At 39.6% G+C, this 242,563-nt stretch overlaps 1 protein-coding gene across 1 annotated transcript; it reads left to right on the forward strand.

Moving 5' to 3' along the window:
• The first annotated feature begins 7,660 nt into the window (after nt 1-7,660).
• Fbn2 (fibrillin 2) lies at nt 7,661-207,145 on the forward strand. Its single transcript, XM_042674436.1, has 65 exons — nt 7,661-7,905; nt 8,603-8,685; nt 13,531-13,629; nt 17,005-17,100; nt 20,919-21,014; nt 63,528-63,725; nt 75,112-75,237; nt 88,524-88,649; nt 94,753-94,905; nt 97,537-97,770; nt 98,669-98,806; nt 105,314-105,433; nt 106,387-106,512; nt 107,750-107,872; nt 109,212-109,334; nt 113,368-113,520; nt 116,707-116,760; nt 117,356-117,481; nt 119,652-119,777; nt 131,658-131,777; nt 135,128-135,265; nt 135,818-135,868; nt 136,305-136,430; nt 138,229-138,456; nt 139,374-139,499; nt 142,513-142,641; nt 144,105-144,230; nt 146,679-146,804; nt 147,244-147,366; nt 147,513-147,638; nt 148,328-148,453; nt 151,826-151,948; nt 154,434-154,556; nt 156,065-156,190; nt 158,679-158,801; nt 159,588-159,710; nt 162,907-163,068; nt 164,028-164,096; nt 164,961-165,086; nt 167,654-167,779; nt 168,732-168,884; nt 169,372-169,440; nt 170,331-170,456; nt 170,784-170,909; nt 171,320-171,445; nt 173,960-174,076; nt 175,402-175,530; nt 176,000-176,119; nt 177,419-177,544; nt 178,083-178,235; nt 179,059-179,124; nt 179,385-179,510; nt 180,097-180,216; nt 181,110-181,232; nt 181,617-181,748; nt 187,900-188,025; nt 189,500-189,706; nt 191,663-191,788; nt 192,952-193,074; nt 195,242-195,358; nt 195,867-195,995; nt 197,706-197,825; nt 204,104-204,335; nt 205,210-205,381; nt 206,768-207,145. Exons 1-65 carry the CDS (start codon nt 7,661-7,663, stop codon nt 207,143-207,145), a joined length of 8,733 nt encoding a protein of 2,910 aa, XP_042530370.1.
• Nucleotides 207,146-242,563: the final 35,418 nt, after the last annotated feature.

Raw genomic sequence — 242,563 nt, forward strand, 5'->3', positions numbered from 1 at the left:
GATTAAAATTTATTTAAAGTACTCTTACAGACTTCCAAGTTAAGATGACAGAATAAAAACATCTGAATTCCTTCCCATCCCTAACTTTAATGGTAGCAAAACAAATGGGTCAAACTAGTCAAAATACCTCAAGGCTAAGTGAAAGGAAAGGGCACAACTTCCATGCCATAGAATTCAAAAAGTAACACCCACATGGGATGGACTTTGAATAATCTACTATCATAATGGATTGTAGTTAAATAAAACTTCTAGTTCAACCCACTCTGCATCACACACACACACACACACACACACACACACACACACACACACAGAGCAGAAATGTATGTTAAAAAGTCTTTATATATAAATTATACTAAGATCTTCAACCACAACAAAAGATAAAACAACACACAAAAGTTGCACCACATTCAAATTATAAGAAAGCCATTAGTGAACTGATTTAATAAACATATAATAACAAGTTATATAAGTTCAATTTAAATATCTTTGCATAGTTGGAAAAGCATTAACCAGTAATGGCTTAGATCTGGAATATTTGCCTAGAGTCAAATGCTAGAGAGCCACTTAGCAAGCAAGTGGCATTGAATTCAAAAGAAAAAAAGAAACAATTTCCAAATAGATCCACAACTACATGAAGAAAAGGCTATAATCTCTGAATATATTTTAAAATAGGTAGAAATTAGTAGCCTTAGAAAATGAGTATCTGGCCATATAAAAAACACATGCCTTTTCAAATTCAAAATGAAAATAAAGCATTAAAAAAATCTTGATGTATCACACAGCAAAAACTTACAAATCACCTAAAATTGAGCTTAGTACAAAATTCAAAGTTTGCTTGTTAAACAATTAAAAATGAATCTAGAAGAGCTAGAAAGATAAACCACATGTTTTCAAGGAAACTTTAGAGCAGTAAGATAATTAAAATGGTAATGATTGATTTTGGAAACAATATCAGTAAAACTAACAAGAACTGTATTAAAGTGTGTGATTATCAGCATAAGGGAAAATAAACAGGCAGGAATGCACAATTGAAAAAAGTCTCAAAAATTTTTTTCATTATTAAACCTTAAAAGAATCACAGAAACCATTTTCATTATAAAAACCTTCAAATATATGCAAAATTAGAGATCAGAATATATTAAGTATGAGGTATCCAATAACATTGTCTTGATTACTCTAGATTTCAAAGCCTAAGTCTTGAGCAAAGTCATCTTCTGTCCTGACTCATCTGCAGTGTCGTGCTTCAGAATTATTTTGTCACAAAAAATCCTGCTGGTATTTCAGTTGTCATTGAGATGAATCTGAAAACACAGTCAGAAAGAATTGGCCTCTTAGTACTGCAAGTCCTCCTATCATTGGACATAGAATAGTTGTCCACTTATTTAACTTTTTTATTTTCTCCTCAGTATTTGTAGTTATCTTCACAAAGATACTGTATAGATTGTGGTAGAGTTATATCTAAGTTTCTTTTGTGTCAACATTCCTTGATTATAGAAAAGTGAATTTTCTATATTGATGTTGTATCAACCGAACATTACAATCAGTTAGTTGTTCCTCTCAGAATTTTCATTGATTCTTTAAGTTTTTCTACATAGACAATCATTCCCTCTTCAAATATACAATTTTATCTCTTCATTTTTTTCTTTTCTTGACTTATTTCAATATATTAGACAGAAATGGTGAGAAAAGACCGATTACATTAAATTTTAAGCGTCCGGTGAGTCAGTCTTTCCTTCCTAGAATGTGTCTATTGTTTTAGTATATAATCCTTCATACTTATTGTTTGATTGCTTTGACCCCATTTTGTTGAGGATTTTGGGGTCTAAGATGAATGAGTCTCAACATTTACTGTAATGTCTCTAGCTTTGACATTAAAGGATATGGGTGTTTTGGAATGAGTTGGAAAATGACCATTATAGCTTCCATTTTCTAGAACGTTCATTTAATTTGTCCTTTAAATGTTTGGTAAAAGTTCAGTGAATATGTAGATTATAGCACTGAAAGTAACTAGGTCCAGGAACTTAATCTTTTGGAAAATTACTATTGATTCTGTTTCTGTAACAGACACAGAACTATTCAGATCATCTGTTTATCCTGCTTGTGAATACTGGTAGCTAGATCTTTCAAGTCCATTTCATCAAAGTAACCAAATTGGAACACACTATTATTTTATTATCCTCTTTATGTTCTTGGGATAATTAATGATGGTTTTGTCATTATAAAGTTCAAATCCAAGTACTGCTCCCACCCTTACTAGTTTGACTAAAAGCTTATCTGTTTTTATTAATCCTTCAAACAAATCTTTCAAATTAATCTTTCAAACAAATTATTTCTTATTTTCTGTAGCATTATCTTTTGTTTCCAATTTTATTGATGACTATTCTGCTTTTTGGTTTCTTTTTTTCTATTTACTTTTTTTGTTTGTTTTTTATTGGTCATGGAGCTGGAACTCTGAGCCTGGGCGCTGTCCCTCAGCTCTTCAGCTCAAGGAGAGCATACTACCACTTGAGCCACACCACCACTTCTGGTTTTCTGGTGGCTTATTGGAGATAAGAGTCTCACGGACTTTCCCTGCCTGGGCTGGCTTTGAACCATGATCCTCAGATCTCAGCCTCCTGGATAGATAGCATTATAGGCATGAGCCACTGTTGCCCGCCTTCTATTTACTTTAAATTTACCTTTATATATTTTCCTAACATCAGAGCAAGTTCAATGTTAGACATTGCTTCTTCTTTTCCTATTATGTATACTCAATGCTATGGATTCCTCTCTACTGCCTTTACAGCACTCACACACTTTGTAGAGTTTTCTTTTAATTTAATTCAGTATGTTCATCATCACTTGAGGCTACTGTTTTTAACATATGCATTATTGAGGGTGTGTGTGTGTGTGGGGGGGTGCTGTTCTTGGGGCTTGAACTTAGGGCCTGAGCTCTGTCTCTGAGCCTTTTTGTTCAAGGCTAGCAGTCTACCACTTGAACCACAGCTCCAATTCCAGCCTTTTTTGAGTAGTTTATTGGAGATAAGAGTCTCAAAGACTGTTCTGCTTGGACTGGCTTCAACTGGAATCCTCCAATCTCAGCCTCCTGAGTAGCTAGGATCACAGGTGCGAGTCACAGGAGTCTAGCAATACTTGGCATTTAGAAGTGTTACGTTTCACCTCCAAACACTTTGGTATTTTCCATTTATCTTTCTGTTAATGATTTCTAGTTTGGTGTTAGTCTGATAATATACTTTGGTTTCTTTTATCTTTGATTTCAGTAAGGTTTGTTTTATGGCCAAAGATGTCTCCTTTGGTGGCTAGTCTACCTGAGCTTGAGGAGAATGTGCTTCTGTCACTCTTAGAAGAAGCAGTCTATACATTTTTATAAATTTTTTATTTCTATTTTTATTGTTATTAAAAGGTGATATACAGTGGGATTATAGTTACATGTCAGGTAAAGAGTACATTTCTTCTTGAATGACGTCACCCCTAGAAGGAGTCTACACAAGCAAAGTAGCTGCAGTTGATCTGTGGTAGCATTCAGTTCAACTGTGTCCTTACTGGTTTTCTTCCTATTGGGTTTAATCCATCACTGATCAAATCTCCTGAACCGTTTTAGCAATTATCTTATCATTAATTTACTTTTTAAAACACTTATAATTTTTGGAAATACTGGGCTTTGATCTGAGGGATATGTGGTTGTCTTTGGACCAAAAGAAAAAAGTACTGAGATACCACCACGTGTTAATTAATAGAAAAAAGGTACCAATTGTGAACCTTGACCTTATGGGTTTGGCAGTCCTTGGTAACTGTGTGCAACTCTATTTCAGAAGTGTTTCCAAAATAAATCCCTAATTCTATTGTTCATGCATTTACAATGGGTTCTTTTTCAAAAGAAATACTTTCTCTGTGTCTATCTAGTTAAGACAGTATAATTGTTTATTTTATTTACAATGAGCTATAATTCAATAAGATCCAAAAGTGTTTGGAATGTCATCTGGAACTTGAATATTTTCATGCTTCATGTGTTTTAATCCCTTGCCATAATTTTCTTTCTGAAGCTCAAGTTTCACCTTTTCTATTTCAAATTAGCTCTAATTTCCTTTTGATATAGGCCTAATAATCTGGTAACCAACCAACCTTCTTTCTTTCCTTTTTTCTGTCCTTCCTTCCTCTCTCTCCTTCCTTTCTCTTTCCTTCCTTTCTTCCTCCCTCTCTCTCTCCTTCATTCTTTTATTTATGTCAATATTGGGGCTTCAACTCAGGTCTTCATATTCTTAGTTTTTTCACTCAAAGCTGGACGTTTCTGCCAGGGCTGGCTTTGAATAGTGATTCTCAGATCTCAGCTTCCTGAGTAGCTAGGATTACAGGTCTAAACATCTGTTGGTTGGCCATGGTAATCTTCTTGCTTTCAGGTATAATGAAATGTCTCACCTTAAACATCTCCTGCTTTAAAGCTGGAATCAATCATTAGCCTACAGAACCCTAGTACCTGTTACCAGGAAATAGCATTTAGGATTCCTGTTCTCCTCACAAAGGGTGATAATTGTCTGTGAGAAGTTGGTACTTCTAGGTCTAAACAATGGGTAGATGGAACCAGGAGAAAGATACTTTTCTGAAAAATACAAAAATTTAAGATTAAAATGGGGTTTCACTTGTTTTAGTCACTTTTATATTGAAATCTTTCTGATCACGCTGTTACCTATCTTATTTTCACATTCTCTAAGACACATAATAACCAGATTTGTATGGGTATATGCATGTTTCTTTCACTCTTAAGTTATAGCTTCCTAAAGTTGTAAGGTCCAAATACTGTCTTACATTTCATTTTGAACAATTAAATTATTTCCTCTGTGGTTATCCTATCAACGTGACATCCACTTATTTTACTTTGATTTCTATCGTCTGCATTGTTCCTTAAAATTTTATTTGTGTTTTTAACTGTATAAAATACACAATGGTCTCAAAGCTAGAACTATAAAAGTAGACATACTTATAAAGGTCTAGGGGTCCTCATCCATCTTTCCCCATATTTTCACTTTTTCATCTGCGATTTAACCATTTTTATGAGACTTGGCTTCCATTATTATTTTTTGAAACAGTGCATAATACACACAAGGTAGCATGCAATATGCAAAATCCTATGTATTGAATTATTCAGTAGTGTTACCGTTTGCAGAATTTTTTCACTGTTTTAAGTAGCTCTTGGTGACCTGTTTCTTCCCTCAGCCTTTTTTTTTTAAAGCAGTATGCTAAGAGACCATTCCTTAGGAATGTAGATACCATCTCATTTATTTTTATGATTGCGTAGTATTCCAGATTGGACTAGTCCATATTCAACAAATACATCATTAATTGGACATTTGTGCCTCCAGTCTTTCACTGCTACAAATAGCACTACAATCAACAGTGTAATAAGTCCATCATTCCATTTTCCCCATGTCTTTTAGTACAGATTCTTAACGATGGTATCATGGAGTAAAGGGATATGAAGTTTTAGGGCACTTGAGTTTAAAAGCTGGGCGGGAATGAATCATAGAGTGATTTTTAAGTATTAAGTGAAATATCACACATGGTATGTTTTAAAGGTATGATTAAAATGCTTGAACCCAGGAGATAAGTTACTTGAGATCTTATAGTTAGAAATGATTTCATTTCCTTGAAGCAAAGTCCATGAGAAATACTTCAGTTGCTCTAATGGTGACACATTGGCAGTGACGTGACTCCTAGGTTTCCTTAGGTTCCGTGAAAATAGTGTAAGAAGGGTGCTACCCTCGGAAGAGTTTGGGTTTGCCAGCGTTGCCTGCTTTGGGGAAATAAAGAAGGGGATCGGTGCCAATTCTCTGGGAACTCTGGCCGTCAAATAGCACATCTGGACAATCTAGGATAGAAATATATATGTGCATACTTACACACGCACAGATGGTTCTTTGGGCTTATGTCATCTATCCACTGCTGTATACCATTTCTAAGTTCGGGTGGATTTCTTTTCTTTGTCCTGGTTTGCAGAGGTGTTCCACCCTTTTCAGTTATGACATGCCCCCGAGTGACCCACGACCAGGGCTTCGCAGAGACCCCAGGAGAAGACTCCGGGGAAGGCAGGCGCAGAGACGCCCTCAGGTTGCCCGGGTTTAATCACCCGCCAGGACTTGCCCATTGCCCGGCCCCGCCCCGCGACCCTATCCCCGGAGCCACCGACGCGCAGGGGCTCGAATCCTGCCCCGGAGGGAGGCTTGGCCGGAGTCCCGCCGAGGGTCCCATCCAGGACCCGGGCTCCCGGTGGCCGGCGGCGGCGCTCCGCAGACGCTCAGCCCCAGCGCGGGTCGCGCAGGCTGCGGGGCGCTGGGAAGGCGCGGCCCCCGGCTCCGGGCCGGACTCGGGCTCCCCGCCTCGGGTCCGGGTCCCCGGAGAAGGACCGGCTCTCCCGCAACCCAGCGGGCGCTCTCCCGCGGGGAACGTCGGCTGCGGAGCCGGGGGCGCTGCGAGACCCGACCCGGGCCCGCGGGAGCCGCGAGCGCACAGGGGCAGGGGAGGGGCCGCTGCCCCCCGGCCGGGCCGCCCCAGCGTCCGCGGGCTCCGTGCAGGCCGTCCACACCGAGCCGCGGCCAACCGGGGGACGGGGAGGACCCGGAGCCCAGCCGCGCCGCGCTCGCCCCCGGCGCGGCCCCGGCCGCCCCGCGCCTCGCCCCCCGCGGCCGGGCCCGCGCCCCCAGCCTGCCCGCCCCGCCCACCCCCGGCCCGGCCCCCGCCAGCCTCGGCTCCCCGGCCCGCGCCCCCAGCCTGCCCGCGCCTCGGCCCCCCGGCTCGGCCCTCGCCGCCCCGCGCCTCGGCCCCCGGCTCCCCTCCCTCCCCATCCCCCGCTCATTTCCTCTCGCACCCCGGCTCGCCAGCCCCTCTTCCCAGGTCCCTCGTCCGGCCCGGGCTTTCCTCGCGGGCTCGCCCCCCTCGGCCCCGTCCCCCCCCTCCGCTCCGCCCCCCTTCCTGCCGCCTCTCCGCCCCCCGCCCTCTCGCGGTCCCCGCGTCGCCCCGACTCCGGCCCCGCCCCTCCGCGCGCCGGCCCCGTCGTCCCGGCTGCGCTCCACGTGTGGACGGCCGCGCCCGGCCCCCGCTGACAGCCGCGGCCCGCCCCGCGCCCGCGCCCCGCCGGGCTCAAAACCCCGCGCCGCGCCGCCCGCGCCGCCCTCGCCGCGCGCTGCCCTCGCCGCCGCCGCCGCCGCCCGGCCCCGCGCCCCCGCCCGCCCCGCAGCCGCCTCCCCCGGCCCCGCGGGCGTCTCTCGGGTCGTGAGGGTGACTTTTGTGGGCTGCCCGCCCCGTCCGAGGCTCCGGGCGCGCGCGGGCCTTTTCCTTTTCCTGTGCGGAGGTCCGCGCGGTGTAACGTGACGCCCGGCGCTCGGGTTACTTTTGTAATTCCCGCCCCGCCCGTCGGCGGCCCTGCAGGCGCTCGGGCCGCGGCCGGGACGCAACGTGGACCGCGCGGGGCCGCTGGCTGCCTGGCCGCCGCGTCTCGGCGCCCGCCGCGCTAGGAGCCCGCGCCCCGCCGCCCCGTCCCGGGCTCTGGGAGCCGCCGGAGCGGACGGACGGCGCTGCGCTCCCTGACTTTCTTCTTGTTTCCCCGGCCGCGCCGCGGGTCCCCGGTCGCCCCTCCGCGGGCCGCGTCCGCGCGCTCGGCCCGGCGATGGGGAGCCGGTGGCGGCCGTGCCTCCGGCCCTACCTCCTGTGGCTGGGCTGCGTGGCGCTCTGGGCCCCGGGTGCCGCCGGCCCGCCGCCGCAGCCCTCGCCACCGCAGCCGCTCCGCCTGCAGCCGGCCCGCCCGGCGGCCGCCAGCTCCGAGGGCGCGTTCGGGGCCCCGGGGCTCCGCGAGGAGGGCGCCGTGGCCGCCGGCCGCGTCCGCAGGAGAGGACAGCAGGACGTGCTGCGCGGGTAGGCTGGGCGCGCGGCCGGCGTGCGGGGAACCCCGGTCCGGAGCCTCCCCCCCCCCCCCCCCCGTCCCCGTCCCACCCCGTCCCCGTCCCTTCCCGGGGGGGGGGCATGGGGAGGGTTGACTCCGGGGAGCGGGGGCTGGGGGTCCTGCGCGCTCTGCGCGCGAGGCCCTGGTGCGGGGAAGGATCACGCGTGTCAGGCCGAAAGCGGGCCTGGGTCCGCCCGCCCCCCTCCCCCGGGGCGCCGCTCGGCCTTTTGTTTGAGGACGTGTGCAGGGCGTGCAGCGGTGTGCAGCGCGGTCCCCGTCCTCGGGCCGCGCGCTCCGCCTGCCGACCTGACACTTGGGGAACGGAGTGAGGGTGGATCCAGCGCGAGCGGACCCGACGAGGGTTTCCGAAGCCCCACGTTCCTTCCCTTTGTTCTCGGCACCCCGAGGAGAGGATATAGTCCATTACACGTCTCCACTCCCCTCAGAAACGGGATGGATGGTCAGGGACTATGGTTTCCAACCCTCCCGCAGTTCCAGCGGCTGGTCCCATCCACCTCCACATCTGCTTCCCAAACCCCAAGGTTTTGAAGTGTAGCTTTGAGTGGTTGGCCTGCCATCTGTTTGCCAAGGGCTTTGCTTGCCCGCCCGAGAGAGACATTGCTGTGCGGTTGAAGCCACCCCCTGTGTGTCGCTGTTTGTCCCTCGCAGGCCCAACGTGTGCGGCTCCAGGTTCCACTCTTACTGCTGCCCTGGATGGAAGACGCTCCCCGGAGGAAACCAGTGCATTGTCCGTGAGTGTCTGGAGGTCCCTGTATCAGAGCCCACCTTGCATTTACTCCTTTGGAGACAATTGCATTTACAACCCACTGGCCGCCTTACAGTGGTTGGTGGTCCTCACACAGCTAGGATTCAATGCTGGGAAGGAGGAGGTGGCTTGCATCAGTTCACAGCAAGACTTCACTGGAGGGCAGTAATGAGAAGGGCCTTAAAGACACTTGGGAATTTAATCCTTTGTCAATTAATGCAAACTGAAAGGAGATTATGTTAGAGGTAATTTTCTAGATAATTCCCAACCACTTTTTTCTTTCAAAAGTTCAGATAAACCATAATATTACAGTATATATGGATTTGGTCTGTCTGAGGTCACCTTGTGAAGGTTGAGCTTTCAAAGGCCTTTGTACAAAACCAGCGTATGATCTCCGGTTTCATCTCAACAGCCACATAACAAAGATGTGAAACACTCTCGTAGACTTTGAATTGATCCAAATTAACAAAACTTTTCATCCAAGAGGCTTGACATTTCTTTCTTTCTTTCTTTTTTTTTTTTAGGGGGAGTTTGGGAGAGAACATTTAAGTTTAGATTTTATAGATCCCAAAGTTGTATGGATTCCAAGTGTGAACCTTAGATCTTGAAATAGTCTCTATATCTGACCTTAAACATTTCTGTTACTCAGTTTCTCACGTATAGATGAAAATCTCCCAAGTTCTAATTAGAGAGCTCATTCAGCTCCCGGCCTCTCCTGATCCAGGATTCTGTAGTGTCTCATTGCTCTGCCTGCGAGTTCGCCATATTGAAGTGCGAGGGGCCTTGTCTGATGCATTCAGGTGGCATGCTTGCATTTGTCTGGTCTGGAGGACAGTCAGGTATCATACACACATTCATTTAGAGCCAGTCTTGACTTCAGGTTGACCTTGGTATTCTCCAGGCAGAAGATAATTATACAACTGTGAACAGAAAAAAAAAAAAAAGAGCAAGCCACACTAAAGCCAAGGCATAATCTGGATGTAGTGGCATTTCCAACTCTATATTTATTGGTTTTGTGGGTTTGAGATAAACCTTTAATGCTATTTCTGGGCAATTTTTTTTTAAAGGAAAGAAATCTCCAGCATTATAAAGACTAGGTTCTTTTTAATTTTTCAACCCTCCCCTCCCACCAGTATTTAGTTATGAGGCAAAATTGAAAATAACCATGTTCTTTAAAGTGATGCATGGATAGTTTAAATAAGCTCTCCATTTATAAGCCTTTGCTTTAATTAAAAAGAAAGAAAGGTAATTGCTTTCTTTTCTCTCCAACATGAGACATTTCGGGAAGGTGCATTTACTCTTTGAGGCCAGTAGGGCATTACCTTGGCTGCCTTACACTTAAATGGTTTCCTAGAATCCTGAGACAGCTAACGTCACTCACCGCACACCTGCCATGCTAGCCAGGAGTGACTTAGGCACTGCGGAAAGTCTGACTCACTAAAAGTAATGAATGTGACTGCCATTATTGAGTTGGAGAACAGCCGAGGAGAAGGGATTGGTTTATGGTACGTGTTGAAAATCTGTAAAGTCAGATTTTATTGGATCAGTGTGGAATGGGAATTCCAGAGAGCAGAACCTTCCAGAATATTTGCAGTAGAAATCTATGCATGGATCATTGATTGTCAGCTTTAAGTGTTTTTGGTTTTTGAGCAATATTTTGCTTCTACCTTTGTAGTTTGGTTTTGAAAATCTCAGAGTAGAAGAGATTATTGCAGTTGTCACTTCTACTACTTGAAATATTTGGGTTCTTATGAGCTATGTTGGGATTTTCTTGAGTCAGAGATCTGTAAAAAGTATGAGCCTGGAAATTAGCAATTATCTTTGTGTCTCCAAGAAACACATTTATGTCAAAAGATACCAACAAAATATCATTAGCACATTAAAGAAGTTATTTAAATACCTGAGAGTATAAAATTAGTGCACAGAAAAGAGAATTTGTAATGCCTTTTGACTTCTAAGGCACAAATGTTACCTAATTTTTAACTGTTAACAAACTGCAATAAATTTGGTAAGTCAAGGATTTTGATAACATACGAGGAAAGTAATGAAATTAAAGCCCTATAAATTTAAAATTCTCAGCTTTCTTGATACTGATTTTTTAATTTATATCATGACAATTTACCAAAAATAAGTAAAATATAAATAGAATATGAATACCAGAGAGTAATTTTTCATGCATTAGTACTTTAGCATTTTATTTAGAAATAGAATGGTCAGATTCTAAAATTTTAATGTTTGACTTTGACCAAGTTTCCCAGTGAACCATATATCAGAAGCAAATTGTATTTCTTAGCCTACTAGAAATTAATTCATTTTGATTTGACTGTGTTTTGTTGTCATTGTTAGTTGGGGCTTGAAAAGATTGCTGAAACACTTCCAAAATGTTTGTTTCTAAAAGGTTAAAATTGACCTCACTTTTTACTTTTTAAAATATTTTCTGAATAAGCAGCAGTAGAAACATTTGTTTAGATATATATTTACTGAAAAATTATGCTACAAACAGCTTTGTGATAAATGCAGTAAAAATGAGATTGGATTGTTCTAGATTCATGACATTTGAAACTTAAAGTGATTCCAAAATACTCCAGGATACTCTTTTTGTTTTATGTTTCCAATGAGAGAATAGAGCCCAGAGAAGCTGTGAGTTTTTCCTGTGTTCACAGTGTCAGTGGCAAATTTCCACTTCTGTACACCACTTTGTACCTATGCATACCACATACTCTTTACCTATTCATGCATCATATTCTTTACCTGGTCTAGCATCACTGAAATTTTAGTTCCTAGATCCTCTTTCCCTCTCTTTCCAATAAATCTGGGTCTCATAGTTATAATGATTAAAAGATGGCAAACATTTCGGTGAGGCATATTATCATCTGAGATGGGTGTAGGGAGAAGGGGCCTAATCACTGTATATATATGTAGTCAGGACGGGGCACTAACTTTCTGAAGATACCCAGTCTCCAACCTCTCAAACTTTCATTGAGTTTTAAGACCAGTATGGATATCCCTTAAACCTATGGGAACCACCTATTGGAAAAAAGTGGTCTGTGAAATGGAAGTCTTTCAACAAGTACTTGTCATCAGAAAGTTAATGGTCATCAGAAGTATTAGTCAATTCTGAGGTGGGAATTGTATTGTTACCAGAATACCTTTCATCTTCAAACCATGAGACTTCATGTTGTTTTCTCTTTTTCGGTGATATTGAAGTTCAGATTTGGAGCCTTGAGTCCTGTCACTGGAGTCATGAGCTCAGCCCTTTTTTGCTTTAGTTATTTTTCTGTATAAATCTTGCATGTTCTTAAGGTTGGCCTCAGATGGTAATACTTGAACTTCCTGTTTAGCTAGGACTACAGGTTTGCCACCATGCCTGGCTTGCCTAGTGTACTAGGGTTTGAATTCAGAGCCTCATGCTTGCAAGGGAGGCGTTCTACAACTTGAGCTATGCCCCTGGAACTTTATTTTATTTACTTTTTGGATAAAAAACGTGTTGGCCCAAGGTCAGCCTCAGCCCATATCCTAGTACCTGGAATCACAGGTACTTATCACCGTGCTTGGAATATTGATTGAGATGGAGTCTTACTTTTTGCCTGGGCTAGACTTCAGTGTTGATTATCCCTATCTCCATCTCTCTATATCTTGTAATTCTCTAATTACAATTAGCCACTAATTAGCCACTTGGCCAGTTCATGCTAATATATGAGGAATATTAATAAAAGATGCTGGCCCTATTATATGAATGTTAACAGACCATTTAGAGAAAACAAGCAACTGTTAAGTTAGTTTACTTCTATAGGATGAGTCCCTTACTTTATTGGGGGTTCCAGATGTCTTTGAAAACTGAGAACCACTCTCTAACAAAGTACATATGCATTTGGAGTAAATATTGGCTGTTCCTTGCTATGCATTCCCTGACTCTACTCTTCATGTTTTCCTGTATTCCGGCACGGAGCACTGAAGCACATACACGAGACAGAAAATTCAGTTGGGGATGTAGTGATAAATCTTACAGCTCCTCAATGAGTTGACTCTAAATTTTGGAGTAACTGCCCATTTGAAGTCACTCCACTACAGGTTTTGAGCATCTGTGGTATGTGCTGTGTCAGTGAGCCCAATATTCTCAGCTGTCATGACCCTTGTGCTCCTTTGAGGTCACAGCTGCAGGAGGCTTTGCTTATCCCCTGACTAGAATGACTCAGTAGCCTTCCTGAGCAGCAGGACTAGGCTTGGTTATGGGGAAACTGGGAGACCCAAGGCTAGAGGAAAGAGAGGGAATTATTAACGGTAACAGAGATTAATGATGGGGCAGGTCAGGTAGCAGCTGGGCAGGAATGTGCCTTGAACTCCTGAGGTTTCACCAACTCATTAGGGCCTGAAGTCAGGCTCAGCCAATCTCACATTCTGTTTCCTGTGGAGTCTTTTGCATAGTGAGATGTGTTTTTTAAGTTAAGCAGAATCTTTCGATCTCCTTAATAAAGCTGGAGGCTCCGTAGTCTCAGGACAGCTACCTCTTGGTGAATTCTGTAAACCCTTGGAACTCTTAGGCTTAAATGAAGACAGCAGTTTGGATTGACAAGCGTGTTAGAGAGTTAGTATCATGGAAATGTCTTCATCAGTTTGTACGTTATCATACAGGTACTTATGCAGGGTAGCCTAATGTCTTGAATGGGTCATTTCATTATGAATCTAAAGTTGCTTCTTTTTAAAATGGTCATTTGGTGTTGTATATTTCATCTTAGTCTTTCAGCCTCGTGTTTGTAAAACATAGCATTCTAACTTTGTAAATTGTAGTCTGTTCTGTTGTTACTCATCTACTTTCTTGTGCTTTTGACAGCAATCTGTAGAAATAGTTGTGGAGATGGATTTTGTTCCCGCCCTAACATGTGTACTTGTTCCAGTGGCCAAATCTCACCCACCTGTGGAGCAAAATCAAGTATGTGTCTTACATGTACCTTTGTTTCTTATGTCTTTCTAAAGCTTTTCAGAAAGTGCTAGATGATTGTCCTCTACATAGAAAATATAAATTGGTGATTGTTTTCCTTATAAACTAAGTCTAAACATTTGAAGTAAGGACCTTCAGTTGCTTGGTTGTTACCTCCAATCCGTAATAGTTTTCAGTGGGAAAATGCTTTGATTCTGGTCCAGGAGCTATGTATTTATGTAGTAGAAGAACCAAGCGTCAGTGAAGCTTTCTTTCTTGAACAGTAACTATTCAGAACATACTGGGTTTTTGCTATGTGTTGTGTAGTTCTGGGTGTTGAACTATATCACTTTGTTCAATCTTCACATCAATATTATAAAATTTTATTGTGACCCCCATTTTACACAGTAGGAAAACAAGACATATATAAGTTATCACTCAAAGTGGCATAGATGAGAATCTATGTAGGATGATGCCTAAATGTGTAGACCCAAATACTAGGCTATGTTTATTGCCTTTGCCTAACTGTAACAGTCCATATTCTTATTTCATGGGTAAATTATAGGGGAAAGAGAAGAGGATTGGGAAGGAAACACATAGTATTGAGTACTGGCTAGATACTTACTAAGTTAATTAACTCTGTATTAACTGTATTAACTCCCAGCAACTCCATTCAGAAGGTAATTGTAAAAGTAGACTAAGACTATTTTCTGTAACCCACTTAGAAATGGCTGGGTCTTTAAGGTCCAAGATTAACCTGAGGTTTGAACTCAGATTGTTTGCTGGGCTGGTGCTCTACCACTTGAGACCACAGCTTAAGCCTTGCTTTTTTGCTGGTTGTTTGGAGATGGACTTTAGTGAGCTATTTCTATCAGAGCTAACCTTGAACTGTGGGATCCTCCGGAATTGCAGCCTCCTGAGTAGGTTAAAATTAGAGGCATGGGTCATTTGCAACCTTCCCAAACTTATTAATCTTTTAGGCAAATGTTTAGAGTAATAGTAGAACAAGATAGGAACAAGTATTGTTTATTTAATTGGTCAATAATTAAATGCTAAAATAACTGTAACCCCTCTGTACAGTATCTTTACAATAAAATATATTTAATTAAAAAATAACAAAATGTTTATGTTTACCTTAAATGAATGTGAAGTTGTTATATTTTAGTAGTTCTTTCTACAGAGTTTAAACAAAGATAATATAGGGGCTATATGACTTAGAAATAAGACTCAAAATTCATGTGATAAATGTCAGTTCTGATGAAATTTCTGATGAAAACTCTTTCTTTGATACTATCTTCTGCATTTTCCAAGCTTTTTTCTTTCTTCTTTTTTTGTGGTATTTGAGTTTGAACTTAGGGTCTTGTGCTTTTTAGGCAGGTGCTCTACTACCTTAGACACACCCATGGTGTTTTTGCGTTGGCTACTTTTGAGATAAGGTCTCGCCATTAAATGAGCTTGGACCATCATCTTTCTGTTTACATTTCCTGTTATAGCTAGGATAGTGGGCTTACACCATCAGACTCAGCTTGACTGGCTGAGATAGGTTCTCACACAGTTTTTGCCTGGTCTTGAGCCAGGTCTTTGATCTTTGCCTTCCAAATAACTATTAGCATTGGCATGAGCCACTGCATCCAGCATTTTGAAACCTATCGCTCAAATGTCTCTAGACTTTCTTGACCACCCTAATCAATTCATGTCCCCCATGTCCCCCATGGATTTCTCTTGTCTGATTTCCTGCATGATAGCTACTCTTTCTCATAGCGTGGTTATCTGTTTTTCTCTCATACCTGTCCTTGGACAAACATGCAATATTGGAGAAAATTTAAAACTCAACTTTCTTAATTGCCCTACCAGGGCAATTGTCACTTACTGAGCTATTCTTACTTTATAGTGTTATACTTTAGAAGGGGATCTGTACATTTATTGGGCCCTTGATAATACTTAGGTTTTTTTTTTTTTCCAATTAGAAACTTGTTTCACCCTTCTGATCCTCAGCCTGCTTGATTTTGCTAAAGGTTCTTTTAGCACCATTTATTATTATCTCTTGGAATACTTGTTACCTCTTTTTCTTCAAAGGGTCTTTGACTTCTCTATTGCCTGTGCTTTTCAGTGCTCCATTTTGGGATTATTACTTTTCCTGTTTCTGCATCAGCTTTCAATGTAAGGTTTGGTATCTCCATGAGATCTAGCTTCCCTTGGTGAGCTCCATTAAAGAGGTACCAGCTACCACCAGTGTCCTTACAATAATTTTCTCCATTCCTTCACTGAGCTTCATTCACATGTTTGATTTTCTGTTGTCCATCTCGACCCAAATGTGTAGTGAGTACTTGGAACTTAGTGGCCTGTCTACAAGGAAACTCTTGATTCCCTGCTAACCTCAATCTACTTCTCCTGCAGTTCCTCCTACCTCAGGAAAATGTCATCTTCCAAGTGCTTAGGCAACAGCCTCTTCCCTTTCTCCTCACAGTTTTTCTCACATGACCTGTAGGTCTTACCAGGAAAATCTCCACTTCATCTTTTTCTTGCCATTTCTGCTGGTACCTTTTCCTCATCTCTACTCTAGACTACCCTCTCCCGTCCCTCTTCACATCCATTGTCTGCAGAGCAGCTAGAGTAATATTTTAGAAATATAACTCATCACTTTACTCTTACGGAATTCCTTCTACGTACTCCCATTTGTATTTGGGATATAGTGAAAACCCTGTGTGACTGAGTAGGCCCGATGTCTGGCTGGTCTCTGCCTGACTTCCAGTGATCTCCTTTGTCTTATCCACACACATCTTCAGTTCTTCAGAGGAGACCCTTTACCATCTTAAGATCTCGCGATGTTTTTGGTTCTCTTCCTTGTGAAGTTCCTCCCTCTTCTTCCCATGCTTGGCTGATTCTCACCCTTCAGTTTGGAAGGGTGACATGTGGATGTCTCAGCAGAGTGGTCTCGTTTGGATCTTGTGTCTGACTTCCTATTCTACTCTAGGCTATTCTCTTCCGTACCAGTTTGCCTCAGACAGTTTATCACAATCTGTAATTACTTTGCAGTATTTTTAACTTGGGTTTTGTCTGTCTCCGTGCTGGAATGCAGGCTCCATACGGACTGACCCCAAATTCTTCATGCATTCTGAATGGATACAAGGACCTCCTCCATGCTAGCAGCTATGCTACTCATCACCTTCTAGTGATTTCTTTTATGACCAAGAGTATAGTATATTTTAAGTGTATACTGAATAATATGTTATTACAGATGTGCCTGCCCGTGTGCGTTTTGGATCAGATTTATTTCCCTAGAACATACTTGTCATTTGGTTGCACATGCAGTGTGTGTTCTGTAATCTTACACATACTATCATTTTGGTGATTGTGTTTATATATTTTCGGTGCGATTCTTTCTAGTCCAGCAGTGCAGCGTGAGATGCCTAAATGGTGGAACGTGTGCTGAGGACCACTGCCAGTGTCAGAAGGGATACATTGGAACTTACTGTGGACAACGTAAGGAACTGCAGATTGACTTTGTCGTGAATAATTTGACTTAGTGGGTATTCTACATTTATTCATAATTTAAGGTCTTCATGTGAAGAAACGATCTTACATAGTAAGCCATAATTTATAACTAAGCTATTTATTATATATATGTTTTTATTGTCAAAATACTGTACAGAGGGGTTACAGTTACATGAGTAAGGTAATGAGTACATTTCCTATCGAGCATTGTTACTTCCTCCTGAAGGCTTTGTGTATTTTAGAACATTGATGTGGCTGAATACTATTAGTGTTTTTTTTTTAACAAGTTTGACACATATTGCAAAAACTTCCTGGTTTTATCTGTTGTGACAAAGCATGTATACTTTCCTGAAAAACTGTAAGGTTTGCTGGAAAATGCTTCCTGTCTCTGTCTTTGTCTCTCTGTCTCTGTCTCTGTCTCTGTCTCTGTCTCTCTCTCTCTTTCTCCCTCTCCCTCTCCCGTTTTTTTCCTCCCTGACTCTAGGGTTTGAATTGAATGCTAATGTTCTCCATCAGCTTGCTTACTCACAGCTGTTCTCTTAACACTTCACTAACAGCATGCCTCTACTCTAGCCTGACTTTTTGCTGGTTATTTTGGCAATATAGTTTTATAGATTTTATGCTCAGTGTGGCTCGGAACTTCAATCCTCTTACCTTAGCTTCCTGAGTAGCTAGGGTGACAGGTCTAAGGGCTGCTGGTGGCTAGGTATAATGGCATTGCAAAATTAGCCCCAGAAGAATCTCAAGGGGAAGAGCGTGGCCTAAACTGATCTTTGTGAGTAGTTCTCAAATCTCTCTTAGAGCCAGCTATTTTTGGCCAGCATTCAGTGGTTATACCAATCTGGAGCACTTGTGCACACAAGTGTGTATATTCCTGAAGGGGTTGCTAGGAACACGCTCTGATAGGCATGCCCCTTATCTGCGTCTCGTACAGAAACAGGAAGCCAGTGGATGGAAAGTGCTTTCCCCTTCAGTGAGTGCTTTGATGACCTCTGGACCTGTGTCAAGCCTTACTGATGCTGCCTATTCTAGGCAAGGCATGAGAAAGGCGCTGGGCCAGTCAGGAAATCGGCAAGCATCTCTGCTTCAGGGGAGGGGGGACCCTTGTCTAATTTTTATGTCAGGGCAATGCAAAATATGTAGCTTATAAATTTCATCTATTCAGCAAATTAAAAGGTGGAGGAATTGTAACTAGTACCCAGCAATTTAGGGAATTTGACGACATTTCCTTCTGGGTTGTCTTAGAGAGGGTGTTAGTGTTAAGTGAAAGAAGAGACAGTTTTCTACCTGTAAATCCAGAAAAGCCCTGAAAGTATGACATTTACTAAAATAAGGATTATAAAAGTATCAACGCTGCTTAGGTCCTTACTCAGAAATAAAGGCAGACTCTTCTGTGGACATTCTTTAATTTCATCAGCAATGTTGAATGCCTAGTGTATGCCCTTTCCTATTCAGGAATAAATGAGATAAACCAGGTTTGGAAGATGGCTGACAAAGATAAGGACATGAAGAGCACCTAACGCAAATTTATTCATTGAGAAAGTAGGGTAAGAGCACAGTTATGCCAGATCAGGAGGGAGCAGTGCAGGTTAAGACAAGCAGTCCTCTTCCTTTTTATATTAGAGGCCTCTGAGGAGGCAACACCTGAACCCAGATCTGTGGTTTTAGTTGTACGGGAAAAGTGTTCTACACAAAAGAAAAAGCAGATTTCAAAGAGACTGGCTAGGGAATAGACTCATGTTCTTTGGAGACAGGAAAAGCCCTGTGGCTAGAAAAAGGTAGGGACAAGGAAATCAAAATGGTAGGAAAGGAGCTCATGAGAAAGGTGTGGGGGTTTTACAAGACAACAAAGAAACCTGGATATAGTCGACCTGTGGTAAGATGTCATTTTGAGTAGTCATGTGATAGGACCTCTGAATACAATTTTTTGAAAAGTCAGTCTGGTGGCTGTGCTGTGAATGGAATGGGAGGGAAAGGGAGAAGTACAAGGGCCCATCAGGAGCTACTAGAGTGGCGCCACTGAGCGGTACTGCAGCAGCAGTCAGTGAAGATGTAGTGAGTAATCTAGCTTGTTCTTTGGAAGTGGAGTCTACAAAGATAGTATATACTGATAGACCAGGTGTGAGATTAACAAAAGAATATTGGAGCTGGGTACCAGTGGCTTACGTCTGTAATCTTAGCTACTTAGTAGGTCGAAATTTGAGGATCTGAGGATCACCGCTTTAAACAAGCCTGTGTAGGAAAGTCTGAGAGTCTGTATCTCCATTTAACCAGCAAAAAGTCAGAAATGGGGCTGTGGCTCAGCTCATAGAGCATCAGCCTCGAGAGAAAAAGCTAAGGGACAGATCCCTGACCCCGAGTTCAAGCCATAAGTAAATAAATAAGAAGTAGGCAAAAGTATGAAAAATAACCAAAAAAAAAAAAAAGACAAAAAAAGAAACGTAAAGATCAAAAGTTTTCCTTTCTCATTGCTTTTTTTTTTTTGGTTGGCCTGGGCGCTGTTCCTCAGCTCTTCAGCTCAAGGCTACTGTTCTACCACTTGAGCCACAGCGCCACTTATGGTTTTCTGAGTGGTTTATTGGAGATAAGAGTCTCACAGAGTTTCCTGTGGGCTGGCTTTGAACTGCGATCCTTAGATCTCAGCCTCTTGAGTAGCTAGGATTATAGGCATGAGCCACCAACGCCGGTGAGAAGTGTTATTTAAACAGAGCTGCTCCAGTGCCTGGCCAAGGCTCTGTTGCACTGGCTGACTGATGTCAAAGTGTTGGCTTCCCCCTTGTCCCACTGCGCTGTGGTGGCAGCTCCAGTCTGTCCTGCCCAGGGCTGTCCTTCATTCCCATTCTAGGGGGAAGCATTTGCCGCCTCCCTGTTGGCCAGCTTTCTGTCCTTGGTGAAAATTCAGGCACATTCAAGTTTCTTTTCAATTTACTTGAAATTATTATTTGTGTTACGTTTATTTACCAGAATGTTACTTTATAAAATATTTCCAGTCATAACACATTCAAGAGAAAGAAACTCACTTTCTTTTGGTGATTATTTCTGTTTCCTTGTCTGTTTCTTGCTTCACTTTATTTTGCTGTTGCTCGTTAGTGTAATGGTTGGAGTAGGAAAGTAAGTCTCCTTTTCCATACAGATATTCTGTAGTTAAAAAATGGAATTGGCCAGGAGTTGGTGGCTCATGCCTGTAATCCTAGCTACTCAGGATCTACTGAGGATTGTAGTTCAAAGCCAGACCAGCAGGAAAGTCCGTTAAACTCCTATCTCCAATAAACCACCAGAAAAACAGAAGTGGCGCTGTGGCCCAAGTGGTAGAGTCCTCGCCTTGAGTTTAAGAGCTGAGGGACAGTGCCTAGGCTCAGAGTTCAAGCCCCACGACCGACAAAAAAAAAAAAAAAGAAAAGGAATTATGAATTTAGAAAACTACTGGGCACTGATGGTCCCCATTTGTTAATCCTAGCTACTCAGAAGGCTACAGTTTGGAGAACTGAACTTCAAAGCTGATCTTGGTCAAAAAAGTCCTTTCCAAAATAACTAGCAAAAACCAGGCTAGAAGCTTGGCTCAGGTAGTAGAGTACCAGCAGAGCAAGCAAGCAAAGCAAGTATGAGGCCCAGATATGCCACCTGCTTACTTAGCAATGTGATTTAGGCATTGAGCTTATGTACAACGAATGCATTTACTTAAATGCCAATGTGAATTGTAACTTTAATTATTTAGAGATGTTGTTTAATGTCAGATTTTCTACAGCAGCATCATTGCTTGCCAACTTTCTGTCTAATGAGCTGCTGCTTTCTGGTTTTGTGTGCAGCTGTCTGTGAAAATGGATGTCAGAATGGTGGGCGTTGCATTGGACCAAACCGCTGTGCTTGTGTTTATGGATTCACGGGGCCCCAGTGCGAAAGAGGTAACAAAATATAAGAGAAATGAGAACTTCGAAGCAATATTTATTGTAAAAAACCCATGCCATTCTTCTAGTCAGTGAAAATTCTAATGAAATACTGTTATTCTTCTTTGATTTTATTGGAAGTTTAATGGTAAGATTGGTGGCACAACTAATAACACAAATGTTTCCCTGTTTCAGTTTTACTTTGTTTTTCCAAAATCTTTAGAGTGAAGACTAACTACTGCTACTAAAAGCAGTAGCTTTAGGATGGTTTAAGTGACTGATGGAAAATTCTAATAGTGTACTTAGTGCACATTAGAGTCCGTGTTGAGAGTACTACTTCTGTTAAGAAAAAAGGTGTGGAGGGGAATCAGGATGTTTCTGGTTATAAAACATACAAAAACCTGGCACAAATTTCCCGAAGCAGTGAGAAAATGTCCTATATTCCAGAACACATAGTCTGAAGCTATTTAGGTAGGGTATGGTCAAGGTTTTTACCCTAACACTTCATTTCTCCTGGCTCTTTTATTTTGTTTCAGTATTGTCCCTCTCTAAAGGTTTCCGCCCTCTCTCCCCCCCATGATTGTCCAGTTCCCTACACAACATGAAACCTGTTTTCTTGTTTACATCTATAGAGATGATGCCTCTCCTCTAATCATGGGCCAAGTGAAACTTTCTAGAGATAATTTCTTGCAGATAGACTTAAACTTGGATTTTAAAAAGCAAGTATTGCTAATATGTTTGATTTAGGTACAAAAGGACCCATATTTGCAATAGGCATTGATCAAAGCTGTATGGAAATGATGGTTGAGTGTCTGAGCTCAACAGAGAGCTTCCTTGGACACTAAACAGGTTGGAGGGGTAGATTGATGGTTTAGTTAGCATCCTGGGTTATCTACTTTATCCTTGAAAATGGTCAGTATAAAACCAGCTTATTGTAAACTCCGGAAAATTCCCAATTCTGAGGCACTAAGATTAATAAGTCTTACTATGGTATTCTGAAGAAGTTAAGCTTCGTAAAATGTAATAAGTATTTAGTAATGAATCATGCAACTAAAAATAAATTTAAAGGTAATATTACATAATCATTCATTGTTACATATACAAGTTTATTTTCCTAGGGCTTGTCATAGCACCTAAAATTATATAGCACTTTGTTGCAAAACTATAGTATATGGTATATGTTAGTGCAGTATTACAGATAAGTAGTAATTGTGTGTGTGTGTGTGTGTGTGTGTGTGTGTGTGTGTGTGTGTGTGTGTAGAGGCTTGGAACTGCAAAGTAATACTATGTTTTTGTGCTCATTATCATGAAAAGAAAATTTGGCATTCAAGTTAAGTCTTGAGAAGAAACTGAGAAATTAAAATTATATGTAATGTTTGGAGAGCCAGATGTATGCAACCTTTGAACATACCCTTGCTATGTATATACACATCAAGATATTTATGCTATTTCTAGGATGATGGAGATTTGGGGGATTGAACTGCATTCCATAAATGACAGCTTATAGTTATTCTTAGGATGAATTTCAAAACCTTCAGGGTTTTTGTTTGGGGAAGAAAAATTAATATGAAATGTTAGGATGAAAAGATAAATTGCTCAGATGGAAGAACCCAAATTTCCTAAATGATGTGACGTTTGTTTAAATACCATAGGATGGAAGGTTAGTTAAAAACTGAAACGTAATCCAAACGCGTAGGGATAGGGTTCATTTTCTGGAAGGCATGTAAACTTTGCAGCTCTTTCATCTTGAAGCAGACTTCAACTCCAGTTCCTAATTGGCAAAAAGAATAAGGTGGGTAGTTTCAGTTCATGCTTCCAAGCATTACATCATTAATCTTCAACAGTTATTCATTCACTAGATTCGCTATTTCTTACGAAATTTATAGGAATCCAATAAAGACATACATACATTTTACATGTACAGTGGCATGTTTTCAGAAGAAATTAGAAAATTCATTAGTTTATGAGTGACTTTCAAGATATATACTTTAAAAGTATGGGCTAGTTTCTGCCTGATTTTTAGTTACTGCTCTTTAGATGAAAGTCTTAAGACTTCACTTCTCCCAGAGAAACTAATTTTTCCTCTTTGATAACAATCATGAACTTTAACATTTTTAATGAGACATTTTCAGTTGAATTTGAAAATGTTTATTAGCTAATTACAATAAAAAGCCCGAGTTTATAATTCTTAAGAAATTGTCTATATAAATAAAAAAGGAAAAGTTTATATATGCTGAATTTAGTGAGCAGGCTTATGTGTACTGTGAATAAAGTTTATGCTATTGTTTTTTAAATTACTGTTTCAAAATATCTGTTCCTTATTACCTTGGGGAAAAAAGAACTTTGTAAAATTAGCAATATTTCCCCCTTAATAGAGAATACATGTAATTTTTTTCTTTCACTTGGCCTCTTGGGATCAGTTATGTGATAAAGCAGGGCTGCCTTTCCAGCCCTCTGGTTCTGGCAGACTGGCTTCCGGACTGGAGACAGGGACTGAGTGGTAAGGAATGCCTGGCGTGATTACGGTATTTAGCTTGAGTCTGGGAGCTGAGTAAGCTGACACTCTTTGGAGTTCTCATTCGTGTTGATACGCACAATGACCTTTTATACTTTGTATCAAAGAAAAAAAGAGGTCTCTTGTTGTCACATACTGATTGTAAATTGCAGTCAGCTTAGCTGTGTCCAGATCACATAAAGGTATTCAATTCTTTTTTGCTTCTTTCTCCAAACAAATGGTATTTGAAAAGAAAAAATTAATACACATCTGAAGAAAAACTAGAAGGAGAGTAGGCATCATGTAGCCAGATTAGAATCCTTCTCCTGGATACTTAAAGTGCTCCTTGTTCCTTACCCACAGAAATATGGAAGAGGAAGGCAGGAAATAAGAAGTTGGACAAAGTGATTCCTCACCAGTGTAGCTGTTGTGACAGAGCCCCTCGTTAACATTTTTTGACTTACATAAAACCTTACTTTATAATTGAATTTTCTTTGACGCTTTTATGAGTGCTCTCTGTTAGACATATATCTTAGACTTTGGTCATGCAGAAATTGCTACTGCAAATCATTTTAATCATGCAAAATGTCTTTTTAAAAAAAAACAAAAGTGTATATATTCTGTTCAATTTTAAGTATCGTGACACCTAGTGAGATTTCTTCTAAAATGTACATTATAATAGCACTGCTGAAACCAAACCAAACCAAAAAGTGTCTTTTAAGAAGGAAGAACAGACATTTGACAATATGTTGTAGATGAACTTTACACCTTAGGAGAGGAAGCGGGTAGGGAGGGGTAAGCAGGAGAAAATGAGGGATGGGGTAACTGTGTTTAAAACAAATGTGTTCATTACCTTAAGGAACTGTAACCCCCTGTTCATCACCTTTGTGAAAAAGATTTTAAACAAAGAAGGAAGAATAGAGAATTACTTGGTTAATCAGCATTTCCACAAAAACTTCCTTTTGTTAGTCTGCATATTGAAAAAAATTGTGAGATGAAGTAACCAGCACTAGTGTTCATAAAACCAAAATTTTCAAACCTTTAGGTACATGCTAATAGATTGATTTCATTTCTTGAAATGACCAGTTTAGAGACTTGAGCGTGCTGGGAAGGAGTCCGGATCTACCCACTTGTCCCTGGTCATCTGTACTAATGTAGCTCAACGGGCATTTTCACTGTCCAAGTCCTAGATGGACCTGTGCATATTAGGCTGCTCCAGTCTGGGCTTCTAACAGATGCTCCATATATCCTTCCTTGACTGATTAAGTGATACTGGAAACTTTCCTAAGTGGAATCAGCCATTCAGGTGCCAACCATGGCAGTCACAAGAATGATTAGAATGTCCTGAATTTTCTGTGCAGTTTTGCTCACTTGTCCATATTTCTGGAAGTAAAGTAACAATCACTAAGCCTAAGGTAGCTAAGATACTATCCAGATTCCCTTAAGAACAAGAGTACAGATGGGGAAAATTGGAGTTTTCCTGGATCCTGGAAAGTATGTAAAATTTGATTCGAGTTTGTTAAGAATTACCTGATACGCTTTTTAATCAGTGTTAATCTTGCAAACTTGGAATTTATTATAAACCATGCAAGCTGAGCTTTAAAACCCAGAGGCATTCCAGGAATGGAACTATTAGTAGTATAAATAGGAATATAGGTAAATAAGGTGTAATCCTCGCTACTCAGGAGGCCAAGATCTGAGGAGGATTGTGGTTCCACACCAGCCTAGGAAGGAAAGTTCATGATACTTGTATCTCTGATTAACCACCCAAAAGCTGGAAGTAGTGCTATGGCTCAAGTGGTAGAATACCAGCTTTGAACAAAAAAAGGCTAAGGAACAGTGCCCATGCTGAGTTCCAGGCCCACTACTGGCTCAGAAATGTTTTTTGTTTATCCTTTTGTTTCATTTGGAATATAGCTATGTTGTGAAGACTTCTATAGATAAATCGGTGTCCTGTGTTACATGCTTAGAATTATCATAGAAATGTAATTGCTGCATTACTGAATATACGAAAACTTAGAGTTTGTTAACTTCTGTTAATTTTCCTCTAGAAAGGCTTATTATAATTATTTCTTTAGGATTATATTCAGAAACTCCTTACCCATTTCCAAATCTTACAAATTATCTATTTTTTCCTAGTGCTTTTAGTAGTTTGTTTCTTTTTACCTTTTTAACTGTAAGTTGAATATACAAGAAGTTAAGTAAAAGACATTTATTTATACATACTTAATATCTGTTAACACAATATTTTAAAAGAATCCATTCAGTGTTAAGTACTGGGAACTTGAGTTATAAAGGCAAATAACATGTACTCCCTGGTAATAAGAAGCAAGATGTCTAGTTTAAAAACCAGAACTGGTCATCTGCTTTAAACATGAAGATGCATGATTACGCAGAAAATACCATAATAGGAGTAAGAACAAGTGGAGAGCTCAGGAGGGCTTCCAGCTAAGAGTGAATTGCAATGGTCTCTTTGTCAGTTTAATAAATGTGCAATGAAAGAAAACCATAGCTCCCTGTAGCAAGGGGTAAAATAGGGTCAATTTGTCCTATGCAGATATTGTAAGCTATATTGTGACTGAGTCTTATGCTAACATTACCTAAGCTACATAAATAATTGTATTTATCATACTCATTAGCTGCTGTTTATTTTATAGAAATGAAAGTTCTCCCATTTCCTTGCACACTAAAGGTTCTGTCAAATGAAAATTGCAGAGAAAAGAGAAATTATCAGCTGTAAATTTCAACCTCACATATACCCACAAGTGCATGAGTGTGTGCATTTGCGTGTGCATGTGTGCAAGCACACATGCACACTCCTGCACACATTTCTGCACTTAATTGTTCTCCATTAAGGAGAACATTTTGTAACCTTGCACTCTCAAAGCTAAACTTAGCCTTAAATGGGCATCAGAGAAATACTAGAATATCTGTGGGAACGTAGTGTTTTGGCACTGGCTCAGATGACATCCTTATCTCGAATGCTATTGAGAAGACGGGAAAGAAAAAGCAGACAGTGTGGAGTAGAAGAAAAAGAAGAGAAGAAAAACAAAGGATGACAGAAAGGGGAGATGCAACGCTGAACAAGGTGTAGGGGTGCTTACCTGAATAAAAGAGAAAATCAGCTTGTTAGAGTCTGCTGAGGGAGAATAGGCGTCCACCGCTCATTCCTTAGCTTAAGCCTCTGTTTAGAGCTGCAGCATAAGATTGAATATTTTGGCAGCCTGCTAGACTAATATTTTATATTCCTTGGAACTAAAGCAGAGAGTATTTTCATTTATTCCATCTCTAAGCACATGCTCACATGAACATACACACTCACATTTCTTTGTGTATGGTTCATTTATCTAGAAGTTGGTGGCTCAAGACTAATTTTAACTACTTAGAAGACTGACATCTGAGGATTGAAATTCAAAACCAGCTTGGGTAGACAAATCTGAGAGACTATTATCTTTAATTAATCAGCAGAAAGCTGGATGTGGAGATATGTTCCAGCTATGAATGAAAAAGCCAGGCAAGAGCATGAACTCAAAAGTTCAAGCCCCAGTACTGGCAGAAAAATTCAAATATTCTTGTTTAACTCTTCAAACGTTTTCCTGTTTTAACATCAGATTGGAAGACAGTGTTAGCTGATTTAAGCTAGGTAAAGTCACAACTTTCACCCATACAAATTAAATATATCAGATGTTCTTTAAGATTTAGTCATAAGGGATTCATTTGTGTAGGAGTAGAAATTACATATGCCGTACTTTTCTAAAACATCACAAATTCCTAATTAACACCTGTTTCCAGGTATTTCAGGTAAGGAACAGGGCTCCATAATTACCTCACAGAGCCAGTGAAGACTAAAGCCTCTGGTACCTAATAAGTGCTTGTGCTTGGCCAACAGTACACCTATAGTTGGTGTTACTTGTCATGTGTGGAAACACATGCTGGCTATATATAAAATGAAAGGTTAATATTAAGACCTGCCTGACCTATTTCATGTTGATAATATGAATATGTTATTATATAAACCTTGAATACTTTTATTGTGAGAATTAAGTGATTATAGAAAAATGCCTGGCAACCAACAAATGATGACCACTGATGTTAATTACTTTTTCTTGGGACTCCCCAGCTATTAAAAAGATAGAGGTGGTAGCTGTGTATTCCAAATGGAATATTCAAAAATAGAAACTCAAATGGTATGCAAAAGAGGAAAAGTAAAGTTTCATGATGCTTTATTAAGAGTGAAAAGATTTAGAATGAATAGGGTATTTTAAGAGAACTCAGACTCATAATCTGAGAATGAAATGAGAAATGAAGTATCTAGCTTGTGTCTGGTACAGAGAAAGTGCTCTGTGAATAAGTTACCGGCTTGAAAACTGAAGCTAAGTTAGGAGATGTGCTCTTGGGTAAATTGTCATGGTAGGGGAAGTAGGTGAATCCCTGGGATCATTTCATTTCCCGGCTCGTGAGATAAAAACAGTGCCAGTCTCCTTGTTTTAAGTTTCGTGGGTTTCTGTGTAACAATGCAGAGTGATGCAAAAATACCATGTGTCATTACCACTAGTTATGAAATTGAATTGTTGAACCCACCTTGATCCGGTTTTTACATATTTTGCTATCAGCAGTTGCTAGTTGGCCCCTTTCAATTATCTTAGTCTAACCCTCCCATATGAGCAAAGAATGACACACATTTCTCAGTCACTAATAGGTAGAGTTAGTTTCACCTAAGAATACAAACAGAAGTAGAGGAGAGGGGTCAGGTGGTGCAGAGATGAATTACTAAGACTCCCTACTCCTGCCTTGTTTATCTGGTGAAAATTGGTCTTTACCACCCGACCCCCCCCCCCCCCCGCACACCCCCCACCCCTTTTTCAGTCTGCCATTCATTCCATTGCTGGTAGAATAACTATCTTTTCACCATGACTGCTTATTTGCTGGACTGTGAGCTGCTTAAAGACAGAGATTTTTTATCTTTGGTTGCCTTGGAGCTTCCTGTACCCTACACCATACAGAAGCCATAGATTCCTGCATACTCATGTAGATTCCAAATAAGGAAACAAAATGAAGAAGGCACAGAAGGAGTAAAGTAAAGGTCCTTGGGTGTTTATGGAGGTTTGCTTATCTAGGGTAGAGTGAGAAGACACAGGAGAGAAGAGTGAAGAATAACTTAGCCCTTAATATACCAAGTTGGGAAGGCCCAGAATCAAGAGGATCAAACTTCCAAGATGAAAATTCAGGATTAAATATGACTATGAAAACTGAAAGACTGAAATTCCTTCTAAGTTTCCAGTAAGATAAAATTCACAATAAATCATCTAATCATTTTTACAACTATAGTTTTCCTACATGAAATCTACTTCTTATAAGGAATTAGAAGAGTATGACAACAATGAAAGAACTGAATTTGGGAGTATATAGCTTGAGTTTTCCTGCCTTCCTCCCTGCCTCCTTCCCTCCCTCTCTCTCTGTCTTTCTCTCTCTTCCTCCCTCTTCTTTCCTTCCCTCCCTTTCTTCCCAATACTGGGTCTTGAACTCAGGGCTTGGGTGCTGTCCCTTAACTTTCTCACTGAAGGCTGGCACTTCACTATTTGAGACACAGCTTCCACTTCTGGCTTTTTGGTGGTAAATTGGAGACTTTTATGCCTGGGCTGGCTTTGAACCGTAATTCTCAAATCTTAGTCTCCTGAATGGCTAGGATTACAGGCATGAGTGACCAGTGCATTTCAGGTTGAAAACTGTCAGGGGTGACATTGATCAAGATACAGTGTATTCTTAAACTGCTGTGTTAAATGGCAAAAAAATTAGCATATATGAATTGTTTGCCTTTTTTCTTTCTTTCTTGATGTTGTGTTGGTAGGGTGAGACTTCTGTTTCTACAAGATTTCCCTAACTTTATAAGCTAACGTCAAACTGAGCTTTCCAGGAATAATTAGTGAGTTTTCTCAGAATTAAAAAAGGTCATTTATTCCATTTCCTATTCCCATAATTTGAAGGGAGGGGCTATGATATTGTTTTCTCTTTCATTCCTTGTTCTGCCTTTTAAAACTATGGAAGGATTTAGTGTCTGTTCTCCTGTGTTTATAGCAACACAATTGTGGGAAAAAGAAATTCTATATGAATTCAGTTTTCCGTATTTTCTAGGAAGTAGCACATTTGAAATATTTGACCATTAAACAAGCCTTAAGTCACAGAAAGTCAGGTGTCGGGGCTTCTCTAATAGGATATGGTGCAATTTGTAATGCTACAGCTAAGTTCATGAGTTAGTTTGTGGTTGTTAATTAAGTTCATATTGTTCAAGCCAGAAATATTAATTCTGTGGGTGCCTCATAGGCTGTCTTTCCCATGACCATCCGTAATGTCATGGTTTAATGCTTGCAAACCTCTTCCATATGGGCAAAACTGCATGTTTGTGAATGTCTTCATCTGATTTAGAAATAGCACACAAGGCACATACCAAATCTTGAACTGATCATTTTCATCTTCAAGCAAACCAAAACATTAAGTTTTGAATGTCCCAGTACAACTTCATTTAGAAGCTAACAGTTTACTGTGTTCCTGAGCACATCAATGTGTATATAATCTCTTGTACAAATCATTATTTACCTATTTTTCTTAACTGTAGGAATATCCTACCAGGTATGAGTGGCACATTCCTATAATTTTCTGCTGCTCAGGAGGCTGAGAGTGAGTGGTTTATAGTTTGAGGCCAGACCAGTCAGAAACGTTCAAAAGACCTCATCTAAAAAATAATCAGCAAAAGCAGGGCTGGAGGGTGTGGCTCAAATGGTAGATTGTCAGTCTAGAAAGCTTGAGATCCTGAATTCAAACCACAGTACTGCCAGAAAAATGTTTATATATTAATATTCATAAGCAATGGTTTTCAGTTAGACTTGTGTACCGGGACTGTAGGTACCAAGGAGCTCTTAAAAAGTCCTCACCCTCAAATTCCATCCAAGATAAGCATGGGAACTATACTAAACTATCAGCGATCTTAAAAACCATCAGAGTAATTCCACTGTGAAATGCTGGTTTAGCATGAGGTTCTTCAGAAATGTATGCATAATTAGACAAGTTTAAGAAATAATGTATTGCTGGGCGCCTCTAGTCTTGGCTACTCAGGAGACTGAGATCTGAGGATCATAGTTTAAAGCCAGGTCTGGCAGGAAAGTCTATGAGATTCTTATCTTGAGTAAACTACTTAGAAAAAGCCAGAGTGGCACTGTGACTCAAGTGGTAGAGCACGAAGAGGTTCAGGGATACAGCTCAAGCCCTGGGTTCAAGCCTTACCATTTGGAATAATAATAATTCATGATAAATAATAATTTTTAAAATATGTTTTTTTTACAATAATTTATTGTCTCATTAAATTGGCTCCAAATAAAGCCATTCAGGATGAAATTTACTTTTATTACATTTAGAATGTTTTAAAGTTATGTTATTAGAAAAGGGTTCCTTTGCCTCCCTCTGATATGAAAAAAATATGGTAGATTTAGAAATGATCTACTTAATCTTCAAGTTTTCTCTGTATTGCCTATTTTTAAACCCCGGTGATTGCAAACAAAAGTATGTACTCCCTGCCACGGTTGGCAAAATTGAGCCAACCACAATTCTAATGGCTTCAAATCTTGGTTCAGCTACTATATATAGCAAATCAGGTAAAAATCCAAATATACTCTAAAAATTGCACATATAAGATGGAAAATTTTACCTGAATTTTTTAAAAATGAAAATTTCCATTTATTTGAAGTAAACTTACACCATCGTATGTGGTTAAAGTTAAGCTGCATCTTACTCAGTGACTCCATGACAGGTTTGTATGATACAGAAATGTACTATGTAGAGTAGATTGACAGAAGAATGTAATACTGTTTCATTTTACATACTTCCTTTTAGGCCATTGACCTGAATGTTCATTTCTCATAAGTATATATTTGCTATTAGTTATGACCCTGCAGAGACAAATGTGCACAGTTTGAATTATGCTATATAGGAATTTGATCTCTTTTTTGCAAGTATGTCGGCATTGATCCCTGAAGCTAGGCAGGGTGGCACATCCCTATAATCCTAATACTTGGGAGTCTGTGGTAGAAGGATAACAAGTTAATGGCCAACCTAGGCCACATAATGAGAGCTGGTTTCAAACACAAAATGACTTGTAAAGGTGGTTTCTGAAAAGCTGTCTGAGAAAGTGACCATTTGGAGGCATGACTTAAGCTAGGCAATACCAACCATCATTTTTCAGGTGCATGACATGGAGAAAACCCCCAAAGCATGAACCAAACAAGATCTAAGAACAACTGAGCAGAAAATGTTAAAGGAGATGAGAAAGTGGAATCCCAGTGGGAAGTGGCATTTACTAATAAATTTGTGATTTTATATTGAGGTGGTTGAGAGATTTGTTCTCTCCCTCACCTCCAAATTCATTTCTTTGTCTATTAGTTGTGATCATGAAAATCTGTGGGATTTTGCAGTGGTCCTAGTCAGACCCTTTCAGGTTGCTGTAGGACTGTGCAGAAACTGCCTTGGATTAGTTTGGATTAGCCAGGTGATCTCTTCCTGGAATCCCCCAAAGAGACAAATGTGTCCCACATGTTGTTTTCCCACGCATGTGTTGTGACATGCCTCTTCTGTCTCCTTCCCACTCCATCTCCCTCCTCAGCATCAAGGGGGTCAGACTTACCTTTTGGTCCTTCTTTTTCCTAGTGTCAGCTGGGTGCCACAGAGGAAATGACTAGTCTAGGAACGTACTTCATGAGCATAACTCTGACAAGTATAAAGGATGTGGTACCTTGCATGGCATGATATAAATACCTATTAAGTATCTACCTTTAATCATGAAAGTTATGAAAGATTCTTCCCATCCAACTACATGCTATTTGGAGATTTTGTGTTTATTATTTTACATTACAAAGGATCCTGAAATAAATGGCCTCGATAGGTCCAAAGGCATCAGTACGCGCTAGAACATGCCTTTTGAACATTTTATTGTCAAACATTTGTCTTGTTAATGCAAATTGAGATGATTGTATTATGATTTGCTCCTGCTCAGACTATAGTACACTTTTACTTTTATCAATTGTCTGGATGGGTTCGGCCAACTTACTGCCTGCTAGAATGACTGTAAAGCAAGCTTCACATAGCAGTTATTTAAATAATATGTAAAGTTCAGGGGGGCTTGACCCTAATATTTTGTTCCTCTTTCATATGAGATTAGATTTGCTGAGAATTATCAAGTAGTTACTAGGAATAGAGCTGATAGTTCATAGAGCTCCATGAATTTCTGAGGATCTGGAATTTCTTGAGTGTACCCATGATGTACGCATGGCACAGACGCATGTCATCTCTCAGTTTTCCGAAGTTGATTTAGGTGTTGATATGTCCTTGGTGTTCTGGAACCTATAAGGATCCAGCTGACAATCAGCATAAGTTAAGCAAAGATCCTTCTTTCTTCTGCTGAAGACATTTAAAGGTGGATATGACTGTTGAATCTGTCTTATGTCTGTTATTTTTTCTCATTTATTTGTATTAAAAATTCTTTCAACATGTTTTATACATTTCAGAGTATAAACTTTAAACTTCTTTAGTCAAAATGATTCCCAGTATTCTATTCATTTGATGATATCGTACATAACTTTTTCTTACTTTCATTTCAATCATTTATTACTAGTGTATAGAAATTCAGTTGTCTCCTGCAGCTCTGTAGAACTTGTTATTTTGAATAGCATTTTTCATAACTGAAATTGGATCATCTGTATGTGTGTAGATATGTAGTCTACAAAAATAGTTCCACTTTGTTCATTATAATATTTTCTTCTCTTACAGGATTTTCATAGGTTAAAGCCTCAGGGTCATAATGAACAAGGTGGTAAAAGTAGATATCATTGTCTTATTTCTGGACATAGGAGAAAGCATCCATTTTTTTAACATTAGGATACTTTTTGTGTGTGTTTTTTTAACACCAGTACTAGAGCTTGAACTCATAGCCTCATACTTGTACTTTTTGGTCATATATGGCACTCTACAGTTTGGCTCAGTTTTGGCTTTTTGCTGCTTAGTTAGAAATAAGAGTGTTGTGACTCTGTCTGCCCAGGCTGGCTTCAAACCATACTTACCAGACCCTGTCTTGGGTGAAATTTCTAAGGAAGAGACTGGGTAAGGTCAATCACCCCAGGCCACCTGCTTTGCCTGACCCCACCTGGAACCTCTTTTCTGCATTGGGCACAGTACTAATCAGGACCCCACTCTTCTTAGCCAGCAGCTCTTGGGTAGAGTACTCCATTCTTCACGTGGGTCTGCTAAAGAAAGGTCTCCCTACTTCTTAGCTGCACATCTCTTGAATTTAATCTCTGTTACCCAAAGCTGACTAGATGAAGTATGTAAACCCTGCCTTTTCAAGGACATAGGACAGCCCTTACCTAGCAAAGGAGAGAGAGAAAGAGAGGGGGTACCGTTTTCTTGGCTGTACTAGCTCAGATGCTGAGCTAACAGTTGGTGAAGGAGCACAGGTCAGTCTTCTTACTTAAATTTCCCATATAGCTGTGGTGACACGTGCATGCTTCCACACCCAGCTTTTTGTTCAGGTGGCATCTCACTTTCTTTTTATGTCTGGGTTGGCCTCAAACCACAATTCTCTTGATCTTTGCCTCCCAAGTAGCTCTGAGTAGAGGTATGAGCCACTGCTTCCAGCCTGCTGTTCTGAGATTAAATACACAGTATCTTCTGGAGTATTCACCTATGTGCTTTACCACCACATGATCACACTCACATCTAGCTGGGCATTGGTGGCTCACACCTATAATCCTAGCTATTCAGAAGACTGAGATCTGAGAATCATGGTTCAAAGGCAAACCAAGGACGTGTGTGAGGCTCTTATCTCCAAGAAAGAAGTGGAGCTGTGGCTCAAGTAGTAGAAAACTAGCCTTGAGCAAAAAAGCTAAGGGATAATTCTCAGGGCCTGAGTTTAAACCCCACTACTGGCAGGCATGCACCTGCGTTAAGAAATATTTTTAATAGTAACGATTGCCCTATGTACATCATTTTTTTGGGGGGGATCTGGTCGTGGGGCCTGAACTCTGGACCTGGGTGCTGTCCCTCAGCTCTTCAGCTCAAGGCTAGCACTCTACCACTTGAGCCACAGCACCACTTCTGGCTTTTTTCTTTTTGCTTATTTGGTGCCTAGGAATTGAACCCAGGGCCTCAGGCATGCAGGGAAAGCGCTCTACCACTGAGCCACCTTCCCAGCCCTGTACATAATTTTTATAATAACAAAAAATAAAAATAAAAGTAATGATTGACTAGGTACAAGTTAGCAAATTTCTCTTCTGTCTGTTTTCTTTCTTTAAATTCTTTCTCATACAGAAGTTTGGTGTTCAATTTGCTAATTCATCTTTTTAAAGTAAGTGTCTCTTTGATCTCTGAATATTTGTACTCTTCTCAGCTTGCTATCCCACATGATAGCCACATTCCATGTTTTATCCAGTTTTCTGTAGTCTCTCTGTCCTAGGCCCATATTTGCTGGGCACTTTGGGTATGTCACGTCTTACATTCTGTCTCTCCCTACAACTCTGGTTTTCTCTTTCTATTCCTCATGTGAGCTGAGGTCATCAGCCTTCGTAAGTTACAAACCTTGCAGTTAGGCTTGGCAGTTCTCTTTCTACCCCTGTAACTCGTCTGTCATTATGTCTTTCTTGTCCAGTTTATTTTATGATATCATTTTCTCTGAACTGGCTTTTTGCTGGTTTGTTGGAGATAAAAGTCTCAGGGACTTTGTTGCCTAGGCTGGCTTCAATGGGGAACCTCTTAGTCTTGGTCTCCTGAGTAGCTGGGTTTATGTGTGAGCCACTGGCAACCAGTTTGTAGCTTTTAAAAATTTTAAATAATTTATTGAACCTGTACAGTCACTGAGCTAACATCTCCAAACTTTTTTTTCTTTGCTGGTCCTGGGGCTTGAACTCAGGACCTAGGCTCTGTCCCTTGAACCTCTTTGTGCTCAAGGCTAGTGCTCTACCACTTGAGCCATAGTACTACGTCCAGCTTTTTCTGAGTAGTTTATTGGAGATAAGAGTCTCATGGACTTTCCTGCCTGGGCTGACTTTGAACTGCCATCCTCAGATTGCAGCCTCCTGAGTAGCTAGGATTATAGGTGTAAGCTACCGGTGCCTGGATAGCATCTCTAAACTTTTAAAATACTATTTTATGTATTTTGAAATAAGGTCCTGGTTTGTTGCCCAGGTTTCCCTCTCATGATTTTTCTGCCTAAGTTCCAGAATTCCTGGGCTACAGGAATGAACTACGGTGCTTGCCTACTAATCCCACTTCCTTCCCCTGCAATGTGATAGTCTCAGGATTTCACCTGGGGACCTGCATGCTGTCTGTAATCTCTTTTGCTCAAGGGTAGCACTCTACTACTTGAGCCACAGCTATATTTCTGGCTTTTTGTGGTTAACTGAAGATGAGTCTCATGGACTTTTTCTGCCTAGGCTGACTTTGAATGACTATCCTCAGATCTCAACTAGGATTACAGTCATGAGCCACTGGCACCAGCCTACTATGTTAAGCCTATGAGCACCTACTATATTAAGGCCTATTCCATGAATTATTTCATCAAGTTAATGTCAGACAGCTAGAAAATTAAAATATTGAGATTTGAATCCAAATATGTCCTGACTTCAAAATCTGTATTCTTCATACTATACTGTTGTATTATATTGTTCTTGTAATGCATTATAATTAATAATCATGCACATTTTAAAAATGCTCCTGTATTGCTGTGATCAGAGCACTTGACTACTGAGGTTATCTGATTTTAACTTGTGGATGGAATAATTACACCTACCTCAACTGTAAGGAGCAAATAAACTGTTCTTCACCAGAAAGTATTGTGCCCAGCACCTGGAAGTACTTTAATATTAGTGTTAATCACTTCATTATTACAAAGAATCATCATTGGTTTCCCTTTAAAATTATCTTGTTACTTATTTGTGAATTTATGAAATATATACAAACACTACCAAAGACAAAGGTTTAATTTTATTGAGTAGAAGCAAAAACTATCTGAATACTTTAAAAATTTTAAGTAACAATAGCAATAAAAATATGTTTTAGGTGAAAAGATATGAAAGAAGACTTACATAATTGAAAAGAAATTATGAAAAAGAAGTAAATCACTCACCGCCAATCTGTGACTGATGCATAGACATGGGCAAAAGCATGATAGAAAAAGGCTGGGAGTAGACAAGTTAGTACAGACAGCCTCAGTCCATCACACCCTGGCAACTGAGCCAGAAGATTTAGGGCTTTCACGGATGCCAGCTTAAATTCATTTTGGTAATAGACTCTTGATTCTGTATTTATTGAAGCCTGAGCTCCTAAAGTTTTATCCTGGCAACAAAAGAGATGTGGGACATAAAGTAGTCATAAATACAACTGAAACATTTATTAAATTGCCAACAGGAAAGGGAGGATCCTAGCTTAGTGTTCGTGTTCTTTTCAGCTTCAAAAAATACCATTTTTATAATCCCTAAGACTTTATATGTTGGATAACTTGATGTATACACTGTTTACATGAATTTTGTCTGAGATTATCTTCAATTATTTATTATTTATATTTATTATCAATGAAGAAAATCTCTTTAACAATCTTCTGTGAATTGAAATGCTTTATCCTTACTGTAACATACATAGTTCAAATTTGGTACTTCTCTGTATGCTGTCAGAAGTTTTTGTGTATTTGAGACATTTTTATGTTTTTGCTATTTTTGTTGTCATTGAGACTTCTTTGCAAAATCATATATCAGATTTTGTAAAGTACCTAACCTATGACTTTGAATCAAGTGAGCCAGTATTTGTTCAGCAAATATTCACCAAGAAGCTGTCATCTACTGCTTACTGTGGTTTCTGTGTTAGATACTAGAGAAACATGTATAATCAAGATATTAACAGTCCTGTTTTTGTTTGGTAGTTATAGTCTGGTTGGAGACATTTTAAACTACAATACTTAAAATCATATAAAGTGGTAAATAAGCTTACCTGAAGGAAACAAAGCAGTTTCGGAGATGATGTATTAAAGTGATTTCCAAGACTCATATGGGCATTCCATTCTGAAAAGATGCAGTTTAATCTGAGACTTCATCTTGGTTAGGATGCTGTAACAACTATAAAACCTGTGGATTCTTTACTAAATTAACAAAATGTTAATGTTACTAGCCACATACACACACACACACACACACACACACACACACACACACACGCATGCACATTCACTATTGTAGTGTCAGAGGAGCTTTGGTCACTGTAGTTACACAGGGCCTTGCAATGAAGAAGATTCAATCTCAATATCCACCCCCCTGGATATGGAGGTGAAGAAGGGCGTGATGTGGTGATTTTAAAGGCTGGCACGAGACTTGTATTCTCACTTTGTTGACTATAAAGAGTTATATCCCATAGCCACACCTGTGAAGGAGCAGATAGATGTATTTTTGGGTGTACCTGAAAAGAGGGACAAGCTGGATATTAATGAACATCACTCAGGATTTGGGCAGGCCTGAATAATGAGAAGGAAGTGGCCATTTTAAGAATTAGAGGATTAATTTTTTTGGGGGGGGTCTGGTCGTGGGGCCTGAACTCTGGGCCTGGGCACTGCCCCTCAGCTCTTCAGCTCAAGGCTAGTGCTCTAGCTCTTGAGCCACAGCACCACTTCTGGCTTTTTTCTTTTGTGGTGCTGAGGAATCGAACCCAGGGCCTCATGCATGCAAGGCAAGCGCTCTACCACTGAGCCACCTTCCCAGCCCAAGGATTAATTCTTGACAGAAGGGACTGCCAAGGAACAGATCATGAAAGTAGGTGTGTTTCAAAGATACAAAAACAACACTACAATGAAGCTGCTGTAGGCAGTTAAATATCAGGAAAAATTACCTTGAAACTTCGTATCTCCCATTAAAAATATTAGTGTGGTTAGGTATCTCCACTATGAAACTATTATTGTTTCATTTTTTCACTAGTTGTCAGGGAGACTTTTCAAGTTGTGGAAGTTTTTCATATTTTGTCATGTGTGTGCAAGGGTGTGGAATAAAATTATGACATACTTTTTTTTAGATGGTTCTTAATTTAATGTTAACTGTGTTGGGTTTCTAAATACAACTGTGGTTTGTTTCTTCTGTGCTTTGACTTCTCTGCGATAACTCCTAGAAGATGGAGACGTCTAAAGATAAACATTATAGGGCTGGGAAGGTGGCTCAGTGGTAGAGCGCTTGTCTTGCATGCATGAGGCCCTGGGTTCGATTCCTCAGCACCACATAAGCAGAAAAAAAATCCGGAAGTGGCGCTGTAGCTCAAGTGATAGAGTGCTAGCCTTGAGCTGAGGGACAGCGCCCAGGCCCAGAGTTCAGGCCCCACGACTGTACCACCCCTCCAAAATAAATAAAAATTTAAAAAAGATAAACATTATAGCATAAAAGCTGTTAGGCAACAATATTTTAAAAATAAACTTCTTTTTTTTAAATATTGGGCTATAGGGAGGAATGTTTGATGTCTTATGGTTAAATTCAGAGAAATGTTTCCCAGTAAGCCCTTTTACATAATCAAATGATAACTTCGATACAAGTTCTGGAAAGTAAGTGTTCTCTCTGATGATTTGGTCATTCGGAAAGCTCTGTTCTTATCTAAGGAAGTTGGTCTTATGTACCATACTTAAAATACCCTTTCTTTTTTTTTTTTTTTTTCTCTCTTACCCTCTTTTAAAAGAGTACTACTTTAGAGATAAGACAGAAATTCTTATATTCCATTCATTCCTACGTTTTTCCTGCTTTCCATAGGTAGCCATCATTATAAACTAGTAATATATTTAATCTGATCTCTGGTTTTTCTCTTGCTGGGGATCAAAGATAGGGCCTTGTGCATGCTCCCAAAGCAAGCATTCAACAATCAAGCTACATCCCAACCTCTTTATCTGTCCTTGTTCCCTCACCAGACATTGAAGTTTGGTAATGGTGATTCTGTTACACGAAAGACATTACTTTTAACTAATCCCTTTTTGTAATATAATTTAGATTTCTGCTAAAAAAGTAAATATGTAATTTCTAGGAGTTAAAGAGAGACAGTGACCATATGGATAAAGAATAAATCTACTGAAGTATTGGTAATGTAAGAATGTGGAAGAAAAGCTATAGTTCTATGAAAAATTACAAAAATGGATGCATTTCTATATTATTTATTGAAACACTTTGTGGGTATGTTAGTGTGTGTACGAGGTTTTAAACTAAGGGCCTTGCATCTTGCTTAACTTTTATTTCATTTTATTAATTTGTTTCTCAGGGGTAGTGTTCTACCACTTGAGCCATACCTCTACCTCCTGAACTTGTATATTAAACAATTAAAATTTCTCCCATCCTTGCCCCTTGCTATTCCATATATAGTTCAGTGTCTGGAAGTACATCAGACAGGCCAATTAATCATAGGCCTCCATCACATATGTGTGGAAAGTGTTACACCATAGCACTCACGTCAGACCCAACTGGAGGACTGAAATGCTGTTAAGCAGACTCTACTGGCAGCCAGATTGACTACTCCATGGAGATTATATTTTCGAAAAGAATTACTACATACATAAAATTTCCCCAGATATTATCACTTGAAATGTTTTAAGAAACAGAGATTCTTAGAAAATATTAAAGTTCCCTGATTTTTTTTTTTTTTTTTTTTTACCAAGACAACCCATTTTTCAATGGTTGGCGTACTTTATGGGTTCACATTCATTCCATTTTACGTGTCTCACAGACTTACCTGTCCTGAGTATTTCATTTATGTTTTAACATAGACAGTGGAAATTCAGAATGTGAAAATGGGCAGACTCTAGGCTTTCCAGAGTCTACTGTCCCAAGTATATCAGATTGCTTTGGGACTGTTGATCTCTTCCAAGATAAGTTAAACAGTTGGCCAACATCAGGTATTTTTCCTAAAGACTATCACTGCTTTTCAGCTAATATGCATTCTCCTTCACTTGCTGGATATTTCCTTTCATAAAATGCTTTTTATTCCTAATAGCCTTAAATTGGTGCAGCATATCTGATTCCCTGTCTGTATCTTTTGGAAAGTTTCTGGTTGGTCTCATCTTGGCAAGTTAGTATGAAGAGGGAAAGAGTAGTGTTTACATTGCAATGATCTCATAGAATCTTTACTAAAGTTTCTTTATAAAGAATCATCTATAGTTTGTCTTTTAGAATCCTACAAGGCATGCATGCCTTTGTAGGAATTAATCCTTGTTAGACATAATATTGCAGATGACCTAGGAAATATAAAAAAAGTGTCACATCTAGTAGAGAATACGATTAATATATCAATGCTTTAAATTTCTCATCTAAACTCAAACATGAAAGCAAAAAATTACTGCCTGTGAACTCTGCCCTCTACCTAAGCAGGGAAATGGAAAAAATTATGTAGCAACCTTAGGTTTTAACTAATATTCTAAACTTTAAAAAATTTCCATGGTGCTCAGGGTACCACCTGCTTCAGTTCAGAGTCTGATGTTGCCAAAAGTAAAACCCCAGAAACCAAATTTGGCTCATTGAATTAAAATCATAACTAAAAGAATGTAGTGCAATAGTATTGGGTAGATCATAGGATACACAAGCCAACTAGAAAAATAAGCTTCCTAGTTGGTTCGTGGAAGAGAAGCGAGCGCAGGGGAAGGTGCTGGTAGCAACACGCTGAGGTCCTGGTTCATTAGTTTCTGGTTGGTCCTTTGCAGCATCCATTGTCTTTTTGCTTCTGGAGAAATTTTGCAAATGTGTGTTTTTGCCTCAGTTCCTCCCACCAAGATTCATGTCATCGAACTTTCCCCCCCAACAGGAAGAAGGTTTAGATGGAGGACAGGCCAGATATATCTACATTTTCTCTATGTAGCTCTTAACCATGACTTTCATGGGCTCTATAAATCCGTTTTTGTGGGGAGTCTAGCTTTAAAATAAAACAATATTGGGGAAAAATGTTAGAACCACCTTCTGGATCTCAACTATCCAATTTTCCAACAATTAAAATAGTCTTTCTGGTAAATAGCCTTTGAGTTAGCCTCAAAAATGTATTCTTCTTAAAGAAGTCACCCTAAGGGACTTACTATTTCCCATCTGTATAGTAAGATAAGCATCTATAGCTACCTAGGAATTGGAACAATTTACTTACTAAGTAGAACCACAATAGGCTCGCACAATGTTGTATACCAGACATAGTAATATGGAATGGGTGAGTAATAAGATCTCAAGGGTTTTTCAGTAGACATATTCTGTTTATTTTTCTTTACTAATTAAAAACAGAATTCAGATAGATATTATAAGTATCACATTTCTCAAATTCTTGAGGACAGGTACACATACCCAGGCAAACAATGTCTTGGAAATGTTCATATTTGGCTCACTATCAGGATAGTATCTGGAATGTTAGTGGAGTTTAGAAACATGTGGACATCTAACTGGGGCTCCTTTGAGATTCATCATGAAGCAGTCAGAGCCTGTCCCTTAATCTCAGACACAGGCAACAAGCACCATTGTTTTCTCGTTTGTATTTCCTTCCTATCTAGGGCCTGGTCTCAGTGGCAAGGCAGGGAGGCAGAGGCTGAAGGAAGGTGATTAAGCTGAAAACCAGATAATGCCATGGCTAATCAGAAATTGATGGCAACACTTGTTGCTGGAATAAAGATAAAGAGCCATGAATCAAAAATGGTGTTCTCTCTTACAGACCGTAGAAATGGATCATTGCTGTGCATTTATATTTGTCCATTGTACTTTCTGGCAAGGTAAAAAGGGAGTTCTTATATTTTTTTCCTTAGTAAAAATTATGTGGGTCTGGTATTTCTCTTTGCAAAATAATTTATTTCTGACTGCACAGTATTAATTTTCAGGCTGTGAAACCTGGCTTTGATTCTAAACAGATCTTTGGGAAAAAAGGGAACTTGAATAGTAGAGAAAATAACTCTGTAAGGAAGTATATTGTTTCTTGGAAGGATCCTGCTACCAATTAAAGTGGTCTCTTCCAGCTTGTGCATTCAGAAAACCTTATCCATATATAATTATGAGGATCAAAGTCACGGTGAGGTTTACAGAGACTTACGCCTTTCTCATCCTTCACCTTACCATGTTACCATCGTTGCAAAGTGTTACAAAAGCCAGAATGCTCTAAATGTAAGTGTATTAAGATCCACAATGATAACAGCACCAAGCAGGTGTCAAATATTTAGTAAAAGCCAGATAGGGAGCTCAGCCCCTGAGGTTTTTATCTTATGACTTGCACATGTCCACATCATAGGCTATATAAGCATGGTTCTCTTGTTGTAATATATTCCTTTGCAAGTAAGGCAACTGAGTTAAATAAACTCATTCAGTACAGCAGGGGAGGACAGTGACGTTCAGGCTGTGGTTGTGTATGGTGGCTACCCTCTGCTTTTCCTGTGCTGACTGCTTCTGTACGGTCAGGTGTGTCCGCTTGCCTGCGGAGTTTTCCACTCAGTCAGCCGCTTGCAAACCTCAGTACCATGTGGACTCGACATAGATGTCTTACCCTAGTAGTATTGTTAGATTTAAGATGAAAGTTGAGAAAGCAAATTCGTAAATCTTTTCTGTTTCCCATGGCTTTCACGTTTGTAACCTAGGGTAGGTCACCTCATCTTACTGTGAGTGGGTATAATACAGGCACAATGCTAGTGGCTGTTTCATGGTGTTGCTTCGATCATTAGAAAAGTGAAAGTATGTGATGTATTTCCCAGTCATGATACTGTATTGCTATAGGTGTGGATGGACATGTGTGGATGTGTCTCTGTCCATGTCCTGTGCATGTCTGCATGTGCGTGTGTGTCTACAATTGGCCTTTTCTCTGACACTGTTTCAAGATGTAAGACCTCGTGTTTGCCGTTCCCCCGTGAGGTTCATCAGATTTGAGGCCCGAGATGAATAGATTGATCTGTAGTATACAAAAGAGGAAGTGGGGGAAAACCTTGAAACAATAGTTACAAATATCTTCAATACTATTAGCAGTGAAGGCCATCGTTGGGGAACTGTTAGGAAAGCGGGAGGGTTACAGCCCAAGCTTCTCACATTTTTCTCAGTATTTATGATGGTGGTGATGTCATGTGAGGAAAGCCAGTCACACAAAAAGGTAATGTTTTACTAAATCTGTTTGAGGCAGGGATGTAGGAGGATCCAGCCAGGGACTCATACAAGTGATAAAATGGGAAAAAGCGTGCCAATATAAGTTTTCCCCACCCCACCCTTCAGAAATGCTATTAAATAAAAGCACTTTATGAGTGAATAAATTTTGAAGACTGCCTCCTATAGCCTGTTCCTGGCAGTTAATAATGCTCACGAGTACAAGAAGGGTTCCTGAAAACTCGTGTGATTCAGCACATATGCAAGAAGCCCTTTGTTCAAGTCCAATATGTTTTCTAACATCCCTGACCTCAGCATCCTCTTTTGACATAATACTCCTAGAGTTTGGAACTGGTGTTCTGTTGGCTACATCTTAGGAAATACTGAATTAGATAGTATTTCTAGATCACAATTAGGTAGGTGTCTTTTGCTGTGAAGGCTCTTGAACCCAAGAAACATTGTCAGCGTCGAGTTACTTTTTTCCTGTGTGTTGGCTATTGCAGTAAATGAGTCGGGAAGCCTAAGATTGTGGCTCAAATCCTTTGGACTTGAAGAGACTTTCTCTCCTCATATGTTAATTCTGTGATCAGTTCTCATCATTTCCAAGATGAGAATGCTTAAGAGTGTTCCATCTTTAAAAGTTACTGACAGTAAGGCCGTGGACACACATGGCTCACACCTGTTACCCCAGTTACTTGAGAGGCTAAGATCCAGAGGATTGCTGTTCAAGGCCATCTGGCTTAAAAGCTAGTGGAATCCCATATCAGTCAACGAGCCACACACCTCTGTGATCCCATGTGCTTGGGAGGTGCAGGGAGGAGGAAGCAAACTCCATATTTGAGAAATAGCTGGAGCTCCAGCCTCCATAAGGATTCGAGTTCAAACCCCAGCACCACCATCACCCCCGAAATTACAAAAAACCATCAACATTTAAATAATCATGTATTATAATCCTTAAAATATTTCTGTATGACTCATCTGAGATGGGATAGAGATCTTCAGGGAAGCAAGCAGCAAGGCCCGCTTTCAACTCCCTACCACTGCAGATGAAATTGGAATTTTACTGAGCAGTGAAATTATGGTTTGTCTTCTGTGGATAGTTTGTCTGGCTTCTTAGACACTTGGTGAGAAGTTTCTCTAGTCTACTCTGCTACTGCTCTTCTCCCGGCACTGAAGTAACATTTATATCCCACTATCTCTGAGAATGGCAGACATGGTGCTGATAACAGTTGAAATGGCTTTTGCTCTGATGTCAAGGAACACTTGCTGAAGGAGCATCCCCATTTCCAGGAATGACTTTCATGCCAACAGCAGGTATCTGCTGAAGGCATTTCAAAGTAGCCAGAGAAGCACTTACTACGCCAGGCTAATGTACTAACAGAAATAAAGAGCTTGCTGGGCTCTGGTGGTTCATGCCTATATTCCTAGCTACTCAGGAAGCTGAGATCTGAGGATCATAGTTTGAAGCCAGCCTGGGCAGGAAAGTCCGTGAGACTCTCAGTTCCAATAAACTACTCAAAAAGCTGGGAGTGGCACAGTGGCTCAAGTGGTAGAGTGCTAGCTTTGCGAAAAAGATTCGTAGGGACAATACTCAGGCCCTGAGCTCGAGCCCCCAGACTGTCACAAAAAGACAAAAAAAAAAAACAACAAAAAAGAATAAAGAGCTTACAGTTTTCAAACATGAAAAGAAATAGAAGTGATTTAATTCAGAGCAAGAACTATTATGAGAGAAATTGTGAATGTTCTTCAAAAAATTAAACTTAGAACTGCCCTATGATCTAGTAAGAACACACTTGGGCATTTATCCAAAAGATAAAAATCAAGACAAAGTAACCATAGCCAAAATATAGCAACAGCCCAATGGACAGATAGATTAAGAAAAATATCACACACACACACACACACACACACACACACACACACACACACACACACACACACACACACACACACACACACACACACACACACACACACACACACACGGATGATAGTACATTTGTTGAGAAATGAATGGACCCAGAAATAAATATGTTAAGTGGAATAAGTCAGTCTCAGAGAGACAAAGGAGGCTTGCTTTCCCCTCATAAGTAGAACTTAGATCTAAATTATAACATGCTGGTAAACATATGCAGGATCATATGCGTGCGTAACGTTAACTGAAGTATGGTCTATGCAAGGGAGGATTCCAGTGTGTAACTCCTTTGAACAACTCACATTCAGTTAAAAAATGAATGTCAGGAACGTGGAACATACCTTGTATGGTGATGGGCATGAAGTCAAGGGGTAGGGGGCAGATTCAATGTACATATGTGAAAATGGAACTAGCTAAAACTAAGGGGAGGAGTGGGATTGGGACAGCTGGGGTAGAATGATGAAAGAGGTGACATTAATCAAGATGCATTATATTCACAAACAAGCATGTTTAATTGCAACCCCTTTGTATAACGTCTTAAGGATAAGGATAATAAAAAAGAACTCAATGCTACTAGAAGAGAGAGCTGAATATGATTAAGAGCATGGATTTTGGTGGTAGATACAGCTGTCATTAAAATCCATCTTCCTTGGTACATTTACTTATGTACAATACATGATAATGTACTGTTGTCATCTATAACAGCCAAACAGGCAACCGTACAGCTTCAGTGAAGAGACAGAACCGTGCAAATCTCATGGTTGGATACACATGTGAGCCATATCATAAAAACAGCCTGACTCCTAATTTTTATTCAGTGTTTCTTGATGCTGAAAAACTTGTAATTCCAGGTAACTTTTGAATCTCACTGCAGTCTCCCCATATAGAATCAAGCATAACCTACAAGAACCATTGCCTGATAACTAGTGTATGTCTGAGACAAGCAGAAAAGGTCAGACAAGTTGATGTTAGGTGAAATGAACCCCAAGATAAGTATTCAAATGTTTTTTCTTTCTTGTGATTGTTTGTAACATATTTATAAGATGATTTCTTTGTTGCTTTGTGTGTCCCTCCCCCACGGTATAACCCCTGCTTTTATTGTATTTGATGTTGGTATAATTTGGGGAGGGGAAGGGAAAAAACAAATCATTTAAATAGGGATACAAGTGGACCCATTGCAACAATGAGATGTACAAGTTGTTATGTCAAAAAATGAACTTTACAACTTTGTGGGGGGAGGGGGCAGGGGGGATTGGGGAGGAGGAGATGGGCAGGGATGGGAAGGGGAAACAAAGGAGGAGGCAACAATGCTTGATAAGAAATGTGCTCATTACCTTGCCCATGTAATTGTAACCCCTCTGTACGGTATTTTCACAATAAAAAAAGAAAGAAAGAAAGAAAAAAAGAACCATTGCCTGGTTGCTGAATGAATGCCCTTTTACTCATCCATTTCCTGGTGGCATTGGAAGACATCTCCTTCAGTTTACATGGATAGAACCTTCTGAGATGATGGAAATAGTGTTTGTGCTGTCCAATATAGTAACCACTAACCACTATGTGGCGTCTGAGCACTTGACATGTGGCTAGCATGACTGTGGAGCTGGATATTTATTTTATGTAATTTCAATTTTAAGTTTAAATTGAGAAAGCCACATGTGGATAGTGGCTACTATTTTTTGACCACAACTAGACATGAGAGCAAACCACATTGGTGTGAAATGTTATAAATGCTCAGTTATTTCTCTAAAAGAGTCCATTTTGTGTCACAGACATTCTTCAGTTGAAATATTACCTTCAGTCATTCCTTTTACAAAAGTGTACAGATATTTCTTTGTGGTGATAAGTAATCAGCCACATTGCCTAAAAGGCTTCTGTGCATAGTAACAGATTTGCATACTATGGAAGATGAGATATTCTGTAGAAATCTCAGCTCTATTGAACCTTATTGCTTCTTGTTAAAATAATGTGGTACAAATGATCAAATATTTGATCATCATAGTAAATGTCCCATGAAAACATAAAGTAATCTCTATGTATATGGCATAAGACTGTACCATCTATCCATGAAGACAAAGTTTTGATTGTCTTCCTCTTTGTGCTTTCTTTGTCCAATTTGAAAGCAGTCATTATTGTATTTCTAGAGGAGTTTTCTCTTGGTAGTTTATTGTAACTTTTAGTGTATAAACTTTCTTTTTAAGTGCTGTGGTTTGAACTCAGGACCTTGCTGCTTGCTAGGCTGACGCTGTACTGCTTGAACCATGTCTGTATATCTGGCTTTTGCTAGTTAACAAGAAATTAAGTCTCATGAGCTTTCCTGTCTAGGCTGGTTTTGAATCTCAGTCCTCTAGATCTTAGCCTTCTGATTAAGATTATAGGTGTGGGCTCCTGATATCTGGCTTAGTATATACATCTTGTATCATGTTGACTTTAATTTTTGAACTCATGTACTGTTCCTTTTTGAGTCAATTATTTCCGTGTGTGTGTGTGTGTGTGTGTGTGTGTGTGTGTGTGTGTGTGTGTGTGTGTGTGTGTGTGTGTATGAATATGTTACAGTCTTGTAGATTAAACCCATATTTGTGCATGCCAGGCAAGTGCTCACCATTAAGCTACACCTGTAGCTCTTTAGTTAATCCTGTTAGGTTTGGTTCAGGTTTGGTATCTTTAGCATTTTTCTTTGTCTCTCTGTTTACTTTTACTCTCCTTTGACACTTCATTTTGATGGTTTTAATGTAGACTTAGAGATCAACTTTATTTTTCATCAAATCTATTCATGATTTGACTAAAAACTAAGCTTGGTCTTACATGTTGTAAATTTAGCATGTGTCTTTGCTATCATTTTATTTCCTACACTAGCAGTCATTATGTTTTGTAATTTTTTCTCTTTTAACCTTTGTTAGCAATTTTTGTTTATTTCATTTGTCTTCTCTACTTCTACTACCCTTCTTCCTAAATTGAAAATATGTACTCTGTTCCTTATTAAGCCAATTTTCACCACTATATCTAAACTTCCATTCTTTTGTTACAATATGTAAACACATATTTACTATTTAAACATATATATATGTATATATATATGACATTTAAACATATGTATACACACATATATAATGTCACTTCTAGATATTTTATTTATTTTACTCCTCCTGGTCCTAAACTAAGATTATAGAAAAGATTTATTTCAAAGTCCTCATTATAACAATCCCCTGCCCCTAGTCCCATTTCCCAATTACTATTTCAGGCTATTATTTATTCTGTGGATAGTTTGTCAGGCTTCTTAGACACTTGGCGAGAAGTTTCTCTAGTCTACTCTGCTACGGCTCTTATATACTGCATTTATTTATATCCCACTATCTCTGAGAATGGCAGACATGGTGCTGATAACAATTGAAATGGCTTTTGCTCTGATGCCAAGAAACACTTGCTGAAGGAGCGTCCCCATTTCCAGGGAAAAAAATGTGACTTTCTTTTTTTGGAAGTTAAAGGTTTATAACCTAAATGTCAGTTTAGTCTTCATGCTACAAATGAAAATAATGTTAATCATCTTCGTCTTTTTGAAGGTATTAAGGAAAGGATTTGTAGTTTCTTTTACTCTTGAGCTTCAAAGACTAAGCTATTTCATTAGGCTCTTTTTTAGAGTGTATGTATATATACAATACAAGTGTTGTATATTTATTTAGTACTAAATAAATATTTAAATTATTTATATATTGAGATAATATGTAGACAAATTATATATTTAATAAACCATATATATAAACATACATATTTTTTGTTCGTATTTCGCCAGTATATATAACTATTAGTGGCTCAACAAGCCTCTTAATCTGAGGATACAAAGCTACTTTTTTCTCTTTTTTTTTTTGTCAGTCATGGGGCTTGAACTCTGGGCCTGGGTGGCACTGTCCCTCAGCTCTTCAGCTCAAGGCTAGCGCACTACCACGTGAGCCATAGCACCACTAAAGCTACTTTTTTTAAGCTCAAAAATATTTTACTATTTTTTATTACTTTTCTGTGATTTTATGTTTTAAAATTTAATTTTGAAATTTGTATTATTTACATTTAGACTCTGGCTCCATATCTTGCATCTCATCTGGTACTTAATACTGATCATTCTATAAATATTTCCCTCTGTGTTGTGAGCTTTTTTTGTTACATCTACTCACTCAGATAATAAATCTATCTTGACGTAATGATCATCTTCTTTTCTATTTTTTCTTCTTTGTGTATTGAAAGAGTTCACTTTCTTGAGCCAAAATGTATAAAGATTTTTATCTTTTAGTTTTTATTGGTGTCTTCGAGAAGTGGGTTTTATTTTTTCATCACCAGCAGTACTGGTCATACTGTATGAGCTTCTTTGGTAATTGGCATTTGCAGGGCTCTTTAGGATATGATCATTTCATTTTACTGAGTGGTACTGCGGTGATGTGGCCTTTTGGGAGAAAGTTGCAGGAGGCACCTTGTGCTCTGAGAATCTCTTAGTGCTGATGTTTAAGAAGTGGGGTAAGGCTCCCATCTCGAGAACCATGAATGCGTCACTGCACCAGCATAAATGACCACGAATGCCTGCAGAATCCATTAGACATCTGCTCTCATCATGTAGCAAGTCCAAGGGTGTAGGGCAGGCCTTCTGATGATTGTCTTTACTATCATTTGCATGAAACTTCTAGATAATGAGAACCTCAGTAATAAATGACTGGTATTTTCTCTCTTTTTGGGGAATACTATCTCAACTCGTCTAGTTGGAGAATACTATCTCAACTCGTCTGAAAGTTCTATGTCAGGATGGGCTCACAAAGAGGAGCTATTGCTTTCCATCATATATTTCATCAGTTTCCAAAGAAGGGTGTGATTTACTAGATTTAATTGGCTCAGCACTGTGTTTCTAGAGGCTTACATCAGTCAGGAATCATTGATAGGGGCAGCAACTTTGATTCAAAAATAATGCAGCAGATGAGCTGGGAAGTGGCCTAGTGGTAGAGTGCTTGGCTAGCATCCATGAAGCCCTGGGTTCAAGTCCTCAGTACCATATAAACAGAAAAAGCCAGAAATGGAGCTGTGACTCAAGTGGTAGAGTCCTAGCCTTGAGCAAAAGAAGCTCAGGGACAGTGCCCAGACCCTGACTTCAAGCCCCAGGACTGGCAAAAAAATTTATACAGCAGATACATATTATTTAAAGTCTCCATCAGCAAATTGTGAATTACATTTTATTTGTAACTACTATAATACAGAGTAGTTCCTTCATATGCTTGGATCAAGGGATATATATACATTTTTTTTTTTTCAAATATCTTGGCCCATTGGCTTTGTCTCAGACTTTGATAATGGACAAATGTTTTGTGTTTGTATTTCACTGAGATGCAATCAGGACTTCTTTATTGTATCTCTTCCCTAGAACTATAGAATTTGGTACTTTATTGATTTGACTTGTCTGTGTTTCAACTGCTGTACTAATCCTTTGGCTCTCTAGCTCCCTTAAAATTCATGTCAAAATATGTTTACCTCTTTAAACCTCTTTTACCAAGTAACAAAATCCTTCTGCTTAAATAATCTTATTTAATTTTTAATCTTCAGCATTTTGTTATTGTTGTGGTTCTTAAAACAGGTTAATTGGTTTTGCTCTTATGAGCGTACACTTCAAGTACATAGGCCATAAATTTTAGGACCACATCTTTGAAGGCCTTCATCCTTATGAAATGTGACATCAAAGATGGCAATTCTGTTTGCATCATTGGCCAGCACCTAATTACTGTTTCTGCCTCCTCTTTCTTAAAGAGCCCTTTGATGTCAAGAGTACCCTTGTGCTCTGAAAGACTGTAAATAGAGGTGAAAGTGGTCATGTTGTGCCAAGTCCACATTCCATTGAAGTATTAAATAATGGTATTATATTAGAAATAAAATGGATGGCAACTATGGTAATTAAAGTAATTACTCATCTGTTTGCAGAAGCGAGACTTTAGTGTGCCTTTCAATGCACAGAGAGATCCATTCCTCATTGATTTTATGAGCTCAATGGAAACTCATTTTGGGAAGAAATCAAAGGAAAGCTAAACTGGGCTTGCTATTTGGGAATTATGAAATTATACTGGAGGTAAAAGAAGTGTCTGAGGCTAGTGAAAATACTTACCAGAGAAGGACTGTTAGTCTATAAAGAGAAGGTAATGCTATCAAAACCTGAGAAGAATCAGACACTGGGGCTCACTCCTGTAAGGTACTCAGGAGGTTGAGATCTGAGGATCATGATTTGAAGCTAGCTCAGGCAAGAAAGTTTATGAGACTTTTATTTCCAGTTAACTAGCAAACTGCCAGAAGTATATACCATATTTTCTTGATCCGTTCATCTATTGAGAGGCCTCTGGGCTGATTCCATATCTTGGTTATGATAAATAGTGCTGTAGTGAACATGGTTGTGCTTCTGGCTTTACAGTAATCTTGTTTGTGTTCTGTTGGATAAATGCCCAGGAGTGGGATTGCTGGATCATAGGGTAGTTCTTTGTTTAGATTTTTTTTTTGAGGACCCTCTGTACTACTTTCTAGAGCAGTTGAACAACTTTATATTTCCACCAACGATGTATTAGATTTCTTTTTTGGCCACATCCTTGCCAGCATTTGTATTATTGTTTGTTTTCTTGAAAATGGCTGTTCTAACTAGGGTGAGATAGGATCTCAGTGTTGTTTTGATTTACATTTCCAGAGATGTTGAGCATTTCTTCATGTATCTACTGGCCAGTTTTACTACTTTTTTCTGAGAAGTAGCTCTTAAATCATTAACCCATTTATTAATTGGGTTGTTTCTTTGAGGGTTTAATTTCTGAGGATTTAAACTTTTGAGCTGCAAGTATATTCTGTATATTAGGTCCTTGCTGATGTGTAGCTGGTAAAAATCTCCTGTTCTATGGACTTTCTATTTAGTTTGCAGTGGATGAATAGGTAAAAAAAATGTGATATGTAAATATATACATATATCACATTTTACTCAAGCAGAAAAGGTCAGATAAGTTGATGTTAGGTGAAATGAACCCCAAGATAAGCATTCAAATGTGTTTTCTTTCATGCGATTGTTTCTTTTTTTTTGGGTCCGGTCATAGGGCCTGAACTCTGGGCCTGGACACTGTCCCACAGCTCTTCAGCTCAAGGCTAGCGCTCTACCACTTGAGCCACAACGCCACTTCCGGCTTTTTTCTTTTTGCTTATGTGGTGCTGAGGAATTGAACCCAGGGCCTCTGGCATGCAAGGCATGTGCTCTACCACTGAGCCACCTCCCCAGCCCATCATGCGATTGTTTCTAACAAGTTTATAAGATGATTTTTTTGTTGCTTTGTATATAACCCCTGCTTTCATTGTATTTGATGTTGGTATAATTTGTGGAGGGGAAGGGCAAAAACAAATCGTTTAAATAGGTATACATGTGGACCCATTGCAACAATGAGATGTACAAGTCATTATGTCGAAAAAAAACTTTACAGCTTTGGCTGGGGAGGGGGGAAGAGATGGGAAGGGATGTGAAGGGGAAACAAAGGAGGAGGCAACAGTGCTTGATAAGAAATGTACTCATTACCTTGCTCATGTAATTGTAACCCCTCTGTACGGTATTTTCACAATAACAAAAAAAAGGAAAAATGATGTTGTACCATTGATAACGAAATGGAAAGATTTGGAAAAAAAATATATTGAGTGAAGTAAGCCAGACCCAGAGAAACAAAGGTTACGAGGTTTCCTTCATTTATGATAGAATGTACCTATAAATCTATCAGTAACCACATTGGGCATATGCAGGTGGCTACAAATGAATTAATTGAGGTATAGTAGACTCTATAGAAGGCTCAACTAGTATCAACTTTTTTCAAAATAAGTTTTTTATTGTGAAAATACCATACAGAGGGGTTACAGTTACATGAGCAAGGTAATGAGTACATTTCTTATCAAGCATTGTTGCCTCCTCCTTTGTTTTTCCCCTACCCTCCCTTCCCTCACATCTCCACAACTATACAACCCCCCCTCCCCCCCCCCCCCCATCAACTGGTATCATCTTTTAGAAAGACCAAGGTCAAAGCCCAACAAAGTAAGTACCAGGAAGTGGGTACATTCAAAAGGTGGGGATGAGGCTAAGAGGAGAGGGGTAGATGAAGAGGTAGATGCAGGGAGACTGCAGTCAAGAATTATGTGTGCAGCACCAACTAAGGAAAGTAAGGGAAAGGGCAGATTGAAGGGAGATGGAAAGGTTGAAGGGGTGGCACTGACCAGGATGTCTTGTATTCACAAACTGCTTTTTTTATATGGTACCTCCTTTTACAACTACTTAAAGATAATTCAAGAAATATTTTTCAAAAGCCAGACGTAGTGGTGTGGCTCAAGTGGTACAGCCACAGCTTTGAGTGGCAAAGCTAGGGTTGGGCACCTAGACATTAAGTTCAAGCCCCAGTACTAGCACAAAAACAACCAAACCAAACTAACTAACCACTGAGAATGGGACACATGTGAGGGGTTGAATGGACACAGGGTGCATAGACTCGGGAGGCAATGCCAGCCAGCACCCCGGATAGAAATGGATCTCAAAGCTGAACCTTAGCTTTGCTTGTTCGATCTCAAGAGAGATTTTCCACACAGTATTTCATGTCTGACCTTTTAATTTCTGGTTTTATAAAACTGGGAAAACAATGTTTTTAGCACGTTAGGATGAAGAGACGAGAGAGAGTTCACAGAAAGGACATTCCAATGTATGCTCTGGTGAGTTAATTTTCTTCCTTAATTTCCAAGAAATGTGCACAATGAGATATCATTTTCACCCAGGAAGTGAACAAAATAAACTGCTTGCCGCTATTCGGTGTTACAGACAGTATAAGGAAACAGACTCTTCTTGGCACTGCTGATGAGAATATAAATTGGCGCCACCCATTCAGGGAACAATTCTGCAATAGTTTCAAACTTGACACTTGAGCCATCAATCCCAGAGCCAAGAATTTAGTTTACGGAAAAGCTTGCCAACATATGTAGTCGTTAAGATGTCCAAAACTTCTCATGTGGCACTGTGTCCACTTGTAATAAGTTGAAGACTGCACATTTCTGTCACAGGGGAATGGCCCATGTCCCTTGGGGATGCTTCGTGCCTGTGATTATGATTCTGTGTATGAAAGAGACTCAGCTCATTCATTTAGGTGTTTGTTCAGAATTAGCTCTGGGCTCTAGAATCTCATCTCCATACTCCTAGCTGCCTCTGGAGTCTAAGAATGGGAGAACTGTGTTTCCTGTCCAGCCCAGGCAGAAGTTTTTTGTTGTTGTTGTTGATCCTGAGGCTTGAACTCAGGGCCAGGCCCTGAGCCTCTCTGTGCTCAAGGCTAGTGTGCTCAAGCCACAGTACCACTTCCAGCTTTTTCTGAGTAGTTTATTGGAGATAAGAGTCTCACAGATTTTTCCTGCCCAGGCTGGCTTTGAACTGGGATCCTCAGGTCTCAGCCTTCTGAGTAGCTAAGATTACAGTCATGAGCTACTGGAACTTGGTGAGGCAGAAAAATTTGAGAGACTATATCTCAATGAAAGAAGACAGATGTGAGCCCCCAGTGCCGGGGGCTCACACCTGTCATCTGAGCCACTCAGGAGGCTGAGATCTGAGGATTGCGGTTCAAAGCCAGCCGGGCAAGAAAGTCCATGACACTCTTATGTCCAATAAACCACAAAAAAACCCAGAAGGGGTACTGTGGCTCAAGCGGTAGAGCGCTTGAGCTGAAGAGCTGAGGGACAACGCCCAAGCCCAGAGTTCAAGACCCATGACTGACAAAAAAAAAAAAAAAAAAAAAGATAGATGTGGTTGTGTGTATCTGTCAGCTTCAGTGGGAAGCTTGGCAGAAAGCAAGATATGTGCACTGTCTTCAACTTATTACAACTGTACACAGTGCCACATGGGAGGTTTTGGACATCCTTAATGACTACATATGGTGGTAAGCTTTTCCAAGCCACCAGCACTCAGAGACATCTGTGGGTTGTCTATAATTCTGTCTACTCAGGAGGATGAGATCTAAAGATGGTGGTTCAAACAAGCTCAGACAGACAAATCAACAAAACTCTTACCTTCAGTTAACCAGCATAAAGCTGGAATTAGAGGCATGGCTCAGGTGGTAGAGCATCAGCTGTGAATGAGAAAGCTAAGCAAAAGGGCAGAGTTCAAACCCCAGAGCCAGCATAACACAAAAAGGGCTAGAGGCATGACTCAGCAGTTCAATTCTTGTCTAACAAACATGAGGCCCTCTGTTTGAATTCCAGTCTGGTTAAATATTCAGGCTTGCTTTATTTAAAATAACCTAAAAATTCCACTTTATTCCTTGGACATAATTATTTATTTTTATAAATAAGTAAAATTTTAGTTATTAAAACATACATATGGGGCTGGGATGTAGCTCAGTGGCAAAGCGCTTACCTAGCAAGTGCAACGTCCTGGGTTCGATCCCCAGTACCAAAAAAGAAAAGTCAAAAAAATACAGTTAAAACATACATATAACACAAAATTGTCTTCTTAACCATTTCTAAGGTCAGGCACATGAAATTTAGTACACAGAAAAGTCATTTGTTGTGCATTGACTGCAGTGCACATCTATAAAACCATCACCTTCATCTCTTCACAGAACTCTGCATCCTGTAAAACTAGTCTTAACAATTAACCTCCTTACTCTGCCCTTCCCCCAACTCCTGGTCCAGCCACTGTTCTTATTATCTCTGTGAGTTGGAGTAGGCACCTCATTGGAGTAGAATCGTACGGTTTCAATCTTTTCATGACTAGCTTGTTTCACTCAACACAATGTCCACATTGTAGGACATATCAGGATTTTCTTTGTTAAAACTGAAGAGTCTTCCAGTCTATATATTTACCACACTATATACCTTCATTCACCATAAGTTGACACATGGATTGCTTTTCATCTTCTGGTTAATTGCAACCATTAATGCTGTGAAGATGGATTTACAACTATGCTTTGAGTGTCCATAGTCTTAATAGATTTGAATAGTCATTTAAAGAGATCTTCAAAATAATAATTTGGTTTTGTTGCCATACTTAAAGGAAACACATACTTTTTTTGCTTTTTACTTTTTTCCACTTTCTGAGCTGTTTTAAACGATATCTTTCTTAGCAGCTTCAGTTCTATACCTTATAAATTTTCCAAGTACTTACATTCTAATAAAATTTAAATACACACATACACACAAATATTCAAACTTACGAATTTGTAAAACTTTGAAATTTATTGTAATGGACTGATTCCCTCTACTAATCTAGTGACATGTTAACTTTAAATCAGAACTCTAAAAACAGCTAATTAGGTATCTTAACTTGGAGTTTTGTAACTCTAGAGTAGTTACATAGAATAAGCCAAGCACTGGTAACCCTCAGAGGTATGCAATGTTCAGAGTTTCCTTAATGAAAAGGTATTAATTCAGTGCATATGATTTTCTTAAACATTTCTGTGCTTAATTCTAAAATTTGCTGTGGTGGAAGGATGCATGCCTATTAAAGGAAACAGAGTTTTTTCAGTTTTTTTGTGATTATTTAAAATAGTTATGTGAAGGTTTCAGCTCAACATGTCACTTTCTGTGTACGGTGAATTCTGATCAGCGTCATCTACCCTGATCACCCCATCCCTTCAAGTTTCCTTTCGCACATTTGTGCATTCTCACATATGTTCATCGAGTATTGTGGCTGCATCAGCTCATCATTTCTCTCTCCACTCACCCCTTCCTTTGTCCTCCATTCCCTTTGACAATACATATTTCAGTTTCCTGGGATTCATTTTGTTAAACTGTTTGATAATTGTTCAACAGGGTTACATTATGGAAACCCACCCCTCTGTATAACATGCTTTTCATCAGTTTGATACAGATGGTCCTCTATTTGTTTTAAAAATGTTTATATTTTAGATCAGCCTTCCATATATCAGAGAAAACATGGGTTCTTCGTCTCTCTGAGCCTGACTTTCTTCACTCAACATGTCTTCTAGGTTCATCCATTGCCTATAATAAATGGCATAATGTTAGTCTTCCTCTTGGATGAATAAAATTATGTTTATATGTATGTGTTCACATGTATGCATACATATCATATTTTCTTGATTAGTTGTAGGGCATGTGGGCTGTTTCCATAACTTGGTTATAGTAAATCGTGCTGCAATAATTATAGCTATACAAGTGCCTTTATTGTATCTTGACTTTCAGTCTTTTAGATAATATTCCAAGAGTATCGTTGAGTCATGGGTAGTTCTGCTTTTAGCTTTTGAGGATTCTTCACGTTGACTTTCATCATGGTTGTATAATTTACATTCCCATCAACAGTGCTTTAGAGTTCGTTTTCCTTAAAGCCTGGCCAGCATTTGTCTTGTTTATATTTTTGATGATGGCCGTTCTGACCAGAGTGAGACAGAATCTCAATTTTGTTTTGATTTGTATTTACTTCTTGCCCAAGGATGTTGAGTATTTCCTCATGTGTTTATTGGTCATCTGAGAAGTGTCTTATTTCTTTTTTTTGCCAATTTATTAATTGGATTATTGATTGGGGGTTTAGTTTTTGAGCTCCTTGTATATTCTGATGATTAGAGTAGACATCTATAGCTAGCAAAGAGGCCCCTCCATTAGTCTTTCTTAGCTTATTGAATATATCCTTTACTGTATACAATCCCTTTCCCTTTTGTCAGTTTTCTCTTGTATTTGCTAAACCCCTGGAATTCTTTTCAGAAAGTTCCTGCCTGTGTCAATAATGTCTCCTCTTCCCCTATCCTTTCCTGTAGTACTTTTAAAATTTCAGATCCTAAAGTGAGGTCTTCAATTCGCTTTAAGTTGGTAGTCATACAAGATGAGAGACAGATCCAGTTTCAGTCTTCTGCACATGGATATTCAGTTTTCCCAGAAACAGATGTTGGAGAGACTGTTCTAACATGTACTTTTGGATCTTTTGTCAAAAATCAGATAGCTTTATGGGTATGGGTTAATTTTTGAATTCTCTAGTCTGTTCTATGGGTCTTTATGTCTATTTTTGTGCCAATACCAAGGTAGTTTTGTTGTTTGTTACTTTGGCTCTGTAGTATAGTTTTGGAGACTTGAATTGTACCTCCACAATTTCTTTACTGTTTTTTTTTTTCTATTCAGGGCCTTTTATGCTTCCAAATGATTTAGGATTTATTTCTCTATGTCTATGAAGAACAACATTGGTATTTTGATGGATATTACATTGGATTTCTAAATTGCTTTTGACAATATGGCCATTTTCATTATATTGATTCTGCCAATCCTTGATCATGAAAGGTTTTCTCCCTCTTGGTTTCTTCCTTTTATTTCTGGAAAACACAAAGTTTCATTGTAGAGTTCTTTCACTTTCTTGTTTAGATTTATTTGAAATATTTTATATTTTTAGAGGTTACTATGAACAGAATTATCTTAATTTTTCTGTTTGTTGTTGATATATAGAAAAGATACTTATTTTTGTGTGCTGATTTTGTATCCAACTACTTTGCCAAAGGAACTCATCAGCTCTAGACATTTTAGGGTAGAATCTTTAGGGTGTTTTAGATAATAGTATCATACCATGTATAAATGGGGCACGTTTGATTTCTACTTTAGATCACTGTTACATATTATTCCTACCTTACTGCTCTGGATAGGAATTCTAGTACTACATTGAATAGGAGTAGTGAGAGCATTATCCAGTTCCTGATTTTAGAGGAAGTGGTTTTAGTTTCCCACTATGATGTTGATGGTAAGTTGGTCACATATGCCCTATATGATGTTAATGTATGATCCTTCTGTTCCCTAGCTTTTTTAAAGCTTGCTTAACACAGGATAAAATATGGAATTGTAGACATTCAGGGAAGATCTTATTAAGCTCTTTTCTCCCCGTTAGAAATTGCCTTCTCTGGCTGCTCTGGCACACTCACTGGACTCTTTACTTATAACCATAATGGGATTCAGGGAAGCCTACTTATTAACACTACATCAAAAACTCCATTACTCAAAGGAGACACTCACGTAGCCAGAATCCTCAGACTCAAGTTATACACAGTACATAATTCTTTGTTGTATACATTTATATCTGTAGTTCCCACAAGAAATGATCACCTGATTACGTATTGTAGTTCTTTGATTCTCTTGAAAGGAAATACCTGCATACCTATGTCTAAAACCTGTACAAATTGGTGGGAAATCTGATGATTGTATATTTCTTACGATTAGCAATTCTTTCATACAGTAAATTAAGAAGGGATATCTTATGCAAATGTTTAACCTGTAGTTACAGCATAAAAGGTTTCTAACACAGCTATCCATTGCACAACTTATAGGAGCAACAGTAACTTCCTGGTGTATATGGTGTATATGGGAAGCTTCTCTTGTGTACAGTGGGTAAGCTCTGTAGCAGTATGCCATAACTGACTGCATCCTGCTGACAGTCACTTAAATCACATTGCAGCTATGTAGAGCTATCTTGCTGTCACAGTGACTATTTTCCCATGTCCTATGGGCCTAATGAGAACATTTAGTCTGTTAGCTTTATTCTAGTTCCTTTTATTAGATCCTCCAACACAAATAAAATTTATTTGTATGCATTTAGAAGATTAACATTTCATAAACTCCATGACTGTTCTTAACAGTACTGTATTTGTTGAGCTTACCTTCAGTCATTTTTGGTGAGACATTGTTTGTCTCTTATCCTATATTTTTTTTATTGTCAACGTGCTGTACAGAATCTAAATCGAAATAAGCTAAAACTGGATTGTGATGATGGTTGTACATTTCAATACCTTTATCAAAGCACGTTGGATTTTCTACTGGTAACATATCAATATATGGTCTATAAAGCGTACTTCGGTTGTTTGCAATAAAAGCAATGAACAGAGTGTTTTATGACCTTGCTAATTTTACTAACATTTAATGATAATAAAAAGTGACAAAACCACCTGTGGTGGCTCACCTCTGAAATCCTGAGCTACATGGGAGGCGGAAATCAGGAGATCATGGTTCAAGGCCAAGCAAGGCAGAAAAAGAGTAAGGTTTCATTTTAGTAAATAAATGCAGGGCTTATGCAACTTGTGCCTGTGATTCCAGATCAGCAGGAAGCTGTAGGTAGGAAGATTGAGGTCTGAGGCCAGCCCTAAGCAAAAGTTTAAGCCTACGTGAAAAATAGCTGAAGCACATAAGGGTTGGGGGTGTGGCTCAAGTGGTAGAGTGCTGTCTACTAAGCGCCTGTCTGTCATTCAACCCCCAGCTCTGCCAAAACAAACGTGAAATGACGTAAAAGAATGTGCCATGCTATATTTCACTTACATATTAGAAAATCAAGTTAGCAATATTGTGTCCCACGGACTGCTTTTCAACAAAAATCTCTTGGTCATACTGTAATGAATAAAGTATCTGTTTCTAATCCGCTGGTTCCAATATACCAAGTTACAATTTTGATCCTTTTGTACTTTGCCCACAGCCCTTACTCTGAGTGGTTAGCATAGCATATGATTGTTTGTTTGTGATGAAGCTGTCCTGGAGAGGAATGCATGGCCAATAACAATTAGTTCAGGTATTTTTAGGACTCTGACTGTAATTCAAACTAGTTATCATGGGGTGGTTCAATCTGATCAGAAAGGCTGCATTCCTCTTTGGTATCTAGTATTTGTTGTTATTATACATGTGAGCAATTCTTGAATGCATAGGTCAGAGTGTGAGTTTAGTCAGCTGCTCACCAGAAAGCAAAATACCATCATACAAGAAAGAAAGTCGAATGTGCATTTTGTAAGGAGAAAAGTATAAACAAAAGAGCTTGGTAAAATGGTAAACTCTACTTCTGCCATAATCCATGCTTTCCCCTAAATGAAAGATTATTTTTAGAAACCAACAGTTGGCCATGTCTAGATATTCCTCTTCTCCATAGAGAAACGCTAAGAGGATGGTTTTAAAAAGGTAGAGTTAGAGGAAAGAATGGCTTTTTTGGAGAAAGGGTTTACTTAAGAATGGGGTTAGATGAAGCTTGTTCAGACTTTCCCCTGGGGAATCTGCAAAGTATAAAGTATGTGAGCACACTCTGATGCTAAGAGAAAATCATCTTTAAATATTTTTGTACAAAATACACTTTTCCTCACTTATTCAGAACTTGATAAAATTTAAAAGTGTGAATTTAAAATTATGAATCTAGCATTTATTTAAAACTACCATATGTGAATTGTCTGAGAATAGTTGGATATGCTAAAAAAAAAAAAAAACCAACATGGCAATTCGTTGTATGGGAAGCATCTTACAGTAAGGTGGACATACCTTCACGTATGTACTAAAGATCATTTTTTTCCAAAACACAAGTTGTTGCCAGCACATCTGTTGTTCTTTTGCAGGGGATTAAAAATGAGCTATTTTTGTTGAAGTTCAGCTGTAGAGTAAAAGAATATTCAAGCAGCTTGCCAAAAGTTTTACCTATTCTATGTTTTCTTCACATGGAACTTTAAAAATATTCTTTTTCTTTATATTAGAAAGGCCTCATTGCTAATTAAAAAGCATGTAAGTTTAATATTCCCAGTAATAATTGTTTACAAAAATTCTACCAGCATTATTGATTGATCTTTTTTTAAATGTGAGATTGTTTTGTTCTTACAAAATGCCTGACTTACCTGTGTTGTAGCTTTCTCTTGAAATGGGAGACTGTCACGTGTTAGAATTCACTGGGAAAGCTTTAATGAATAGCCTGTTATATTTCCAAGAGTTACTAAATTTTGCCTGCATTCTTTATCAAATGAAAAATGTTTTTATATCATATCATGCATTAGTACCTATGTGGCATTATGGATTGAATTCATAGTCTTGGGTTTGTTAGGCAAGAGCTCTACCACCTTAGACTTGTCTCCAGCCCCTTTCTGCATTGGTTATTTTTGAGGCAGTGATTCACTTGATACCTAGGCCTGCCTGAGCTACAACCCTCCTACTTACATTTCACCTTGTGAGGATCACAAGCCCATGCCACTATGCCCAGACATTGGTTGAGATGGAGTCCTTAACTGCTTTTATGCACAAGGTAGCTTGGAACTGGGATCTCCCAAATAGAATTATATACTTGAGCCTCCCTCCCCATCCAGCTCTAAATGTATATATGTATATACATGTGTATATATGTAGATATATACACATGTGTATACATATTCGTATATTATGCATATGTGTGTGTGTGTGTGTATATATATATATATATATATATATATATATATATATATATATATAAAATGTTTGTGTGTATGTGTATCAGTACTAGAGTATGAACTCAGGACCTGGGTGCTGTCCCTTATCTTTTTTTCTAAAGATTGGCACTTTTACCATTTGAGCCACAGCTTTACTTCCAGCTTTTTAGTTATTAGTTGGAGATAGTCTCATGGACTTTCCTGCTTGGCTGGCTTTGATGTGTGATCCTCGGATCTCAGTCTCCTGAGTAGCTAGTGGGACACCAGAACCAAGCTTCTAATCTATTTTTGATGTGGGAAAATATAACTTTATAATCTCATTGAATTTTCTAAACTCTAGTCTGAAAAGAAAATCTTTTGCCAGATGAAGAGGAGACCTTCATGCTGATGGCTTCAGCAGCGGACGAGTCAAGCGGAGGGCCTGGGGAACACACTTTAGCTCACCGCTGTCACATGGCCTGGGGGGCTCCTGTGCCCAGAACTTCCAGTATTTGCAGAAAAGACACATTTCATCTGAAATTTTTGTTTTTTCAACGTTGGCTATTTAAATCCTTCAAAAACGTTGTTCTAGCCAAGAAAACACATCTGTGTACCAGATATAGCCCATGAGCCACATACTTACAAAGCTCAGTGTGAAATACATTGACGTCCCTTAGTGCACTTCTCATGAGTGACGAATTGTGAATTTTCAGTATGAAACTCTCTAAACTTTTGTCTTTAGACTCTGGTCGTAAGTTATAGCCTGTTTTCTGCATTTGGAAGCTCTGATATAAGATTGGTGCGTGATCGTAAAACCTGTCTTCTTCTTCCCTCACATTCCAGATTACAGAACAGGCCCGTGTTTTACTCAGGTCAACAACCAGATGTGCCAAGGGCAGCTGACAGGCATTGTATGCACAAAGACCCTGTGCTGTGCGACCATTGGACGGGCCTGGGGCCATCCCTGTGAGATGTGTCCCGCCCAGCCTCAACCTTGCAGAAGGGGCTTCATCCCCAATATTCGCACTGGGGCTTGCCAAGGTGAGTCAGCTGTCTTTTCTGTTCATGACCACTTATGTGTCACCTCTTCTTTTCCTGGGGTTGAAGTTTCTGGCACTGTGTATAGTAACCTTGAACACAATATCCATTTTGGGGAGAGGCTTTGTAAACAAGCCTGACCAGGGAGAGTTTATAGTTTTGTCACCTAATAAATAACTTAAATCTCAACTATTGACATTAATGGAATGGAAAAGAGAGGCAAAAGTGAAAAATAAGGGAAAAAAGTTTTAAATCCGTTTTATGATATTTATAAGAGGATAAGCCGCTCTATCTTCAACCAAATGGTGTGGTTCCTCAGTCTCCCCAACCGTACAATTACAATGCCCAGCGGGGATATGTCTTCTATCTTGTTCAGATTGTAAGGACCTGAACTGAGGTAACAAAGGCATCCTGACTTGTCTCTGGATTAGTCTTTCTTTTTTTATATAATTATAGCGTCTTTAGAAATGAAATGCCTACAGTAATTCAGCCCTCATAACTCAGATTGGTTACAATCTTGTCTTTGAATGAGTTCTGTCCATGTCATGGATGTGTGTATTAGGGCTACACCAGGGACTAGGGCATGCTACAATAGCCTATTTTAATCCAAGAAGCTCCAAATGGTTACATACTTACAGTTTCATTATTTTTTCTTATCTTAATTCTTATCACTCTTTGGCTATTTCTCTCATGTCATATGTATTGAATTATTGTTATTTTTTGGTGCTGGTCCCGAGCTTGAATCTAGGACTTGGTTTCTGTCCTTCAGCATTTTTGCTCAAGGCTAGCATTCTACTACTTGGGCTATACCTCCACTTCAGGCTTTTGTGAGGTTAATTGGAGAAATGAGTGTCATGGGCTTTCCTGCCTGGGATTAACTTTGAACTATGATCCTTAGATATCAGCCTCCTGTGTAGCTAGGATTATAGGCATGAGCCACCCACCAGTGCCAGGCAAAATGCATTTTTTTAGAGCTTGGAAACATTCCCTCTAATGAGCTTCAAAATGGTAACTGCATTCATATTTCATAGTGATAAGAAAATAGAAAGATTCTCGTATTAGTCACAGAAATGATACTATTCCTGTGTGCAATGTAGAGAGTTAGGTTAATTTGCTGTAATTAAACATGGTGCAAGGTTAGAGCTGAAATTTATTAAATTGGTGTTAGTGAGCAGTATTGAAGTGAAGATGATTGGCTGCCTCCCACAACACCACATATATGTCCTAGTTTAGAAAACAAGTGAGTGGCTTATGCCTGTAATCCTAGTTACTTCACAATTTGAAGCCAGCCAGGGCAGAAAAGTCCCAGAGACTCCACCTCAATTATCTGACAAAATGCTTGCTCAAAAGTAGAGTACGTGCCATGAGCAAGTAAGCAGTCAGAGTTCGAGATCCTGAGTTCAAGCTATCATACTGGTACACACACAAAAATAGTCTGATGTACTACACCCCAAATGAGAACTATGGGTTTGGAAGTTCATATATAGACTTAGTTCACTAATTAAGTGTGAATGCTTAGCATAATTGGTTAAATGTGTCCTCTAGATGTTTCTTAGTTTTGTAATTTTATAAAAGGTAATACAATATAACATCCCTAATCTGAAAACCCAAAAGACTCTGAAATTCAAAACTTCAGAGCACTGACATGATGTATGAAGCTAAAAGTTGAAAATCTAGTACTTGCTCTCATGTGACAGGTTGCAGTGAAAATGCACATTATCTAGAATCTCATATAGCTTTACTTTAATGCTCTGTGTGCAATTGTACATGAAACAAATTAATTCTGCCCTTAGACTTCTATCCATATCTCTTTATGTTCATGCAAATATTTCAAAAACATCCAGAATGTTTTGTAACATTGGAATGCATTCTGAAAACCATTCAAAATGCGATACTTTTGTTTTCAAGAATTTCAATTAAGGGATATGTAAGCTGTATTAAAAATTGTTCTCATCTGTGCATTGATGGTTCATACCTGTAATCCTATCTACTCAGGAGTCTGAGATTTGAAGATTGCAGTTTGAAGCCAGCTCAGGCAGGAAAGTCCTGGAGACCCTTATCTCCAATTAATCACAAAAAACCCCTAGAGGTGACATTGTGGTTCAAGTGGTAGAGTGCTAGCCATAAGCAAAAGGATCCCAGGGACAGCACCCAGGCCTAGAGTTCAAGTGCGAGAGGACTGTCCAAAAGAAAAATTCTGTATCTAAACTCCTTTCCAGTCAGAGATAACCCTACAGAGATAACCCCAGAGTTGACAAGATAATTCAGCTGATTAGAACCTTTTTATTTTATCAGTATAAATGTATTGTCACTTGTTGACTTATAATGGATTTTTAGGAGGAATCACAGATGAGATATGAAATTGTCCTTATCTCAGATAAGAATGAAGATTGTGCCAAATGTCATGCTTAATCTGTTGATTTAATATAAACAGTAAAATTTCTGGTTTTTTTGTATGAAAATAGGTCTGATTATGCATTAGTCAGAATAATGCAGCCATTTCTTTCTTAGGAAATTATAACCTATATGTTATTTATTATAACTCTATAGATTTTTCCAAACTGGTATAACATTTAAACTGTATAATTTACATAAATCCACTATACTACCATGTAGGTTTTTCTAGGATAATACTGACTAGATTTAATACTTGGTTTTATTCTGTGTCACTTTTTACCATTGAATCTAGTTAATGTGCTTGTTGCTCCTATACTTTCCAGTGAGATTAGGAAGCTCCAGAAGGGAAGAAATCAGCTCATCTTTTAGCTCTAGCTCAGCTTTTTTGCTCACACATTGAACCACACACCTCTAGTGTAGCATTTTGCTAATTAATTGGAGATAAGAGTGTTATAGACTTTTCTGCACTGGCTTGTTTTGACTCATGTTTTAGCCTCTGTGGGCATGATGATAGGTGTGAGCCGCCAAAAAAACACATTTTACTTACTGATACCTGTAAGGGTGCTGAAGCAGTACTTGACATGAAGTAAATACTCATTAATTACCTTTTTAACTAATAAATGAGACTAGAATTGAAATGCTTCTCAAACATCAAGGCAGTTCAGTCAGAGAAGGGCCTTAACTTTAACCAAAACATTCAGAATTGATTGATGGTCCTCATCTGTGTTTATACTTAGAAATTTTTACTTCAGTATTTTGTCCGAGAGGCTTGGTATTTCAAAACACAGTCACTTAAAAATTTTTCATTTGATCTCAAATTTGTAAAGTGTCCTTCAGGATTTAGTAATGTCTGAAGGCTTACTTGATTTTGTTTATGTCGCATAGATAAGTTTTGGACTTCATTTGCCTTGAAATCTAATGGTTTTTGTATAGTAATAGGAGCATTTGAAGTTTGCCATATGATTAGGATGTCTGGGAAAGCAAGTTAAAAAGTTCTGCTTTATTTCAAAATCATGGCATAGTCAGAAAGTTCTCAATTAAATATTAATTCTCATTTCAGGCTATTTTTAAACTACGTCTTACTGTGATCTCATTTTTTTTCCCCTTTGAATTTCTAGACTTTAGACTTTTAGTCTTTACTAAATGCGTATGCCAAATGAATCTGGAAGAAACAAGGCATGAAAAATAGCATACAGATACACAATACATGCATATCATCCTTTCTGTAATAACTGATCATTTTTGTAGTATGATTGTAAATGTGTTATAAAACTAAAAATGTCAGCTATGTGAACAATAAGTATTCATAGTCTAATGTTGGCTCTAAAACATGGTTCAGAACAGCCAAGACATTAAAACATTTCTGAATACAATGTCATCATATGGTGGGCCCTATTGTAGTTGCTTAGTGTATGGCTTTAGAAGGAATGAATACAATTTTTGTGTATATATTTATGTAATATGCAGGGTTAATTGGAAAATGAGGGACAACAGAAAATTAAGATCTTATATTCAAATACTGATCAGTGGGAAAATCAATACATTTCATTTCTTTTTGAGGTATATCAAAAGGTAAGGTGCATATTCCTAGTGAAGTAGGAAGTCAGTCATCATAATCCATGGGTACTTCATTTTGAAAGATGTGAGCTTTAGTTCTTGACCTTTAGCACTTTTTTGGGGGTAGAACTGGGGCTTGAACTCAGTGCCTTGTGGTTGCGAGCAAGTGTGCTACCACTTGAACCACATGTTGTCTCTACTGCACAAAAACACCAAAATTAGCTTATATATAGGCTTTAAAAGTTTAAGCTATCATCACATAAGCAAATTAAACATTTTGAGGTTGAATTAAATCCTTCTACGAATATTTTAAAACCTTAATTATGTCTCAAACTGCTATATGCATATGTATAATTTTAATACAAATAGTTTCCCAAACTTATATTCATGAGTCTATTCTGAGTAGACATATGACATATTATTTAAAGTTCATACTTTTGTGTCTTTATGCATTCAATAGGGTACAGGTATAATCTTCAGAAATACATTGATGCAAATGACAGTTGTTAATTTATGTCACTTGATAGATATTAGACTCTTAAAGCTATTCCATATGCTTCAAAATGGAGAGTAATATTGGAAGTGTGGCTCAAGTAGTACAGAGCAATTCCAGCAAGCAAGCCAAGCAAGTCCAAGAGTCAAACACTGGTCCTACCAACCAAGCAAAAAGAAAAAGAAGGAGGGCAGAGATAGTGGAAAGTTGTAATCCCAGCTACTCTGGAGGCCGAGATATGAAGGACTGTGGTTTGATGACAGCCAGGTCAGAAAAGTCTTTGATATTTCATATCCAGTTGACCAACAAAAAGCCAGGTTAGAGAGGTGGCTCAAGTGGTAATATGCCAGCTTAGCCAGGACAAGGTCCTGAGTTCAAGCTTTGGAATCAGTAGAAACAAAAACAGTATTGAAAATATGACATCAATACCTTGTTTGTTAAATTCCATTTTGTGGCTTATCACTGCTGGTAGTAAAGGATTGATGCCCAGCCTCTGCTTCATTCCAGGTAACACGAGAGGTACAGAGATGGAGGTACAGTGAGGACCTAATTAGTTCACAGGACATGTGCTTGAATAAAGAACTAGCACTACTGGCCCTAAATCAAGTCCTGCAAAACAAAAGCCAGTATATATTCTTTTCATATGGCCTTAAGCTAAAAATTCTAGGCCTTCTGGAAAGTACTAAATGAAAAGGAAGATTTCGTGATTATTTGATTCATTTGATATGCCTGGATTAATATAGTTACAGACAAAAGAGTTCTTGGCTATCTGCATTGACCATGCTAACCATGTCATAACATTTAACTTTTAAGTGATCGTGCTGTCTCAACACACATCAGTCATGTATAACCTAAGCCTACATATTTATATAGAGCAGGATATTTCACTCCTTTGAAACCAGCAGGAAGTCACATGAAAAATAATTAATAGATTCCAACTCAAGACTCTAAAATAAAATCCTATAATACCCATTTAAAATCAGTATTGGGAAGGCATTCATTAGGACAGGGGAAGTCTAAACATGTACTTTTAGTATGATCATTCTGAAAAGCTGTTCAGTATGTGTTTGTTGGAACCTAATGAAGGTTCCAGATGTTCTGTTGGTGAGTAGAGGAATGTTCCTGGAAGGGAGACAGATGACTCTCACTGTGAGAGAGGAGAAAGGGGAGAGGGAAGGGAGGGAGGGATGAAGGGAGGGAGGGACAAGGAAGAGTGAGGGAGGCTGGAAGGGAGGAAGAGAGGAAGGGAAGAAGGGAAAGAAGAGATCAAGAAGAGAAGGAAGATGAAGAGGAAACTTTGGGACAAGCCATTTCTAAGTGTCCTCTAGGAACCTTCTAGCCCTGCAACCACTCCTGGAGGCAAGAGAAGTCAGAGGAGGAATAACAAGACATAAGGACCACTAGCCAGCAATCTCCAGCCTAAAGAATACGAGGTAAAACTGCATCAACCTCACCTTGAAGTTCTCAATGAAAGTCGAGAATTATGACCAGACCAAGAAAGGAATATAGAGTGTGTTGAGAAGCTGTTTCAGATTGTGTCTTCTACAGAAAATTTCAAGCCAATCCATTCCTTCTTGTCTGTCTCCTTAAAGAAATGACTTTCTGCTTAAGGAAATCACTCCCAATAAAAAATGCGAAAAAAAGGAAAAAGAATATAAGGAAATGTCAGTTGAATAATATGCCTCAAAGTTCTACTGAAATAAGTGCATGTTCAAATATTTCTTTTATCTGAAAGAAGTTAACAATGAAGTCTCTCTTAAAAGGTGCTAGATACTGGTAAGGACAATCAAATGAGAGAAAAAGTGAGTTGGTATACTCAAGCCAGATCCTGAAAATTCGAAAACATTGCATGATGGCAGGCAAACCATACAGGAATACATCTACACAATGGGAAGAAAGCAATAACAAGGAATCACGCTAATAAAAAAATGTAAGGAAACAATATACTAACAGTGGAAAAGCTGACATACTGTGAGAGCGAGCCTAAGAAATACTTGTGAAAAGAACCAGAAAAAAAAAGATCAATGATAACAAAGAAAAACTTTTCAAATTAGACAAATGTTGCAATCTACTAACTGGAAGGCATAAAACTTCATGAAGAAGTCAATGAGGATCTGGCCAGTACTATATGTAAATGTACTTCTTAGTAAGGTAGTATTCCACTAGCCTCAGACTGCTCTATAATAGCTCATACATGAAGACACTGTGCAGTGTCTAGCCCCTAGAAGGCCAAGAAACCAGTTACAAGTTCTCTATGGTAGTATAGGAAATGAATGATGGAGGCTCATGTGAGGGTAGATGTAAAGGGAAGGTGTGTGACCATATGGGTCGAATGGTATAAAACGAGTGACAGGGAAACACCTAGTTTGTTTTTGATAGTAATAGCAGGAAAATGACCTCTGTTAAGGAACACAGATCCTTTTATTACAAGATCAGAGTCCATTCAGAAGTAGGTTACTAATATTTGTCTGCAATGATCACCATTTGTTCAACATTTGAATCTTTTGTGTTGTACATGGGTAAGTATTCTGGCCCAATCAAACCATACTGAAGGGTTGCCAGAAAGTCCCATATTTCTCAGATTCAAGTTAGAGATAGGCTCATGCATTAATGGCTGTACTTAAAATTCTGACATTTGTTTTTATGGAGATGAAAGCATTGTGTACGAAGATCTACTGAGTGTAGAAATAAGGAATTCTTTTCTAAATGCTCTCCTTTTGGTAACAGAAAAAGTTAAAATTTATATACTAACAAATAAAATTATTTTCTTGGTCTTTGGTTCCCATACATATAAATTAAACTATTTTTATCCACCTATATAAATGTGCATATTTTTCCATATTTAGGCATGAACTAAAAAATCATGTCATCCAGTACTAATTTATAAAATAAAAATAAGTTTGGTCTTTCAGGTTAAGTTTACTTGAAGAAGTTGGAGAATGAATGAGTTCACCAACTACGGTTATTATTACGTTGACACATTATATATAACCTTAATAGACAGACTAGAGTTATTGCATTTATTATATAATATTTAAATTATACAAGGTTTAATTTCATTCTGTAAGGTCCTTATATGTGACTTGAAATAATCCAACATTTAATGAAATAAATTCTGTTCTCTGAACTAAAGCAGTGAAGAGAAATCCTCAGCACAAACTATGTAAGGAAAATTAATCACTAGTAGTTGTTTTTGTGAGGAATCTGAAGATGTTACTTCAAAGGCCAGGGTCTTGCTTTTTATTAAATAGACATTCTTAGTATGTGCCTGAAAGGTCTACCTGAAAAACATATTCTGTATAGCTATATAGTCTAGGAGAGTTAAAAAATGAAGTTTTTCTTTTTTCCTTCTAGGAAAATACATTTTGGACAATTACAAAATGAGCTCTGATGTTGGATTACTTTTCCCTTTGAAAACTTACTGAATCTGTGAAGTATGCAGTCCCTAAGATTTTATGAATAGTATTAAGGGATTTATAAGGTTGGCTTCATTTTCCAAGTTGTATCATTCTATTCTTTCTCTGATTTAACTGCCAGGGAAAGAAGTTTCTAGGGATGTTTTATAGCCCACTGTAACAAGGATGGGAATGTTGTACATTTTAAAATAATGAGGTTTGAAATGTTCTGAATAAACTATTCAGTATATAAATTTACTTTTATGTATTTTATTCCAGTTGGTTTTTGTTTGGATTAGAAAGTCTTTAACAAGGCACTGAATTTTACTTTCACTAATTTAAATTCAGGACAAAAATACTTTTTACTGTTGTAATTAATTTTATAGACAGACCTAAAAGGAGAACGAAATAATATGATGCTAAGCTCTCTTATAAACTTGAAGAAGTTTCTAATTTATAGACTAAGACACAGAATTGTTAGGGAAAATCTGACAGTTATATCTACAATATGCGTTTTAATTTTTAAAAAAAGAAAAAAAAAACAAGGCAAGATGCAGAACACATACAATATGATCTCACTCTTGTTAAATAAACAGACCAACATTCTGAATGGGTCTGTAAATGAATTTTTGGTATATGTGGGTAGCTTGGGCTAGATCACAGCAAGACCTTGTTTCAAATAAAAATCAGACAAATGAAGACCAAAAATAATGGAAATAGAAAAAAGAAAGTTTCAGCAGTTCAGTATGTTAACTTTTTTTTGGCGATACTAGGCTTTTACGCCAAAGCTTTCACAGGTGCTCTACTACTTGAGCCAGTTTTTAAATTGTTATTTGGGCTATAGTGTCTCAATGCCTTTCTGCCCAGTCTGGTTTTAAACCCCAGTTCTGTGGATTTTAGCCTCCTGGGTAGCTAGGAGATTCAATTATCAGATTGAACAAGCTCCATTCTATTATTTTACTGAGATTTACAACACAAAGAATGAGATAAATTCTGCCACTTGCTTTTCTATATCAGTGGGATGATCCTGAACTTTTTCTTCTTTAATCTCTCAATATGATGAGTTATATTGATTGACTGTTGAAAATTCCTATGATAAACCTCTCTGCATCATATTAACCTTTCTATATTACTGAAATTGACATTAAAGTTTTGTAAAGAAAATTGTCTGTCTATGCCAAAGGCATGATTCCATTGTTTTCTTTTAATCTCTTTGTTGGGCTTTGGTGTTTAGGATAATGTTAGATTCCTTATTATGTAAGAATCTAGATGAGTTGGCATCATTTTTCCCTTAAATATTAGTTTAGAATTGTTGTTTATCTTTGTTTTTAATTGTTATTTTTAAATAGTTCTACAAATACATTTCAATTCAGCATACCAATTTATGACTTCAACACCTCTTTCTCAGCGTTGTGCCATCCATGAGCCCATCCCCAAATGTCCCAGCACCACTCCTCATCTGCTGAAGATACTCTGTTTCCTTTTCCCATATTGTACATTAAGTATTACAGTTGTATTTTCCCACCATTCTGTTTGATAGAATTCAAGAGTAAAGCCATGTAGGCATGGAGTGTTCTTTGAAGATTGTATCAAATCATTTTAATAGATACAGGTGTATTCCAAATGTCTATTTTAGTGAGTGTTGGTATTTGTGTCTGTTGAGGCATGGTATATGTGCTCCTTTGCTTTTAATTACAGAATTTAGTGTCATAATGTTTTATCTTTATTGGATCTGATGTGTTCATTCTCCTTTCGTAATATCAGCAGTTTACTTTTTCTTTCTCTGGATCAACCTTGAGAGAGATCTATCCGTTTTACAGATCTCTTAGTTGTCAAAGTCAGGTTTTGTAGTTATTATCTCTCTTGTTTTTTGTTTTCATATTTTATCACTCTTGTCTTCCTCCTTTAAGGTTTAAATTTCACTTCTTTCTAAACTTGCTAATATGGGAACTTAGATTTCTGATTTTAAAACTTTTTGTAAGTGTGTGTGTGTTGTGTGTGTGTGTGTGTGTGTGTGTGTGTGTTCGTTCTGCTCTGGGGCTTCACTCAGGGTAGAAGAGCTGTTCCTGAGCATTTTTACTCAAATCTAGTGCTCTACAACTTGAGCCACATCTCCACTGTCAGCGTTGTACTGGTTTATTGGAGATAAGAATTTTGAGTCTCACAAATTTTCCTGCCCAGCTTGGCTTATTCAGATCTTAGCTTCCTTGAGTAGCTAGGATTACAGGTGTGAGCCACCTGTGCCCAGATCATATATAGTTTTAATTCCAGGGGAAATCATTATCCCCCCTTTAGTGTATCCCACAAACTTCAACAAGGTGTATCTTCAGTTCTATTTAATTACAGGTATGTCCTAATTTTCCATGTGTTTTTTTCTTTAACCCATGTTTTATGTCAGTATATTGTGTTTAAATTCCAAGTACTTGAGGCTGTTAATTTCTAGATGAACTTGGTTGTTTTTGTAGAATATACATGGATAGTTTTTATTTTCATATATTCAACAAGCCTTTTCATAATGCCTCAGATATATACTGAGTAGATATTTATTTCCCCTTTTAATTATGTATGGTGAAGTTCTGTTTGCTTTGAATGTTTAATATTTTATATTCAATGCCTGGACATTGCATTGTTATATCTTAATGAATTGAGTTCTTGGTTATTATGAAATGCCAATTTTTAGCCATGGTAGTAATTTTACTAATTCTGTGCTAGTCACTTCATATATTGCCTAATAATATAGTCATTTCAGCTCTTTTTTAATTAATTATTAAATCTTACTCTTTTATGTAGTCAAAGGTGTTTTTGTCAGTAATGTAAAATTGAGTCATTTTTTTTGAAATAAGATCTGATAAAATCATCTGTTTTAATTGGGTAATTTATGCCACTTACATTTCATATAATTGTGTGTATTACTGAATTTATATCTGTATTTTGCTACTTTTTGTTTGTCCTACCAACTCTTTGTTCTTTCTCTCCTTAACGTCTACTGTTAGATCACATGGTATATTTGCTTTGAATTTTGCGTCCTCAGTTGGATTATTGCCACAGTGTCTATTTATCATTTAGTGTTTTTACATTTTAAGCTACCAATATTGATTTTTAAATGCTATGATGCCATTTCATTTATAATATAATAACTTTACAATAGGATTCTTCTGTTTCTCTCTTTAACTCTGTACATTTATTATAATTTTTCTTCTTTACTGTTTATAAATTACATTAATGATATTTTTGTTGGTGTTTCACAGATTTTATTTGCCTTTAAGCCTTGTAATAACAGGTTCTTTCATTTCATTTTTCAATATTGAAGTTTTTTGTTTCTAAGTGGTAGAAATTAGTAGATAGGAAAACTTTAAAAATTCAAATGAATATTATAGTATAATCCATTTACATAAATTAAAACTATTCATTCAAACTACTCATTCAAAGGGGATCTACTCTTGGCTATATTCTCTGGATGACACCCTTTTTTTCTATACAATAAGAAACAAATAAGTGTATTCTATAATCAGTGGTGTTCATGTTCACAGTGTTTTCTTTTTTGTAGATGTGGATGAATGCCAGGCTATCCCAGGGCTATGCCAGGGAGGAAACTGCATCAACACAGTGGGCTCTTTTGAATGCAGATGTCCTGCAGGTCACAAGCAGAGTGAAACTACTCAGAAATGTGAAGGTGAGTATATCTGGTTTGGAGGAACAACCTAATTGTTGAATTTGAATTCAAGGAAAACCTTATGACATCATTTGAAATTCTGAAGACCATTGATAACAATCATAACTATTTTAATATTAAAGTATAAGTGTAACTTTCGCTATTGTCTAATGGGTTATGTATCTTACTTTTAAAGGGTTTGATTTAGAAGGAGTCAATAAACACTTTACATCTATTTGCATATCTTAATTGTTATGTTTTAGTGAAGGTGGTAGTTCTTAATGTACAGAGTTAAGGAGAGAAACAGAAGAATCCTATTGTAAAGTTATTATATTATAAATGAAATGGCATAATAGCATTTAAACTGTTTAATGCAGTTTTTCATTTCACTTATGAAATTGTATCAAAATTTTTAAGTGGAGTGGAAGATAAGAAATCTAAGTGAAATATAGAATAATGTGTAAAACAATATGGTGGAATTGACATCATGTAATAAATTATAACGTGAGATATTTTAATGATTATAATGACATTCTTGCTTGACTGGTCAGAAAATTAAAAACAAAAATAGCTGACCCTGGAAGGCTTTGGAAATAACTATATTCCAATAGCTTCTGAAAGAATTTCTTGTTTCAAATGGATAACTAACAATTTTCTGAAATATAAAGCTTACAAAATGAATACATCAACATTTTTCAGATTTTCAGCTCACTTGTTATATTTTCTTGAGGTAAAAGGCTTTGTCATCATTATCAAATTGAAGAAGCTTTTAAATGCATGTTGCTTCAGCCATCATGGTTATTTAGAGTAGTTTGGCTGAGCTTTTGCAGCATTGAAGTACACTTTCATCTTTTCAGTTGTTAGGTTATGTAGACTAATTCATTTCATCTAAGTTTTATAAAGATAAGGAAGAATGACTGTTCTACTTTTGTTGTGACTTGAGCCTTGCCATTTACTCAAGTTCTCTGCTTTTTTAATTTCATTTTTCAGTTATGTATGTGTGTATGTATATATGTATGTGCCTGTACAGGAGCTTAGACTCTCTTGAACTCAGGGCCTGGGTGCTTTTTGAGCTTTTTACTCAAAGCAGCTACTCTACCACTTGAGCCACAACTTCAGTTCTGGCTTTTTCTTGTTTATTGAGATACTAGTCTCATAAACATTTCTACTTGGTCTGTCTTAGAACCATAATCCTCAGACCTCAGCCTTCTGAATAGTTAAGATTGCAGGCATGAGGCTCAAGTGCCACCTCTGTTTTTTTCCATTTCTAAAAGCAATATTGAGAGGTTTTGTTGCTTGATATCAGAACTGTCTTCATCTCTGTATATAAAAAAGAAAACTGTTGAGTTTAATTACAAAGTAAAGAGAAATATGGACCCACAATCCCATAGACTTAATAGATATGTTTCACCTTATATTTTTTATTCCTACTACTCATTGACACCCAGCTCCACCTTGATTTTATAGTTTTATAGAACTTATATTATTACAAGTTAATCTTATGCTCCCTATAAAGTGAAGATTGTAAACATTAGGTTCATTGCTTTAAGACCAAATAATTCTTTGTGAAATGGTTTTTAATAATGCTGAAGTATTTTGTTCTGCTTGAATAGAATGCTTATCCTCAAATTCTCCATATAATGGAAAAGTTAAGAAAAAGTACTGGAAGGCTGGGAATGTGGCCTAGGAGTAGAGTGCTTGCCTAGCATGCATGGAATCCTGGGTTCAACTCCTCAAAACCACATAAACAGAAAAAGCTGGACGTGGTTCTGTGGCTGAAGTGGTAGAGTGCTAACCTTGAGCAAAAGAAGTATAAGGACAGAGCCCCAGCCCTGAGTTCAAACCCCAGGACTGGAAAAAAAGAAAAAGAAAAACATACTTGAGCTGTTGGGGAAATTATCTGAAATATTTGAACTAGCACAGAAATTAGACCAAAAATGCAGTCATCTACAGATAGTCAGTTGCTATTTCTTTGCTACTTTTATATTTTTCCTCTTGGTTGGGGAGGAGGTAAAGTTGATTCTTTTCCTGGTCTTCTGTCATACTCCTTTATGTTCAAGTTCTGGATTACTCTCCCAACCAGATCTAGGGGTGGTGTACTTTGGAACCAAAACAGTATATGATTTTAGGGGAGAAGGGGAAATAACTGACTGAGTATAGTGTTTGTGACATTTCCATTACACATTAAACAATGAATTTTTTCTTACTTGAAAATGCAATAAGCCTTTCTACATCACATTTCTTCAAAAACAACATAAGGAGCCAAACTAGAGTTCAGTGGAAGACAGTGCAACTCTTTCTTTGCCACTTGTCTGTGTTTTCTTAGGAATAGGGATTATTGATGTAATATAGGCACCGCCCAGAGTCCTGAACCCAGTCCTGTCTTTCCTTGCTTCCTGCACAGGCAGCCAGATCCATTCAGCCACTGCCCAGAAAGAATTATGTGATTTAATACTTGAGATTTGTAGGGAATAGTGGAATTGAAACAAGTAGTGATTAAAATTTGAAATCTAAACCTTTTATGAAGGCCGTGTGTGTGTGTGTGTGTGTGTGTGTGTGTGTGTGTGTGTGTGTGTGTGTGTGCGTGCGCGTGCGTGCGTGCGTGCGTGCGTGTGTGTGTGTGTGTGTGTGTGTGTGAAATACATATGTTTTAAAAGTGGCTATTACCATTTTTTGGCTATTGTTATTTCACTTATATAAAAGATTATGAATAGTTACTATACTCAGTGACAGGTTATATTATAGTCTTGTTATATTTAGTTCAGTTCAAAGTGTCATCAACTTAAAGTTGACATTTGCTGTCATATATAACCATAACAATTATTTCGGACCAACTATCAAAAGCTAGGTCTTTTAATTTCCTATGTGAGTTACAATGTGAATGTAAAATGCACAGATGAGTCTTTATTTAAAAATGATGGTCTTTCTGTTTTTACTGGTCTTATATCCCTGCTTATACAGTAATAAAATTAACAAACTTTAAGTCATCGCATTGCTAGGACTGTTGTGAACTAGCAAAGGTAACTACAACATTTGAAGTCTGAGTGATTGGATAAAGAACATTATTAACATAGCTAGCTTATTGATTTTTTTTGCCATTCGTGGGGCCTGAACTCTGGGCCTGGGCACTGTCCCTCAGCTCTTCAGCTCAAGGCTAGCGTTCTACCATTTGAGCCACAGCGCCACTTCTGGCTTTTTTCTTTTTGCTTATGTGGTGCTGAGGAATCGAACCCAGGGCCTCATGCATGCAAAGCAAGCGCTCTACCACTGAGCCACCTTCCCAGCCCTAGCTTGTTGATTTTTAATAACGATAATATTCATACTTCATGTGTTGCCTTGTTTGTTAACTATTTGTTAGCTGTCTCACACCACAGCTTAAAATCTTTGAAGTCTTAATCATGTTTTGTGTTGTCTTAAATCCTAGAAGAGTCCTGCTATCTTGTAGACTCCTCACAGAGTATATGCTGATTAATTGGGTACTAAGTTTATAATAAGTGAACATGTTTGACTTGGGATCAATGTTCAAAACAAAGGCAAAATGTGGGTCCAGGTTGAAAATTGTATCTGCAAAGAGGTTCATAACAGTCTTTATCGAGGGGAAATTCTTTCATCTGACTTTTCCTCCCATCTTATTAATAATTTGATTTTTCGCTGTAGCTTTCATTGAGAGACCAGGATAAACTTTAGATGTTTGTTGTTTTAGCTCTAGTGTGTCACTGTTCCTTCGGCTTGCCTGTAGCTATTATTCTGAGGTTCGTGACCTTTGCTTTCTATGTGGAAGGAAGATCTGCGTTCTGCCTGATGACTGCGGCACGTGCCTCCCTAGAGCCTGTCCTGACAGACTGGCTCTGCCAGAAATCTAGGATTGAGAGTATCTGTCTAAAAAAATGTTTTAAGAAACAACGAGGTAGTATTTATCTTTTAATTTAATGTTTGATACAGATTGCTTAATATCTCTGAAGGAGGATTAATGCTTTATATCACTGGTAGGTATATTCTCCTGAGATTTATCTTTCCCATATGTTGGAAACTCATTTTTCCCTTGTGTTCAGGTAAGACTACTGTCCAAGCTATAGACCTGAATCCAAAGCAGAAATGGATTTATGTGGCTAGGAAGGGTGTCATATATCTGTAATCTAGCAATGTGAGTTCTACCCAGGAAGCTCAAACAGGAGGAATAGTTTCCAGGTCAGCCATGAGTCACATAGGAAAAGACTGTCTCAAAAGGCATCAGATTAAAAGAAAAGGGAAGAAAAATACGTGTGTGTGTGTGTGTGTGTGTGTGTGTGTGTGTGTGTGAAAGTTAAATATCCAAATTCCACAATGCCCCTAATGATATCCACTGAAGTCATGTCTTATTTCTCATTAACTGATTTGGTCCCAAAATTGAATTTCAGTTTCTGTCTTACAATGAATAAAAATGATTCTTTGGTGGAATAGGCCACTTCTTCCCATAAAAGAAAGAAAGAAGAATATTTTAATTGCTTACTTTATCAGACCATTCATTAACCTATGTAATTTAAATTGAGAGGAAGCAAAATTCATCCTCAGGAGATGGAATGAAATTGTACACCTGAAAACTGGCCAGCATGTTTCTTCCTTCAAGTAAAATGTATTGCACTGATGTCCTGCACACATGAATAAAACACAAGTGGATTCCAGATGTCCTTGCATGACCCCATCTTCCAGACTATACCTTCTTTAACATTCCTTGATCTAGTTATTCTTTCCTGGCTTATGTGGAAGGCAGGAAAAGAACATCACAGCACTGGAGTGTTTCCCTTCAATGGCGCTTTATGTGTCAGATGGTTGCTTTAAATTAATTCTGAAGAGTCTGCATCTTTGTTCTATTAACACAGCATTTTGAGATTTTTGACAAGTGTCTTTTTTTTTTGCTGAGGAAACTCATAGAACTTGTTGGCACAGTCTCTCTTGCTGTTGTTTCAACTCTGCTTTGATAAGCCATGGAAAACAAACTTTCTGTCTTCCAGTGAGAAATATTTGCTTTTGCTCGTATTACCAAAAGTATACCAATTTTAGAATAAATAATAAAACCCACTGGCTCTTTCTCAAAGGGAAAACTATGTATTACAATGGACTGCAAAGTATGAAGATTAACACATAAAACTTTTGAGATCACCAGTTCAAAAACTATGAAAATGTATTATCTTTTAAATCCTTTTAATACAAAATTTGTAATACCATAACTGAGGTGACCACACAGGTTTACACACATAGTCATATGTGTGTGCACATGTAGGCAACAGATAGCCATGCTTAGGTTTGAATATGCACAGCTTATACTAAAATTATTTTTATTTTACTAGTCTCAAACTTATTTTCTGATTTCAACACAAAGCAATTTTTTTTTAATTTTTACTTTTTTTTTTTTGTCAGTTGTGGAGTTTGAACTCTGGGCACTGTCCCTCAGCTCTTCAGCTCAAGGCTAGCGCCTTACCAGTTGAGCTACAGCACCACTTCCGGTTTTCTGGTGGTTTATTGGAGATAAGAGTTTCACGGACTTTCCTGCCCGGGCTGGCTTTGCACCATGATCCTCAGATCTCAGCCTACTGAGTAGCTAGGATGACAGGCGTGAGCCACCGGTGCCTGGCAGCAATTTTAATTTCTTTATTCTTTGTGTACTATATTGAGTTTTATTTTTCTTGCCTGCAGATGACTTGCACCAATAATTATTCACTGAATATTTACTATAGGCAACAATAAAACAATACAATAACCTTTTTTAAATGAAGTATCTTATTAATTTATCACTAGAGGTTTGAATTTGGTTATTAAAATTACTTTTAACATCTCATCCTACAGCTGAAAAAATATGAGACACAAAGAGCCAGCTTAGTTTCTCATGATAATATAGGTTAAAAAATAATAGCCAAGATGTCAAACTGGATTCATGCCAGAGCTTTGTTCTTAGAGATAATGAACAAAGACAGATGGGGGGGGGGGACACACAACACCGACAACACACACCCACACATACACATACACACACACCCACACACACACACACGCGCACACGCACACACGCACACACACACACACACACACACACACACCAAAGGATACTGCATTGAGTTGGGAACTCAGACTGTAGAAATAGTAGGGGTACAGTTCTACCTTGCTCATTTTATTTTGGATGCTAGTTTTAATTTGGTTACTAAACATTTTAAAATACATTTATCTTTAAGAAAAAGTAAAACAAAACCAGGATATGCTGTTTTACCTGTGAAGTTTGTACAATTCTAGCAGCAAACAGTACTAGTGAGGGTGTTATACAATAGACATACTTATAAATTCCTTCTAACAGTATCAGAACTATTTTCGAATATCAAAACAACAAACTTACAGGTAATTCATTGATTAATTTTAATTCTGGGAAGTATTCATATGAATAAGTAACAAGTACTAAACTTAATACAATTATTTTTTGCCTGGCCTTTTGCTTGTTTGTTTCTTATAGCAAAAATAGCAATAAAACCACAAAATGACAGCCTAGTCTGCTTAAATTACAAAATATGTACACAGTGGATATTTTAAAAAGATAGTTGGCACCTCATATAGTTACATAAAAGTCTGTTAAAATGTATTGCTACATGACATAAGCAAGTTTGTGAAACATAAAATGTCTTTTTTAAGCTTTTGTGTGTTGACTTGCTTATACATACAGTGTTTATGAAAGGCCATTAGAAAATCTGTTATTGATATTCTAGAAGGTAGAAATTAGCTAGCTTGGAAAAGAGATTGGAGTCTTCTTATGGAGTGTTTATGTTAGGCATTGGGTAGTTTACAAATTTGGTGCAAATGTAATTAAATAGAAATTTGAAACATTTGTTTTTCATCTAAACCATTTGGGAAGTACATATGAGCAGTGGTATTTGAAGGTACTTCTTTTTCTGTCTCATCAGTGTGTAAATGTCATATCTGAGAAAAAGAAAATGGCAGGGAGGAGGGAGAAACTATATAGGGTCTCTAGGCAGCAGCCTCAAGCTGACAAAAAGACAACACTAGTACTGATCACTCCCTAGCATATTGATAAGAAGTTCCCAATCTAAATCTTTTTACTTTCTTCCACCGAATGACTTCTGTTATTAAGACGTGTATTAATACTATGACAGAGAGACAGAACAGAAAATAATGTTGTCTGATAGATCATTTCCATGAGGACTTTCAGTATAGTTTTCACTATGTCGTTTTTTTCTGACATAAGATGATGTAATTTACTAAGTCTCACGACAAGTTATCAATCCTGATGAAGGAAAGTAGAACTAGGAATTTAAGATTACTCATCAGTTTTTTGTGGCTCTAAGCATATTTTTACTCTTTGTCCCCTCCCAGTCTTCATCTCCTACAACCCCATTTCTCCTTGACCCTCCACCCCTGCGTACCTCACTTCCACACAGATTACAGCAAGGGACAGTTGAGACCCTTATGATTTGACTATATTTAATGACTTGACTATGTTTAGTATAACACAGTGGTCAGTAAATTGGACTTCACTAGATTCAGGGAATTTTCCCAAATGTTAAAAAATAGCGTTGTTTCCCCCAGTTCCATTCTAAGTTTAAGTCCTTTTTACAAAGGTGAAAAAAAAACATGGTAAAATAATTGGCATGTTCCTTCCAGTTCAGCTTCTGCTGAAGATCACTGGAAAGCTTCCAAAGTACCTTCTCAGAGACATATTCTAGGTGTGCGTATGTGAAAGAAAACCTACTTTCTCTGCCCTGGAAGGAAAGGATCAGATGACTACTTGGGTCTTTGCTGTTAGGAAGAACAAAACTGAAATCTGCATTTTGCTTAATTAAATTTTAGCTACATTTTGTTCCCTAAATAATTGAGCACTAATTTCAGATTTGTTTACTAAATAGCAGAACATTTGGGTTATAGAAAAGAAAAAAAAATACTGCAGACTAAAACAAAAATAAAAGCCTGATATAATACATGTATTTATGTGTACATACTTTATTTTTACTGACAAAAGAAGGGGAGATGGGAAGGAAAGAGAAAAAGAAAAGAGCAGGGACCACTCATAAATGACGGTGGCTTAATGCCTGAAGGAAATTAGTCAGCTCTAAATAGATACTACAAATTCCAGTCCCAGTTGTTTTAAATGGGGCAAACTTTCAAGGCCCTTGTGGGATACTCAAAGTACAGAGTTATGGATTGCATCTGGAAAGTAAATATTTTAGGCATTTTACAGTTTTTGTTGTAAATGTACAAGTCTTTGTTATAAATGTGCTACAAGTCTGGGACTATAGGGCATAATCAACCATAGATGATACATGAATGAGTGAAGCAGCGTTCTAGTAAAGTTTTGTTTAAAAAGAAAACAGGCAAGGGTTGTGCTGTTCACACTCCATTTTTAATTTTTACTATTCTTCTCACCTTGTGTTTCAAGTAGTTTCACTTCAACCTAATTCTGCAGCTATTTTCTTAGTACTGGCCAGAAGATTTCAGGTGACCTATAAACAAACGTTTCTTTAATGATCACATAAGGCAAAAAATAAGTAACACATGAAAACCCTGTATTTATGGATGTTATTCCTGAAAATATCCTTGTCAAGAAAAAAATTTATGCTAAACTTTAAAAATAAGTGCATATATAGATATATATTAAGTAAAAAGTATTATAGATTCAATAATGTAGCAATAGATATGGAGATAGAGTCCTTAAATGTTTGTGGCTTAGGAAATGTCATTATAAGGTTTTTATGACTATTACTAGTATCAGTATTTTTAATTTTATTATTACTAATATTATTAACAACTATTGTTACTCAACTACCAAACTAGAACTCAGGATCACCCTTAACTTTGCCATGAAATTCCAAATGGAAGGATTGTTCTGCTAAGATTGTAGTATACTTAACTCTTCTTTCTTTGTAGGCCTATCTTTCTTGTCTGTAATTTGTTACCTCTGTACTTCCTGCTTTTCCTTATACCTCTGATCTTCTAAATCTTCTTTTCTATAGGGTAAAACTGCGGTTGGTAATCTGACCATCCCTGAAATGAGAAGAGCCCAGCTTGGGGGGGAAGGAGCAGTTTTCATTGGGTGAGAGATTAGAACTCTAGACTAGTTGTTGGATTTGAGTGGGCATTCTGTTCCCAAAGAGATGGGGAGATCTTTGGAATCAACTCAAAGCTTTCCAGAGTCCAGAAGGAATTGGTCAAGGAGAGAATGTGCAAATGGCCATGGAAGAAGATTGTGTTGTTTTTTTTTAGCCTGTCAGTTTTAAATACTTAATGCTGTATATTTTCTTAATGTGAAACTATTGGACATGTTTCTCACTTCATTTATATTTTGTGATTTCACTTTTTTTATGAGCAATGAAACACATGCTGTGAATTGTTTAAGAACAAGATGACTCCAACTATGAAGGCCTTTCAGGGTCAGTGAAGGTTCCTGAAGTGTTTAGTTCCTGCCTGGGAGAATTGTCCAGATAACTTCTGGCACATAGACAGCAATTCAGTCCTGTACCCTAAGGCCACGATCTAATTATGTACTATCAATGTATCTCCATTAGCCCAGTTACAGTCTGGTCCTAATGAATCTCTTACAGAATTGGAAAGCTTCACATTCAGCCACGTTGAATGTTTTACACAGAGAATTCCCAAACATGCCTCATGTATATATATAATTCTACTACCTCCTTGTTTACATGCTGAGCCTATGTATATATATAATTCTACTACCTCCTTGTTTACATGCTGAGCCTTAGGAATAATACTTCTATACATAGACAGCCACATTTATACAACTATTTAAGATGCATACACAGAAATGTTGGTGTAATTCAATGTGTGTGCAGCCACACTTTAAATTTATACTATATTTTAAGAAAAACAACTTGTCAAAAGAATTTTTTAAAAATCAACAGAAACAAGAATAAATACAGTTCTACAGTTTTGAGCTAGTATCTTGAGTGAGCATTTTCATTGAGCTTATTTTTATCTCAGAATGGAGAGCACAGAACTTCATACTCATTTATATACTTAACTCTGTGATTGAATATGATAGATTTTATGTTCATTTGGTGCCATTTGTTTAGACAACAAAGAAGTGATTTTAATTCATCAGCTATTTGTGTATAATAAAATATCAAAATGTTTTAATTTTTTTGCTACATTATGCCAAAATACATTGAACCACATTTAAGGTTTTGTAACTATACCTTTACTGATGCTTAGTGAGAAAAATGACAACAGAAAGTATTAAATTCTTACAAGTTTGCCTAGTGTAGATGGTGATATTAAAATTAGTTTTGGAATTTTCATGTTGCTGATAATTTAGGTTTTATACTACATCGGGAATTTTGGAAGGCAGGGAGGAAAGAAAATAAAGATTGCAGAAGACATGATTTTAGCTCATCACTCAGTTATATAAAATGTCCCTCTATGGAAATTTCCTAAGCATACCATCAATTAGTCTTATTTGTCAAGAAGCTTGAAGTTTGTTCTCATGTGTGACTAAGGTATATACTTAGTGGAAAAGGTTATACATGAAGTGAATGCATTAAAATGAGTATATATGAATTGAGAAGCACACGAATACAAATATTATGCCAATATAAAGCCAAACGCTGGCTGTGCAGGAGGCTGAGATTTGGCAGGCCTAACAGGAAAGTCTGTGACACTCATACCTTCTGTTAAGCAACAACAACAACAACAACAAAAAAAAACCAAAAAAAACAAACAAACCAAAAAAAAACCCAAAACAACAACAGCAAAAAAACAAGTGGAGCTGTGGCTCAAGTGATAGGGTGCTAGCACACTCTCCTGGCTCAGGAATCACTTTGAAATGACTCATGACCTAATCAAGCTGAAGACTCAACGATGAACAAGAAGATGTGTTGAAGAAAGTTGAAGATGTGCTTTTCTTCTTAGCAGAGAGTCACGGGCAAGACAGTAACTTTTCTATGTCCAGCCCGACTTGTAGCCATTTTGCCCTTCTCAGGAAAAGCAGCTTAAGGATGATGTCAGAATCACAGAGCAGGGCACAGGTAAGATTATCTCAGAAACTGAACATTGCCTTAAGCCAATGCTGAGGTCTATGTTGCTTCTGGACTTTGGATTGACAGCTATAAAATTGCCATTTGGAGTCAGGTTTTTGAACATTCGAATACCAAACATCCAAACTGTTAAATTTTCAAACAACTTCAAGGGGAAGTGGGCAAAGAAACTAGGTGTATAGAACATTTAAAAAATCAGGTTGGTTAAAATCACTTTTTCCCATGAACAGATTGGTCATACTCCTAGCTGAAGTAATTTGTGCTTTACATTTGTCCATATGATCCATCTAAACTTGATTATGACAGATGGCCTTTAAGAAATAATATAGAAAAGATCTAAAATGCATGCAGTTTCTAAACATGAATGTTAATACAAAATTTAAACATATATATGCATATAGACATTGAAACAGAAGGTATTTTGATCAGTTTTTTTTTAAATTATCTTTTTACTTGAGATGAGGACACCTAGCCCACAAACACTTGAAAAACATTCAAAATTTTTATACGCAATCCTTAATCGTTTATATGTAATTACTTTTGTTTTTAAAGTTCCAATTCTAAATACATAAAGATTTTTGTAAAATAAAAGTTACCACAAAAACTTGAAATTTAATATCATTTCTTGTTTCCTCTATATCCCAGATAATTCTTCCCTAAAAAAGAAAATATCAGACAGCAATCAATTTTCTATATTTTCTGTTGTCTAGAAATGTGTTTAGGAAAGAAAATGCCAGGGAATGGAAGTTAACGTTTACATGAAGGACTTGAACTCTCCTAATTTTTAAGAATTTGGATCAGTCCTAGGCACAAACTCCTGGATTATCGGTATACTATTAGACATTAAGAGAATAAAGAAATAAGTTTTAGATGTTCACTTCTGTGCTGTTCACCGTATTGGCAGCATTTGCTTTGTGGTTCTCTTCACTGACCTGTTTACTTGTTGATTATAGTACATCTGTTCTAGTTTCATGTCTGTGCTAACTCATGTCGATTTTACTATGATGCACTTTGCTGGGAAAGCACACAGGTGGTAACTCTTTTACCTTATGACACATTTGCTCCCTGTGGAGTCAATTGATGTTAGAATTCTGACTGCTCTTGGGAATTGCTGGATTTGGATTTATTAATTCAACATTAATAAATTTATCAATTTAGCACAGGGTCTCAAAGGAAGATATTCAGAGAATGTATGAACCTGGCAACATTACTAAAAGAGCACAAAGCATTCTAATACTGATCGGGAGTGACTCAGAAGAAAGAGTAAACCAATAGCGAAATGATTTTAATTTTCTTGCATTTATAATAATTATGTTATTATTCCTATATTTAATTTGATATATTCTAAAACAATGTACAACTAAGGAGAAAAAACCTTAAAAAAAAAAGAAGTGAAAAGCTCTCATTTCTTTTGACTTTCAAATAATTATCTATTTGTGTGGTTTATAATTGTTCCCTGTGTTCATGGGTCTTTATTGTTGCTGTTTCTTTACAAAGATTGCCAACAATCCCCCATGGCAGACTGGATTTTCCTCTCAGTGGCTCATTTCCTTTTAGTCTTGTTAGCAATTAGCTCCCAGTGTACGTGATTGCAGTTTTGTTTGGCTTTCTACCTCTCTCTCTGGTAACTGGATTAGAAAAGAATTATGTGAAAGCTTGTATGAATGGTCAGGTTTTATGCTTTAGGGGAAATGTAAGAGAACGCAGACCTCTCATTAATGGGAAAGGAAACAGACAATTCCCAGCATTGGGAAGCTGTATGATGGATCAGTGCAAATAGGAATACCGGACTCTTCTCAATCTTCCAGTTTTCCCTTTACCATGGTTCTGTGTTTTTAAATACAAAACAGCTTCCTGAAGTCCAGTGGGGTGGAGAGAGTGAGCTAGTTGGCACTCTCAATCGATTCATATATGTGTGAAAATTAGCTAAAAATTTTCAAGTGTACTTTTTCATATTTTCAAAGGTAATCATGCATGCATTTTCTTGAAGTCTCTAATAGGGTAATTCCCTAGTGGATGTAAGATGGAATCTAAAACATCGACATCTTATTTCCAATGTAAATTGCATTGGGGGGGAGAAAGGATATAGAGTTTTGCTTTGGTTGGCCTTGTTTTATGGCCACGGGAGGTGACTTTCCACCCACTTCCCATAGAGATGTGTGAGAAATTCTTCAGTGCCTGAAACGAGTATCTTCAGAGTTACATGATCTGACCTAGTCAACCATGAGCGCTTTATTTAATGAAGGCCTTTCTCAATTATCTTCTCCTTCTGCCCTTGATTAGACATTGATGAATGCAGCGCCATTCCTGCAATATGTGAAACTGGTGAATGTTCCAACACCGTGGGAAGCTATTTCTGTGTTTGTCCACGTGGATATGTAACCTCAGCAGATGGCTCTCGGTGCATAGGTATGTCTTGTAGTTTGAAGGGAAAATACACTGCTTCTTTATCATGACAGAACAGCCCAAATAGGTATGAAAATGGCACCAATTACAAAACCACTGGGGAAATGGCTGAAAGTGATAAACGAATGGTGTGGCTGTGGAGGGACTAACAGACCAGGTACTCTTTGCAGACTTCAGTTTCCGATGCCGTCTGGTTTGTCTCGTGTTATCAGAATCGCTTTGGGGACAAAGATTTCCTCAGGACATGTTGGGTAACATAAAATGTTGTGTTACCAAAACATAAGACAGATTTTTAAAAATCTGCTTTGGGAGACAGAATGTAGCAATTAAAGGGTTTAATTTTTTATTATGGTTGTTGCTAAGAATCGTAAGAGTGATCAGCATCTTATTTGCTTTGTTTATTCTAGAAAAAGAGCAGTTGTTCCAAAAAAAGAATTGACCCTCTAATTTTGTGCTTTAAGCGTGTCCAACTAAAGCCCAGTAGACTTTCTTGCATTGTCTCCTTTGTTTGGAAAGATGAAACAGTGCCTGTAGTGATGACATAAGGAAGCTTTAGACTTACATTAACAATAACGCATGCTCATGGCATGGTGAGCTTTCCTTACAGTCCATTTCTTTTTTGGGGAGACTGGTGGTACTGGGATTTGAACTTGCACCTGTAGACTGGCACTTGAGCTATATACTTCTAGCCCTTTTTGCTTGGCTTAGTTTTCAAATAGCACCTCATGTTTTTGTCAAGGCTGCCACAGATTGCCTGCAATGCTACTGGCATGACAGGCATGTACTAATTACTCCTGGCTTATTGGTCAAGATTAGATTGCTGTAATTTTTTGCTTGGGTTGGCATCGGACTATCAGTCTCCACCTTCCAAGTAGCAGGGATTACAAACATGAGCCACCCTGTCTGTACTCATTTGTCTTTTTGAGCATTAAACCTAATCAATTCCAAGTGGACAAAAGACAAAAAGAGAGAGAGAATGCTTACCATTCTCTTTAGGAGCACTGACCATTTGTGTAATACAAAAATCAGAAAAATGAACTTGGTGATACTTAGAGATGTTTTACTAGATGAGAGCAATGTGGGCAGTAAGCCAGTTGACTAGGAAGCAATGGCCTAAGCACTCTGAAGGACATTATTGATGATGTCAGGTGATTGGCTTATCAGATGGAAATAGAGAATCACAAATGTAGGTGTGAAGTCTCAGGACACCAATAAAATGTGGACTGAACTCATTTGAGAAAATATAATCATATGACTGGCTAACTATGGTCATCTAGCAATGGGTAGTGCAGACGCTGCCTTCAGAATACCACATTGTCATAATAAATAAGAGTGAAAGAACAATAAGAGAAATAATGGAAGAAATAGAGCGAATGGTACTAAAATTAAGAGCTATCACCTACAAAATTTATGCCATGAATAAAACATGGAACATCTCCATTATTTCAGAGCAAGTTATTGATCTCTACTTCATTGACTTCAATTATGTGTTTGGTAAAACATTTCAAATTGTTGTTGATATAATTAGCAGTAGAAGGAAAAGACATATATATTCACACTAGACCAAGATTTAATGAGGTCTTTCTCTAGAAGAAGGTCTTTGATTTGCCATTATGTTGTTACAGCCTCTGTATTGCCTTGGTTTGTGTATTATATGAAGTCTTTAGACTTCACTTGAGACATTCCAGTACTTTAGAACCAGGTCCAGCCTATGTCAACTCATCTTACCACCTGGGACCTCACCCTCATCTCCTGCTGCACTCAGCCACACTCCATGCCTTTGCCCATATGTTCCCTTTGTCTGTAGCATCTTCCATTCCCGTCTGGGATTCCCCCATCCTGTCATTCCGCCTCATTTAGGTACTGTTTTTCTTTGTAATTATGCTTTCCTAGTACGAATTTTGGGGGGGGAGGGACAGAATTAATCCTTCTATCCATCCTTCTATTTTCCATTTCCATTTCAGTACTCATTTTCCTGCCTGTGTACTTGTGCTTTTCTTATTGTCCAAAAGGGGAACTTCTGCATTGTGACCTTGAGCCTCATACAATATCTTACTCAGATCTCATGCTCAGCAAATCTTTGCTGATTGAATAGGAAAATGAACTAATGGATTCAAGAGCTTCCTGTTAGTTAATACCTGCTTGATGTTGTTGGGCCTTTTACTGGACATGAGATGTGGCACTGGGTTACTTATGGGCCTGGATACTTAGAAGGAAGGAGCTGAATTTAGATCCAAAAGCTGATTCCTGAGCTAACCAGAGGTCTTATCCACTTCTGTGTCAATTTTCTTACCCCTAGGAACACAGGAAAGTCCCACCCCAAAGGGGAGAATGATTCTCAGAAATTACAAAGCAATGTAACAGCTTGATTTTTTTGAATAAATATGTGTTCCATATGTGAGAAAAAATAAATCTAACATTTTAATGTGTAAGAGATCTTTTTGATTTTCAAAATGTATTTTCTTAGGGTGAATTTATTTATGATTGAATTCTGTGTCATGGATATTCCCTTGCTATTTATTTTGTAACTCCACACTGGACATACTGATGATAATGAGTTGGATGAACTCAAAGCTTGTTTTGAATGTGGAGCTTTATTCTGGATGCTGAATATCACTAATTCCTTGTTCTAGTTCATGTCCATATACAAAAATCAATGAACTTGATTCTTTTTCTATATGTAGAAAAAGTTTCGTATGGAAGGATAGCTTATAAAATAGGACAGTCTGTCCATCTTATTGCATGTTAAATAAAAAGACAAGGTTCTTAAATTAATTTTAGCTAGTCTGTTAATTGTCCTTTTTTTTTTAAGTTTGTGCCAGTGCTGGAGCTTACACTCAGGACTTAGGCACTGTTTATGAGCCTTTTTGCTCAAGACTGGTACTCTACCACCTGAGCCAGAGCTCTACTTCTTAGTAGATACTTAGAGATGAGTCTCAGAGAATTTCCTGCCGAGTCTGGCTTCAAACTGACCCTCAGATCTCAGCCTCCTGAGTAGCTAGGATTATAAGCATGAGCTAACAGCAGCTGTCTATTAAACAACTTTTAAAGAGCTTTTAAAAGTCTATCCTAGATTTTTAAGAGTTAAGGTTGATCATTATGCTTTTACACCTATGATCCCAACTAAGCTAGAGATGGAGATTGGGAGGATCATGACTCAAGGCAAGTCTTGGCAAAAGTTAGCAAAACCATTCTCAGTACAAGCTTGACATGGTGGTGCATGCCTGCATCCCCAGTTCCTTGGGAGACTAGAGAGGAGGACCATAGTCAGAGACTAACCCTAGGCCCAAAATGAAAAAGACTACTTGAAAAGTAGCTAAAGCATATCAGGAACGAGGTATGACTCAAATGGTAAAACTGTTTAGGATGTGTGATGTTCTGAATTCAAATTCCAGCACTAAAAATAGATAAGAATAAATAAGAATCAGAGTATAACTAAACATGTTTTCCTTGTAGTGAAATGACTTAATGATCCTGTGTTTTTATGAGACACCCTTGGCATTACCATTGTTTATATTTTGAGGTAGCCGTTCACTGTGTATCACAGGTTAGCCTGGGACTCTCTGTGTGGTCAGGCTGCCTTTGAACTTGTGATCTTCCTGTCTCAGTCTCCTCAAGTGTTGGGTTTGCAGGCAAGCACGATCTCACTGGCTTCCCTGGCACTGCTAATGTTTAATTTCCATGAAGGACACAGTTACAGCCAGCTATAATTAGTAGATTTATAAGCAGCACAGAGCACAATGCATGCAGGATACATTACCTGCCATTATTTTGTATGTAGCCATCAAGGATCCTAAATAGAAGATTCCAAAGTGTCAGGCAATAACAGGTTCAGCTTAGAAAATGAAATGAAACATTTAGAAATTCTTATGATAGTCAGATGCTGCCACATCAGATGTTACAACAGTTTCAGTGTGCAGACTTATCTTGTAGTGTTTTGGGGATAACAAAACCTGAAAACATAATGTGAAAAATACAGACAAGAGGAAGTTGAGGAAGTAAGCAACTGCTAAATAATTTTGAGGTACTAGATACCGTTAGTTATAAAAACAAGAAAGAAAAGAAAAGCGGCATGCCAGTGGCTAGTGTCTGTCAGCCTAGCTACTTAGGAGGCTGAGATTGAAGGATCACGGTTTGAAGCCAGCCTGAGCAAGAGAAATCATGAGACTCTTATCTCTAATTAACCACAGAAAAATCTGGAAGTGGCCCTGTGCCTCAAGTGATAGAGTGCTAGCTTTGAGCAAAAGGAGCTCAGAGACAGCTCAGGCCTAGAGTTCCAGCCCTAGAGTTCAAGCTCCAGGACTGGCCAACAAAATAAACAAAACACACAAAACCCCCAAAAGTAATAGGCCCAGTTATTATAATTAAAATCCACGAGAGATGGACAGTTAACCAACATCTTGAAAAATGGGTAGGAGCTAGATGAATGAAAGGAGGAAGGGCAGGAGTGTAAAGAGAACAGTGTGACCAAGACAGGGTGCCAGAAATGTTCTGGATGTGGTGGCAGAATTTGGGGAAGAGAGCTGAGTGAATGACTGGATGTGACATGAGAAGAATGGGTTAGGATTGAGACTCTGTGGCTGCGGTTCTTGCTGTCCTGTCTGATATTTAGTGCCCGTCAAGATTTATAAGCAGGACGAGAAAATCCGTGGGTCAAGGTGTGGTGCCATGTATATAAAAATGAGGACGCTCATCACACGATGACATTATGTGATGGTCATAGCATTTTTATCAGGAGCATGATACAGAATGCTCAGTATAGTCTGCTCACCGTTATGTATGGGATGCTAGGCGTTGATTGCATGTGCACCTGTATATTTGCGAACAAGTATCTGAAGGAGAAGCTAGAATATCGAACAAAGATTTGCTAAAAGCAGGAGAGGGAGGCAGCATGAAACTTTGCAATGAATGGTAAGTTACCTTTAACTTCACAGTTACATAAAAGATGAGCAGTGAGTTAGAGATGTGTGTTGTGATGGAGAAAGAAAGTGGCCTAGAAAGGGTTAGGGGCGGTGAGGAAGAAATGCTGCACTATTTTGAAGGAACCACATGGGGTTATGATTCTTCTGTTCTCCTAATTCAGTTATTCTTGACTAATGTGAATGAAGCCTGCACGAAAATGTTAACAAGAGCAGGTATCTACAGACTTAATCACGGGGACTCAGTCTAGAGCCAGACCATCTGCGAGGAGACAGAGGAGAGGCCATGCAGGTCTAGTGATAGTACAGACAATGTGGTCATTTGCCCAGAGTTTAGTGTCACTTGTGGCTGACCTGGACTGACTTCTGGGTTTCCAGACTGAACTCTTCATTTATGATGAGCAAAGCTCATTCAACAGGAGATATATTATTTCAGAATACAGTCCTCTACTTTTACCAAGTTTTCATCATGTTGTTGAATTAACCATTAATTCTCTTAAATCATGTTTAGATTAAATGGCTTGCCATTTAAACAAACTAATCAGTGTGCCATCATTTTGTTTCAAGACAGGCTTCAATGTTAATTGGAAGAGATGAACTGCTTCCTCTTTCTCAGTGGCTCTAAATCAGAGCCTTGTAAATCTTGTTCAGGCAATTCAGCAAAGGTGGTAGGAGATGAGGAAAGGGATAGATGAAAAGGTCTACAAAGAATATTAGGACTTTGGATCTAGTGGACCTGACAGACATCTACAGAATATCCCATCAAATAGCTACAGAATGCCAATTATTAAGAATCTATAGAATTTCCTCCAAATTTTAGCATATTTGTTGTCTTAAACATAAGAAAATTAAATAACTCTTTGTATTTTATCAGAGCACAGTAAAAATCAACAGCAAGAGGAATTACAGAAAACACACAGACACATGTAGATTGAACTTTTGAGTGGTTGCTGAATCATCAGGGAAATGAAAAATTCCTAGAAGGAAACAAAAAAACCACTGGAATCTGTGGGATGCAATAAAGCAGTTCTAAGAGGGAGAACTGTAGCTGTAAATGGCTACATTAAAAATCAGAGTGGTGTCAAATAAGCTAACAATACACTGACTCTTTTCTAATGTGTGAAATTATACTGTCAGAACCCGGGGGGTAATTCTGCCATGTCTTTCGTTTTATTTTCTGGGTTCAGATCAGAGAACAGGCACATGTTTCTCAGGCTTGGTGAATGGTCGCTGTGCACAGGAACTTCCGGGAAGAATGACGAAAATGCAGTGCTGCTGTGAGCCGGGCCGATGCTGGGGTGTGGGGGCCCTTCCTGAGGCCTGTCCCGTCCGAGGGTCTGGTGAGTGGCAGGCCGATGCCGGTCTCAGGAGAATGCGTTAAGAAAAGGAGAAGTAGGGACTTCTTGAAGTCAGTTTTTATTTTGTTAGTATTGTCAGTAACTTGAGAAATTTTGTTAAGGATTGGAATGTGTTTGATTTGATCAATTTTGATAATCCCCATTTTAGTATCGTCTGACCGATTTCTTCTGAAAATGAAGTATTTAAAAAAAAAAATCATTAGAGCACTGAAATTGGAGCTCAGGGCCTTGCATTAGATGGACTTGCTTGAATAGATGGCACTCACTCTGAGTCAAGCCTCCAGCTTTTCTTTGACTCATTTTAGAGATGGAATCTCATGGATTTTTCTGCCTTGGCTGGCCTCAAATGATCATCTTCCAGATTGAAACCTCCTGTGTAGCTAGGATTACAGGTGTGAACCACTGACATCAGGATCAGACTTCAAATCTCTTCTTTTGGCTGAGTGCTTTAAATACCTTTTTTTTTTTTTGCTAGCAGTGCTAGAGTTTGAACTTGGCGCCTCATACTTCTTAGACTGGTGCGATACTACTGATCCATACCATCAAGCCCTTTACCACTGGCTCTTTTTTGGATAGTTTCACCACCCCTAGATGCACATTTGAGCCACCATCTACTTACTTTAGGCTTCCACATGTCTGAGATTACAGACATGTACCACTGTTTCTAGCTTACCTCCATGAAAACAAAGTCTTGGACTTTTCTGCTTAGACTGGCATGCAACCATAGTTCTCTTAGTCTCAGCCTTTCACATTGCTTAGAATAACAGATATACATCAATCACTGTGCCCAGCTCTGGATTGAGAATGGGTCTTGTGAGCTTTTTTACCTGGACTGGCTTGAAAGGCAAACCTCCCATTCTCAGCCTACCAAATAACTAGAATTACAAGCACAAGCCAATATCACTCAGCCTAATGCTTGTTCTGTTTATTTATTTGGTAGTACTGGGGGTTGAACTTGGGACCTTCTGTTTGCAAGGCAGGTGCTCTGCCATTTGAACAATGCTTCTAGGTTCTTTTTTTCCTTTGGTGACATTTCACTTTATGCACAGGACAGTCTGAGCTGTGCTCTTTTGCCTTGGGTTTGTCCATAGTGCTGGTGCTACACACCATTGTACCCAGCCATAGTGCTTCCTCCATTCCGGATGACAGTCACCTAACCCCACACCCAGTCACTGAGTGAGGTGGAGTCTCCCCAGGCTAGCCTTGAACCAAGATCTCTAATCTCTGCCATCCTACTGGGCTTTCATATCTCTGAATGAATACCCACAGTGTATGGTACTCAAATGGCTGTAAAACCTTTCTTTCTCATGAGTTTGAAATTAATCTTTCTAGTCTTTGCTATATTAACTTCCTTATGAATGAATCTATATTGAGAAATTACCTGAGCATGAATTATCAGTAACTTGTCTTGTTACACATAGAACATCATTAACAACATACAAAAATTTTCATCATATAAATTATATTGGTATGTTGTTTTAATTTTGATTTATAAAATCATAAAATGATTTAAAGTTTTTAAATATAAAGATATATACTTTTCCTGGCACCAGTAGCTCACACCTGTAATCCTAGGTACGCAGGAGGCTGAGATTTGAGGATCATAGTTTAACTGACACACGCACACACACACACACACACAAAAGACATATAGCTTTATATACTCTTATTATGGATAAAAAGGACAGCTTTTTCTTTCCAAATCACTAAGCTGATAAACCAAAATCAGTTGAAAGAGGAAAGTTATTCCCAGATAGTAAAATAAATTTGTAATCTTCTGCTTCCAGTTGTAATATATAATCAGTGACTTTTATTTTTCTCAATATAATGCCCTAATTCTGTAAATAGTTATGGAAATAAAAGTTTCTATACTTGTTTCTCTTTGCCTAACTATGATAGTTGCACAAATAAAAGATGGATTTTAAGCTTACTCTGGATATTGTCTACTATTGAAATACACATTAGAAAAATATTCTGGGGGCTGGGAAGGTGGCTCAGTGGTAGAGTGCTTGCCTTGCATGCATGAGGCCCTGGGTTCGATTCCTCAGTACCATATAAGCAAAAATAAAAAAGCCGGAAGTGGTGCTATGGCTCAAGTGGTAAAGCGCTATCCTTGAGCTGAAGAGCTGAGGGACAGCGCCCAGGCCCAGAGTTCAGGTCCCATGACTGGACCCAAAAAAAAAAAAATATTCTGGAAGTGCATTAAAATGTAGTCCTTCAAACAGAAGAAAAAAGACAGAAAAAATGTGTACATGTAATACTGGTGAGAATTCAAGCAAAAGCAAGCATATAGAATGAATTATCTAAAGTAAATTTCTTGCATTATTACTTATGTCTGGAATTTTATGAGTTATACTTAGGATAATAAAATTAAAATGCACATCTAAATGATTATGTCACTCAGTTAAAAAAGGCATATAACTTTTAAATGTTTTTAAAATGAATGTCCCTTTTCCTACTATTGCCATTATTGAGGATATTTACCAAGGTAATAACTTGTTTATTTGTATTGTGTACATCAGGTGAACTGAACTGAGCTCTTACCATATATAGCAGCTTTTCCTGTGAGGAAAGAAATGAATTCGGGTTTAAGCCAACCTTCTTTTCTTCTAGAGGAGCACCGCAGACTGTGCATGGAGGGACTTCCAATGGGAGGGATTCCAGGGAGTGCTGTGTCCAGACCTGGAGGCTCTGGTGGGAATGGCTTCATTCCACATGGCAATGGCAATGGCTACGGCCCAGGAGGCCCCAGCTTCCTCCCCGTCCCTGGAGGCAACGGCTTTTCTCCTGGTGTTGGCGGAGCTGGCGTGGGGGCTGGAGGACAGGGACCCATCATCACTGGACTGAGTATGTGTTCACATTTCTTCTTTAGTCCTTTGTTTTCTCTCTCAAGGGATATAGAAACAGATACTTGTTCTTATGTAGATGTGTTTGTGTATGTGTGTATAGGTGTATACTCCTTCAGTGTCTGAAGTGAACTAGAGTTAGGAACATGTAGAGGGAAATTATTTTTTCTGTTTTGTAAGCTTTCTGCTAAATTGGAAAATAGGATATGTGGCTGAGGCTCTCTGAAAAATACAAACGAAAGCCTGGTAATTCTCCAACCTAATTGACACCAGTGAAAAGTATATTTCCAATTGGATTTTATTTGACCTGTTTCAGCTGCCCCATTCCTATATCTCGTGAATTACTTTTAACTGAGATAAGGTAAATTCTGCTCTGTGCCTAACCAAACACTGGAATGCACACGTCTTTCCTCTCTCACCCTCTTTGTGTTAAATTGCTTAAGAAATCAAGATCTTTCAGCTTCAAACCAGAGTTGGCATTTGTGTGCTTGACATTCAAGTTCACTCTTGAAAAGCACTGCTCTTGTTAATAATATTTAATGATGTCCTGCAGTGCTATGTTTATTCTTTTTGGCAAGTCGCCTATTTACAATAACAAAATATTCAGCTAGTTACAAAAAAGAAATGGAAAGCACTCAGTGTAGTGTAGAGCATTCCTGAAATTTTAAAAAGACATTATAGAATTGGTTTCCATATGTGTAACTGAAAAGCAACTTGCAGCCATGTGTCCCAAGAATAGTTTCAGATCTCTGCATTTAAAACTAGTAAAATGTGAAGTGATGTAGCTTTTTGGTAGAGACTTGGTTAACTTACCACTAAAGAACCTTTTGAAAGTCAGCTCTAAGAAAAGTAATGCGTCTTGCAATCATTAATACTACTTGTGCTTTAATTTCCCTTAGCAATTCTCAACCAGACAATAGATATCTGTAAGCATCATTCGAATCTTTGTTTGAATGGACGATGCATACCTACTGTTTCTAGCTACCGATGTGAGTGCAACATGGGTTATAAGCAAGACACAAATGGAGATTGTATAGGTGAGTGATTCTTTAATCCTTTCAAATTTTGGTCATTTGTTTTGTTTGGAAGTACTGGTGTTTGACCCCGGGGCCTCACACTCTTGCCGGGCTGGCATTCTGCCACTTAAACCATGCCTCCAGCTTTGCCTTTTCTGGTTATTTTGGAGATAGAGTGTTAGCTGACATTTTTGTTCAGGCTGGCTTCCAACCACGATTTTGTAGATCTCAGTGTCTTGAGTAGTTAGGGTTTTAGGCATAAGCCATGGGCACTCAGCTAGAATACATGTATAATAATTGTTTTCTCTCTTTCTACTAATCTTAGCTTCTTAGGTTTGCCCTTGTTTGACTTTATCTCCTCAATATAGTTTTTCTTTTTCCTTTTTCTCTGAATAGCTATTGACGGGAAACTATTGTGATTTTTCCTTTTCTGAATATTTTATATCTTGGCATTCCTGTCAGTATTCTGGGATATATTAAGTTACTGGTAGTTTTCTCTGCGCTTATTTACAAGGTGTACTAGATGGGACTGGAGCAGTGTATAGTCCTTAGTTCATGATTTCCCACTAGTGAGGCGTGATCTTCTAGTGTATTCTGTCTCTCCAATGCCCCAAGTAGTTCTACAGCTGGTTGTCTAGAAGAGGTACCATTTCTGTCCCCATGTAGTAGCCAGGAACTCTTACCTCTGACATTTTTTTTTAATAATTCCTCTTTCTTTCTTCGGTGAACTTCCTCAAATGCATGGGTTCGTATATTTTACTGGACACTTGAAGACAAATTTTCTGTGCTTCCAATTTCTCATTCAGTGCAACTCTTCCTCTTTGCTATGCTTCTGTAAATATAAGGTGACTTGAATCTAAACTGGGTTCTATCTCCTTTACTCTAGAAGCTTACTTCATTCTGCTTGGGCTTTCCCTTCTTGCATCATGTCTGTAAACTCCCTTCAACCTCTAGCTGAAGTACCTATACAATCTACTACATTGCTCCTAACTCTCGGGGACCTGTGTTCTTCGATAACATGACCAGGTTTCTTCACATATGCTGTCATGTGATTGTGTATTTCAAGACAAAGGATAGTAGCTAGAGCATATTTCTATTTTTTTTCAATACGAAGAAAGAAAGACGAGCAATGAATAAAGTGGAAATACCCAGGTCAGAGGACAACTTTTTTTTTTTTTAAATAATAAGTTCAGATTATGACAAGAGTGATACCGCAAATGACAAACTGTAGAACAACAATGTCATAGGCTGATCAGTAGGACCTATCAACAAATTAATTGTGAAGAGTTAGAAAATAAAAGACTGTAGTAATTATTCAAGTTCCCGGCTTCGCAAAACTAGGTAGACTGTATTATCATTAGCATATGAAATAAAGAGTCAGTTGGGAGGAATTGGCTGCTAACTGGCTTTGGACACAATGTCTCTTGGGTATCAGACATTTGACTATATAGATTTAACCCTGAAGAGCAGTCTTCTAAAGTTACAGACTTGGAAATCAATAACATACAGGTGGGTGTCAGAATCTAAGACTGAATATTATCATGGTGGCTAAACAACTGGAAGAGGGAAATAATATCAGTAGTACTTCCATTGGAACTCTGTTGAACAGAACAAAAACATTTAAGATCTGTAAAGAAAACTTTGTATGCCTATTGGAGAAATAGAAAAATAGGGGTTATGCCACTAAAGCTACATATGGGGACACTTTAAAGAGAAAAGGCATAAGACATGGTGAAATGCAGCAGAGAAATCAAATGAAGTGAGGACGAAGATCTAGACTTTGTAGTTAGTTGGAGTTTGATGACCTTTTAAGAATGGTTTTAGAATAATGGTAATTAAGTCATTTTGAGGTTATTCTTCTGTTTATTCATAGCATTACCAAATGATCATAACTATGCTTTATAGTTAGCACAACCCTAAATACCTAAATATGGGGCTCAGGTCTTCTGTCAAAATATTAGATAAGCAGCCAGGTACAGAGTTAGTATCATAATTTTGACAAGTTAAACTGACCAATTCTAAATAAGTGCACTGTGATTATAAAAGGAGCAATTAAACATGATGGTTGCAAAAAAATTCCTGCACCATGTACAGGTTTAGAAATCTGAGTGATTAAAACTAAGGTCAAGATCTCTATATGTAGTTGTACAAGTTTTCACCACAAACCCCAACAGAGTACCTTACAGGTCCTAAGTATGGACACTTTAGGATTGTGTAATCCAAATGCTGAATTTTTGGCTTAGTTGGTACCACTGATGCTTGTCTAACTTACAGACCACCAGAATGATGGTATTATTTTTGAAACACTACAAAATCTTATATACTCATTATTACTTTATGACTTACCAGAAAATATGATAATGAATATGTAATTCTAAAATAGCTGCTCTTGTACAATTAAGATTCGATCAAACTGAAATTTGATTGTGTTTTACTGTTAATACTTGCCATTCTTATCTCACTAACCAAAAAAGTATTATTTTTGAAACACTACAAAATCTCATATACTCATTATTACTTTATGACTTACCAGAAAATATGATAATGAATATGTAATTCTAAAATAGCTGCTCTTGTACAATTAAGATTCGATCAAACTGAAATTTGATTGTGTTTTACTGTTAATACTTGCCATTCTTATCTCACTAACCAAAAAAGTAGATGTGGGCCTAGACTATAATATTTTCTCTTAAAAATTTATTGTTATTGTAAATGTGATATACAGAGTGGTTACAGTTACATAAGTCAGGTAATGAGTACATTTCTTTTTGAACAGTTTATGTCTTCCCTCATTTGGATTATAATATTTTCTATTAGCAAACCACCGTTTATTTCATTTGTATCCAGGTTCACCTTGTTGTCACTTGGGAAACCCTTATACCATTGGAATAAAGATGAAAAAACTGCCTTTAAGGATCAGAAAGTACTCTGCTGTCCTGTTGCTACCCAGACTGTTTGAGCCAAGATTCTGCTAGGGAGTTAAGCCCAACAGAAACAATTGGAATGACTTTCTCAGTTCTCCCAAAAGTGATGCACAGACAATACTACTCTAGTATACAGCAGATGAGTTGATTATACCCAGGGAGCCCTTAGCAGGGTTAGGAACCTCCAACCATATAAGACTTTCAGGATCATCTGGTATAGACAGGATAAACACATGCACTTCTGTGCTTCTTGTCAGCTGTGCAGAACATGTGCCAGGATTGATCATTTTGTATGGCCCATGAATGATGTCATAAATGTTCCTTAGCAAATACTTCATTCCTGCTAAAAACCCACATGACAAGTGCTATTGCTGCTTTTTTCTTAACAACTCTACTCTATATGATGTTGAGATTGTGTGTCTGAAGTCAGTATGTGAATATAAACCTCAGACTTCTGCTTTTATCCTAGCACTGTTACAAATGCTTATATCCTAGGTGACTCTCAGTCCTACAAAATTGAAACTCCACCAGACTCCGTTTATAACTATTGTAATTCATACCGAAAGAGCTCAGTGTTGATATTGGAGCACATTATTAGAAAAGATGGTTTTGATCATTGTAATCCTAATCTGTTTCTAGTGATAGCTTTAAAGCACTTTGAGTTTATGAAGAAAAAGCTATCATATCAGAAGAAGCTGAAGGTGTTTTATGTTACAGTAGCCTGGGTTAAAAATGGTAACTATTAAAATTGTGCCAATGTCTGGAGGACTAATGAGCCACAATTGCTATTTATAAACTTTTGGTAGGTATGTGTTAAACCAGCTTAACTTGAAAGCAGTAGCTGTGTTAATGGATCAAAGACAAAGAAAATCCGTACTCTCATAAGGATCACTCCTAGACCTGAAAACAATTACACTTACTGCTCATATTTTTCTTCCCTTTTCCTGAAAATTCTACTCCATAATTAAATTTTATAACTCTACTAGTGTCTGTATAAATCAAAACATGGCTTAAAATGGTTTTAAATCCAATTCAGATTATTGTACTTATAAATAATAAGGAATCATTTCTTTTCCCTTGGGCCACAGGTAATCCTAGAGCCTGTGCAAATCAACACCTGATCTTTATTAATTTGATAAAGTGTCTTTCGAGGGAAAACATTCTTTCCACTCCAGTAGTTTTTGAGAATTTAGTAATTCTTAAAACCATTTAACTAATCAACATTTTTCACAGTTCCTTTATTTGTTTTTAAGACTTCAAATGCTGTCAATTTTCTTGAAAAAGCTCAGTCCCCTGTAAAAATAATAGAAGCCAGAATTCACTGAGTGGAGTAGTCAAGTGTTTCCACTCCTATAAACAAAACAAACTATTATGATCAGTTGGAGGTGCTTGGAATGGGAGGCTAAGAGTTAAGAGAAGGCATGAAACGTTTGTTTCAGAAGTGGCAGTGGTCATTTGCAATTCTAAAATTAACATCTGGGGTTGGGGCTGTGTGTGTGTGTGTGTATGTGTTAAAGCCCTTGCCTAGCGTGCAGTAGAACCTGGGTTCTATCCTCAATACTGCAAGTAAGTAAATGAAATAGAAATAAGTAAAACTTACTTAGACCTAGAAAACACACCAAAAGGAACAGATGGGATTTAAAGTCATATGGAAATGCCACTAAAGCTACATATGGGGACACTTTCAAGAGAAAAGGCATGAAACATGGTGAAATACAGCAAAGAAATCAAATAAAGTGAGGACAAAGATCTATTCTAGACTTTGTAATTAGAGTTTGATGACCTTTAAGAATGCTTTATATTAATGGCAGTTATTCTAATAGCTTTTGGTAATTGGTTTCTTTCCAATGAAGAAATAAGTAAAAGAATGCTTCTGTCATGTCTGTGGATTTGATTGTTTCTAAGGAGCTAAGGACACAGACTGGAGTGACAGCTGGATTGGCAAAAGCAGAAAGAGCCATCATAGCAGCACACCTCTTTGAGAGTGAGCTTTCAAGGGAAGAAAAAGATCCTGAGAAGAGACCTTGTGTCTTCCCAGACAGTTTACTTGAAGAGAAGGGGGTTAGATGCCTGATTGGATGCTTTTCACTTCAACAGAGCTTTAGGTTGAGTCTATTGTCGAGATACATTGATGACACATTTTCTATTGTTGGATTTCAGTGCTGTGCACACAGAATTTCATGGATAAACAAAACTGCACACTTTCATGGAGACAAAGGCCATTAATTATACCACATATGCTTGCTAACATCTGAAACTCTCTCTTTTTCTCATTTTGCTTCATTCCTTTGGCCCAGTAGAATTGATTTTATCAACCAAAAGTCTAAATGTAAGTGAGTCATAATGGGATGAAAAGGGGTTTGGATAAACTACAAAAAAGCATTTATTCCCGTTATTCATTATTGTTTTTATTAGTCTTGAGGGCTTGGGGGTTTGTTTTTTCCTTTACTGGAGAAGGGTTTAATTGCACTCAGGCTAAGTATTTATATAATGAGGTTAGTGCCTTTGATAAAGTGTAGTTTTTCTGTTCACACTGAAAGGAGCAATCTCTTTCTTAAAATAGTAAACGTGTGAATTGATTGTAATGTTGTCTTCTCCAGTTTAGTTAAAATTGTATTGCTGATGGCTGCTGTGTGTGCATATGATGACAAATAACACCATCCTCACAAGAGAGCCAGCATTTTAACTTGCCTGCATTAAAAGTAATACATTGTAACAATGCTAAGAAAAGCTAAATTAAACTTAAATCAGCATAGATTATTTCTCTGGGATCTTCCTGCACTAATTTTTCTGTGCTATGATTTAGGTATTCTCTGAATTCTGAAGTGAATTAGCATTAAGTCAAGACTTAGAAGACCTTAAGTGCAACATGGCGGCTTTGTCACATTTCAGATCAGAACTAATATTTAATAATGCTTCACTGTATGTGAAAAAATGAAAAAGAAAACCTGGGCCAATTTAAGACTTTAAAGAAATCTGAAGTGAATGAAAGAAATTGACTTTTATTTTACTCACTTTTCATTTTCTGCCACGTTGTGTTGGTTGCTACAAAAGAAAGCATCATAGATATAGAACTGTACTTACGAGTGAATTCACAAGGAAGTAGCAACAAGAAAATTCTGCAATCCATTCTCCCTTTCTTTAAAACAAATAGTGACAACAACTAACATAAATATATATATATATATATATAGTTAAAAACCTTTTCTTGGTCTTCTGGAAGTATATAAAGAATTAGATAGGCTAGTTCTTTATCCAAAATCCTGGGTTAATCAACATAAGCAGCCTATTGGCACAGATGTTGTTCTGTCAGGGCCTGTGCTTTCAGACTCATTGGGAATTATTCCAGTTGAAAAATCATTATTTCTTGATGAAAACAAACTTGCTTGTACTTTTTAAGAGGTAATATCTCTCGTAAATCTTCAGACTGGCCTCTGTATATATTTGAAATAAGGAATTTTTTTTATTGATTTATAAATACTCTGCTATTTAGACAATTACCACTGACTGGCCTTCTCTCAAATTTGGGAGGGCTAAATGTAGTTTAAACAAACATTTCTACAGATGGAGTGAAATATGTAATGATTTCTTTTGCTGCTCACAGATGTTGATGAATGCACATCAAATCCTTGTACTAATGGGGATTGTGTTAACACACCTGGATCGTATTACTGTAAATGTCATGCTGGATTCCAGAGAACTCCTACCAAGCAGGCATGCATTGGTAAGGCTTAGGAAAATGTTCCATGGTAAGGCATTGGAAATGGTAATGGTATTGGCATGGTAAGGCAGTTTTCCTTCACATAGGAAAATGTTCCGAGAAACATCATGACAGGCTGTTGAGGTAACAAGTAAATCTGTTAAACTAAAACACAGAATGACAGGAGTACAGTTGCGTTGTCACCGATTTATTTGGTAATACCCACAGAGGTGTTCACTTTAAACATAAACAGCATTTGCATGTACACCCCAGGCAATATGGTATCGTATCTGCCTGCAGAAAACTTGTTTATCATCCTCCCACACAGCACAGCTCCCTTTCTTCATTGTTCACCATTCCCGTTCTCTGGTTCCCTGAGTTTAAGATTTATAGTTATTTTCAGCGACTGTGTGTGTGAGCCCCCCACACAGTCTTGACACCAAATCAGGCCCCATCTTTTTTCAGTTTCATTGCTACACCCACCACCCTCATCCTCCAAACTACCTCACCGCTGACTCATCTCAGAATTCTTTTACCAGATGACCCTGTCTTTTTTTTCATTTCCTCTTCACCCATGGGTAGGTGTTTGAATCAACCTCTTCCAGCAGCATTCATTCATCATATTACACTTAATCCAGAAATTCTGCAGTTACTTTTCACTTACCCAACATCTTGTGTTGAGTTTTTTAAGGTCTTCATCCACTTCGTCAGAAACAGCTGCACCCATCATTTTAGCTTCCCTCCCCATCCTCTTAATCCCTTTGCACACCCTATTTCCTCTTATTCCTTTCCCTCTTCAGCCACTCTATGGGCTGTAAAATTGCTTATATATATCTTTCCAAGAAGAAAAGATGATGAGGAAATGGAAACTGCTAAAGAAATAATGTGAATTTGTATATTACATGTAAAAATAAACCGGAAATTGCAAATGACATTTAATACCTTAATATTTCTATCTACAAATTCTGTCTTCCCAGATATCGATGAGTGCATCCAGAATGGAGTTCTTTGCAGAAATGGCCGGTGCGTGAATACTGATGGCAGCTTCCAGTGCATCTGCAATGCCGGCTTCGAGTTAGCTACCGATGGGAAAAACTGTGCTGGTACAGAAATCTATTGCTCCTTACAAAGAGTATTTTTGTTGGTTTGTTTGTTTGTTGTGCCAATCCCAGGGCCTTGAATTCAGAGCCTTCATGCTGTCCCTGAGCTTCTTTTGCTCAAGGCTAGTGCTCTCCCACTTGAGCCATAATGCCACTTCTGGATTTGGGTCAGCTAATTGGAGATAAGAAGCTCGCAGACTTTCCTGCCTGGGCTGACTTTGAACTGTGATTCTGAGATCTCAGCCTCCTAAGTAGCTAGGAGTATAGCACTCTGCTACAAAAAGATTTTTAAGGATATACTTGTTTTTTAAATTTTTTATTGTTATTATAAATGTGATGTACAGAGGAGTTACAGTTACATAAGTTAGGTAATGAGTATGTTTCTTTTGGGACAGTGTCATAGACAGATAGATAGATAGATAGATAGATAGATAGATAGATAGATAGATAGATAGATAGACAGATACCTATATCTATCTATATATCTTTATTTAGAAATACACACACACACAGACATACACACATGCACACACATACACCGTTTCCATGAGAGACTCACACCTCCTATGCAACAATTCTTCAGGTAACTTAGGTAACATGCAAATGCACTTGACATAAAACTGCTAAAGTGAAGGAGCATTTTTTTTCAAATGTTATAACTGTGAATAATTAATACTTCTGGAAATTTCCTGTTTCATATTTAATTGTAACAGTATTCTTCATCAGTTTAAATAGTCATTAGCATCTAATAGATTTTAAAGTTAAAACACTGAGAAGATAGAGGTCTCCCTTCCTTTCCAATCTGTGAGAATGTAATTACAAAATTTCTGCATACATGCGGAATTTGTGGTCATGAATTTTAGCATGGAAATGCTTACCAATTGAAATATTGTAATATTCTGTACACAGCAGTAGCACAGCATGTTATTAATTCATCAATGAAAGACCAGATGATTTCACCTTTGCTTTATTTTGTTTTATTTTCTCTTATGAGAGAGATACCCACTGAAGTCCTATTGCCTTTCTTGGTAAAATAAAACACTGATCATGGTTCATGTGATTCTTTTCCTTCGGTTTCCTTATATTAAAGATCCTTCCAGTTTTCCATACTACTTGTTCTCATGTAGTTGGAATTGTTAGCAAAAAACGCAATTTATGTTCCTATAGTGCCAACAGTAGTGAGGATTTGACTGGAGATTTTGGAAGGAGAAGGAATCATGTCATGTTCCTTCTTCTGCAGACCATGATGAGTGTACCACTACCAACATGTGTTTGAATGGGATGTGCATTAATGAAGATGGCAGCTTTAAGTGTATCTGCAAGCCAGGATTTGTCCTGGCTCCAAATGGGCGATATTGTACTGGTATGTATGACATGGAAAGGAGAAAGTAACCAAGAGTGAAACCATCTTTTTTGTGTGAGTGAGCCAGAATTCAGTAACACAGATGTCTATAAAGCTTCCTAGGAAAACATGCTGTCGTCCAGAGAATACTAACATCTTTACAAAATTAATAATGGCACAAGAGAAAAATAAGGAACTGACAGATTAGTTTTATCAAGTCTGAAGGAAACAATAGTATCTGTTCACTTCATAGCTGAATAAAAAGAAGACAAGATTGTGCAAGGTTGTTTCTTGTTTCCAGAAGTAGATTTTTTAAAAATCATTACTCATTATGGCTATGGAATTGCATCTTTTTCATGGAGTTAACCTTCAAACCATTTGGAATCTTACTATAATTTACAATTTTTGATTTAGTGAGGACATTTTGAAGAGCAAATTCTAGAGATAACTAGTAAGCAAAAGATGAGCCTCTTAGAAATAAATAAAACTATATTTATACTCACAATTCAAATTAGTAATATGGAGTACATTTTGCAATTCTGACTTGAAGTAAGTGTGTTTTTATTTTATATTCCTTTTAGACAAAATAAATCCAGTGAATACATTGTCTCTATAATCCAAATAAGACTTATTATCAAGCTCTATACATTCAGTGAAATTCCAAGAATAATAGAGGGAGTCAGGAGTGATTCTCAGTATTTCTCAATAATAGATAGATGTTTGACTATCCATAAGAAGGAAGTAAAAGACTAAATAGAAATTTTGTGGCCCTGGTATGTTATCTGGAGATTAGCTGATTGAGGTTTCACACAGCACACAAGATGAGCATTGTGATCGAGTGTTGAGTGGATTTTTGCTTCGGCATTTCTTAAGCTTACATATACTTCTAAGATGACTTGCCTTCTGAGAATTATTTTTAGCAACTTCCTAACTACAAATGTTGTAATCCATTAATCCCGAAATGTCTATGATCTAGTAATTTGTTTGAAGTTTGTTTCCTCTCTTGAAGAAGTCATTTAATGTTGGGCTCCATTCAATAGACTCAACCAGATAGAAAAATTTAAAAGATTCCTCAAATTATTTTATCATGAAATGATCAAATCAATAAGAAAAACAGCATCTACCTGGAGTTAAAGTAATTTTGCTACAGAACTTTACCATGGCTTTTGATGAATTGCTTTCATTTAATTAATTAGAACTATCTATTAAACAGTTGTTTCTTTCTGAAACTGTGTAAGATCTGCTTTCATATTCATGTGTTCTTCTGCAAAGTATAAACTTAAAAGGTTGATGATATGGCATAGTGGCCACAAGTAGACCCTGCTATTCAGTAATGGCTGACTTCTGACAATCTGGGCAGACATTGATGAATGCCAAACCCCCGGCATCTGCATGAACGGGCACTGCATCAACAACGAAGGATCCTTTCGCTGTGACTGCCCCCCGGGCCTGGCTGTGGGTGTGGATGGACGTGTGTGTGTTGGTAAGAGAAACATTCTAAGTGGCAACACGTGGGCAGAGATAGGTCTATACAATGGAATTCTGTCCAACCATAGAAAAATTACATAGATCAGCCTTAAAAACCCAGCAAGTGAAATAAATCAGACACAAAAGCCTATACCCTGTGTGATACCATTCACTGGAAATGTCCACAATAGGAAAATACACAGTCACTGCATATTAGTGATTACTCAGGGTGGAGAAAATGGGAATGGTGGGAGAGAGAGATAAAAGCTAAAGGAAATTTTGAGGTGGTGAAAATGTTCTAAAACCAGTTGTATCTGTGAGTATGCTAACAAGAAAACTATTCAGTGCAGACTTTAAGTGGGTAAATTCTATGGTATATAGATTATGTTAATAAAGCAGTTTTGTATAAAAATATGGGTAAAGACCCCAGTGTGTTCTTAGTATACCAGCATCTTTAATGATAATATAGAACTAAATTCGAAAGACAATATTCATTACAGAAAGACGTGAACACAGAGATTATAGTATGTCACTGGTATTTCAAAGCTCAAACTATGTCCCATTAATAAAGGCAGCAGTGTATGATTACAAAGATATATGAGTGATGTTTTCTCTCCATAGGGTTTTTATGAGCGTTCAAGGATGGATTCTCTATGGGGCACCATCTGGGTTTCAGGCTATACAGTAAAACAGAAATACTGGTTTCAAAGTACATTGAAGAGAAATGAAATTCTTAGACATAGTTGGTAATCCTTTACTGGTACCTCTGTGAATCAAAACATTTGGATCCCAAAATGGAGGAGGGCGGGGGGAAGGGGACAAGAAAAGATCAGCAAGAACCAGCAGATGGAGAAAAATCTACTCACTCAAAGCTATCTACTCTGTCTAGGCTAGAATTGATTTTAGCCTGCACATTGTCAACACTTTGTTCAGGGTACTTCAAATAATGCTGTTAAAAGAATGTAACCCCTTCCTGCTTAGATAACTAAAATATTATTTCCTCTTAATATGCTTCCTTGCCTCTTGCTCTTACCTAAATGATTCTTCTGAAGTTTGCAGTGAGAGCAAAGCTAGCTTTGAAGGGAGGATTTTTTAAAGCAACTCACATGTGAATTAAACCGTTAGTTCCGTGTTCAGACATGAAGCATCATTTTTTTTGTCCTCACACAGAAAGCCTATCAAAAACTGTTGGTAAGTCCTGCATAGTTTTTTTCTTTGGTTGAACCAGTCATAATAAAAACATCATTAATATATACAAATAAAAATGCATGAAGAAGAAAGAGAAGAAACACTGACATTGACTGCAAGATAATTACCTCTTTGTGCCCCTTTTCTTTCTTTTGATTAACTATATTACTATTAAATATTTTATCAGTGCCAAACACTCAATGGTGTCTAGCCTAAGACAAAAAGTTCAGTATGGAAGTGGCGCTGTGGCTCAAGTGGTAGAGCGCTTGCCTTGAGCTGAAGAGCGCAGGGACAGCGCCCAGGCCCAGAGTTCAACCCCCACGACCAACTCAAAAAAAAAAAAAAAAGTTCAGTATGTAAACTATTACTTTTAGTATTGTTTTATGTTATAAAAGAGGCGTATTTAGTGAATAGTTTTTAAAAGTTACGGCTTTAAGTAGTAAACAAGTCAACACTAAAGAAGGAAAAGGAAAATAGATTACGCATTTTCCATTCATGTGTATTTTCCAGTGCTTATGGAACTTACTTATCACTTGGGAAAATCCTCAGAAAATTTTATTCTTCAGAAAGAGAAGTCATGCTGGAAATTGGTAGTGTATATGAGAAAGATACATTATCCCTTTGGTTTATAAACACTCCCCTCAAAGCAACTTTTTGAGATTGCATTCTGAATATACTTGTAAGGTTGGTCTTTTTTTGCTGCCCAACTGAATGAATCTTGGCCTAAGAGTATTTGATAGTAAAATACAAAGTAAGTGTCCCAGGATGGAGTCTGTGAATGAAGAGTCAGCTATCCTTGTGAAATAAAAAAGGGAATTATAGGGACTGGGAAGGTGGCTCAGTAGTAGAGCACTTGCCTTGCATGCATGAGGCCCTGGGTTCTATTCCTCAGCACCACATAAGCAAAAAGAAAAAAGCCGGAAGTGGTGCTGTGGCTCCAATGGTCGAGCGCTAGCCTTGAGCTGAAGAGCTGAGGGACAGCGCCCAGGCCCAGAGTTCAGGCCCCACGACTGGACCCCCCCCAAAAAAAAAAAAAAAGGGAATTATAGAAGCCACCATTTTGAGTATTTTCTGTGTGTTCTAGGCACTGCGCTTAACAAATACACTTTTGTTTATTTTATAAACTATTTAATGGATAAGGAAAGTGTCAAGTAAAATCTCCAATGGAGCGCTAAACTTAGAGCAATTTATGTCTGTTTATATACTCCTAGAAATTTAGTTCTATAGGTATTTTACCTCCTTTTAAAAATTGTACATGTGCATCTTCCTAACATGAAAACAGAAATGTTCACCATTTTTCATGTCTTCCAGGATACTTGGTGATATCCAAGGAAATCATAAAATAATATTAGAAATCAGGAACAATGAAATATTTGTGTCAATACTACTTTGTATTGGGCTATTTGTGTGTAACTTAGAGTGAACTCAGTCACAGCACAGGGAGAAAGAGCCTAATAAGAATTGATCCTCAGGGTTTGAGTGTGGCAAATTTAATGATTCTTTTCTATTTGAACATAAAAATATCTCACTGCTTAATACATCTTAAATCTCAGTCCTTTAATAAGCAGCCTCTCAGAACATAAGAAATCAATAGAAGGGTACTTTGTATAATAAACACATGCCATCATTTCTAACAAGTAATGAATAGTTATGGACATTTATGATGGGGGTTATCATTGATGAAATTACTGTTGAGAAAATGGATTGCTTCTCTAGACTTACTGATGATTTCATTTTTTATAGTCACCATTTACTGCCTCATAAAATTATAGCATATTTCATAGTTGAGAGTAAGAGACCGAGCAGGGTGTGCTTCTGTGGAATGTAGGCTGACATAGTGGAAAGAGGAAGCGCTTTGGAAGTTACACAGGTTCGTCCTGAGTCCTAGCGCAGTCACTAGAGATTCCTGAGCTCCACAATATTTCTGAAAACCTTCTGAGCCTCATCTTCCTCCCGGGTAATGCAGGAATGGCGACTGTCCTGTAGCGTAGAGGCCCTGATTACTCCATGAGGTCATGTCTGCAGTGTAGCTGCGCACCTTGCCAAGGACTCTGACTGCTAGTTTGTTCTTTTTTACAACTGGATTTATGGACTATATGAAACGAAAATAGTCAGAAGTGTCCTAAGGGCTGAGAAAGAAGACGTTCTAATTCAGAAGGCTGAAGCAAGAAATCTCATGGGTCAAGAATTGTCAGTCATCTTAAGATAGTTTAACTTCGTTCTCAAGTAGAAACAGTAGTAATGCCAGCATGAGTCTAGGACAGCCAGTGGTTAGAGATCAAAGTGGTATTCATAACTGGACATAACTTGAGTTTAGTGAAACCTGTGAGAAGTAAGAGTGTGGATATTTTTGTGATACATACAGCTTTTTCCTTCCCTCTTTTCTCCCTCTCTCCCTCCCTCCATTCTTTCATTCCTTCCTTTTTTCCTTCCTCTTTCCTTTCTTTCTTGTACTGGTACTGGGGCTTGACCTAAGAGCCTGGGCATTCTCCTTAGATTTTTCACTCAAGGCTGACATTTTACCGCTTAAACCAGAGCTCCAATCCTCTTCATTTGGTGATTAATTGGAGCTAAGAGTCTTAAGGATTTTGCTGCCTGGGTTTTGAACCAGATCTCGGTCACATAAATAGCTAAGTTACAAGCATATGAACCACCTGTAACTTTGGAGAACACAAAGAAAAGATGGGGATGTGGATTTGCCCTTAATCTTTCTTTCACTCTACAAATGTTTGTTCATTTATTACCACTATTAGATGCTACAAATGCAAAATAAAAAGCTTTTAATCTGGTGGCTTACAGGGTTAATGAAGCTTTTGGTTTAGAAATCTCTATCCCTCTCACTGTCCTTTCATGTCCACTAGATACTCACATGCGCAGTACCTGTTATGGTGGGATCAAGAAAGGGGCTTGTGTGCGTCCTTTCCCTGGTGCCGTGACCAAATCTGAATGCTGCTGTGCCAACCCAGACTATGGCTTTGGAGAGCCCTGCCAGCCATGTCCCGCTAAAACTTCAGGTAATCACATCTGCCAGATTCCTACCTGCTAAGAACCTAGTTATGTAAGATTAGATACTTAGCCAAGGAGTGCAGCACTTCTGACTGTATGTCATTGTTTTGAATGGAAGAAGACAAACTCAGTTCTGTACTGATATGTGAAGCATCTTTTTAATGGACTGTGTCTTTATTAATATATGTTTAGGCAGAGAGAATACATGGTGAATAAAAAGATATATCTTCTTATGCCCTTACAATGGTTACTGATGGTTGCATAGATTTGCTACATGCATATACGTAAGTCCCAATTTCTTTGATCTGTGATGTCATTTCGAGGATTAACACCATAACTTGTATTTACCTTGCCATTTTCAATTTTATAAATACATGACAATCCAGTGTTATTTTCTGAATTTTAACACTGTGTCGTGTTACTGCACCAGACCTGACAGTAGGTCCAGACTCTTAGGTAGATAGGAGTCACTTTTATTCATGCATACTTAGATTAGATGTCTGTTGAAAATATTCAGGTACAGTAGAGGTTCAAAACTAAATATAGTCTTGATATTTCCTTAAAGTTGGGATAGTTAAGAATACAAGCAAGCAAACATATAAACTACAATTCAGTGTGATTAGTGTCTTAAAAGAGACATATAAACCAACAGGAAGAATAGAAAGGAATTAGTTGTTAGGGACAAGTAATTTGAGCAATTCCTTGCTAGGGGCAGCTGGGAAAGACTTCACAGAAAGGAGATGCATTTACTTAGGTCTTGAAAGATAAATAAGAACTTTCTGTGTTGATGATGGGGAAAAGCTATTCCTTCCAGGCCATGGCTTGTAGTTCCCATCATAGTCCTAAGTGGATTGTTTCAAGTCTTGAAAAAATTATTTGATACATCTAGCAGAATTGCTGAGTAAGTTAATTGTTTTAAAGAAAAGAATGAGGAAGTGGTGCTGTAGCTCAAGTGGTAGAGCGCTCGCCTTGAGCTGAAGAGCTGAGGGACAGTGCCCAGGCCCAGAGTTCAAGCCCCATGACCGACAAAAAAAAAAGAAAGAAAGGAAAGAATGATATTGAGTAGGTCTTTGCTCTAAAGTATACTAAGCTTCATATAATGGTAAAAATATAAAAAATATTACAGGGCTAGATAAAAAGATCATTGAACTAGTAAAATTAATCTATAGATGGCAAGGTAAAATATAAAAGGATAAATTTTTAAGTTAATGAGAAAGATAAATTTTTAAGTTAATGAGAAAGATATGAATTAAATCATGAGTATCAATCATAAAGGAGTTAGTTCCCTGCATTAAACCTTGAAAATAAGGTGGAAGTACCTTGTTATGGTGGAAAATTTTCAAAGCAGACAGTAAAGATACTAAAATACATCAGTAAACTGGAAAAATTTGAGATTTCAGTCCTTAATATTCAAGGAATTGGGGCTGGAAAGGTAGCTCATTGGTAGAGTGCTTGCCTTGCATGCATCAGGCCCTAGGTTCGATTCCTCAGCACCACATAAGCAGAAAAAGCCGTAAGTGGTGCTGTGGCTCAAGTGGTAAGGTGCTAGCCTTGAGCTGAAGAGCTGAGGGACAGCACCCAGTCCTAGAGTTCAAGCCCCACGATGGACAAAAAAAAAAATATTAAAAGAATTTACATTAGTCAATAAGAAAATTGAAGTCCCTTATAGAAAAAGTACAGGGCTGGGAAGGTGGCTCAGTGGTAGAGCGCTTGCCTTGCATGCCTGAGGCCCTGGGTTCGATTCCTCAGCACCACATAAGCAAAAAGAAAAAAAGCCTGAAGTGGCGCTGTGGCTCAAGTGTTAGAGCGCTAGCCTTGAGCTGAAGAGCTGAGGGACAGCGCCCAGGCCCAGAGTTCAGGCCCCATGACCAGACCCAAAAAAACAAAACAAACAAACAAAAAAGTACAATGTGCATAAACAAGATTTCACATAATAGAAATGCAAATGGTAGATTTCCTTATAAAAAGATTCTCACTCTAAAAACATGGTGAGATCTTGGTTTTATTACCAGAAAATTTATAGACAAATCAATAGTAGTGGGAGTATAAAACAATGGGTACTGTTTTACATTGTTGATAAAGGGTAGTGTAGGAAGAAAAGAAAGGTCATCAGCAAAGTGGCATAGATTTTGAAAAGTTTGACTTCCAGGAGACTACCATTCTAGCAACATACTCAAGCTTTCAAGTTACTTACTGTTATTAATCCAAGTTGATGAACCTTGATTATACCAGTAAGATATTGACTGAATAAATACCTACAGATAACTGAAAATAAAATGCTACATGCTTTATCAAATGGAGCACCAGACCTATTTATCTACTCACAAGCTCAGCAACCTTGGTCAAGTTACTGTATTTCCTATAGTGTTCCAGTTTTCTCCCTTGCAAGAGTTTGGTATTAGGAAGATTCAACAAATTATTATTATATATATTCAGCAAATTATATATATGTATATATTATATATTGTATATATATAATTATATATATGTATTTATTATATATTATAGTGGCATTCAGCAAATAGTATTACATAGTTTTATCTGTTACTTTTTTCTCTAATTGCTTTAATTTCTACAGTGTGATTTAGATATTTTAAAGTTTTTATATGTAAACATTACTGAAAGCTGGGTATTGGTGGCTCATCCCTGTATTCATAACCACTTAGGAGACTGAGATATAAGAATGGCAGTTTGAAGTTTGCCTGGGCAGGAAAGTCTGTAACTTTTATCTCCAATTAAAATCACAGAAAAAGCCAGAGGTGGTGCTGTGGCTCAAGTGGTAGAGTGCTAACTAACCTTGAGCAAAAGGAGCTCAGGGACAGTGCCCAGACCCAGAGTTAAAGCCTCAGGACAAGCAAAAAGAAAACCAAAAACCAAAAAAGAAGCAACAGAAAGCTACTAGTAACATTTACTATTATTATTATTATTATTATTTTATTCATAATGATACTTACAAATGATTTACTTTTCAAACTCGTAATTTTGGTATGCTTATACTATTCTTATATTATTACAGTTTTTCTTATAATAATATAATACTTAATATTTACATGCTAGAAAATGCAAATTAACTTGTCATTATAGAAACTAATTTACAAAATTCTTCCAAATGGTAACGGAGTTTTGTAAGTGAATTGTAGTTAGAATTGGCATAATTTAGAGGTGGTAATTTTTTATTTGTTTTTGTCATACAGCTGAATTCCATGGCCTTTGTAGTAGTGGAGTAGGTATCACTGTGGATGGAAGAGGTAACTAATCAATTCTCAGTCTTACAATGATTACATAACCTGATTTAGAGCTTTATGGCTAGAATATGAATAAAAATGTGATTATATTTACTGTGAAAATATATTCATATAAAAAGTCAGTGCATTTTGTCTTCCCTACCCATTAATTTCACATTATCTTTTAACATTTTTATTAGCATCAATGAGTTGTACAAAGGAGTTTCAGTCTGATACATCTGTAGGTGCTAATCTTGATGAGACTCTCTTCTTCCTTCTTTGTTTTTCCCTTTCCCCTTCCTATTTTTATACATGTACATAAAGGATTTTTTTTTATCATATCCACCCTCCTTCACCTCTGTTGATCCTGTCCTAATTTTAGGTCTACACAGACACAGACTTTGTTCACCTTCTTGTCCTTCATTTTTTTAGTGCATGCTAATTTAGTGTCCTGTATCCTTCAATTTTATTTCTTCTTACTTTCTTTCCTTTTTCTTTCCAAAAGGCAGGGAACTTGTGAGTTTGCAGAGTTAAGCACTACCTTTTGCTGAATGTTACATATCAGACCTGCCTTGACCTACAATGTATGTGGATATTTAACTGTCTGTGCTTAATGCAGATATCAACGAATGTGCTTTGGACCCCGATATCTGTGCCAATGGGATCTGTGAGAACTTACGAGGTAGTTATCGTTGTAATTGCAACAGTGGCTATGAACCAGATGCTTCTGGAAGGAATTGCATTGGTACGTTACTTGTTATGTACATACAAGAGCCTTTCTTATAATCTCACGGTTAAGAAGAGGAAGAAGAGTCAATGTAAACAAATGACTACAACTAGAACTCTCACGGTTTTTCGGATTTCTGTTGTAGAATGCATTAATGTGAAAATGCTAGAGTCAAACAAATTTCACTGCACACTATCAGATTTCTTAGTGGTTCTTACTAGATAAATACTACTTTCTCAACTCGATAGATACTGGATTAGTGGTCTGCTCTGTTCTGTGTATTTCTTTATTCTGTATGTTTTCACTAAGATTTGGATGGATTTCATTAACAAATAGGCATGGGTAATAGTCAGAAAAAATAAAATGTCATAGGTTGTACTTTGTAAAGTAACTACTTCCTGCAACACAGGTAATGATGATCATTGAGATGAGTGTTTCTTTTTTTATTTTATAAGATTAAAAACTGCAATTTATGTTTAACAAAAATGAAAGGGGAGGAAATAAGGAAGTTCACGACATTTTATTAGTCCACTTGTTCACAAATTTGGAGAACATCTGGATTTTCCCATAGACTATGTGAGTCTGTATTACAGAATGAAAGTTACTTGATCAGTCATTATTTGCAACAATTTTTACAACTCATCTTTGCAACCAAGTGTTAATGATTCTGGTCAGAAAGAAACATGAATTTTTATGTTTCTGGCATTGCTTTTTTTTTTTAGCAATAACCATTAGATACTGAATTGAAGCCAAGCATATAGATAGATTAATGTATTTAGAATAGATTTTGATACCTACACGGGAGGGCATTAGCAAAAGATTATTAAACATTTCTAAAAACATGTAAAACAAGATTTTATTTGCAAGAAGCAAAGTCACTTCTGGATGAGCTTCCTAGTTTACTTGAAAATACAGGTACCCTAATAAAACCAAAGAAATTCCTTGAGCATGTACACACTGAAAAGTAATAAGACTTATAAACTTCTCTTTTAAGTAGATGTGGATAAATAAATTAGTGAAAGATTTAAGTTAAGATTTTAAAAGAAAAATGAAGCCACTGATTTGTAACTTTTAAAAATACAGTGCAATTAAAAAAATACACCTCAAAAAACTCAGAATTGGAGGAAAAACATAATACTCAAAAAGAAAAGGATCAGATGGAACATATAGAACAATATGATCAATGGTGCTGGAATTACTGGCAGTGTGTTTTCTGATTTGTGTTTCCATGTCTTCTTATGATGGCATATTGCCTGATAGAAGGACGGTTATTATTTATAAGGCTAAAAATAGAACCTTAAGTGAAAGGAACTCTGCCCCAAGTTAGTTTTTATTTCTGTCATCAGCTACACTTGGAAAAACAAAGGAGCAGCTATGAAGATGAAAGTCAATGTGAATTTCTGAACTTAGGGTTTAGATAGTCTTCTCCAGGGAGTTCTAGTCTGCTAAAGAAATATACAAAATACGTTATTCACACTCCATTTATAACTAATTATTTCTGCGATAAAAACATGATAAAGTAATAAATCCTTTTTGCTTAACTGCTGCTTAATGCATTTGTCTTACAATTTTAATTAGAAAAGAGTGAAAAAAATACCATAATCCTTATTATTGCACATAAGTAAGCTTGGAGGCCAATGTGCTTCACCTTGTAATCAACTTCAACAGTCCTTCAACAATTGAATTCTATCATTGGAAAAAAAGCATATGGAAGTCATGAGCCCTTGCGCACTGAACTAGGGACTTCAGAGGAACTTAAAAACTATCCCCCAGCAGGAACATGGCCCATCTAAATAAAATGCCAACTAGCCAGGCTTTTCTGGCTCACAACTATAATTCTACCTACTCAGGAGCCTGAGATCTGAGGACCAAGTGTTCAAAGCCAGCTTGGGAAGAAAAGTCTTTGATACTCTTACATCCAAAGAATAAGCAGAATGTGGGTAGTGGAGGTATGGCTCAACTGGTAGAGCACTCACCTTGAGTGAAAAAACTAAGTGAGAGTGTGAAATGTTGAGTTCAGGCCCCAAAACCAAAGATACAAGAAAATCAGTGTCTTTTGCATAAGATGAAAGAGTGTGATGTAGTACCAAGTCAGAGACACTGGTGAGAATTAACATAGGAAACACGACTGATCACAGTGAAACGTGTTTAATGGAAGTGTCTTCTATCTCTCAACCGGTGTGTGCAGACATTGATGAGTGCTTGGTAAACAGACTCCTTTGTGATAACGGACTCTGCAGAAACACTCCGGGGAGTTACAGCTGCACCTGTCCCCTTGGCTACGTGTTCCGGATGGAGACAGAAACCTGTGAAGGTGAGGCTGTCTTTCCTGCTACGCTTACCAACAGGCAGCGCTACCTAGAGAAGCGTAAACATTAATGACAGCAATGAAGCAATGTAAGCAAAAGAGCATGGTGTGGATCTTTGTTCTATCATCTCTTTCAGCTAATTTGGCAGCTTCAGAAATAGCACACATCCAGCCCAGTTTATAAACACTATCAGTTTTGTTCCACTGAGACAAAATGTAAACAACTTGAGAAATGAAGAGAGAGAAAAAGAAGAGTAGAAGGAGCTCTGTTACTTACTTGCTGAAATAAAATGTCAGATTTGTGTTTACTTTTACCCGTTTTCAATACCACTGTGAGCCTTGGAGCCAAAAATGACAATAACAAAATCAGCTTGTAAGCATTTTATTTATGAAGTAAGGGCTCTCCCCAAAAGTTTAGACCAGAAAATATTTGGAACAGAAACCACTTGAATCAATTTATAGTCATAGGAAACTTGACTTTTCTATTTGATATCATTTCAAAAAAAAGATCATAAATCAATGTTTTATAAACTTCTTCCTGCCTGGCTTGGTGGGCATGCCTGCAGTCCCAGCACTCAAAAGGTAGAGTCAGGAAAATGGTGAGTATGAGGACAGCCTGAGGTACAAGGTAAGGCTCTATGTTAAAAATAAAAACAAACACCAGTGGCTCGAGCTTGTAATTCTCAGGAGATTGAGTTCTGAGGATTATGGTTTGAAGCCAGCCATGGCAGGAAGGACTGTGAGGCTCTTGTTTCTAATTAACTACCAAAAAAAAAATCCAGAAGTGGAAGTGTGGCTTGAGGGGTAGAATGCCAGCCTTAAGTGAAGAAGCTAGGGACAGTGCCAGGCCCTGAGTTCAAGTTCCAGTACTAGGACGTGTGCACACACGTAGACACACACACACACACACACACACACACACAAGATTAAAAAAAACACGATTTTTCTGCACAGGAAATTACACGAGTTAAATGCTTAGGGTTCTCCTTGTTTTTAGTGAGATGGCCTGAGTGCAGAGTACATCCTATTATGCTTTCCTGTCTTGATCCAAGTATTGTGTATTCCAGAATCATTGGTGGCATGACTACTGGTCACTGCCCTGTTTACATCTCTTTATGTGAGCCTGGAGAAGACTCCCACTACATTCTCAAATCCAGTTACTACTTCTGAAGAATAACTTGTTTTTAAAGATTTCATCCTCAGTTACTGTGAATAGCTCTTTCCTTATCTGTGAAAGTGTAGATCTGACAGATTCCACAGCCAAAGATATTGTAGTCGCAGTAGTATGCAAACAAGATGTTAGCCTTCTCTCCTCATCTTCCTGCCCAACTTCAAAGCATTCTTTTGAACAGAAACAAGTTAGGCTTCTTGAGCAAGATGCCAGAATACAAGTAACTGTACTAAAGTTGATGAACCACTATTACAAACCACAGTTCTAAGTATGGATTGAATTGAAGGGAACTGAGGAAATGGTAATTAGCCTTAAAAGAGTAAGGAAACGACAATAACAAAAAGAAAACAGAAAAAAAGGACATCTTAGCATAAAGTCTTGTTTTTGGAAACTTAGCTGTAGTTATTGTTTTCTCCTTAGTTTTGCAGAAACTCCCCAAAGGATAACGCACCTCCATTTGAAGATTTGTCTTCTCCGCAGATAATCAGGGGTCTTTAAGAGTTAGGAATATCTGTCATCTAGAAGGACTTCCTGAAAAGTTCGGACTTTACAAATATACTTAACTTCAGAGTCTTTATTCTCTAGCTTTTACTCGCTCTTCAAACATCAACTATCCTGAAAGTTGCTGTGAGAAAGGTACTTGGGAAAATCTCAGTCCAACGATATTTTCTCCATGAGTTTTTGTTTGTTTTGTTTTGTTTTTGTGAGATGGGACATGAAATGCCTAAGTATTGTTTTTGTGTTTCCTCATTTTTACACTTTTGTCCCCCTGTCTTTATTCATCTTCTCTCTTGCCGGTTGGAAGGCAAGCTTCTGGTAAATCTCAGGAAAGTTTGAGAGCCAGAGCAGCAGAGGATAATGTCTTGGCTTAAGTAGAATCTGCTTCCTGTCTGCTTTGAGACCCATTAGGGTGATTCTTAGAACCAGATTCTTCGTGATATGGACAGTCTGATTTTTCATGGTGTGAACAGTGAATTATCAGTGATTACTTATAGAATATCCCTTCCATTTTATTTTTTTTTTTTTTTTTTTTTTTTTTATTTTATTTTTTTATTGTAAAGCTACTATACAGAGGGTCACAGTTACATGAGTGAGGTTATGAGTACACTTCCTCTTGAACATTGTTACCCCCTCCATTGTTTTCCCCCTACCATCCCCTCCCTCCCTCCCTTCCCCGAGGTTCTTTTTTTTTTTTTTTTTTTGATTGTGATTAAATGATTACATAATTTCAAAGTCACAAGTTCATTCTAACTTCCCTGGAGCAAATTGTCTACCACAGTCTGTAATATATAACAGTGTTCACATGTTATATACCATATTTGTGATCAGCAGCATGAGGATATTTAGTAGTGGTTCAACCAGATGAGCGGGAGTTCTTTGTTTCTTAAGTCCTGTTAGTTTTGTCGTATCACTAACCTTTTGGATTTAGCATCCACTTATGAGGGAGACCATGTACCGTTTGTCTCTTCGTTCTTGGCTTACCTCGCTCAACATGATTCCTTCTAGCTCCATCCATTTCCCTGCAAATGCCATTATTTTGTCATTTCTAATGGCTGCATAATATTCCATTGTGTATAGATACCACAATTTTTGGATCCATTCATCTGTGGTGGGGCACCTAGGTTGTTTCCATATCCTAGCTATTGCGAACAGTGCTGCAATAAACATGGAGGTGCACGTGTCCTTGTATATTGGTTCCTGTTGTTCAGGGTAGATGCCTAGAAGTGGTATGACTGGGTCGTAAGGGAGGTCAATCTTTAGCTTTCTAAGGACCCTCCAGACTGCTTTCCAAAGTGGTTGTATAAGTGTACATTCCCACCAGCAGTGTAATAGGGTTCCTCTTTCTCCACATCCCCTCCAGCATTTGTCGTTGGCTGATTTGTGGATGTGGGACATTCTGACTGGGGTAAGGTGGTATCTCAGGGTTGTCTTTATTTGCATTTCCTTCACCACCAGGGATGATGAACATTTCCTCATGTGTTTCTTTGCCATTTTTATTTCTTCATTTGAGAAGTCCCTCTTTAGTTCCCTTGCCCATTTAGTAATTGGTTTGTTAGGTTTGGGAGGGATTAGTTTCTTGAGTTCCCTGTATATACAGGATGTTAACCCCTTGTCTGATATATTGCTGGTAAATATTTTTTCCCAATTAGTTGGTTGTCTTTCTAGCTTAGTTGCGATAGATTTAGCTGTGCAGAAGCTTTTTATTTTAAGGTAGTCCCATTTGTCGAGTCTCTCTCCAACTTGTTGTGACCCTGGGACTCTGTTCAGGAAGTTCCTTCCTGTGCCTATTAGTTCAAGTGTCTCTCCTACTCTGTCCTGCAGTAGTTTCAGAGATTCAGGTTTAATGTTAAGGTCTTTAATCCATTTTGAGTTGATGTTGGTGCATGGTGATAGGCTGGGGTCCACTTTTAGTTTTCTGCATGTGGCTGCCCAGTTTTCCCAGCACCAGCGGTTGAAGAGGCTGTGTTTCTTCCATTGTATGTCTTTGGCTCCTTTGTCGAATATCAGCTGGCTGTAGGCCTGTGGATTTATATCTGGATCTTCTATTCTGTTCCATTGGTCTTCGGGTCTGTTTTTGTGCCAGTACCATGCTGTCTTTGTGATTATAGCTCTGTAGTAGAGTTTGAAGTTCGGCATGGATAGCCCTCCCATATTGTCTTTATCCCCTAGAATTGTTTTGGCTATTCTAGGTCTTTTGTTGTTCCATATAAATTTTTGGACTGTTTTCTGTATTTCAGTGATGTACGTCATTGGGATTTTAATAGGAATTGCATTGAATTTGTATATTAATTTTGGAAGTATCACCATCTTTACTATATTAAGTCGGCCTATCCAGGAGCATGGGAGGTCTTTCCATTTCCTAGTGTCTTCTGCAATTTCTTTCTTTAACTTTTTATAGTTCTCATTAAATAGTTCTTTTACATCTTTGGTTAGGTTAATTCCTAAATATTTTATTTTTTGGGAGGTTATTGTGAATGGGGTTGCTCCCTTTATTTCCCTCTCTTCCTGTGCGTTATCAGTGTATAGGAAGGCAACTGATTTTTGTGGGTTTATTTTGTATCCTGCTATTTTGCCGAAGTGACTTATGATTTCTAAAAGTTTGGGGATGGAGTTTTTGGGATCGTGGAGGTATAGTATCATGTCGTCTGCAAAAAGGGATAGTTTCACTTCTTCTTTCCCTATGCGGATCCCTTTAATGTCTTTTTCTTGCCTTATTGCCCTGGCTAAGGGTTCTAGGACTATGTTGAAGAGGAGTGGAGACAGTGGACATCCTTGCCTTGTTCCTGTTTTTAGGAGGATTGGTTGTAGCTTTTCCCCATTAAGTATAATATTGGCTATTGGTCTGTCATAAATGGCTTTTATTGTTTTTAGAAATGTTCCTTCTATTCCTATTTTCTCCAGAGCTTTTAGCATGAATGAATGTTGAATTTTATCAAAGGCCTTTTCTGCATCTGTGGCGATAATCATGTGATTCTTGACCTTGGCTCTGTTGATATGCTGGATTACATTTATTGACTTACGTATGTTAAACCATCCCTGTGTCTCTGGGATGAAGCCTACCTGATCATAGTGTATTATTTTTTTTATGTGTTTCTGGATTCTGTTAGCTAGAATCTTGTTAAGGATCTTTGCATCTGTGTTCATCAAGGAGATTGGCCTGTAATTCTCCTTTTTGGTTGGGTCTTTGCCTGGTTTGGGGATGAGTGTGATATTGGCTTCGTAGAATGAGTTTGGGATAGCTCCCTCCTTCTCTGTTTCTCTGAAGAGCTTGAGGAGTATGGGTATTAGTTCTTCTTTAAAGGTCTTATAGAATTCTGCTGTGAATCCATCTGGTCCTGGGCTTTTTTTTGTTGGAAGACTTTTGATAGCTTCCTGTATCTCATTATAGGATATTGGCTTATTTAATTGGTTAACTTCTTCTTTGCTCAGTTTGGGTAACTTGTATTTCTCTAAAAATGCATCCATTTCCGCCAGATTTTCTTCCTTTAGAGAGTATAGCTTTTGAAAGTAGTCTGTTAGAATTGTTTGGATATCTTGGGTACGTGTTGTGATGTTTCCCGTGGCATCCCTAATCCTATTAATATGGGTTTCCTCTCTTCTTTTTTTAATTAATCTTGCCAACGGGCCATCAATTTTGTTTATTTTTTCAAAGAACCAGCTTTTTGTTTGGTTTATTTTGGTTATGGTTTTCTGATTTTCTAATTGGTTAATCTCTGCTCTCAATTTGGTTATCTGGCTTCGTCTAGTAGCTTTAGGTCCCATTTTTTCTTGTTTTTCTAGCTGTTTTAGTTGCAACATGAGATTATTTACTTGGTCTGTCTCCATTCTCTTGATGTGGGCACTGAGGGCAATAAATTTGCCCCTCAGGACTGCTTTTGCTGTGTCCCACAAGTTTCTTTGTGAGGTGTTTTCATTTTCATTGAGTTCTAGGAAATGCTTTATTTCTTCTCTGATCTCTTCTGTTACCCAGGCCTTGTTAAGGAGTGTGCTGTTCAATTTCCATGTATTAGAGAAATTTCTGCGGTATGCTTTGTTATTGAGAGCTAGCTTGATTCCACTGTGGTCAGATAGGATACAGGGGATTATGTCGATCCCTTTGTATTTGCTTAAGTTCCTTGAATGAACTATGATATGGTCTATTTTGGAGAAAGTTCCATGAGCTGCTGAGAAGAATGTGTACTGTGTTGTTTTAGGGTGAAATACTCGGTAGATGTCAGTTAATTCCGCTTGAAGTATGGCCTCACTTAATTCGGTAGCTTCTTTGCCAATCCTCTGGTTGGTAGACCTGTCCTTTGGTGAGAGTGGCGTGTTAAAGTCTCCTAGTATTATCGTATTGGGATCTATTTTATTCTGTAAGTTTGAGAGCATTTGTTTAACATATCTGGGTGCACCGATATTTGGGGCATATAAGTTGATGATGGTTATATCCTCCTCTTGGATTGTTCCCTTTATTAATATGTAATGTCCGTCCTTGTCTTTCTGTACTGATTTTAATGAAAAGTTTATTTTGTCAGATATCAGGATAGCTACACCTGCTTTCTTATTGGGGGAATTTGATTGGTAGATCCTTTTCCACCCCTTCACTCTGAGTTTGTTTGTATGTTTGGCTGAGAGGTGGGTCTCCTGAAGGCAACAGATGGATGGGTCTTGTTTTCTGATCCAGTCCTCAGTTCGTTTTCTTTTAATTGGCGAATTCAGCCCATTTATATTAAGAGAAAGTATAGAGAGATGCATTGTTGTCCCTGCCATTCCGTTTTCCTAAGTTTTTCTTCTTTCCTTTCCTCCTGTGCTTGCTCAGTTAGACTTTGAGTAATGCCTGTTTGGGGCAGGTCCCAGTTCCTGGTTGCTTTCTTCAGGTTGTGTCCCCCCTCTTAGAATTCTTTGTAATGCTGGCTTAATGTTTATGTATTCATTTAGTTTTTCTTTGCTATTAAAAGTTTTCAGTTCTCCATCGAATGTGAATGCTAGCTTTGCCGGGTATATCAGTCTGGGTTGGCAGTTATTGGCTCTCAGGGCTCGTATGGTGCTTTCCCAGGCTTTTCTTGCATTCATTGTTTGTGTGGAGAGATCTGCAGTGATTCTAATTTTTTTCCCGTTGTAGTATAGCTCCTTCTTCATTTTTGCTGCATGCAGGATTGTTTCCTTATTATTCAGATCCATCATTGTTACTATTATGTGCCTAGAAGTGTTTCTCCTGGGATCTTGCTTGTTGGGTGTTCGATAAGCTTTTGTGATGTAGTTAAGATGGTCGTTTTTGAGGTGGGGAAAATTTTCATTGACTATCTTGTTAAATAGGTGTTGCATTCCCTTGCTCTGGAATTCCTCACCTTCGTCCACTCCGATTATGCGAAGGTTAAATTTTTTAGCATTGTCTGCTTGCTCTTGAATTTCCCTTTGGTTTAATTTGAGTGATTTTTCCATATCTGTCACTTTTTGGTCCAGTTGGTGTATTCTGTCTTCTGTATCTGACACTCTACCTTCCATTTCATTCACTCTGTTGACCGTGGCTTCTATTGTGGTTTGCATGGTGGAAATGGATCCCTTTATGGATTCAATGTTGGTTCTCAGAGTACTGATCTCACCTCTCAATGAGGTGATATCAGTATGCATTACCTCTAATTTGGCGTTTATCTCACTTCTTACTGAGGTTTGTGCAGCTTCTATTTTTGCATCCAATTTTTGTTTGATATCCTGTATATCTTTTGATAGTTCATCCTTGTGCTCTTTCAATTTCTGATCCATTTCTCGCTTTATTTCTTGAGTCATTGCCTCCAGCAACCCTTGGATGTAGTTTTTGTCTTCCATTCCTGCTTTGCTCCCACTGGGGCTCTCCCCTGCGTGGCTGCTGGCTTTTGAGGTGAGCTTGCTGTCCTGGGTAGTGGTAAACCTTGTGATTTTTCTCTGTGATTTTCGCATGGGGGTTCAGGAGACTGCTCTTCAATCTTGTTTTGGTGTGTCTGTCTTTGCTTGGTTGCTGATTCTCTATTGGTAGAGAGAGTCTGTGTCTGATCTGGATTCTGTTGGGAGCCTATTTCCAGCTGCTATTCACTTAGGATTCTCAGCTCTCTGCTGTAGCAATTCCCGCCTTTGGAAGGGTTGAGCAGCCTAGACTGCTTGTGTTTGCTCCTGCGGGTGCTCTTGGGAAGATCAGATGCTCTGGATGCACTCTCCCAAATACTGGAGTCTGCTATGGGCTCCTGATGTGTTTTTGTTTGTTTGTTTTGGGCTGGTTGTGGGCTTGAACTCTAGGTTTGGGTGCTGTCCCTCAGCTCTTCAGCTCAGGGCTGGCACCCTACCATTTGAGCCACAGCCCCACTTCTGACCCTTTTTGCTTTGTTCAGGCGCCGGTCCCCTGGCCTGGTTCCGGCCCCAGCCTGGAGCGCGCTCGTTAGGCCTGTGCTAATGTGTATACCACCTTGGTTATGCAGCCTGGAGGACACAGTTCAAATTTCTTCTACTGTTGGTAGTCTTGACCCAGGGGCACTGTTCCTGGCTTGAGCATTTAAGCTCCCTTCCCGGGGCGCTCTTGCTCTGGCCTGGCCAGCAGAGTGTGCTCCACCGGCTGGTGGGGCTCTCGAACAGTTCCCAGTTTTAGTGGGTCCTGTGGTCCGGGTGTTGGGGTAGGGAGTCTAGGTCAGGGTCTGGGGATTCCCTCCAGCTCTGGTCTCCCTTGATGGATTCCCTGTCCCCTGATGGGTACTCACCCTGTAGGTTGTCAGTTGTTGTTGCAGTCCGTCAGTTGTTGTTGCAGTCCGAGTTCAGTTGGGGTGGTTGCGGGCTGGGTTGGGCGGCCCCCCGCCGGGTCGTTGCGATCGCGATCGGACAGGTCCCTTTGTGGCGCTGCTGGTGCCGGGCGGCTTTGGCGGGATGGAGCCTCTCCGCTCCGGTGGAGAGTGATGGGTGGGGTGGGATCCTCCTGGAGACTCCCGGCTGGTAGGTTTCTCTGTTCCTGGCGATCCGCTGTTCTGCAATCCGGTACCTGGTGATCTGCAAGCAGCCCCCTGTGTCTCTGTGGCTCCGGCAGCCCCCGCCGGGCTGGGCCGGCTGGCCGGCGGCTTGGCGCACTGCCGCGCGGCCAGTAAAGGTTGGGGGAGGGGTCTTCGCTCTTCTCTGTTCTGAAATTCTTCTTTTCCTCTCTTTCTTTTTTTGTTATTTTCCACCTCTGGTTTTTCTCTGAGTGTTCGTCTTTTTGTTGTTGTCGGTCTCTTGGGGAGATTAAAGGTTGGAACTCGAACTCTCTTTTTGGTTGGAGAGAGCTGTGGCGTTTCCCTACTGCCCCGTCGCCATCTTCCCACATATCCTCCCTTCCATTTTAATAGAGAAGATGGAGTCAGAAGTTAGTGACTACCAAAGAAGTGAAAGTGAGATTCTAACACTTACTTGAACGATAAAGAGTGAGAGCCAGTGGGATTTTAAAATGCAGTGTGGTGATTCAGACCTGTAATCCTAGTTACCTGGAAGGCTGAAATCTGAGGAGAATAATTCAAAGCCAGCCCAGGCAGGAAAAACCATGATATTCTTTATTTTTATTGAAAAGGTGATGGACAGAGGGCTAACAGTTACATGGGTCAGGTACTGAGTACATTCCTTTTTGAACAGTGTCACCTCTTCCCTCGTTTTACTGCCAGTCTCAAACCCATTTTCCCCCAAGTTGTATCTGTAATTAATCACAAAAAAATTCCAGGATTGGTGTTGTGGCTCTCAACTGATAGAGCACTAGCCTTGAGCAAAAAGGAGCTCAGGGACAGTTCCCAGGCCTAGAGTTCAAGTCCCAGGACCGGCAAAAACAACAACAACAATATGGGGTAATTATCTAAAAGTTGAAGCACTTTAGTAACAGATCTGGCAACAGTGAGAGTAATATGTACTTACTATGTTCAAAGGTCACTTGCTCTTAATAAATGGGACCTCTTTCTAAAAATTTGTCATTTGTAGGAAAGAATTGTATGTTACATAAATAAAGAAATGATGGTGATATTTTCTGGCTCCAACCTTATGAAACTGCGGAAAGTAAAAAATGTTGACCATAGAAATGTTATCCACGGTCAATTTATTTATATGCTTTTGCCCACTATTAAATTATTTTCAGTTTATTACAGTCTTTTGCAAGCAAAAACCCAAAGGCCACTAATCTCTCTTTTCCCAGGTCTCCTTTTTGCCATTGCATGCAAACAGTAAATACATCTGCTGGAAGCAGTTCTCCTTATTCTTCCTTTCTTAACTGATGTCCAAGGACTAGACAGAGAACTGTTGCCAGATCTGTTGCAGATTCTAGCTTTCTGTGTTCATATTTTCTCTGTTCACTAATTTTGTTTGCATTCATGTATCCACCCATCTTATGTTCAGTGTCTTGAGTATATAATTAATGCCAATAATAATAGAGAAAAGTTCCTCTATATTTCAGAGTAGAGTTACAAAACTTTGATTTTACTTTTGTTGTTTGAGCTCTGAGAGTTTGTGAAAGTTAAAATTTTAACAGCAAGCACTGTGGTTTAGATTGTGTTTCAAGTGACATAACTAGTTAAATGTAAACCAGATGTGCCTTGAAGTCTATTTCCAGGAATGTACAGTGGGCTGCTTCAATTCCACGACATTTGTAACATAAAAACATTGTATTTAAAGGAAAACCAAACAGCTGATATTCGTAGTTGTCACTGCATGTATTTGTAGCTTTTAGATTATTTATTGCTTAATTTAAAATAGATTTTCTTAAACTATGACATTGACATTTCTCTTTTGAATGTTTTTTTCACAAATGAAATTAGTAGGACAATTAATATATGCTATAACCTCAGATTAGTTATTTGCTTCCTTTATGGTTATCTAGTTCTTTTGTATTGTATTTTCCTAGAAGAATTTTAGTACTGTGGAATATGTTTCCATAAATTGTGATACATTTTATGAAACTTGTCCTTGTGAAAGTGAAATACATTCATATTTTCTTAATTTCTATTTTTAGAGCTAGATTAGTACCTGGATACTTATTCAATAATTTTTAAATAACAGCAACCACCTTTTTTCTGTTTTTTAAATTTGCATTTCAAGCCTCTGATTTGAAATTCTAGTCTGAGCCCTCCCCTTCCCTTTTGGATTCAGTTTCTTCTATATGTGATTTCATGAATAAGCATTACAGTTTTTTAGTGAGTTGTTTACATACTTTCTTTAATATAAGAAGGTTTTAGATTTCAACTAAATGCATTGGGGAAAGTGTTCTGTGGAACTCAGAAACCTCACTGTACAGTAGAATATGTCTTGAAATATGTTGACCAGTTTCAAACAATTAACTGCATAGAGTAGATAGCTATGAGTCCTTCATTAATATTGAGTGGTTGAAATTATATTAAAAGTGTCTTTCATGCTGTGTCTTTTACTTTCATGCTGTGTCTTTTACTTTCACTGAAGATTATATTGGTTGTATTACATTAACTGATGTATTAAACTAGCAGTATTTTCTTTCATTTGCTTCTGACCATCTATAGAATTGTTCAGATTATAGGTATCTGGTGTGATTGAGGATTTTAATCACAATAATAATTATAAAGGCTTGCTGAATGTAATTGCTTTCACTTCATTAAATTCTTGTTAGTTATTTTGATCTTGTTTTTTGGACTCTGGGCCTTTAAGCATGCTAGTGCTAGTGATCTACCCAGTCCTTGTTTTTCTAATCTTATCATAATTGTAGTGTTTTTAAACAGAAAACTCATTGGGCTAAATATGAGAGGCTAACTGATGAGGAAGGTGAATAGGAACTAGAAGAGAGTTCTATGCCAAGGACAAAGTTTTAATCCTTATTTTCCAACCTATATCCAAGAGTTTGAAATGAAAGCCAACATTGTTCCTTTCTTTATCTTCAAAGCCTTGTGGAGCCATAAGCAACAGAAATAATCAACCTTTGTTCAATACATTGCACCTGGAATTACAAGGGAAAACTAATCCAATTTATGCAGCTGGAGTTGTGCACTGAAGGATCCCATACTGAACCCTTTCCAAATAAGCTGTTCCCTGTAGTCCCACTCAGTCCACAGACAAGGCAATGTGTATCTAAGCTGTAATATGCATGTCTCCATTCTCCATTCACTTTATGCCTTGTAGATCCATATTAAAATTACAAGAGCCAAGTGTACCAGACATTCTGGCATAGCCTGGTTTGTTGGAATCATATTTTCCAGAAACACATGGCAGTTCTAACAGAATCTTTTCCTTCTGCATTGCAGATATAAATGAATGTGAAAGCAACCCATGTGTCAACGGAGCCTGCAGGAACAACCTTGGCTCTTTCAATTGTGAATGTTCTCCTGGCAGCAAGCTCAGCTCCACAGGACTGATCTGTATTGGTAAGATCATGCACAAGAACTGAGATTCTGCCTTCACTGTAAAGATGAATATGTATGTCAGGCCTTCCTGGGATAAAAACAATATGAAAGTAGCAGAGAATGAAAACAAACTGGACAGGTTTTCATCTGTGTTAGAAATAATTTCCAGGAGTTACTCCATTAACACGAATAAGTATATTATGATGTGAGTTATAAGCATTTTTATAACATGTATGCGTAGACACAGATGTTATTCTGATAATACCTTAGACATCAATACAATCAAATCCTATTGCAGACTTTATATGTATGTCACTCAGGGCCTTGGTACTATCCCTTACAGTTTTTGCTCAAGGCTGATGCTCTGCCATTTGAACTGCAACCCTACTTTTAGCTTTTTGATGGTTAATTGGAGATAGGAGTCTTACAGACTTTCTTGCCCAGAGACTAGCTTTAAACCTCAATTTTCAGATTTTAGCCTCCTGTGTAGCTAAGATTACAGGCATGAGCCACTGGCACCTGGCTGGCAGACTTTTTACAAATAATCTATCATAAATAGAAATGTGATGGAGTTTGGATTCAGGAAGTAGGACAAGAATTTGGCGATTTTAAACTTGAAACACATAGAGAGAATTTAGTATTTTTTTTCCTTTCCATCTATTACAAGTTTATGGGGTATAAAGAATAGAAAGCCAGTATTTTTCTTGCTTTTGGAAATCTCTAAGAGAAAGATTCTAAACTAAAACGTTTCAAAGTATTTAAAGCTTGTTCTTTATTCATTAGTGAATATTAACTGTATAAAGCAGTCCATTGTGATACAGCCATAAATGCATATGCTGTGTTTTGATCAAATTTATTCAAATTGTCTTTTTGCATTCCCGTTTTCCACACTGTCTGATAGTTTTAATGGTTTTATTGTTCAGTTTTTATTCTTGCATATGAAGTGCTTTGATCATACTCATCCCTCTTATCCCTCTCTCCTTTTTGTCCTCATTCCCAGACACTTCATCTCCTCCAAACAGTACCCCATTTACATTCATGTCCATTTCAAGTCTAGATTAAGTTCTGAACTGACATAGAATGAATCAAAGCAAGACTGTAATCTGCCACTGGGAGGAAAAGTTCAGCTTGTGTATAAGGAGAAAATCTGCCCCAATAACTGTTCCCTGCTTCAGATCTCAGCAGCTCTCTTCATTAGGCATGCCATAGTTCATACCATAGCTGGTATCCTCTTCTAAAGTGAACTGCATCTCTCCAGATAGGTAGGAAGATATTTCAGCTTTATATAGTGCCAAATAAGTTGGCCATTTTTTGTGTGTTCTTTAGCCAAAATGAACTTTCAATTTAATGTTTTCCAAAGTTAGAGTATTTTCAGCATTATGTCTGATGTTAACCATATGTAGTTGGATCCTGGAATAACTATTTGTTATATGACTAGAAATGACCAAGTCCAGAATTATCAATGAAAAAGTCTTTGGAAGCTCAGCTCTTCATTTCCCAGTGAAGTTGAGTTGTAGCTGCTGGAATTTCAGCTTTGCTTAGCTCTCCTTATTAGGAATGGGCTGCTGTCTGCCTGGGGCAGTATTTTTTTAAGAGAATTCCAGGTGTTGGGGGGCGGGGAATGGGTTGGATCTGTAAGCCAGAAATATTTTTGCTAAGGCAGAATTTCCAACTGAGATGGAGTCATTTCATTATGCAAAGGAAATGAACTCAGCATTAGTCTAATAATGTCTCAGAAAACTAAATCTGTGTGCCACTTGAGCATCAAAGATAGCTTCTGCTTCATCTTATACACTTTTATTATTTTGGCCTTTTGTCCTTATACTTGCTAATGAAACAAAGACTTTTTAGTCTCAAGTCATTACATCATTATTATGATTGCCAGTCATTAAACACACCACTTCTCTCCAGCCAGTGTGTTCTATGTTTTCAGACATTATGATCAAATTTGAAAATCTCAGCCTAGAACTACTCTGAAGTTCATGTTTTTAAAGTTAAGCCTTATTTTATGTACTGTTGTCCTTTAAAAGGTAATTTTAGTAGAAATATAATAAAATATACATAGGAAGAATACATTTTTTATAGAATTGTCTATCCAGTGATCAGCCTACAGATTTCTAGTATGCAGGGTATAAGTCTCTAATTTTGACAATAGGAATATTTAGAGACTTAGAATCTATTCTTCAAATTTGCTAAATAAACTGCTTTAATGACAGTTGTATTCTGCTTGATCAATAGAAGGGTATGGTTGGTGAATCCTTTCAGATGGCTCTGCAACCCATAGCCACGTGCCTCTGCTTGACTTGAGCCTATACTCTTTATAGCTCGAATGGACATGACAGGACTGACTTTCCTGTCATCAAATCCCACAGTATTTTCCTCAGTCTTCATCCTAAGAGTATTAGCTCATTCTTTCTCAAGAAGTTTTTCATTTGAAGCCTCCCAACCATAGCTGTCTTCTGATCCTCACTATTCTGGCTCAGTTTTTTTCTTGTTTCTTTCACTATATGTTCCTTAGTCCCTTGATCACCACCATAAAGGATTCTATCAGTCCATGGAGCTATTTGCTTCTCTGTGTGCTCATCCTTACATCCTGTTTCTGCTGGTTCAAATTTATCTTGTCATCCTCAACTTTTATTTTTAATAACTCCAGGCTGGTATGTCTAATCCTCTGCCATTGTCTCTACTTGGATGTCTTACAGACATCACATAGTAACAGCTAAGACCACATTACTGTCTTGCAGCTTGAACTTGGGTTTCCTAGAAATTTCCATTTTAGCAAATAGAACTCAATCATTCCAATTTCTACTCCTCAGATCCTTCGCTTTGTACTTAGAACAATGTCTGGCACTAGCAAGGCATTTAAATTCACAAGTCTTACAGGCATGTCTCTTTTGTACAGTGGCATTTAGAGATGTAAATAAATGAGCAAAGAGCTTCAGTAGGTGACTTGAAACAAAAGGTCATGATTTGAGTATGGTCACAAACTCTACATTTCAGCCAGACCAAGATAAAGTGACAATACCTTTCTTCCCACCCTTATCCCATAACTCCTGTACCCTTTCAGGGAGAAAGTTTCTGCTTCGTTTTAATCCTACACACTTACCCAGACTTTTAATTGATACAGAAACAGAAGCTATTTGAGTTCGAGTTTTAGAAGTAGGCTGAAATTAAGAATTATATATATTATATATATGTATATTCATATGAATGCATGTACTTACAAGTGTGTTCAAAGGATATACTGTGAAAAGTTTAAACAATTATTCTCTTAAGTTTTTTTTTGATACTGTAGCAAGTGCCTTTGCAGTACTCAGAGGAGTTCCATTTTTCTCAAGGTAAGAGTCCCAACCTTCCCTTTTCCTTTTCAGACAGCCTGAAAGGGACTTGTTGGCTCAACATCCAGGACAACCGCTGTGAAGTGAACATCAACGGAGCTACCCTGAAGTCCGAGTGCTGTGCCACTCTGGGAGCTGCCTGGGGGAGCCCTTGTGAGCGCTGTGAACTGGGTGAGAGCCATGCCCAGGCCCCTCAGCCCTGCCCACAGGAGAGCTGCTTCCCCTCCAAGACTTCCTTTTCAATGTGCATGCCTTCCTTTAATGACCAAGACCATAAGACTACCTATGACTAAATTGACCTACCTCTTGAAATGTCTGTTTGGGTTTTCCTTTTTCTATAAGCACATCCTTGAAATAAGGAATGGAATTCATGTGAATGAAGCTACTAAGCAACCACCTGTATTCTTCAGTGTCCTAGTTTGTCTGTAGCTCAGTAGATTATGCTTGTCCTGTCCCTGCAGTCATATTTGTTTACTTGTCCTTCAGTTGTCAAGATGAGAGCAAAATGGAATTGTAGAGAACAAATTCCAATGTTGGTCCACAGCAAGTCAAGGATTTGCTGAATTGAGGAGGGGTCAACTGTCAACTGGAATAGTCAGCCTCCAAAGCTCCCCACCATCCATTTGTAATTTTATTATGTTGTTTCTTAGCTTAAGACAGGTGAATTTTCTTTTACAGCAAAGTAAAAAACAAACAAACAAAAACGTCCTGTTGTTCTTACAGATGCAGCTTGCTCAAGAGGGTTTGCCAGGATTAAAGGTGTTACTTGTGAAGGTGAGTGGATGATGCTCTGAGCAGAATTATGAAGTGATATTTATTTACAAGCATTAGAGATATTCATCATTTTTATTAAAATACTCTGTATAATCAAGAAATGTTTTAGCCTAATGCACTCAAAAAACAGCTTAAAAGTTTCCCATTTCTCCTCTTTATGCATTCGTGTAAACGTTATAAGGGTGCCGCCAGCTGTCAAGGTACAGAACAGCTGGCTAAGGAGCATGTCTGAGCTATTTTATGGACAGGCAAGGCTGTAGTCACTTTTACAGCTGGTGCCTAGCAGAGCTAGATGCCTGGTTGCGGGGTATTTTTGCTTAACTCAAGTAGTAATCCACATTGTTGGGGAGATTGAAAATGTTATACAGGAAAGAAGTACACCTGTTTTTTCTATTTGTAACATCTTTATCCCTGGGTCCTTTCCATTTCCCTGCAGATGTTAATGAGTGTGAGGTGTTTCCTGGCGTTTGTCCAAATGGACGCTGTGTCAACAGCAAAGGATCTTTTCACTGTGAGTGCCCTGAAGGCCTTACACTGGATGGAACTGGCCGAGTGTGCTTAGGTAAGTTTCTTGCACTCCTTTGTCTCATGCAGGAAATGAGCTGTGAATTTTCTTGTCCTTCAGGCAGTGGCTAGTCCAAGATCACAGTCTGTTTTTGGAAAGTAATTGCTTTAAATTTAGTGGGGGGTATAGATAAGTATGGGGTATCTGAGGATATTTTAAAATGTGAATGTGTCTAAGTAAAGCTGTGCTTAATACAGAAAGTTAGTTACCATTCAAAAACTATCTTGTATACTTGAGTTTCTTTAGTCAAATCCTTTCAGCAAATTCAGTCTTTTACACTCAGTAAAACAAGAAAACTACACATTTTGAACACAGAAGAAAAAATGGAGAGTAACATTTGAAAGTTAACCTCCATAGTTCATCACAGCGGTGTCCTTTAAACATAGGTGAGGTTATGGACAACATTCATTTTAGTTTGAAAAAATTGACTGACCATGGCTCTTCCTTCACTACCTTTAGAACTTCAATGCATATCCTTAAAAAATTAAGAAAAATGAGATTGAAAGGGTAGGTTAGGAGTGTTGGGCGAGAATGTTGAAAGTGGTGACATTGATCAAGATGTACTTGTAAATTGCTTTTTTGATTGACAGCTTCATTATACAATTAAAGATAATAAAAATATTTAAGAAAGAAATGTACTCATTATCTTGCCCATGTAATTGTAACTCCTCTGTACGGTATTCTCACAATAAAAAAAAAAATAATAACCTGGGTTTCTGAAACAATGCCCTTCCTCATACTGATTCCTAGTTTCTTTACCCACATGATTGAAAGTATGAATGCCATCACCTGCATCTCATTCATTCAACCAAATTCACACAGAGTGATTGGCATATAAACTCTAAAGTCTTCTAAACGTGGGTCTACATTTAGGACTTTCTTTTCCTCCTCTGTAAAACAGGATCATGTTAATAAACACCTGTATGTCTGGTGTATTCTGAAAAAAAATATTTAAAAAACTATTACTCAAACTTTAATGTAGGATGAATGACATGGGAGCTTGTGGAAATAAGAATTTAAGTATTTTAAATGCTTTATTTTCAAAATATTGAAAACCAAAAGTTTCTTTTCTCAACAAAATTTAAGGATGGTGACTTACCTTATTCTTTATCAGTGTCCTATTTGACTGAACTTAATTTCATGAAGACAAAAAGGAACATCTATGAACTTCTATTAATTGTAGGTACCCAAGATAAAGAAACTTTTCAGGAACTATGAAACGGAAGTATTTTTTTATTTGAAGAATGTCTACATATGTTTGTATTTGAAATTTAAGAGGGTGGACAGAGCGTGAACATTCATAGCATTATATTCAACAGTTTTGAAATTATTTAAACATTTCAGTGATTTTTTTTCACTAATGGTAAGAAACCCCAGTATAATAATGACCGCACACTTTATTAATATAAACACAGATTTTTTTTATAATACAGAAGAACTTTATATTTTTATCGTCTTCAAGTAGTTGAACAAAGGAGTTGCTGTTAAAAAAAGGAATTTATGAATACAATGCACCTGGACCAGTGTCACCCGTTTTATTGTTCTCTCCCTTGTCTCCCAGCCCCACCCCCCTCCATTTCTTGATTGTTTAGAATATGCATTGTATTTTATGACTGCACTCTCCTTCCTTAGGTGACAGTTACCATGGAATCTTTCAGTAGGTCATGGATTGTGGGCCTCACTTCTCCGTGCCCCTAGCACACCTCCGAGGCCCGTCATCAGGCATAGTGCTGCATGACACTCAGACATGAATGTCCCATTTTAGCCCCAAATTGCAGTTCTCCTTTCAATGTAGATGTTCGCATGGAGCAGTGCTACCTGAAGTGGGATGAAGATGAATGCGTCCACCCTGTCCCTGGAAAGTTCCGCATGGATGCATGCTGCTGTGCAGTTGGGGCAGCTTGGGGCGCCGAGTGTGAAGAATGCCCCAAACCTGGCACCAAGGAGTATGAGACTCTGTGTCCTCGGGGGCCTGGCTTTGCTAACAGAGGAGACGTTCTCACTGGGCGGCCATTTTATAAAGGTAACTGCCACGACATTCCGGTCCCGCTGCACTGACTGACTGACTGGACAGCACGCTACAACGATACTCTTTTTTTTGCCTTTGCCACCCAATTTATGGCTTACCTACAATCCAAGAGTATAAATTACCTCTACAAGATGGTACTGAAGTGATGCCATTGTAGGGGTAATGCATTTATTTTTTTCCGCCCTTTGGAGGATCAAAAGGCAGGAAAGTGCTTTAAAGCAGACAGCAAATCTGTTTGAAAGTGAAAGGAAGGCTGAGAAATTAGGGACTCTCAGCAGAGAGGGGACCCCCAAAGAGGAAGCCAGTGGAGGGCTCCTGGACGGTGGTTATTACAGCACTGGGCTCCTTCTGTTTTCCTCCCTTGGGCTTTGTGCTGACCGCTTGATGGCTTGTCTGGTGACCCTGTGGCTCTTTTCGGTGGTTGAGTGGGCATCCAGGGCATTAAGGCATTCAGGGGAAGTGTTGAGCAGGCGCCTGAGACAAGAAAGCCTGGGAACAAGAAATGCCACAGTGAGACACAGGCTGTCTGCCGTGTGTTATGTCTACCACTTCTTAGTCCTGTGTTTCTAGCAGTTCAGCTTTCTTTCCCTCAGGAGAAAGCTAGAAAACAGACTACTAAGTAAACTTGTTCTCATTTCCATTGGCTGTTGCCTTGCTTTCTCCTTCACTCATCTGAGGAAAGGAAGTCTTGACAGCCAAAATGGCAGCAAACACTTCTCTGTCCTCACTCAGCTTTTGTATAACAAGTGGCAAGAGATGAAGGGATTAGGATTTTTGTTTAGAATAAAGAATCATATGCACAGCAGAAATGCATCGTGTAACAGCAGTGTCAGTGTTTCAGAATTCGATAACCCTCAGTTTTCTTTGTTTATACCAACCAGCTCCATATTCTAATTTTATTCTGCTTTTAGATATCAATGAATGCAAAGCTTTTCCTGGCATGTGTACCTATGGCAAGTGCCGAAACACAATTGGAAGTTTCAAGTGTCGTTGCCATAGTGGCTTTGCTCTGGACATGGAGGAAAGAAACTGCACAGGTGAGATTGATCTTTTGGGTTATTTGGTAAATCCAGGCTCTCTTGTTTAAAGATCCTTTCTTCAAAAACCCATTCTCTGGCCAGGCACCAGTGGCTCATGCCAATAATCTTAGCTACTTAGGAGGTAGATACCTGAGGCTCATGGTTCAAAGCCAGCCTGGAAAGGAAAATCTGTGAGGCTCTTTTCTCCAATAACCACCAAAAAGCCAGAGTGGATTTTAGCTCAAATAACAGAGCACCAGATTTGAGCTAAGAGACAGCATCTAGGCCCTAAGTTCAAATCCTACTACCAGCACACACCCACTCCCACAGCTACCATCTTCCCACTACGAATGTGTAACCCCTTTCTGCTGTTCATTTCTTTACACTTAAGCCACTTATGCAAATAAACATGAGAGAAAGCTTCAACACAACATGAAAGTGATTTTTGTTGTCTGTGCAGGAATGGCATAGAAATGTGATTTTCCAAACTATATATTCAGACTGACTGAAGAGTGTAGCTGTTAACCATAACAATATATGGACTTGGACAGTATAATATTAAAACTTTGCAATAGGGATACTGTGATCTATATAGTACTCTTAATTCTTTCCTTCAGCTTGAAAAGATGCAAAGTTTACAGTGTAGTGTAAGAAAATTATTCCGAATGTTTGAGCAGTATCTCTAGGATCTCGTTCCAAGCGCCCTTGAGGATTTTCCCTTTTCTCCTGCCCTCCTCCCTGTTTCTTCTTCATGATCTCCATTGAAATGCTTCTCCCTGCCTTCCTGTCCCTAGCAGCCTAGACTGCCCCCAAGGATTTTATAGCTACCCATCTGGTCCTCTCGTCCTGCTGGTTTGTCTTTGTGCTCTTCCTCCCATGCCAGTTCCTGTCTTAATTCTATGGCCCTCCCTCCCTTTCTCCTGTTTGTCCTCTCTGGGAGCTGAGCTTTGCTTGGGAGAGTGAAGGACAGCTGTCCGGGATCCCAGCATTCACCTGCCGCCAATCCTTTGCAGAGAGATGGTCAGCAACATTCCTAGTCACCTCCATAGGCAACTTCCTGAATTTCTCAATACCTGAATTTCTTCTGAACCACATGCCTCTCAGAACCCTAGGCACACAACCTCCGGATAAAATTTTCTTTCTTCCCTCTGCCAGTTTCAAGGAACGAGATTCCCTTCCTCTGTGTGCAGTTAGCTCCTCTTCCCTGGCTCTCCTTCCTGCTCCTGTTCCATCATCTGTCTGTGTGCACAGGGCAACTCTCCTTCTTCACAGGTCCCCTTCTCTAGTCCTAAAAACAAGTACAGAATGCTTCCTTAGCTCTTCCCTTCCCTCTAGCTGCTCACCTGTTTTCCTACTCCTCTCTTAACCAGCCATTTGTATAGGGTTTGACTTTTTCCTCTTCAGACACATGGGCATACTCTTGAAAAATGCCTCTTGTATTCCTCCTAGTGCATGTTCTTCATAACCTCTCTGGCGGTCCAGGAGGCCCTGTCCTCTGGGCATTACCTGAAGATAGTTGACCTCCCAGGACTTCTTCCAGCAATTCTCCTCCATGGGGGAAGGCAGGGGAGGAGGACCCTTCTTCCCGGAGGAGAGCTAGGCACCGATTGACACAGTGCTACATTTCAGAGTCCTCTGTGGGTTCCTTCCTGTTAAGTTTACACAAGCAAATCCTTTCAGTCACTAGTGTTTTCATCCTCAAGCGGGGCTTGTGTAACTGCATTGTCTCTGGGAAGCCTGATCCTGGATAATGTAACCTAGGGCCCTTGTGATTCTGATCCCACCTCTTTATATTTGGTAGGAAACTAGCCCCATGTGTTCTGGATTCAATGTCTTGAATACTCTTTCTCCTCAGTTGTAGAATAGATATTTGTTGATAGCAGCCTCACATTGTTTGGAGATGCAATACAAAATTCCATGGAAAACTTGTCTCCCCTGCAGCATGTAGGGACAGTGACTTTCCCCAAGCTTGGTGTTCTGGATAATCCTGCCCATGCTGCCTGTATTCATACTTGCAGTCAGCTTCTGCAGTCAGCAGCTCTGGGACTAACTGCACCTGAGATGCATTGCTGCTCTCCATTTTCATACTTTTGTCTGTTGACTCTCCATTTAGTCCATATCTTTAAAGTTCGGATCGCTGTTCAACCTCCTAGGACCCACTTAAAACCACTTTTTCTAAAAATGCCAGCTTTCCACAGAGAGAAGCTAATACATATTCAACATTTTCTGTGAGCCAAGAAGTGTGCTTAGCCCTTCACTAATACAGGTTCACTTAATACCCAGGTGGGTCATACCACAAAGAAGAAATAGAGGTACAGGCTAAATGATTTTCTGGAGGCTTTAAATGCAGATGACAGACTGGGTCTGTGCCCCAGTATGGACTCCAGAATATTCTTATTTTCTTTGCCACTATCCAATGCCACACACACACATAACACACAATTTTTCATTGCTTTTTGACAATTAGACCAGCAAATGTGTCACATCTGAACATGACCCTCAGAGCACACAGTGGGGCATACTCCAAGACCGGTGCTTAGTGCACACTCTGTGGCTGGAGTCCACTTGCTGTGTCTGCCTCAGCCACTTCTCTGATCTCCAGCCACCCTTGGCAGGGGCAGCTGCCCCATCTACGCTGTGGACTTGCACAGCAGGCTTCTTCCCCTATGTTATGGCTTCTGAATTTGCCTTGTGACTCATTCAGTCCATAGCATAGTTCCTTGGATCATCCTTCTATTCTTAACATCTGAACCACAAAGCGATGCCTGTAATTTCAGAATTCTTGAAGGCAATAAGTTGCCACCTGCCTGTTGGCCATGACAGTTTTGGCAGTTGGGGAAAGGAATGTGCTTAAGGCCTGGTCTCTTTGACCTTATCTTCAGAAACACACACCCCTGCTCTTAACACTGACTTCCCCAGCGTTTCCAGGGTGGGCACCTTCTCACAAGAGGAAGGTCACCTTCCTCTCACTGGACTGGAATGCCTCCTCATCTCATTCTGTTCTTTTATTTCCTTCAAACGTGCGGATTAGATATCGACGAGTGTAGGATCTCTCCTGACCTCTGTGGCAGTGGAGTCTGTGTCAACACACCAGGCAGCTTTGAGTGTGAGTGCTTCGAGGGCTATGAAACCGGCTTCATGATGATGAAGAACTGCATGGGTAAGCACACTCAGCTCTTCCTGGCTGGTTTGAGTCCAGTCTGGGTGCACATGCTCACAAGCTCTACTTCTGCCCCTCCTCAGAGCTATGAACTGGGGTGGGGCTCTGTGTGAGACAGAGTGCAGGTTTAATGGCCAACCAGAAATCTCCTCCTGGATACTAGTTAGCTCTCAGGAGTCTTCACTTTGGGTGTAATGAGACACTGAGGCTGAAATCTGTTTATTTGTAGAACCAGAGATTCATTTGGAGTGCGTGGCATGGTGCGATGACTCCTATACTGGTGTTCTGTCATGCCAGCTCCAGACTGCACCCCTCGATTGTGTTCTATTACTAACCCTGGTATTTTCAACCTCAACCATTTCACTTTTAGTGACTTGTAGGATTCATCTCACATGATGATTGTGAGTCTTAAGATATCTTCCACATGTAACTGGAGATAACACAAGAATAACAGTATGTATTGAGTTGATGATAGTATGAAGCATATGTAATTTTATTTTTATCTTGTAAACTCTATTCCTTTCATAGGAATACATTTATGTAATTTTAGTGATATATTTTATTTAACTAAATATCTAGAATATTGTCATTTTATGTAATTAGTAAAATATTAGTGAAGTACTTTACATGATGGTTTTTCTGTTGTCTTTCAAATCTAGACTAGCCACACATGCTGAGTAGCCATACCTACTGAGAGATCACCACATGAGAGGATCACACAATTGAATCTCTGCATTTTCTTGGAAACAGTGTAATTAGTTGGTAGTTAGACCCTTGGTCTGGAGGGCCAACATCTTTTCTTTGTACACATCTAGATAGACCCTTGAAACAAGAGTCTAACATCTTTCTTTGTACAACGCATGATTTCAGGAATAATTAATTATTTCAGGTGATTTCAGGAATAATTAATTTATTATTTAGTACTGAGCTAGCTTTAACTTTTTTGTCTCAGGAAAAGGTAAAGCAAAACAAAATAATATTTGGTGAGCAGGGACCAGCTGTGCTGTGTATATGCACTGAACATAGGTTTCTGGTTTTTAATGTTTCCAGCAAATGTACCCTGCAATATCTACAAAAGAGTGGGTGGACATGTGGTCTAGGAACAGTTTGTTTTCCTATAACTACCTTTATGGCGTATACTAATTCTATGGCATCATCTTGATGTATTTACCCCTTTGGCTGAGTCGTCCCTCAAAAGTTTACGTCAGTGTGGTGATGTTACAGAAACAGTTTTTTTTAGGTGATTGTGTCTGTAAGAGTACAGTCTTATCACTGCAGATTAAAAGGTATTTGTGACTTTAAAAGAGAAAGAATAGAGTCTTTCTGATTTTGTTCCAGATGGAGAAACTGCGAAGCGCTTACCCATGTTTTACGTTGTACTCATGCATTTACCTCAGGAAACACTTTCTTCCTGTGCTGTATATGTGAACGTTCTTAATGGCTCTCACGTTTTTACCTTTCAGACATTGACGAGTGTGAACGTAACCCTCTCCTTTGTAGGGGTGGCACCTGTGTGAACACTGAGGGCAGCTTCCGCTGTGACTGCCCGCTGGGCCACGAGCTGTCCCTGTCACGTGAGGACTGTGTGGGTGAGTTTGTACCCTAGCTGCATAAACCCACTGGCACAGAGGGTAAAGGGCGGGCATTACTTGTAACAAAAGTGCTGTTCTACAGTAGGTGAACTCTAGCTACTGCAAGTTTGAAATAGGGAATCCCTCCTTGTAGACCGAGGCTGTTTCTTTGGCCTTGTACTAGGGAGCTAGCGTGATTCTGGTAAGCATGCAGGCACAGTGCTAGTCTGTATGTAAAGGATCCAGGGAGGGCTGTAGAGCCTCATCCTCCAGGTAATATAGCGTAGACTATTGCCCAGGCTGGCTTCTCCGTTGTTCACCTGCATACTCTGCCTTGTCCATTCCTCAGGCAAAGTCCACTCTGCACTCTGTGTCTCCACACTTCTCTCAGAAACACTGTGTTTTCTGCCCTAGTCCTGAGCTCAGTAGAGATGACAGAGGGATGGAAAAGCACTGTGACTGCTTGTTGAACACTGTCTATGCTTTCATAAACACTAAATAGCCTCAGGGTTGACTGTGTTCCCTTATGCTGACTCTCAAGCTTTGACTTAGCCGGGAAGTCTCTTCTTCAGAGCCACACTTTCTTGAAACTATAAGTAATGGATTTTTTCATGGTTTCCCTTATTTGCAATAACTAGTATATGTCTGAGTCAAGCAGAAAAGGTCAGAAAAGTTGATGTTAGGGAAATGAACCCTAAGATATGTATTCAAATGTTTTTTTCTTTCATGCGATTGTTTCTAACACATTTATAAGATGATTTCTTTGTTGCTTTGTATGTCCCTCCCCCACAGTATAACCCCTGCTTTCACTGTATTTGATGTTGTTATAATTTGTGAAGGGGAAGGGAGAAAACAAATTGTTTAAATAGGGATACAGGTGGACCCACTGCAAAAATGAGACGTACTAGTCGTTATGTTGAAAACGAACTTTATAACTTTGGTGGGGGTGGGGGAGGAGGGTTGGGTGCGGGGGGAATGGGGGAAGGATGGGATGGGAAGGGGAAAAAATAAATTTAAAAATACATATTTAAAAACCAATGTAAGCACATCTCCCAAGTACACAATGTAGTATTTATAAGCCATTTATATTGTTGTACTAATATATTAGCTAAATCCTGGACTGAACAAATTTTAAAGCATTATAAACTTGTAAGTTTTTATGTTAATAGTACGAAACCCTTTGCACAGCCAGGCAACCCCCTGTAATATAATGTAATATAAGGTACTCAGGAGGTTGAGATTTGTAGGATTGGGGTTCTAGGCTGGCTCAGGCAGAAGAGTCCACTAGAGTTCTTCTCTAAAACAACCAACTGGACTAGAGATGAGGCTCAAGTGGTGAAGAGCCAGCTGACCAAGCGAAGTGAGCGGAGACCCTGATTTTAGATACCAGTACAGGCCAAAAAAACACACTTTTTCAGAATGCTAACAAACGTCAAATATATATTACCTAAAATAAATATTACAGAATGTGTATGGTTGACCATACTGTCACATATTGAGAAACAGATTCATCAATCTCTTCTAGGTTCAGTTTATTTTGTTACTAAAAGAAGCATCCCTAAAAGGTACAATACATGCTATAAAATATATATTTCTCTGTAATATAAAATATCCACTTAACCATCATAGACATAAACTGCATCACATAGTCTTATTAGTAATTTTAAGACTGGAGTGACTCTCTCATTACATGAAAATACTTTGTCATTGTTTTAACTGGTATTCTGTCTGACAGCTAGCTTGCACAAAGAAGTAGGTCCCTCCATGAATTTTGATTGCAATATTAGTCTCACTGATTTTACAGATTGATTCTACAGATCTTTGCATGAGTCATTTTCCCATCTTGAAAAGGTTGGTTCCATTTAAAGTAAGCAATATGGCTTGTAGACCTCCCTCTCCGGGCACAGGAGCACAAGAGCACCATGTGGCAAAAGCAGATAACCAAGTAAGGGTCTTACTCTTAGGCTTGTGTTTTCTGGAGCCAGTATCTTCCTTGAAGATAGCTCAAGTTTTGTAGGCAACACATGGCCGCCTAATGAAGACCAGGTGAGCATGCCAGTGTAAACTCATAAATTAGATAGTAGTAAATTTCACTACTAGCATGTACTACATCTGTGGGATATGTTGTGGTAATTACTAGCCATCTATGAATATGAAATTCTAATTAAAATTAAATGGCATTAAAATTTTATGCTATCTATATTTTGAGGACTCAGTAGGTCACACAGCTACGTATTATCCAGCATAGTTAGTACAGTCCATCCTTTAGAAAGTTCTACTTCTGTGGAAGTTAAAAATAAGTAGGAGCTGAGATTGCAGTATATTCTTGAATCTCTTCTGATGTTCTTCTTCCCCTTGTGGGTTGTACCCCCTCTGGAGACCTCTGCTTCAGGGGAACCTGTGCTTGATAGGTTTAGTGATTTTTTTTCTTGTGCATAGAGCATTTATTCTGTTTGTCTTTTGTAGATATTAACGAGTGTTCCTTGAGCGACAATCTCTGCAGGAATGGAAAATGTGTAAACATGATTGGAACCTATCAGTGCTCTTGCAATTCTGGATACCAGGCCACGCCAGACCGCCAAGGCTGTACAGGTGAGAGGGCCAGATGTGTCTGCAGTTCTGTCTCTCAACTCATCTGCCATTATTTTTGGCATTGAATAGTTATGAAAGTCGTGAGAATCCTTCATTCTAAAATTAATCCTAATAATGGAAATGAGTTCCAGGATACCATAATTTATTGGTTTCCCAAAAGAATCACTGGTCTTACTTAGAAAATGCTCTGAATTGCAGAGTTATCGTATTTCACAATTCTTTAATGGTTGGGTACTGGAGCTAAGTAGAGTTGCTGTCTGAAAGAAAGAAGCAAAAAGAACTAAGAAAGACAAATGGTACACCTTTAACTCAGTATGAAGAGTAGGAAGAAAATCCTAAAGCCACTGTAGCATTGCCTGTTTAAACACAAGAAAAATTTACCAGTTTTTTTTTTAAGCAGTAAGCCATGATGCAATGTGTTCCCCATGTTATTTCACAGACATTGACGAGTGTCTGATAATGAACGGTGGCTGTGACACCCTCTGCACCAACTCAGAAGGAAGCTATGAGTGCAGCTGCATTGCTGGTTATGCCCTGATGCCTGACGGGAGATCATGTGCAGGTATAGAGGAAAACCCCACTGACACTGCACGTACATGATTTTACCTAACCAATATGGCTCAGAATGCTACCTGATTAGGGAAAAGACAGTGCAGATGGAAAGAGGCATCTTTGTTTTCACTTGATGTTAACTTTGTGTCTCATCAGATATTGATGAATGTGAAAACAATCCCGACACCTGTGACGGTGGTCAGTGTACCAATATTCCTGGGGAGTACCGCTGTCTCTGTTACGATGGATTCATGGCTTCGATGGACATGAAAACATGCATAGGTGGGTATTGGAAGCAAAGGACAGATACAATCAAACATGCACATTCAAATTCACACATGTGAACATGAAAAGAGGAAGGCTTTTTTAAAATTGTGACTTCAGGTACTGCAGTTAAATGGAACATTGTTGAAAAGGAAATCTGGAAAACGCTAGGGAAAATGAATGGGGGTACTGCTAAATCAACACAAATAGTAGGGGAAAATCTAAAGCTATTTAAGCATTGTCTGTTTAAAAAGAAGAAAAATGTAATCATACTTGGCTGGCTTTCTAACATTTGAGCCATGTCTCCATCACCAATTTCTGCCAGTTAATTTAGAGATGGAGTCTCAAAGACTTTCCCACAGGGCTGGCTTTAAAGTGAGATCCTCTAGATCTCAGTCTTCTGAATACCTAGAATTAAGTTATGAACCACTGACGCCTAGCTTCTTCATATATTTTTTTTCTTAAGGAGTAGACCTGCCATGCAACTGGTATGCAAAATTAGTTTTTTTTTAAATTTTACTAGTATTATAAAATCTGAAAAGGAAGGAGAGTGGTTTGGAAATATCTTTAAGGACAGATCATTTATTTGTAATACCAGTATTGACAATTGGTTGTAATTTAAATACTGTGTGCTTCAGTAATATGCTACTCTGTTTTAAAGACCCCTTTTAAATTGCTAACCAAGATCTTGCAACTGTATTTTCTAGATGTGAACGAGTGTGACCTAAACTCTAACATCTGCATGTTCGGGGAGTGCGAGAACACTAAGGGATCCTTCATTTGCCACTGCCAGCTGGGCTATTCAGTGAAGAAGGGAACCACGGGATGTACAGGTAGGTGGCAAGCTGTGTTCTTTAGCTTCTTGGGTTTCAGAGGTTAGTCTTTAACATCACTTTTCTTCACATCTCTTCAAGAAGATTCCCACGATGGGGCTGTGACTGTGTGTGTGTGTGATGAGTAACAGAGTCCTGACACACAGAGTAGGGTGGAGTTGGCCTTTGTGTGTCTAATGGCCCTCACAGCACTATTTGCTGATACATGAAGGAGCAGCAAAAGACTTGGAGGGACCCTAGTTTCTATGTCCTTTTTCAGTTCTCTTTAAGTTCTTTTTAGACACTCCTAACCACCATACCTTCTTCCCTTTACTCTTTCTCTGGTTACTTTTATTTTCCCTTCTCCTTGCCTGAATTGTTTTTTTTTCTTTTCTTTATTCTCTAAAAATTAGTTGCAACCCTTTGCTTACAGGTGAAGCTAGAAAGTGCCATGAGAAGGGTTTGCACTAGATGCACTTCAAAGCCCAAATTGAAGTGCATGGTATTTTGTTCAAAGTAGACAGTAAGAGGCTTAGACTACAAGGGATCCCTGGAGCTGACCCCACCAAGACAGAGCTAGTAGTGAGAGCAGGTCTTCTGTATATGCTTGCCATGAGCCTAAGAGGTGATGGGAAGCCACTGTGTATGCATGGGTCATGTAATCAGTAAACTGGATAAAGCAGACAAAATACACAAACATGCAATCATGCATTGCTTTGTAATGAGGATTCATCTTGAAACATTGTCCTTGTTCTCATGCAAACATCAGGGTAATTATACAAACTAAGACAACAATATAATCTCACAGGATCACCACTGTCAAATAACTGGTCTGTCATTGTGCAGAATGTGGCTATGTGGTACCTGATTCTGTATCTGTGTGTGCATATGTACAGGTGTGTGTACAGACTCACCTACAGATCATTCTTCAAGGTTTCAGGAGACATTTTTTTATATTCTCAAAGAAATACAAAAGATACTTCCAGACAGTGGTGGCTCACACCTATAATCCTAGCTACTTAGAAAGCAGAAATTTGAGGATCATGTTTGAAACCAGCAGAGGAGAAAACTATACGAGACTCTTAGTTACTGTTAACCACCAAAAGGCTGGAAGTGGAGGTGTCTAAAGTGGTAGTGCACCAGCCTAGAGCAAAAAAGACAAGTGAAAGTATGAATCCCTGAATTTAAGTCACAGTACTGGCAAAAACAAAGCTAGAAATACATATCTAAGTGACAGTTTACAAAAACTTTGGAACAAATATTGTATTGATTCTTAAATGATATAATTTTGAAAGAAAAGTGGATGAATGCTTTTTTAAAAGTCAGACTTCTTCAATGAGGCTGTATTTTAACTGAAAAAGAGACTTTTTCAATCTTTGTGAAAATCTGTGACAAATGTTAGTTAGAGGGGATAGCAGAGCTTGTGGTTTGGAAATAACATTTTTCTTCATGTGAAAACGTAGTGTCCTCTCCATCGAGTTTTTCCTGTCCTTCATGGGGAAAGGGTGAAATTCATGGTTCCAGGGCACACAGCTGCTGCATCTCATGCCTATAAAGATGAATCTATCGATTTCTGCTAAAGAAGGATTGGTTTGGTCTGAATCATAAGCCAAATTATGTATTGAGGTCTAAAAATTGAAAACAAATGATGTTAATGTTCTTTGTTTCTGTGCAGTTCTGTATTTTAAATGGTACTTTATGGAATTGCTGGGTATTGAGGAAGCTCTATGCTTAATCTTTTAAGGAACCTCCATACTGCTTTCCAGAGTGGTATATCTAGTTTACATTTCCACCAACAGTTCCCTTTGGCCACATCCCTGCCAGCATCTGTTATTGTTAGTCTTCCTGATAATGGCCATTCTAACTAGAATCAGGTGGAATCTCAGTGTTGTTTTGATTTGCAGATGGTGAATATTTCTTCATGTGTCTATTGGACATTCTTTTTTCTTCCTCTGAGAAGTCTCTCTTTAGGTCTTTAACCCATGTATTGATTGAGGTGTTGTGTTTTTGAGGGTTTATTTTTGGGGTATTAATTCTTCGAGCTCTAAGTATATATTATATATCAGGCCCTTGTCTGATTATAGGTAGTAAAGATAATCTATGGGCTTTCTATTTATCCTGCTAGCTATGAAAGCAGAAACTCTTGTGTGATATAATCCCATGTGTCTAAACCTTCTTTAATTTGTTGTGATTCTAGATCTACATTTAGGAAGTTTTCCCCTGGGTCTAGAAGGCTTAGGGTTTCCCCTACCTCTTCTTGTAGTATTTTCACAGTATCTGGCCTTACATTGAGGTCTGGGCATTTATCCAGTAGACCACAAACCAGGCCAAATTAAAGCCACCAGCACAAACACGTTTATTGCAGTATTGTTTACCATAGCCAAGATATAGAATCAACCTAGATGTCCCTCCATGGATGAATGGGTCAAGACAATGTCCATTATCCATCAGAAAGAATGATATTGTACCATTTGTAAGGAAATGGAAAGACTTAGAAAATATATTAAACCAAAGAAATGTAGGCTGCATGGTTTCCCTCATTTGTGGTATCTAGAATGTGCCTATAAATCTATAAGTAAATACACTGAATGACCAAAACAAATTAACTGGGACATGATAAATTATATAGGACCCTAATCATTAACATACAGAGGCCAAAGGAGGCTAAACATAGGAGTAGTGAGCAAAGGCTCAATAACTATGACCATATAAAATAATATTCTATGAAATGAACTCCAAAAAAAAGGAAATAAGAGGGCTGGGAATGTGGCTTAGTGGTAGAGTGCTTGCCTAGCATGCATGAAGCCCAGAGTTCAATTCCTCAGTACCACATAAACAGAAAAAGCCAGAAGTGGCGCTGTGGCTCAAGTGGTGGAGCACTAGCCTTGAACAAAAGAAGCCCAGGGATAGCACCCAAGCCCTGAGTTCAAGACCCAGGACTGGCAAAAAAAAAAAAAGGAAGTAAGAGACACTCTTTAGTTGCCATTGTTGCTGTTTTTGTTCTCTTTTCCTTTTGTGTTGTTTGTAACTTCCTTTGTATTTGTGAGGGTAAGGGGGGGGCACCTAAAGGATGGAACAAGGATGAACAAATACAACAGTGATACTCACCAGACACTATGTGGAGAATGAAGTGGATATCTTATGGATGGGGGTGGGAGGGAAAGATTGTGAGAGAAGAAGGGAAAGCCGTTCAAAAAGAATTGTACCGAATGTACCTGACTCATCTAACTGTAACCCCTCTGTATATGAACCACACAGAACACTCAAAAAATACAAGTTCCAATATCATTATTCATTTTTGACAGAAAATCAAATAAATAGATTGTACCTTCTAAAAGCCCATATTTACAATTAATAAGCTTGTGTTCTCTCTTATTCACTCTGATTTTTCAGATGTGGACGAGTGTGAAATTGGTGCCCACAACTGTGACATGCATGCCTCGTGTCTGAACGTCCCCGGCAGCTTCAAATGCAGCTGTAGAGAAGGCTGGGTGGGAAATGGCATCAAGTGTATTGGTGAGTTTGATAAGGGAGGACAGTCTGGTAAAGGAACTTCTTATCCAGGTGTTAGTAGCTCATGAGATCTGAGGATGGAGATTCAAAGCCAGCCTAGGCAGAAAAAAAAAATCCATGAGCATCCTATCTTTAGTTAACTACCAAAAACCTAGAAGTGGAGTTCTGGCTTAAGAGTGCTAGCCTTGAGCACAAGAGCAAGAGGCCCTAAGTTCAAGACCCATTACCAGAACAATAAATAAGTAAACAAATATCATCTTTGTGGTTGTTAACCCACACACTTGAGTAACAATAATATTACTTTCCATTTATGCTCTTACAAATCAAAGACAGTCTTTAGATGCAGGAATAATTCCTATTCTGTAGTTTTAGCCTTCATAGAAATGGTCAAACTACAAAGGATGCCTTGGCATCTGCTTTTTTCTTGTGTAATGCCTAGGAAAAAGTTATTGTCTATGCATCCAGTGATCCAAACCACTATCTGATGAAAAATAACTGACTTTGGTTTTCCAGGCTCTTCTTAATCAGTGAGATTTAAAACTCAGTGAAGTCCAGGTATGGTAGCATACATCTATAAGCTACTCAGGAGGATCCAAGTTCAAGGCCATCCCATCCAAAAAGTTAGTAATATCTTAAAAAATAAGCTAGGCATAGAGTGCCAACACTGAGCAAAAATGTGAGACTATATCTGAAAAATAAATCTAATTTAAAAAGAAAGCAGAGAAAGTAAAGGCTATGGGTAGGGCTCAAGTGGCAGAAGCCTAGCATAAGGCCTTTGAGTTCACCCAGTACCACCAAAAACAAGTAAGTTAATAACAAAGTAGCTACTCCATGAGAATAAATGGAACAAATAGAAAGTTTGGTTTACACAAGTATCAGATCTGTAGTGCATGGGTACTACCAGGCTGATACTAGAAGATAATTCTTCCTGGAAGTGGCGCTGTGGCTCAAGCGGTAGAGTGCTTGCCTTGAGTTGAAAAGCGCAGGGACAACACCCAAGCCCAGAGTTCAAGCCCCACAACCAACAAAAAACAAAAAAACCCACAAAAAACAAAACAAAACAATACAAAAAGATAATTCTTCCTTCAGACAGATATGAGTGTGTTGTAGGACTCCAAAGGAGAAGAGGAGAGCTGTTTCCCCAGGTTGCATAGCTCTTGACCTGGAGTCTTGTAATAAGTACTTTATAGCTGTAGGTAGATGACTGGATTTTACCATTGGTGTCATTCACAATTCAGTTTAATACACTCAGTGTTTCACATGGCTTACCAGTAAAGCATTTTTCCATCTGGTAAGAATTATCCAGGTCAGTTTAAGATAGAAAAGAAAGCAAGTTGAACTGACCTCCCCGTGGTGATTTCTCATTAAAAGCTTATAGGCCTGTAATAAGGATTCAGGAATGGCCTTAACATCTCTTCCCAATAATGCAAGTTAATATGAGTATACTTTCCCATCCACCCAAATGTTATGCCTGTCATATGTTTATAAGCCAACTATACCATATAAATTATCATAGTTCCCAATAATTTAGCTACAGAACATCATACGATAGCTTTATTAAGGATACCAGCCAACTTCTAGTCTAGCCACTTTTCTGACATTAATCTAACAACTTTTCAACCATATCCTCACTCCCATTGTACTAGTTCCAAATGTCTACTCTTTCCTGGCTTTTAGTTTCCATTTTATGTGTCAGTCTGGCCAACTATTACAAGATGGCCTGTCTCCTGTATAAGAGATTTTACAGTGTCCAAGTACCTGTGAGTACTCTCATCTGCCATCCAGGTTTACCTTTTCCTTCTCATCTTTATTCCATACTCTCTCTAGTCTCAACCCTTTCCTGCCCTGTATTTTCCTGCTTCATGCTATAAGTACCCCTTTATGTGTTTCTTTATTTCTTCCCTGGACTTCTTGACTCCTGTTCATTACTACTTCTCTTCAGTCAGCTAACTTCCTTTTTGTCAGAATTTGATGAAAAACTACCCATGAAAACGTGAGTTTTTTCCTTGTTTCTGCAGTCAAAAGTAGATACCCTTTTTATTCTCTGATTGCACCTTGGTAATTTCCTTTATAAGGCATATTAAAAACTTTTTTCTGTACTTAACCTCTGTCTCCTGTATTAGACAAAGGACTATGTAAGACCAACAATCATACTATAAAATCATCTATAAAATCAACTTGAAAACTGATAATTATCCTGTTCCAGAATTCAGTAGTATTTTCAGAATTGTCTTTTTCCATAAGAGAACTAGCAATAAAAATCTACTGTCCATAGAAGTCAGATGGAAATATAAAAGTGGTGTTCTATGAACTGCTATAAATAATTCATGAAACGTTTTGAATTCATATTTTGGCCCCTGAAGATAAACTAAGACACACTCCATTTGACCCATTCGTATGTAAATTAAGCTGTGTTAACATTATTTCTGGGTGTTTAAATGCCCCACCTTCATTTCTCATCTTCATTGCTACATTCTCTTGGCCACAGATCTGGATGAATGTTCTAATGGAACCCACCAGTGTAGCATAAATGCTCAGTGTGTGAATACTCCTGGCTCATACCGATGTACCTGCTCTCAGGGCTTCACTGGAGATGGCTTTACCTGCTCAGGTGAGTGTTAATCCCCAGGTGAGTTCTGATGTAGTTATTATGGAGCACTATACATATTTCTTCCTTACTCAAAGAAAACTGTAGTTAAATAAGACTAAAATAACTACCTCTGCTTTTCATACCTTATCTGTAAGTGAATAAAACATTAAACACAAAATCCTGAGTTAAAATAGTGACATCTATTATTATCAAGTATTGTCAATGGCTACTTAATTTATAGCATAATGGTGAAAAAATATAGATTGGTCTGGATCACAACACCTAGATTCAAATCTTGTCTTTTTACATATATTTGTGTCATCACAAGACGTACGATATGGAAAACTATGGTATTATAAACTGGCCATATGAGCTATCTGATCCCTGTCATTTAATGTGTTTATCAAGTTTTGGTAACTTATCTTGAAATTTTAAAAGGATTAAATGGAGTGATTAGAGTGAAGGTCTTAGACAAATACTTCTCAAAAGCTTAGTAAACATTAGCTTCAATTTAGCTTCTAGTTCTTCCACATTTCCTAAAGGCAAAACATCATCTCACTGTACAAATAAAGAAGAATAGATAATCCTGCTTGCCAAAAATAGGGATATGTGTCACTTTATAAGGGACTATTTCTCCATGGATGTCCATTATACACTTTAAGCTCAAAAAGAAAAGACAGGCTCAATATTTTTCTAGTTCTAGATATGAAAAAATGTATATTGAGCATTATTCAAATGCCTCTTTGAGAAAACAAGTCTATTCAGTTGTAACTCTTTCGTTTAAGTCTTGGCTGTTGCAGCTTTCCTGTCCTTGATACTAGTGTGTCAGGGAATGAGTGTGGCTCTGGTATTAAACACATCTGTAATGAGAACTGGGCTCAGCCAACATACCAGCTCAGTGCAACAGCTCCCTTGGCTCATCTCAGCCTTGGGTTTTCCTCTGTGAACCTCACAGGCCTAATGAACTCAATGAAAAGTGCATGCCAATGTAACTGGCACACTACGGCCCTCAGTTCACATTGACTTCTGCTCTTTCCTGAAGCATAGGACTAAGTAAATCATCTTTAAGTGCTGTGAGTAGTAACTGTTTGCATGATTAAGGTCAGAATATATTTCTAAGACTGGTAACATGACAGGTTCCCCCTTGCCATTTCACTCAGCATGGACTAGGCAGAGCTTAGTAGTAATACCATAGTGTTTTCACGTGAGTCAACATTTTAAAAACGGTCCATTGTTCTTGATCGTATCTAATGATGGTATTATTATTCTGACACATCAGATGGGCATTGTAGGAAACTAAGACACAAGTGAGGACATATTCATTAATTGCATTACAGTCAATAAGATGTAGATTAAGTGATTGTGTTATTGACTTGTCTACCCTTTTTAGTGAATGAGATGGATTGGTGTTTCATGTTCATGAGCACCAAGTCAAGCCAATGAAATGGATTGAGTGTTGAGGCAAGGAAAAAGAAAATGGCTTCATGAAATGTGAAACTTAATGGAAATGTAATTTACGTCTCTCGCAGATACTGATGAGTGTGCAGAAAACATAAATCTCTGTGAAAATGGGCAGTGCCTGAACGTCCCAGGGGCCTACCGCTGCGAGTGTGAGATGGGCTTCACTCCAGCCTCAGACAGCAGGTCGTGCCAAGGTGGGTCCCCACAGCCCCGCGCCTTTTCCAGCTACATTAACTACAGCAAAGGGAGCCGCAAAAAAGGGCTGGAGCAGGCTCCACCTGGAAGCAGTGCACACATGTTGCACATGATAGACGTCACTCGCGTGAGCTTGCGTACTTTCACAGCGTGAATCATGACGAAGGAAGCTTTCATCTCTTAGGAAGATTTCCTGGCCAGGAGCCAAAGAGTTGGAAGTCTGGCTCATTCTGCTTTTATTGTTTTAACCATTTCATTGTTTCTCAAGCAGCCTAACTGTACAGCTTATAAAATGTGAGCTATTACCTCGATCACCACTATTTATTATGGTTATCCAAATCATCTAGTAGCTTGTTTTTAATATTTACGTTCTTGTTTGACTCTGCAGTCAATAAATCTGTGGCTAGGAACCTCTTCACAGGATTTATTAAGGACTTCCTCACTGCTTAAGAGACATGACTCCTCCTCCTCCATTATGATGTCATCCCCCTTCCCTAGAAATAGGACTAGTACATCTGTCCTAGAAAAGGAACTCGAATTCAGTTCAAATTAAAGACTCAATTCACATTCCATATGGTTTGTGCTTTAGTCTAGTACAGGGAAGGCAATATAAAGAAAGAAAGAAAAGAGACTGAAAATAATCTATATGACATGGGAATTAAAAAAACCTTATGTGTCACAAAAAACTTAAAGAAAACCAGGAAATTTAGCTGAACATGGTAATGTATACCTGTAATCTCAGTATTGGGCAGTCACAGGCAATTGTATGCACAGTTTAAGGCAAGCACCAGTACAAATGTATGCACCTACACCATTAATGTCAACCAAACACAACTGAAACATGATCACAGTTTGGCTCAGAGTATAACCTAACTATGCCCTGACACCCAAATGACATTAAAGAAAGGAAATGTACCTAAAAGACCATAAGGTTTTCATAAATTCTCAGCAGTGAAGATTGAATAAGAGCAAGGGGGTGAATATTAAGACCTGGGAAAGATGATTTTTGATACTGAGCACATGCCTGCTTCTACAACATCCCACTAGACTGGATAGAATATAATCCATTTTATCCAAAGGAACTGTAGAGTGAGATTTAGATCCCCCACCCCCAGTTCTGGTTTCTTCTAAGCACTGAAATCAATTAGTAGGAAATGTGGATGATTTGTCTTCCACCTCAGCTTGACAAGGACCTGGAAAAGGAGTGAGTGAGTTGTAGCCAAACCCTGTTGCTAACACCAAATCTTTTTACCTGGACAGAACTTTCTTTCCATAAAGGTCTTCTAGTACTTCTCCAATCTTTTCCTACCGTGGAGCTAAGCAGTTACTCTTCACATTATTCCCTGTACAATTGTTTGTTTTCTCATGTCCACTACCAGGGGAAGAAATTCCTGAATTGACAGGGCAGCCAAAGTTGGCATGTGTAACTTCTTCCCCCTTAGGCTTTTTGATCCATTTGACTGCGCTCCAGCTTTTGAGGTCTCAAAAATGGTGCATTGGTCTGTTTCCCCATGCTGTGTCCTCTCTGGTAACTTTTCATTCATATAACCTCATGGGAGAGTTTCATAATGTATTTCATATTTTTAGATGTATTTTAAAGAAACTTGCAAGATTGTGTATGTAAGTGGACCACCTTATTCCATGACATAAAGAGCAAATTTCTTTGCCTGCTTATAACTGATCCTATGATAACATATCCAGTTACAAAATTTTAAAAAAGAAGCAATTAAGTTAAACTTGAGCCAAGCACTGGTGGCCTGTGCCTGTAACCTAGCTACTCAGAGGCTGAGATCTGAAGATCACTGATAAAGACAGCCTAGGCAGGAAAGTCCATGAGATTCTTATCTACAGTTAACTTCCCTCCCCCCACCCACCAAAAAACCCCACAAGTAGAGGTATGGCTCAAGTGCTAGAGTGCTAGCCTGGAGCAAAAAGAGGAAAAAAAGAATTCAGGGATAGCGCCTAAACCCTGAGATCAAGCCACCCAAGAAAAAGTTAATTTCAGTGGTATCTTTGATACTTTAAAATGGTTATGTATTTTTACTAATTTATTAGAATTTTTTTTGCTTTTACTATCTCTTTCTTTAGACATGGTCAAGCTTAATTTTTGAATTTGTTAAACTTTCAGCTACCACTTTCCTTCTTAAATATATTGTAACCCCCAAAAGTTAAAACATTACATTTATAGGGGCTAAGTGTTATAGCTCAATGGTGAAATACTTGCCTAATAAGAGGCCCTGCGTTTGATCCCCAGTACCACAACCTTTTAGATACATACTTAATCACAAAAAATGGTGTTTACATTTTTAAAAAGAAAAATGATACTGCTTTCGTGTTTCATGAGTTAGCATTAGCTTTCCATAACTACATGCCTAAAGAAATTTACCTCTCATAAACATCTTGAGTTAGAAAAGCTCATTAGTGTTATATAATTAGATCAGATTTTAAAATGTCTTTGTAAACATGCAATTTTTCTTAAATCTTCAGACATTGATGAATGCTCCTTCCAAAATATTTGTGTCTTTGGAACATGTAATAATTTACCTGGGATGTTTCACTGTATCTGCGATGATGGGTATGAGTTGGACAGAACAGGAGGAAACTGCACAGGTATGGCCACTTGACAGTTCAGTGCTGCTCAGAGTGGTTGCGCTACATGAAAATGTCTCCAATTTCTGGTTACTATGTTCTTATGAAAAAGAAAATTGCATTCTGATGCATTTGTTTCCGAAGATGGATTTGATAAATTTTTATTAAAATATCTAGTTGGAGCTATTAAATCATGAACGTATTATAAGTATGAATGTATATATATGCACATGCATGTAATTTTAGTTTAGCAAATAGTGACATAACTCTTTCTTCCTCAAAACTGAGATGCTGGCTAGGTGCCAATGGCTCACACTTGTAATCCTAGCTACTCAGGAATCTGAGATCTGAGGATCACGGTTCTAAGCCAGCCCAGTCAAGAAAGTTCATGAAACTCTTTTCTCTAATTAACCATCAAAAAGCTGGAAGCGGAGCTATGGCTCAAAGTAGTAGAGCACTAACCTTGAACACAAAAGCTCAAGGGCAGTATCTAGACCCTGAGTTCAAGCTCCAGGACACACACACATACACACACACACACACACACACACACACACACACACACACACACACACAGTAAACAAAGATGGCTAATTACTATCAGAAACATTAAGAACACTAAATGACATTATTACATCATGGGCTTGATCCATGGAACCTGTTTTTAAGTATATTTAGGAATTTAAGATATTTCTCTTCATTTTATTGAGTCCTTCCTAATAATCTTTATTGAATTGACAAAAAAAAACACAATTGTTTGAAACAGAAATATAAAGATGTTAACACGGGCATTTTGAATGCTTCTAGATATTGATGAGTGTGCAGATCCCATCAACTGTGTCAACGGCCTCTGTGTCAACACACCTGGTCGCTATGAGTGTAACTGCCCACCTGATTTTCAGCTGAACCCCACGGGTGTGGGTTGTGTGGGTAAGAACATGAAACGAATAGAATTATATAGAGCTGAATGTTTAAGATTTCCTGGTAATGAACTGCTGTGGTACATGATTACTGTAATTAAGAAGAAATTGCTTCTTTTAAGAAACTCTAGATTGTTTTTAATTGTGCAAATGACAACTGATAAGCAATCAGCCATGTTCAGAGGATCATCTGGGATATAGTATCTGCAAAATCAAGAAAATACGGAATAGCAATTTGAGTTGGCTATGATTGAATTCTTACTGAGACCATTAAAATGTGCTTTTCTCTATACTACTTTTCCTCAGTAAATTCTTACCAAATTATTCAGAAATATAAAAGCAGGTCCATTGGATGGCAAAGTAAATAATGATACCATCTTTATTGAATGCTAAGTATACCCAATATCTATGAACCAGCAGTTCCTGTCTGTGTTTTATATACTAGTTTTATATACATTAGTAAAGACATGTATAAGATTATGATTACAGAATACTTGTGCTATCATGGATTTAGAAATCATTTTCATAAACTGAATTGATTTATTTATAGAGTCAATTAGACACTGAGACCACAGAGAGGATATGCATAAAGTATGATGGGAAAAAGTTATAAAAATGAGATTTATGAGAAAAAATACCAGTATGTGTTCTAAGGTACACACATTGGAACAGAAAATATTGTGAAAGAAGATACGTGAAAATCGGATACTAGCGGCATTGTAAGTCCTATATAGTTAGGAGGCTGAGAATAGGAGGATCAAGATTCAAGTCCAGCCCAGGTAGAAAAGCCCAAACAGAAAGAAACTGTCTTAATAGTGTAAAGTTAAAAGGCACACGCCTATGATTCCAGCAACTAGAGGAAGCTATGGCTCAGGTGTGTGTCTTGGAGGAATGTAGGACCTTGTATCAAAAACAACCATGCAAAACAGGGCTGGAGATAGGACTCAAGAGTGTCACTAACAAAGGCACAATGCCTACATGCCTCTAACCATATAAAACAATCTTTATCTAAATGAACTTGAGGAAATGGAGTTTGTTACGATTGTTGTTTCATTTTCATGTGGCTTGTTTATCTTTCTGTAGGAGGTAAGGAAGAGCACAGAAATGGAGAGAAAAAGAGTGAACAAATACAGTAGTGGTACTAACTAGACACTATGTTGAAAATGAACTATACAACTTATGGGTGGGGACAGGAGGGAAAAACTTGGGATAATGAAGGAAAGGGTGACATTATCCAAAAAGAAATATACTGTCCATCTAGTGGTAGAGTGTTTGCCTAGCATGCATAAAGCCCTGGGTTTGAGCCAGAAGTAGTACTGTGGCTCAAGTGGTAGAGTGCTAACCTTGAACAAAAGAAACTCAGGGTCTGTACCCAGGCCCTGAGTTCAAGCCCCAGGACTGGCAAAAAGAAAAAAGAAATATACTCTCTACCTGATTTATGTAACTGTAACTCCTCTGTACATCACATTTATAACAATAAACTTTTATTTAAAAAAAAAAACTGCTACTAAGACAGCTTAGCAAGCATGAGGAACTCAGTTCAAATTCAAGTTCCACCCCCTCAAAAGTATAGAGTATATTTGGATAGTCAGGAAGAAGAATAGAGAATAAAATGAACAAAATAGAGGAAAGGACAAAATAAACTGAGACCTAATACAAAGAAGGGTCCTTGAGCCAACTCCTCTCTGTGCATCCAAGATTAAGAAATGAGAAATAATAAGAAATGCCAAATGATTTTATATGAAGCCACAGATAAAAATTACTTTGTCGACTTGTAAGGACTTTGGCTTTTATTGTGGCTGAGAGGAGAAGATAAAGAGGATATTTTTCTGGCCATGGGAGGACAAACGGACTATGGTTAGGTTAAGAACAGGAAGTGGGCCTGGTGCCCATAATCCGAGCTTTGGTGGCTGAAGTCTGAAAAACAGTTTGTTAATCCAGAGAAAACAAATCCAAGAAACTCTCACCTCCACCAAAAAGGCAGAAGTGGAGGTGTGGCTTTAGTAGAGTACTTTAGTAGAGTACTGTGATTAGAAAGCTGGGCCAGAATACAAGGCCCTTAGTTCCAGCTCCAGATGAGTTAGGAAGCCATTGGCATTGTCCAGGTAAAGAGATGATAACATTTGGATTTCAGGTCATAATAGCAGTGACATGTGGTCAATTAGATTCCAGCTGTGTTTTAAAGATAGAGTTTTAAAACCTTGTTGTTGGCCTTACTAAATAGTAACTGAAGTGTTAAGTATGGCCCTGAGGTTTAAGAACTGAACAAGTTTTAAAAAAACAAAAAAGAACATCTATTATCTATTTATTGAAAATGCATCAAACATGGAGAAAAGGTGAGCTGATTTTGTATGTGCATGAAAAAATATCAAGAGCTGGTGGGCTTTTAGAAATGTTAGACATAGGAGAAGTCAAATAGGCAGTTGTCAGGAAGATCTACAGCTCTGGAAAGAGATGAGAGAATTGTACATTTATGAATTCTCTGTATTTGCAGCATTGGAATCAAGATTGGTTGTGTAATGAAGTGGTAACCATAACTAGAGATAAGCAAAAGTGTGAGATTCACTTGACTATTTCTTAGCTCTAAATTCATAAAAAGTTGTTCACAAAAGCCTGCAAATCTCCCCATGGAAAGTCCAATGAAACCATGAGAGAACATAGATGCCGGGGAGGAGAGGGACACACTGGGTTATCAGTATTTATTTGCTTTGTTCATGCTTCAGATGAACTTAACCCCTAGGATTATTTCCATTATCCATAAACTCAAAACACAAACTTTCATGCATTTATATTGAAATATCCAGTGCATCACAAATGAGAAAAGTCTTAACCATATTTATTTCACGAGTATGCACGATCTATATAGATTTTCACATCAGAAAGTCTGGCATCATTTATTGGGTGGCTCAGTCCTGAAAAGGTTCAAAGAAAGAAGTTTGTTTTATGTGAAAGAATAAAATAAACTTTTAATAATACTTTTAAAAAGTTAGAGTTTCATTCTTGGAGCGTTCTTACCCCCTCCTAAGGAGTTCTCACCATTAACAAGAATCATTTGAATAGGAGTTCTCACCTTAACAAGGATCATTTGAATAGGAGTTCTCACCTTAACAAGGATCATTTGAGTAGGAGTTCTCACCTTAACAAGGATCATTTGAATAGGAGTTCTCACCTTAACAAGGATCATTTGAATCTTTGTTGTTCTGCAGACAACCGTGTGGGCAACTGCTACCTGAAGTTCGGTCCTCGCGGAGATGGAAGTCTGTCTTGCAACACAGAGATTGGGGTGGGCGTCAGCCGCTCCTCCTGCTGCTGCTCTCTGGGGAAGGCCTGGGGCAACCCCTGCGAGACCTGTCCCCCTGTCAACAGCAGTAAGTGTGGAGATGAAGATGGGGAAGAGAACACACTAGGATCTATGGACAAGTTTTCATTTCCTTCTTGGGTTTGAGGGGGAGGAGTGGACAGAGGAAGTAGTGAAGACGAAACATACACTAGAGAGAATTAGCTTTTGAACTGTGTCTGGTGATTGTGCTAACCTAGCCAAGAGTGTTTTACACAAAAGGAATCTGACTTTTTTTATTTTTATTGTTTTCTGTGACTTAAAAAAAAATGTACCCATAATACAAATAGGAAGGGTTATAATTCTTCACAATATCATCAATGAAGGCCACTCCAGAACCACTTCTTAGAGGTTAGTTGCTTAGATTCAGAGAGTTTGAAACCTTTGTTCATAGAATGAAGTCTTTGAAATATAGTGTAACTTTAAGCTGAGACATATATTTCTGATGTGCACATGAGCCCAAACCTTTGAACTATAGATTTCATTTTTGTTTACTAGCCAAAAAATGTTACACTGTAAATTATTTTTTAAAAACAAATTTCTGACCAGGAACTACTGGCTCGCACCTATAATGCTGACTACTGAGCAAGCTGAGATCTGAGTAGAGAGGTTCAAGGACAGCCCAGGCAGTGAAGTCTAAGGGACTCCTATTTCCAGCAAAGGGCTGGATGGGGAGGGGGTGGCTTAAGTGATAGAGCACCAGCCTTGAGTGAGAAAGCCATGCAAGAGCAAGAAGCCCTCAGTTCAAGTCCCAGTACTGACACAACTTTTAAAAAATAGACTTTGTTATAACACTATGTATGCCATTTATAAAGTCAAGATCTTTTTGTTTCTACGTGAAGTGTAATGCACATTACTACAAATGTATTTGAGAGAACACTAAGAAAATAGGGGTGCCCACTGAGGATGTGTAGCAGTAGCTGTAAATTGCTCATTGTCACAGCCACTTCACTGGGATACATGTATCAAGTCTCTGTCCTTGTTTTGTAGCTGAATATTACACGCTGTGCCCTGGAGGCGAAGGCTTCAGACCCAACCCCATCACCATCATCTTAGAAGGTAATCTCATCGCCATCTTCCACCTAGACTTCAGTGATGTAAAAGCATATTTTAGAGAAAAAGCAGATACAAGAGTAGGTGTGGTACAATCTCACCAAGACTATTAAGCACGATTGCAGTTAGGAAATCAACCACTTTACCAAGAAGTAATGGTCCATTGCAGCCATCTCTAGTTCACTTACTTACTCTGCAGGGAAATCTGCTCACCATTGTCCTCCATCTTGAATCATTTCCCAGTCTGCCTGAATCACACTTCCTAGAAACTGGCAAAGGTCTACAACAAATCAAGACAGGCTGTAGTTAGATTCAGCTCTGTCCTTGTGGACGTTCATTTGGATGCATAGAAACGCATAGATGTTAATATGTGCTACAAAAAATGAGTGACAGGGAAGTAAAATAGACTGTTGGGGTGGCAGGGACAGAAGAGTAAGGAGGAAGAGTGAATGGAGGATGTGTGTGAGGATGAATATGGTTGAAGTACTTGATATGAAAATACAAAAACAAAACAATGAAATCTGGAAATTGCTTTAAGAAGGGGAAAGGAGGTAGAGTGCTTGCCTTGAGCTGAAGAGCTCGGGGCAGCACCCAGGCCCAGAGTTCAAGCCCCATAACCAACCAAAACAAAAAAAAGAAGGGGAAAAGAGTTGAGGGAGAACCGTGGAGGGGAAAGTTTGATTGGGGCATGTTGTATGTATATATAGAAATATCATAATGAAACCCCCTCTGTACAACTAATACATGCCAGTAAAACAGCTTTTAAAAAAAGCTTATAGACATTAGAAGATCGCTCATGTAAAGCTTTGATACTAGCCATTGTCTTTCACAATGGCGTCCATGCTAAGTGAACTACCTCTCCGTGTATAGACATCGATGAGTGCCAGGAGCTACCGGGGCTCTGCCAGGGTGGAAACTGCATCAATACCTTTGGGAGCTTCCAGTGTGAGTGCCCACAGGGCTACTACCTGAGCGAGGAGACGCGTATCTGCGAAGGTGAGGCATTCTGACCGTGACCCTCAGGGCTGGGGTGGCCCCACGTCCACTCTCACGTGATCTACTGAAACTCTTCATCTTTGTCATCTCCGTGTTGCCAATTCATTTAATTGGCACTTTTTGAGATTTGCTATTTTTGTGAGAAAGATGGTTGATGAAATATAAATAGGGAAAGTGGAATAGCATGAAAACATAGACTACTCAGTTAATTATTAGTATGCATATGAATGGAAATTATATTTGTAGAGAAGAAAAGTAACTGAGCTTAAATGTGACTCTTAACTAATGCAGGGAAGTGGCTTTTTTAAATTTAATTTTATTGTAAAGCTGTTGTACAGAGAGGCTACAGTTAGATATATAAGGGGATGAGTACATTCCTTGTTGAATATTGTTATCCCCTCCCTCATTTTCTCCCACTTTCCCTCCCCCCACAGATTCTTCCTCCCCCAAGTTGTACTGTTCATTTCCAGCCTAGTGTCTCATGAGTATTGCTGTTGCATTGGTTCACACTTTGTGCTTTGTCTCACCATTTTGTGTTTCCCCTTCCCTTCCCCAAATCAGATAAACGTATATATAAGACAGGGTACCAAAATAAAAAACAGCAGCAACAGGGTGGTAACCAAAGGGAAAAAAAAAAAAGAAATATACAGCAAAATCAACAACAACAAAAATCCTCTTGTTTCCGTATCTTGGAGTTCATTTCGATTAGCATCATTTGATACGGTCATATGTACCTAGCTATTGAGCTATTGTGATCCTCTGCTAGGACTATCCTAGACACATGCTAATTATTACAAATGAGGGAGACCATGGAACCTATGTTTCTTTGGGTCTGGCTTACTTCACTTAATGTGATATGTTCCAGGTCTTTCCATTTCCTTACGAATGGGGCGACATAGATTGCCTAGTTGGATCAAAAAGCAAGATCCATCTATCTGCTGTCTTCAAGAGATACACTTGCCCACAAAAACAAACATATCCTGCAAGTGAAAGGCCGGAATAAAAATCTACCAAGCAAATGGCCCCCATAAGCAGGCCAGAGTTGCAGTCCTAATGTCAGATAAAATAGACTTCAAATTAAAATTAGTGAGAAGAGATAAAGAAGGACATTTACATACTAATAAAGGGATCTCTCCTACGGGAAGATATTACAGTTCTAAATGTCTATGTACCAAATACTGGAGCACCCATATCAAACACTACTTACACTGAAAACACACATAGATCCTAACACATAGATTGTTGGTGACTTTAATACACAAACTGTTGCCTCTGGATAGATCAGCCTAGCAGTTTTTAAATGCTGGATATGATAGGAAAATGTTCAAAGACCATCTTGGTCTTTCTGCTTTCTATCTCCTTGTTTGTGATATGGTATTAAAATGACCTGTCTCAGCACTAGATCGGGGACTTATGGAGACCACTTGTATACTCATCTTTATGCTACAAGCCCTAGCCCACACTAGAGCCTCAGTAGTCCTTTGTGGAATGCATAAATGTTTCCAGAATAAGAACATATAGCATGTCTGTTATAACCTTTCTACTGGAATATAATTAAGTCAACACATCTGAAAGAAACAAAGGCCACCTTGCCTCTAGACTCTGAATAAAATACTAACTGGAAAGCAGCTGCAAAGATAAAGGCCCCCCTAACCTGAATTCCATAAGCCTAACTTTGGCTTCCATAAGGGGAAAGTAAAAGTGAAAGAAATTCCTTTTGGAAAATGTGCCTGAAAAAAAATTCTGTACCCTTTGCCTTGTATATAATTTTATATGCTATGAGGAGAAGGGGAAGTACAGAAGCAGCGGGACAAAAGGGTGAAGCAATTCAGCAGTGAAACCCACTAGACAGTGTGTTGGGAATGAACTATTTTATAACTTTGGGGTAGGGAAGTCATTAGGGGAAGTATGGGAGAGAAAGAGGGGAGGGGTGACATTGTTCAAAAGGAAATGGGCTCATTATCTGACTCATTAACTGTAACTTTTCTGTACAGTACCTTTACAATAAAGTTTAAAAAAATAAAGCTGAACAAATATTAATAAGATGGCAATAAATCCCATGTTGATCAAAACAAAAAAAGCCATGACAGGTAGTTATTTTTCATCATTCTAGATTAATTTCTTTTGAGGATTTGCATTTACATTTTTGTTGTATTGGAATTTTTTTCTTTGGAAGAAGAATGTATGTGTCATATAAGTGGATAGGTGGGAGGGCTGGGAAGGTGACTCAGTGGTAGAGCGCTTGCCTTGCATGCCTAAGGCCCTGGGTTCGATTCCTCAGCACCACATAAGCAAAAAGAAAAAGCTGGAAGTGGCGCTGTGGCTCAAGTGGTAGAGCGCTAGCCTTGAGCTGAAAAGCTGAGGGACAGCGCCCAGGCCCAGAGTCCAGGCCCCACGACTGGACCCCCCCCCCAAAAAAAGTGGATAGGTGGGGAATATTGTCTTTATCTCTAAACTTCATATGCACATGATATTGTGGACTCACATATGCATTTCTCAGTAAGCTAAATTATTTAAACTCACTAAAAACCTGTTTAGTAATTCCTGGTGATTGTTGCCTGTTGTAGATATCGACGAGTGTTTTGCTCATCCAGGCGTCTGTGGGCCTGGTACCTGCTATAACACCCTGGGAAATTACACCTGTATTTGCCCGCCCGAATACATGCAGGTCAATGGAGGTCACAACTGCATGGGTACGTAAGTGACAATGCCAAGATGAACTGATTAGGACACAGTTGCCAGCTTCCTGTATCGTCTATCATAATTACTGTTCAGTTTATTTGGAAATAAGTCTTCATGAATGGTTACATATTTCAGAGCTTCTTGACCTGTGGCTATATAGTTACTTGTTTTTAGTCTATGGTAAGAAATTTCATCAAATGTTGCTGTTTCATGTCTTAGATGATTTCAGTTCTCCTCTTGTCTAAATTGTGCATTAGTATACAAATAAAAAGTTACATTTTAAGTATATGGGAGCAGAGACTCTGCTCAAGACTCACTGGACACTTAGATGGACTTGTTAACTTGTAGCCCCCTTGTATCATCTTTGAAAATTCAGGGGGAAAGAAATTGGTTAATTAATTTAATACTAGACCAGTTGTTGTGCTTTATATCTATAATCTCAACTACTGAGATGGAGAATATTATAATAGGATGCAAGTCTGGAAAAAAATTAGAAGACTCCAACCCAGTCAATAAGCTGGGCCTGTGGTTCTACAATACAAAGGAGGCCAAAAATGTGACTGTATCTGGAAAATAACTAAAACCAAAAACTCTGGATGTGTGGTATAGCACCTCACTAGCTAGTGAGACAGATCCTGAGTTCAAAATCCCAGTACTGCAACAAATGCACTGAGACCTTGTACTTTTGAAGTTGTATAAATGAATATTTTTATTTAGAAAAATACTTTCACAAAACTTATAAATGAAATCCTACATCTAAAAACAGGAGTTTGAAAAACTATTTAAAACAGGAGAGAGATACTGATTTAAAACTGACTTACCAACTTCAGATAATTATTTTAAGGTAGCTGCAAATCTTGGAGAAATTCTTCAGAGTTCTTTTTGACTCGTGGACGTGTGTGAGCTTCATTACGCACTGTTTGCTGGTGTCACTGGTGAGCTGATTGATTTCTGTCCATGCAGACATGAGGAAAAGCTTTTGCTACCGGAGCTATAATGGAACTGCTTGTGAGAATGAGTTACCTTTCAATGTGACCAAGAGGATGTGCTGCTGTACATATAATGTTGGCAAAGCCTGGAACAAACCCTGTGAACCATGCCCAACTCCAGGGACAGGTAAGCCCATGGCTCATGCTTCTGCTCAAGGCCCAGTTCAAAAAGTACACTTATGCATCACAGCATTGTATAAAAGTGTGAACACACAGCAGAGATGCTCTGCTGTGGAAATAACTGTGTCACATGGCTCAATTTCCCAAGTGACCTTTGGAGTCATCACTAATTATTCCTCTAGGTTTTTTTTTTTTAATTTTGAGATATTGGGGACTCAGGTGCTGGCTTTGTTTACTGGGACTCTACCACTTGAACCATACCTCCATCCCTGCTTTTTGGTAATTAATTGGCTATGGCCATAGTTTTCTGCACAGGTCAGGCTTTGACTTAATCTTAGGCATGAGCCACTGGTGCTAGGCTCATTCACTAATTTCTAGGATGCAGGTTTCTTTTGTTTAGAAAATAACATGAGAAAAGTGTTCTTTTGAATGAGTTTGAGAATTTTAAGAGTGTTTTTACTTATATTTTAAGTGTTTTTACTTATATTTTAAAGCTGATTTCAAAGCCATATGTGGAAATATTCCCGGATTCACCTTTGACATTCACACAGGAAAAGCTGTTGGTGAGTTTTCCACATTATGTTTGCTTACAAATGCATATATGTATCTTCTTACATATCACATTGAAAAAACACTTTGTTTTTTAAAAAGTTAACAGTTCCACAAAATATAGTTACCTGGATGTCCATCTAATATAGTTAATGAATCCAGACAAAAATCATGCTTGGAGAAACCATGACGGACAGATGATCAGTATAATTTAGGGAAGAAGCTACTATATTTATGTGACACTCTCAAGATACCATTCATATCACACATACCATGTCAGCACTTGAGGTTTTCTGTCACACACATGACTAAATAATTACCATATTTTAAACAACTTGCACTGGTTTTAAAAACACACATTTTAAGTCTTTGGTATATTTTATAGTGTCCCTTTCTGTTCTAATTACAACGTTTCAAAATTATTATTCATACAAATGACTTCCTTCTGAATATACTTCCTGTTGCTTATTCTACATGTCTTCTTCAGAGTTTCCGTCAGAAATGTAATTTTGAGTCTCTATTCTGTATATACATGGTAACTTAATATATGAAATAAAGGAAACATAACTTTTAGCAGATGAATAGCAGCAACTCAGATGACCTGACATAACTCAAAGCAGCGGTTGATTCCCTAAGAATTTCACTTACCTTATTGACATTAAAAATCACTCGGTTTATTTTATCAGGCACTTAAATTTTGCCTCACTCTTTGGAAGAATTAACCCATTTAATGGTCTGTTATGTCTTCATAAACCACAAAACCATTTATGCCAGTATATATTTGACTTTTGCGACATTGAATGTATACTCTTGTTCCAGGATTTAAATACAGTGTTTTTGGAGGTTGCATGGTAAATACATTAAGCAGAACCACATACATTTCACTAACTCTGTTCCACTGCAGACATAGATGAATGTAAGGAGATCCCCGGCATCTGTGCAAACGGTGTGTGCATTAACCAGATCGGCAGCTTCCGCTGTGAGTGCCCTACAGGATTCAGTTACAACGACTTGCTCTTGGTCTGTGAAGGTAAGCTGAACAATATGTGCCCTTTATCCAACAAGAGTAGGTGGGCATCTCTTTCGTCCCCTCTGTCTTATTTCTCCTGTCATGTTTTTGCTTGTTTATCAAGTTGTTTAAGCATTTTACTGTTCAGGACTTTCTTCTTTTAGTCTGCTTTCTGCTAGGGTCTGGTGCCTTTGCCTAGGCTGCATACAGACCAGGGGCATCCTCCTTCTGCAGCTGAGACTACAAGCATGTGTTGCCCCCTGTGGCCTTCTTCTGTGGTTATGTAAGAGTTTAGGCTCAACCTGTGATGAAGTAAAAGACTTTTCAATGAAATCATGGCTCTTTCAGACATCGACGAGTGCAGCAATGGAGACAATGTGTGCCAGCGCAATGCAGACTGCATCAACAGCCCGGGCAGCTACCGCTGCGAGTGTGCCACAGGCTTCAAACTCTCACCCAATGGTGCCTGTGTGGGTAAGCAAGGGGCTCCCTGCCACTGCATGGTTTTTTAGGTTTCCTACACTGAAAGGGGCTCTGTATTTTCCTCCCCAGACGGCCCCTTCAAGGCTATTTCTAAAAAGATGGTCTAGCTTAGTCTTTTAACCATAACTTTTAGATTATTTTGTTAAGAAAAGAGGTCCTGTCAGTGGATTTCCCTAGGTTAAAATAGTATCCTTGAGATACCAATCTGTCGCATGAGTCAAAAAATAGTCTTAGATTTCTTGAAAGGCTTGCTTATTTTGATTCAACCATAGTTATGGTTCATTTTCATCCTGTCGGGAATAACTAATAGCAGGTTACAGAAACACATGTGTGAAAATGAAAGGATCCTAATAAAAATCAGATTTGTTTGACGTGTTTTGGGTTGTTTGTTTCTTTTTTAGATCGGAATGAATGTTTAGAAATTCCTAATGTTTGCAGTCACGGCCTGTGCGTTGATTTGCAAGGAAGTTACCAATGCATCTGCCACAATGGTTTTAAGGCTTCTCAAGACCAGACCATGTGCATGGGTAAGAAGGACATGTCAGTCTCGGGAAGGAAACGGGGCTGGGACTCGTGAACAGATTGAATGTAGGTCCACCACAGGCCTTCAGTAATGATCACATATGCCTCTCCTCTGTGAAACCGTTTAAGACCTGTGCAGTGCACACTTTGCAGGCGGAGACATGCCGCAGCATGTCCTTCAGTTAGGTGGTTCTCAAGCTTTTTGCTAGAATATATTCACATAGCTTGACATGCGCTCTGAGACCGTCACATTCATGCGGAATTTACCACAATACCAGCTGCCCTTTACTCTTTTTTGTGCCCCCTCAAGAAAACATTTTGCAACGTAAGGGACTTATAAGTGAAACAGTATTAAAATCAAAATATTTGAGCTTGAACTCAGAGCCCTCACACTCAATGCTTCCTTCTTCCTGGCGAGCACTTTGCCACTTGATGCATGCCTCCAACCCAAATTTTGGCTGATTAATTGCAAATGAAGTCTCTTAGACATTTCTTCTCAGGCTGTCTTTGAAAGCCGACCCTAAATTCTCAGCCATCTGAATTACTAATATCTACCTTAAAATGAATATATGTATATATACATTATACACATACACCTATTTTCCTTATATTATTCAGTGATTTAGGATCTAGCTCATCCTTTCATGGTTTTGCTTAAAATAATTACAAAAGTAAATATAGACAAACTCCTTAAATATTCCCAGTAGCTACGATAAAAACTACTTACATGATAATAGCATTCAGCTAGTGCTTGCTGAATTGAGGACTAAGAAGTTTTCAAAGGCAGGTACGCTAGCTGCTTTGAAGCGAGGACTATATGTCTCTCTGTAAGAGTGATCTCAGCAGTCAGCTACGCCTCTGCTAGGCCTCTTACTATGCTTTGTACTTGAAGGAGGAAAATCAAGTATAAAACCTTTTTATGATTAGCATGATCTTGGTGTGAAAAAAGCCAAGTTGTATTCCAGATACTGTCTGCATGAAGATTCAAATCACATTTTGGTAACAGAATTAATTTCCTTATGGCATATCTGTGCAACTCAGAATATGTGGAGAATGTCTCTGCTCATACCTTGCCTCTTAAAGACACCACCACAACCACCATCAGTTTCTACTGCCAATTTCTCCTATAACAACAGAAGAAATTATCTGACTCTATGTAAAGGAAAACCCGCGCTCTGATCCTATTTCCATGAATTTTGTGAGATTACATCTTTCCACATACTGCTCCAATGCACCCTGAGAGAGTTCAATTTACCAAAGCATATGTAAGATTATGATACAGAAATTCATATGGGGAGACATGTTCCCATATGAGCAGTTCTTCCACTCTGAGTCAGTCAGAATCCTCCCTCCAACCTCCCTGGTGCAGAGCCTCCTTCCTGAAGAACAGAACCTGCACAGTAGTCTCAGAAACCTGGGATTCAGTCCAGGGAGTCTGCTCATCCCCATGGTGGAGGAAGTGGCTATTTTCTTACTTTTGTAGAGGAGGCTAATGAAATAATGAACTCTGAATGAAGTCCAGTTATAATTCCATTACTTCATAAAATAAAAGATGATCAAGTTTACCTTTGTCTTTTTATCCTTTTTTTTTCCCCTGCCATTCCTGGGGCTTGAACTCTGGACCTGGACACTGTCCCTGAGCATTTATGCTCAAGGCTAGCATTCCACAGCTCCACTTCTGTCTTTGTTGGGTAATTAATTGGAGTTAAGAATCTCATGGGACTTTCAAGCTCAGGCCAGCTTCAAACTGTGATCCTCAGATCTCAGCCTCCTGAGAAGCTAGAATTACAGGTGTGAGTTTCTAGAACCTGGCTTTGTTCTATTGATCAAATGAAGTAGGTATGTTTCTGGGCACATGTTTGTAATGATCAATAGAATAGGTTGTTTTGCTATTTCACAAGGTTTATACTTCGAATTGATCTCAGATGTACTCAGTAAGCATCTATGCTGAGAGAAAGATTATTTGGCCTAGTTCTGAGTGTTATATATTCCAGTAAGTCATTACACTATATTTTCCTCCAGATTTTGTAATTTTGAAATTTTGATTTTCTTCTCTTATTTCAAACATTTTCTTTAAAATAGGTGTATATACATACACATTTACATACACATGTTTCTCTCTCTCTCTCTCTCTCTCTCTATATATATATATATATATATATATGGGTCTTTAGTAATTTGCCAGAAAAAAAAAATCTAAGTAATTTTGTAGGTAGAAAAAAATGCAAAAGCTCAAACACTTCTTTTCCTAGTAAGAATTAATGATGCCGAGCTCTGGTGGCTCATGCCTAGAATCCTAGCTACTCAGGAGACTAAGATCTGAAGATCGTGGTTCCAGGCACAGGAAAGTCTGTGAGACTTCTCTCCAACTAACCACCAGAAAAAATCAGAAGTGGAGCTGTGGCTTGAAGTGGTAGAGTGGTAGCCTTTTGCAGAAGAGTCCTAAGCCCCGAGTTCGAGCCTCAACACCGACAAAGAAAACAAAAGAACTGAATGACTTTGAGCAATTGTTTCTTCAGATGTTGATGAGTGTGAGAGGCACCCATGTGGAAATGGAACGTGCAAGAACACGGTGGGATCCTACAACTGCCTGTGCTACCCGGGATTCGAGCTCACGCACAATAACGACTGCCTCGGTAGGTCCTCTCTCGCTCCTCGCTCACGTCCCCACAAGGTACTGGGATTAAACAACAAAACTGAACCACGAGGGTAGTTATTAAAGGTGAAGATACAGGCCAAAAGACAAGAACTACCACGGACCAATTTCTCACCAACAAAACAATACTTAATTGATTTTTTTTTTAAATCATTGAGCCAGTCAATTCAGAGAAAGAGGACATAATGCAAAATGTTAAAACTGTGTGTGGGTTATTTTTACCCTGTAGATGAGATGGTTTCAGTATTTTTATAATTATTTGTATCTGTCCATTCTTCACCTACATTCAAATACCAGTGATTCATGGTGATTACATTTCGGGATGGGCTTTCGGAACCCTCTCCTCTGTACAGTATAGAACTTTATCCATTAGCCTAACCTAATGTACAGATGTAACTTGAGCATTCATAGTGAGTGAGAGTATCCTCAAGTGGGTGGAGGAAATAGTAGGAAAAATAACAACGGGCATGTAGTCACCAGGTGAACAAGGACTCCCTGTCAGCACTTGACAGTGCAACACATTTTACCCACATGCCCTTATATGTGGAGCAAGTTCAAGTTTTCTACCATGATGGGACATGTCCACTCAGCTTCACCTCCTCATTTAACCTGGCATGTATTGCTGTCAGTTTCCCTCAGGTTTCCTTGTTGCAATTGCAACAAGGCCTAACATTTGGATGAAATGGGGTATTTCATTCACACTTCTCAGCTGTGGTTTCTTAGACGGCATACATGGGCAAGGAAAAGTAAGACTCAGAGCCACAGCGCTGATCAGAGAAATCACTGATTCAGGAAATCATGCACATGTAATCAACCCAAGCCTAAACTGACCAAAACAAACGTCTATGCTGTGTATGTGATTCCAAAATTTTTAAACAAAGCTTATTTTTCTATATTTATTCATTTCTTTGCCTTCTGAATATGGGCATCATCTGCAGGTGAAGGATCGGAACATTAATCACATGAAATTCTGTGTATCCTCTTGCCTTTGGGAAATAAGTATTTTTTACTTGGAAATAATTCAATGCAAATTGAAGTTTCAGGTAGAAAGCTTCACCTTAAACATTGAACATTCTGGTTATGAATTTGTAAGTTACATTAATATACACAATGTATATTGTATACAGTGGGGATCTGTTGAACTTAGTTACACAATCCTTACAATAGGCAGTGTTTTTCCTTGTCGATAAGGAACTATAATGTAGGGATTTGTAAATGTATAGTGATGTATTGTCTTAAATTTGAGTTAGTAAAGTAGTATGGGTAACAGCTCTCTCTGAAAAGCTAATTCCCTTTTGCTTTCAGATATAGATGAGTGCAGCTCATTCTTTGGTCAGGTGTGCAGGAATGGACGGTGCTTTAATGAAATTGGCTCCTTTAAGTGTTTGTGTAATGAAGGTTATGAACTCACTCCGGATGGCAAAAATTGTATAGGTAAGAATCTAAACAATAAATAGTCCTTGTGATGTTTTGCTTTGTGAAATAATGTAAATACCTCCCCACATTCTGCACACAGACACCTACAAAAACAGACTTGGCAACTCATTCAGATTTCATATGATCATCAGATCACATAATCAGGGCAACCTGTGACGGGCATATTTTGGTCTAAGGGATAAATCAGCTGTAAGGACTGTGTCACCAGCAATGTTTTTTATTGAAGACAGAGCCTAAAGCTATCCAATTAAAGCTGTCTCAATTAAAAATAAGAGAAATCAAGAGAAATAATGACTTGCCAACTAAGAGCCATCCAAAATGTCAAAGATTTTGAGGGAATAATTGTGCCCAGTGTAGATGAGAAAGCTGTTGTTGAATTCAAGTTATCATCATTCAGCAGACAGATAAATCTGTGCAACAGATACCTCATACATAATTTCTTTTTCTCCCTTCTTTCTCTCTTAAGATACCAATGAATGTGTTGCCCTCCCAGGCTCTTGTTCTCCTGGGACCTGTCAGAATTTGGAGGGTTCCTTCAGGTGCATTTGCCCCCCGGGGTATGAAGTAAAAAGCGAGAACTGCATTGGTAAGACTAACCCTCAGCCTGATTGGTGTGCACCAGCTGTGCAGTATACGAAGACCTGGCACAGACACTGCAAATACATTGAGTCTCAACCACTACAAATTTGCTGACCTAAGGAATTAAGTATAGGTCTGCTTACATCTGTTGTATTGAACCATCACAAATGAGTTGATGGTAGAGTGGAAGGAATAAAAATCCGCTTAGAAACATAGGACGTTGCATGAATAGAAATGTTAGGCTAGTCAAGGAATTTTTCATCGAGCTCTAATCTTTTCTCCAAATGTCAACAGAGACTTTCTCCTAAATTTATAGTGCCTACAAAAACTGTAATCTTTGGCACCCAGTTTGAAAACAGATATTAAAAGGGTCTAGCATCATAGAAATGTGAAGTCGAAAAATCTTAATACTTGAATTGAGACTCCATCTCTCCCATCCCTTGCCTTTGGAAAGGCCTCACATCAAAACAGAAAATCTTAATCCATTTGTCTTAACAGATGTTTCTCTGTTGAAACTCTTCCAGCACACAAGAGTACTGAAAGCACATCCAGCATTGCCTGGTAGACAGTGGACATGGCAAGGCAGACTTTTCTACAGTTCACTTTATTTCACTTTTATACAAATTATTTTTTACAGTCTTGTTGAAATTCAGAAGCACCAGCATCTTGGCGTGTTTTTTTCTAATAAGAAAGAGAACTCACTCTTGATTTTTTTTTTTTTTGCCTGATTTTTTTGTCGTTTAAGATTATCTTGTAGGTTTAATATTTAAAATAATAAGAATAATAGCGTTGTTTAGGAGTTTAAGATCCTTTTTTCCCGCCATTTTCCTTTTGATTATTTTACTCTTTCTTCACGGTGGCCATGATTTCCCTCCTTATGACATGACAGCGGTATCTTAGTCACTAAAGACAGATATAAAAATGTGTGTGCTTCTTTGGATTAAATCATCTTGACTACTTCCTGGTCTTAGGGAAAGTGTCTATATCTTCAACTTGTTAATATATATATATATATATATATATATATATATATATATATATATATACATATATATATATTTTGTCAGTTGTGGGGCTTGCACTCTGAGCCTGGGAGCTGTCCCTGAGCTCTTCAGCTCAAGGCGAGTGCTCTACCACTTGAGCCACAGCGCCACTTCTAACTTGTTAATATTTTATTAAATTTCAGAAGTGTTTTCTTTAACCATTGCTTGGTATGCTGCTATTGGGCCCATATAAATAGATGATAGCACATAAGGAGCAGTGTAGAGATCTGATCTCATTAACAGATTCCCTCATGTTTCCGCAGATATAAATGAATGTGAGGAGGATCCCAACATTTGCCTTTTTGGTTCCTGTACCAATACACCTGGGGGTTTCCAGTGTATCTGCCCCCCTGGCTTTGTGCTGTCTGATAACGGACGGAGGTGCTTTGGTAAGTCGTGTACTGGCTTCCCTTCCCTAGTTCGTGCTTAGAAACCATGAAGCTGGATGGTAAACTGTCACACTGGTGTTTGTCACGGAAAATTTTATGTCAGTAGTAAATCCATTATCTGTAATAGAGATCTCAAAAGTACAAGTGATGGACTGATGCAGTGTCTACATTTTTAAATATTGTACTAAAAGAAAAAACGATTATCCTCGTTCACCGTCTTTATTTTGTTTTTTAGGTAGTTATTTTTGCTTTTGGTTTTTTAATACTGGTAGATGAGTTTCTTCTGGTCTGATCACTTCGGAAGTGAGTGTAATTTCTAAGATTTCATAAGTAGATTATAAAAATGTAAGTGCTTTGAAGCAATTCAGTGAAATTGTATAAACAAGCCTGTTTAAATTAGCAAAAGAAAACACACATCTGGGGAATGTCAGACCTGTGAATCTAATCCTTGTCACCTATTCTGTCAGAAACAAATTACTCCATCTGTTAGATGACCAATAAAGACTCCTGTTACGTTTGCTTCCTTGATGCTTCCTAGATACTCGCCAGAGCTTCTGCTTCACAAATTTTGAAAATGGAAAGTGTTCTGTCCCCAAAGCTTTCAACACCACGAAAGCAAAATGCTGCTGCAGTAAAATGCCAGGCGAAGGCTGGGGGGATCCTTGTGAGCTGTGCCCGAAGGATGATGAAGGTAAGGCAACCGGGAGCCACCCGGCAGGAAGTGTGACTCTGGCAAAGAGTCAAACTGGCATGTGACTTAGGACCATGTGGAGGGTGAGTTATTCCCGCAGGTATCAGCTTTGATAGTTCAGTGAGCCCTCAGTCTGAAAGACTTCATTCATCGTTTGTGTATAACCTATTTAAGCTGAGACCAAGTTACCCTTTTAACTTACTTTTCCTCCAAGGTTAGTTAGGATTACTTGCTTTCAGAAGAATGAGTTTGAAAGAAACAGGGCAGATGATGCAAAAGGGAAATGGGAATTCTATTCCAGATTGTTGCTAATGCTCCACACTGGGTATCTGGAGGATGTAACTGTGTTTGATCCTCAGCACCACAAAAAAAAAGTGTGTGTGTGTGTGTGTGTGTGTGTGTGTGTGTAGTATTGAGTTGTGATTCTAAAAATACGACCTGAAATTCTGAGAAGTAACAGTTTGGGGTAGGGGAGGATCCAGTCACCTTTGGATGTCATTGGTACCAGTGAATTGCAGAATGATTCCAGATAAAATCAGACCGCTGGGTCTCCAGGTTAGGAATGGTTTGAGTGAATAAAGGGGAAGAAGTCTTTCGTGCTCATCGGTGTTAAATGAAGATACATGGAGAAACTAGAAAGAACCCTGCGAGGCTCAGGTAGCCTTCTCTAAATGTGTTCAACCCTGCTTTTGAAATAAATCATGGAAATAGAAGGTTCTTCTTAAAGACAGCTTTGTAGAAGAAGATAACTGAAATTTCATATCTGCTATTAACTGGCCCTTAACTGGCTCTTTAATAATGGAGTGTATATATTTCTCTGAAGTTGCATTCCAGGATTTGTGTCCATATGGCCATGGGACTGTCCCTAGTCTTCATGATACACGTGAAGGTGCGTTTTGATATATTTTATTCTTACAGACACAATCTGTGTAAATGTATTGTCTTACATTTTATAATCAGTGTTTCTTTTACCATATAGCACATAGTATACTGTCGTTCATGTATGTACATAATGTTTATGAATTACCTGCATTCCATATATTAGATCATGTCATGACATGGGGCATTGTTTTTTTAAGTCAATTTTGAATAAACACTCCCAGTATATCTACTTATACAAGGAAGCTGATGGGCGGCTTTACATTCTAGATGTCAATGAGTGTCTTGAGAGCCCAGGCATCTGTTCAAATGGTCAGTGTATCAATACAGATGGATCTTTTCGCTGTGAATGTCCAATGGGCTACAACCTTGATTACACTGGAGTTCGATGTGTGGGTGAGTGTTGGCTCCATCTACATGGTTTCTCATATTCAGAATAATCAGGAAAATTGCTGCCTGGTACTAGGGATGGTGTTTGGATCGATACACCAAGATAAGTAATAGAGAGGTTTCTTTCTTAACCTACCCTTCTTTTTCTATCCTGACCTAGAGAGAGTTGCACAGCCTCTGCCTTCATCCATATGTACAGTAAACTAGGATGTCTCTAGAGACTTATAGTCACCCAAACCTCGAACTGGGAAAGAAGTCCATTTTACCTTATGTCTTTCCTTGCCTCTTCTTGAAGGAGAAGAATACTTTCTTGCACTGGCTTTGTAATCATTAAGGAAAGCCTTGCCCTGAATGGAAGGGGTGTGTGTGTGTGTGTGTGTGTGTGTGTGTGTGTGCGCGCACGCGCATGCATGCATGCCATAGAATTACAAACTTACAAAGCCAGCCAGTCAGGACCATGCAGGGCAAGGGTCAGTGTGTCCTTCTCAGATCCTGTGAATGTGTGAAGGGCAGTGTAGGTATTCATAAGAATGTGTCTTTCAAACTAAAATTTCTCCAATCTTTATGACCTCTTCTTGCCCTTCTTTTTCAGATACTGATGAGTGTTCAATTGGCAATCCATGTGGAAATGGTACATGCGCCAATGTTATCGGGAGTTTTGAATGTAATTGCAATGAAGGTTTTGAGCCGGGACCCATGATGAATTGTGAAGGCAAGTCATCTTTGTCTGTGGCTTTATTTCTTGTTGATATAAAAAGTCACCTAGATAATGTTTTGATCTTCAACATCAGCCAGACATTGTGATGTTTGTATTCAACGGTATACTTGCTTTTGTGTTCGTCAGCAGTTACAAGAGCTAGTTTAAACCTTTGTCTGACAATTCTAGCGCCCGGAGCAGGGAGGCAGCTCAGAATGGAATCCATTGATTTTATTTTCTCTGCTGATTGGCTCTTTCAAATATTGCTTTAGAATGTATGCTCTGGATACTGTGATTGCTACAATCTGGAGTACATTATACTACTTGGAAAATGGTTGTTGCTTTTGCCTTAGAAAGCAGTTAGCTGGGGTAGACCCAAGAGAAAACTGCCAGGCTCCGATTTCAGCTGTAGTTTTTCAGCTTTAGTGACTAGTTCCCTCAGTGTTGCCCACACATGTGTGGGGGTCAAACAACATGGGCTGAGTATCCAAAAAATAAAAAAAAAGTAGTGTCTTTCTTCCCTAGCACTTTTCCTCTTGTTTCCATCACTCTCTGGCAGCTTTGGTTAGACAGAATCTCAGGAAGTTTCTGCTGGAAATTGAGCAGGGTAATCTGCAGGATAATTTTCAGTAGAATAATTTATAGAAAAAATATGGAAATTATTCTCTGCTTGTTGTTTGCGCTGAGTTTCAGCTCAACACTAAAAATTTAAGAAAGTTCTGTATTTTTCCAGAGTTTACGGCTCTTAACTGGAGGATGATTTTGCTGGGGACCAAATTCTGCATAAGAGAAGCAGAAATTTTTTATCTTCTTTCTGTATATGGCTGTCAAGAAAATGTATTTTGTGTTTCTTTAAACAGATAATTAAAAGTTAAGCTAAGCATATACCTACCCATTTCTTTGATCAGATATCAATGAATGTGCCCAAAACCCACTGCTCTGTGCTTTCCGCTGCATGAACACCTTTGGGTCCTATGAATGCACATGCCCCATTGGTTATGCACTCAGAGAGGACCAGAAGATGTGCAAAGGTAAGACCACATACGGTGGGATGATTAGGACTTTATTTGCCAGATAGGAATATATTTTAAGATGACATCATACTTCTCAGCTCTCTTCTTAGAAAGCATTGCAGAAATAGTGTGGCAGTATTTGCAGGTAGATTACTAGCCTAGATAACAGGACAGCTGATGACTTGTAGAGTTGAATCAAAGAAGCAAAGATTGCCCTTCGCTGAATGGATGATTAAGGCCAATGCTGAACTGCGCTCATCAGGAATGTAACCAGCCTGTTGAAAGGGAGTGGGTTTCTCATTTCTTTGTCATAACTTCTTAAGAGAGCAAAAAGACCAAAAATGAACTTAAAATTCCTGAAGGATAGCCTGCTCCAGAGAAGATTCTGTTTTTGTTTGTTAGATCTGGATGAGTGTGCGGAAGGGCTGCACGACTGTGAATCCAGAGGCATGATGTGTAAAAACCTGATTGGCACCTTCATGTGCACCTGCCCCCCAGGAATGGCCCGCAGGCCTGATGGAGAAGGCTGTGTAGGTAAGCGCGAAATGGCAATGTCTGCTTTGGTGATACTCCAACTCTGAGCTGTGTGTGTGTGTGTGTGTGTGTGTGTGTGTGTGTGTGTGTGTGTGTGTGCGTGTGTGTGTGTGTGTGCGCGCGCGCACGCATGACACTATATCCAAGTCACTTTGACTGGAAGCTAGCTAGCTATTTCTTCAGCAGTGTCAATCTCCAGCCATGCTATCACTAGCCTTCATCTAGCTCAGGTCCATGCAAAAATACGAGGTTCTGGGTAATGTAATTTAGAATAGATGCCTTTCTGTTTTCTGATTCTGTACCCTGAAAATCTAAAATGCTAGATATAGAAGTGGAGGAAAGCTCCTTGAAAGGTTGTATTACATATAAATGTGAGATAATGGTCTCCATTTTTGTTCTTATGAATGAGGAAAGAAGCTAATCTAGTACAAGTGAGGCATCATTGTGACTTGTACCTTATTTTCAGCTAATTTAAAGGTTGGAAGTAGAGCTATGATTTTACAACATATGTCAGAGTCGTGTGCTAGGTAAATTGATAACAGCATCATATTCATCATCTCAGCATTTTTCTAGCCTTCTTCCACCCCAACAATATTAACTGAGAACTACTATTCCCTTCCTAATGGAAAAAGAGGGAGGGATAAGGATTTTTGATGAAGTTAAAAACCCAGGTTTCTGATTCGAGCTAGAAGACTTCAAAGTGATTTATTCCTCAGTTCCTCACCGTAGTGAAAAATACAGCCTGTGTTATTAGAAGAAGAGGAGAGTCTAGTCCTGAAACTCTATGATCCTGTAAATCCAAAGAAAACATCTAGGGTTGTAATTTTCACCATCAAAAGACCCTATGAAAAGATGTCCTTTTGTAAAGCCAGGTTTGGTTGCTTATCCTTATAAGAGGAAGGGTTAAGACAGGGATCTCAACTTCCAGGCTGGTTTAGGCTACATAGTGGAACAAAGAGAGACACAGAGGAGAGAATGAGAAAGGGTAGGAGGAACAAGAAGAAGAAAGAAAAAGGAGGAGGGAAGGGAAGGATGAGGAGAAGCAGAAGAAGAGGATGAGAAGAAGGAAGGGAGGAGGAGAAACAGAAGGAACTAGAATGGGCAAGTTCTGAAACTCACCATCAAACTTTTTGTTATGCCTTACTGATAGCTAAAACTTCTGTAAAACATTTTTTGACCAGTAGAAAAATCCTTTCAGGAAGCATTAAAAAAAGAGCTAGAATATCATTATAAATAAAACATTAAAAAAGAGCTAGAATGTTATTATAAATAAAATGTGTTTACAAAAGTAAGGATGAAAGGAAAAAATCCACAATAAAATAATGAAAATTCTAAGTGCATGAAATTGGAAAGCAACCAAAATACTCAAAAAAGTCAATTACAATAAAAAAATTAAACTATTACAAGCTAAGGAAATTATGCCAGAACTAAAATCTTACAAGCTAAGGAAATTGTGCCAGAATCTAAAACCTCTATAAAGAACACTATAAACTTAATCAGCGATGGTAATTTGTTTATGTAATTTATTATAACAGTAATTATTTCTTAAATAAAAGTTCAATAAAAAATAGAAAAAATGCCAAGATCATTAAAATTTTAATGAAAATTACAATAGAATAAATGTTTTGGATTCATTAACAGTTTTTCAATACAACTTAGAGAAAGGGAGGTTTATTTTAAAACCTACGCATAAAGTGGGTTTTTTTGTTGGTTTTTATTTTATGCCAGCACTTGGAATTGAACTCATGGACCTCCAGTTTTCACTTGTTTTTTTCTCCAGGCTGGTATTTGAACACTTGAGCTTTGCCTTTACTTCTGGCTTTTCGCTAGCTAATTGAAGATAAGATACTTAAGGACTTTTCTGCTCAGGCTGGCTTCATAAATCTGGATTCTCAGATCTCAGCCTCTTGAGTCGTGAGTTGCTAGAATTATAGGTATAGGACACCAGTACCAAAGGGTAAAGTATTTCTTTTCATTTTCCTCTCAAAAAAAAATTGGAAATACAGTGGGAGAAGAAGGGAGGACTGAACTGTCTTTATTTTTTTTAAAAAAATGAGGTAGTTACAAGTGGTGACTTTGAAGAACAAAGTAAAATTTCAAACAAAAACATAACATGGAAGATTCTTTAGACCTTGACAGACTGCCCAGTTTTAGAACATTCATCCAGCAGTCTTAGACTAGATTAGCGACATAGGTAAATGATAGAAGCCAGAGTGTTTTATAAAGTATTGTATAGTTTTATAGTGAAGTATAGTTGAATTACTTCAGTCTCAAGAGGTGAAATGGAGAGAAGCTGGTGTCATTTGTTTAATGCCCACAAACTGGTCTTGACAGGGAAGCTTCTCCAGGTAAGACAATCACGAGGAGAGGAAAATAAGCAGCCACAGAGACTCGTAAGATGCAAAGAACTTACTTTGCTCAGAGCAACACTGACCTCTCCTCAATTGTCTTGAAAGGACGAATGAAATTCCTCGAGGAAAGTCAGCCTGACAAATGCTAAAGAAAATGTTCATACAAGAAATAAGATTGGAGTGTGCCTGCGTTGGTATTAGTGACTTACTTAACATCAGGTAGCAGAATTAGAGAAAAGTATTCAAAGATGCATACTTCATACAAGTCTACAGTCAATGTCTATTTAGTAGACATAAAGGTATTAAAAATAAATAAGCAAACTCAACCAAGAGCAAGATGAAAAAAATACTTTTAATATTAAATATCCTATTCAAGATACACCATTAAATAGAAATTCAAACAGATTCAAGAGATTAAAAAAAAATAGTATGAAGGTGATGCCAGGTGCCAGTGGCTTTCACCTACAATCCTGAGGATCATGGTTCAAAAACTTCCCAGGCAGGAAAGTCCCTGAGACTCTTAACTTAAGTACCAAAAAAGCTGAAAGTGGATCTGAGGTTCAAAGGTAGTGTGCTAGCCTTGATCAAGAAAGTTCAGGGACAGTGCCCAGGCCCCGAGTTCAAGTCCCAGGACTGACATTAAAAAGATAGGAAAGGAGGGAGGGAGGAAGAAAGGCTGAGATCTGAAGATCACGGTTCAAAACCAGCCCTGGCAGAAAAGTCCACGAGACTCTTAATCTTCAATAAACTACTCAGAAAAAAATCAGAAATGGCCTTGTGGCTCAAATGGTAGAGCGCTAGCCTTGAACAAAAGAAGCTTTTGTAGCACCCAGGCCCCAAGTTCAAGCCCCAGGACCAGCAAAAAAAAAAATTGTCAGGTGTGGTGGCTCACTTTAACCCCAGCATTCAGGACAGTGAGACAAGATAACAAAATTAAAAGTTCTGTCCTATTTCAATCATGTAAAGTATCCAAAAATACATGGAATATCTGAAAGCCTCAGTGTATGTTCCCAAGAAAAGAATCAGAACTACTAGCAATTCTGTATTCAAGAAATGAGTTTGGAAACAATGTAGTGTGCCTAGTTCAGTACTGCTGACTTACTTACCATCAAACAGCTTATACAAACTGTATAAGATTTCAGATGTTTATCAGCCAGAGATATAATTTGTTGGCCAATGTGTAGTGTTTTAAAAAGTCATTCAATGAAAAAGAGTATCAGGAGTATGATCATATAGTGCTGAAGTAGTGATCTAGGGACTGACCCTTGAAATCTCAGCACCTAATGAAACCCTGCCTCAAAACCATGAAGTCTGGGCACTGATCACTCATACCTGTAATCCTAGCTACACGGAAGGCTGAGATCTGAGGATCATGATTCAAAGTCAGCCAGAGCAGGAAAGTCTGAGAGGCTTTTATCTCCAATTAACCACCAGAAAACCAGAAGTGGAGCTGTGGCCTTGAGCAAGAGTTCAGAGACAGCGCACAGGCCCTAAATTTAAGAGTTTAAGCCCATGACCAAAAACAAACAAACAAAAAGAAGAGGAGCAGAAACTGTAGACAAGCAGTGGGTTGTTTTGAGATCCATGGAATAGATTATTCAAATAGGGAACAGGGAGGGACAAAGTGAGTTACAGACAGAGCCAGAAATGAGAAAGTAGAAATGATCATCATGGATCCTTCTTTCAAGAAGTTTTGTCCTGAAGGAGGAGAAAGCTTCATTAAGTACCTAGAGGGGTTATCGTAGACAATAGATCAGGTTTATGTTGGAAGTTACTAGAACATGTACGTCAAGAAGGTGATTCCTGCAATATGAAATCATGGCAGCAACACAAAGTTCAAGGGCCAAGCTCGCCTTCGGAAAAACCCAAAGGTATTTCAGCCATCGGTGAAGAACAAAATGTGGGCACCCAGCCTGGCTCCAAGTAGGACATTGTCCACAGCTCGGTGTCATGGTAGGCATCTTAAGAGGATGGGAACGTCATGAGGGAGGACCAGATGTCCACTGAAGATTCACAGTTAAAGTGAAACACGCCCTGGCATGCAGCCTTGGATTAGACATGGAGCAGCAGAGGGAGTAGGCACGGACAAGAGCCACCGCAAGAGAAGATGCCGGCCCTGAGCGTCTTTCCTTCTCAGCCTTTCCCACTTGCTCTCAGCGTCAGTACCCACAGAGCAAAAGTATTCAAAGAATTTGAAGTACATCAGATTACCTTTCAAATATGAAAGCTGTATTTCCCATCAGAGCTCACACAGTTTATTCAGCAAGATCTGTTGGAGGAAAAAAAATAAATCAGACAAAATCATAATTCAAACTAAAATAGAAATCAAAATAAAAATGGAATGATATTAGAAAAAGAATTTACAGCCTTGAGTCCTAAAAATAATATTTTTAATTTATTACTTAGCTCATTTGTTTTATATATATATATATATATATATATATATATATATACATTTAAATTTTTTCTAAAAGAATTTTTTAAATCCATACTAAGACACAAAGGACAGTAAAAATGGTTAAAGCTCTCAGAGAGAAAAGTATTTCCTACCAATGAGAAGAAGCACTGAATAAAAGAAAACAGAACAATATTTTCAAAATATTCTAAGGGAAAATAATTTTGAATTAGAATCCTATCTTTAAAAATATGAGAACTGTCCAAAAATGATGTTGTCAGAAATATATTTTGGAATTTATTTGTCACTCATACCACACCTTATCTAAAACACTTACTAAACTATACACTCTAATACTTTGTAAAAATTAATTGAAAGAAAGGTAATAATATATGTAAAGCAATGAGCTCATAAGCCAGCCAACTTGAGTATTTAGTTCAAGTGTATGTAGATGGCCCAGTACAAACATTAACAATTCACATTTTGTGGATCACATGACTGTGTCAGATGATACTGGCAAAGAGAATAAATCCTTCCCACGATCCTTGTGATGGTGAGAAGCTGTTGAGAGATATACTACATGATATTGGTTGACAAATGCGCATCAGCAGTGCATGTGAAAATTGTAACAGTGGTTACCACTTGAAGAACAGAAAGGTGATTGTAATTTCCAAACATGAGTCAGGGATAGGAGGAAGAGTCAGGAGACTAGACTGACCTAACCAAGTTGATAGAAGTAGAAAATAAACATAAAACAATATAAAATGATGGGTAAGAATCAAATTGTGATCGATATAAATAGTTTAAATTGCTGGTTAAATGATGACTGTCTTTCTTCCAATCCTGAAAATTGGATGGGTGGCGAGAAAATACTTATTAAGAAAACACCCATCTGGAAAAAGAACAATGGAAGGAGTGAATTTTTTTTTTTTTACCGGTCCTGGGGTTTGAACTCAGGGCCTACTCACTGGCCCTGAGCTTCTTTTGCTTAAGGCTAGCACTCTACCTGTTGAGTCACAGCACCAGTTCTAGCTTTTTCTGGATATGTGGTACTGAGGAACCGAACCCAGGGCTTCATGCATGCTAGGCAAGCACTCTAACACTGAGCCACATTCCCAGCCCTTAAGGCAAGAGTGAAATTGGTGAAGATGTTTGTACTTATAACCTGACATGTTGGAAGGACACCCTCTGTACAAGTACTTGAAATTTTAAGAAAGCATATAAAAGCACTTATCTGGAACTATGAGAAATTAAAGATACATTGATACCCACACATGACCATTTTAAACATTATCCTATTTATTTTTTCATGACAAAGTTTTTTAAAATAAAACCCATTAAAAAGTAATTGATAAGTCAGTAGTTTACAAAGCTGCTCCCTAGTCATATTATTTGCCTTTTGAAGATGAAAATGAATGCAGGACCAAGCCAGGCATCTGTGAAAATGGACGCTGTATTAACATTATTGGGAGCTATCGGTGTGAATGTAATGAAGGTTTCCAGTCAAGTTCCTCAGGCACTGAATGCCTTGGTAAGTTGATACGAATTCTATTTTACTTGATAAATAAAACCTGTTCTGTGAGCTCACCAATTCTATTTACTGTTTCCAGTTTTACTATTTACTATTTACAGTTAAGATTGTCACTAATAATCAGTCTTTTTGTAAGTATTCCTGTCTACCAAACACTCCACAATCTGCAAAATCCACATACCTCTACCTAACGTTATACACCTGTTAAAATGATGTATTTGTACATGTGCATCTTGCATGTACATCAGTGAGTAATGTAGTAACAGTCTTAAGTAAAGTCTTTCCAAAGTTAAGATTAATTAAGCTTTATGGAAAATGTGACTTTTGAGTATGACTTACACCAGGGGATGATTTAATTCCAAAAGAAAATATTTGCAATGTGAGGTAAGCTTCACAAATATTAATGCAAAGTAAATGCCACCTTTTAAAAAATGTAGTGAAGGTCAGCTTTTTACATCACGTACAGAAAAACACTGGATGAAACATTTTCTTGGGGAACATCGTAAATTTCTGACATTATACTGATGTTAAAATGCATACGTTATAACTATGGCCATTTATTATGTGGGCTCTGGAAGTATGGTATAATAAAATGTAAGCAAAACAGAGCAAGAGACAGAAGAGCAGGCTGTCAATTAATGTGCCCCAAAGAGGTCCTGGTTCACCTCTCAGTTGGCCCTCACCATGAAGTCAGCCGCTTCACGGCATAGGAAAATTTTAGTCTATATATTATCGACTCTTTTGTCTCCAGTGTAGATCTTTACTAAACAAGCAATCTTTTTAGGAAGTAGAAGCAGTAACCTACAAGGAAAGTCTAATTTTCTGCTCATTTCACTGGGGTATTGTACTTTGTAAAACCATCCTGAAGACTTTCCTTATTTCTGTCAGATTGGGGCCAAATGTTTCAACAGGCATTTTTAAATGTAGAAAATACCAGAGATGAATTAAGTACTAAGCTCAGAACACACCCTAGACTTTGGAAGTAGAAGTGCGGCTCAGGTGGTAGAAAGGCATCCTTGAGAATTAAAGCCAAGTATAGGACAAGGCGCTTAGTTCAAGCCCCAGTACCAGCACCAAAAACAAAACAACAGAAAACAGATCCTGATACTCTCGTTAACCTAAGGAGAGATAATTAGTATGATTTTTCCCTTTCCTTTGGTTTGATAGGAATGGAGAGACATTATCATTTATGTTATCACTGGTCTGAAGGGAAGGATACTTATTGCTAAAGTATGTTATCATTTTTTGGGTCAGATTTTGTAACCTGTCAATAATGAAAGCACTATGGGAACTTAACTGCCAACAAAAGATTTTGATCATTAAGTGTAGATTGCTCAGGTAAAAAGAATATTTATCTTTTCTAAAATAATGTTATAGCTAAGAAAAGAAGCACTGGTAGGCCTAACTTGACCTGAAAGTAGAGACAGTGAAGTGTCTCCCTGGCCTTGACTCTGGCTGCGTTGGCGTTTTTCAGACAACCGGCAGGGACTCTGCTTTGCAGAGGTCTTGCAGACCATGTGTCAGATGGCTTCCAGCAGCCGCAATCTGGTCACCAAGTCCGAATGCTGCTGCGATGGTGGACGGGGCTGGGGGCATCACTGCGAGCTGTGCCCGCTTCCCGGAACTGCCCAGTACAAAAAGATATGTCCTCACGGCCCCGGGTATACCACCGACGGGAGAGGTAAGGAGTGGAGGAACGTCACGGAGTTGATTGATTCAGATGTATGTGAAGGAAGTTAGGAACAGTGATAGCGTGATTACTTGGCTAAAATACTTATTCACTCTGTATTTGGACATACAAGTCAAAGGAATGCTCTTGGCTTATGCTTTCAGAATGATTGCGGATTTATTCTTCAAGGCAAGCCTACACAGTTGAGTTTATTATACTCAAGTTTCCCATATGATACATTCCATTAAACTGATGAGGGCAACTAAAGCACAAAGCTAAGATAACTACAGATAATGTTCCTAAGAACAGACCTTTTTTTAAGGAGACGGTGGGCTCAAGAATATAATAAGTCTGTGTGATCCCAAACCTACAAACTGCACCTGCCTTATTGAAATAAATATTTCTGGACTAGGACTGTGGCTCAGGGAAAGGATTCCTGCATAGCAAGGACACGCCCCTGAGTTCGAATCCCAGTACTGTCAAAATATAGAAAGTAACAGTGTTTCTTTTTTAAGCAGGAAGATTCCATTCTGTTGGTAGTAGATTTCCAAAGTAGCAAGTTTCATAATGCATTGTTTCTATTTTTTGTACAACCAACCCATATTCTGAAAAATACCATTTTCTTCTACTGTGAAGCAGATTCCCAGTTCTTTGCAAGACTCCTAACAAAAGCTGGTTTTCAGCTGAATGCCAGTGGCTCATGCCTGTAATCCTAGCTACTCATGAGGCAGAGATCTGAGGACAGGTTCCAAGCTCTAGGCAAGAAGTCCATGACACTCTTTTTTTTTTTATTATTGTGAAATTACTGTACAGAGGAGTTACAATTACATGGGCAAGATAATGAGTACATTTCTTATCAAGCATTGTAGCCTCCTCCTTTGTTTCCCCTTCCCATCCCTTCCCATCCCCCCCCCCGCCCCCCCACCCAATCCTCCCCGCCCCCCCCACACCAAAGTGGTAAAGTTCGTTTTCGACATAACGACTTGTACATCTCATTGTTGCAATGGGTCCACCTGTATCCCTATTTAAATGATTTGTTTTTCCCCTTCCCCTCCACAAATTATACCGACATCAAATACAGTGAAAGCAGGGGTTATACTGTGGGGGAGGGACATACAAAGCAACAAAGAAATAGTCTTATAAATGTGTTAGAAACAATCGCATGAAAGAAAAAAAAATTTGAACACATATCTTAGTGTTCATTTCTCTAACATCACCTCTTATCTCCAATTAATTACTGAAAAAGCCAGAAGTGAAGCTGTAACTCAAGTGGTAGAGCTCTAGCTTTGAGCAAAGCTTTTAGGGACAGCACCAGGCCCTGAGTTCAAGCCCCAGGACGGACGAGAACACACACACACACACACACACACACACACACACACACACACACACACACACACACACACACACACACACACACACACACACACACACACACACACACACACACACACACACACACACACACACACACACAGCTATTCTTCAAATAGTCTACCACAGACTCCAAATTAGTTACACTTCAAAGAGATAGCTTTCTAGATCACAAAAAGTAATCATTTATACTCAGTAAGGCCTTCTTTATTTATTTAATACAAAAATTAATTTTATTTACCCTTTTTTATTTCCATCACTGTGGATTTTCTCTTTCATATTGCCTTTTTTTTTTTTTTTTTTTCGGTCGGTTGTGGGGCTTGAACTCCGGGCCTGAACGCTGTTCCTCAGCTCTTCAGCTCAAGACTAGTGCTCTACCGGTTTTCTGGTGGTTTATTGGAGCGGACTTTCCTGCCCTGGCTGGCTTTGAACTGTGATCCTCAGATCTCACCCTCCTGAGTACCTAGGATTACAGGCGTGAGCCACCGGCGCCCGGCTATGTTGCCATTCCTTGAATAATGAAATTACTTGCTTATCATTTTTACTTCACATACATACTACTTTTCATTTATCTTTGGTTTTCCTGGTCCATAGATATTGATGAATGTAAGGTAATGCCAAACCTGTGCACCAACGGCCAGTGCATTAATACCATGGGTTCCTTCCGATGCTTCTGCGAGGTTGGCTACACCACAGACATCAGTGGAACGTCCTGTGTAGGTAAGGCCAGGTGTCTCCATGTGGAGCTTGTCTACTGTGTCTCCTATGAGTCTCTTAGGGTCAGTGTGGTCTCTGTTACAGGTCTTTGGAATATACATTTTGTCAACATTATGTCACTCCTCTTGGTAATTTGGTAACACAGTTCTTATCGTGTAAGAAGCAGAATTAGTTCATCAGCAAATATCTAATAAGGAAAACATAAATCTAACAAAATACATTTCCAGTAGTTTATATTTTCATTTAAACTACAAATGTGTACCTCATTTTTGGGGATGGTGGAAAAGGGCTCTTACTGTGATTATGACTACAAACAGAATGTATTTTTCACTGTTTCATGTGCAGAGCCTACCCAGAAAATATCATCTAAAAGTTCTGTTTGATAGAACAGATTCAGCACAGAGTCCTTTAACTATTTTTGGCTTCTTTTTCTTGTTTAATTTTTTTCTTGTCTCATCCACATCATTCTTTTATGGTTGGGAAGAAGGAAACTGGTCTTGTTTGAGTTCTTTTACAAAGTATTTGTTAGTTTAAAAAGTATCTCCTCCGTATTTTATCCCCTTATCTGAATTTCATTAAATCATCTATTTCAATACTGGTAAGCATGAGTTCCAGCCCAGGATATGTTGTAAAAGGAGATTGTATTATTCAATCAAGAGTCTTAGCAGGAAGGGGATGGCATATTCCAGCAAGGACAGCACAGAGATGGCCCAGCAGAGGGACTGGCTGGAAAGTGTGAATGCTGTGCAGGGTGAGGCAAGGCACTGGGTCTGTACCACCTCTGGCTGGAACCTGGGAGGAAAATGTGCTGAGACTGCCTGGGGATGAGCTGTGACTTTTCATCCAGTGGCTTAAACAGCCAGAGCAGGAGCAGGGGAAATTGAAATTAGAACCAACCAGAAGACAGGGTAAGAGAGCCCACTGTCAGAGTCTGAAGATGGGAACATAGGCATTACAATATTTACATTAATTGTAACATGTCCTACAAAGTATGTCGTCGACCAGTGCATTCCTTTAGTGAACATTGTTCTGGGCATCTTTGCTCTCTGGCTGGATTCCCTTTTACTCTGTGAAGGAAAGACAAAAAGAAGAGAGGATTCGGAGGGATGAGAGAGGCTGATTGTTCTTTTAACTGAAACTTTAATCATCGCATCACTTTTACATAGACCTTGATGAGTGTTCCCAGTCCCCGAAACCGTGCAACTTCATCTGCAAGAACTCGGAGGGGAGTTACCAGTGCTCCTGCCCGCGGGGGTACGTCCTGCAAGAGGACGCAAAGACATGCAAAGGTGAGGGAAGGTGAGGGAGGAGCCTTGAGCCTCGGCCTCCCCTGTCAGAATCAGCTATTAACTGATCAGGGGCTACATCTTGTGCATCTTCATCATCTGTATGTAGCTTCCCTGTGACTATTTTATCATTTGTAGAAAATGATGATTGCCTGTTGGAGGAGACATCCTTAGAAACCAAGTCACGATAGTTCACTTGTGTGTGTTTGTGTGCATGCGTGGGGTTACTAGCCTAAGCATCTACTGCTTGAGCCACGTCTCCAGCCCTGAGTTTGTCTGGTTGTTGCGTGTTCTTCTTGCTGTTTGTCTTTCAGTTTCAGTTCAACGTGTCAGTTTATGAGTGCAACGCTTCTTGACCAATGCAACTCCTTCCATTATTTGGTGGTTATTTTGGAGATGGGACCTCAGCTTCCTGCATAACTGGGATTACAGATAGGAGCCACCAGTACCCACACCAACAACCTAAAGTTTTAAAAACAAAAGTGAAGAACAAAATAATGTGTTGTAAGGGAAGAGTTAAATTACTACGTACGATTTTTTCTGACAATTACTTAAGATTTTATTGTGCTAGGCACTTTTATTACACACTCACTACAAAAATGTGAAAATGGATATGTAAATTTAAATTCTTTTTTGCTTTGATCGTATTAAAAGTATTATTACACTTAATTAAAATTTAAGTTATCTAATCAATAAAATAAATTCAATTTCATACTTTGAAGATTTCTTTTAATATTCTTCTCACATACTCGATTTTAAAAGAAATCAAAGTGTGAAATTTAATAGACTGAAGAAATTGTTTAAATACAGATAATTGTAAGTTAAATGGTTTTACTTCTAGGCCATATAAAAATGCAATGATCGGGCTGGGAAGGTGGCTCAGTGGTAGAGTGCTTGTCTCACATGCATGAGGCCCTCGGTTCGATTCCTCAGTACCAAAAAGCAAAAAAAGCTAGAAGTGGCACTGTGGCTCTAGTGGTAGAACGCTAACCTTGAGCTGAAGAGCTGAGGGACAGTGCCCAGGCCCAGAGTTCAAGCCCCACAACCGACAAAAAAAAATGCAGTAATGAATAGCAAGTGCTTGAACATGTTTAGATTCTTGGTATGGGCAAATTTAATTTTGCAGTGTTTATGAGGGCAACTTAAGTTTTTTAATCCATAAAATAATACTTTAGTCTTTTCAGTATCTTAAACCTTTTGGTATGATAAACCTTTAATATATTTTCCCAAAGCAAGTTTCCGTCACCAAAATCAAATTTTTGTGCTTTCTATTAGCAGAGCCCAAATATTAATAGCATTAAAGACTAAATTTATAGAAACTATGTTTTTCCTTCTTCTGATAAAAATGATCGTGTTTTCATTTGGGATGGAAAACTTTTGTTATTTGTGCTAGAACCTAGATTCTTCTTGTTATTTACTTCTTCCTGCAATAGGATTAAGTGACTGGTCATGTTCTGTGCTGCACTGAGTCTAAAATTTTAAATTTGTGGGTTTTAGTTTTGAGACTAGTTCGTAGAACTTGCAGTGTTTCAGTCATTCCCTTTCGTATTTTAAGACAACATTGGTAGGCATTCCCTTTGCTGTTCTACCCGAGTCACCCATCATATATATGCTGCTTCAGTATAGGCATAGGTAGGCACTGGTGACTCACACCTTGAATTCTAGCTACTCAGGAAGCTGAGATCTGAGGATTGAGATTCGAAGCCAGCCTGGGCAGGAAAGTCCATGAGACTTATCTCCAATTAACTAGCAGAAAGCCAGCGGTACAGCTGTGGCACAAGTGGTATCACCAGCTTTGAGCAAAAAAGCTAATGGACAGCACTCAGGTCCTGAGTTCAGGCCCCAGTACTGGCATAGATAGATAGATGGATGGATGGATGGATGGATGGATGGATGGATGGATGGATGGATGGATGGATGGATGGATGGATGGATGGATGGATGGATGGATGGATGGATGGATGGATGGATGGATGGATGGATGGATGGATGGATGGATGGATGGATGGATGGATGGATGGATGGATGGATGGATGGATGGATGGATGGATGGATGGATGGATGGATGGATGGATGGATGGATGGATGGATGTGGAGAGAGAGAGAGCTTTATTGCTCCCTGAGATTGGATGTATAACTCTGGTGTCCATAAGCTTGCCTTTCCTTTCAGACCTTGATGAATGTCAGACGAAACAGCACAACTGCCAGTTCCTCTGTGTCAACACCCTGGGGGGATTCACCTGCAAATGCCCCCCAGGTTTCACCCAGCACCACACTGCTTGTATTGGTAAGACAAAACCGCAGTCAGGTAGTTTAACAAACTTTGATGACTAAAAGTTGTATTTACAATCATACTCTTGTTTAGAACCAGTTATTTCTACTGGTCTAAAAAAGTTGTTCATACTATGGGCATTCTTAAGAACAATACCCACATTTTTAAATAAAGGTCTATGGAGACCCATGATTTATATGGTTGGCATATTCTGCACAGTGCCTCCATGGCTGCCTTCTGAGTAGAGTCATGGTGTTCAGGTAAATGTGATGAAGGCATGCTGAGGTTCTACAAATAGATTTTTGAAAGCCAGACTTTCAGTCTGTATCGCCTAAGAGTATGCTTCCAGTCACACTGAAATGCATTCTAGTTTCAAAGTTGAGTGCACTGTAGCTTCAGTTTCTGTAAGGCGCTGTTTGCACATCATGAGCCTTTCTGTATCAGTTCATCTGGGGTAGTGAACTGCTAAGTCACATGGTAAATGCTGGGAAACCTAACTCCGTCCTCCTCGGTGCTTTGCTAGATAACAATGAATGTGGCTCTCAGCCCTCTCTCTGTGGAGCAAAGGGGATCTGCCAGAACACCCCTGGCAGCTTCAGCTGTGAATGCCAACGGGGTTTCTCACTCGATGCCACCGGACTCAACTGTGAAGGTGAGTTTATTTGCTCAGAATCCATCATTTAAGAGGGAGCTCTGCATATGTTCTCGTTACCTTCCAAACCTCTAAATGAGACCTGGAGATGACCTGGAAAAAGAAAGAAAGACAAATAAGACAAAATATGTGTCAAAACAGGATCTTGCAGTGCAGTTTTGTTGGCAAGTTTCCATATATCTCTTCGGGCATACAGGCAAACTTGAAGATGATGAAACAAATTCTGTCATTTCGAGGTAACATTAAAATAACCAAGCTGTTTACCAATAATGAAGATGGTGAAGAATTCTTTGCCTAACATGGTTTGCAGTACAGCAGGAGTGTACAAGAAAATAAGGATAATTGGACTTTTGTTCCATGATTTCTGAATGTGGGAAAGTTAAGTATGAAAGAGGACCTTTTAAGATAGGGAATTCAAAAAGTGTACTGGCTCCCTGGTGGAGGAGGACTGACAGCCTTGTGTATGATCCGTGAGCTGAAACTCCTTCCTCTCTCCCCGTTGCTCAAAGAGCACTTTCCTACTCTTCCCAATAGCAGGTATTTCCTCATGCCAAATTCAATAGACCATTTAAATGGGAACAAAATAAGAATCTGCCTGTACTTGATAAAATACTGCATAAGTGTTTAATGTTGACATTGCAAACGCTGGTCTATGATAATGCAAATGAATCAGGACTGGTATTTTTTAACAGAATACCCCTGCCCAAAATTTTAAGACTGTAATATATCCCTTCACATTTTCACATAGTGCTAGTTTTATTGATTTAACTATCCTTTTTCATCTTTATTCCTAGAAAAATATGATCCAATGCTTTATTATGCTTTTTATAAGAAGTAGAGGAGTTTGATTGTATCTTACTTTCAGCCAAATAATTTTATTTAAAATTTTTGATTTTAATATTTTGTATTTTAATATTTTGTTAAAATCATTGAGACGCTGAAAGTCTTCTGAACCCACAGCTGCTTGCCATGTGTGAGTTCAGCTTGTGACCATTCACATAAGATACCATTTATTAATTATCCATGTAAATTTGTTATATACACGTCAGACATTCCAGTTGTTTTTCAGTCTTCCTGAGTAGATTTCAAAGCCTCAGTTGTCTTTCCAGAACAGTTATGCATATAAGAACAAAGAAATTATTCCATGTGCATAAAAATACCACATCTTGTCTAAAAATAATGGATCCAAATACCTAAAAGGCATTTGCTTCTAATTAATGCTGAATGGTAATAAAAAAATGTGTTGCCTACAAAACCATTATACTTTTGGATCTCTTTTGAGGGCTTTTGCCTTCCCCAAACGAGGATTACACGTGGATCATTTTTGAATCCACTGAAATCTATAATGCAAATGCACACACACACACACACACACACACACACACACACACACACGCACATAAAATTTACCAAATAAATCATGCCATGTGCAGTGAATCAACCCAAAATGCATAACATTTGTGGTTTCCACGGTTGATTTGCTGGAATTAAGCTGTTTAGGGCACTGATGAGCCGTGGTCCAGTGGAAAGCAAAGAATGAGGTGGCGTCTTATCTCATAACTAATAACCATGTTCTTGGAAGAAAATCGCAGTCTCTCAGTGTGCTATGTCCTGTTTATTTGTTTGCTCTGAAGATTGTGTTTGGAGTGGATTTAAGCAAAGTTTTAGAGGCAAGGGGAGGTAAAGATTTTTCCGGGGTTGCTTTTGCAGATGTTGATGAATGTGACGGAAACCACAGGTGCCAACATGGCTGCCAGAATATCCTGGGTGGGTACAGGTGCGGCTGCCCGCAGGGCTATGTCCAGCATTACCAGTGGAACCAGTGCGTGGGTGAGTCTCTCCTGGTCACACAGCCCCTGCTTTCCTCACCTCACACTGTCCCTGCATGAAATGAACAAACAGGGATGCTGAACTTTCAACCTAGCCTTTGAATCTTGCAGCTTAAACAGCAGCAATTCAGGTGGCTGGAGGGGAGGTGGTCCTAGTCTCTGTACTTGTGTGTGTTTGCAAATATTCATGGTAAAAAAAATGAGTGTGTAAGTTCCTAAAGGTAACTGAACTAGTGTTTTTATCATTTTAAATTGCTGCTTAGGTCGAATTTCAGATTTTTAAAGAGAGTACCCAATGTCAAGAATCATCTCATTTGTTTTTTTTTTCTTTTTTGTCAAGATTAGCTGTTTGTATGGCTAATGGGAGAGCTTGGACTTTTTATAAATCTAAAGGAATCTAGAGTGGCCTATAGCACAGTCCACTGTGCTCCCCGCCACACAGATTCACTGAAGGACGTGAAGTCTTTAAGGTAGAAAACCTAACGAGACACAACAAATGCACATCGTCTATTCCTTACAGTAATAATAATCATGAAAGGGCTCTTTGATCAAAGAGAACATTATTCTGCTTGAGTAGCCAGCTGACTGACTTAGACTGTGCCTGATTTCTTGGCTGTGTTTCAGTGTGCTTGCTAGGCACACCTCCTGCGCATCTTGCTGTCAGAGCCTGCCTGGCTGAACAGAAGGAGGACAGTGCACCTGCCGAGAATGCCACTCGCCATGTCCTTGCTATGACTTAGCCACTCCACACGCTCTGAGATGCACTACTCCAGTAATCCTCTAAAAAAGTCAGATTTTTACCCTTTGTAATCTTTGCAGAGTAACTTTCTCACTGTAGTTCAGTGAGCTGAGAAGTTGTGACAGATTTCACAGGAAGGAAATTTGCTCTGTGAAAGTCTTAACTATGATGTAGATCTCACTTATTTACTTTGGTTTTTATTGTTTTTGCCAAGACCTGGGTTTGAACTCAGGGGGGTTGCGTCCCTCAGTTGGCTTGCTTGCTAGGCTATGGCTCTACTGCTGGAGCCATACTTCCAGCTAGCTTTTTGCTTTTGCAGATGGAATGTTGTGGACTTTTCTTCCTGGCTGGCCTTAAACCATGATCCTACCGATCCTCCTGAGGATCTAGGATTACAGGTTTGAGCCACTATTGTCCATTGTAACACTATAGCCATTGTCGTGGTCTTATGCTAGGTCAAGGCAGATGTTTTGCCATACCAAAGATGTGGACTTGTAGGAGGAAATGCAGAAACAAATGAGCGATCACAAAGTTAAGCATAAGCTGAGTGAGTGTGGTGAGCCACAGCTGTAATTGCTGCACTCAGGCAACAGAGACCGGAAAATTGTGAATTTGATGGCAGCCTAGGCCAATACAGTGAGACCTTCTCTTAGAAAATCAAGTGCTTGCCTTGCATGCATGAAGGCCTGGGTTTGATTCCTCAGCACCACATAAACAGAAAAAGTCAGAAGTGGCGCTGTGGCTCCAGTAGTAGAATGCTAACCTTGAGCTGAAGAGCTGAGGGACAGTGCCCAGGCCCAACTGACGAACGAAAGAATGAAAGAAAGAAAAAGAAAGGAAGGAAAGAAAATTAAGAAAATCAAGCCAGGTGCCAGTGGATCACGCCTGTAATCCTAGCTACTCAGGAGGCTGAGATCTGAGAATCATGGTTCAAAGCCAGCCCGGGCAGAAAAGTCCATGAGATTCTTATCTCCAATAAACCACCAGAAAACCAGAAGTGGTGCTGTGGCTCATGTGGTAGAGCGCTAGCCTTGAGCTGAAGAGCTGAGGGACAGCGCCCAGACCCAGAGTTCAAGCCTCACAACCGACCAAAAAAAAATTAAACATGAGCCCCAAACGGAAAGCACAGAAGCAGATACCCCCAGTTACAAGTGTTAATTTGTGAGCTTTCTCTTCTATGGTAATCCTGAAGTAGCAGACACCTAGGTAGACATAATAGGGGCTTACTTTAAAAATATTCTAGACTATGTTCTATATTATTAAAGAAACTAACTGGTCTATAGTAAAATTGCTGTCTTTTTTAGCTTAAATATATATGTAACAGTTGGAATTTGACTCAAATGTAGAACAGAAATAGAAGCAAATACCCCATCAGAAAACTCAGAAAAGCAACAACTTTATAAAAGATATATGTCAATTAAAAGATCAAAAACTTTTTTTTATCTGAATGTCTTTAGTCACTCAAATAGCTAATATAAAATGTATTAGAATAATATAGGGGGAATACAGAATAGACATATTTCTGACAGATTTGTCCAAGTTCTTTATTTTTAGTAAATGGTCAGAATTATCAGTCAAAGCACTAGACTTTTTAAATACATAAAATTACAAATATAGAATGTTATCAATACTGTCAGAAACTTAAGAAAAATATAATTTATTTGAAAGTATCAGTATTGTTTTTTCATAAAAAACAAACTTTTAAGTCCAAACTAACATTTTGGTAAGTTCTCACCAGTGGCCATAGAGTTTTTAAAATTTTAGCATGCAGAATATACAAATGTAGATAGCTTTATCAGCCATTTGAAAATACTATGATTATTCAAAATGGACTTTGTGTGGACATGAACATTTGCCTAAGTAGCAAAATACTTAGTTTGGAAATTTTTTGTTATTTAGTGTGAGTAATTTCTAGTTCCTTCCATAGCCTTTCCAAAATAACTCAAGCATTGTTTAATAAGGTTGGATTCAATTCAAAGTAAGTCTGAAATAAGTCCATATTTATCTAAGTACACAAAATCTTACCATGCTGTACATTTGTAGCATATAACTAGGAGGCATACCATGGTGTTTCCAAAAATACTTGACATGCATAAAATTATTCTCATCAGTGGTATGTTTAAAGGCAATTTATTCAGTTAATTAGTTCTGTCTGGTAGTTTTTCTACCTAACGCAGTGAATATATTCATGTATTCGTGGTGTGCTCATGTCCTTAAATTAATTTAGATTCTCTGTTAGGAAAGAAATACTGTGTGTGAACGTCAGATCTAATTACAAAAGCAGATGAGCCCTTGTGGCAGAATTCCAAGTCTGTTGTACACAGAAATAATAATGCTTATATTTACATCCTATGTAGCCAAGATTTTTGACAGTTTGTGTAATTACTCCCCAGGCCATAAAGAATTTTCACGTATTAGGTAATAGAGCATATTTTATATTTGGTGACTACAATTCTACATTTAGTGATGTCATTTAATTCTGAAATTATTCTTGGTATCTAGAAATGTACCTAGTAATGCCTACCCTTTCAAGTAACTTCTGTCCACTACTTAGTGAAGTTTAATTTCCTGTCTGAGAGACCCCATCTGCATCTTCCATCATCTCCTAAACTACTGCAGATCTACTCTTCCCTCCCTGTAGCTAGCGTGTGCCTGGGTGCATCTACTTGCAAGCCCATACGGCCTGAAATATGTGCCTGTCATACACTAGGTAAACAGACTACGATCCATATGCAGTCACAGGAGTTGAAAGAATTCCATGCAACAGATGTGTTCTGTGCCCTGGGTGAAATTGAGATTATAACAAAGCCTAAAGGAGCCAAACCACATCATATATATACATACATATACATACATACATATATATATATACCAAATGAGCAAAATTATAATCTCCAAAGTTCAAAGCAGAGCCAGCCTTTGAATCTGTGCTACCAGCAACTGCAAGTATAAACTATAATTTTCTTCTGTGAATCATTAAGCTTGTTCAAGCTGTGTGTCACCAGACAGCTGGGTGCAGACCTCTCAGAAGTCACAGGTCACAGTCTATGTCAACTCGGTGCTTAAGAAGTTAAAACTGTACTCAGTTTTTAGTGTAGTAGATCTAAACTGACAGTAGGCTCCATTGTATATCCCTTTATGGTTTTTAAATTGTTACCTACTTTCTTCGCATATACAAGTAAGGAAAGAGGAATTGCTAGATTTACTACAAGTACAGATCGAAGCCAGGCCCCAGTGTCTCACTCCTGTTCTCAGCTACTCAGGAAGCTAAGATCTGTGGGCTGAGGTTTAAAGCCAGCCCTGGCAGGAGAGTCTGTAGCCTTTGTTTCCAATTAACCACCAAAAAAACAGAAGTAGCACAAGTGGTAGAGTGCTAGCCTTGAACAAAAAGCTGAGGGACAGTGCCCAGGCCCTGCGTTCAAACCCCAGTACCAGCACAAATGAAAGAAAATCCAGATAAGTGAGATTTTTTTGTTCTTAAGATTATAGGCACAAATCATATTAAGTGAAGTAAGCCAGACCCAAAGAAATATAGGTCCCATGGTTTCCCTCATTTGCAATAATTAGTATACATCAAGGATAATTTTATCAGATCAGCAGAAAAGCTCAAGAGCTATGTACATATGACCATATAAGATGATGCTAAGCGAAATGGATCCCAAGATACGGACACAAGAAGTCTTTATTTGTTGTTGTTGTTTTTAATGTACTGTGTGATTTTTTTTTTGTTTCTTTTGAATGTTCTTCCCCTTATGGTATATCTCCTGTTGGCACTGTACTTGATTCTGATACCTTGCATCTAGTATATACATTTGTCTTAATTTGGGGAGGGTAAGGGGAATAACGAAACACTGAAATAAGGACACAGGATGACCCATTGCAACAATGGTACCCGCAAGACACTACGTTGAAAATGCACTTTACAACTTTGGAGGGAAGGGAGTGAGGGACATGATGGGGAGGGAAGGGATCATGGGGAGAACAAGGGAAGGGGGTAACAAGGCTCGACAAGAAATGGACTCATTACCTAAGTCATGTAACTGCGACCCCTCTGTGCAGCATCTTTACAATAAAATAAAATTTAAAAAAATAAAAAGAAACAAAAAAGGTGATAGGCACAGTGGCTCGTGCCTGTAATGGTAGCTTCTCAGGAGGCAGAGATGAGGAGCAGAAAAAGTCTGAGGCAGACTGAGCAAAAAGTTCCCCATCTCACCAACTGAATGTGAAGGTGTGCACGTGTCATCCCAACTACATGAGGAGCAAGTGGAAGAATCCTGTCCCCATCCGGTCAGGACATAAATGTCCAACCCATTTGAACAATTTATAACTTTGGCCCTGGGGGGGGGGGGGGGGGTGGTTAGGGAATGGGGATGGGGAGATGGGAAGGGATAGGAAGGGGAAACAAAGGAGGAGGCAACAATGCTTGATAAGAAATGTACTCACTACCTTGCCCATGTAATTGTAACCCCTCTGTACAGTATTTTCACAATTTAAAAAAAAATTCACCAGAGATTAAAAAAAAAAAAGGCTGGGTTATGACTCAGGTAGTGTAGACACCTGTCTAAGATGCGCAAGGCTGTAAGTTCAGTGCTCCGGTACCATAAAAAAAAAAAAAAAAAACCTCCACAAGGAGGCCACAAAGGCCGTGGACTGCTGCCTCACACTTACAGTCCCAGCTGCTCCGGAGGCCTAAATCTAAGGATCACAATTCAAGGCAGGGCAGACAAATCTGAGAAGGCGTATTTCTACTTAACTGGCAAAAGGCTGGTAGTGCAGGTGTGACCCGAATTGTGTAGCGCGCCATGTGTGAGCCGGAAAGCAGGGCAGGGTGGGAGGCGCCAAGTTCTTACTGCCCCGCAAAAGAAAAGCTGCGTGTAGTCCCTGCATGGCGCCCCCTCCCCCTCCCCTGGCAGTTACTCACCTCCTCTTCCTGGATCTGCCTGAGACATAGGCTTATGAAATAACCTTTCCTTAGGAGAATGAAAAAACATTATTCATTTGGCAAACAGCCCCCAGGGCTTCCCCGGGCTCAGGGTGAGCACAACAGAGTAAGGAAGGACAAACAGGGCTGCTTTTGTGAACGATTTGAAGCCACCATGCCCGGGGGGGCTCACACCTGTGATCCTAACTACTCAGGAGGCTGAGATCCGAGGATCACAGTTCAACGCCAGCCCAGGCAGGAAAAGACTCTCATCTCCAATTAAAACACACCACACACACACACACACACACCACACACACACACACACCCAGAAGTAGATCTGTGGATCAAGTGGTAAAGCATTAGCCTTGAGCACAGAAGCTCAGGGACAGCACCCAGGCCCTGTGTTCAAGTCCCAGGACAAGCCAAAAAAAAAAAATTGAAGCCGTAATTTGAGAGAATTTTTCAGATTTCGACATGCTTTTAAATCAACCGTAAGAGTGAAGGTTTAATAGCGTTCTAAGCTGTCTTCCCTGCAAAATCCTAAGTACCTTGAAACCATAGCGCTTCTACCACTGGATCCCGCCTCATGCGAGCGTTTCCCTCTCCATCTCCACAGATGAGAACGAATGTTCGAACCCCAGCGCCTGCGGCTCCGCCTCCTGCTACAACACCCTGGGGAGTTACAAGTGCGCCTGCCCCTCGGGCTTCTCCTTCGACCAGTTCTCCAGTGCCTGCCACGATGTCAACGAGTGCTCCTCCTCCAAGAACCCCTGCAATTATGGCTGCTCCAACACAGAAGGGGGCTACCTCTGCGGCTGCCCGCCTGGGTACTATCGAGTAGGACAGGGGTAAGCGAGCCCAGCCCGCCCCGACGGGGAGGCCTGTCCCCACAGCCCGGCCTTCCTCCCTCCCTGACGCTACCCTGGCAGAGAAGGCAGCCAAAACCCAGTAGGCCAAGCCGGCCACCCTGTGGCTCATGCCTGTCATCCTAGCTACTCAGGAGGCTGAGATCTGAGGATCACGGTTCAAAGCCAGCCTGGGCCACCCTGTGGCGCTGCTGGCTGCACCCATCGGCCCTGCCTTTCCCGTGGTACCACAAGGCAGCGGCCCATCTCCACACGACTCACGGCGCCGCAGCTCGGGGTTCTTACGCCTTGTCCATGGTGACCTGAGTCTGGCCTCACCCCTTCCCTGGAGACAGCCGTGCTCAGCAGCACAAAGAAATGAGAGGTGGAGGCCATCCTGGCTGACAGACAGCAGTGTGTGAGGCGGGCGTTGGGTGGCTGCGCCATCGTTCAGCACAAGGGGTTGGATCCAATAAGAGTCCCTTAGAGCCAATTCACTGGCGCTTTTGCTAACCGAGATAGGAACTCAGAAAGCTCAATTTTTAAAGCACGGGGTTTTTGTTGTTGTTTTTGAGCAGCAAACAAACAGGCATACCATTCTTTTGGGAAACACATACCTGCTTGTTCCTCCTTGAATCTACTACCCAAAAGTGCTTCCCTCTACTCGGATTGGGAGCTGGCGAATCTCAGGGTGAGCCCTCAGAAGAATTCTGCTGTTTGAAAACAAGAGAAGAGAGCTCCCATACTGAGGATTTAAAATTTAAAAAAAAAGAAACCATAGAGAATATTACGTTTTTATGATTATAAGCTCAGAATTTGCTTTGTTGGTTCCTTATTTCTGAAGTTGTTGCTCTACCACTCTGCTTCTTGTTAACAGCCACTGTGTCTCAGGAATGGGGTTCAACAAAGGGCAGTACCTGTCCCTGGATGCGGAGGTAGACGAGGAAAATGCTCTGTCCCCAGAAGCATGCTACGAATGCAAGATCAATGGCTACTCCAAGAAAGACGGTAGGCAGAAGAGGAGCATCCAGCACGCCGAGCCCACAGCCGTGAGTAGCCCGCATGAGCCCATCCCATGAGTTGGGCCATACAATGCAGTTGATGGCGTCTCAACCTCCGGGTAGCTAGCTCCATTTGGAAATCTGCTGATAGCCTCCATTAACATTACTGAGAATATTCCACCAAAAACCCTAGGTCAGTTGACAATTTGCTTCAGTTTTCTGGGCCTCAGAAACCTTCCTTATTTGCGTGACTAGACCTCTTTAACCAAAAAGCCTCTGTGTTTTATAAAAATAACTCCGTATAGCTTGGCACTGGTGGCTCACAGCTATAATCTTAGCTACTCAGGAGACTGAAGTCTAAGGATCGTAGTTCAAAGTCAGCTTGGGCAGAAAAGTCTTGAAACTCTTGTCTCTACTGAACTATCAAAAGCCTGAAGTGGAACTATGGCTCAAGAGTTAGAGCTCTAGTCTTGAACAAAGAGCCCCAGGCCCTGAGTTCAAGCCCCAGGATTGGCACAAAAGACAAAGGAAAAAAAAAAAAGGCAATGTTATATTTACTTTAAGTAGACCGTGGTCTCCAATGGCTATTTAGCTATGACAATTGAGTTATCCATCAAGTCCTCAAAACCACAGATCCAGACATTCTGCTCATAAAAATCCTCCCATTGTGGTGCTTGGAACCTAATGCCGCCTGAACACTAATGGGTGCTTACAGGCTACCATAGCCACATCCTTCCTTAACAGGCACCCGCGCGAAGTGTTATGGTTCATTGCTTTCTTTTAACTTGTCTTACTAACAGCATCTCTCTTAAGTCCGTGGGTTTTCTGGACCCTTCCTCTGGCTTTTTTTCTACACTCTTTCCTTACATATATTTTTTGTACAAAGGGTTTTCATTATGATCTTCCCAAAGCTGGTTCGAGCCAGATCCCTGAGGACTGTGCAGATCACTCCCTCTGGGTATTGTCAGGCCCTTAGTAAACTCGTCATTTAAGTGTCTTAGGAACTAGAGCCAAGCCTTCAGCATGAAACCCTCCACAGCATGTGAGCCCTGCTGTTTTTACAATGGTCCTTCTCATTCAGACTCCAGGGGGAAAAAAATTCCACTTATTTCCTGAACTGTCTTTAAAAAGAAGTCTATATTCAAATAAGCATGCCATCATCAATGCATCCACAAAGGTTGAAATGTGAACGGCGGTTCCAGTCTTGGTGTTGTAACTTTGATCCCATTAAGGCCAAGTGAGAGGGCGTGGAGAATGGCCAGGGCATCCTCTGTGCATGCAGCCTTTGCTCCGGGCTGTCAGGGATTGGCAGTAGCTCATTCACAGCCACAACTAGTGCAGCATGCGAGAGCGCTGGAAAGCCACAACCTGTCGCTGTAGCTGTGGCCCCCCCCCCCCCCCCAGGTCACCCATGCCTGTGCTTTCCTTCCCCAGGCTGGAGAGATCAGCCTGGAGAGCGTGGACATAGACAACCCCGTCAACATGAAATTCAACCTCTCTGACCTCGGCTCTAAGGAGCACATCTTGGAACTCATGCCGGCCATCGAGCCACTCAACAACCACATCCGCTACGTCATCTCCCAAGGCAACGATGATGGCATCTTCCGGCTGCACCAAAGGAACGGGCTCAGCTACCTTCACACGGCCAAGAAGAAGCTGCCGCCAGGCGTGTACACGCTGGAGGTGAGCAGCGTCCCGCTGCACCGGAAGAGGGAGCTCAAGAACCTGGAGGGCAGCAGTGAGGATGACTACTTCCTCCTCGGGGAGCTCGGGGAGGCTCTCAGGATGAGGCTGCACATCCAGCTCTACTAGCCCGCCATAGACTTGCTTCCAGCCCAGCTCAGCGCAGCCGGTCTTCGGAAACATTTGCAAAGCCAGAGACTTCATTCTGTAGAGGGAAAAAAAAAAAAAGACTTGTTTCTTTCCTCCCTATGTCAGACTTTGGAATGTTGACCTTCCCGGGTAGGGGTCATTTAGACTCTGGTGTGGCCAAAGATTTGAGTACAAAGGCAATCGTAGTTACTGTATTTTTTTTTTCTATAACTTCATTTTAAAATATATTAAAAAAAAAAGAAAAAACCTAAATGTTCAAGCGATCAGCATATGGCACTAAATGCACAGAATAATGTGAGCTTCCCCCCCCCCCGCCCCCCAGTTAGCAGTCCGTCACACTTTGGGTATTTTGCTATAGTTGCTAGTTAAAAAAAATATAGATGTTTATTTATTTTTAATGCAGTAATATATGGAGAAATGAACAAAACTATGTAAACAAAAGGGAAACTCGCTTGGTTTTCCTTAGATTTATAAATTTGAGCTATTTCTTTTAGAGGTGCTTTAAAAAGAAAATTCAGTAGATTCAAGAAAAGTTTCCTATTTTTTTTTTTCTGCCAGTTCATCCAACTGGTGCACACCTGCCTACTTTAAAGAAAGCCTGAGAGCACTGAGCGGGTGAGGTGATCAGTAATCTAAAAGAGACACACACAGTCCTTAGAGCCTGTACAAAGGAGATCCAAACCGGAGGAGCTCCTTGTGACACTGTTTGACATCACCAGATACACCGGGCAAAGGAAGATGAAGTACAACCACTGTAGCAAAATACCTTGACTGCTCATTAGCATTGGAAGCCAGACTGTACTGTATCTCCTCTTCAACCTCAAGGAACCACTTGTGCTACCCACAACACCTCATTCCTACCCAGCGGGTGCTGCGCACTTGTGGTCCCCTAGGCAGCTGGAGCACCGCCAGCCCTCCCGTGAGCGGGAACACCTGGCGCTCCGTAGCGTTTGGTGCTGTCTTCGATTAATGGTGCATTTATTTCTGTTCAAGCTATTTCAGGATTGCCATATGTGCAAACAAATCATGCAGCGCAGCCAAGGAGTATATGTTGTTGTGTTGTTGTTGTTGTTGTTGTTTGTTATAAATCCATTTTTTTAGAATTTTCATTAATACTGTAGTTATACACCATATGCCTTCTTCTTATCATAGCTTATTGTGTATGAAAGATGTTTGTACCATGAACTAACGTTTAGTTTTTGCTTTAGTCATTTAAAGAGCTATTGTACCAGGAGGTGCGAATAAGAGCGCGTCTCCCTGTTCTCTCCTCAACAAGCGGCCGCCGGGCCGCTGAGCCGACCTCCTCTGACTGGCCAGAGCACACACAGACCCCACCGTTCCTCACGCCTGTGCTCACCAAAGATTAGTGCCTACTTACAACTATTGTTTTAGACTCTTTCTGTTTTGTTTCATTTTATAATAAAAAAAAGGAGAGAAACTGTAAATTTGTAATCAAGTGTTCGTGAGGAAAAAAACAATGGTTTTTGATTTTGGTTTTATAGGTCTATGTATCAAATATGACACTTTCCTTGCAATAAAACTTATTTTGGGGTAATTTTCCTGGCTTAAGAGTTTGATGATGACAACCCCTGTTATGTTTATATCAGATGAAGAGAAGTGTTATCAAATACGGGAAAACAAGGAGGCATAAGCAGGAGTCGATGTCCAGTGGTAGCCCGGCGTGATGTTTGCTTCTGCGTGCATTCTGAGCTTCCCGAGCTCCATCTTTCTAGTGACCACGGAGAATTTTCATCACTCCTTCCACAGGTCCACTTTTGGAAGCAATGATGTTTAAGGCATCTTGAAGCATTTGAAGGCAGTGAAGCATTGGAATGTAACTGTAGAGAATCTTCCCTTTCTGTCCCTGGGGTTTGGGGCCTTGTCCTTGCTAGGCAGGCACTGTACCCTTGAGCCATGCTTTGTGCTTTTGTTATTTTCATATGGGGTCTTGTGTCCCGCCCCCCCCCCCCCGGCCCGGGCTAGCATGGACTGCAGATCCTCCTATTTATACTTCCCACTCGTCTAGAATAATGGACACGGACCTGTTGTATTAGATGAGATGGGATCTTGTGAACTATTTCCCCAGCTGGCCTCCCGATCTCCACATTACACGTATGTGGAATGACAGGACCGAGCCACCATACTTAACAACATTTTAAGATAGAAATTTTCTTAATTAAGCAAAAGTCATAGGAGGCATAATCCCAATTCAAATGACATCTTCAAAAACCAGTTATTGTTTTTAATCTCTGCATTGCTATATTAACAAGTTACTTCTTAGCTCTGGCACTGGTGCCTCATACCTGTCATTCTATCTACTCAAGAGCTGAGATCTGAGGATCATGGTTTGAGCCAGCCTGGCCAGAAAAGTCTCCATGAGACTCGTCTCCAATTAACCACTCAAAAACCAGAAGTGGAGCTGTGGCTCAAAGTGGTAGAGCACTAGCCTTGAGCTGAAGAGCTCAAGGACAATGTCCGCCCAGGCCTTGAGTTCAAGCCTCATGACTGACAAAAATAAAAAACAAAAAAACAAGTTACTTCTTTTTCAATGAAGTCTTGATACATTACTGAAATGAACACAAAAATGTCTTATAAGTTAATTATTTGTATGCTCAGCCATGCTTGTAATTCTACTCAGGAGGCTGAGGTCTTAAGCATCATAGTTCAAAGCCAGCCCTGGTAGAAAAGTCTGTGAGAGTTTTATTTCCAGTTTACCAGTAAAAAGCTGGAAATGGGAGTATGGCTCAAGTGGTATAGTGCCAACCTTGAGCAAAAAAAAAAAAATCCAAGAGTATAAGGTCTTGAGTTCAAGCCCCAGTATCCACCCACCACACATATACACACAAATAATTTGTGCATTTACATTTTTTGTCCAAGAAATAAGAATATAGGAAAGATTATGATTGATCTAAAATTGTTCTTTGCCAGCCAGAAATTAGCTGCGTGGAATAAAAAGCACTTACCTGGCGCATCCTTACAAACTCAGCATGCAAACTCAAGTTCATCTGGCATCTATTAATAGCACAACATAAGCATTGTAACATGAAATTACCTGGAATCAAACTTGGGGATATTGGATCTGGGCAACAAAAGTTTTACTTTATGATTAACAAGCTCATGAGATGCTTTATACTCGAAGGTGTAATTAAACTTTACAATGCTCTTATCTAGGAGGAACATTCCAGGGGAGAATCTCTGGTGGCTCTAATCCATTCTCCTATTGTAAATGTTGATGGCCATGATTGATCCAGGTCTTTCTGATAACTCACTGCTGATGAAACTATATCCCAGTTGTCTGAGAAATTAGTTAAATTAAAGAAAGACATACTTGCAGAAGCAAAATATAAAATCCCAGAGACAGAACAAATTTAATGTCAGGTGTATTCATAATAGTGGTCTTCAAATGACATTCTCTTTAAAATTTAAATGGGAGCCGTTACAGCTTTAGCCCTGTTTGGTACCTTTTGATGTAGCTGCTCATGGAAGATGAATAGTGGTTGTGTTTGCACAGGAACACTACAAAGTAAAATTAAGGTGACACTAAATTCAAATGTTGCCGTTTTTCAAGATCAAGTAGTATCAAACAGGGTAATTCATATATTTTTTTTCTCTTCCAAATACTGTTCAGGCTTAATTTTGCCTTTTGTGGCTCAAGGAATGAGTAGCTGAGGATAAAAGTAGGAATACAGCTGGAAATTACAGCCCACCAATCTAGGTGAGTCCTTCAGAACTGTAGAAAAGAAGTTAATTCATGCATCTAAATGTGTGACGCTCGATATTTGGCCACATTAGAAGTGCAAAAATGGCCATTTTATCTACTCGTCAGTAATATCAGTAATAGCATTACTGAACTATGACTCATCAGTAATCAGCAATTACTGATCTATAGTGACTCAGTAATATGCATGTTCCTCAAGAATAGAGTGGAGAGGAAGGACTGGCAACTGCAGTCAGAATAATCAATGTACGTATGGGAAAATGGTAAACTGAAGTGTTGGTAGAGATGGGGGAATGACAGAAGGGGAGACGTTCATCAAGATGAAATGCACTCACAAACTAACGTTGAGTTCCAACACTTCAGTACAATGATTGACAGACAATTTAAAAATTATTTAAAAAAATAACTGGGCACCTGTGGCTCACACCTGTAATCATAGCTCTGCAGGAGGCTGCAATCTGAGGATTACGGTTCAAAGCCAGCTTGGGCAAGAGAATCCATGAAACTCTTACGTTCAGTGAGCCACCAAAAATGACAGAAGTAGAGGTGTGGCTCAAGTGGTAGAGTGATAGCGTTAAGTGAAAAAAGATCAGGCCCTGAGTCCAAACTCCACCACGAGTACCACACACACACAAAAAAGACTAGAAATCTGAAAAATCCCCCATCTCTTCAACAAATTCCATTTGCTCCTTCGCATGGTGCTTTAACTCATTTGTACACCTGACTTACAATCATCCAGAAGAGGATTTTTGCATAATTCATCAAACAACCAATTTCTTTTTTGTTCCAAAGTCACTGGAGAAAATTGCATACCTTGAAACTGATGGAATTACTGGAAATTGTTTAAGGACAAACCTACTGGGGAAAAGTAGAGTATAACAAAAGGGGTTTTTATTGTTATTGTAAAGGTGATGCAGAGTGGTAACAGTTACATAAGTCAGATAAAGGGTACATTTCTTTTTGAACACTGTCACCCCTTCCCTCACTCTCTTCCAGATTTTCCTCTCCCAACCCCCTCCAAGTTGTGTAGTTCATTTTCAACATAGTGTTTAGTAAGTACCACTGCTGCATTTGTTCACCCTTTGCCCAACCATTTCTGTGCCCCCTCATAAACAACACAAAAGGTAAAGAAAACAAAAACAGAAACAAAGAAAAATGAATCATTTCTTGGAGTTCATTTCAATAAATATTATTTCATATGAACATATGTACATAGCTATTGAGACTTTGTGTCCCTCTCCTTAAAATATCCTCCTTTGATCTCACTGTGTGAATGTCTAGAGACCTGTATGATTTATCATGCCCAAGTGTGCTTTTTTTTCTTTCTCTAGTGTGTTTACTTGTAGATTTATAGACACTTTCTAGTTCCAACAAATGAAGGAAATGATGCAACCTATGTTTCTTTGGGTCTGGCTTTCCTCACTTAATATAATTATTTCCAAGTCTTTCCATTTCCTTATGAATGGTACAGTATCATTCTTTCTATGGAAGAGTTACATTCCATTATATATATATATATATATATATATACATATATAAATATATGTATACATATGCACATGTGTATATGTATTTGTATATACATATATATGTATACATTTAACATTTTCTTCATCCATTTGTCTACTGAGGGGCATCTGGGTTGATTTCATAGCTTGGCTATGGTAAACAATGCTTCAAGGAACATGATTGTGCTGGTAGCTTTAGTGTGGCCTTATTTGTGGTCTATTGGATAAATGCCCAGGAGAGGAATAGTTGAGTCATAGGGAAACTCTGTTTAGTCTTTTGCTTTTCCTAGTGGTTGAACAGTCCCATATTTACATTCCCATAAGCAGTGTAGTAGCATTCCCTTTTGGCCACATTTCTGCCAGCATCTGTTGTTAGTTTCTTTGATAATGGCCATTCTAACTGGGGTGAGGTAGAATCACAATGTTGTTTTGTTTACATTTCCTTTATGGCCAGAGATGATGAACATTTATTTCTTCATGTGTCTACTGGTCATTCTTACTTCTTCTAAAAGTCTCTCTTTAAGTCTTCAGTCCATTCATTAAATGTGTTGTTGTTTCTTTGAGGGTTTTTTTTAGAGGCGTTCAATTTTTTGAGCTATATTTCAGATATGAGGCCATTATCTTATGCATGCATACCTGATAACATATCTTCTCCTCCCAGTCTGTGGGCTTTCTGTTTATCTTGCTAGCTGTGTCCTTTGCCATGCAGAAACTCTTCAGTTTGATGTCATCCCATTTATCCAGTCTTTGATTTATGATTCTGGATCTTTACTTAGGAAGTTTCAACCCATGCCTACGAGCCCTAGTGTTTCCTCTATCCCTTCCTGCAACATTCTCGTGGCCTTACATTGAGGTCTTTGATTTATTTAGAGTTGATTTCGGTGCAGGGTAATATATAAAGATCTAGCTTCAAGTTTTTGCACATGTATAGTCAATTTCGTCAGCACCATTTGTTGACAGGCTGTCTTTCTTCCAACCTGTGTTTTTGGCTCCCTTATCAAATATTAGGTGTCTACAGGTCTTGTGGATTCATTTCTAGGTCTTCTATCCTATTGGTCCACAGGCCTGTTCTTGTGCCAGTACCAAGCTGTTTTTATTACTGCAGCTTTGTAATCGAGTTTGAAGTTTGGTATTGATATTCCTCCAGCACCATTCTTCCTGCTAAGGATTGCTTTGTCTATGCAGGGTCTTCTATTATTCTGTCTGAATTTTCAGGTTGCTTTCCCTTTGAAGAAAGTTGATGGGATTTTGATGGATATTGTATAATTTATAAATTGCTCTGGGCAGTATTGCTATTTTCATAGTATTAATCCTTCCAATCCAGGAGCCTGGAATATCTTTCCATTTCCTTAAATCTGCTTCAAAGTTCAAGTGGAAACATGAGGAACCTTTACTTCTAAAGACATAGGAGCAAAGATGGAGACTCAATGCCAATCCACAGGAAGTGAGGGTGTCTACGTCTATGCATTCCATCCAGCCCAGCCCAGCCCAGCCGCGCCTGCTTTTAATACTGAATTTCCTATTCCATTTTTAAAGAATTTTATGCATGGTTGCTTTACCAAATAAATACAAATCTGTGGTTTTCTTGCTTAATAAGGACTCTGTGTTTTCAACTTTCATTGTCCTTGAAAAAATGAGCCTTGGTTTCATTCCTAGGGCCATCTATTGCAGAGCAGCTGGGAGAAGTAATGAGGTAGGACAGGCAACACTGCCTGAGCCACATTCAGCAAGAACTCAAGGCCGTCTGCGCTTCCTCCTCCTCTTCCCACCAGCCTGTAATCTCCACTAGAAGACCTTCGCCTACCTGCTGCATGTCAGGGTGGTATTCACAATAATGGGATCCAGATTGACTTTCCTGAATGTTATGCACCTCCAGGTATCTTTCGAAGTTTAATGTCCCCAGCGTTCACAGTTCCCACATGGTGCTACACCGGACTCTACCAAGAAACCAGAGCCCCTGCAGCTCCTGCCACTTGAAGGGTAGGAGCACACACATCCATGAGCTCCTGAACAATGTGAGGGAAAGGCTGAGCTAAAGAGCTCACACTTGGAATCCCAGCACTCTGGAGGATGAGGCCGGAGGATCCAAAGTTCACAATCCTGGACTGCAGAGAGAGAGAGAGAGACAGAGACAGAGAGACAGAGACAGACACAGAGAGACATAGAGAGACAGAGAGAGAGACAGAGACCGAGAAACAGAAACCGAAGAGAAAAGGGACTGAAAGGAAAGGAAAAGGAAAAAGAAAAAGAAAGGCCTTTACAAACAAACTCATATTTACAAATGAGGAAACTGAGGCCCAGACTTACAAGACACCTCAGTTATAAGACAATGTCAGTTTTCATGAAAGAGACCAGAACCTGGTGTCCTGGTTGCAGTTTAGTGCTGTGCATCCTTCCTCTACTTGGTAAGCCTATTTGGATGTCTTCAAACCCTGAGGGTATAGGCCAGTTCCCAGAGTTCTGGCTCCTGCTAAATCCAAAAATGTTTTCCAAGCACGGTGGAAGCAGGGCTCTTGGTTTTGTCCCTCCCACCCCGCCCCCCTCTGAGTAACTGCTCACAGCCTCTTCTAAACCAGAGACTGCTGTGTGCATTGAAATGCCAGGACATTGGCTGCTGCAGCGTGGACCCCACCCGAATGAATCCCTTACTACTTCTTTAAATGAACACCCGAGCCTTAGGCTTTCAAGGAGTTAAACATTTTATTTAAACCAGACTTGCCAAGTTTTCAGAAACACATAGGCATTTGTTTTACTAAGGATATTTGAGAAAAGTACACTAGTTGCTTGTGTTGCCTAATTGTCTTTTTTTTTTTTCTTTTTGCTACGAGCCTTAAAAAAGCCATTACTAGATTAGACTGGCTCACATTCGTCACCCGCAGCTTAAATGTCAAGATGTCGTGTGGACATTTTCCAAAAGAAAACAGACCAAAAAAAATGCTTTCTGTGACTTTTAGAGCAAAACTATAAGGAACGCGATCATGAAGCAGCCTTGCTCAGGTAACGACTGCTTCGTGTGGGATGGAAATGCCAGAGAAGCTGTGAACAAGCAGCTCCTGAACCTGTGCCAGCCAAGCAGCCTCTTGGTGTGTAAACTGCCTTGTGTTTCCATCCCATTCTTCCTCCCACCTCCTGATCTACCCACGGCTTCCCCGCACAGAGGGGCACCTGCTCCTGTGCGGTGGATTGTGAGGCCTTGGATGCTTGTAAGCATCACCTCTGCGGAGCCTGGCTGTGTGTTAGTCCCTGTGGTGATCTTCACCAAGCCAGGGCTGGAAAGGGTTCAGGTGCTGTGGGAAGAGAGGGAGAGGACCGGATCTGTGGAACAGGCCTCTTGAGCCATCGTGGGGAGTTGGATTCTGTCCAGGGAATGGTTGGTTTCATGGTGAGGAGTTTAAGGAGATCCTTTCAGCAGCTTTATGAGATTGGGGAGGGATCTTCTCTTCTTTTAGAAAGGATTCTGTTTAGCTATACTGATTTTCTGCACCTTTGTGGTATATAGGCACAATGGAGTATTATTCAGCCATAAAGAAGAATGAAACTAGATTCTAAGCCGGAAAAATGAATCAAACTGGAGATTTTCACATTAAGCCAGGGTCAGAAGGACAAATATAGAAACTAGATCAAAAAAGACAAAAAAGGGGAGAAGAACAGGGAAATGAATAACTGAGAGCAATGGCAGAGTAAATATTTCAACGACATTATCTGCGCATGCGAAAATCCCATCATGAAACACATTTAAAAATGATCTTTAGAAAGGATACCGGTACTGATTGCTCACAAATGAATTCCTAGCTAGGAGGCAGCTGAGATTTAGAGGATAGCAGTTTAAGGCCAGCCTGAGTAGAAAAGTTCACTAGACTCCATCTCCAAAATAACCAGCGAAAGGCAGGGCTAGAGTCATGGCTCATGATTTAAGTAATAGTGTGCTAGCTGAGTAAGAAAATGTGCAAGGCCCCGAGTACAAATCCCAGTACCATATATAACTATTCAATATGTATTATATAATATATATGAAGAGGTAAGAAATAGAAGTAGAGGAATAGAGACCGTAAATGTGTTCAAAGCACATTGTAAATATGTATGGAAAATCACCAAGAAACCATTACATGCTAATAAAAAGATTCAAAAGAAGAGGAGGAGGGGCCGTGAAGCCAGCCCTGGGAAGAAACTGGAAATAGGGATCGGAATAGAAATAGGAAGAATAGAAATAAAAATCATTATAGGAAGATGGAGCAGGCGCTGTCAGCGCATGTGGGAGAAACGAGCGTGGAGAGGCACCGAAGCCCGGAGCAGGGCTGTCCAGATGAAACAGCATTCCAGCAAAAGAATATTGTACGAATGAAATCCAATGGTCTCCTTCCCACAACCTCCATCATAGATATTCCTATTCACTGCGTAAAAGTACTAATAGCATAAAGTGCGTGTAATTTGACCTGGAGGTAGTATGGTAGTGTGGGAGGAGGGAAGCCTTTGAGAAAAGCAAACCAAAAACTCAGAATCCTGGCTACCATGACCGAGGCCTCCTATGCTATGTACTCGGATCAAATTCACCTACTGTATTACCTTTCTCTTCTTCTCCTTCTCCCCTCTCCTTTACAATGCTTTTTTATGGGTCTCATTATGCTTTTTTCATATAGATAGATGATAGATAGATAGATAGATAGATAGATAGATAGATAGATAGATAGATAGATAGATAGATAGATAGATAGATAGACAGATGGATAGATAGACAGATGGATAGATAGATGGATCGATAGATATAGAGCATGTGCGCGCGCACACGCACACATGCGAGCACACGCTTTGATCATATCCAGCCTCTGCTTGCCACCTTACTGGCTCCATCGTTTAGAGTTGCATAACTGTGTAGAACGCTTCATGAACTGTGCGTCCTCCTCACACAGGGCCCATGCTACTCCCCACATCGTTTCGATTTCAGTACATAGCCTACCACAGCAGTAGATGGCCACTGTGTATGTATGGCCCTGGAACTGGAATTTTGAGCAGAGTAATGCAAGAACAGACAATAACGCTTGCATTTGCCGAAGCGACAGCCCCCTCCTGAGTTAGGTCTCAAGTCCAGATCTAGATCACAGGAATGGACCAGTCCTTTTCCCAAGCCTAGTCCCCTTACTTAGTATTCTCAGAGTTCTCTGAGACACTCCATTCCCTTATAAACAAGCACTTTTATTATCAGAGTAAGAATTCTCCAACTAATGATCTCCTCTCTCTCTGGGATTTCAAGGAGGGAGAGAGGGTTAAGTAGTCCCAGCATGGGACCAAGAACCCACAGATAGGCTATAAATGGGCAGCTGCTTGAATGGCCAGCCTCATCTCCTGTGTTCCCTATGGTTATGAATAACTAAGCCAGAGTCTGCACGCCGTTCACAAGAGTTTGGCCATTCTAATCGTTTTCTGCGTCTGCATCTTCCCCAAGTCCACTTTGGCAGGACGGAGGTAGGCAGGGCTTTGCTGGGTTCAGTCCCAGGAGAGGTAAACCTCAGCCAGACTGCTTTATTCTCACGCTCACGGGGGGAGAAAGGTAGAATCTGCTCTGTCAAGAAGCCAGTTCACATTTCACACAGAACCAAAAACCCTGCAAAGAGAAGAACCATTCATGAGCCCTGAGAGCTGTCCCCAGGAGCCCCAGAGATAAATCAAATGCTGTAGCCTATGTACGCCTTTTAATTAATTGGGTTTCTTTCCATGCCGTCATCCTTAGCTTTTCCTTCTGTTCTGCTAACCCGTTCCATGGTCTGATTGAGCACATGCACAGGAAGCTTTGTGTAGAGTAAATGATTACACAAAGACAGTTTTGAAAGAACAAACGCATTTGGCCGAACAAACACATGGCCAGACAGAGCCAGCTCCGCCCAGTGCCAGGTTTGTCAGTTAACTATTTCTCCAGCAACGTGGCATCGCCCACATCCACCCCCTCCTGCTGGTCTCCTTGGCCTCATTACACATAAATGATTTTTTAAAGTAGAAGACAAAAATGCTTTCTGGGGTCTGTTTCAACTGTGTTTATATCTACCTTATGAGTCTAACTTTGTCCTCGTATTTGTTTTACAGCTAAAACAAAAATGGAGGGAAGAGAGGACCATGCTCCCCCCCCAAATGTATTCAAGCTCCTTTTGCTCTTGAAAATAGAAGTGCTTATGTCCAATAACATAGATCTTCTCACCAACTACGCACACCCATTGCCCTCACCTCCCTCCTGTCTCCCTTGCTGGTGGACAGTTAGTTGGTGGCATGCGCTTCCCTTCAGGGCTCTCTACTGGGGTTGTTTCTGTCTATGGGGCCACAGCAGCTGCCAGAAATCTGATCAGCCATCTCCCCTCAAAAGGAAACAGACCCATCTGGCCTCTGAAAGAGCCAAAAGGAGGACTTTTTACTAGTTGCTGGTTCTGTCTCCACCAGTACACGTGGCATTATAATCTCACTAACAAACCTGGACACAACATACATGTCTGAATACGAGACAAGCCCAGCGCTGAGTTTCCATTTTCCTGACTGAGACAATTGGAAAGGGAGAGAAAAGATGACCATAAAAGTTGACTCTTGCTGGGAAGGTGGCATACATGAGCCCTGGGTTCTATTCCTCAGCGCCACATAAGCAGAAAAGTTGGAAGTGGTGCTGTGGCTCAAGTGGTAGAGCGCTCGCCTTGAGCTGAAGATCTGAGGGACAGCGCCCAGGCCTAGAGTTCAGGCCCCACAACTGGCAAAAAAAAAAAAAAAATGCCAGGCGCCGCTGGCTCATGCCTGTAATCCTAGCTGCTCAGAAGGCTGAGATCTGACAATCGTGGTTCAAAGCCAGCCCAGGTTGGAAAGTCCATGAGACTCTTATCTCCAACAAACCACTCAGAAAACGGGAAGTGTTGCTGTGGCTCAAGTGGTAGAGCGCTCACCTTGAGCTGAAGAGCTGAGGGACAGCGCCCAGGCCCAGAGTGCAAGCCCCACAATTGACAAAAAAAAAGTTGGCTCTTAGCTGAGTGGCAGTGGTCACACCTGTAATCCTAGCTATTCAAGGAGGCTGAGCTCTGAGGATCACAGTTCAGAGCCAGCCTGGGCAGAAAAGCCTGTGAAACTCCTATTTTTAATTAATCACACAAAAGACTAGAAGTGGTGCTGTGGCTCAAGTGGTAGAGTGCTAGCCTTGAGCAAAAAAGTTTACTCTCTCTGCCTTTTGGAAATTATGTACATTAATAATTTTATGTGTCATCTCTCAAGGTAGTTATGCAACCTATTTTAAAATCTCTAATTTAAGATACAAATTTTAAAATTTTTTCACACATATTCATCCATTTCATTTAAGTTCCTAGCATGTATCTTTGACTAGTCCATGTTCTGTACTTTGAAAATCATTTAAAACAGAGTCCCAAATATCCAATTTTCACTGTTGTCTAAATTGTTTGATAAAGAGTACTTTTCAAGTGAGGCTGTCCTATGGGTTTTTTTCCTAAAGATGCATGGGCTGTTTACATACCATTAGGGCAACTATTTCTACTCCTTCTATGGATATGTATTCAGGATTGTGACAAACCACTGATGATATTCCCAGTTCTTAAAAAATGATCATCAAGATACTTCTTTGGAAAACATTTGAAACTTGAAATTTTTTACCAACAGCAGGACTAAATTTGCAGTAAACTGACTTGCATCAAAATGAAAAACAGGTCTATCAAGGTGACCTTTATAAAAGTCAAAAGTTAGTATTAATTTAAGTCATTTAGGATAATGTGTTTCTGACAAAACTATGTAGGTCTGATGTAGTTATAGGCTAAGCAGCTCATAAAGTATGGAACTTTGTAAAATTAACACATAAAAAATCCTGATTATATGCTTGGTCAAATACATTAAGTATCATAAACTTAAAATTTATATGCATTAACAAGTAAGCCCAAGGACAAGAATTAAACAGCATTTATATAGACAATTTATAGTCAATCAAGAAGCAGCACTTTCAGGATTATATTTTATAAGTATTTTATCTTCTGGAAGACAGATTTAAAAAAAATAAACCACTCATTTTTAAGCTAATCTGAGAATTCTTAATTTTTTAATATAATTTGTGAATTTTATTGTGAATTTCTGAATATAAAATGACACAAATATTTAATGTAACAACTTTGAATATGTAAGTTGTGTTAAGAAAACGAATAGTCATCTCTTCCAAGATGCCCAACCATAATATTGAGTATCTGTAAATATGTTGTTACAACGGCAGAAGGGGCAGCAGGCAGGGCTACATTGAAGACCTGAACATGAGGGGCTTGCCCTGAACTGTCCAGGTGGGCACCAGAGAACCACACAAGCGTTTAGAGGGCCTCTCCCGGCTGTGAGGAGAGAGAGCTGCGAGGACAAAGAAGACCGAGTGGAGTGTGAAGGACTCCATCCGTTATTGCTTGGTTTGAGGGTGGAGAAGGAAAGCATGTTCGTTTCTGTTTCCTAGGGCTGGTGCCACCAAGTATAACTAAGCAAGCAGCTTAGAATAAGGGAAACATATTGTCTCTCAGTTCTGAAATCAAATCGAGGAGTTGATGTGGCCAGCTCCCAATGAACTTGCAGTGGAAACTCTTCCCTTGTCTTTTCTTGGCCTGTGGTGCCTTCCAGAACTGCTCAGCAGCCTGTGCCTCGTGTTTGCGGTTCTTCAATAAGGACTCCATGGATGCATACAGACCTCCCCTGCTGTCTTGTGCCTGAGTCCTTTTTGTCTTTATAAGGATACCAGCCATATTGCATTAAGGGTCTACTCTAGTCAAGCATGACTTCATCCTAACATACATCCTAATTACTTTTGTGAAGATTCTTTCCAAATAAGGTCACTTTCATTAGCATGGAGGATACAAAAGAGGCTAAGAGCCAAGGAATGCAGGCAGCTCTGGAAACTAGAAAAGGCAAAGAAACGCACATTGGACTAGAACCAACCTCTTTCAAAGAATGCAGCCCTGCCAACACTTGGATTGAGCCTGGGGAGAACCATGGCCATCATCGGACCACAGAACTTTGAGTTTGCATTGTCACTAAATTCATTATAGTTTGGTAGAGTAGCTATAGAAAAGAGACAGAGCTGGGTAGCAGTGGTTCCTGCCTGTAATCTAAGCTACCCAGACAGCTGAGTGGCTGAGGGTCGTGGTTTAAAGCCAGCCTGAGCAGGAAAGTCTGTGAGACTCTTATCTGCAATTAACCAGCAAAGTGCAGGTAGAGTGTCAACCTACGCCTGTCCCTGCCCGCAAGTTATATAGTTCATGGAGGTATATTTTTAACAAATAAAAAATATATCTCCTCTGGATATTTACAGGAAAAGCTCTTTTCCATTTCATCCCGTCCAGAAAGCCTGCTCCGTAAGGAGTCAATGGGCCTTGAGCACTGCAGCAGCCTGGAACTCAGTCAAATGGGGAGACAGTGCAAACGGCCGCACAGCTGGCTCGGGGAGGCCACCCCCAGCGTGAGACACCAACGTTCCTTCCCACAGTTGGCTCTGCTCCACTTCCAGCTACCCGGAAGGGCAGGAAAACCACAAAGCAAGTGTCCTTAGGCAGAGGCTCTAGCTCCGTGGTGAAGGGACTGTGATCTGTTTCGAGCAATAGGCTGGAGTAAATCCAACGCTGTGGATTCTGAGCGTAGAACTCAGGACATCTCGCTGTTTCTACTTGCTTCTACTTGGATCCCAGTCTCCTTGAGAGGAGCCCAGGGCAAGGATCTCAGCCGATAACCAGTAACAGGCCACTCACCAAATCACTGTAGCTCCCCCAAGAAAACCAGGCCAAACACTCCCCAAATGAGCCTAGCACAAACTACTGACCCAATCACCATTCACGGTTAAGATGCTAAGTTAGGGAAGGATTTGATATTTAACAAAAATTACACAGCTTGAAACCAATGGTTGGCAACAACCCAAGTGGGCCTGGCTTCTGTTCTTCAAGCTAAATCCTGTGGTCCAGATGAGTAAACTCACAATTCCGATTTTGTGGGAGCTCTTGCTTATGTCTGAGTCTTAAATGCAGAACGACAATCTGATGCTTCTTTCTATCAGATATCAGATGTCAATGAAGCCTTTGGGTTGGGTGGGGCCTCCGAAACCAACCAGCTCCAAATTTAAGTGCTAGGGGTTTGGTTCAAGTGGTAGAGCACCTCCTTACAAAGCATGAGTCCCTGAACTCCAGTAACACTGAAGTTTGAGTCATCCTTTCTTTCTTATCTGTCTCAAATCCTACGGACACTGCTTTCACTCGATCTGAGAAGAGGACCGTTTCTCACCCCGTCCGCTGCCAATGTCGTGTAAAACCAGTCACCAACCAGTCTGCTTGCCTCACAGCAGACAGAGCGATTCACAGGAAGCGCAGCCTGCCTGCTCTTCCTCCTGCCCCACAGCGTCTAACAGCTCCCTTGCTGAACGGTGAAAACTGAGGACTTACACATTGCTACCAGGACCTCTGCGAACCATTCCTACCTCCAGCTCTCTCTCCTCTTCTACTGCTCTTCTTGCCAGTGGAGTCACCGGTGATCTTTTTATCATTAGAAGATTTTAATGCAGTGTGTCACCTGAAAGCATCTGTGTGTGTGTGTGTGTGTGCGTGTGTGTGCACACACACACACACATACATACACACAGGTGCCCAGGCAGGTGCTGATCCTGGGGCTTGAATTTGGGCTTGAGATCTGTCCTTTAGCATTTCCACTCAAGGCTCCACCGCTTGAGCCACAGCTCCATGTCTGGCTTCTCGATGGCTAATTAGAGCTAAGGGTGTCAAGGACTTCCCCGTCCAGCTGGCTTCCAGCCATGGTTGATTCTCAGATCTCAGCCTCCCGAGTAGCTAGGATTGCCACTGCGAGCTGCCTGAGCCTCGCCCGAATACATCATTTCAATTGCTGTACCCTAACAAAATACTGGCCAGGAATGACAGGAAAGGAAGGCAACAACTGACAGGTCGCTCACACGGAGCAGATTTGCACAGGAGTTTTCTGCACGGGAAGCTTGCTGCTGTACGCTGAACTTGAAATCTGGTTCATGGCACTGGAAGAGCTAAGTCTGCAAGTGTCACGCAGTCAGGAGACAGCGTCAGTTCCAACCCTCACGTCAGAGCCAAAGCCCAATTACAGAACGCTTCTGAGCGGCGGGCGCCAATCCCCCGTGAGGCAGACTGGCACCGCTGCAAACTCGTATTTTTAGTTATTACACAAACCCGGGGCTCTCCTCCATCTGGATCCACTGGACTCCCCAGATAGTGTGACGGACATTCTTCAGCCCTGGGGCTTCCTGGCCCGGGCCGGGCTGGGCCGGGAGGTTCCTTAACACCATCTCCATCCTGATCTCCAGCGGACCCCAGTGGTTTTGACAGGACTCCCTGATTATTCCCATTCCCAGAAACTGTCATCAGCATCGCAGTATGAAATCCCCTGGCTGTGAACAAGTCAATTCAATCCAATGGTTCTGAGACTTACGCAGCTGGAATGAGTGCACATTCGGGTAGGGAGACGCTGGGATATAGATCTTTAAGTAGTTGTACAGTGGGGTTAGCATTCAACATGTCAGTGATTTATGTCACCTCATTTCACTTCCCAGTCTAACCTCTCCCCTCAGTTTCCCCAGTTTCCTAGGATACGCATTGAATATGCTGACCGCATGTGTCCCCCTTCCTCTCTTCATTCGTCCACCCTCCCTTCCCTTTGGCCTCCCTCCCCCTGTATCTGTTTCTTTCTTTCCTTCCTTCAGTTGATCTCCCCCGCTTGAATTTGGTGGTACTAGGGTTTAAACGCAGGTCTTTTGGCACTGCTGGCGAGCCCTCCACTGCTTGAGTCATGCCTCCAGCTCTTCTGTGGCTCTGGTTACTTTTTGCCTGAGCCGGCCTTTATACCATGTTCTTCCTGCTTGTGCTTTCCACGGAAGCTGGGAGACGGGTGCGCACCACCACGCCAGGAGGGCTGGAACTCAGCTTCTCTGAGTTTCAATGGACTGAGTACCTAGGATCACAAGGGTGAGCTCTAATAACTGGATGGCCATACCTATTTGTTTTACCTGTCTCCCATGTTCACTTTGAATACCCTAGTATGAAATTCAGGTACATAAAGGAAGGTCTAAGAGGTATGCTTTTGTGTTAAGGCAAACACTAAGTTGGACAAGGAGTAGATGCATGAATTCAGTTCAAGGTAGAAGGAACCGTAGGAATAATCTGGATACAGGTTTTGATTTTATAAATGAGAAAATCAAAGCAAAACATCAACCGTGCCACCCACATACGTATTTCCACTCTGGCCTATACAAACCCTTCCCAATGACACACTTGCTACACACTGTGACTTCATAGGATACAAACACTGCGAGCTTGGCTGTGGTGATGCATCAATCCAGCTTTACCTCCGCTTCTAGAAGCTTTGGCAAGGCTTACCGGCAAACTCAGATGCTGCCAGCAAGCGTATGGCTCGCCGCACTAGAAGTCACTGACTCGTCACTCATTCTGCCTCCTGGGGTTTAGTAGGTAGGAGCCACTAGCGTTACCTCAGCCTCACACCTGTGTGAGGGTGGCGGAAATAGAGCCCCACGCAGAAGAGGGTTATGTATTTCTTTTCCTTTCTTTTCTTTGATTTCTTTTTTCATTTTTTTTGTTTTTTGATTTTGTCAGTCTTGGGGCTTGAATTCTGGGCCTGAGCGCTGTCCCTCAGCTCATTAGCTCAAGGCTAGTGCTCTACCGCTTGAGCCACAGTGCCACTTCCGATTTTCTAGTTTATCTTCAATAAACCACTCACAGACTTTCCTGGACTTTTCTGCCTGGGCTGGCTTTGAACTGTGATCCTCAGATCTCAGCCTCCTGAGTAGCTAGGATCATAGGTGTGAGCCACTGGCTCTTTTTCCTTCTCTTCTGTTTTTTTTGTTTTTGCTCTCTTCTTTCATTTTGCACCAGTACTGGTGCTTGAACTCAGGGCCTCGCGTTCTTGTTTGGCATTTTTGCTCAATGCTAGCTCTCTACCGCTACCCTACACCTCTACTTCCAGCTTTTGGCTAGTTCATCGGAGATCCGAGTCTCACAGCCTATTCTGTTCAGGGTGGCTGCAAGCCACAAACCTTACATCTCAGCCTTCCAAGTAGGTAGAGTTACAGGTGCCAGCCACCAACCCTGGGAGCTAGAGTTGTGTATTTCTGAAGCCCTTTTGTCCCTGTGACCTGCATAGATCCTGTGAGAGCCACAGGGCTGAGCCGCAGCTGGCATTGTCCTTAGGGCCTTATTGTCCTCAACAGCATGGGGAAGCCTTCAGATTCGTTTATTAGTTAAATGCAGTAACTTACACGCTTTGAATATAGAACTTTAATTTTAAAAAAGAAAAACCCCACTTATTAGAGATACTGATACAAGCCCTGGGACAATTAACATGTGCAGGAGCGCACTGTGCTGACTTAATTATGCTTCCTTTCCACCAAGGAGTTGGCTTTTGTTCTTTCCAAACTGGGCTATTGGCCGACCTTACCCGGCTTAGGCCATTCAAGCCAGCCATCCCGACTCTGTCTCTGCAGACGCTCGGCATTTCAGCCGTCATTGTCTTCCTGGCCTCTTTGCTCAGGCATCTGCTGGGGGTGGCCCTCATCCAATCCCTCTTAATCATCAAATTAAACTTCCCCAGGAACACACAATGGTCTTCTACATTTCTGCAAGTGCCTTAGTTCTCTCTGGGCCCACTTACAAACACAGCCCGGGGTGACTACACCTACCAAAAATGGGTTTCCTCAGTCGCGCGTGGTGGTCTCTCCAGTCTGCACTGAGGACAGAATCCATATTCCACAGCGTTGGTGCTGCACACTCATTACAAGTGCGGTCCACTGTGTGCTTGCTTGCCAGATTTCTGGCTGATGACACAATTTTTACGCAGAAGTTAATTTTGCCTTGCTGAGACAAAAACAAAGAAAAAAAACCCAAATATTTTATAAACAAAAAGCCCAAGACTACTAGCTTCTAGCATTAGAAGAATGTTCCCTCTTCTACCAATTCTAAGTAGAACAAAATAGGCCCCAATCAGTGAACTGGTCACATGGCCCACCTACCACGTTTAGAAACACAGGAGGAAGATAAGATGGGTGGAAGAAAAGAAGTAGGATCAGCATGGGACAAGCTGTATTTGGGGTACCTATGGAGAGAACATGAAAAAGAAACATTGGTTGCAGAGTCTTGAGTTTTATTCGTCATTAGGTTTTTCTTTAGATTCTTATTCTGTGTGTGTGTTCATGTATGCTAAAAGATTGCTTTGTGTCTGAGGAGAAACTGTAACGATGTTAAATTATAACTTTTGAAAATGTCTATAACCAAATGTTATACAATGAGCAGGTGTGGAAGGTCCTAATAAGGAAACGGATGAGCTGTTACTACCGCGGCTTCAGAGAGCACTTGGGGAGATGCATGGAGCCAACTTGGTAGAGGAACCTTGGGACAGGATGGCTCAGGACTGGTTAGTGCTATGGCCCATAGGCCAAGACCTTTGGCATGTTTATTTTCACCAAACCCTGTTTGTATCTCTGCTGCATACAGGTCTATGTGTTAATCATCAACAGAAAATCAAATTTGTACCTCAGAACTGTTCTGAAAGAACATTCTGGAATCGCTCCCTTCCAAACTGTCAGAGGATTCTTCTGGTGAGGAGTGGACAAAAGAAAAAAACAAACAAACAAAACCTGTCCAACCAATTTGAGAGCAACAAGCCAGGAGTGCTTTTAGGCTGATGAGCACAGCTAAGAATGCTCTTAGAAACAAACAAAAATTCTCTTTAAACTTGATTTCTACCTCTTGTGAGATTTTTACTTTTGGATTCAAAGTCAAGGTGTGAGTCCCAAACCCCAGCACTAGAGCACTAGGGAAACTGAGGCAGAAGAACCAGGAATTCATGCACAGGCTGGGCTGCATAGTGAAATTCTGTCTATAGCTGGGTAAAGACAGATATACTTTCATCTAGTGACGTTTATGATCTATGTATGATTTCTTCATTCATGTTTCAGGTTTAAAACTGGTCAACTTCAAGATCACACACATATGACAGTACCCCTCACAGGTACACACATATACACACAGATGTACCCAGACACACATACAGCTCACCACCAACACTAGATCTGAGAGTGTGCGCGCTCAGGTGTATGTCCATGTGGTGACATGTGTGGAGCAGAGTGGCCAGTTTGCCTTTGCTGAGCACTGCTGAGTGAGTTCTTCCACCTGCACCCAACACAGCACCCACGTCCTCCTCTCCTCCCCTTGGCTGTACCTTACACCACACGGCCCCCTCCTCGGCAATCTGTCCGTGCAGGTTTCCCGGGCGCTCCCTAACTGCCAGCCTTGGCTCACAAGAGTAGTAGCCTTTATTTTATTTTTTTTCCTTTTCTTTTTTTGGTCTACTTTCTGGGCCTATTTCAAAGGACCGCCAGACATTGTGAGCGCTCTTTCACGCATGTTGGGGTGAGATAGGGCCTGCTGGACCGCCCAGGACCTGGCCAGGCTGTGTGGCCTCCCAGGGTGTACCCTGGAGCTAGGATCCCTCCCCGAGGAGGCGGGCTGCACAGCAGGGACAAGGTCACTGGGCTCTGGGACCAGGGAACCACCATCGATGTTGCTTTTCCCCTACCAGGCCCCTCCAAACACCATCGCATGCACACTCAGCCCTCAGTCTTCCACGTCCTTTGTCTCCTTCAACCTGACCCTCCACCTGCAGTACCTTTATCTGCTGGGAGGGGAGAGGGGTGAGGGCTACTTAAGGCTGGCAGTCCGGGTCTCCTAAAACACCCCTCTCTAGTTTAAAGATCACGAGGCTTTGGGATCTGCAGTCAAAGGAAGCTGTCTCTGCTCCCCACCCTGCAGGGAACACTGCCAGGGGAAGCGGTGAGCCCTCCCTGCCCTGGCTGCGTCCATCTGGGAGGGGAGACGGATGCTTCCCTGCACACTCCAGGTGTGGCCTGTCACGCAGCAGTGTCTAATGAACTTGCCTGGCCCAGGGCTGACTGCATCTGGCCCCCGTTCACCGTCCAGCCCCGGCTCTGGGGGCACAAGCTCGTGTGAGCGCATGGGAGCTGGCGTGGGGTGCTGGGCACAGGCCTCGGGTCCTTGGCTGAGGCCACCGCCTGGCCCGCTGGGGTCTGGACGCCCAGGCCTCCCGGGCAGCAGGCATGGGCACCAGAGCCAGGGCCAGACATGAGTCTCCCCCCCTGTGCACAGGGGCTGGGGACCCTGCGAGGATCAGCAGCTCCTGCCAGCCCGGCCTGTGCTGTCTGAAATGGGGTGTTTGCAGATCACCCCCTGAGGCCTGGCGCCCAGCCGCCTTCTTAGGGGGGAGAAAGCACTGGAAGCGACCCTGTCTGCAAGGGGGCTGTGGAAAGGGACCAGGCCTGTCACTCCTGGAAATCACGGGGGTGAGCCCACGCAGCGTGAGCGCTGCGGGACTGAGTCATGCAAACAGCCCTGAAAGGTCCTGGCCTCCAGCTTTCCAGTGTGGGGGGGGCAGAGTCCAGGGACCCCCCCCACACACCCAGAAAAGCAATTATAAGCCACTGAACCCAGACAATGCTGGTGGCACTGGTGTTTTATGTTAATGGCTAGTTTGTGTGTGTGTGTGTGTGTGTGTGTGAGAGAGAGAGAGACAGACAGACAGACAGACAGACAGACAGACAGACAGACAGACAAGACAGACTCCTTGGCCTTCAACTCAGGACCTGGGTGTTGTCCTTGAGCTTCTTTGGTGCCTACAGCTCCCCTTCTAGCTTTATGGTGATGGACTGAAGTGTTTTGTGGACTTTGCTGCCTGAGCTAACGTTGACCCTCCATCCTCAGATCCCAGGCTAAGTACTTAGGATTACAGGTGTGAGCCACCTGTGCCCTGGGTCCATGACTGTCTGTGACTTGCACGACCTTCGTCCGATGATGGTCACTCAGAAGAGCCCCTGAGACGGCTGAGCCCCAGCTCCCCGCCCCCCCCCCCACAGTCCCCTGTTCTTCACACCGCTCAGTCCGTTTGTAGAGGCCACAGCCTGAGCCATGTCAATAAATCCCCTCGCCCCTCTCTGCTGAGGAATGTTCTTGAACTTTGCTCCTGCCTTCCTTTCCTGTTCCTTCATCATCTCCCATGGCGACCTCTGTTTCTACACAGACGCTGGGCTTTTATAGATGCTTTGAAATTTTTATAGATATTTTGACCCTTCCAAAGCTTCTTTGCCAAACCCTTTGTTCTGTGCGTTCCCGGCTGCTTGGCTCTCCCCGCTGTCCCCTTTCCACGGGGTGGGAAGTCCACGGGGTCAAAAGAATGTGGCCACCCAGAGTCCTCGTCCAACCTCTCACTCAATGGCCACAAGCTTGCTCTCTGCAGGCAGTGGATCACAGAGATGGTGCTGCGCGCAGGGCCAGGTGTTCGTGAGGGGATGGAGAGCCACCTGTGTCCATGGCCTCTCCCGTGGTCAGCACTCAGCTTCTCCTGCGCACACGGGGTCTGTGTGTTAGTTGGGAGCCTGAGGCCAGCAGGAACCCAATCCCTTCCGGGTCATTAGGAAGACATCTTTGTCATTGTAGGAAATCCAGCTTCCCTCCTCAACGGTAGGAAGCCATAACTTGTCCTCATAAGAACACAGAATGTACTTCTTGTTTGTTTGACTTTTAACAAAAATGAAGATCTCCACTTGTAAATCTTGTCCCAGAGCTTATTAATCTGAGAGCAGTAGGTCTAGTGTTGCATATCAGGTTTGTTTGGGTTTTTTTTGGGGGGGGGGGATCAGTTGTGGGGCTCGAATGTTGGGCCTGGGCGCTGTCCCTTAGCTCTTCAGCTCAAGGTGAGTGCTCTACCACTTGAGCCACAGCACCACTTCTGGTTTTCTGATGGTTTATTGGAGATCAGAGTCTCACGAACTTTCCTGCCCAGGCTGGCTTTGAACGGCGATTCTCAGATCTCAGCCTCCTGAGTAGTTAGGATTACAGGCGTGAGCCGCCGGTGCCCAGCTAGCATATCAGTTTTGAGTTTTATTTGTCTACAGTAGTTGGTTTCTCATTAAAAAAATTTAGAACCCTCCTGAAATAAAGGAGATGAGAGGCTGTCTGTTGGCCTGGGGTTTGATTCAAAGACATAAGCAAATCTCTACTGGAAACTACACTGGCAGTTTTTCTTCTTCCTGCCTCCCCAATTTATCAAAACTAATTTCTCAAAATCAAGATGTTTGCAGACATTTTTTTGTATCTCTATTTTGGCAAATTAAGCTCTGAAAAAGCCAAGATAGTTCCAAAACAATTTTAAAGGACTTCTTTATTCTTTGATCACTGTGCTTCTCTGAAATATAACTAAGTTCACAGGTACAGACTAGAGAAATTCCCAGGCTGCTGACCTCACAGCAGGATCTGTCGTGGTCTTCTGGGTTTCCCTCGAGGTTGCAAAGGAGACACACGAATTTCGTACTTCACATACCCTAAGTGAGTTTTTGTATTAGCATGGCTCTCTCTGAAGAAACCTGAAATTGTTATGTATTCACAGTGAATAGCAATGTGCCAATAAGAAAAATTTATTGCATAGGATCAGGGCAGGAAAATATTTCTGTACATGGATTTATACCCAAGAATAGAATGCTTAAGCAAAGTTATTTGTGCTAATGCATGCCTGTGCTTCTACATAGTTGGGAGGCTGATGTAGGAAGATTAATTGAGCTCATGAATTCAAGACCACCCTGGGTAACAGAGTGAGGTTCCATCTAAAAAAAAAAGGAGGGGGGGAGCTGGACTCCAGTGGCTCACACCTGTAATCCTAGCTACTCAGGAGGCTGAGATCTGAGGATCAAGGTTCAAAGCCAGCTTGGGCAGCAAAGTCCTTGAAACTCTTATCTCCAATAAACCACTCGGAAAACTGGAAGTGGCGCTGTGACTCAAGTGGTAGAGCACTAGCTTTGAGCTGAAGAGCTGAGGGAGAGCGCCCAGGCCCAGAGTTCAAGCTCATGACCAACCAAAAGAAAAAAGAAATGGTTAAGGAAACTTGGCTTATGAGGTAGAAGTTTGTGAAGATTAGTTTTCATGATACAAATGATGTTGAATTTGCAACATCATTAAAGTTCTGTATAAACTTCTGCAATCCAGATACTAAGTTTTAATTACACACACACACACACACACACACACACACACACACACACGTTTATTTGATCTGATTATTTTGAGTAGTGACTCTTTAAAAAAAAAAAAAAAGGTACTTCCTCTGATTCCAAAAGATTCTTTTTTCTCCATTTCTGAGTTTATGTATCTCACACTTAGATGTTGAGGTTGGTTCTGAGGACAGTGAGCTTTACCCTGACAAGCTTTAGAAATTTGAAATCAATTATTTTTATAGTTTAGAAGAGCCAGTAAAATGCCAGGCAAACTTGAACTTGACTTCTGGCTAAAACTTCACCTGTAAAATGGATTTGATGATTCCTACTGAATTGGATTTTCCTTCTAAGAATGCAGCAGTACCAAGTTGTGAACAGCTGGCATCTGGCCTGTCTCTTCCTAGCAAGCCCTCAAAAGTAGGGACGTATCTGTAATACTGGATTGTTTCCCAGGTTTTCTGTTTTGGGAATGTACCTGCTATGCAATTTGGCCACCAACTCTTTGAAAAAATATCTGTAGTTTTTTTTGTTGTTGTTGTCCAAACCGGGCATCTGACAGATTTTTATTTACAAGTTTGGCTCTGCGAACTATCTTATAGCATCAATTCTTTCCTACACCGATTACCATGTTTGAACAGCTTCAATAGTGCAGAAAGTTCTGAAGAACAAAAAGCCTCAGGAAAAGTAGAGGCCAATCCTTCCATTTCTAGTGGAATGCACATTGTACATTTTTAGCTCATTTCAACTGCAGATGCTCAATAGTGCCTCAGTTCACAGCTTTGAGCTGTTTTCCCCAAAGGTAAGAACAACATCGCCACCTACTGTTGGCACTTCACAATCACCACAAAGGAAAAAAGGAGCGGGACAACTTTTAGGCCTTATAGAACTAGTATTTATAGGCATGTGGCTCTTACACTTTTTTCATAGATGTTTAGACTTTAGATCTAACTTCCACATATGAGAGAAAACATTTGGTATTTGTCTCTTGGAGCCTGAGTTCCTCCACTTAGCTTATGTCTAGGTCCACTCGTCTCCCTGCAAGTGACTATGACTCTTTCTGATAGAGGAGGAAATTTCCTACACACACACACACACACACACACACACACACACACACACACACACAGTAGGGCATCTAGGCTGTTTCCATGATAGCTATCAAGAATACCACATGGTGCTGCTGTATCCTGACTTGCATGGCTTTGTGGAGATTCCTGAGAGTGAGTGGTACAGCTGGGTCAAAGGGTAGTTCTATGTTTCGTTTTTGAGGAGCCTTCCAGAGGGGCTGCACTAGTTTACATGCCCAACAGTGTAACAGAATTTCTTCTCTTCCCACTTCTTAGCCAGTATCTATGGTTCTTGATGATGGCCAGTCTTACTGACCTGAACTCTCAGTGTTGATTTGCTTCCTACTTGTTGAATTGAAACCCCCTTGTACAACGACTCAGGAAGACGGAGGAGGAGGAGGAAGAGGAGGGGGAGGAGGAGGGGGAGGAGGAGGAGGCGGAGGGGGAGGAGGAGGGGGAGGAGGAGGAGGCGGAGGCGGAGGAGGAGGGGGAGGGGAGGAGGAGGAGGGAGGCGGAGGAGGAGGGGGAGGGGCCGGGGGAGGGGGGAGAAGGAGGAGCCAGTAATTACACGTGTGTCAGCTTCCTGGACACGTCCTTTTTTGTGGAGGTTGGCTGCCTGAATGAGCTGTCATTTTTGCCAAGCCCCGTGAGCGCGCTTGCAGGGGTGGGCTGGTGGGCGCGCACGCGCCCCGGGCTCCCACGGGGACCCGAGTCCTGCCCGCCCCCCGCAGAGTGGGCAGCCGCCCAGCGCGCCCCGCGTGCGGATCTGTGCGTGCGTGCGCGCCCCGGGCTCCCACAGGGACCCGAGTCCTGCCCGCCCCCCGCAGAGTGGACAGCCGCCCAGCGCGCCCCGCGTGCGGATCTGTGCGTGCGCGCGCGCCCCGGGCTCCCACGGGGACCCGAGTCCTCCTCCCCCCCCGCAGAGTGGGCAGCCGCCCAGCGCGCCCCGCGTGCGGATCTGTGCGTGCGTGCGAAGAGCCGGCGAACGCCGAGCTGCGCGCCCCGTGAAGCGGCTGTGGAGGCAGCTTGTCCTCTGCAAAAGCAGACCCTGAGACCTGGAGACGCCATTTCAGCCTCTCACGGTGTCCTCGCCTGGTGCTTTGGTCTGACCGTGGCTCCTCCCTTCCACGTTCACCTCCCGCGGACGCTCCCGGCCCCGGGGGCGGATGCCGTGACCCGGGGCGCATGTCCTTCTCCGCCGGGGCCACGCGAGGGCGCGCGCGCGCCCAGCCTGCGCCCGGGGCCCGGCGGCCCTGCGCCCGCCGCCTCCCTCCTGCTGGCGCCCGGGAACCGCTGATGGGGGAGGGGTGGGGGGTGGGGAGGGGTGGGGGGCACCCAGAGTCCCGCCGAAGAATTATTCTAGAGAAACCGAGGAAAGCGCAGCCGAGGAGGCACGGGCCAAGGTCTGAGTCTGTGAGGCTACCTAATGGCCAGCGGACGCGCTAAAGCCTTTCCCTGGGCAAGAGTGTGTGTGCGCGCACGTATGTGCATGCATGTTAGTGTGCATGCGTGTGTACGCGCGCGTCTGTGTGCGCATGCGTGCGTGTGCACGTGCGTGTGCCTGTGTGCATGTGTGCGCACGTGTGCGCGTGCGCGCGGTGTGGAGGCGTTTTAATAACAGCCTGTGCCTTTGAATGCATAGTTATCACCATCAAGACGGTGGTCTCAGGTCTAATCTAGCACTGGGTTCGAGGATCAAGGGGGAAAGGTGGTTTAAAGTCAAACCTTGAAATCCGGTTACTCACGGTGTACAGAATGGCTTGTCTTTAAAAACACGGGATCTAATGCATGAGACCCAGCCGACGGCTCCATGATCGGTCACACAAACCTGTCAAGGATGAACAAGCAAGCTGCATCAGCAGCACAGGGCCAGCTGCTGTCCTTGAGTCCTGCAAGCGGGCCTGCAGGACTGTGTGCGGGTCTCCTCTACTTGGCTTTCTTTGGGGTAGCGAGAACTTTGGGCTCAAACTCCTCTTCCTTGAGCTTTTCCAGCTCACCCCCACCAGCTGGAGACTCGTGTCCCAATACAAGGCTGGAAGGAAGAGAAACCCAGCCTCAGGTGGGAAGAACCAACCCTCACAGCTGAGACAGCTGCTCAGACAGACCAAGGCGGGAATTATTACACCTGACTCAAGGTTGTTTGGCTTCCTATGGGAGGGAACAAGGAACCATAGCCCTGCACCCCAGCCCAAGCCTTCAAGAGGGGTGGCCCCAATTCCTGTACAAGGTCGTTTGCTAAGGACCATCCTTGGCTCAGAGGCCTGGTCTTAGACTCACTGCAGTGAGGCCCTGCGAGAGGCGAATCTCAGTGCTCCTTCAAATGACCCCATGAAGCTCACCAGAGTGGAGGTGAGGGATTTGAGACAGACTGTAGAAACTGAGGCTGGATATGGGAGCTAGTGCACCGGTGGAATGGAGTAAGTATCTGATTGGCACGTTAAATGACTGTTGTGCTGGGATGGACCCCAGGCCCTATGGGCTTGGAGTGAATGCTGTATTCTAGCAGGAAGAAGCGGCCTGGGAATCTCTCCTTGTGAAATCCTGTCATCACTTAAGAATCTAAGACAAAAAACAAACACCCTGAAACTGTCCACTCCTCCTCCCCAGACAGCTAAGTGGGAGGAACAACTGTCATTTCTGGGGAAACTTGTCCAGGTGCTGTGAGGGGAAGCCTTTGAGGGTGTGAACAGTCAGCATCTTCCATAGCCAAGGCAGATGTCTGGGGGTGCGGTGGGGTGCTGCTGGGGGCCTTACAGGCCGGCTAGAGTGGAACCTGTTTTGGTTCAATTGGCTGTTGCCAACTGCAACCTAGGCAGCGTGATGGGATACAGAGCCAGAGAAAATTAGAAAATCTAGAGACAGGTGCAAAGAAAAAGAGAAACAGCAAGGACCAGGGGGCCCCAGACTCACTGGCACTTGGGCCCCAGAAGCAAGAGGAAAAAACGAAAGGATGGTTAGATGTTTGGATTTAGTGCGATCAAATTTATATGCAGTCTTCTAGGTATTAAGTAGTTGACTTGTAGTAATCTACACTTTCCAATCTGCTTGCCTTGTTATGATGCACTGCTGCTTCTAATTGTGTAGTTATGAATTTTAGAAAAATAATCGAGGGGAGCAATGGGCACTTTGTGGTTCAATTCAATTAGGCTCTAGATTCTCTAGTCCATTTACTACTAAATCCCCCTTTGACTCTTTTAAAAAATACTTTATTCTTCTTAAGGTGTTGTACAGAGCGGTTACTGTTGTAAGTCAGGGAGTGACTACATTACTTTCTGGACAACGTTACCCCTTCCTTTGCTTTCCTTTAGTTCTCTCCCTCTCATCCCTGCCAAGAAGTTGCATAGTTCATTTTCCACATAGTGTCTGCTGAGTACCATGATGCATTTGTTTGTTCTTCCTCCATTTCGGCACACCTTCTTGCCCTCTCAAAGACAAAACACAATAAAACAAACAAAAAAACACCTATGTTTCCATTTTCTAGAATTTGTGTTGATAAGTAGCATTTGAAATATTCAGAGGTGCTGGGAACCCGTGGCTCACATCTGTAATCCTAGCTACTCAGAAGGCTGAGATCTGAGGTTTGTGGTTCAAAGCCAGCCTGGGCAGAAAAGTCTGTGAGACTCTTTTCTCCAATTAACCACCAGAAAACCAGAAGTGGCGCTGTGGTTTAAGTGGTAGAGTGCTAGCCTTGAGCTGAAGAGCTTAGGGACAGCGCCCAGACCGAGTTCAAGCCCCATGGCCAACAAAAATAATAAAAAAAATATATATTCAGAAGTGTTATGTCTTTGGGTTTATCCCTTGAGTATTCTAATTTAGTCTCTGTGTGAATATTTAGAGTCCTGAACAATTTATCATGCCCCTGTATATTTTAGATCTAGCTTCTGCAAATGAGAGAAAACATGCGCTGTTTGTCTCTCTAAACTTGGCTTACCTCACTCGATATGATTTGTTCCAGGTCAATCTATTCCCCTATAAATGACAATTTTATTCGTTCTAATGGATGCATAAAATTCAATTGTATACAAGTAGCATCTCTATATATGTTTGATCCACTCATCTCTTGTAAGGCATCTGGGATGTTTCCATAGTTTAGCTGTTGTGAATAGTGCAGCCACGGACATGGCTGTGCAAATGTGCTGTTCTGGCTGGATGCCCAGGGGTCCTATGGCTGAATCCTATGGTAGTTCTATGTTAAGTGTTTTGAGAACCCTCAAAACCACCATCCAGAGTGGTATACTAGTTTACATTCCCATCCATAGTGCAATAGGGAAAAAGGGCTCCTTTTCCCCTCCTTTGACTCTTTTTAAAAAAGTTATTATCTTTAGGTAGTTGTGCAAAGGACTTGCCATGTAACAAAGCAGCTTATGAATACAGTGTGTCCTGACCAATATCACCCTTTCCCTCCCCTCCCCACCCCTGCCTCTGCTTTTTGGATTCTTGTTTGCATTTCCCCCTCTTCATTCCTCTACCCCTTACCCCTTGACACCACCCCACCCCTTCCAAGTACCTGCCTCCTGGTGTTTTATTTTGCTGGACTTCGATTTTGGCTAAGAAGTCAAGATCTCCTTGAATCTACTGTATTTCAGTTAATACATCTGGGTACACCTGCAAACCACCCCAGATATTTGCTAATGTGTGTAAGCTAAACCTCGCGTCCACATTTAAGGGAAAACAGGTATCCTTTGTCTCTCCAAGCCTGGTTTACCTCACTTAATTTTTTCCAAGTCTCTATCTCTTTACAAATGGTATAGTATCATCCTTTCTAATGGTTGAGTGATATTCCTGTGCTCTTATGCCACATTTTCTTGATCCATTCATGCAGTTTCATTAAGAGTGCCTATGGGGAGTATTCTTCAAGTACAAGACATAGCCTAGTATAAGGACTAGCTCTTGGTCTAACATTTTCTTTCTTTCTTTTATTGTGAAAATACTATACAGAGGGCTTACAATTACATGGGCAAGATAATGAGTACATCTCTTATCAAGCATTGTAGCTTCCTCCTTTGGTCTAACATTTTCATGTCAACACTTGTACTTTAAGGTCATCTTAAGGTTTGCTGAAGATGGTACATGGGCTGAGTTGTCAAGAGATGGTAAAATTTACTGTGGTAAATTAAATACAGAACAGGCTCTTTTAAAGAGGGATATAAAACAGTGCCAAATCCTTTGGCCTTTACTCCGGTAGTATTTGGGTGAATAGTTTTGTTGTACCGTGACTTTGTTGGGGCTAAGCATAATTGAGTAATACCAGTTTGGGTTTTCACTACTGTAAATTCAGATACATAAAGGTTGCTTTTGGGTGTGTATGCCAGTCCAGAGGTTTGAACATGGGTGGGGTCCCTGAGCTTTTTCTCAAAACTAGCACTCTACTACTTGAACCACAGTTCTACTTCTGGCTTTTTGGTGACTACTTAGAAATAGGGTTCTCATGGCCTTTCCTGTCTCAGTTGGCTTTGAACTATGATCCACACCAGCGTCCTGACGGGATTACAGGCTTCAGGCACTTGCCCCAGCTAAAGGTTACTTTCATCTGTAATCTTTTGCTTTTTAAAGTTTAACACTATTATTTTGGCTTTTAGACATGTTTTATGCTGAGGTGTTTTTTTTTTAAACTTGGGGTTAATTATAGGCCTTTAATGTCTGGTAGGAAATTTACTGACCTTGATAGTAGCAGATAGTATCTCACTCATTGCTCAGTTTTTGTCCTTGCTGATGGGGTGTGCTCAGGTAAGGCGTTGTCAACTACTGGGTGGGGTGTTTGATGCCAGCTTCTTCTGACCTTTAGGCTCAACCAGGCATATTCACTGATTCACTGAAATTCTTTTCTTCTAGTATTTTTATTAGGTTAACAAAGCCCAGGGCCCAAACTGTACATTACTAAGCTTTTAAAAAATGTAAGTACTTCAGTACCTTGCATTTATTAAGTGACATTATTCACAGAAAGTTAAGCATACTTTATGAGAGTTCAGCTAACTCTTGCTTCTAATTGGAGGTAAATAAAACCCCAGACATAGGCAGAATTTTCTTCAAAACCTTCACCTGAGATGAACTGACATCAGTTGTGGGGTTTTTGTTGTTGTTGTTTCAATGGTTCTTAATTTACTGAGGAGAAATAATGGTGGTGGTTGAATATAGTAAATTATTAAGGAGTATCCTAAGTCTTGGGAATTTGAGGCACATTAACGCTGGTTAATTAGTGTTTAGCTGGTTAGATTCACAATTTTTTTGGTGCTAGTTCAGGGGCTGAACCTCAGGGCCTAGGCAGTGTCTCTGGGTTGTTTGTTGTTATTGTTGTTGTGTGCTCAAGGCTTGTGCTCTATCACTTGAGCCACAGCTCCTGCCTTTGGATGGTTAATTGGAGATAGAGTCACACTTTCCTTCCAAGACTGGCTTCAAACTATGATCCTCAGATCTCAGCCTCCTGAGTAGCTAGGATTACAGGTGTGAGCCATGGGTGCCTTCACAACATGTTTTGTATAAAGTATATTTATAACATATGCCTAATTATTGGACAGTGATAAGAGTAAGGAAGGGAAAGACAAATGAGGGCATTTTGTACTGTGAAGGATGGACAAAAACTGTTAGTGTTAATATGTAACATTTCCTCATTGTGTTGTAACAAAGTGAGCACATGGCTGTACTAAGCCTAGCAAGTCCTGTGAGGACAATGATGAAGGTAGATTTCCAAAGTTATTGCAGTTGCTTACCAGCCCTAATACTCAAAGTCTGACAGGATAGCAGCTGGCTAGTCAAGACTGTTTTATCAGAGAAAAGGAGCTTGGAAACAGAATTCTGGAACAGTCCTCAGACTCCTGACCCCAAAGCCAGTGTGAACCCCCAGAATGGGAATCCTTTCTGTACACAGCCATGGAAGAGAGGATGGCCAGGGTTCAGAGTCTGGATAGTGAGTAACCATGAAGGCCATAAGACGACTCATTGGAAACCTAAGAGGAAGACCTAGCCTTCCTCTTAGCTCTCCTCCTAGCTCTCTCTGGTTAAGAGCACGTCTTCTGTGAATCTGCATTGTGACCTGGAGTCTATACGTTATCTACCGACTTGTGGAGATTAAATGAGACAAAACATGTCAAATATCTGGTACACACAAACATTTAGTTAAGGTGTGTCAGTTAAAATTTCACTGGCCCATTCATAGATTGTTATATTATGAAGAGCCACATCTGAACACTCAAACATCATAAATACTCTAGATTCGGACATGTCACTGCAGCTACAGATTCCAGAGGGGAGATGACTTACGAGTCCTCATTCAGTTGAATGTGGAGCAATTAAGTTAGAGCAATACCATAGGTCACAGGTATCCAGTGGTTTAGTCTTCCTCACCTTGTTCCTTTTTAGTAAGAAAGTCTCATTTTCACAGAAAATCTTCTGTATGTCAGGTGAGAATGAGATTTTATATCAGACTGATTCATGACTCAATCAGAGGGATCAAATTTTCTAAGCCAATCTTAAGAATTTCTTCCTGTCATTCCCATTAGAGCTTATTGGGACATAGTTAACATTTTCACTGAAGTTACACTGCCAGAACTTGTTGTTTGTTTTTGTTTTCCCCAGAAGCCATTCTCTTTAAGAGTCAAATCAAGCCTAGATTGGCACCCTAGAGAGAAGGCCAGGTAGACAAAACCCTAATGATGCTTTTGTCATTGCCCAACTTTGATCCCTTCCTAGACTACATCTATTAGTCAAATTTGGTTTCTGTCCTTGCCATGGACAAAGATCCAAAACAATTAAAAAGAAAAACAGCAATTTGGAGAGAATTACCTGGAGATGGAATTCTGTATCTTGGAAGAGAGGACAAAAAAAAAAATTCAAAAAGGGAAAGGTTGTATTTGTAACTGGAAGCAACACTTGTGAAGACTTCAGTCAGAACAGAAATGAAGGGTTGCCTGTTTTGATGGTAGAACCTAGGATTTCATGCATAGACACGTAGCTATACTACCAGCTATCTATATAGCAAGGTGTAAGCCTGATGTCTATTCCCATGTACACTAGTGACAGTATGAGAACCATAGTTCTAATTGAGGCTTCATATTACAACAGATCTGTGTCTCATTACGATGAATTTTTTTAAAAGAACCCAAGCTTATGTAAATGATGTTAAACTTATAGGTGCACAAAAAATAAAACAAATACTATTATTCACTGTAGAAGATCCAGACAAATAGACTACTTAAGATGTGGTTATAGTCCTGAGATACTGTTCTGAGACTGAGACCATGTAGCTAATAGGATGTTGATTTAATCAACAGGTTTTATAAATTCGGGGGGGGGGGGGGGGGGGAGTGGCTTCCATTCCTACATCTATCATTCACTCCCTTGAAGGAGACAGAAGCAAATCTTGCACAATCCATAAATCTCTTAAGAGTATAATTTTCCATCCTACTGCCAAAATCCCACTCCTCCATTCCAAAACTGCTCTTATCCTCTACATTTTTTAGAAACTAGTTCAATGATTTAAGCAAAACGGTTGTAGATATAAAATAAAAATAACTATGGCTTATTAGTTATTCAGAGAAGCCCTTGGGATTAATCCTTTTCAAACTGACCATCTCCTTCAAAATGATTTAGCCGGAGCTTAATTTTATTAACAATGTAAAAAAAACCCCAAGAATGAGTAAAACTTATATGTAGCTCCATAATACTTCATGATTTAAAAACTATTTTAAAGATGTAAGAGTTGAGTATAAAGCCACCCAATAAACTCTTCTTCTTTAGACAAAATTAAGTCTTCCAAAATAAAATCTCAATTCTCCACCACAAAGATTTCAGTAGTATAGCTAAGATATGGAACCAACCCAGATGCCCCTCAGTAGATGAATGGATCAAGAAAATGTGGTATATATACACAATGGAATTCTATGCCTCCATCAGAAAGAATGACATTGCCCCATTTGTTAGGAAATGGAAAGGCTTGGAAAAAATTATATTAAGTGAAGTTATCCAGGCCCAAAGAAACATAGGTCCCATGGTTTCCCTTATTTGCAATATCTAGTATATGTCTGAGTCAAGCGGAAAAGGTCAGATAAGGTGATGTCAGGGAAATGAACCCTAAGATATGTATTCAAATGGTTTTTTCTTTCATGCAATTGTTTTTAACACACTTATAAGATTTCTTTGTTGCTTTGTATGTCCCTCCCCCACGGTATAACCCCTGCTTTCACTGTATTTGATGTCAGTATAATTTGTGGAGGGGAAGGGGAAAAACAAATCGTTTAAATAGGGGATACAGGTGGACCCATTGCAACAATGAGATGTACAAGTCGTTGTGTTGAAAACGAACTTTACAACTTTGGGGGGGAGGGGTGAAGCGGGGAGGATTGGGTGGGGGGGGCAAGGGGGAAGATGGGAAGGGATGGGAAAGGGAAACAAAGGAGGAGGCTACAATGCTTGATAAGAAATGTACTCATTATCTTGCCCATGTAATTGTAACCCCTCTGTACAGTATTTTCACAATAAAAAAAATAAAAAAGTTAAAAAAAAAGATTTCAGTAGTATTCTGATGGAATTCTGGCAAGCACTGTCAAGGTTTTTACATTGAATATCCACAGCTCACCCCCCTATTACCGAGATTTTAAAAAAAAGCTTATTTTCATATTGGCTGTAGGCAGGGTACACTGAAAATTTGTATTAATATACAAATGAGATAGACACTACTGTTTTAGGAACTAGGATCCTGACCTTAAGGAGACAAACCCGAGGTAAGGCTACACATTAACATTTTCCCTGACATAATAGCTTCTAACTCTTTGTCTAACACAAAATTCAGTGTTCGATTTAAGGGGTGAAATGGGCTGCAAGTTCTAATGCTGCTACATAATAGACAATCTGAAATGCCTATCACACACCTAAAACAAAGTTATGACAGTGAGCCAGCCTTTCGTATCTGAATAAACTAATAAAAACAGTCAAATTGGTTACCCCACCAATACGTTTTGTGTACTTACTATCTCAACCGGATGAACTAAATAGAACTTTCCACTTGCATTTGAAGACTTGCACCAT

The sequence above is a fragment of the Dipodomys spectabilis genome, unplaced genomic scaffold (genome assembly GCF_019054845.1).
Source record: "Dipodomys spectabilis isolate Male_0828 unplaced genomic scaffold, ASM1905484v1 ptg000019l, whole genome shotgun sequence".
NCBI classification, from domain to species: domain Eukaryota; kingdom Metazoa; phylum Chordata; class Mammalia; order Rodentia; family Heteromyidae; genus Dipodomys; species Dipodomys spectabilis.

What these genes read in the sequence shown, in the direction of transcription:
- Fbn2 (XM_042674436.1), top strand. Translation starts at nt 7,661, where the DNA reads ATGGGGAGCCGGTGGCGGCCGTGCCTCCGGCCCTACCTCCTGTGGCTG. An exon ending in ACCCATCATCACTGGACTGA is followed by an intron (nt 97,771 to 98,668) that starts GTATGTGTTCAC and finishes AATTTCCCTTAG; the next exon opens with CAATTCTCAACCAGACAATA. An exon ending in CCAGTGGAACCAGTGCGTGG is followed by an intron (nt 197,826 to 204,103) that starts GTGAGTCTCTCC and finishes CCATCTCCACAG; the next exon opens with ATGAGAACGAATGTTCGAAC.